The sequence below is a fragment of the Lepus europaeus genome, chromosome 11, assembly GCF_033115175.1.
Source record: "Lepus europaeus isolate LE1 chromosome 11, mLepTim1.pri, whole genome shotgun sequence".
In the NCBI taxonomy this organism is placed as follows: Eukaryota; Metazoa; Chordata; class Mammalia; order Lagomorpha; family Leporidae; genus Lepus; species Lepus europaeus.
Window position 1 is genome coordinate 60327776 of NC_084837.1, and position 243793 is coordinate 60571568.

Genomic DNA, 243793 nt, shown 5'->3' on the forward strand with positions numbered 1-243793 from the left:
AAAGAAAGAAAGAAAGACATACATAACTACATAACTAAAGTTCACTCTGGGCCGGCGCCATGGCTCACTAGGCTAATCCTCTGCCTGCGGCGCCAGCACCCCAGATTCTAGTCCCAGTTGCTCCTCTTCCAGTCCAGCTCTCTGCTGTGGCCCGGGAAGGCAGTGGAGGATGGCCCAAGTGCTTGGGTGCGTGCACCCGTGTGGAAGACCAGGAAGAGGCACCTGGCTCCTGGCTTCAGATCGGTGCAGCACGCAGGCTGTAGCAGCCATTTGAGGGGTGAACCATCGGAAGGAAGACCTTTCTGTCTCTCTCACTGTCTAACTCTGCCTGTCAAAAAATAAATAAATAAATAAAGTTCACTCAAAAAGATAGATCATCTGAATACCTTTATATGAATGAAACGCTCGAAGGTATAGCTTAAAAAGCTACTTCACTGGTGATTTCTGCCAGATATTTAAGAAAAAATTGAATTGATTCCACACGCATTCTTGCAGAAAATTGAAGATGGAATTTTTCCAAACTTATTTTATAAAGCCAGCATTTCCCTACCAATAAAATGAGATGAGGGTATAGAAAAAACTACTCCCAATACTTCCTACAAAGATTAATGCAAATTCTTAAAAATTTTATAAAATCAAATCCAGCAATATAGTAAAAAGAACATATCCCAGGAATGCAAGGGTGGTTTAGTGTTTATAAATCAATTGATAGGATTGACATATTAACAAAATAAACAAGCCTAGTGAAACTCTCAGAAAACTAGGAATAGAGGAAATTTTCTCAACCTGAAAGGGCAGCTGTGAAAACGATACACCTAATTTCATATTTAATAGTGAGAGGCTGAATATTTTCCCCTAAAATCAGGAGCAGGCAAACATGTGTGTTCTCATTATTTGGGTTCAATATTGTACTAGAGTTTCTAGTCAGTACAATATGGCAAGAAGAAAAAAGGGAATCCAGATTGGAAATGATTAAGTAAAACTGTCTTTCTTAACAAATAATATGACTATCTCATAAGAAAGTCCTGTAAAATTTACCACACTACTAATAAAACTAGCAGGTAAGCTTAGAAAAATTGCAGCATAAAAGATTAATCTATAGAAATCATTGTAGGCCAGCGCTGCAGCTCGCGTGGCTAATCCTCCACCTGTGGCTCCAGCACCCTGGGTTCTAGTCCCGGTTTGGGGGCCGGATTCTGTCCTGGTTGCTCCTCTTCTAGTCCAGCTCTCTGCTATGGCCCGGGAAGGCAGTGGAGGATGGCCCAAGTGCTTGGGCCCTGCACCCTCATGGGAGACCAGGAGGAAGCACCTGGCTCCTGGCTTCGGTTTGGCACAGCCCACCAGCCACAGCGGCCATCTGGGGGGTGAACCAACGAAAGGAAGACCTTTCTCTCTGTTTCTTTCTTTCACTGTCTAACTCTGCCTGTCAAAAAAAAAAAAGAAAAGAAAAGAAAAGAAATCATTGTTAAGTTTTATGATTGCATTGAATAATTGAAAATTGAACAAAAAGAAATTTATAATAACATCAAAAGATAATTATGAATAAATCTCACAAAAAATGCCCATGAAATGCCCACTGAAAATTACAAAATATTGCTGAGAGAAATTGAAGAGAACATAAATGGGAAACAATGTGCTGGATCAGAATATTCATTTTTGTTGACACGCCAACTTTCCCCAGATCTATACATTCAGAGCAATTTCAATAAAAATTCCAGTAGGCATTTCTGGAGAAATTGAAAATCCAATATAAAATTCATACAGAAATGGAGTGGATATAAAAGCCAAAATAATTTTTCAAAATACTACAAAATCTCAAGGACTCACATTATCTTTCAAGATTTATCCTAAACCTACAGTAATCAATGTCATCTGATAATGCTGTAGAGAGAAACAAGTACACCAAATGTAATTACATGGAACAGATTAGAGAAAACAGAAATCGATCAAAACCAGGAATGGACAGCTGCTTTTTGACAAAACTATAATGAAAATTCAGCAGAGAAGGGCGGGAGATTGTTTTCAAGAAATTGTACTTGAGAAGTTGATACTGATTTCATAATTGTACAGTTTAGTTTTTTTTTTTTTTACTTTTAAATTCCAACTTAAAACTGAGTTTCAGAAATATATTGAAGATTTAACAATATTTAAAAATAGAAGAGCATTGAGTGTTCCTACTTTCAAATGATGTTTAAATTTGTATTCTATAATGTTTTATCTAGCTGTCTTTGCAAGCAGTCTTCAGGTTAAAGATACTTCTAACAAGTTACAGGACGTTTCCTCTGTATGTAAACCAGATGGGATAATAGAATATGTAACCCATAATATTCTTTGAAAGCTAAGCTTTAACTTTATTTTAAATTAGTTTAAAACAGAAACTGGCTACTTGCCATTTTCACATCAACTCATTTTGCAAGGCTTAGGCAGCTAGACATCGTGTGAAACAAAAATATGAACTTATATTCCATGTGTATGTTTTGTCGGCCATCACTCAGTTCTTGACATTTATGCTAACCATTCCATGCCTTAGTATGCTTACAGTACAAGAATATCTTTAGATGGGTGAATACCAAAAGGCCTCCAGCATGTAAAGTCAGAAATCAAACAAGCATTGGGCAGTGGGGAAACCAAAAATCATAGGTTAGCTAAAGCATCACAACAAAAGACAATTATCTTATGAAACTGTGACTAAATGACAAGTGAAGCAAGACTTGTCTTACAGATTTTTCATCTACAAATAGTGTTACATGCAGAAGTATTACATATGTTGTCTCTGACACCACTGCATTTACTGGAACTGCTGAGAGGACTGTATATATGATTTTAAGCCTGTTGATTTTTTTTTCTCACTCTTGAAAGTACTTCTTAATAAAAGCAGTTTTTTTTTTCCCAAAGATTTTATTTTTTATTTGAGAGGTAGTTACAGATAGAGAGGGTGAGAGACAGAAAGAAAGGTCTTCCATCTGCTGGTTCACTGCCCACATGGCCACAATGGCTGGAGCTGGGCGAATCCATAGCCAGGAGCCTCCTCCAGGTCTCCCACGCAGGTGCAAGAGCCCAAGGACTTGGGCCATTTACTCCTGCTTCCTCAGGCCATGGCAGAGAGCTGGATTGGAATAGAAGCAGCCAGGACACAAACCAGCACTCATATGGAATGCCTGCGCCACAGGTAGAGGCTTAACTCACTACACCATAGCGCCAGCCCCTGTGAAAGCAGTTCTTATAGCTTGGTTTCCAATAAGCTAGAAATGTTTCATATATTATTTTAACCTGTTGTCTTCCACATTCTATTGCACTAATTGTATTGTTTTCTGATTTGTATTTGTCTTTTTGTATTTGTATTTGTATTTGTCTTTTTTTTAAAAAAAAGATTTGTTTATTTATTTGAAAGTCAGAGTTACGCAGAGAGAGAAGTCTTCCATCCACTGGTTCACTCCCTAATTGGCTGCAATGGCCAGAGCTGTGCCGATCTGAAGCCAGGAGCCAAGAGCTTCTTCCAGATCTCCCACGTGGGTGCAGGAGCCCAAGGAATTGGGCCATCTTCTACTGCTTTCGAAGGCTATAGCAGAGAGCTGGATCAGAAGTGAAGCAGCCAGGACTCGAACTGGCACCCATATGGGATGCTGGTACTGCAGGCGGCAGCTTAACCCACTACACCACAGCGCCAACCTCTGGGACGTTAACTTTTTTAATAAAAGTAAACCTACAAAAAATTGTACTTAAACAACTGGATAGTCTTACACAAAAATAAAATACAGTAACATCAATTCATAACTCCCACTATATATAAAAATTGACTTCAAATGGATCTGAGATCTAAATGTACAACCTTCCCAAAGCTTCTATTAGAAAAGTAGAAGAGGGGCCAGCATTGTGGCTCAGCTGGTTAGGCTGCCACCTGCAACACTGGCATCCCACATGGACGCTCATTTGGGTCCTGGCTGTTCCACTTCAGATTCAGCCCCCAACTAATGCATCTGGGAATGCAGCAGAAGATGGTACAAGTGACTGGGCCCCTACCACCTATGTTGGAGACCTGGATGAAGCTCCTGGCTCCTGGTTTCACTCTGGCCCAGCCCTGAATTTAATAGCCATTTGGGAATGAACCAGTGGATGGAAGACCTCTCTCTTTTCTGTCTCTTCCTCTTTCTCTGTAACTCTGACTCTCAAATAAATAAATAAATAAATATTTTTCAAAAAAAAAAGTAGAATAAAATCTTTACGACCTTGGATTGGGCAAAAGTTTCTTAGAGATAATATAAGCACAATCCATAAAGTGAAAAAGACGCTGAACTGAACTTTTTGTAAACACTTAGAACGTCTGTCCTTTGGAGGACACTGTTAAGAGGATAGAAAAATGAGTTCCAGACTAGGCTAAAACATTTGTAAGCCACATATCTGATTCATGTCTTATATCTGGAATATATAAAGAGCCATAAAAACAATAATCAACCCAATTTAAAAATTTGGCAAAATATTTAAACAGATATTTCATTATTTCATTAAAAATATATAGCTGGCAAATAAACCATGAAACATCTTCAGTCACTAGGATATTAAATTAAATCAAAGTAACAAAACTACAAAGTAATACTATTACATATCTATGGGATAAAGTTTAAAAAAAAAAAAAAAACAGTGACCATACTGAATGTCGATAAGAATATGGAGTAACTGGAACTCTCAGGCATCGTAAGGGGGATTATAAAGTGGACCCATTATTTTGGAAAACAATTTGGCAATTTGTTAAAGTCAGTGATAATTTACCATTAGACCCAAACATTCCACTTCTAAATATGTTTCTAAAAGAAATGCCTATACAGTGGGGCCAGTGCTATGGCGCAGCTGGTTAATGTCCTGGCCTGAAGCACTGGCATCCCATATGGGCGCCAGTTCAAGACCTGGCTGCTCCACTTTCCATCCAGCTCTCTGCTGTGGCCTGGGAGAGCAGAAGATGGCCCAAGTACTTGGGCCCCTGCACCCACGTGGGAGAGCTGGAAGAAGCTCCTGGCTCCTGGCTTAGGATCTATGCAGTTCTGGTCGTTGCAGCCAATTGGGGAGTAAACCATTGGGTGAAAGACCTCTCTCTCTCTCTCTCTCTCTCTCTCTCTGCCTCTCCTCTCTCTGTGTAACTCTTGACTCTCAAGTGAAAAATAAATAAATCTTTAAAAAAAAAAAGAAATGCCTATACAGCAATTTGTACACAAATATTCAGAACAGATTTGTAGTTGCCAAAAAGTGAAAATAGCTCAAATGTTCACCAACAGGTAGATAGGTAAACAAAGTGTGTTACAGCCAGACAATGAAACAGTACTCAAGGATACAATCAAATGAACTAGTCAGTCTGCAGCAACATGGTAACTGTTGTAATCATTATGCTGAGAGACAGCAACAAAGAAGAAAGACAGCACATAGTCTATCACTCCACTCCTTTAAAATTTATAAAATGCTAACTCATCTCTAGTGGCAGAAATCAACAGTTGCTGCTTTGAAATGGAGAAAGGATATGAAGAAGATTGAGAGGAGATTACAAAGGACAAAAGAAAACATTTGGGTATAATAAATATGTTCATTATCTTGGTAATAGTTTCACAGATGTGTGCCTATTTCAAAATTTATCAAATATAAATTTTAATGTTGATTTCACTTTATGCTATCTTATGTTAACTATATCTCAGTATGTCCGGTTTCTTTCTTATCTTTTCTTAAAAGACTTATTTATTTTTCTGAAAGGCAAAGTTAGAAAAAGGGAAGGAGAGACACAGAGATCTTCCATCTGCTGGTTCACTCCTCAGATGGCCACACAGCCAGGGCTGAGCCAGGCTATTGCCAGAAGCTAGGAGCTTCATCTGGTGTTGGGTCTTAGTCCACCCGTACAAGGATGGACTGGGTCCGAGGAAAGGTAAGTGCGCCGCTCGCTCGTTCCCCAGCCTCCTGGTCCCGGAGACAATCAGACGCAGCGGGGAGCCAAGTCTAGCAAGGACTCAGTCACCTTTCGCATAATAGTACCTTTTATAACACAAAACTGCAGAGTCATTGGGGCAGGGCTAAGGGCCAACCAATCACTTAAAAAATCACCTTATGGGGGGATTTCTATAGGACTAGCCCTATGTCTATACACTTGTTACTAGTTTTGTTACCTCCCTTGTTGTTGCGCAGCCAATTAGTTTTAGTGGTAAACAACTTTGGATTCCGCCCATCTTACTTCCTCTGGGCGCCATCTTACTTGGCTCCAGCTCGGGCGGGGGCACCCGGGCCGGGCCTGGCCTGGCCTGGCCTGGCCAGGCTCATGCCCCACAGATTCCCCCTTTTTGTTTTAGCACGCGGTCCCTGTCTTAGGTTGCCCCCAGCCGTCCTTGCCCTTACCCGTCATTGGTAACCCAGGCAGCTTGGCCATGAGCCCTGTCTTAGGTTGGTGCAGGACGCTGGGTGCTTTACCCGTCTTGGGGTGTCGCGTGACTTGTAATTATGGGGGCGTGGTGAGCTTTCTCCACCGCCTGTCTTAGGTTGTTCCGGTCCATCCGGAATCTTACCCGTCATTGGCAATGTGGAGAGCACCGGGGGTGCTTCCCCAGTTCAGGGGATCGTAGCCCTCTGTGGCTAGCAGTCTCTGGTAATGAACCTCAACCTGTCTTACCCTTGTTGCCTCTATGCGCTGTTGTATAAACTGTATAAGCCTATTCATTATGCATGGGCCAATAGCAAGGATTAAAAGCAGGGCAAGAAGCAGTCCAAGAAGAGAGAAGAGGTAGGGAAAGAGTCCATTAAGGCTCGTCCAAAAGAGGCTTTCTTGGAGTTCTCTTCGTCTTTTTCAGGTCCTCCTGAAGTGTTTTGATGATCTCGTTTGGGTCATCGAATCCCCCGTCACTGGGCTGGGCACTTCTTGTCAGGATCACAGTGCATCATCACCTGCCTTTGGATTTCGATCTCCATCCATTTCTGAAAGAGGAAAGACAAGGGGATCTCCCTCAGGGGCAAACTGCTCCCTGGGTGGGTTGTTACTTGCATCGGGCATAGGCCTGATATTTCTGGCCGGTATTCAAATTGGAGTCAACTCCCCTATGGGGAACACACAGCCAAATCCTCTTCCCAACTGAATCAGTGGGTCAGGCCCTCTCCAGAGTCGAGTGAGAGGGTCTCTCCTTCTCTGAGGTTTAGGGGTTAAATGTCCCCAATGTTTTAGGAACCTTGACTCGTTTGACCCTTTTGAAAAATTTAAAATATTGATGGTAAACAAGGCCTTATGTAACTGTAGATGGGGGGTAGCCACTCCCCCCCCCCTTTTTTTTTTTTTGAGGCATTGATGGTTTTTTTCCACCATAGCCTGTTCCTGTGGGTTGTGAAGGATTTTAGTAGAGTGTTGAATCATTTTACATCTTGGCAGCACTTTTAAACATCCCAATTGGTTATTATTGGTTATTATCTCTATAAGATGAGAGACATATCTTTTGACATTTCCAGGGGCCCTTTTGGAGATACCAAAAGTTTAGAGAATTTAGAACTTTGATTTTTAGAAAGTTTGTTAAAGGTGCCAAGAGAACTTAGAGTATCTGGTTAGAATAGAATTTTTTAACATCCTGAAATGATAGCCCTTCATTAGACAGGGTGATCTTAACACTTTTAGACCAGGTCTAATTATAATGATATTTAGCAATGCTTTTCATCAATTTGAACTTAACAGAGACAGTAGAGTACACAATAGATTACCTTGACAGAACATGAATTTTATGTTGTTATTGAATAAACCAGAAATAAACACCTTGAACATAAGAGTTAGTACACAAAATCCTCACATAACTTAGAACTATTTAACAGAGCTAAAAAGGACCTAACTTTAGAAATGGCAGAGTAACCCATTAAGCAGACACTGTTAAAAAGAGACGTTACAGTTTTTCCAAAAACCGATTCCAAGATTTACGACTTAGACCAGTTCCAGATATTTACTAACATTAGTGCACATTTTTTACTTCAACTTTAGGTCAATGTAATTTTGGCATTAGCACATAATTTAAAGAAAACTCTGTAAACAATTTTAAAGTTGTAAACCTTTTAAAACCTTTTATGACTTGCTCACACCTTTTGAAACTTTATACCTGTAGTTACTTTTACATAGTTTTGAATTGTCATGTATGGACAATCTATGAGAATACATGCTAACTCTCTTATCGAATTTAAGATGTGAAAAGTACACAATACATAAAACACTGAGTTATTAATGAATACCACACCATTAACTCCTCCTGGACAGCAAACATGGACACTAGTACATGTTAACAACTTTGAAAAGATCTTCATTGTTAAGAGAAACAAGTTTAAAGCATAAAACCAAGCAAGTGAGCTACCAAGCAAACCGAAGGGCTTTGGCATTAACTTAATTCTCTGAACCAATCTGTATTGGCTTACTTTAGTTAACAATATAAGGGCTTGTATACACAGAATTTACTCTCATTTTTATAAGACCACTCTAGCTGGAAAGCAAAAACATGAATACAGCACAGGTCTGACATTATTCACAACGTTTTAATATACTTTGCATAATTTGAATTGACTCAAACAGTTGTTACTTTAACAAATTTAGAGTCCCATCCTTTGAGAGTTCCAGGGATCCTACTGGAAGTCCCAAAGTTGGTAGACTCCATTTGAGAATTTAAACTGTTAGAGAGTCAAACTACTCATCCAAAAACCAGTACGTATAACCTGAGTATTTTAACCAAAGCTGTGGGGTAGATCTGATCAGAGTTAGGTAATCACTCAAACATTAAAGACAGACAAATTCAATAAAACACGAAACCTTCAAGACACAAACTCTCAGATAAATTAACTACAGCAGCACAGAAAAGAGCTGGTCATCAGCATAGGAGCCCATTGCTTAGGACAGGGAAACACATCTGAAACAAAGTGGCAGGGAATGAGACTTCCGTAGTGCTGGAGAAAAAGTCTTATTAACTGCAAATAAAGACTCATTAGGTTGGAAAGGGTTAATGGATGAAGGTTTTTGTTCCTTTAGGTAAGGCCAGTGGTAGCCAAAGGCATTTTTTCTTCCCCCTCCTAGTGAGGACAGCATTGAATTGTAAATGGAGAGGAAAAAAGCAGCCCAAGGACTAGTCTCCCTAGAGTATCTAGCTGTCGCCTGCACTGGTGCAACAGGCTACACTGACTGGAAGAGAGTGCAGAGAAAAGCCATGGTCCCCCATTTACGGGGAAGACTGTGCACGTCGGGGCCTAGCAGGACTGGCTGTGGGGTTGAGTAGGCACGCTGTTTACAAGATGGCGGCTGGCGATTCAAGGGAGGGGAATAACCATAAAGGGGTGGCCACATGGGCGGAATTGGAGGCGCAGTGCATTGAGGCAGTGTTGGGCTTTTAGGGGTTGCAGCCACACCTGAAAGTTCCACCTTAGTTTTAACTGCCTCTGGGGATTTATGAGCCTCCCTCAGGCCAGCGCAGGCCTTCAGATGATTAGCATTCATTCCTTCCCAAACAAGCATTTTAACAAACTGATCCCGAAGGTCCCCAGCCAGCAACTTACAACGGAGACTGTGTTCGACCCTAGTTACAAAATTTGGCAGTGACTTTCCTGGCTTTTGTCGCACCCCCACGATGGGAGATTCTGTGGGCCCCTCATCCAGCTTGTACCAGGCATTAAGTCCTGCCTGCCTCACTTGTTCACGGTATGGAGCAGGCAGCGCAGCTTGCTGGATCCCCGTAGAGAACCCTTCCCCCATCCCAGCCAACATAGCATATGTAATAGGGATAGCTGGCTGGGCTACTCGGTTAGCTTCGGCTCTCACCCAGCACTCCTCCTTAAAGAAGGCGCACCACTTTATGAACTGTGAACTTGTGAGGACTGCCTTGGCCACGTCCAACCAGCCCTCGGGGACACATGGTTGATAAGCTATGTGTTGTAGCAGAGTTTGGGCCCAGGGGGAATTTGGCCCGTCTTCTGCCACTGCCTTGCGAAGCTCCTTTAAGTCCTTCGCTTCCCAGGGATACCACTCCAGAGCTCTGTTGCTGCCTGGAGCTAAATTAACAGGGTAGGCCTGAGGCAGCAGGTTCCCTGGCCCAGAGTTCACCTCCCTATGCTGCTTTATGTCTACCGGATAAGCTTCCGTAAAGGTCGCCTCATTTCTCCTCTCCCCTCCTGGGCAATCATAAGTGCCCCGATCACAAAGCTCCCTCCGTGGCTCTACATAGGGGGAGGCCGCCTCTGCCCCGGGGAGGTATGGGGGTGGTCCCGGCCCTTCTAGGGTGGATGGGCTAGACGGGACGATTTTTACTTTCGTTTTTACCTCAACAGTTCGTGCCTCCACAGGCTCTCTGCATTCCTGATCAAACTTAGCCCATTTTCTCTCCCCGCCATCTTCCTCTGAGGCTTTAGGCTCTCCCAAGTCCTGCACTTCCTCTTTCTCCCTCTCGCCCTCCGAAGCTAGGGTTATAGCGTCTGGGTGGAAGGATGCTTTAAGGGCAGTATCAAAGTGTCTCTCCCTCTTAAGGGTGAGTTTTTCCACCCATGACCAAGTGTTCCAAGAAAAGAGATTGGCCGTCTGAATCCAAAGGGCCAAGGTTACGACAGCTACCCAGACACTTTTTAACATATAGCGTAAGGCCTTTAAGGCCAGGTCCTTTTGGGACGAAACTGCATAATCCATACTAAGGTTTTCACTTACCCTGAGAGACCGCTTAGCCTCGGCCGAAAAGTAACTGTTCATGCCCCACGTTGGGCGCCAGATGTTGGGTCTTAGTCCACCCGTACAAGGATGGACTGGGTCCGAGGAAAGGTAAGTGCGCCGCTCGCTCGTTCCCCAGCCTCCTGGTCCCGGAGACAATCAGACGCAGCGGGGAGCCAAGTCTAGCAAGGACTCAGTCACCTTTCGCATAATAGTACCTTTTATAACACAAAACTGCAGAGTCATTGGGGCAGGGCTAAGGGCCAACCAATCACTTAAAAAATCACCTTATGGGGGGATTTCTATAGGACTAGCCCTATGTCTATACACTTGTTACTAGTTTTGTTACCTCCCTTGTTGTTGCGCAGCCAATTAGTTTTAGTGGTAAACAACTTTGGATTCCGCCCATCTTACTTCCTCTGGGCGCCATCTTACTTGGCTCCAGCTCGGGCGGGGGCACCCGGGCCGGGCCTGGCCTGGCCTGGCCTGGCCAGGCTCATGCCCCACAATCTGGGTCTCCCATGTGGGTGGCAGGTGCCCAAAAACTTGGACCTTCTTCCGCTGCTTTTCCCAGGCCATTAGCAAGAAGCTGGATCAGAAGTGTAGCAGCCAGGACATGAACCAGCTTTTATCTGCTATGCCACAACACTGGCCCCAGCTTTTTTCTTATTTACAAAAAAGAAGTTATTTGTGTTTTATACTGTATTCAGGAGAGAAGAGGAAAGAGTTCTATTATATGATGTATTTTGAGTATACAATTTCCAGGTATTCTCAATGAAGAATTCTTCTACATTACAGACATGGTGTATAAGTCATAATATCATGACCTTTTACCGTAGTAATCACACAGGGAAGACCCAATATCAGTCAAAAAACTATGACTCAGTGGGTAGACATTTAGCCTATCAGTTAAAATCAATTCCACATCCCAGCCCCTGGGTTTGATTCCCAGCTCCAGCTCTTGACTCCAGGTTCCTGCTAATGCAGACCTTGGGAGGCAGTGATGATGGCTCAGGTGATTAAGCTGCTGTTATCCATGTGGGAAATTTGGATTGAGTTCCCCACTCCCGATCAAGGTCTGGCCCAGCTCCAGGTCTTATAGACATTTAGGGGAGTGGGTAAACTAGTGGATGGGAGTCTCAGTCTCTCTCTTTCTCTCTCTCTGCCTCTCAAATAAATAAACAACAAAATTTTAAAACTATGGTTCTACTTCTGTCTCTGCCCTTTCTTAACTGGATGGCCTTAGACGTCTTCAGTAGTTTCTCTAGGCCTACTTTCTGCACTCCTAAGTTGAAGGCCTCAGACTGAATGGAGTGGTTTCATACTGTGGTCTGCTCAGAAGGAACATGGGGGCGGGAGGGGGGCAGCTGAGGCACAAAGCTGGCAAAGCTGTAGAGTCCTCTGCATGCCACCAACCAGAGTGGCTCTGCTTCTGTCACTTCCACATAGTTTGATTTCCCACAAGACTTAGGTCAAATGGTTTCCATGGGTGTCCAAAGAAAATGTACAATTCCTGGAGCTGATGATCTCTACAATCTCTTCAGGTGCCTCATTAGTGAGATTAAACTTGCCAAGCATCCACTGCGATTTCTCCTGAGCAGGCTTTTGTTCGCAGAACTGATTTTTGACTATTAGTGAACTCCCAGTAACCCTCCAGCAGTTTCTTACCCAAATCTTTCTGGTATTTTATTTAATCCAAACTGAAGGGACGCTCCTCCCTGTGTTTCTCAGAACTGTGTTCCCAAGGGTTGGTGGCCCAGGTGCCAAAAGGCAGAGAGCCTTAGGACAGGCAGCCCTTCCTCCACCTCCATGTGCCGAGAGCCCAGCTGCTGTCCCTGTGGCTCTTCCAACCACATTTGCTCTTCTCCACTCACGTGGTAGAACTCACAGCCCCTAGAATTATTCATCAGGGAATCAAAGTAATTCAGAAAGTCAGCCTTTAGGCAGCGTGCACCCAGATCTGCTGATTTGTGTGGGAGCAGTGTTTTCCAAAAGACCCCATCTGCCTTGCAGCCTTCACGACTCTACCCACTGCTTTCTTTTTCCTCTGAGGCATTTGTGCATTGTGCCTGTGTTCTTTTTAATTCCCCTCATTGCAGTGACTCAGTTTGTTTTTCTAGTGCCCACATCCTTTCCCCACAAACTGAGACGACTGAAAACAAGGAATAGTGTAAAGAAAACCTAGACTCTAGTTCTGGCTTTGCCATTCCACTTCCTGAGGGGAGGCGCATGTCATTCTTCTGGATCTTGGTTTCTTCTAAGGTGTATAAACTCCCACGGGTGGTATGGGAGATATCTCTGGATTGTCCGTAGGATGGATTTATTAAGCACAGTTGTCCCTCATTATCTGCTAGGAATTGGTTCCAGGAAAACCCTCCCCCAGGATACCAAGTCTTTTATATTAAATGGTTTAGTAATCACATATCTGTGTACATCCCCCCATATACTTTAAATCATCTCTAGATTACTTATAATACCTAATACAGTATAAATAGTTCTTATACTATATTGTCTTTGAAATAATGATCATATGTTCACTACATCAAGCCAGCTTAAAATTGTTATCTATATTTTTAACATTTTTATTGAGTTATTTTCATTTTTATTTGAAAGGCTGAGACAAAGAAAGGAAGAAAGAAGACACAGACAGACAGCCTCCATTCCCAGGCTAACCCCCCAGAAGCCCACAACAGTCACAGATAGACCAGCCCAAGGTCAGGAGCCTAGAACTCATTCCGAGTCTCCTACCTGGGTGGGAGAGATCAAAGTACTTGAACCATCACCTGCTGCCTCCCATCAACAGGAAGCAGAATTGCTGAGACTCAAAGCAAGCACTTTGAAATGGAATGTGGCATGACAAGTGGCCACACATTGATGTGCCAAACATCCATCCCTGTTACTTATATTTTTAACTGAATTAATTTAAAGTCAAATATTAGGAGTTTTAAGGAATAACAAAATATGACAAAAATTGGGAAGATGGCACATAATAGTGTTCTTAAGTGCCATTTTTTCAATTTTTTGCTTTACTGATTCACAGGAAAACTTTTCCCAGCTGCCTTGATGTTGAGTTGGACCATGTGCCTAAGTTCTGGTCAATGAAATGTGAACACAAGTCAGGTGTCACTCCTGGAAGAAGCCAGTGAGGACTTCTGTCTCTCTCTTCTCTTGCCACAGTGACTTTCCAAACTATGGCATTATCATCACATAGAAAGAGCTTAGGATAGTGAATCGTCACATGGATTAAAGTGTCCACCAATACAAATTGGACATATATAACTAAGAAATACATTTTGTTGTTTTAAGTCAAGGAGATTTTCTAGTTCATCACTGTAGGATATTTTATCTTGTCCTGACTAAGGCAAGGGATGATGAGATAATCAGTTTCTACCTGGCTCTAACATTCTGTATCCTCTTCTTATTCAGTTTTAACCTATACAGTTTTTCAGGGTCTCTAATTTCAGAGGAGTCTTTTCTGAATTAATTTGCTTATGTTTTATCCTTCTGATTGTTTTTAGAAGTAACATTTATTTTAATGATGGCTGCAGTTCTGGCTAACTGCATAGAACCTTCCTCACATCCAAAGAGGACATGGCAATTAGTGTTGTTGCCTGTTTGTGGTGCCTTTCTGAATTGCCTTGGGTGAACATCAGCTCTTTCAGGCCTCTCATGCATCAAGATGACACATTCTGCAGAGCCTCATTCACTACTGACGTCACCACTTTCAATGGTTTATGAGCCTTGGCTTGAGAAAGGCACTATTACTGCATTGTGTCAGACAAGCTAGCTTCTATCTATTGGCTCCCAAAGTCCATAAGCCAGAAACAGTGTTTGAAGTTGTGCTGTAGGAAACTATCCATCAATCCCATTTATAGTGTGATCCCCTTTTAAACCCCAAACAGCTAAAGGAGCTTGCATTCGTCTACCCTTATCATAAGCCAGAACAGCCAAGCTGCATGATAAAAATTATAATTTTAATCCTTGGGAACTAGTTGCATTTAGGAACTTCACATTGGTTTGTGTTAGCTGGTTTTGTCAGTTAGAGGCTGTAGATATCTGAAAAAAAAAAAAAAAAAAAGATTTTTTTTTTTCCAAGAACTTGGATTGGAATCTGGGGCAAGTCACAACCTCTTAATTCTAGTTGCTGCCATTGCATTATATGCCTTCAATTTATTTAGATAACTTGACAAGTTTTTGCCTGTTCTTTCTTCAACGGATATTAACTTTTGATTCAATTTGCTTCTCTAGTGCTTAATCAGTAGATCAAATGTCTTCTCAGGCAGTAGAATTAAGAGACAGTTCTAAGCAATATAGGATGATGAAAATTTCTTGTTTATATGTAGCATTTACCTTATTCAAGAGAATGTAGAAGCCTCATTCTCTTAGAGCTCAATTCATATACCAGTGGTGACTCTTCAAATAGTCCAGGAAAACAGTGGCTTTTACTCTGTTGGTTTAGAAGGGAATGATCATTGGTTTGCTATTTATACCCACCAGGAACTTCCAAAAATAATTCAAGGATTATCCTAGAACTATTAAAAATCATTAGCCATTAAAAACACCATATGTGTGACACTATTGAAGTCTGTTCATAACCACAAAACCATGGAATTGTAGAATGGTGGTAAGGGAAGAAAACAACCAACCATATTACTCAGCTCCATTTTTTTTTTTTTTTCACAGAAACAGAACATAAAACTAAGACCTAAAGGTTAACATGGTAATTTTATTCTATATACTGTCATTTTTTAAAACTTTTATTTAATACATATAAATTTCGAAAGTACAACTTTTGGATTATAGCGGCTTTTCCCCCCATAACCTCCCTCCCACCCGCAAGCATCCCATCTCCCACTCTTATATACCATTATTAAAATATCACTTATATATCCTACAATTTGCTAATTTTAAGTATGCAATTCAGTGACTTCTAGTGTATGCGAAAAGTTGTGCAATCATCATTATAATGAATTTTGGAGTTTTTTATCACACCTTAAAAAACTCCATGTCCATTAGTGATCATTATCCTCCTCCAATACCTCCAACCCTACACAATTAGATTTATTATCTCTGATGGTTTGCCTATCTTGGGTACTTCATTTAAAGAGAATCATTTTATATGTAGTTTTGTGTGAATAGTTTCTTTACTTGGCAAATGTTTAAATGTTTGTTATATTTGTCCATGTTGTACAATTGGACATGTATTCATTGCTTCTTTTTTTTTTTTTTTTTTTTTGACAGGCAGAGAGGACAGTGAGAGAGAGAGACAGAGAGAAAGGTCCTTCCTTTTGGTTCACCCTCCAATGGCCGCCGCGGCCGGCGCACTGCGGCCGGCGCACCATGCTGATCCGAAGGCAGGAGCCAGGTGCTTCTCCTGGTCTCCCAAGGGATGCAGGGCCCAAGCACTTGGGCCATCCTCCACTGCACTCCCTGGCCATAGCAGAGAGCTGGCCTAGAAGAGGGGCAACCGGGACAGAATCCAGCACCCTGGTGCCAGCACCGCAAGGCAGAGGATTAGCTTATTGAGCCGTGGCGCCGGCCATTGCTTCTTAACTGTTGAATAATATTACATTATGTTGCTACATCACATTTTGATTATCCATTCATCTACTGATGTGATATTTGGCTTGTTTCTATTTTTTTTTTTTTTTTTTTTGCTATTATGAACAATGCCACTATGAATCTGAATGCAAGTTTCTGGGTGGACACTAGTTTTCATTTCTATTGGGTGTACAGCTAGGAATGAAATTGCTGTATCATGTAGTAACTCTTACCTTGTGAGGAACTGCCAGAATATGTATTTTTCAAAGCAGCTTTGTCATTTTATACTCTCACCAACAATGTGAAAGTGTTCCATCTTCACTGACATTTGTTATTATCTGTCTTTTTAAATTATAGCTATCTTAAGATGTGGAAAGTGATATCTTATGGGTTGCTTTTTTTTTTTTTTTTTGCCTCTCCTTGATGGCTAATGACATTGAGCATCTTCTCGAGTATTTATTGGCCATTTGTATATTTTCTTTGGAGAATTATCTAATCAGCTCTTTTGCCCATTTTTAATTTTTTTATTGATCCACATGCTTTCTGTAGTCTAAATAAAAATCCATCCATCATATGTATGATTCACACATATTTTCCCATTGCATTGATTGTCTTTTCATTTTTATGATGGTGTCCTTTGAAAAATAAAATTTTTAAAATTGTGCTAAAGTCCCATTTGCTTATTTATTTTTAAAAGATTTAATTTGCTTATTTGGAAGGCAAACAGAAAGAGAGCAAGAGAGAGTGAAAGGGAAAGATTCTCTATCTGCTGGTTCACTCCCAAAATGGCCCAAATGGCCAAATCTGGGCCAGATTTTCGGCAGAATCCAGGGACTTCATCCTAGTGTCCCATATGGTTGGCAGGGGCCCAAATGTTTGGTATATCATTTGCTGAAATCCTAGGATGCATTAACTAAAAGCAAGATTGGAAGCAGAGTATCTGGGATACAAACTGGCACTTCTTTCATGGAACTGGGGCATCACAAATGATGGTTTTACCTGCTGCACCACAATACCTGCCTCTATTTCATTTTAACTTATTTCAATAGCTATACATGGTTGATAGCTACAGTATTGGACTGCAGCTGTAGTTACATATGTGTGTTGAGGATGAGAGTGAGTAAAGACATAATACAAAGTTCCCAAGGAGGCTCTGCCCTGGCATCTGCCTCCAGCCTCTCTATAAGCCTGTCTGCTCCTATGCCCACTCCCCCACCATGCTACTCACCTGGAAGCTCTCCACAACCTGAGCATATAAATATTTATCTAGTTATTCAAAAGACAGAGTTACCAAAAGAGAGGAAGAGTTAGAGGATATATATGGGGAAAGATCTTTCTTCTGTTGGTTTACTCCCCAGATGGCCCCAACAGCCAGGCTGAAGTCAGTAGCCTGAAACGCTACCCTGGTTTTTCACATGGGTGGCAGGGGCCCAAGCACTTCATCCACCACTTTCCTATACACAATATCAGGGAGTTGAATCAGAAGTGGAGCACCCAGAACTGGAACCTGTGCTTATATGGGATGATGGCATCACAGGCAGCAGCTTAACCTGCTGCACCACAACACTGGCCCCTTATTATATTTTGTCTTTGATCCATGTTGAGTTAACTTTTGTATACTGTAAGCAATACGGGTCCAACTTCATTCTTTTCCTGTGCATACCAAGTTATCCTAGCATCATTTGTTAAAGATTATTGTTTCTCCCAGTGAAATGTCTTGATAAGCATTTTAAAAAGTCAGTTGATTTTAAATATGAATGCTATTATTGGATTTGTCCATCAAATCTCACTGATCTCCATGTCTATTCTTATGCCAGCATGATACTGTCTTAATTACTGCAAATCTGTGCTAAGTTTTGAGATCAGAAAGTACAAGACCTCTAACTGTGTTCTTTTCCAACATTATTTTGCTATTGGATCTCTTAATTTTCTTTGTGAATTTTAGACGGAGTCTGTCAATTTCTACATAGGAGGCAGCTGGAATTTTGTTATGAGTTTCTTCAAATCTGCAGATTGCTTGAGTAGTATTGCCTTTTTAATATTAAGTTTTCAAATCCATGAACATGGGATGTCTTTCCTTCTCTTTAGGTCTTCTTTAATTTCTTTTAATAATGTTCTATAGTTTACAGTGCAGAAATTTTGCACTACTTTTATTAAATTTAATTCTAAGCATTTTATTCTTAGATGATATTGTTGTAGGTTGAATTGTTTTCTTGATTTCATTTTTGCATTACTCATTGCAAATGTATAGAAATATAGTCTTTTGTTTATTAATCTTGCATGCTGATAACTTGCTAAGATTGTTAATTAGTTTTAAGATTTTTTTTAGAGTTTCTCTAAATCTTTAGTATTTTCTTTATACAAGATCATGTCATCTGGAAATAGACGCAGTTCTACTTCATTTCCAGTCAAATGCCTTTTCTAGCCCAATTCCCTTGCTAGAACCTCTGGTGAGTTTAATAGAATTGGCAAGAGTGGATATTCTCATTTTGTTCCTGATTTTGAGGGAAAAGCAATTACTCTTCCCTAGAAAAATGTGATTTAGTGGGAAAGTATTCATTGCTAAATGTAATATTTCCTATGGATTTTTCCATAAATGCTCTTTGTCAGGTTATGAGAGCTCCCTATCTTCCTAATTTATTGAATATTCTATTGTAAACATGATTCATTTTTGCAAAATGCTCTTCCTGAGTCTTTTGAGATAGTCATGTGGTTTTTCTCCTTCATTTTATTCATGTGATGCATTAAATTATTGATTTTCAGATGTTAAATCAGCCTTGCATTCTAAGTATAAATTTAATGTGCTCATAGTATACAATTCTTTTTATAACCTGCTGTATTGGGTTCACTAATTTTTGTTACTGATGATTTTGCATTTATATTCATAAGAGACACTGCTCTGTCATTTTCCTGTGATGTCTTTCTCTGATATCAAGATTCACAGAATTAGTTGGTTTTAATTTTCAGACTGTGGGAAAAACTGAAAATTGAAAGTACAAATCTCCTACCCTGTGTCAAATTCACTATGAATAGAATGTGTGTATACATATATATATGTGAATTTTATTCACAGATTTCTTATGTGTATGTGTTAATTTAAAGGTTTGTGCTCAAAACTGAAAATGATTATGTGAGATCACATGATTTAAAATTACCACAATCATTTTCTGACTCTAACCCAGTGAACGTCACAGGCTCAGGAATCCACACATTTTATATAGATTTTCTAGCCTAAGTGACACATTCAAACAAGGCTCCAAATGAATTTATTCTTTTAGTGATGAGTATTGGATCATCTAGTTTGACACTAACTTGATGATCAATATACCATTACAAGCAATATCACTCTGTTTTTTACTTCTATTTTGATGAATCTCTAAGAACAGTCAAACATAATATACAGAAATATACATATAGATAAATGTTACAAGCCAAATTTCTTAGATTTCATCATAAATCATTACATTAAATAGAGTGACATAGGTTCCTGTGAAAACTGACCCCAAAACAGCTCCTAATAGCTGAAGTTCAAATAACATGAGCAAAACCCTAAAGTAGTATTGGATTATGACCTAAAGTATAAAAGAAATATCCAAGTGTCTGAATTATTATACATAAATGATTAAATACATAAATGGAGAAGAAGAGACAAATGTCCCTTTAAAAATTCCAAATAAATGACTATATATTCTGTCATCAAGAGGTGGAACATAACTCCCCATTCCCAAGTGTGGGCTGCACAGGGTGAGTTCCTTCCAAAGGATTACAGCATAGTGAAGGACAGAGAGTAACTTTTCAGTGGAGAAACATCACTTCTGCACAATCAGGGGAAGTGTTCACCTAGGTAGGTCGTATTGATAGCATGAAGCTTTAATACGGTGTGATTAAAATAGCACTTTGCCTCTGTGGTCTTCCTCCCTTAACCACCTAACCCCCATCTATTTCTGAGACAAAACATCAGATTGACAAAACCCATGACCAGTACTCCTAAAAGCTGTTATGTTCATCATCAGGCAAGGAAAATCTGATGACCTGTTACATCAAGCAGATCCCAAGGAGACATGACAACTAAATGGAATGTGGTTTTCTGGATGGGATCCTGGCAAAGAAAAGGACATTCGCTAAAAACTAAAGATATCTGAATAAATGAGGAACTTTAACCAATAATCATGAATCCATGTGAGTTCATAAGTTTCAATCAATCTACCATACCATATGATGTTAATAACAGGAGAAACTGTATTAAGGTATATGAGAACTCTCTGTACCATGAATATCTTCCCTATTTTCCATAAATGTAAAGTGACTCAAAAAAATAAAGTGTGTGTGTGTGCGTGTGTGTGTGTTTAGAAAACCCCACTGGATGGGTTAAAGCATGATTTGGGCATAGCTGAAGAGAGAGAGATGTTTATCTGGAAAAGAATCCACTCAGAATTCAGCACAGAGACACCAAGAGTGGTTAAGAGACACTAAAGATACAATGAGGAGCTCCAATGCATGTGAAATTGAAGCTCCAAAAGGAAAATCAGCAGGAAGAGGATGAGTGAAAAATAGTGAAAGAAAGAGTAAGAATTTTTCAGAATTGATAGAATCAATGATTTATTAGACTCAAGAATTCCAACAAATATCAAACAGAAAAAACAATCCACATCTCAAGACACATCTTAGACAAAGAGAATCTTAAACGCAACCAATGATACTGTCTGTAGGGGCCTATGTTCTGGTGCAGTAGGTTAAGCTGCTGCTTGCAATCCAGCATCCCTTATGGGAGTGCCAGTTTGACTTCTGAGATCCAATTCCCTAATAATGTGCTTGGAAAGGCAGCAGAAGATGGCCCAAGCACTTGAAACCCTGCTATCCACATGAGAGACCCAGATGGAGTGCCAGGCTCCTGGCTTCGGCCTGGCCCAGATCTGGCTGTTGGAGCCATTTGGGGAATGAACCAGCAGATGAATGATCTTTCACATAAATAAATAATAAAAGAAAGAAAAGAAGTAAAGTAACATGAATTAGAGTAAAAACTGACTTTGCAATTGTAATACAGTATAAAGATATCTCGAAAAGACCACGTGTGAGATTTCAGTGGTTGGATCCTTATGTTACTGCACCAAATCTGCACCAGATCCTTTTTACCTCCTAAGTGGGAAGATGAACCTCTATGTTTATGTAATAAAAGTCCAATTCCCTAGTTCCCTATGAAAAATACTTAGACAAGAACGCCCCGAGCTAACATAGGTGAGCTGCTACAAGAAAGACCAAAATTTCTACAAAATACAAGTTTATTTTCCTTTCAGTTAATGATCAACAATAAATGTTCCAGGTCAGCTGGTATTCCTTCTTGGACAGTTCAGGTACTCAGACTTCTTTCAGCTGTGACTCTCACAGCCTCCAGACCTTCATTGACACAAGCAGCCATCAAGAAAAAGGAGAAAGACCTTGGAGGAAACACATCCACTTCTTGGCTAGGGGAGAGGATTTGGCCTAGCAGTTTAGATGTCAGTTAGGATGCTAGGGTCACAAATCAGAGTGCCTGAGTTCAATACCTGCCTCTGGCTCCTGACTCCAGCTCCTTACTAATGTAGACCCTGGGAGGCAGCAAGTGATGACTCAGAAGGTTGGATCCCTGCCACCCATGTGGGAGACGGGTTGAGTTCTCTGTCCTGGAATCAGCATGGTACAGCCTCAACTGTGTGGGTAATTGAGGGAATGAAGCAGCAGATGAGAGTTCTCATTCTCCACCTCTCTCTATCTCTCTCTCTCTCTCTCTGCTTTTAATAATAATAATAACAACAACAATGACTTGGCCTGAAAACAACACACATCACTTCCACTTACATGTGTTTGACAATAACCAATCACAGTCACAATTCACTATAGGGAAGGTCGAGATATATAGTCTAACTCTGTGCTCAAAAAAAGAAAAAAGGAAATCATTTTTAAATGGCCAGCAGACTTTTTCACAAACACACTAGCATACAAATAATCAAAGAAAATCTGGTGTTCTCTCTCCCTAAGGCAATCTGCATTCCAATTTTGAAGGAAAATTTCTTTAACTCTGCAGGAGCACAGTTGTGGTAGTATACCCAATTGTCTTAAATTATTTTACAATTGAGTCTGAAGCAAGAATACTTACATTACTTCTCCGCATTCAGAGCACCCCAAACAGTAGTTAGGTAGATGTTTGACTGAAAGCAAAATAAACCCTCCCAAGACAATTTCCCCTAAAGAATGATTCCTAAATCTCACTCTTTGAGCCAACCCTGAATACAACTTCAAAACAGCAGCACTCTGTCATCAAAAATTTCAAATTTGAGGGCTGGCGCTGTGGCGCAATGGGTTAAAGCCCTGGCCTGCAACACCAGCATCCCATATGGGCACTGGTTCAAGTCCCAGCTGCTTCACTTCTGATCCAGCTCCTTGCTATGCACCTGGGAAAGCAACAGAAGATGGTCCAAGTCCTTGGGCCCCTGCCTAAGACCCAAAAGAAGCTCCTGGCTCCTGGCTTCAGACTGGCTCAGCTCCAGCCATTATAGCCATTTGGGGAGTGAACCAACAGATGGAAGACCTCTTTCTCTTTCTCTCTCTCTCTGTCTCTACCTCTCTCTGTAGCTCTGTCTTTCAAATAAATAAAATAAATATTTTTTAAGAAAATTTCAAATTCAGTCTCTGTTGGCTCCCTGTTAAAATTAAATGGTAAAGTCTTTGAGAATTCTTCATCACATGATGTCACATGATGACTCACACAAGACATCTGACAAACCAGCCTATCAGTAACCACGTGTGAAACTGGACTGATTTGATAGCAAGGATCTTCTTAGCAGGTTTTTTGATATGGGAAACAAGCCCAGAACACTGACTTGTAGCAAAGACCCCTTAATCCTTCATAATGAAGGAGTAGAGTTCTGGGGAAGGCTGAGTATTTTCCCCAAGAGGCAGGAGCAAGTGCACGGTCACATGGAGAGTGACCTGAACTAACTGCAGCCTCACCTCTGTTGATAAATACTATACAGGTTCAGGACTCAAACAAGCTAGTGAACCCAAGCTATTTGCTCCATAACTTTGAAGGCTTTTATAATCCTGTTGTATTAAGTAGGTGTGCCTTCCCACAAATATTTGTGAATAGTATTGACTGCTTTTCATAGCTCATAGTCCATATGGTCCACCAGGCTTTTGGCTTTACTACACTGATACACCTGTTTCTTCCAAACTTCTGTATCCAAAGCCTGCATGAGCCAGCCCAATTTAGCATAGGCGTTCAACAAATACAAAGTTCTTGGCAGTTAGGTTCTCCTGTGACTCAAACCTCTTTTTCCTCCTAATTTTAAGGCATAAGTAAATACCTATAACATTTCAGCCTACAACATATTTTTTACATACCAATTAGGTTTAAACAAAAAAAGAAGCAAATCAAAATTTATAGCTAAAACAATTCATGAGGCACCAAATAAATTCACTATATGAAGAGACATATATTCTGAGATCTTATCTACTACAAAAACAAAAATTCCAAGAATATTTTGAAACCAATATGTTCAAGATATTTAATGGAATGTCATGATGATCATAAGAGATGACCTAAGTAAATATACTCAATAAATATTAAATAAATAAGTATATTATGTTTATAGAGAACATTCAATGTCATAAAAGTGGCAATACTTTCCAAATTGGCCTATGACTTCAATGCAATTCCAATCAAATTCCCAACAGCAGTGTTATAAACCTGATTATAAGATTCATGTGGAAAATAAAAGGCTAAGAGAACTAGAACAATTTGGAGTGGAAGAAGCTCCCATTTTTGGGCAGGCTCAGCCCTGACTACTGTGGGCATTTGGGGGCTGAATTGGTGGATGGGAGCTCTGTCTCAGTCTCTATATATCTCTGTCTCTCAAATAAAACAAATTTTTTAAAAATTTAAGAAAATATAACAAATTACTCTCTATGCTGGAATAATACATTCACAACACATGTAACAGATAAAGAATAGGTACTCCAAATATATAAACAATATTAAAAAATCTATTAGAGGGGCTGGCGCCGTGGCTCACTTGGTTAATCCTCCGCCTGCGGTGCCAGCATCCCCTATTGGCGCCGGGTTCTAGTCCCGGTTGCTCCTCTTCCAGTCCAGCTCTCTGCTGTGGACCAGGAGGGCAGTGGAGGATGGCCCAAGTGCTTGGGCGCCTGTACCCACATCAGAGACCAGGAAGAAGTACCTGGCTCCTGGCTTCAGATCGGTATAGCATTGGCCATAGTGGCCATTAGGGGGGTGAACCAACGAAAGGAAGACCTTTCTCTCCGTCTCTCTCTCTCTCTCTCTCTCACTGTCTAACTCTATCTGTCAAATAAATAAAAAAAATTTTTTTTAAATCGATTAGAATGTCATTTTTTTAATTGTTAAATTTTAACTTTATTTACACATTAAATTATGAAATACAAGGACACTCTCAGTTTTCCACTATAAGGTTTATAATTTTACCAGAACTTAAAACAAATGAATTTTTTTGCAGTAAGATTTTCTTTTCTTTTTTCCCCCTGTGGATTTTTTTTAACTTTTATTTAATAAATATAAATTTCCAAAGTACAGCTTTTGAATTACAGTGGCTTTTTCCCCCCATAACTTCCCTCCCACCCACAACCCTCCCCTTTCCCGCTCCCTCTCCCTTTCCATTCACATCAAGATTCATTTTCAATTCTCTTTATATACAGAAGATCAATTTAGTATATACTAAGTAAAGATTTCAACAGTTGGCACCCACACAGAAACACAAAGTGTAAAGTACTGTTTCAGTACTAGTTATACCGTTAATTCACATAGTACAACACATTAAGGACAGAGATCCCACACGGGGAGTAAGTGCACAGTGACTCCTGTTGTTGATTTAACAATTTGACACTCTAGTTTATGGCGTCAGTAATCTCCCTAGGCTCTTGTCATGCGTTGCCAAGGCTATGGAAGACTTTTGAGTTCACTGACTTCTATCTTATTTAGATAAGGTCATAGTCAAAGTGGAAGTTCTCTCCTCCCTTCAGAGAAAGGTACTTCCTTCTTTGATGGCCCATTCTTTCCACTGGGATCTCACTCACAGAGAGCTTTCATTTAGGTCTTCTTTTTTTTTTTTTTCCAGAGTGTCTTGGCTTTCCATGCCTAAAATACTCTCATGGGCTCTTCAGCCATATCTGAATGCCTTAAGGGCTGATTCTGAGGCCAGAGTGCTGTTTAGGACATCTGCCATTCTATGAGTCTGCTATGTACCCTGCTTCCCATGTTGGATTGTTCTCTCCTTCTTAATTCTTTCAGTTAGTATTAGCAGACACTAGGATTAGATGTCTCTTAAATTGAGTAGAAAAATAAGGCTATGACCCAGAAATTCACAAAATAGGAAAGAAAAATGCAATAAAGCATAAAAAATGATAGAAATAAATGAAATGCAAATTAAAATAGTCAGATACTGTTTCATCCTCAAAACTCTGATAAACATTTTAAAGTTTGATCATTTGAAGAATGTATGAAGATGAGGGAAGCAGGAGCTCTCATATATGCTTAAGGGAGGAGAAATCAGTACAAATATTGTAAAATATAATAGCTGATGTTATGGTTTGAGTATTATTGGAATGTGCAGTGTCCCACAAAGGCCCATGTATTAAAGGTTTAGTCCCCAAAGTCTTATGTTAATGGTACTAAGAGGGCAGAAACTTCTGTTCAGAGCTCATGCATTTGGGAAATGATTGGATTGGACCAGGTTGCTTGGGCCCAGGACTGAATCATGGTGCCTTTACAAGGAGAGGCATAGACAGACAATGTGCTCCCTCTTGCTGTGTGGTGCTCTGGGCCTCCTTAGGATTCTGCCAGCAAGAATGCCCTCATTCCATGCTGAAACAATGGGGATACCCAGTCTTGGACTGTGAAACTCCTAAAGCACGAGTCCAAATAAACCTCTTCCTCTCATTAATAGCTTGTTTTAGGTATTTGCTGTAATAATAAAAAGCTGACTAATATAGCTGATGAAACTTAGAGGAAATAATTTAGACCTAGCTCTTCTACTTCTAGTTATATATTCTAGGGGAAAATGCCCATATTCAGTAAGAACAAGGTAAAAGGATATTAATCACAGCACTGCTTGTAAAAAGCAAACATAAATTGGGAAAAATGTTAAATATCCTCAGGGACTAGAAAAATAAATTATATAATTGACTTTCACAATAATTTTCAATGACTGGAATTCACATGAATTTACATGTACAAAACATAAAGCCACGGGTTTGAGTGAAACATGTACTAAATGGGGGTGGTGTAAGCATGAACGTCTATGAGATTCTTATCTAACTATCTTGTATATGTCAAGTAATTTATGAGTACAAAATAAATTATTTTTAAATTTTTTTAGTTAGTTGAAAGGCAGAGAGATAGAGAAAGAGACAGATAGACAGAAAGATAGGCGGAGAGCTCTTCCATCTGCTGGTTCACTATCCAAATGTCATAATAACCAGAGCTGACCCAGGACAAAGCCAGGAGCCCAGAATTCAATCCAGGTATTCCATGTGGGTGGCAGGGAACCAAGTACTTGAACCATCACCAGTTGCCTCCCAGAGAGTGCAGTAACAGGAAGCTGAAGTTGGAAGGGGAACCAAGACTTAAAGCTAGGCACTCTGATATGAGATGAGGATGTCCCAAGAGTCATTGTCACCATGTGTCAAACACGTGCCCCCAAAACTATTTCACACAGCATTAGTCAGAACAGGATGAATCTGGGAATTTCCTAAATGATTTTCCTCCTGTGAATTAATCAATGCGCACAGGAAGCACAACATTTAACAACAAAGTAATCCATAAATCACTTTACTGAATTTCTACTGATGCTTTTTTCAACTTTAGAGTTTGTCACAAATTGAAATAAATTTTGAAGTGATAAAACAACTCTTGCCTAAATGGTGAGTGGTCAGCTTCCTTTGGAAGTCAAACTTGCTCCAGGCCAACTAGATGTAGTTTCAATTTAATTTCATTGTGTGTTGGTAACTGATTACCTGAAATCTTTCTATGTCTCTCTACCAATGCCAAAATGAGAGATGTTAAGTATTTCTCAAATTAAACATGGACAACAATCTCTAAAATTACAGCATACTATTTAATGCTCCAACCTATGGGCTATCTCCAAAAAGACACCTGGAAAGTAGCATCAAATACCACATTCCAGGTGTTTGAAAAGGAGAACAAAGGGTTTATCCCTTTTTTAATTAGTAGTAAATGCAAAAATTTTTTTTTGACAGGCAGAGTGGACAGTGAAAGAGAGAGACAGAGAGAAAGGTCTTCCTTTACCGTTGGTTCACCCTCCAATGGCCACAGTGGCCGACGCGCTGTGGCCGGCGCACCACACTGATCCGAAGCCAGGAGCCAGGTGCTTCCTCCTGGTCTCCCATGCGGGTGCAGGGCCCAAGCACTTGGGCCATCCTCCACTGCACTCCCGGGCCATCAACAATATTAAGTTTGAATTTTCAACTTTGAATAGTTCAGTATGAGAGAAACTGACTCCCACAATCCTGCTTTCATGGGTGGTTTCCAACCCTTACCACCCTTTTTAACCCCCAAAGCAAAGGAAATTGTAGAATAACCCAAAAGACTACCGTATGCATATCAAACCTATGATCTAAAATAATTAGGCTCAGTAATCATTGTTCCTTTTACATTTAGATTCATTTCATCCATTTGTTTCTGGGTTTTGTGCTCCCTCCATTTATTTTCAAGGCAGAGTTACAGAGAGAGAGGGAGAGATGACAAGAAAAAGAGAGAGAGACCTTCCATCTACTGGTTGTCTCTAAATCGCCATAACAGCTTGGGCTGGGTCAGGTTGAAGACAGGAGCTGCAGACTCCATCTGGTTCTCCCTGTGGCTGACAGAGATGCAAGTATCAAGGCCATCTTCCTCTGCTTTCCCAGGTGTATTAGCAGGGAACAGGCCTGGAAGTGGAGTAGTCGGGACTTGAATTGGTGCTCATATGGGATGCTAGCATCACAGCCGGAAATTTCAGTGAAGGTACAACAAAGCTGTCCCCTTCTCCTCTCTTGCAGTCTTGGGTTATACAATAAGGTTTTTAAGGTATTGGTTATATTTCCATTCTTCTGATGATTTCCCTACACATATATACTTGGTTATCCATTTTCCTAACAGCCTTAAACTGTTTCATATATCTCTCTTAACAAAGAAGACAATGACCCTGGAACACTTGAAAACTTCCCACCCCATAAAGTTGTTGGTGTCTCTCCCTTGCTTCTTATTTTTAAACACAAGATTCTGTTATGGTTTTTATTAGTTGAATTGTTCTTCTGAATTACTAACATCTTTTAACTTTGGTGTTCCTGTTGTTTATTACTTCTCTCCTGTCTTTTCTGGTTATTCTTGCCTTTCAGATATGGTTATTCTCTCAGAAAAGGTGTCTGTGTGCAAAGTAGGCCTACAAATGTCTTTAGTTTTTTTTTTTTTTCTTTAAGATTTATTTATTTATTTGAAAGAGTTACAGAGAGAGGAGAGACAGAGAGCTCTTCCATCTGCTGGTTCACTCCCAGTGGCCACGAAGACCAGGGTTAGGCCAGGCCAAAGCCAGGAGCAGGAAGCTTCTTCCAAGTCTCCCATGTGCGTGCAGGGGCCCAAGCACTTGGGCCATCCTCTGCTACTTTCCCATGTGCATTAGCAGGAAAATGAACTGGATGTGGAGCAGCCAGGACTTGAACCAGTGCCATATGGGATGCCAGTGGTTCAGGCCTTGACTGTGATTTGCTGCACCACAATATCTGCCCCTATACATGTCTTTAGTTTATCCTTATTTTTGGATGACCACTAGGTGTGAATAGGTTGTCATTTAATTTTTCCTCAGGACAATGAAGAAACTTACTTCACTGTCTTCTGAAATCTCTGATTATAGATGAGAAGTCCAGTGTTGTTCTTGTTTTCTTGGTAGGTAGCGTTCTTTGGGGGAATTAGGTAGTCTGAGATTTTCACTTTATCCCTGATATTCTTGAGTTTCACTCTAGGATGACTTCATTTAAGTTACTTGAAACTTGAAATGCACTCACTATCTAAGGAGTCATGTCTCTTTTCAACTCAGGAAAATGTTCAGCCATTTCCCCAAGGCTGCCTTCAATCTCTTCTACTTTGTAAACTGGATTCTCTAAATATAACCTCCATATGCTTTCAGGACATATGACTTTGGGTAAGCTCCTCTAGAATTCTGAGATTCAGATAACATGAGAAAATTTCTAAGACATTTGTATCCAAATTTACAAGGCCTATAGCTTGCCCAGAAAGCTACTTTAGTGGGATACAGAGAAGTCCCTTTCATAGATAGCACCGAAAACATAGAAAAACATAACCTAAAGGCAGCTTCTTTTATTTTTTTAAAAAAAGGGTTTATTTTTATTTATTTGAAAGACAGAGTTATAGAGAGAGGTAAAGCCAGAGTGAGAGATCTTCCATCTTCTGGTTCACTCCCCAAATGACTACAATGGTCAGAGCTGAGCTGATCTGAAGCCAGGAGCTTCTTTTGGGTCTCCCATGGAGGTTCAGGGGCCTCCTCTGTTTTCCCAAGCCATAGTAGGGAGCTGGATCAGAAGTAGAGAAGCCAAGACTTGAACGAGCACCCATATGGGATGGCGGCACTGCAGGCTGGGGCTTTAACCAGCTGCACCACAGCGCCAGCGCAGCAATTTCTTTTCAAAGGATAAACTTAATGTCCAGGGAAATTCAGGATAATTTCATTTCAAGCTATTGTCAGTTTTAGGGATAAACCTCCAATTTCCTGAAAATAAATATTTTAATTCCATTCAACATTGCCTTACCAAAATGTTAGAAACAATTTTTTTTTTTGGACAGGCAGAGTGGACAGTGAGAGAGAGAGACAGAGAGAAAGGCCTTCCTTTTGCCGTTGGTTCACTCTCCAATGGCTGCCGCAGCCAGCATGCTGCGGCCGGCGCACCGTGCTGATCCGAAGCCAGGAGCCAGGTGCTTCTCCTGGTCTCTCAAGGGGTGCAGGGCCCAAGCACTTGGGCCATCCTCCACTGCACTCCCGGGCCACAGCAGAGAGCTGGACAGGAAGAGGAGCAACCAGGACAGAATCCGGCGCCCTGACTGGGACTAGAACCCAGTGTGCCGGCGCCGCAGGTGGAGGATTAGCCTATTAAGCCGCGGCGCCAGCCTAGAAGCATTTTAAAACCAAAAGTCATCAGAATACATGCTCAGATCATTTGCTAACCTATAATAGAGAGGTCTTAAATACCAGAAGGCAGTAGGGACCTATTGAACATTACAAGAATAATGAAGGATTAACTGACTCACCCAGCAACATGGATAAATTACCCCAAGGGGCCAAACAAGAGTGATTCACTTAACAAAAAGTCACTGGAAATATTGTGAATTAAAAGGCTTGCTCGGTTGAGGAACTAAATGTTTGCTCACGATGTAAGTAAACTCTCACTGATTATCTGTGGGTGGCTACAAAAATGAAGTTGCTACCAATTTCATCAGAAATGTGTTTAAGAGTTAACTGGTGGAAATTGAATTAAATAGAAGAGGCATTTCATGGGCTAAAGGATATCTAATCAAAATACTAGGGAAAACTGATGGATGATTTTTAAAAAGATAAATCAGGCATGGAAGTTATAAACCAGGACAGAACATGGCTAGGAACATGGTTGCTCTGTGAAAGGAAGAGGTGGGCAGAGCTGAAGAGGACTTCCACGCTGCTTTCATCTACCTATAGGTGCATAGATTCAGTGTTCAATTTCTGCTTTATACATGCAGCTGTTGTGGGGGAAAAAAGCACACACATCATTCCGCTAATAAATTCTGTACATTGTGTATGCTTCCCCCCTTCACAGGGGCTGGGAGTGGGGCGCATGGAAGGGAGAGAAGCTTGCACAAAGGAAGAGATCCCATTTTGTCAACTCTGGGTGAGGCAAAGCAGGATGTAAGTGGACTTTGCCCACAAGGATATAAAGAAGTGATTCTAAGCCAAACAAATACTTGTCCTCAACCAGGAACCCAGAAATAACAACTCATAAGCAAGAGGAGAGAAGAGGTACTTCTCAGCTGAACCTGCAGGAAGCAATCAAATGTAGATTCGGAAACACAGACCTGTTACGTTGAAATGGAAAAATAGTCTCCATGACACTAAAAAGAAGCCAGATCATTGGTGTTTCTGCAGTGGTAAAGAAGGCAGGGGTGCTTATAGAGAGAGCAATGAATGAGTATTTCAAACAACTATTAGGGGATAAGCATTAGGCAGGTAATAAAGGAAGAATGAACAACAAAGTTGATGTACAATCAAGCAGGAAACAAAAGCATTTGTGGGCCATTTGGGTTTAATTATGAGTCTTTCTTTAGAAGCTCTCTGTGGTTAGGAGTAGGAGACAAAAGCAATGCCTCTGAAGGCTGAAGAATCTGATTAGCAAGACCAGAAAAGAAAGCCAGGCTGAAACAATCACCCTGAAATCAGTGAACAGTAAGGCCGTTGGTGAGAGGGAGTCGGATGTATGTTGCCAAGGGAAGTAAAATGTCAGGACTCACAAGTATAACTTTCAGTGAATTGGCAAGAAAAGGTTGAGGCCAGAACTGATGAGCCTGTAGCAAGAGAACCTAAGAAAAAAGTAGAGCTAATTCCAAAGGAAGGTGGCCAGTGGTCCTAATTATATCATCCCAAGGGATCTAGAAAGCCCCCCATCACATCTGAGATAGTGTCAATATTCACGGACCTGTTTAGGGGTAGGTAACCCCAATAGGAGTCATTAGGCAGCACTAATACACAGTCCAATAAGTTGCACAGTCACAGGTCCAGGGAGGCGAGAGCCTCTGGATTTAAATAGCAAATCAGGTGACAATGCCTTGTGCGCTGGGCAGGGGCCACCCCCCACGTGAAGAAGCGGACAAGTAATCAGCTCCTCGGCCTGGGAATCAAACATCAGGACTAAGCTTAAATCCAGCACAGAATGGAGCATAAATCAAAAACTAAGGCTGAAGTGAGGTGTTATCCACAATGGAGCCTGAGAGAGAATTCTGCACTAGGGAGGGCACTTGGGGTTCATTCAAGGCATTCTAAGACTACTTCTCAATTCATCATAAGTCCTAGAGAATAAAAATATTTCTCTGACTTTATATCCAGACTTGTTTCTTATCAGCTCAAGTGAATGGAGGTGGCCTCAAGTTCTAGGGCTTCAACTCCTGTAGCTCAGTTGTTTTCAAACATTAACAATTTTGCAGCCCACATAACATTTGTCAATGTCTAGAGACAATTTTTGATTGTCATGACTGGGAGCCAGAAGCCGCTGGTATCCAGTGAGTAGAAGGCAGACATGCTACCAAACTTGCCAAAATGCACAGGACAGTCGTTGCAACAAATGGTCCAGCCCCAAAAAAGAGTCACACAGAGGTTGAGAAACTTAGTTGTGTCTAGGGCTGAGTCTGGCAGGATGTGGCACGAACTCAAGTGAAAACACTGCCATGTTTATTTATTCACTCAACCCTTTCTGCAAGCACAGCATCTATTAGGTGCCAGAGGTTGTACTGGGCATTGAGAAGACAATGATGATTAATAAATGGTCCCTGCCCTCAGGAAATTGTTAGTTTAATAGGAAAATCTCAATTTCATAGCCTTCTTTCAGTTTATCAAAAAATCTGGGAGCCAGAAAATAAATTGTCTCCATCTTTTCTTTGCAGAATAAATTTCTCATAAAGGAAAATTTGGGCTTCAAATTATAGTGGAATATCTTCGAAAGATTGGGATTGTGCCCAATATTTCTAAAAACACTAATATCCTAGTGCTGTAGAAGGAAAAGATCAAGAATAAGAATTAGGTGAGAGAAGTGAAAGACAGGACAGCTTTGTGAATAGGCCTGTGGAACAGGCTCTGCAGTTTGGTCATCAACCAGGAAGAGTTACTGTTTAAAGTGAGGCTTAGAAGTTTTTTGGAAGGTGTGTGCTGCTGTGTACACCTGACTTTGAAATGCATCAAAATACCAAATGGGTTGAGTTTGATAAAAAGAAGGATGGAGAGGAAGAACAGCATGATGTTAATAGTGGAGTCCAGGCAATGAGTTCACCAAAAAAAATCTTTCACTTGGTTTATGTTTGAAAATTTTCCTAATGCAGCTTAACTCTCCACTCCTTGCTTAATGATAACAAAATTCAAGACTAAATCACATGTATTTACATAAACTACAAAGATGCTTCTGGTAAAAGTTGGCTAACATTTGCTTTAGGACACAGTTGTAGTAGGGTACTGGAGACATGGCCCATGGATCTGAATCATTGGCATTACCTGAGGTCTTGTCAAAACTGAAGAATCTCAAAATCTGAAACTTTATTTTTTTGTCATTCATTTGTGTGAGACATAGACAGAGCACCCATCTACCTGTTTACTCCTAAAATGCCCACAAAGTCTGAAGCTGGTCCAAGGCTGAAGTCCAGAGCTGGCAACTCGATCCAAGTTTCCCACATGGGTGCCAGGGACCCAACTATTTGAGCCATTGCTGTTGCCTGCCAGCAATGTGGGCAAGCTGGAATCAGGAGCTTGAGCTGGAAATTGAACCCAGGCACTCTGATCGGTGCTATGGGCATCTTAACCAGTGTCTTAACAGCTAGGTAATACTCACTACAGAACCCAAGATATTTTCAATCAAAATTTGAGTTTTAACAAGATCTCCAGGTGATTCATATACATGTCGAAACTTTATATATAGATAAATTTAAATATATATATTTATTGAATACCTAATGTTTTCCCAGCATTGTTATAAATGCTGAGTATATAGCAATAATCAAGGCAAATTCTTTCTCAAATTCTAGTGGAAGAGGGGTCAGCATTGTGTCACAGACGGTTAAGCCGCCACCTGGGATGCCCACATCTCACATCAGATCCCTCATGCTTGGGCCTCTGCCACCCACATGGAAGACAAATGGAGTTTCTGGCTCCTGGCTTCAGCCCAGCCCATCTGGGAAGTGAACCAGAGGATGGAAGATCTTTTTCTCTCTGTATCTTCCCCTCTCTCTGTCACTCTGCCTTTCAAATACATAAAATGAATCTTGAAAAAATATATAGTGGAAGACAAATAAAAAAGACGATAAAGTATTTCAGAAAATGTATGTGCAGCCCAGAAGATAAAACAGGTAAGGATATTAAGAAAGATTTATCAGAAGATATTTTAATCCAACAACTCAATAAATATTGATCAAAGCCCTGAGTGATGAAGGGACAAGCAAAGTGAAGAGTGGGCGAATATTCCTGAAAGAGGGAACAGTGAGTGTAAAAGATAGGAGGCAGAAGTTTGGCCAGATGAGATTCCTCATCTGTAAAATAAAGGTATTATGCAAATAGTCTCTGAAGTTCATTTTAATTCTCTGATTTTATAGCTATTTTTAAGATAACTATTCCTAAGTGTTCCATGAGAACTACAGTATTGTGTTTTTAATAAACAGAAATATATAGCTATATTTTGAAGGTGGCAGTTATTAGAATGGCCAAATTTCCAATGTACTGGTCAGCATTTGAGTTAAGTCATCATTTGTATATCTATCCTAGTATTTTCCTATCTCCTCATCTCTCAACCCATTAAGAAAAATAAAAAGTAATTGATAATTATCAATCAATGGCTAAATGCTTGTGCCTAGGACCCATTCCCATCACAATCCCACTCATCTGTTTACCAGTTAATGCATTAAATAGTGAATTTCACCCACCAAGAATTCCAACATCTCATAGTTTAAACTTAAGGTAGGGTTCTGCCGTCTGGTCAATGGGACAATGCTCAATCAAGCATCCCTCATGGAAGCCATTCACACATGACATAATAGAAAGATAAATAACCAGGAACTCCATTACACATCTATCTCTCTGGCAAGATTATGTTGCAGCACATGGCTTAGGCCCCAAATCTGCAGATTGTTTTACCTTATCCTCAATCCTAAATCTTCAATCCACATCATATCAGCATCTAGCTGCTAAAAGGAAGATAACAGGTGTTCTAGTCTTATCTCCATTCATTCCATTATATTCGTGATTAAGACACATGAAAATTAGTGTGATTCCTCAGATCTACCCTACTCTTATTTCTCAACTTTTTTGTAAGCTATTCCCTCAGCCTAGGGTACTCTTCCCACCCTCGACTCTTATCTGGCTAAATTCTGCATGTCCTTTGATTTTGGAGTCCTCTCCTCTACCACCTTGTTCTTCTATTACAGCCTTCATCCCATGATGTTAAAATGATGTTTAATTGTCTGCAGCCCCCTAGGCTGTCAAGAAACATGAGATGTCAAGCATATCTCCTTCACCTTTGTTACTCTAATATTGTGTCTATAGAGTCTACTATAAAAGAGGTGTGCTAAATTTTTGAATGAAAGAACAAATGTAACTTCCATCTGTGCCTTTACTAATTTGTTTACCCTCTGAACCATCATCAGATTTCTGTTCTTCTCAACAAACCTTTTTAAACTTTTCTGAGCAAGGCAATTTTCACAATGGAAAACTTGCTGTCTTACTACCTTAATGTCCAAAAACCAATGTTTTTTTTAGGAGTCCCTAGGAGAGGAACTATATTTTTTTAAAGAAAAAAGGAGAATTTGAAAAACAACACAGGAATCCATGACTCTGGTGACAGCTGAAATAAATATACTACCTGAGTCATCACTATTCTCTTAAACCAGTTTCAGGAAACATATTTTGCTTTTTGTTTTAAACAGGAACAGATTGCTCAGGTTTGGGGGAGCCAGACACGAATCAGAAAGCCCTTCCTCTTTCATTTTGTAAGTCCTTGCGCTCGGCTCAACCCCGAGACATTGACAGAATCGCGGATGACACTGCATTCTGTCTCGTCTCCAGGCGGCCTTGGGTGAAGTCGTGAGCACCGCGCAGGCAGCCAGCCTCAGGAGGTCAGCACAGAAGGAGCGTGGCACGTCCTGCTCACCTTGGACGCAGGAAATTCTGAGTTTATAAGGGAAAAGGGGGCTGAGGTTGAAAATTAACTCTTCAAGACAAGAAGGTGTTACGGAATGATATTACTCGCCAGATCAAAGGCAGAGCCGGCAGCTCCAAAATTTCTCCTGGCATTTTTACTTTGGCTCTCTAACAATCTGTTCTTTTTTGTAATTTGTAAAGTGTATGAAACCAAAATTTAAACTGAGTTTTTTTTTAATGTACCAGGTACTATGCTAAATGCTCCATGGGCATTGTCCAGTCTAATGACCCATGCAGCCATGACAGGTGTCTGCATTTATACTCATTTCTTTCCTTTTTAAAGACTTATTTAGTTATTTGAAAGGCAGAGTGACAGCAGAGAGGGTAATGAGAAGGGGAAAGAGAGATCTTCCAACTTCTGGCTCAATCCCCGAATGACTCCAATGACTGGGGATAGTCCAGACAAAGCCAGGAACTGGAACCCATCCAGGTCTCCCACATGGATAGCAAGAGCCCAAGTACCTGAACCATCTTCTGCTGCCTTCCCAGGTACATGAGCAAGGAGCTGGACAGAAGTAGAGAAAACAAGACTCAAATCAGCACTCTAGTACGGGATGCCAGTGTCACAGGCAACAGCTCAATGCACTGTACCACAATATTGGCTCCTGTTTTCATACTCCTTTCATGAAGAAATGGAAGCTGAGAAAATAACAAACTTAGCCACTTGATTAATAATACAATTCTGATTCAAATCCACATCTAATAGACTCAAAACTCAGTATTTTTTCTTTTGCACCTGGAAGTTTTACCTTGAAGTCATCATAGAAATATGCCCAGGGCTGGCACCATGGCACAGTAGGTTAATTCTCCGCCTGTGGTACCAGCATCCCATATGGGCACTGGTTCTAGTCCCGGCTGCCCCTCTTCCAATCCAGCTCTCAGCTATGGCCTGGGAGAGCAGTAGAAGATGACCCAAGTGCTTGGGCCCCTGCACCTGCATGGGAGACTGGGAAGAAGCACCTGGCTTCTGGCTTTGGACTGGCGCAGCTCCAGCCATTGCAGCCATTTGGGGAGTGAACCAATGGAAAGAAGACCTTACGTTCTGTCTCTCCCTCTCTCTCTAACTCTACCTTTCAAATAAATAAATAAAATCTTTTAAAAAAAATATGTCCAGCCCTTTAAAGGTATCTTCAAATTAAAAAGGGTTCTACATAGCTTAAATGATCACAGTAACTATACTGTAAGAGACCAATAGTTAGAATATTAAACTGGCCAGAATATTATCACCAACTGTATTGAAAACACTATGAATATTCTGATAGTATTTTATTTATTAATTAATTTATTATTTATTTATTTATTTAAAGACAGAGTCACAGAGAGGCAGAAGCAGAGAGAGAAGTCTTCAATTTCACGATTCACTCCCTAAATGACCACAATGACCAAAGCTATGCCGATATGAAGCCAGGAGCCAGGAGCTTCTTCCGGGTTTCCCATGTGGGTGAGACCCAAGGACTTGTGCCATCTTCTACAGCTTTCTCAGGCCATCGCAGAGAGCTGGACAGGAAGTGGAACAGCTGGGACTCGAACCAGCGCTCATATGGGATACTGGCACTGCAGGCAGTGGTTTTACCCACTATGCTAGAGTGCTAGCCCCTGATAGTGTTTTGACAATGGTTAGTCATTTGCCCAAATGTCCCAGCTGTCCCTAACACCTGAAGATGATTCCAGCGTCCAGGAATGATGTCCATATTAAACATTAGCCTTATCTTTCTCCATGGCATTTCTCAGATCACTCAATGAACATTCGTGCCTCAGTTACCTTGTACATAAAAGTCACCAGCCTAGAATACCCTTCCTGTGAGTAGATAGAGACCTAGTGAATTTAAAACAATTTTCAAGTTATTCTTTTAAGTCCAGTCCTCTCTTGAGCCTTCTGCCATGTCCCTTTAGAAACTTAGAATTTCCCATAACATTATAGATCCGTATTTTATAACATCTATCCAGGGAGGTTGTAATGGTTTGTTCATTTTCTCCACTACAATGTGAGCTTCTAGGGGGCAGAGAGGGCAGAGAGAATAATAGGACTATGATTTATTTGTGTGTTGTCTATCCCAAGGTCTGGTACTCATTAGATGTTTGTTGACTTGATCCAGCAGAGACCAAAATTGGAAAAAACAACTGGGTATAATGCAACTTGATAAGAATTATCATTAAATTAGGTTCAAGGTGATGTGTAAGTATATTTTTAAGAATCCATTAATTTTATTTAGGAAGAACTATTTGGGAAAGTTACACAGTGAAATGATAGGTGAGCTAAACATTTAAGGAGTAAAACTTCATCAGGTAGATAGGGAAGGGAAGAAAGGTATTTCAAAGATGGGGTGGGTGTTTGGCCTGGCAGCTAAGATAGCCACATCCCACAGTGGAGTGTCTGAGTGTCGAAGTTAGATTCCCAGCTCTGGCTCCTGATTCCAGCCTCCTGACAATGCAGACCCTAGAAGACAGTGGCAAGCAGCTGGGTTTCTGCCACCCACCAAAGGAATCCTGGCTTCACCCCTACTTCTCAACTACTGGAAGCAGCAGATGGTTGGGAAATTAGCCAACATATATGAGCTCTCTCATTCTTGCTAGCTCTCTGTCTCCCAAAAAGTAAATCACTTTAAATTTTTTTAATAAAAGGAAAAGCTTAGCAAATGGAAGGAGGTAGGAAGTTCAGCAGGACATTGAGAGAGGACCCATGGATGTTCTTGAAATTTTGAAGTGGAAAAAAGCAAGGGAATGATTCAGAAGAGTTGAGACATTTTTGCCAGCAATCTCAAAGTGCACCTACTTACTGCCTTATAGTTTGTGCCTAAAACTTCATTTAATGCATGGTTGTAGTTTAGAAGCTGTGGTTTAGAAGCTGTGTCCAGGGTGTGCCTAGGAATTGGCCTTCCTTTTAGGTTCTTCACATCACTGGTAGGACTTCAGGTGGAAGTGAAGTTGAGTGAGCCATAAGGGAAGATGTTTAACCCTGGGGAAACTTTTTGGAAGACAGAGACAGATTTCCTACTGAGAAAGAAGCAAAATACTTCCCAATAATATCTACATAATCATATCCCTGAACTAATTCTTTTAGGGAGCCATGGCCAAGAGCAAGGGCAGACGTTGACACTGAAATAATGACTCCTCTCCTATAGTTTAAGAAACCCTAAAGCAGTGGTTCTTAACCTTTTGGACATATTAGGATCCTTTAGAGAGCTTTGAAATCGTCCGGTGCGTGGGCCACATTACAGATCAATGGATACAGAATCTCTGCAGATGGACATAGAATTTTTCCACTTGAAAACTCCTTAGGTGGTTGCCATGTGTACCGAAATTTGAGAAAGTCTACTCCAAAGTGTAGAGAAACTGCAGGGTAGTTGTGATGGGGAGACTGGGGTTCAGTAGATCAAGGTGAGGCCCACAACTCTGCATTTTAGAAAAGCACCCCAAGTGATTCCCAGGCAGATTGGCTGTGGGTCACATTGTGGGAAAACCTATTATAACAGGTTGGTGTCTATTAACTAAGTAGTTGGGGCCATGGAGATACAATTGACTTGGAGCTTGATTACCAATGGAGAAAGTCACTATCTAATATGGCATCATTGTTACATAACAGCAAGTTCTAATCTATTCTTATTCCCAAGCACAATAATGAAAACATCCTTCTGTGCAGAGCCATGGTGCTATGTGAGAACACAGAGTATCAAATGTGACATAACACACAATTGCAGTTGTACAGATTGGTTGTCCATGAAATCACATTATTTCTGCAGCTCACTTGTGCCACAGAGGGTTTATTCCAAACAACAGCAAGTGCAGGCTAAAATAATAATGGTACAGGAGTGGAGGGGGTTCTGATTTCCAAAGAAAATGCACCTTTAGGGCAAATGGCAAATTCTTTTTAATGGACAAGTATGTGCAAAAATGCTGGTAACAGCCAACTATGAAATACAAAGACTTTCTTTTCTCCTAATCAGCAGAAGGAAATATTTTTCCAAGGTCAAATCAAAATGTTTCTTCAGCAATGCTTATGCAATTAATAATGGTACAGCATATATACAGAATTCTATAGATCTACAAATCAGAAGAGAAGTATTAGGTTTTAACTCTTTAGACAGAACATGTATTATATTCATAGCTTTTTAAAAATGATAGCTATCTTAATATATATTTGCCTTTTAAGGTTCAAGTTTTTGTTTATTTGAGAGTCAGAGAGACAGAGAGGCAGACAGACATAGAAAGAGACCTCCTGCCGGCGCCACGGCTCACTTGGCTAATCCTCCACCAGCGGTGCTGGCACCCTGGGTTCTAGTCCGGTTGGGATGCCAAATTCTGTCCCGGTTGCTCCTCTTCCAGTACAGCTCTCTGCTATGGTCCAGGAGGGCAGTGGAGGATGGCCCAAGTGCTTGGGCCCTGCACCCGCATGAGAGACCAGGAGGAAGCACCTGGCTCCTGGCTTCGGATCAGCACAGTGCGCTGGCCATAGTGGCCATTTGGGGGGTGAACCAACGGAAGGAATATCTTTCTCTCTGTCTCTCTCTCTCTCACTGTCTAACTCTGCCTGTCAAAAAGAAAGAAAGAGAGCTCCCATCCACGGATACACTCCCCAAATGCCCATGACTTGGGTTGGGCCATGCCAAAGCCAGGAACCAGGAACTCAATCCAAGTCTCTCACATGAGTGACAGAAACACAATTACCTGGGCCATCACCACTGCCTCCCAGGATCTGCATGAGTAGGAATTGGAGCCAGAATTGACCTCAGGTACTCTAGCACGGGACTCAGTGACTCCAATATATCTTAACTGCTGGGTCCAATGCCTGCACTTATGCTATTCAACAACTGCTAAATATTTGGTACTTGCTCAACAAAGTTGCCTTGTGGATAGTTATCACAAGAACGCCACTCAGGAATCAGAGATCCTTTTAGAAATAGCATGCCAAGTCTTCAGGGAAGAGAACCCAGAAATGCAGAGACCATTTTTTCAGGGGTGTATGTGATGCCTTCAATATTCCCTTTTTGTCATGCAAATGCTCCCAGGAGGGGCCACATCAGAAGTTACCATCTCCATCTTTCCCTGCATAATTCATTGGACTATAGCACAGACCCTACATGGAGCAGAACCTGTTCATCAGTAGACTCTTCTTGACGGGTTTGAGAAGAAAACTTGGGAGCTGGGGTGGTCCAGTTGAATTTAAATTATGGAACAGGAGTTTCCAGCTGCCAACTGGCTTACAAATCCACTTTTGTTCCTATGCTTTAAACAAATGTCATGACTTAAGAAACACAAACATGGGGGCCGATGTTGTGGTGCAGCGGATTAAGCAGCTGCTTGCAATGCTGGCATCCAGCTCCATGCTGATGTACCTGGGAAGGCAGCAGGAGATGGCCCAAGTGCCACCTACGCAGGGGACTCTGGAGTTTCTGCTTCCTGGCTGCACCCTGGCCCAGTCCTAGCTGTTGCAAACATTTGGGGAGCAAACCAACAGATAGAAAATCTTTCCTTCTCTCTCTCTCTGTAATCTCTGTCTTTCAAATAACTATATAAATCTTTTAAAATCTGCAAATTAGTAAGCTATTCATAAACAATTTTTTTTTTGACAGGCAGTGGACAGTGAGAGAGAGACAGAGAGAAAGGTCTTCCTTTTGCCGTTGGTTCACCCTCCAATGGCCACCGCGGTAGCGCGCTGTGGCCGGCGCACCGCACTGATCCGATGGCAGGAGCCAGGTGCTTCTCCTGGTCTCCCATGGGGTGCAGGGCCCAAGCACTTGGGCCATCCTCCACTGCACTCCCTGGCCACAGCAGAGAGCTGGCCTGGAAGAGGGGCAACCGGGACAGGATCGGTGCCCCGACCGGGACTAGAACCCGGTGTGCCGTCGCCGCAAGGCGGAGGATTAGCCTACTGAGCCGTGGCGCCGGCCCATAAACAATTTTGAATGCAGCTGATTTGATGGGTTCAAACACTATTCATCCTGTCTTCCCGTCAGCGGCTCCCATTGCTCCATCCACTCTCTTAGGCAGTGTACTTATTCTCTCACACTCTTTCAATACAAACTTCATTGTAGAACACAAGCTCCATGAGGCAATGAGAGGTGGTTTACATGGTTTTAAATGGCCACAGTCCCAGGAGAAAATGCAGGCAGCTGTGAGGTGTGGGTCCATTGTCACCAATTTCATGAAGCTCAAAATTTAAATTTGAAACACTCTGGGAAGAGAGAGAAAGAAGAGGAATGGCTTCCTGCAGAAACTCAAGGACTCCATAGATTTCATGGGCCAATTATCCTTCACAAATGCCTCGGTTCTTGTTCTCTGCACAATACAACCGAACACTGCCTCATTCTAGCATTTCTAGAACCCCTTTCAATTAGAAGCAGCAAGTTTCTCAATGTTTTGTCAGGGGAATTCCACAATATAACCAGACAGATATGATCAGTGAGATGGTCACATTATTTTCTTTATGGTTACCTAAAAGAGAGTCATCACCCATCTCTTCCCACTCTCTTCTATCTTCTTGGCCCTTCCAAGAAACAAATGTAAACACTTTTCAAATCAGCCCTTTCCATTGGTGTTACACTCTCAGGAAATGATTGTCTTAGTATTTCACTGATCCTCTTGGGCTCACTTTAGTTTCCAGGTGATTGGCCAGTAATTTAACACTCATATTGTAGAACATGCTAAAAAAAATGGTGCAGAGAAAGCTTTCATTAGTGCTAAGTCGTCAATGGTTTTTTAAGTGGTGATAAAACATTGAGAATACTCAGGCAGAACAGATTCTCCCAGCAGTGTTAGGAATAGGCCATCAGGGGATTCAGTGGGACTATCTTTCTCTGGCGTTGTTCTTTATTTGGCTATGTTTAGGATGGCTCAAACCATGGATAAGAGGCAAAGTTTTTTTTTTTTTTTTTTTTTTTTTTAGTATGAAGCCAAAAATATCTTCTTTTTGTGGTTTTTTATTTTTATTTTATTTTTTATAGAAAACTTTTCTTTAATAAATATAAATTTTGAAAGTACAACTTTTGAATTATAACAATTCTTCCCCCATAACCACCTTCCCTCCCACAAACCGTCCCATCTCCTACTCCCTCTTCCATCCCATTCTTCATTAAGATTCATTTTTAACTATCTTTATATACAGAAGATCAACTCTATACCAAGTAAAGGTTTCAACATTTGAGGCAAAGATTTTTAAGAGAGTTCAACTATTTAGTCAGGGTACATCAGTGATCAAGTATCTGATTGATTTTGGATATCCATTAAACATTGGAAACATTTTCAAATGTAATATCTTATTTGATCTTCTCAATAATGCATATTGTGAGATTTTAAAAAGGCAAATACTATGTATTTATTTTATTTTGAGATTAGAAAACCATGATTTATAGAAATTGCATGTGTCTCAGAAAGTCACACAACTAGGTTCAAATAGAAGATTCTTTACACCAAGCCCTGTTACCTTTCCACTTCTGCCCCAGGAGTGCACTAGAAGGCCCTCTGGTAATGAAAGTTTAACTAGTATGTAATGAAACAGATCAATGAAGTGTAATCACCAATCAAATTCATATTGTTTCTTGTTCTTTGTTTCTTCCACTGACCTGGATGAAAATTCAAGTTCCATAATTCTTCTGATCATTCAGATAATGAAAAGTTCAACAGTCCTTTCAAATTGTAAACTTTAGTCTCAAATTCATGATTAAGAGAGTATGTAATAATCAAAACTTCAAACTTGATCTGAGACAAAAACTTCTCCCTCTCTGCCTTTATAAGACTTTTGACAGATAGAAAGCCGAGGAAGGGGTGGAGGAGGGGTAGGAGAGGAGTCCTTCTTGCTTCTAGTATCCTTTTCCACTTTGCTAATCTGGTCTGATCGATTCTCCCAAGGTCAAATTGAGAGGAGAGTTGGGTGGGGTCAGAAAACTCTCACCTAATTAATAAAATCATAGAATACACTCTTATATTGTATACTCATATAACGCTGACTCTTAGGAGCTGTTCTGTTGATTCCTAAAGAGCCACATCATTAAGGACTTCTCATTTGTGCCTCCCTGGACATATGTCATACACTTTGCTCTAATTCATCCTTCTCGAGCATACTAGCCTGTCTCATCTATGTTATTTTTCTCAAGCAGGATATAAACACTGGTACATTCAAGTTCAAGGAATATTCTCTTGTACTAGACTTGAAACCAGGGGCAGGTGCCTTTTCATATCCCTTTGGGGTGACTTAGAATCTCAGCACAGCTCTCTCCACAACAAATCCTTTTTAAACATCATTTTCATTTTTCAATCCCACTTCTTTAGACCCTTCCACGTGAGCAAAATTTGTAAGAATCATGCATGAAACTCATTTTGAGAGATAATCTTTGAAACTTCACATTTTGATCTGGAGCCACTCCAGGAAATATATCTATTAACTCCATGTACTTTAGTCAAAAATTTTGAATGTTATGTCAAGCATGAAACATGATGCCTCTTTTTAACTTTTCTAATTGGGAAGGCAGCCAATACATGAAACTGCATGAGGATAGAAATAGCATTGACTACAAGTGCTGCTGATACCCAGTAACAGGAGACTCACCACAGGCTGGAACAATACATTCAATAAGCCTGACATCAAAACAAGCAAAAGATCAGAATAAAAAGGGCATTCCAGAGAGAAGAATCACCATGAAAAAGTAAAGGGATGATATAAAAATTATCAAGTTATTTTAACTGGCTTTCAATATATTCTCTTCTTTTTCTATGATTATCGTCTTAGTCCAAGCCACTGTAGCCACTCACCTTAATAAATGCAATAACCCCTTGATTGGTGTGCCAACATCTACTGTTTCTCCTCTCTGCCACCTCATAGGCCATTCCCATAGCCTAGATGATATGTCCCTCTTCATTTATCGTTTGTCATTTCCCCTCCCAACCAACAAATCTCTGTGCTATTTTGCCTACTTTTCACATAGTATTCCCTCCATTTGACTTTCTCATTCCCATCTCACCTTCAACTGATATGCTTGATGGCTGATCTGCATTCCGCATCCATCCCCATCTTCCTAGCATGCCCACCTTTGTATAACAAAACCTGGAAAGGACAAAATCCAATTTTCTACACTCCTATGCAATGAGGCTTCTGGCTGTAAGACAAACTTCACCATTCTGGTGAAACCACTCAAAAATCAGAAGGTAAAAGTCAAGGAGCAGCCATGGTCCGAATGTTTTTGACTACTTCCTTCCTGCAGACAAGAAAAGCTGTGCAGCTGTGGATGTTTCTGCATTCCATCATTTTCCTGAGTCTGGAATGTCAGAGTGTTAGCAGCAAAGGTTCCCTAATGCCAGCTTCCCACCCCTTGAATCCCTGTGATAGCACCATGCTGTGGAAATTCATAGACCCAGTGAACCTCTCAATTCCTACCTCCAGAATATGACATGATGGTAACTCCCATAATAGGTGACTTTTCTGTGGCTGATTCCTGGAAGCTCAAACTCAAGCCCATTCCAGCCCTCTCAGTAATTGCATACACACATTAATCCATGTATATAATCCTCTTCTACTACATACTTAGAATTACCTCTTTCTCCTATACAAAAACTTGTTTGGTTCACTATCCAATGCCAAGTTGTTTACAGGCTTCACTTCCTATCTCTGTTCATCCAGGAAATTCAAGTCATCTGCAAGACAGGTGAAAACAAACAGGAGGGTATTCTACATGAAGTTTTAGGTTCCCCCTACATACAAGGAAGCTTATGAAAGTTCATGGAAAGTGGGATTAAAATATGTTTATTTTGGTGCAAAAAAATTTTGAAATCCATTCATAGTTTTTCATGACATATATTTTCTATGAACATTCAAAGACCTCTCAAATGCAAATATATAATTATTTCTAACTGATAGTCAAGAAAACTAGACTATAGCTACTAAGGGGCAGAGGAACTGGGATTCCTAGCTGACTCTGATCAGAGACACACCTTAAATATAGGCACAGAAAGCTTTAAAGTTAAGGTTTAAGGAACCAAAGACGGGAAATATGCCAAATTTACTCAAAAGAAAGTTGGTGCAACTATAATAATATCAAATAACAGAAGACTCTGAGGCAAGAAGTATGACTAAAGATACTTGTATGGGGTTGGGGGCATTTGGCAGGCCTCTGGCAATGATCACACCCAATATCCTGATACCTCAGTTTGAGTCCCAGCTCCGCTTCTGAGTCCAGCTTCCTGCTAATGTGCACCTGGATAGGCAGGCAGCAGGGGATGGGTCAGGTATTTGCATCCCTGCCGCCCATGTGGGAGACTTGAACTGATTGAGTTCTGGGCCCCTAGCTTTGGCCTAGCCAGCAAAGGCTATTGAGGGCATCTGGGGAGAGAATCAGCAAGTGGAAGACGTCTCTCTCAGTTTGTCTCTGTCTGTCTTTATCTTTGTATTTCACATAAAATGAAAAAATAAATTTAAAAATACTTGTAAAGAGGGATATTTTATAACAATATAAAGAACAATTCAACAATATCAAAGCTTCTATGTATTTTATAATAAAATGTGTAAAACAAAATAATCAAATACATAGTAATAATTAAAATTTTTAAATTTTTAAACATACTTCTGTCAGTAGCTGAGAGAATAACCAGATAAAATCAGTGAAGATATTGAACAGTTTAACAATACAATTAAAAATTTGACATTGTCAATATATATATAATGCTATATCCAACAATTTTGAAATGCATATTCTTAAAATGTACTTGAGCATTTAGCAAAAAAGATCTTATACTGGGGCATAAAATCTCAACAATCAGGGAATGCAATCATACAGAGTAAATTTTTTACACAGTAAAATTAACTTAAAAATCAATAAAGAAAAGTAACTAAACCATATCTCATAACTTTTGTAAATTAAGCAATATATTTTTAGCCCATAGATCAAAAAGGAAATCACAGTAGAAATTAGAATACTTTTAACGAAATGATAACAAAAATATGAATTATTAATGACCTCCAAAGCACAGACAACAAAAGCAAAAATAGACAAATGGAATTGCATCAAACTAAAAAGCTTCTGCACAGCAAAGGAAACAATCAATAGAGTGAAGAGACAATCTAGGGAATCGGAGAAAATATTTGTAGGCAATACATCTGATAAGGCGTCAATATACAAAATGTACAAGGAACTCAACTCAATAGCAGAATGCAAATAATTTTATTTAAAAATGGACAAAGGACTTGAATAGATATTTCTCCAAAGAGGACAGTGGTATGTTAGTCTGCTTTTTGCTACCATCACTGAAACACCTGAGAGAAGCTTCTTTGGGAAAGAAAAAGTGTATATCTGCTTACAGTTTGAGGTTACAGGATCCAGCAGCCACCTAGTCCAGCATCTGATGGAGGCACAATCACACCACAAGCCAGGAAGGAGAGAAAAAACCCAGGCTGAACAGGAACTTGAGTAACCAAACCTCTCACAAGAACCACCCTCTGTGGGCACTCCCCCAATGACCCAATGAGCTCCCACTGGCCCCACATTCTATCACCACACTTAGATCAAGTCTCTACTCTTATTCCATAAACCCTTACCATTAAGAATTCAGAGTTTAGACAGCTGCATGAGTTGCAGAGAGACAAAGCCTTCTCAACCCATAACAAATGGTCAATAAGCATACAAATAAAAGTTCAACAAAACTAATCAGAAAGGAAATAGAAATTTAAACCACAATGAGATATCACCTGACACCTGTTAAAATAGTTGTTATCAAAAAGGCAAGAGATTAGTGTTGGCAAGGATATGAAGAAAAGAGAACCTTAGTACATTGTTGGTGGTGCGAATGTAAAGTAATACAGCCATTATGGAAAGTAGTATGGAGGTTCCTCAAAAAAATTAAAGTACAACAGCCATATGATCCAGCAAACCCACTTATGGATATGTAGCCAAAGGAAATAGAATCAGTATGTTGAAGAGATATCTGCACTCCTATGTTCATTGCAGCACTGTTCACAATAGCCAAAACATGGAATCAACCTAAGTGTCTAAAAGCAGGTGAGTAGGTAAAGAAAACGTGATATATATACACAATGGAATACTATTCAGCCATTTCTTGAAAAAGGAGTAAATATTGAGGCAGGTGTTTGTGTAGCAGTTAAGGTACCACTAGTGACACCTGTATCCCATATTGGGTTGCAGCGCCTGGGTTTGAGTCCTGGCTCCACTTCTGATCCAGGTTCCTACTAGTACACACCCTGGGGAACAGCATGTGATGACTCAAGTTTTTGGGTCCCTGACACCCAGGTGGGAGACCTGCATTGAATTCTGGGCACCTTACTTCAGCTTGGACCAGTTTCTGCTATTGGGGGTATTTGGGGAGTAAATCAGCAGATGGAAAACCTCTCTCTGCTGTTTCTCTCTCTTACCCTTAAATAAATATAAATAAATAAACAATGTTTGAAGAAGGAAATCTTGTTACTTGCAACAATATTGGTAAACTTGGAGAATGTAGTGCTAAATAAAATAAGCCAAATACAGAAAGACAAATACCGTATGATCTCACTTCCACATGGAATTTTTAAAAGTTTGGCTCACAGAAGTGAAAAGTAGGATGAGAGTTACCAACTATCCAGGATCTGGAAGGAGAGTATTTGGGGAGTGATACAGAGGATGAAAGATCTCTCTCTCTCTCCCCCTTCCATCATCTCCCTCCTTTCCTCCATCCCTCCCTCCCCCTCTCCCTATTCCTCTCCCTTTGTCTTTGAAATAAAAGTGTTTTTTAACTTTTATTTAATAAATATAAATTTCCAAAGTACAACTTTTGCATTACAGTGGCTTTTTCCCCCCATAACTTCCCTCCCACCCACAATCCTCCCATCTCCCACTCTCTCTCCCACTCCATTCACATCAAGATTCATTTTAAATTCTCTTTATATACAGAAGATCAATTTAGTATATACTAAGTAAAGATTTCAACAGTTGGCACCCACAGAGAAACACAAGGTGTAAAGTACTGTTTCAGTACTAGTTATAGCATTAATTTACATTGTACAACACATTAAGGACAGAGACCCTACATGAGGAGTAAGTGCACAGTGACTCCTGTTGTTGATTTAACAATTGACACTCTTGTTTATGGCATCAGTAATCACCCTAGGCTCTTGTCATTCGTTGCCAAGGCTATGGAAGCCTTTTGAGTTCTCCAACTCCAATCTTATTTAGACAAGGTCATAGTCAAAGTGGAAGTTCTCTCCTCCCTTCAGAGAAGGTTACCTCCTTCTTTGATGCCCGGTTCTTTCTGCTGGGATCTCACTCACAGAGAGCTTTCATTTAGGTCATTTTTTTTTTGCCACAGTGTCTTGGCTTTCCATGCCTAAAATACTCTCATGGGCTCTTCAGCCAGATCTGAATGCCTTAAGGGCTGATTCTGAGGCCAGAGTGCTGTTTAAGACATCTGCCATTCTATGAGTCTGCTGTGTATCCCACTTCCCATGTTGGATCCTTCTCTCCTTTTTAAGTCTTTCAGTTAGTATTAGCAGACACTATTCTTGTTTATGTGATCCCTTTGGCTCTTAATCCTTTCATTATGATCAATTGTGAACTGAAACTGATCACTTTGACTAGTGATTTGTACATGCCACCTTGATGGGATTGAATTGGAATCCCCTGGCACATTTCTAACTCTACCATTTGGGGCAAGTCCAACTGAGCATGTGCCAAAATGTACATCTTCTCCCTCTCTTATTCACACTCTTATATTTAACAGGGATCACTTTTCAGTTAAATTTAAACACCTAAGAATAATTGTGTGTTAATTAAAGAGTTCAACCAATAGTATTAAATAGAACAAAAAAAAAAACACTAAAAGAGATAAAGTATTAAGATGTTCATTGACAGTCAGGACAAGGGCTGATCAAGTCACTGTTTCTCATTGTGTCCATGAAATGAAAAATTTAAATACATCTTTCCCTTTAAAATCACTAAGAAAATAATTTTAAGTGCTCTCATCACTAAAGATAATAAATAGCCGAGGTGACAGATATATCATTTAACTTGATTTAATCATTTCATTGTCCACCGTGAATATATAGAATTTTTATAAATTTTTTGATACGTCCAAACTTGGGCTATATAGCTAACACAGGGCTTAGAGAGAAAGACATAACTTTACAGACATCATCTAGAGAACAGTGTTGTTGCGCAGCAGGTAAAGCTGTCACTTGGTACGCCAACATCCCATATAGGCACAAGTTTGAGTCCCAGCTGCTTCATTTCTACACTTGATCTTAGCCAAAAGGCCAAGAAGAAATCCAGCTGCTTCATTTCTAATCCACTTCCTGTTAATATGCCTGGGAAAGCAGTGGAGGACTTTCCACGTGATTGGGACCCTGCACCTCTGTGGGAGACCTGGGAAAACTGGCTTCAGCCTGGCCCAACCTCAGTTGTTGCGGCCATTTGGGGAGTGAACCAGCAGATGGAAGACCTCTCTCTGTGTGTCTCTCCCTCTCTGTAACTCAGCTTTTCAAATAAATAAAATATTTTTTTAAAAAGCACAAAATTTAGGAAGAAAGGAGGATTACAGAACAAAGACATAAGCTTCCATCTCAAGAAACTAGGCTGAAACAAAACCCAGCAAATTAGTCATAAAGCAAATAGGAGAAAGTAAAGGAAAGAACAGAAATTGAGAAAATACAAAGCAAACATATACCAGAAAATTAGGAAAAGGAAAAGGTGGCTCTTTGAAAACAAATCTAAAAATTAATAATCTTAAGAAAGATTAATCAAGAAAAAAGAAGATACAAAATTTTAATATCATATATTAAAAGGAGGATTTTGCTATAGACCCCATAGAATTAAGAAAACAATGAACAGATAATAAGTAAATTTGATTCAGATGAAATAGGTAGTTGTTTGAAAAACATAACTTATAAAAAAATCAAAATAAATATATCTTTAAAATTTATTTTTAATTGACAAAAATTGAACATATTTATCATGTATAACACAATGTTTTCAAATATGTACATATTGTGGAATGGCTAAGTTTAGCTAATTAATTTGTGCACAGCCTCATACATTTATCATTCTATGCCTAGCAATTTTCAAGAATACAATACATTGTTAAAACCATTACTATATTCTACAATAGATCTTCTGAATGTGTGCTTCCCATTCAACTGAAATTTCATATTCTTTGGCCAACATCTTTCATGTCCCCTAATAGATATCTTAATAGTCCATATTCATTTGAAAAATCAAATTCAGAATTAAAACAACGAAAACTCCAGGTCCAAATAGCTTCTCCTGTAAATTCTTCTAAACATTTAAGGAAATAAGAACAAGTTTATGCAAACTTGCTAATAGTATGAATGGAGAACTGCTTCCAAACTCATAAGGCCAACAAAAACTTGACACTAAGATCACAAAGAAATAAAATCACAGACTAGTATGTCTCCTGAGTATAGTGCAAAAATTCCAAAAGAAAGAATTAGCAAATTGAATCTTCTGATACACAAAATCAATAATGAATGCGTCCAATCAAGTATGTCTTAGTACAAGAATGCAAGGTTGGTTAAAATTTGAAAAATTAATAACTAATAAAGAAAACCCATTTAATTGTTTCAAGAGAAAAATAAACCTGAATCAGTTTTACCTACAATTCCAATAATTTTTGCATTAATTTATTTGAGAGGCAGGGAGAGTCAGACAGAACTCCCATTTACCAGTCCACTCCCCAAATTCCTTCAATGGCTGTGACTGGGCAGGGCTAAAGCTGGAAATCAGAAACTCAGTCTAGGTCTCCCACATGGATGACAGGATCCTGATTGCTTGAGCCATCACCACTGCCTCTTGGAATCAGGCGTTAGAACTGGGCATCAAGCCCAGGCACTCCAAAGCAAGGTGTAGGTATCCCAAGCAGTGTGTCAACAAGAAGGCCAAAAGCCCAATCCAAATTTCAGGCTTTAAATATACTGAATCACATCCTGTGAATAAGAAATGCATTCCTCTTTAAAATAACTGTAAATAATAAAACAATTGAGCACAAGCCACTTGTAGAAAAGGTGATTCCGGAAACCCAGACGTCAGCAGCTAAAGCTGTTGCAATGTATAATGACTCCATCAGGAACGTGAATTCTATCTTTCTGCTCTGAGGCTTTTTAAAGCATCCATAATACTGTCTGGAACTATAGCATATTTTCAATAAACATTTACTGAATTGATCGATGTTTTGATCTTCATTCACCCTGAAGATTATTACCTAATGATCATAACAAAAGACTCAGATCCATTTCCCAGCAAGAAGAACAAAGCAGAAACAAGTGTGGTGCCTAAATCTAGAAAGTCAGAAGCCCTCAATTTTCATCTCTTATACAGAACTGACTTATTTGGCCACCTGACTGCAAGGGAGTGTAGAGAGCAAGTATTTTAAGCTGGGCACACACATTATCACCCTGAAAAATAAGAGTTATATCACTAAAGACAAAGAGAGAATAGATACTGGGTCTCTCCATATGAAAAACACAACAGGGGCTGGTGCTGTGGCGCAGCAGTTTAAAGCTCTGACCTGAAGCGCTGGCATCCCATATGGGTGCTGGTTCTAGTCCCGGCTGCTCTTCTTCCAATCCAGTTCTCTGCTATGGCCTGGGATAGCAGTGGAGGATGGCCCAAGTCCTTGGGCCCCTGCACCCACGTGGGAGACCTGGAAGAAGCTCCTGGCTCCTGGCTTCAGATCGGCACAGCTTCAGTCGTTGCGGTCATCTGAGCAGTGAACCAGCAGATGGAAGGCCCCTCTCTCAGTCTTTACCTCTCTCTGTAACTCTGTCTTTCAAATAAATAAAACAAATATTTTTTTAAAAAAAGACACAACAACAGGCACTGTTAAATCTGCCATATGTGGGCTGGCGCTGCAGCTCACTAGGCTAATCCTCCGCCTGCGGCATCAGCACACTGAGTTCTAGTCCCGGTCGGGGTGCTGGATTCTGTCCTGGTTGCTCCTCTTCCAGTCCAGCTCTCTGCTGTGGCCCGGGAGTGCAGTGGAGGATGGCCCAAGTCCTTGGGCCCTGCACCCACATGGGAGACCAGGAGAAGCACCTGGCTCTTGGCTTCGGATCAGCGTGATGAGCCGGCCACAGCGGCCATTGGGGTGTGAACCAACCTCTCTGTCTCTCTCTCTCACTGTCCACTCTGCCTGTCAAAAAAAAATCTGCCATATGTGTAAGAAGACACCATCTCCAAGGTGACTGGAGGTTAACAAGTGGATAAGATAAATATGCCATAATCATTTTATGAGGAAGAGTAAGCTAACCACCAGAGACTAGCACAGAATGCTCTAGGAAATCAAAGGAGGAACAGACAGCATCTCATTAGGGAGAACTGAACAGCTCCACAGAATGAAACCTTGGAGGGGTTTGTGGCACAACAGGATTATGGCACAACAGGTTAAATCGCCCTTGCACACCAGTATCCCCTATCAGAGCACCTGTTCAAGTCCAGGCTGCTCTACTTTCTTTTCTCTGCTAATACCCCTGCTAAAGCAGCAGAAGATGGCCCATGTATTTGGACCTCTGCCACCCAAGTGGGAAACCCAGATGGAGTTCTGAGCTCCTGACTTCAGCATGATAGAGCCCAGGCTGTTACAGACATTTGAGGAGTGAACCAGCAGATGGACGATCTCTCTGTGTATTGCCCTCTGTGTGTGTGTGTGTGTATCATTCTGCCTTTGAAATAAATAAATCTTTTTAAAAAACCCCTGGAGAAGTTTTAAAAATGGCTGAGATTTCAACAGGAAGCAATGGGCATTCTGCATTCTATAGGATCATACAGTCTACCTATAAATAGATACCTACAGAACTTTTCATCCTACAGTTGCAGAATACACATTCTTCTCAGCAGTGCACAGAACTTTCTCTAGAATTGACCACATGCTAGGCCATTAAGGAAACCTCAAAAAATTCAAGAAAATCAGACTCATACCATGTATTTTCTCAGACCACAAAGGAGTAAAGCTGGAAACCACCAACTCAGGAATCTCTAGAATATATGCAAACACATGGATACTGAACAACATGCTCTTGAATGAACAGTGGATAATTAAAGAAATAAAAACATTTCTGGAAACAAATGAAGACAACAATACAACATATCAAAACTATGGGATACAGCAATAGCAGTGTTAAGAGGCAAGTTTATAGCAATTGGTGCCAACATCAAGAAAGTGGAGAGGCACCAAATAAATGAGCTATCAATGCATCTCAAGGATCTAGAAAAACACCAGCAAACCAAACCCAAAACTAGTAGGAGAAAAGAAACAATTAAAAAATTTTTTAAACTTTTATTTAATGAATATAAATTTCCAAAGTACAGCTTATGGATTACAATGGCTTCCCCACCCCATAACTTCCCTCCCACCCGCAACCCTTCCCTTTCCCACTCCCTCTCCCCTTCCATTCACATCAAGATTCATTTTCAATTCTCTTTATATACAGAAGATCAGTTTAGTATATATTAAGTAAAGATTTCAACAGTTTGCCCTCACATAGCAACACCAAGTGAAAAATACTGTTGGAGTACTAGTTATAGCATTAAATCACAATATACAGCACATTAAGGACAGAGATCCTACATGATATTTTTTTAAGAATTGATTAATTTTCTATGCAATTTCCAATTTAACACCAAGTTTTTTTTTTCATTTTCAATTATCTTTATATACAGAAGATCGATTCAGTATATACTAAGTAAAGATTTCATCAGTTTGCACCCACAGAGAAACACAAGGTGTAAAAATACTGTTTCAGTACTAGTTATAGCATTACTTCATGTTGGACAACCCATTAAGGACAGATCCCACATGAGATGTAAGTACACAGTGACTCCTGTTGTTGATTTAACAATTTGACACTCTTGTTTATGGCATCAGTAATCTCCCTAGGCTCTAGTCATGAGTTGCTATGGAAGCCTTTAGGGTTCGCCAACTTCAATCTTATTCCAACAGGGTCATAGTCAAGGTGGAAGTTCTCTCCTCCCTTCAGAGAAAGGTACCTCCTTCTTTGATAGCCCCGTTCAGAAACAATTAAAATTAGAGAAGAAATCAACAAAATTGAAACAAAAAAAAATCAAAAGATCAGCAAAAGGAAGAGCTTTTTTTTGAAAAAAAAAAAAATTGAGACACCATGGGCCAACTAACCAAAAAAAGAAGAGAGAAGACTCCAAATCAATAAAATTATAGATGAAAAAAAGGAAATGTAACAACATACACCACAGAAATAAAAAGAATCATCAGAAATTACTACAAAGAACTGTATACCAACAAACTGGGAAATCTATCAGAAATGGATAGATTCCTGGACACGTACATCTACCTAAATTGAGCCATGAAGACATATAAAACTTAAACAGACCCATTACCAAGACATAAATTGAATCAGTAATAAAGGCCCTCCCAACAAAGAAGAGCCCAGGACCAGATGGCTTCACTGCTGAATTCTACCACATAGTTAAAGAAGAACTAACTCCAATACTTCTCAAGCTATTCAAAACAATTGAAAGGGAGGGAATCTTTCTATAAAGCCAGTATCACCTCAATTCCTAAAACCAGAAAAGAAGCAACAGAGAAAGAGAACTATTGACCAATTTCCCTGATGGACATAGACACAAAAATCCTCAACAAAATTCTATCCAACTGAATCCAATAACACATCAGAAATAACACATCACCCAGACCAAGTGAGATTTATCCCTGGTATGCAGGGATGGTTCAACATTCACAAATCAATCAATATGGTACATCACATTAAAAAACTGAAGAAGAAAAACCATATGATTATCTCAATAGATGCGGAGAAAGCATTTGGTAAAATACAACTCCTCTTCATGATGAAACTCTAAGCAAATTGGGTATAGAAGGAACATTCTTCAACACAATCAAGGCAATTTATGACAAACCCATGGCCAGTATCCTATTGAATGTGAGAAAGTAGGAAGCATTCCCATTGAGATCCAGAACCAGACAAGGATGCTCACTCTCACCATTTCTATTCAATGTAGTCCTGGAAGTTTTAGCCAGAGCCATTAGAGAAGAAAAATAAATCACAGGGATACAAATTAGGAAGGAGGAAGTCAAACTATTCCTATTTGCAGATGACATGATTCTATATATAGGGGACTCAAACATTCCACCAAGAGACTGTTGGAACTCATAGAAGTTTGGTCAAGTAGCAGGATATAAAGTCAATACACAAATATCAACAGTCTTTGTATACACAGACAATGTCACAGCTGAGAAAGAACTTCTAAGATCAGTCTCATTCAGAATAGCTACAAAAAAAATCAAATACCTTGGAATAAATTTAATCAAGGATGTCAAAGATCTCTACAATGAGAATTACAAAACATTAAAGAAAGAAATAGAAGAAGAGTTGCCAGGGCTATGGAAGCCTTTAGAGTTCACTGACTTTGATCTTATTCCAATAGGGTCATAGTCAAAGTGGAAGTTCTCTCCGCCCTTCAGAGAAAGGTACCTCCTTCTTTGATGGCCCCATTCTTTCCACTGGGATCTCACTCACAGAGAGCTTTCATTTAGGTCTTCTTCTTTTTTTTTTTTTTCTTTTCCATGGTATCTTGGCTTTCCGTGCCTACAATACTCTCATGGGCTCTTCAGCCATATCCAAATGCCTGAAGGGCTGATTCTGAGGCCAGAGTGTTGTTTAGAATGTCTGCCATTCTACGAGTCTGCTGTGTATCCCACTTCCCATGTTGGATCCTTCTCTCCCTTTTTGATTCTATCAATTAGTATTAGCAGACACTATTCTTGTTTATGTGATCCCTTTGGCTCTTAATCCTTTCATTATGATCAATTGTGAACTGAAACTGATCACTTTGACTAGTGATTTGTACATGCCACCTTGATGGGATTGAATTGGAATCCCCTGGCACATTTCTAACTCCATCATTTGGGGCAAGTCTGATTGAGCATGTCCCAAATTGTACATCTCCTCCCTCTCTTTTTCCAACTCATGACTAGAGCCTAGGGAGATTACTGACGCCATGAACAGGAGTGTCAAATTGTTAAGTCAGCAACAGAAGTCACTGTGTACTTACATCCCATGTGGGATCTGTCCTTAATGTGTTGTCTAATGTGCAGTGATGCTATGACTGGTACTGAAACAGTATTTTTGCACTTTGTGTTTCTGCGTGGGTGCAAACTGATGAGATCTTTACTAATTATGTGCTGAATCGATCTTCTGTATATAAAGATAATTGGAAATGAAAAAAAAACCTGGTGTTAAATTGGAAATGGCATAGAAAATTAATTAATTTAAAAAAAATATATTATGTAGGATCTCTGTCTTTAATGTGCTGTACACTCTTATTTAATGCTATAACTAGTACTCCAACAGTATTTTTTTTCACTTTGTGTTGCTATATGGGGGCAAACTGTTGAAATCATTACCTAATATATACTAAATTGATCTTCTGTATATAAAGAGAATTGAAAATGAATCATGATGTGATTGGAAGGGGAGAGGGAGCGGGGTGGGGAGGGTTGTGAGTGAGAGGGAAGTTTTGGGAGGGGGAAGCCATTGTAATCCATAAGCTGTACTTTGGAAATTTATATTCATTAAATAAAAGTTTAATTTTAAAAAAAAGAAATAGAAGAAGATACAAAAAAATGGAAAAATCTTCCATGTTTACGGATCACAAGAATCAATATCTTCTTCTGAAAGCAATTTACAGATTCAATACAATACCAATCAAAATACCAAAGACATTCTTCTCAGATCTAGAAAAAACTGATGCTGAAATTCATATGGAAACACAGGAGACCTTGAATAGCTAAAGCAGTCTTATAGAACAGAAACAATGCTGGAGACATCACAATCCCAGTTTTTGAGACATACTGTAAGGCAGTTATGTTTTTAGTACCGGTACAAAAACAGATGGATAGACCAATGGAACAGAATATAAATGCCAGAAATCAACCCAAGTATCTACAATCAATTTATATTTGACCAAGGAGCTAAAACCAATCCCTGAAGCAGGGTCAGTCTCTTCAACAAATGGTGCTGGTAAAACTGGATTTCCACATGCAGAAGCATGAAGCAAGACCCCTACCATAGACTTTACACAAAAATTCACTCAAAATGGATTAAAGACCTAAATTGATGACCTGATACCATCAAATTATTAGATAACATTGGGGAAACCCTGCAAGATAATGGCACAGGCAAAGTGTTCTTGGAAAAGACCCCAGAGTCACATTCAATTAAAGCTGAAATTAACAAATTGGATTACATCAAATTGATGTATTGCGAAAGAAACACTCAGAAAAGTGAAGAGGAAACCAACAGAATGAGAGAAATTATTTGCAAACTATGCAACTGATAAAGGATTAATAACCAGAATATATAAAGATATCAAGAAACTCCACAACAACAAAACAACCTACTTGCAAAATGAGCAAAGGACTTAAACAGACATTTTCAAATGAGAAACCCAAAATAGCCAACAGACACATGAAAAAATGCTCAGGATCACAAGCTGTCAGGGAAATGCAAATCAAAACACAGTGAAGTTTCACCTCACCCCAGTTAGAATGGATTTCATACTGACATCAACAAACAGCAAATACTGGCAAGAATGTAGGAGAAAAGGTACCCTAATCCACTGTTGGTGGGACTGGTAAAACTGCTATAGAAGATAGTTTGGAGATACTTCAGGCATCTGAATATAGATCTACCATGTGACCCAGCTATCCTATTCCTGGGAATTTACCCAAGGGAAATGAAATCAGCCAATAAAAGTGTTATCTCACCCCCATGTTTATTGCAGCTCAATTTGCAATAGCTAAGACATAGAATCAACCTAAATGCCCATCAACTGAAGACTGGATTAAAAAAACTATGGGACATGTACCCTATGGAATACTACATAGCAGTTTAAAAAAATGAAATCCAGTCATTTGCAACAAAATGGATAAAACTGGAAAACATCATACTTAGTAAAACAAGCCAGTCCCAAAGGTACAAATACAATATGTTCTCCCTGATCTTTGATAACTAATAGAGTACCTTAAAGGAAATCTGCAGAAGTGAAATTGACACTCTGAGCAGCAATGACTTGAACATCCCTTGTCTTGACTGTCGAGGAACAGTTTTATTTTTTTCTCTTCTTCGTACTATTTGTTGAACTCTTTACTTAACAGAGTTAATCATATTTTTTATAAAGTCATTTGAAAATAGATGATCTCAGTAAAATATAAGAGTGGGAATAAGAGAGAGGGGAGGAAGTTTGTAACTATAAAGCCGTATAGTTTTGCATATATTCCTATGGGCTTACTTCTAAGGGTACAGTTTATTTTTTTTATTTGACAGGTAGAGTTACAGAGAGTGAGAGAGAGACAGAGAGAAAGGTCTTCCTTCCATTGGTGCATCCCCCAAATGGCTGCCACAGCCAGAGCCACGCCAATCTGAAGCCAGGAGCCAGGTGCTTCTTTAGGGTCTCCCATGTGGGTGCAGGGGCCCAAGCACTTGGGCCATCCTCCACTGCTATCCCATGCCACAGTAGAGAGCTGGACTGGAAGAAGAGCAACTGGGACTAAAACCCAGAGCCCATATGGGGTCCTGGCATCACAGGCAGAGGATTAACCTAGTGTGCCATGGAGCCAGCCCCAGGGTACATTTTTAAAACTTGCCATGGGATCCCAAATCCCATTAAGCTGGGTGGTAATAATGCCATCTTAAGTGTTAAAGTGACCATCTTAAGTGTTAAAGTGATCATATAAATAGGATTAAGTGTTAAAGGGGTCATATAAATAAGATCAAATGTCTGGTAATAATAATAGATAGAATTGAAAAGGAGAGAAGCAGTCCACACAGCAGATTCACAGAATGACAATCACTTTAAACAGCACTCTGACCTCAAAATCAGCCCTTAAGGCATTCTGGACTGGCTGAAAAGCCCATGAGACCATTTCAGGCATGGAAAGCCAAGATACCATGGCAAAAAAAAAAAAGTGTCCTACATGAAGGGTTTCTGTGAGAGAAACCCCAGTGGATAGAAGTGGCCATCAAAGAAGGATGTGCTTTTCTCTGAAGAGAGGAGAGAACTTCCACTTTGCTTATGGCCTTGTCTAAATACTGACGGAGATTGTGGATTCAAAAGGCTTCTATAGCCTTGGTAGTTCATGTAAAAAACCTTGGGTGGCACAGCCTGCCACTGACTGGACAATCTGGAGGGGGAAGCAGAGGTTGGAAGGGAGCAAAGAAAGTTGGGAGGGGTGGTGGAAGAATCAAAAAATATTTGGATTGGGCGATTAGAAGAATGAGTTTTCACTAGAACCATAAAAGTCGAAGCAAGATTGCAGGTGGCTACAAAGGTGTGACTAAAACAGAATGAAGACAACAATGATGATTATTTTTTCAAAAGAGTTGAAAGTAAAAGAGAATTGAAGTGAATGTACATAAAAAGGGGAAGAGGATTATTTTTAAAAGATTTATTTATTTATTTGAAAGCTGGAGTGATAGGGTGGGGGGAGGTGAGAAAAAGAGAGAGAGAGAGATCCCATCCTCTGGTTCATTCATCATATGGCTGCTGTGGCGAGGGCTAGGCCAAACCAAAGCCTCAGGTACATCTTCCACTGGATCGGAAGCAGAGCAACTGAGACTCAAACCAGTGCCCCGATATCTGATGCTGGCAATGCAAGAAGCAGCTTAACCCCCTGCACTAGGACATCGACCTCCCAGGGACTCCTTTTGTTTTGGTTTGGTTTTTGCTTGCTTTTATTGTGTTTACTGTGATGGAAATAACATTTGAGATATTATTAAGAGCTTTCCCTTCTGATATGTAAAGTATGTAAGCAGCTCTGTCCCTTATGAAAAGTCTGTTTCGGCTTTTTCTTTGTTGTTCCCTAAACTCTTTTGCTCTTTGGAGAAACTAGGAAATAAAACCCCTAACCAAGGGTGTGACTAATTTAAGTCAATGAACCATAAAGGAAGAGATTTCCAGAGGCAGGGGAAGGAGGAGGAAGTTGAGAGAAAGCCACCTGCAGATTCCAAGAGCAGAGAAACAGGGCCTTGCTTCCCAGCAGGCTCATGAAAAGAGCTAAGAGCTGAGAGAGGAAGGGTTGTGTGACCTGTCCAGGGTACCAGACCCCAGCCATGCTCAGCAAAGATGCGTCTGTGCCAGGGAAGACTAAACAGACTTCCCAGTGCAGAGCAATGACCACGGCAGAGCCTCTGCCCTTGCTCATTCTCTCCCCTTTCCCAAACCTTCCTACTGCCTGAGCTCCAGCAGGAGGAAAAGTAAACCCTAAGGAGGATTCAATTTGATTTTTTGTTTTTTCACCACAGCAGTAGGACGTAGCTTGTGTCAACAACGAAGCTGCATTGTAGAAAATGAAGAGCGGCAGGCAGTTTGCTGAGTCTGTGGACTGAGATCCACTAGGGCTGAACTGGAGGCAGAGAAGGGGTGGAGGAGACCAGGCACAGTACAAAGTCAAAAGCACCTGCTCACTAACCGTGGCATGAACAGTCTCCATTGGAGATGTCTGCCAGGACAGCCCTGAAGGCAAGGCAGAAGAGACTGGTGCTACGGAAAATCTCCTTAGCCGCTCTCTATTTAAAAAAACTAAATCAGAAGCAGAGAAATGCCTGTTAGAGTTCATAAACAGGATAACCTGGGCCATGCAATTCTGTGTTTCCTCAGCCCAGACTGAGCTTCCGGTGTGAAGGGCCAGAGAATGCTCTCAGTTGGGGTGCTCTGAGCAAACTGCAGGGACAAAAGGGGAAGGCACTGAGCGCTGTCAGGAGGAAGTCAAGGTGGGCTGGACACGCTGAAAGAACACGCAGGGTGCCACGGAACACATGAGCATCAAAAGCGTTTTCCCCTTTGAACCTCTGTTTCCAGGAATGTTCCTTGAGCAAAGAATCAGTACTAGGAAACAGGGATTTGGGTTCAAAGATGCCCACCATGGTGTTTGCTAAAATTTAAAAACGTCCTCAATTTGTAATTATGGGAGAATCACTAAAGAGATTGTGGTCCATCATAAAATAAACTACTTTGGGGGCATTAAAAACTGTAGTTTCAAAGAATATGTGATAGCATGGGAGAATGTCACAACAGGATATTAAGTTTAAAGGGATTTAAATAAAATATAGTTTGATACAAACTTCCAATATATGTATACATATGAATTAAAAGGTAGATTGGAATTCATCTTTGAGTGGTGAGACAACAGAAAACTTTTATTTTCTTCACTCTAGTTTTCCATATTTTCCAAATTATAGTCAGTGACTATGTATTGCTTATATAATCAGTTATTTTTAAAAATAAGTGAATAATGCAAAACAGATTCATGAGTATAAAAAGAGTTTACACTGCTAGAAAACATAAGCAGCTGAGGACTTGAGTTTGTCTTACAGCAATCAAAGGCTCAGCAAGTGTAGAAAACCATGCCCTCACTGGCATTGCATTGGTCATGGCATTGCCCAAGATTCAGAACCTAGGTATGCTTTTATTGTTGCTTCACTCTCCAAGCTAACGCAATGGGGAGAACAAAAACATTACTCCCCTGCTCTCATAGGTGCAACCAAGACACAGTCGATGGATTACCATGAAGATACTACATTTAGTGACAGCCCTTTTCATTTTTTATCTTTTGGGAAATACTCGATATAATGTATCTAGATTCCAAACTGCCACAAAACTCAAAGAGCCACATTTTCCTCTAGGATGTACCATGAGCAGCTGAACACACACAGTCGAATGGAGCTAGAAGACGTTTCACCCTGCTGACCAGCCTCCCTCTAAATTCACAACCTAAACAGCAATTGAAATGTGCACTGCACGCACTGCCCAGCAGTCACAGTGCCTTTCCTTTGTCCATTTACAATTCTACTCTCCTAGAAAACAAATCCATATTTTCTCCTCTCTCCTCAAACTTGCAACACCTCCTCCCCCATCTTCACTTTCAGCTCTTGACCTTGATTGCTATTTCCCTGAGAAAATAGAAACAGAAGAGAACTTCCACAAGTTCCCACCAACACCTCCACCCGCCCACCAGCATCTGGGCCCATATATGCCACCTCCTCTCCTGTTACCAGGGGTGAACTTTCTATGTTCCTAGCTAAGGCTGAGCTCTCCACTGTTTTGTTTTGTTTTGTTTTACTAGATCCCAACACTTTTAAACACTCAAGAACATTCCTCCAGGGAAGAGTGTTTCATGCAGAGGTTAAATGCCACTTTGGGTCACCCAAATCTATTGGAGTCCCTGGCTTCGAGACCTAGCTTTGCTTCCAATTCCAGCTTTCTGTGAATGCACAGCCTGGAGGCAGCAAGTGATGGCTCAAGGACTTAGGTCTCTGCCACCTACATGAGAGACTTGAATTGAGTTCTGGTCTCCTAGCTCCAGCTGTTGTAGGCATCTGGGTAGTGAACCAGCAGATCTCTCTCTGCCTGTCTCTGTCACTCTGGCTTTCAAATGAATTTTTAAAATTAAGCTTTTTTAAAAAAGAACATTGCTCCATGATTTCCTCTTTTCTCTCTCTTGCATTTTCTGCAGCATAACTTTTCTCCCTCTTAACTAGACCTTGCAGGAGCATACACACATGATTTTTATTTCCCTCACCAATGGTGTCTTCCAGCTACAAGTTCATATTTCCATTCTTCTTAACAGCAGTTCCTTTAAAGAATGTCATTTAACTCATGTCTCTAAAACGTGTTCTTCCATTCTCTCTGAAAACCCCTTTCATCAAGCCAGTGGCCTCTCCACTCACAACTGCAAAACAGTATCTTTTCTCCTTGCAAGGGTTATGGTCTGCCCATCATTGATTGAGGCAGCCGACATATAGGATTTCTTTCTCTACTGACTCATATCATCCAAAGAGCTGATGCTAGGATTGGGGAATTAAGTTTGATAAAGCCCAAGATAAGAACTTGGAAAAGGCATACATTACATGAGCTTTTGTAGCTGTACCACAATGCAGACCACCAAGCAGAACGTTAGCACAAACCAAGATTCCTAAACCACGTGTTGTGGAGCAGAAGTTAGTGTCAGTGCCTTGACTTACTTCCCGTTTGTGTACACACCACCTGTCTGCTAAAAATCCCTTTCTGGTTTTATTTGACTGCTGCTATCTCCTTCCCTTCCTTTTCTGAGAAGAATGGTTTGTAAACCATGTAAATAATAAATAACCCACACCACATGGCATTCACATTAAAAAAAATGGTGGTGACTCATGGCGATTAAAAAAAAATCAAGTTTTTAAAATGTGTGTGCTCATTCCCTTTCATTTAAATGCCTACTAAGTGAAGATTTCACATAGGAGATTTTTCTATATAACAGAAACTTACACCTTCGGGCAGTCAAACACTGTTATTTTAAGTTAACCATTGTTAACGGAAATGTTTGTAAAGTACAATCAATTGTTCTACACTTTTAAACTCAGTGTGCTAAACTTTAAAGTTTGTTTGATTCCAGATAATCCTTGTGGCTATTAAAGGTTACCCTGTATTTTAGAATGCAATATGGTGCTGTAGAAACATTATTGGATTAAGAGTCAAAATGACTTCATCAAGTTCTTTAACTTCCCTGTCAAATGGGAATGCTATCTGCCTTGGATTTCTCATTTTTATGGTGAATATTAAGTTTTAAAATGCATGTAAATATTGTCAACCAATTATTGAATAAAAGAATGCTTATATTAAATAAGATGGCAATTGCAACTCAAGAACTATAACATACCTATGATTTTGATATCTTCATTTTCTTGTACATGAATCATGATTACCTAAAGTAGTCAGATTATGATTAAAGTTACACTGAATAGATTCTTAGTGAATAGATTCTCCCTTGAAAGAAAAAAGTTTAATTATATGGGTTTTTAAAAAATATTTCTTCTATTTTTTGAAAGGCAGACTGACTCAGAAAGAGAGAGGAGAGAGAAGGGCAGAGAGAGAGATAGAAAGATAGAGATAGAGAGATAGAGAGTTTCCATCTGCTGGTTCACTTCTCAAATGGCCTCAGTGGCCAGGGCTGGGCCAGCCTGAACCTAGGAACCTGGAACTCTATCTGGGTCTCGCACATGGGTGCCAGGGTCCCAAGCACTTGGGCCATCTTTCTCTATTTTCCCAGGCACATTAGCAAGGAACTGGACCAGAAGTGGAGCAGCTGAACTCAAATTGGTGCCCATATGGAATGTTGGTATGGCAGGTAGTGACTTAACCCACTGTGCCACAATGTCGGCCCCTTATTTTTTTTTCCTGAATCAGTGGTTTTAATAAAGAAAAACATGTTTGTGAGAGATAACATGCTCACTAATTTGTGATCCTTTAAACAAAACAGAGTGACATTCAGGTGAGGATAAATACCACTACTATGGAGAGCACCTTGTCTTCAGCATGGCTCAGTGACTCTCGCTCTTGTTTCCTCTTAGGAGGGATCCATCCACTGGGTCCATAGGCCAAGCTCTGCTCCTCAGCAGATCACTTTGCTTTGATCTTCACTTTCTTATCAGTGCACAACAGCATGCCCAGTGACACTTTGTTTCATGGCCAATGCTTGTTGTTGTTTTTGCTCATAGGATTTATTTATTTATTTATTTATTTATTTATGGTAGAGCAACAGAGGGAGAGAGAGTGGGAGTGACAGAGAGAAAGAAATCTTCCATCTACTGTTTCTCTCCCCACATGGCCCTAGTGACCAGTGCTGGCTTAGGTTGAAGCCAGGAGCCTGGAACTCCATTCAGGTCTCCCACATGAATGGCAGGAAGCAAATCACTTAGGCAGTCTTCTGCTGCACGACCAACATTTTGCCACAGCCCGCATGCTCAAACATAAATGGGCACTTGTCCTTGTGAAAGGAGAGATCATGGCTCTGACGATTCAACACAGAGTACTGGTTCTGCCACCACCTTCTCATAGACATCAATACACATCCCTGCCCGGGGCAGTGATTTTCATATGTTGCTTAAAGTAACTTTGGTGTCTAAATGCTTTCCAGAATACCTCACAGGTTATCGCTTTGTGCCATTCATGTCTGCCTTGCCTGTATGGTTTCTCATGTGTGTTTCAGAAGCTCCGACTCTGTTTTGGGCACAAAGAAGCATGCCTTTGACACGTTCAGCCCTCGTGGCCCTCCCTGAACCAGTTCAGCCTGCTGAGGTGGAGTGTTCCACACATCCTTCCTGGGCATACCTGGAATTAAAGAGCCTCTCACTACGTGAAGCACCTACTTGAAGGGTGGCTCATTGGTGTGCTGGCTCTGATATGTTTTCACTGGCTGCTATTTCTTAAAGGTTTTCTGATAACTCTCAAAACTGCACACATACTGCTCTTGCTGATTTTCACGTCTGTGTTCATGTTTCTTCAAGCTGGATTTTGTGTTGAATTTTTTATCATAGTGCTAGCTGTGCAAACATATGCCTTTCTCCAATATGAACCAGGGCATGGTGGTGCCCCAGATGGAAGCCCCTGTTGAAGGCCTTGCCACGGCCTTCGTGTTCACAAAAACATGGTCTCTACCCTGTGTGCTTGCACAGGTGCATGTCTAGCTTCCAGACATTGTTGTGACTGGTGCTTCCATGGGAGAGGGAGCAGATGAACCCCCTGGGCGACACAAGGGGGTGGGCTGAGTTCTCACTGGTTGTTAGGAATGAGTCAGTGGTGGTCCCCACACTGCCTTCATGACCAGGAGAAGAGTCTCCAAGGAGCCCAGACCTTCCTACTCCAACCCTACCCTCCTATCCTCACCTCCATCCCTGGCAGGGACATGGTCACCAATTTTTTTTTTCTTTTTTGCTTCTTTTTTTCTTTGTGCTATTTGGCTAGTTGAGTCTGCTAAATGAGGGATATTTGAATAACTGAATTTTTACAAACTGTGTATCCTTTCTTGACATGAATGCAAATGGCATAGATATTTTCATTAACATCCTATTTCCAAAGTGGATTATCCCTAAAAATAAATATACATATATAAAAACATGGCCAACACTGACCGTATTTTTATCAGTGTCAGCACAGCTACAGACAATGGCCAACATGGTTAAGTTTCCCAAGAATTTGGGGAAAGCACTACATTAACATATCTCTAAAATTATCATCAACCTTTACAACATCGATTTCTAAGAAATCGTAGACTCAACCAGCCACATTTCTAAACAGAGTGGATGACCTTTGGGGCATGTTCCTGCCAGAGTTGTGTAAACCAAGGTGTCTCCTCTTTAGAGCAAACCTCCACTGTCACCTTCACACTTTCATTACAACAGAAAAAGAATAACTGAGCTATAGATGGTCTCAGGCTCCATAACTAACAGTGCCTCTGGAAGTCACTTTGGGCAAGAATATAAAGCAGGAATTTATAAACATGGGCCTGTGGCTGAGGGCATCAGAATCAGCTGGCAAACTTATTCTTGGTTCTGACCTCACACTGTTGAAGTCAAATCTCTTGGCCATGAAACGTGGATATTTGTGCTTTGAACAAAACCTGCAAATGATCCACATGAGCAGGCCATATCTGAGAATCAGTGATCAAAATCAGATGACTGCGGCATTCTCCCAGTCTACATTATCTCAGTATTAATAGAATATTCCTCAGAGAATCATAGGGTTATACCATTCTCCTACCTCAGTAAATACCGTTGAAAACTAGTGCTCTCAGTTCCAGTTCTTCAAAGGGTATTTACCATGCTCCCACCACATGCACTATGATGGATGCCAACTTTACAATAATGAGCAAAGTAAATATAGTCTCTTGCATAACTAAGCCCTAAATCCAGTGATAGGAGGAAGAAGAGGCACTCAGTATATTAAGCAAATAATCATTCTAAGTTCTATGTGTCACTGATACATAGAATATATACAGGCAAATTACAGAGTTCCAGAAAGAATAACTAGTGCTTCAAATATTGGTGGAGTATCAGAGTCATCAGAGAAGCCCCCTGTTAAGAAATGACATTCAACTTGAGATGGGTATCAATTAAGGGTGTAGGCAATTGAAGAGTAACAGTGTACATGAACCCTGCAGCAGGAAGGAGTTTTACTTCTTCCGCACACTTGTTCTTAAGCTATAGTTTCAGCTCTGCTGAACAGTGTGCCTTAAAGCAGTTTAGGAAAAGCACAAACAGAATCAAAGGGAGCCTACAGGGCTGCTGGGGTCCACTAAGAAATCCCAGATCTGGATGTTGATTAACTTCTCTATTTCCAATCTGAGGTTGTCTTAATCAGATTTTACATAGTTTAAACTAAGACAGTGATTCTCAATCTTGGCTGTACATTAGAATCTCCTAGGGAGCTTTTAAAAAAATACTGATGACTTGGCCCTACTCCTAGAAATTCTTATTTAATTGGCTTGAGGTGTAGTCTGGACATGAGGATTTTTCTAAAGCTCCCAGATGATTCTAACATGTAAACAATTTTGAGAAAGACTATTTCAAGCAGGAAAGAAATTAAATCTAAATTGATGAACATGGAAAGTCAACGGAGAGTTACAATAATTGGTGTCTTTTATATATCTGTTTTAAAGCATAGAACAGCTGGTAAAATGGGACCTTACGGTGCAAGCACTTTGACGAAGGCGACTAACCATCGAAGCTCCCTTCACCAGCTAAGCTTCACAAGCTCCCCACTTCCCTTATGGATGGCTCTCTCTTGCACTGGATCTCCTTTTATGAGGCAATTCTTCATGCCTCAGGCTTTGGTGCTAGGCTGAGGGGAGAGTTATAAAAGCGGGTGAAGAAAATATCTTTTCTCTCAGCAAAGTCCATTTGAAAAAACAAGCCTAAGTCCCCAAGATATAAAATGGATACAGTTTACAGTATTAACAAAGTTAACAATATTTTTAAAAGATTTTATTTATTTATTTGAGAGGGAGAGACAGCGAGAGAGAGAGAGAGGTCTTCCATCTGCTGGTTCACTCCCCATGGCTGCCATGTCTGGAGCAGTGCCAACCCAAAGCTAGGAGCCAGGAGCTTCCTTTGGGTCTCCCACGTGGGTGCAGGGGTCTAAGCGCTTATGCCATCTTCCACTGTTTTCCTAGGCTTTAGCAGAGAGCTGGATCAGAAGAGGAGCAGCCGGGAGTAGAACCAGCTACCCATATGGGATGTCAGTGCCACAGGTGGAGGATTAACCTACTGCGCCACAGTGCCCAGCCCCAAGATAACAGAATTTTAAAATGAGGAAAAGCTTCACTGAGGCTGGGAAGATCAAAGAGAGTAGAGGAAATGGGATTTTATTGATAGAGGAAGAAGAAAAAGCCAAGGCAAGAAGCACGAACAACCACAGTAGAAAAAGACAATCGAGCAGACATCTGCTGTAACCCCCAGGGTGGCAACTGAGAGTAGCGATGACTCCTGCTGAAGTTAAAGTTGCTCAACAACCAGCAGCCATTGCTGCCTCTTGTTTCCCAGAGAATCATTCTCAGGCATCTCACTTCAGTGTAAACGAGTAATGAAAACGATTCCATTTTTCCATTGCCTTCTGACAGAAAAGTGTCTAACCACGCTTTGATCTCAACAGCCAGGTCTGAAAATTGTTAGTTTCTCATAGTTCTGCCTGCCTACCACAGATAGACCTACCTGGCATAAGTAGAAAGGATAGTCCCGCTGGCGCCACGGCTCAATAGGCTAATCCTCTGCCTCTGGCACCGGCACACCGGGTTCTAGTCCCAGTCGGGGCGCCGGATTCTGTCCCGGTTGCCCCTCTTCCACGCCAGCTCTCTGCTATGGCCCGGGAGTGCAGTGGAGGATGGCCCAGGTCCTTGGGCCCTGCACCCACGTGGGGGATCAAGGGAAGCACCTGGCTCCTGGCTTCAGATCAGCGCGGTGTGCCGGTTGCTGCGCACCGGCCGCGGCGGCCATTGGAAGGTGAACCAACGGCAAAGGAAGACCTTTCTCTCTGTCTCTCACTATCCACTCTGCCTGTCAAAAAAAAAAATCTATATCTATATCTATATATAGATAGATAGATAGATAGATAGATAGATAGTCTCATGTTTAATCTCTCAGGGGCAAGTTTCTCTATGTTACATGCCCACAGAGAAATAGAACCATAACTATAATATGGAAGGTGGTGCCCAAAAGCTAAAGGGGATATAAGCTCCCCAGCTCCACCCAAAGACACAAGTCACCCACCTGGGAAAATATCTTGGACCACAGATAACTCACCATACCTGAGGAAGTATTGCAGTTACAAGTATGCCTTTTGAAACAGACAGCCTCTGGTTGCCCTGCCTGCTGCTCCCTTCAAGTCTAGGGCAATAGTCACCTTCACTATGCAGGGACTGAGGCTACATTTATATCCTTCAGATTACAGTCCATGTTGCAGCAGTAGCCAGCCCCTGTGTGGCTGGGAGCTCCTGGAGTGTGTTCAGTAAGACTAGCTCTGTTCTCTGTGTGCTCTGGTGAGTTCTTGCCCTAGCCATGACACTGGCCTCAATCGGTAGCTTCCTCTGGTTTATTCTACACCAAGTTTACTAAAACCTGGGAAGCATTATACGTACATCATCTCATCTTCACAGTATTCCATTTAGAACTATGATCCCCATGTTTTCTAATGAAGACCTCAGAGCGTGTCAGTGATTTGCCCAAGTCCATACAGTAAGTGGTAGAGCCTGCACTTTCACCCAAATCGATCTTATTCTTTTGATTGATCTTATTAATTTGATTTTTCCAAATGATATCACAGATAAGAAATGAAAATTGGCTGCTACTACTTTCCTACACCTAACACCTCAGGTTTTACTGTGCCGCAGAACCACCTGTGGCACCATCATAAACTGAAGAAGCTGAGAACTCCACATTGGAATCACCGAGTCAGAATCTCCAGGGCAGGCCCTGGAAACATATATTTTTTTAAACTGCACAGCTTATAGACAACCATCAGATCACAAGATGTTGGATTAGCTCTATATACATCAAGTTTTTGGCTTTTTTACTCAATGTATTAGCTGCAACCAGTCAGAGAAAATATATGATATTTGTCTTTTTGGGTCTTGTCTATCCCCCCCTAGAATGGAGGTCTGTCTACCATTTGCTTGTTTAGAGGAACATTGAGCCTCTGATCATAAAATAAATTGAAAGTATGTTATCACAAAAAATAAAAAGAAAGGAAGGAGGAGGGAGAGAGAGAGGAAAGTATCATTGTATTTTGGAATCGTGTCAATGAAATTCATGAAATCTGTTCTCTGTTTATGAATGAATAATAATAATAATAAATAATAGAAACCCCCCACAGATACTTATGATGTGCAGTTTGCATAGAAAACAATGGTCCAATTCAGTGGCAAAGACTGGGGAACGTCTGTTGTGACTTAAATGCTGCCTCCTGAGCTTATATGCAGGTCTGTAAAAGGCCCCTCACTTTGTAGAGTGTGTGACAGTTTTCTATTTAAACTTTCAGAAAAAATCATAATAAAGAACATCGTGATGATGATAATTAATAGATGCAAATGTGAACAGATGCTTTACCTTGGAGGAGCTCAAGAAATCCCAAGTGCAGGGAACTTGTGAAATGTTAACATTTCCATCTGTAATAGCCCATGGGATTAGTGTATTCTCCAAAAAGTATTAAAGTATATTACACTACCTGTTGTTTGTGATTTGCAAATGAGCTCCTGGAGCCACTGCATGTTTAAGGTTAACCCAGTTGCCAGCTTCAGGCTTTTCAACATGTGTTTACTGTACCTTTAAGAATTATTTTCAGCCAGTGCCACGGCTCACTAGGCTAATCCTCCGCCTGCGGCGCCAGCACCCCAGGTTCTATTCCCGGTTGGGGCGCTGGATTCTGTCCCAGTTGCTCCTCTTCCAGTCCAGCTCTCTGCTGTGGCCCAGGAGTGCAGAGGAGGATGGCCCAGGTTCTTGGGCCCTGCACCCGCGTGGGAGACCAGGAGAAGCACCTGTTCCTGGCGTCGGATCAGCGCAGCGCGCTGGCCATAGTGGCCATTTGGGGAGTGAACCAATGGAAGGAAGACCTTTCTCTCTGTCTGTCTCTCTCTCTCTCTCTGTCTAACACTGCCTGTCAAAAAAAATTTTTTTTTTCTTCATGTAAGCACTAACGGAGGCCGGATGCCACACCATGGCAGAAAACATGCTTGGTGACAGATTTGGGCATGTTCACATGAAGGCGATCCTGTTAATCACAGTACCAACAACTTTCAGTGTTTTCACAGCTAGCCTGTGATCGTTACAGGTGAAGGAACTAGGGAACCATTGCAGGCTGGGAAAATCAGAGTGGAATTTTAGAATGTTTGGGAATAAGGTAGCACAGATAAATCTAGGTCAATTCTTTATTTTTTTGTTGGGCAGTGATTAGTATTTGTGTTATTCAGCAGATTATTCTGAAATGATAATATTTAAAGCTAAATTCTCTTCCCTTGGGGACAAAAGCCTGTCACTCAGGGGCTATCTGTGTGAATTGAGATGGAACATAGGAAGGAAATCCAGCATTCTTTCATCTTCCTTAAAGGTTGAACTACCAAAGAGAAAGCAAAAAGTGAAATTAAGCTTCCTAAACTTTATGAAGAACCCATGAATCTCTTCCTCAAGATGGGCTTATTTGAAGCTCTTGCAAATACATTATTTCTTAAGCAATTGAAAGTTACCAAGAAGTGTATTGGTGTTAAGTTGGTTTGACATTTTCTAAATATACTACAAGAGAATAAAAATGACAAATCAACTTCTGGAGATAAGAGTTTGTCTATCAATAGATCTTATGTAACAATTTATACCTGCCCAAACTTTCAAAAGTAGACAAGGACACAGCAATTAAAGAAGAGTTTTGGAACCATAAACTCTACCTAGGCAATAAAATTAGGGCCATAAATTTATTTGCCTACCAACTCCTGCATATTCATTTGTTGTTACAAATGGTTTAATATAAACAAGGAGGGCAATCTACCTAACATCTTCATATTTCTATGATTCCCTGGGAAGTGGCAATTTCCAGTGGCAATTAACACAGGGAGAAAGTGAAAGAGAGCAATTAACCTCACAATTTCTGTTGCTTTATGCAAGTCTGAATTGGAAATGTTTTTTCATGGTTAATTTTTTGCAATAAGTATCCTTTGCTATTTGATGAGAACAAATCCTTAGCACTTATTCTTAGAGCAACGTCATGCAATAGAAACATCTCAAAAGCATCAACCAAAAACAAAAATGAACATGTACTTAGCAAAGAAAAAAAAAAAAATCCAGGAGAGCAAAGTGTGGGAAAATCCCCTCAGGGCATGGAGCATGTGGGCTTCCTGTGATCTACCAAATGTTGGTGACAACTGTGAAAGCATCGTCACTTAGAGAGGGGGTGTCTGGGACATCACCTCAGCAAGCCCTCCCTTCTCAGCAAAGGCCCTTTGCTCCTAGCGCGTGGGAACTGACTCCCTTGCCAAGGTGAAGAACACAAACAGCTGAATGTTGCATGTTTTTAAAAAGAGAATCCCCCATTTTACAGCGTAGTTGTAGGTCTACACAATGGCAAAAGATTGAGAGACCTTGAAGATCATCCAGCAACTCCTCCATTTCACAAGTGAGACAACTTAGATCCAGAGGACTTAAATGGCTATTTCAAGACCATATTCCTAGTAGGTTGCAAAATGATCAGGTACATCAGTAGCGCTAGTGCCCCAGCTTAGGAGAGACAGACAGACAGAGGCAGGCAGAGAAAGCCAGAGCAAGAGAAGGGGTGGGGGAAGTTTTCCTCTCCCATTCTACCAACTGGAAATTCTTGGAGGTTAACAACTAACTCTTTTTTTTAAGGTGCTAAACCCATCGGTCATTCCCACATTAATGCCTTGAGTGCTTTAGACAGGCAACGTCTAGATGCTTCTGTAAAAGTGTGAAAGGGAGGTTTGTTTGAAAGTATGTGGAGGGGAGCAGAGCGACTCTATCCCACAGGAATGTAGGAGGTTGCTGAACTTGCCATAGCATCTGAAAGTCTATCCCCATACTATTTGTATGACTGTAAGAAACTTACTTGATGTCTCCATGACTAGAGTTTTTAATCTTTATAACCAGGATAACAGCAAATGCTTTCCAGGGTTGTTGTACACTTAATTTGTTAGATAGATTATGAAAATAATTGTGGAATAAATTATGAAAATAACCAAGCAAAATGTCTAGCACTTGGTTGGTGTTCAGTAAATGTTTGTTCTCTTTATTTTCCTTTTCATTCACTACACTCCCCTTCCAGACACTTGTACTAAGACTAAAGTGGTTTTTAGGCCACTGGGCTTAAATTTCCTTATTATTAAAATGTAGATAAGATCACCTATATCATTGGGGCATGGTACAGATTAAATGTGGTTTTGCCTCCGACAAGCTTTGTAAGGTGTATGCTGTTGTAAGGAATGAGCACTGGTATTGCTGTTAACTGCAACCCACCATTGCAGATCCAGCCTATTTCCCAGTCTGCGTGAGAGACCTGCATTGTTCCTCTCCAGGTACTTGTTCTCCTTCCTTCAATCCTCAACTTGTATTACATTCCAGTAAAATTAGCAAACTGTTCATAAGGATTTGCCATGTGCAAGGTACTGTGTTGCTGCATGAGGAAGCCCATTCTCTCTGCTGTACCCAGAATGCACGCTCCCTCCACCCAGCACCCTTACAGCGCTCCTTGGCTCATTTGTCACCTCACTTGGCGATACATTTCTTGTCACTACTAGATGATTGGACTCTTCAAGGACAAAGTATATGCTTTTTGTTTTTGTTTTTGTTTGCTTCTGGGAAAACTCCACAAGCTAGCAGGATACTTTGATCAGCGCAGGCTCGTGATAGCTTTCTGTTGAATAATCAGCTCATCACAGTATTGAATTAGGCCAATAGTTTTTTTTTTTTTTATTACTCTGCTCACATTAAAATTTCCCAGAAAACTTGGTAGTGTCAAGTGTGCATGTGTGTGTGTGTGTGTGCACAGTCAGGAATTTGGACAGGGCTCAGAGGAACTGAATATCTGCTTCAAGAGGTCTGATCCTGAAAGAATTCAACACTGAAGCTGGAATCCGAAGGCTCCTTCTCCCATAATGAATGTTAGCTGTCAGCTGAGAACTTAAAAGGAGCTGTTGACTGGGGCATCTATACATGGCCTCTCCATGTGACCTGGGCTTCTTTACAATATTGTGACTGGATTCTAAATGAGTCAGTCAGGTGGAGGTTGTATCCTTTCCATAAACCAACCCCTGGAGTCACAGAGCATTATGTCTACTCTACTGGTTGGAGAAGTCATGAGGCCACCACGTTTCAAAGAGAGGGGATATACACTTCATCTCTTAGTGCAAAGCAGCCTGGTTCTGAAAAACCATGAAGGGAGTAGAAATACTAAAAAACAGAACAATCTGCCACAAGACTTTACTATTTTAATGAGATAAGTTTTGTGCATTTTAAATAGAAAAGAATACCATACTCTTAAGTGTCTAAAGAGATGACCCTAAATCTAGAGGTTATTCGTTACACAGATTGGAAAAGACACAGGCATAGAGAACATGTGTCCAAACACTGCTTTCCAATGAAAGGACACCTGTATATTCAGAGTAACAGAAGGAGCTATACTTCTACATCTGACAAACCATCAGTTTTGGTTACTGTTTACGTGATAAGTAACTAATTCCATATTTAGCATTTGGTTGGAGCTTCCTTTGCTCCCACAAAGGATATCCTTGTTGACATTGTGAAGTTGGCTCCCTGGTTTATTTCCCGGTCAGAGGGCAGCTCAAATAACAATCTATTCAGGTTGCTGTCAAGCTCATTAGCTTACTGATGATTGCATGGCTAAGAGAGTATACTAGTCTGAGTTCTCCAGAGAAACATAACCAATAGTATAGGTATCTTTGAGGATAATTCAAAATGTTTGTGGTAAATGAAGTTAAAATTGTTTATATTGGTGCAAAAAAATTGAAATCTATGCATTTTCATTATACATATTTTCCATGAACTTGAAGACATTTGTATGCACTAGTGCAAAGTTTTTTGCACCAAAATAAACTTATCTTTTTTCAAAAAAAAATTATTCATTTATTTTAAGGCCAGAGTGGCAGAGACAGAAGGAGAAACAGAGAGCTGGTTCCCTCCTCAAATGCCCCCAACAGCCAGCACAGGGATCTTCATCAGGGCCACCCTCATAGGAGGCAGGGGCACTGGTAACTGAGCCATCTGCTGACTTCCCAGGTGCATTTTCAGGAAGTTGGATAAAAAGGAGAGTACCTGGGACTTGAACTGGCACTCCAGTATGGGATGAGGGCATCCTAAGCAGTGACTTAACCCACTGTGCTACAACATCCACTTCCAAACTCATCTTTTAATTTTGTTTTCCATGAGCTTTCTGAAGCAACCTCATTTATCTTTATAGAGAGGCCAAAAGGGATTTCCTAAAAGAAATAAAAGAAATTGGCTCATGCAATTATAGAGGCTGAGAAGTCCCAAACCTATAGTTAGCAAGCTGGAAACCCAGGCAAGCCGATGGTACAGTTCCAGCTCCATTCAGAGGCCTGGGTATCAAGAGAGTCAACGGTGTAAACTCCAGCTGAAAACTGAGTCCAAGACAAGAGACCAACATCCCAATCTGAGGACAGCCAAGCAGAGAGAATTCTCTCTTAGTCTTTTATTCCATTCAGGCCTTCAACAAACTGAATGGGGCCCACCCACACTGGGGAGGGCCATCTGCTTGACTCAGTCTACTGCTTCCAACGCAAAGTTCATCCAGCAACACCCAGAAATGTTTAACCGAATATCATTTCTGACAGCAACATTGACATGTGTGCAGTTCCCATAGTGTGTTCTGAAAAATACAACTGCAAAGTGATACTAGTAGATGAAATCATTAACTTAGTTCATTCAGGCTGCAATAGCAAAAGTACTTTAGAATGGGAAATTTGTCAACAACAAGAATTGACTTCTCACAGTTCTGGAAGCACCAGCAGAGTGTGTTGCTGGTGAGGGCCTGTTCCTCAAAATGGCACCTTCTCTTGTCCTTGCATGTGGAAGGGCTAAGCAGCTCCCTTGAACATCATTTATCAGGACACCAATCCCAATCAGAAGGGCAGCTCCTCTGTGACTTAATCATGCCCCAGAAGACCATACCTATCAACGTTATCACATTGAAGCATAGGCTCCAACATATGGTTGTGGAGGGAACACCAACATTCAGACCATACCATTCAAAAAGGACTCATGGAAATAGTGTTGGAAAAACAATAGGTTCCATACAAGCCCAAAATGAATAATAATAATAATAATAATAAAGTAGAGGAGAAATTATGTCCTTCTAAAATGTCAGTGAAGGCCAAGAAAGGCAGTCATGGAGGTGTGCCCATCAGATCTGCTATCAAGAAAGAACCTGATGCAAGAAATTAAGCTGGCCAACAGCCGTCTACCACGTCTTTGAATTGGCCACAGCATTCCTGCAGAAACCATATTCTTCCCAGACTCCTCCCAGCCAATAGTGAGCATGCAGGGAGAACCACAGCCCAGGGTAGGACTCCCCTAATGGGAACCCCGTGCACTGGAGTTCCCATCTCATCGCTGCTCTGCAGTTGCAGACTCTTCCCATTCAACCTTCCTTCTTTCCCCATCTCCCTTCACCAGCTCTAGAACTGCATCACAGCCTGAGGCCTTCTCTACCTACTTCTACTCTCTCCCTCCTTTGTCTGTCACAGGCATTTCCCCTGATAACAGTTTCGTGCTTGTAATTTTGGCTTGACATCTGCTTCAGAGGACCCAGATAGATACAGCTGTGGAAATGGTCTAGATTAAAGGAATCTATAGGGGCCAACATCTCACAGCAGGTAAGACACCCACCCACCCCCACTTGCAACTGCAGCATCCCATATCAGAGCAAAGGTTCAAGTCCCAGCTGCTCTGCTTCTGATCCAGCTGCTTGCCAATGTACCTAGGAAAGCAGTAGAAGATGGCTCAAGTGCTCAGGCCCCTGCCACCCATGTGGGAGACCAGGATGGAGTTTTAAGCTCCTGACAATGGCCTGGACTAGCCTTGCCATTTGGAAAGTGAACCAGTAGATGGGAAGTCTCTCTATATATATCCTCCTCTCTCGCTCTCACTCTGCCTTTCAAAATGAATAAATCTCTTTTTAAAAAAAAAAAAAAAAGGAATAAGAAAAATGAAAATCTGAGTAGTTCTGGGCTGGGGTGGGGGGTGCCATAAAGACATAGTCAGTCAATTGATAAAACTGGATTACAAATTTAAAGTTAGATAAAAATAGTTAATAAATGTAAATTCTGCTAAAGTTGATAATTGTTGTTACTAGAGGTATTCCTATTATTCATAGAAAACATAGACTGAGACATATAGGAATAGAGTGCCATAATGTATACAACTTACTTTCAAATGGCTCGTAAATTTATTATCTAGATAGAACAAATGAGCTAAAACAGTAACAACAGTAAATATGAGTGAAGGGTATATATACATGTCTTTGGATTATTTTGTAATTATTCCAAAATTAAAACTTTAAAGCAAAAAATAAAGAGACCTAGGATTTAGAATGGGATGAGAGCAATCACTGGGTTATATAAGCAAAACAAGTTTTTTTTTGTTTTTGTTTTTGTTTTTTCTACAAGGCTTCTTTTGGTGGATGTCTACCAATATGCATTTGGCTATTAAAAGCTTCTTCGTGTGACAGACATTGAGAGAGTCAAGAGTTCCAAAGAACACACTAGAACAGAGGTCAGTGAGCCAAACTAGGCACAAGGCCCAGAATTCGAATTTCACCCCTATAACAATATGAGAACTCCTGCTTTCCAAAGGAAAGTGGCTTTAATCAGTTCTGTCACTGTATCATCTTCCCATTTGTGGTAATGGCATGAAAGATAGACAAAAATCTGTAATAATGGCATATTTTCAAGATAAGGGAATGCATGACTTCATCTGGTGTTATACAGGGCTATCTAACTCTGAAAAAGACAGGACAACACTGTAAAAGAAACCTCTCTCCAGAAGTACTCTGTAAAGCCAATACCCATTATTTTCTTAGCAAATTGCTCCCTTGTCAAGAGCATTAGTCCTACAGTTAATAAAAAGGATTTTATCTGAAATATTCTGCTGCTTGGAGGTCCATGATCCAACAACATATAAAACTAGTAAAGGAATAGCCCCTGTTACTAGTAATTTTAAATTCATCTCAACTAAAAAAATCATAATCTCTAAAAATAGGGATAAATATTAAAGACTCTTTTTATAAATATTTAACATTATATTTGATCATTATAGCTTTTTGATATTATATCATCTGATTGACAGTCAATGTATGTAGAGAAAATACTAAAGAAAATTATATTTTTAAATGATGAGAATAATTAATTGAAATGGAAGTAAGGTTTTTCTGCCTCATGAGAAGTAATAAAGCATCAATACAGTAGAGAGTGATGTTACATAACTGTATAGAAATATCTAGAGCAAACATTGAGAAAACTATACAAAGCGATATACTCAAAAACATTATAAATAAATCAAGTTATGGTTCTTCCAACTATCCAAGTGATGTCCAGGAAGGCAAAAAAAAAAAAAGACAAATAAAAGACTGAGAAGCAAAGGAAACAAACAGAAAATTCATAACAGTAAAAGACTAGAAACAACACGACTGTCCTTTATTGGGTGAATGGTTAGGTAAACCATTCATACTATGGAAGACTGCCAAGCAATAAAAAGAAACAAGCTGACACACACAACAATTTGGATGAGTCTCAAGAGAAGTTCACTGAGTGAAAACAACAATCTCAAACAGTTAATACTACTGATTCCATAACATTCTTAGAAATGACAAAACTATGGAAATAGAGAACAGAGTAGTGGTTGCCATGGTCAGGGTACTGGGTAAGCACGGAGAGAGTTATACAAGGGTAGCATAATGGAGGCTCATGATAAATTTTGAGGCTTGTATCTTTTGCATCTTGACTATAGTGGTAGCCACACCAACCTATGCATGTGGTACAATTGCATAGAACACACACACACACACACAAGTACATGTCACTGAGAAAGTTGGAGCAAGGATAGTGGACTTTATCAATTGCACCTTCCTGTTGCGATAGGTGGGAAAATCAGGAAAAAGATATACAGGATCTCTCCGTATTATTCCTTCCATTGCAGCTGAATCTATAATTATCTCAAAATTAAAAGTTCACACACACACCTTAACCTTTCCTAGTGTGTTAACATTTACCTTTCCCAAGGAATAGATGTACACTCTAATGGCACCAAATGGAGACGAAGTCTTTATTCAAAAAATGCACGTCCAATGGCTGTGGTTTTTTCAGTATCTATGATAGACTCAGGGGAAAGATATTTTTATTCAGGCAAGTCTTCTGGCAATGTTCAAATCTCACGACACTGGCAGCTGCCTACTCCACCTACGCCATCTTCCTTTGGTAGATTGAAAATAAAAGTCTGTTCTTATTCATGAAGAGTTGCACTTAGCCTTGTTAAACTTGGTAACTGACTATTTGTACATTTCCCCATGTTATAGAGTGAAACCTAAACAGAAAACTGTCTTATTCTAATTTTTTGTCTTGTTTGAACATCAGAGAAAAGGCCTGTTCTGGAAATCTGTATCTAGGGCCTCAAAGCATGAGAAATTTAAAAAGAATACTACCCTGAAACACGTGTGGAAAATTTCTTCCCTTCTCCTCCCTTCTTTTATAGAGGAGTAAAAGCCTTTTTGTTCCTGTTGACAATCAATCCACAAATATTTACAACCTTTTCAACAAGCTTTTTCAAGCATTACTAGATCATTAGAGAGGGCTTCAAACACCCTGGCCCTCTAAACACATTAGGGATTTAGCTGTAGAAAGGTAAAAACCACACACAGTTAATAGAGTTCCCACTTTGTCCCCATACTTCAACCGCAGGTAGCTTTTAAGAATCAATTTGTGGTTCTGGACAAATGGTCTAGACTAGAATGGGAGCCCAGAACAGAAGCAACTAGAGAAAGAGACAAGCAATTAGCATTTCAAGTTACTGTTAAAATACTGCTCAGTTATATTAGGCCTCTTTTAAACTAAAAAAGAAAAAATCCATGTTGAACTATACAATATACATTTCTCACTATTTATGTCTCTTATCTGGATGATTAAAAATGTCCTGCAATTAGTACATTTGGTCATTTGCCTTTATAAATAAACCATAGGCCAATATAGCAAATGAGCTACTTAGAATTCTGATTTTCATCACTTCCCTGCATGTCTCTCAGTGGGTTCAGCAGGTTAGAAATGTACTCATTTGCGAGATTGCATTTATTCTTCCAGGAGTTTGTGAGTTCCAAAACTGAGAACTTGAAGCCTCATAGACTGTGGAGGACAGGGTGCATAGGAACTCTCTGTACTGCCTCCTCAGTTTTCTGCAAACCTAAAACTTTTATTTAAAAGTTAGAGGTCTATTAATTATAAAACAAACACAGGGGACAGCGCTATGGTACAGCTGGTTAATACACTGCCTGCAGGGCTGGCATCCCATATACGCACTGGTTGAAGTCCCAGGTGCTCCACTTCCAATCCAGCTCCCTGCTAAAGTGCCTGGGAAGGTAACAGAATATAACCCAAGTGCCTGGACTCCTAGAGCCATGTGAAAGATCTGGAAGAAGCTCCTGGCTCCTGGCTTCAGCCTGCCCAGCCTGGGCTGTGGCAGCTATTTGAGGAGTGAACCAGTGGATGGAAAATCTTTCTGTGTCTCTCTTCTCTCTGTAATTCTGCCTCTCAAATAAGTAAATAAATCTTTAAACACACACACACACACACACACACCCCTTATGGGGAGCCAGAGTTAAGACTACAAATAGATCAGAACAACCTCTTCATCAAGTGTGCTAATACTTTGGATTCTTCCCCTTTCAAGCAAGTGTAACAAAATCTTGCCCCTGAGGTCCCCCCAAATTTGCTACTTCTGTTTTAGAAGGGATCTGTTGACAGAAGAGAGAAGAAATGGCTGGTGAAGGAGATGTAGGAACTATCCAGAGGGAAGAAAAGGAGACAAACCAGGATGTTTCTTAGGGACCCCACTCCCTCACGAGGAGAGCACCATGATTGACACGGAAGAAAAGAATTCCTTCAGAAAGACCCTTTATCAGTCTTGCTCTTTGCTTTCTGTAATAGAGACATGGCACATCCATGGGAAACAAAGAAGAAAGGAACATTCTGCATTGGCATGTGGGACATTTTCAGAGCCTTGGTGGGCAAGACTGGCAGATGGACTGTGGCCCCAGGCCCAGAATGAAGAGTGGGGACAACACTGTAATTCCTAAGACCCCATCCCTCAAGGATTCCCCTTCCCTGTCTGAGAAGAGGAAAGGATTGAACTGAGATGGAAGTTCCCACAGGTCATGGGCAAGGGGAGCAGAAAAATCGATTTGCTACAGTAGGGCATCCCAGCTCTGTCCCATGACTGGGATGGCCCGAGGGAAATACCTGTTATGTAAGTGATCACTGAAATGATTCACCAAATCATGCAGTGTTGTTAAAATGCTGCATCCTTTGTCATAAAAATCCCCACTTGCTTTTTTTTTTTTTAAAGTAAACTTACTTTCAGAGAGTCAGATGATACAACCCATATCAGAGAGTCCAAATGAGGTGATACTGCCTTGTTGCAGCGTCTTCATTTCCTAATCCTGAAAAGAGTTTTCAGGGGCATCAGACTAATTAGAATCAAAATCCTGAGACTTTTGCTTCCACTATAATCTATCCATTTCATTGTCCTGGGAAAGAAGCTTTACTCCAAAGGCTCCTTTTTAACTGTCCATAAAATGAGGATAATATCTCCACAAAAGCACCCACCACATGTCAGTGCCACAGATGACAAATTAACAGCCACATAAATAAATAAACATACTTTAAAAATCTCTAAACCATACAGGTTAGAGCTAAGAACATAGAGGTCAATATATAATCTGAAACCTTGAACTTTCAAAGCAGTTCACATTAACTTCTCAGAAATGCCAGTTAAGTCCATTTCCCAAATCCTAAAAAGCGTGCAAGGGTATAACACTGTAATTTCCGATCCTGGATCAGTGTGGAGGAAGCAACATTTGGGGGTTTCCACAGTTCTCTTACAAATCAAGGTGGTGGAGATAATACTGGGATTCCCAGCTGCAACCTCCATAGTTGAGTTTCAGGATTATACAAGGAACTTCAAATACTTTGTGGAAAGTGGAATTAAAAGATAAGTTTATTTTCATGTAAAAAAAAATAAAATCCATGCACGAGAGGGGGGTCTTCAAAAAGTTCTTGGAAAATGTGTATTATGAAAAATTACACATGGTTTTCAAAATTTTTGCACCAAAATAAATTTATCTTTTAATGTATTTTTTCCACAAAGTTTTGAAAGTACCCTTATATATGAATTAATGCATAGGATGGCCAATAAACCCTTAATGCAGAGAAAGGAGTTGCAGATCAAAGCATATGGGTTATTGTTGGTGTCTATCCTACTTCCCAAGATAAAATTAGGATAACAGCTATTGCCAAAGTCATAGGCCAAACTCCAAGACCAGTTCGTCTCAAGGTTCCCTGCTGTGCCCAAGCGATGAATTATATTTTCCAATAGGTCCCATCCTGTTGCCTTTAAATGAACCCAGCTCACCTACGCAAATGCTGGGAGCACAGGAAACACCCGCCAGCCATAGGCACTCACCTCTGGAATTTGTCTAGACTACTTCCCTTAGAGAGATTAAGAAATTTGCCCATGATTACACAGCCAGTAACTGGCAAAACTGGGTTTCAAACCTAAGTTTGCCTAACTGCAGAGACTGTGTGAGGATGATTACATTGTTCACTAGCTTCCAAGTGTACCTTTCAGAAGAAACAACACTGCCAATTGGGTTTGATTGGTGACTTGGACCGGGCAAAGAGCACCAGGGTTCCAGAGGCTAATAATAAAACAGAGAAAGACGTTCAGGCCCAAAGGGCTCTCCAAATTTCAAGAGTTGCCATTATTTTCTCCGCTAGAACATAACTGTTCTGCCCATATTCCATGTTGCACAGGTCATCAGTCACTGAATCAAGTCAGATATGGTGTAATGTGCATTGGTTATGTTCACTACCATCTTACTGAGTGCTGTATGGGATTAAAAGGATACTAAAACCTATTTCCTGTTCTCCAGCAACCCAAGTCTAAGGGGCTGAGAGTGAGAGTGCACATGCAGAAAGAAAAGCAAAAACACAGATAAACATCTGTTATTAACCCAAGGTAAGACAAATGCCATTACAGAAAAAATAACTCCTGTGGAAGGCTAAGAACTACCAAAATGATTTTTTCCCAAAGCACCTTGAGTCCTTTGCCATCAAGTGAACATCAAATCCAGTTAATAGTGCTTGCATATCAGTTCCTTTACTTCAGTAGAAGTTGCCTAGACAAAGTCTTGATTTGCTATTCCCATAAACCCCTCTGTCTTCTATTTTTATAACAGGGAAGCAAAATTCTCCACTGTTTTTTTTTTTTTCCCTGAGCATTCTTAACATGTTAAGACTTAGCTCAGATCTTTCTGAGAACAACATAATTGGTAGGAATGTGATCAAGGGCCCTATTCACTGGGAATGTACACAGGATTTACATGGCCAAGTTATGTTGGTTTCCGTGGCATATTCTCAAGTCATGTTGCAGCAGCTTGAAGATTAATGCACACACACAAAATATTCTTTTTTTTCGAATTGTTACAGCAATATAGTAAGACCATTCTCTGCTGAACTTGTGTCAGCATTTCCAGTCCAGCCCTGTGTTGTCAAGACTTTCAGACTTGGCTGTGAAACTGCCCTGTGGGTCTGAAATTCAGGAGACAGCAGTGTAGGACCGTTTTGATTAGATTTTCCTCAAGTTTCCCTGTCTCTGAGCTGTCTGCTCATTACATGATACTCAACGAAAGTTAACAATTTTTAGGTAGTTGTGTTTCTAAAATGAAATGGAGTTTTCTACCTAACAAGCAGGACAGGATAAGGTTAAAAATTGGTTATTTTGTGGCCCTTTATAATTATATATGAAACACCTTTGAGCTGCATAAAAATAGAAGATATGACATTTTAATCTCCATTTTTGTGAAATATGAAGGTATTAAGTGTTTTGTCTGATACTTGCCTTCGTGGTATCAAGCATCAGTTTACCCTCTAAACTCGGGGTTAAAGAAAATTCTGGGCCGGCGCCGTGGCTCAACAGGCTAATCCTCCGCCTTGCGGCGCCAGCACACCGGGTTCTAGTCCCGGTCGGGGCACCGATTCTGTCCTGGTTGCCCCTCTTCCAGGCCAGCTCTCTGCTGTGGCCAGGGAGTGCAGTGGAGGATGGCCCAAGTGCTTGGGCTCTGCACCCCATGGGAGACCAGGATAAGCACCTGGCTCCTGCCATCGGAACAGCGCGGTGCGCCGGCCGCAGCGCGCTACCGCGGCGGCCATTAGAGGGTGAACCAACGGCAAAGGAAGACCTTTCTCTCTGTCTCTCTCTCTCTCTCTCACTGTCCACTCTGCCTGTCAAAAAAAAAAAAAAAAAATTCTGCACACACTTATTCTCACCTTGAAGCAATATGCTGCACTCTGATAATCAATTACTCAGAGGTGATAGGTACCACAATTTCTAGACAATTATTCTAAGACAGGTTCCTATCTAAAGTACAATGGTGGTCATTGTGGCACAGTGGGTTAAGCTGCTGCTTCAAATGTCTGCATCTTGTATCAGAGTGCCAGTTTGAGTCCTGGCTACTCCAGCATCTGATCCATATTCTGGCTAATGTGCCTGAGAGGCAGCAGGTGATGATTCAAGTGCTGGGGCCCCTGACATCCATGTGGGAGTCTCAGATGGAGTTCTGGGATCCTGGCTTCAGCCTGACCCAGCCTTGCCATCACATGCATTTGAGAAATGAACCAGTAGATGGGAGATCTCTGTCTCTCTCTGTCACTGTTTCTGTTTCTCTCCTTCTCTGTCACTCTTTCAAGTAGATGAAAAATAAACAAATATTTTTAAAAATACCTAGTTAGCTTTCTCAATTCTTTTAATAGTGTCAACATAGATTGTGTGTTTAGATGATGCAGTAAGAGATGAGGGTGTTGCTTTTGGTTTGGACAGACTTCATAGCAATTCAGAAATGTTGAGTATATGGGGCCAGCGCTGTGGCACAGCGGGTTAAAGCCCTGGCCTGAAGCACCGGCATCCCGTATGGGCGCCGGTTCTAGTCCTGGCTGCTCCTCTAGTCCCATCCAGCTCTCTGCTATGGCTTGGGATAGCAGTAGAAGTGGCCCAAGTCCTTGGGCCCCTGTACCCGCATGGGAGACCTGGAGGGAGCTCCTGGCTCCTGGCTTCGGATCGGCGTAGCTCCAGCCATTGCGGCCATCTGGGAAGTGAACCAGCAGATGGAAGACCTCTTTCTGTCTCTACCTCTCTCTGTAACTCTATCTTTCAAATAAAATAAAATATTAAAAAAAAAGAAATGTTGAGTATAAATGCATGGGCTGTGTGCCATAGTCTAGCCAAGCTGACACATAAAATTAACCATCACAGGTACCTGTGGCTAACAGTAAACAAATGAGGCATTTGAAACTTCTGCTTTGGGGAGATCACGTTGTTTAATCCTAAGGACAATGTATCCACTCCCCTAGATTCTCGTGGCAACTCTATTCTGAGACACTAGCTTCATTGAGACGGTTTCTGAACAGACAGAATAAGATTTTAGAGGAGGTATAACTGGGCTCCTTGTTCTCCAGGATTCCCACCTGCTTCAGGCTCTGTGTATCCCACATTCCAGGGTGGAAGAGTGAGATGTTCCCAGCAGAGCAATGGCTGAGAGACCTCGCTCCTTGAATGTTTCGCACCTTAGAAGAATAAGGAAAGAACTGTTTGCTTGTCAAGGAAATTGCCTAAGAGAAACATTAACTTTGGAACTTCACAGTTTCAACAAGGAAGTTACAAAGGCCAACCTCTGAGGGTTGAAACTCTTCCTGTACACTCATTAAAAAGGAAAAGAGGAGAAAAATCATTCTCAAGTAATTTCCCATACTTCTGAGCTTCTGTGAAGAGATAGGAGTTATAGCTTAAACCTGGTAGGGTAAGCGGCTGGGTAGGTTCGGCTGCACTCTGACTACATTTGCAATACCAAGTCATAAGTTTCCATAGAATTGGAGTCTTTTAAGAGGCAGAGAGGCAGGCACATGGAGAGAACTCCCTTTCACTGGTCCACTTTCCGAAGCCCAGGAGTAGCCGGAGCTGACAGGAACTGGTAATTCAATTCAAGTCTCTCATATGAGTTGCATGGGACACAAATACGTAAGCCATCACCACTGCCTCCCTGGGTGCACATTAGCAGGAAGCAAGAAGGAGCAACACCAGGACACAAACCCAGGCACTCGGATGTGGAAGTTGGTGTTCCAACCTGCAGCTTAACCACTACACTAAATGCCCACCCTGGGAATCTTATTGACTAACACAGAGGATCTGATTTTTGTTTTCAGCCATGACAGATAAGAAATCAATGTGCAGTCTAGGTTCCTAAGGAGAGAGATTGTTCTGCACTGAACTGTGCCCTGACAATAACCATATGTTGAAGCCCTGAGGAACAGCTAGCACAAAGCTTAGTGGTTCGGATAGAGCAGATTTGAATTCCTGATCTTCCCAGCTGTGTGACCTTCAGCAACTTTTCCTGAGCTTCGGTTTTCTCTTTGTGAAATATAGATGAAGATAGTAACTATCGTGAAGATTTTAATAAAATATATGAGGAGTTCAGCACAGTACCTGACTCATAGGAAGCACACACTAGGATGATCCAGATCAAGAAACACAGCAAGCTGGTTAAGGTTGCCCCTTACCAGTTCACATGCCATTGTACAAAGGAAGAACATCATAAAATGACAGTTCCTAGTGGGAACAGTTCAGAAAGGGGGGCAAAAGTAGAATAATGATCAGAAATCCATACCTCTATAATGCATAAATAACTCTTCAATCCAGGTCAGACAAGGGCAGACTGTTTGCTATCTGTTCTAAGCAGTCTTGTTGATGTGGATAGAGGTACAAATCATCATCCTAGCAAAAATGATGGCTCACTCAGAGAGTGCGGGAGACAGAGTTATAATGGCTAAAGAAAGCCAGTAAAACGTGTTGAAACATCCCTGGGCTAGCAAGAAGAGCAGTCTACCCAGGACTGAAGGGCAATGCAAGGGAGTGGTTGCCGGACCCCAGGGAGAGGCCTGCACTGTAGGAAAAGGCCCTGGCAGGAGCTGTGGTCTTTTCCAGAGGAGCACAGCCTCCCATCACCTGAGCCCCAGCAGGATAGGTGATAGGGGTCAGGCGGATCCACCTCTCTCTCCTGCTGCTCTCTGACTTCTTGTCTGTCCCTCCCACTAGCCAAATCCAGACAGAAGCCAGAAGCAATGTTACCCTGGTTGATTCAGTCAGCTTCATACGGTCCAGGGTGAATAAGGGCAGAGCATAAATCCGTAGGGGCACACAGAATTCACAGGACAACTCACAAAGGGTTAAAAACAGGGCACTGTCCCACAGAAAAAGAGGAAGTCTGTGAGTAAACACCTTAGGATGAAGATTGGGTCTAACAATAGATTTATCAAAGCAAAACAAGCCAAGAAACCCCTCTGTCTCCTTCAGCTCCTTTATCCAACATATGTCTGCTCTTTTGATTATTGCCCTCATGTGAGTTTCTGAATCTTTAGCACCTGGTTCCTGCCTGGGTGGCTCCCCTTCTCCCCTTCAGCTTTCTGGAATTTTAAATTCATTTCTAGAAGGTCTACTTTTAAGTGATATCCAATGACCTCGTTGTACTATATGTCAGGACAAGTTTGTCTTGCAATATTTTAGGATACATGAATGCAATTCAGAAAAAAAAAATAAAATCATGTTTCATGTTTAACCTTTTCCCTGAATGCTCTAATTTGTTTTCTGTGAGAGTCATTGAAGAGTAATGGGACGTTGATCGTTTTCATCTTGGAATGTATTGCGAAGATGTTGACTTTGGGATCCAGTCCCCTTGCCTCCGCCCCACCGGATATGCACTCATAAGTCTTGTTGACATTAATGAATAGTTATGTGTGCACAGCACAAGGATCAGAAAGACAGCTGAGGGGTCAGAGTGGCAATTTCTTGTTAGAAGCATAGCAATAAACTTTGTCCTAACAAATAACAAGTGGAGTAGCAATGCAAGCTTTTTTTTTTTATTCTATAGGGAGACATTATAAGTTCTGCTAATTAATAGAATCTTTTGTGCATCACATCCAGAAGAGCTTTTCCCTTTCAAGAAAGAATCCAACAGCACAGCAAACATATGCATTTTTGGCTGCATTTCAAGCCATTTTTATTAACTAAGTGCTAGGGTGGAGGATGGTTTTCTTGCCAACAGGATTCATAGGACACAGCACTTGAAAGCACGTCAAGGAATGAACCATTTCTATGACGAGCACAATCACTGCCTGTAACTCCAGCTTAGCTGGTGCTGTCAGCGCTAACCACATAAACCACAGGCTAACTGAAGACCTTCAGGCACCTAAGATTAAACACAGTCTCCCACTATTACGAGATTCTGGGGCCAATCCCCAAAGCCACTTGAGTTTGGAGAAAATAGCAGCTGGTCAGACAGAGACCATTTCCGACTTCTCCTCACCATTTTGGGCACAGGGATCTTCCTGGAGCCGAACTGCCTCATATCCTGCTGTTGGAAAGGAGTATCTGATTCATGAGTGGCCATATTTTACTCCACACACCCTTTGCAAGCGAACATTTTTGGAAGAAATCCAACGACCTATGAAAACAAAGCAAGGCACATGCCAGGTAATGAAGACACAGACACATTTCCTTTAGTGCCTATCTCTCCCCTGCCCCCACTCCAATTCACTTCTCTCTACCTGCAAAATCAGAAATCCTTCTTGTATCAGAGGCAACAGCCCTGCCGACCGCCATCACTCCTTAGTAGCCCGTGAGGATGAGGTTGGAATAAAAGGTAGCTACAGGGTTCATGTAAGGTGACAAAGCTGGCACACGCTAAACACTTAGCATTATACAGCCACCCCTAAGAGTGCTCCAAATCCATCAGTCATCATGGAAAAATTAGAAGCTTTCCTGGATTCCTGCCTTTCCAAACAGATCTTCTGAACTCCTAATGGACTCCATAATTCAGCATTGGGAATAGAATCTCAGACCAGCAAAACTTCTCTGTAACACATTCTCAGGCAACTTGGAACAGGCAGAGAAGAACAAGTCAAAACAATCTGCAATTTCATTATGGGAATAAGATTAATCTTGAATGATGCCAAGTCTGACTCACACTGTCAATTATTATATATGATCTCTATGAGCAGACGATTTTTTTCAATTCACAGACACATTTGTGTATTGCAATGGGCTAAGCTGTACCCTGTCCACTACCCTCCAGCTGTTTTTGTTGTGGATTATGTAATTTGGTGAGTGATGCAACAGTATGAATGCTTTCTACCTGTGCTTTGTGCATGTTGTTGTTCATGATTAGTGCAACAGGCTAGATGGCTCAGAACCTTGAATTTCAACACCCTAATTTGCTCTGTGACCTTGAGCCTATTATTCCCCCCTCCTGGCATCCGCTATAAAAATGGAGAAGAGCAAATATTCTTGCTTCTTTCATCACTGGATCTGAAAATGCACTGTAATTGCCATGAAAATAAGCAAGCACTGGTTCATGAGAACAATGCACGGGAAATTCAGGCTAAGTTTCCAGAAGTGGGCAATGGACATTATTAAAAATTCAAATGAAAAGGTACCTTTGCATTTAGCTGCGTTTAAAAGAGAGACAGACTTTTATACACTGATGTGAAAAAGAAAAAAAAAAGAACTAAGAGAAGTGTAGGAGGTAAAAATTCTGCTTCTTTAGATGAAAATAAGCTCACACTTGATCCTGAAATACATTTCACAGGGATCAATAATTAAAATGCAAGGGAAAAAAAGACACCAGAGAAACACTAGAAGAAAATGATTGAACACAGTGGGATTTCACCCCATTTAGAATGGCTATCATCTAAAAATAAAAAAATAACAAATGTTGGTGAGGATGTGGGGTAAAGGCACCCTAATACACTGTTGGAGGGAATGTAAACCAGTACAACTATTATGGAAGACAGTATGGAGATTCCTCAGAAACCTGAAAATAGATCTACCATATGACCCAGCCATTCCACTTTGGGAATTTACCCAAAGGAAACAAACTCAGCATATGAAAGAGTTATCTGTACCCCCATGTTTATAGCATCTCAGCTCACAATAGTTGATATGGAATCAAGCCAGTCATCAGTCCATCAACTGATGACTAGATAAAGAAATTGTGGTATATATATATATATATATATATATATATATATATATATACACATATATACATACTAAGGAGTACTATTCAGCCAAAAAAAAAAAAAGAAAGAAAAGAAAAAAAAAACCCTGTCTTTCACAACAAAATGGATGCAACTCAAGATCATAGCTTAGTGAAATAAGGAAGTCCTCAAAAAACAAATGTCATATATTTTCTCTGATTTGTGGTAACTAATATACAGAGTACCAAAAACAGTAAGGTAAATAAGTGAAATTGATATTTTGAGATTTGATTACTGTTCATAGCTTTTGTCTATACCATTGAAGAACAGTGTTATTTCTACTTAATACTTGTTTAATTCTTTACTTAGTGGAGTGCTAAGCTTGTGATTATAAAGCAAATTGAAAGCATGTCATTGTAGAAATTAAAAGAAAAATAAGAGAAGGGGACAGAGATGGGGTGAGGGAGGAAGAATAAAGGTGAGGGAGAGAGGGTATGGTGGCAAGTATCATTATGCTCTTAAAACTGTGTATATTAAATATATGAAATATTATACAAATTTTTCAAAAAGTAAAAAAATGCTTGTGGAAAATGGAATTAAAAGTTGCTTATTTTGATGCAAAGTATTATTGAAAATTATGCTAGCTTTTTGTGATACTCATTTTCCATAAGCTTTTTTAACTCCCTTTATATTATGACAACTTCAGAAAATTTCTAAGGACGTCATAAAATTCAGATGTCACAAAGGAAAAATTGATGAATTTACCACAGAGAATTAGAAAACTCCTTTATAGAAAGAAAATAAATGGTGCACACAAAGCCAATGATTCAAAGAAAAACAAGAGATAATGTTTACATTTCACATATCAGAGGAAAAAAAAGCAAATGTCCTTAACATATGATGTTTAAAAAAATATGATCTTGGGGCTGGTGCCGTGCTGCAGTAGGTTAATCCTCCGCCTGTAGCGCCAGCATCCCATGTGGGCGCCGGTTCTAGGCCCAGCTGCTCCTCTTCCAATCCAGCTCTCTGCTATGGCCAGGGAAAGCAGTGGAAGATGGCCCAAGCCCTTGGGCCCTTGCACCCATGTGGGAGACCCGGAAGAGGCACCTGGCTCCTGGCTTTGGATTGGGGCAGCTCCAGCCGTTGCTGCCATTTGGGGAGTGAACCAACGGACAGAAGACCTCTCTCTCTGTCTCTCCCTGTCATTGTCTGTAACTTTACCTCTCAAATAAATAAATAAAATCTTTAAAAAATATGATCTTTATAAAACCAATATGAAAATCTTGAACACAAAAATGAACAAAGATATGAACAGGCAAAAAAGATGCAAAAGACCAAAGTATGATAAGATGTTGCCCATATTCATAATTTTGAAAACAAACTAAAATAATGTAGATGTACTGGTTTTTTACCTATCTGAGTGACAAACAAGTAAATTCTTTTTTTTTTTTAAGATTTATTTATTTATTTGAAAGGCAGAGCTACAGAGAGGCAGAAAGAGAGAGAGGTTCTTTTATCCGCTGGTTCACTCCCCAAATGGCTGCAATGGCTGGAGCTACACTGACCCAACACCAGGAGCCAGGAGCTTCCTCTGGGTCTCCTACACAGGTGCAGGGGCCTGAAGACTTCAGCCATCTTCCACTGCTTTCCCAGGCTGTAGCAGAGAGCTGGATAGAAAGTGGGGCAGCCAGGACTCGAACCAGTGTCCATATGGAATGCCAGCACTGCAGGCAATGGCCTTAACTGCCTCATCACAGCACCGCGCTGATCCGATGGCAGGAACCAGGTGTTTATCCTGGTCTCCCATGGGGTGCGGGGCCCAAGCACTTGGGCCATCCTCCACTGCACTCCCTGGCCATAGCAGAGAGCTGGCCTGGAAGAGGGGCAACCGGGACAGAATCCGGAGCCCCAACCAGGACTAGAACCTGGTATGCCAGCGCCACATGGCGGAGGATTAGCCCATTGAGCCACAGTGCTGACCCATAAACTCTTCTTAACACTGATTGGTGGAGGGTGGAGATTTGGCACTCCACATCCTTATGGTTAGACTGTATGCTAATAAAAAGTTTGCAAAATGGCAAGATATATTAAAATTGCATTTATGAATCCAAAGGAATTCTATTTCTAGGAATTTATTCTGTAAATATGCTCCCAAAAGTGTACAAAGACTATTCATTCTAACACTGGTTGTAATAAAAGAAATTTGCAAGCAGCCAGACTGTGCAATAACCTGGGCCATTAAAACGATATAGTGGATTCATATGTATTGACAATGCAAGCTGCCTGGGATATGTTCTTAGGTGAAGAAAACAAGTTCCAAAACAGTAAGCATACTATACTCCCATCTGAGGTGAAGGGATATACTATAATATTGACAAGTGAGTGTGTGTGTGTGTGTGTGCTGCTTAAACAGCTTTTTCCTGTTATCTCAGAATCCAAGCTGAGGGTCCAACATTGGAAACAGTAAGTGACATATTTTTCCCTGTTCCCAAAACACGCACAGTACTATATCACCCATTCAGAACTTGCAAAAACGTGAACAGCCCATTAGGTCATCACGCACCTTTGGTCTCCAAGAGGACAGTAAATGTTGATCAGAGCTGAGGAAGAGAGAAGAGTTTCGGTAAGTGTGGTTCGCCTAATAGTGACAGAGCTCCACAGAATCTCCTCCTTGTGAGAGAGGCCGAAGGGGGTATCAAGAAAGCTGGAAAAAAAGAAAACTTGGGGTCAGGGTGGAGGGCTCGCTAGAGGGAGAAAATTGTCTCATACTCAGTTCAATTCTTGCCACTCCACAAAAATTCAGGAGGCTTACTCCAGGCCACTCAACAATATGGTGAGACAGTGCTGGGGTTAGTGGGAGCTGTCTTCCCCAGAGCTTGGGGGCTCATAATAGAGATCTTGCCTCTTGCCTGGAAAAGGCTCAAGGCCAAGGTGGGTGGCTAAAATGATCTGTGATGAGAGCAAAGAAAGGAGGCTGTGATGGGACTCAACTGCTCTTCAAGATTTCTGTGGGACAAAGATGCAAAACAATCACCCAGGAAGGTAGCCAGACTAGTGACCATCTTGAAAAGAACTTGCCCCAGGGTGCTGCCTGCGGGGACAAGATGACTCCAGCTAAAACGTGTGAGAGGGGCCTGTGCCGTGGCATAGTGGATAAAGCCACCGCCTGTCTCTGGCATCCATATGGACACTGGCTGCTCCATTTTCTAACCAACTCCCTGTTAATGATCTGGGAAAGCAGCAGAAGATGGCGAAAGTACCTGGGGCCCTGTACCCACATAAAAGATGTAGAAGAAGCTTCTGGCTCTTGGCTTTAGCCTGGCCCGGCTCTAGTCGTCGCAGCCATTTGGGGAGGGAACCAGCAGGTGGAAGATTTCTCCTTCTCCCCCCCCCCCCCCTTTTCTCTGTGACTCTGCCTTTCAAATAAGTAAACAAATCTTAAAAAAAAAAAAATCAGTGACAGAAGGGCAACCATAAGAGCGTTCTTGAGGCAGAATCCCTAGAGTCTAAGCTGGGAGAGCATCTCCCACAACAGAGTTATGGAACAGAGGGTGGAATCCCTTACTGGGCAGAGGGAGTCTCTGAAGGACTGCTCAGAATCATCCCATGCACGAACAAGCCAGGCGTAGGCAGCCACCAGGCAGGGAGCATAGATGTCTGATTACATTGCACCCGACGAGCAAGACCTTGTCCCTTTAGCTCTCAGCCTGCCTCCTCAGCCAGCTCAGAAGGAGCCAAGGTTCAGCGTGGGGTCCAGAGGAAAAGCCGGATGCCATACTTCTTTTTCTCTTGAGGGTTTCTGAACCGAAGCCAGTCCTAAGCTCAGGGAAGGGTAGACGTTTTGAACTAAAGTGAGATGGAACTTTCAATCTTCACCCAACTGACCTTTTAAACACACTTAACAACAAGGGAGTGTTTTATCTAAGCATCTAGGTGTGTTTGGAAAAGCCACAGGATCTGCCCAGGATAATAACCAAGAGCTGTGTGAGGAGCCCTGCAGAGTGGGTTTGAAGGACTTGGGTTAGAAGAAGAATAAAGCTATAAAGCTACTTTTCTGACTTTGCCCCACTTATTCTAGCTTATTCAATTTACAATTTACACGAAATGACCACTACTGAGGGGATAAACATGAAACTGTCCGAGCTGGCACTGTGTCTTAGTAGGTTAAGTCTCCACCTGCAATGCTGGTATCCCAGCTGCTGCTCTTCTGATCTAGCTCTCTGCTATGGCCTGGGAAAGCAGTAGAAGATGGCCCAAGAGCTTGGGCCCCTGCACCTGCATGGGAAACATGGAAGAAGCTCATGGTTCCTGGCTTCAGATCAGCCCAACTCTAGCTGTTGCGGCCATTTGGGGGATGAACCAGTGGATTGAAGACCTCTCTCTGTCTCTCCCTCAATCTGTTGTAATTCTACCTCTTAAATAAATTTTTTTAAAAAATTTAAATTAAAGAAAGCATTCTTTAAAAACACACACATACAAAAGTGTCAGCTCAAGGTATGGCATTAAGACACCACACAAGAAGGGGATTGCTTTCATCTACTTTGTGCATGTTTTAAAATCCAAACTATGGAGCTAATCCACACTTTGTACCCAGATGAATTTATGAAAGCTCTTTGCCTGGGGCATTTATAGTATCTTTCCCAGACTGCCCTCCTTTACCTTCCACACAGTTAACCACTACCTACTTCCCTTTCTTGGCCTAGTTAGCTAGTACTGGGTGGAGTTCTCTGGCCAACTAACTGGCTCCACAAGGCACCAGAACCTTCTGGCATCAGTCCATTGAATTGTGCTGGAGAGCAGACTGTCCAGAGAGGGCAGGGCCAGACAGCCAGTGTGATGGCCAATCTGTTTCACCTCACCAGGAGCACCCACAGTGCATTCATCCGGTCTTAAAAGTTACTGCCTGAGATCCTGACATACATGACGGATCAGAAGGAGTTCCTGGTGTGAACAAGCTCAGGTCTGGAAAGCTGCGTTTCATTCATCCGCCATCCATCATTCCATACATACTAACACCCAGTAGTATGATTAACTACCATTTGCTGCTGTGAAGTAGAAAACAAATTACTGGGGTTGAGCATTGTGGTGTAGTGGGCTAATCTGCTGGGGGGATGCCCACATGTCATATCAGAGTGCCCGTTTGAGTCCTGGCTCTTTCACTGCCTATCCAGCTTCCTGTTAACGCACCAGAAAGGCAGTAGATGATGGCCAACATGCTTAGGTTCCTGCCACCCACGTGAGATACCCAGATGGAAACATGGCTCTTGGCTTTGGCTTGGCCCAGCCCCACTTGTTGCTGGAACTTTTTAATTGGACCAATGGATGGAAGAATCCTCCCTCTCTCTCTCTCTCTTTGGTGTAAATAAATCAACAATTTTTTTTTATATAAAGGAGGCAAATCGCTGACTATGACAAGGAAAGAGAAATTTCCCTCAGGTGTCCTTGCTCCTGAGGATTGTTTTGTTGATATTCTAGAGTCCATTCATGTGAAGCCAATGATGTATATAGCCTGTGTGTTTATGAACACTAGGACAGTGGTGAGGTACTTCCTTGCTTTCCAACAGCTCACCTAGTGACTCTATCAGGGAGAAGAAATCCAAGCAAGAGCATACTCTAAAGCCCTAGCCACAGTCTAGTGCCTCATACCTTTGAGAGACAGTAGCAAAAAAGACCGAAATCACCTCAGTTTGTAAGCCTTTGTCCTCTCTTTCCATAGAGGGAAACTTTATGCAGATCACTGTATTGACTTTTGCAAAAACTATGATGCCAGAGCTACATACTCCAGGCCCAGGGAGAAGCAACATAGGACCCATGTCCATTTGTTCCAGGGAACGCTGAAAGACTGTGAAGAAGAAGAGAGGAGGTGCCACAGCCTTGTCCAGCCCCCAGATGGCAGGTGCCCTCCCAGGCCTTAGTATCAGAGGCTGCCTAGGTGTCTTTACAGACAAGCACCCATCTGAGGGACCTGCAGGCATGGCTCTGCCTAGCAGCTGTCATCCCGTCTGTGTGTAGCAGGGGAAGAACCTCCAAAATCCAGGAAAAGGTGAGTACCAAGGGTGAGGAGGGTTAGACCTGGGAAACACCTGGGAGTGAGCAGTACAGAGAGAGAAAGGCAAAAATCAGGCACTGTTTCTAGTAGTAGCCTGAATCCAGTTCCACGGTCAGAAGCCAGGGTGCCACAAATATCAGAGGTCAATGCAAGGAAGCAGAAGGAAAAGGGGTGATGGGAGAAGGCAGAGACATAGTAGGTCAAGAAGTAATTTTTTTTGTAACTTTAAATTTTATGTATTTATTTTTGTTTATTTGAAAGGCAGAGCAATAAAAAGGCCAAGACAGAAACAGAGAGATCTTCCATTTGCTAGTTCATTCCAAATGCCCACAACGAGCCAGGCTAAAGCTAGGAGCCCTGAGCCCCAGCTGGGCCTCCCACACGAGTGGCAGGGACTGAAGTACTTGAGCTATCACCTACTGCCTCCCAAGGTGCACATTAGCAGGAAGCTGAATCAGAAGTTGGGGATCTGGGACTCCATTATGATGTGCAGGTTTCCCAGGGGGCATCTTAGCCACTGTGCCAAATACCCATTCCAAGAAGTAGATTTTTTTAAAAAGCAGACACAAAAAAGAAACCTGAAGCAGAGGCAACTTTGCGGGGTCATGCCCTTGAGCCCCCCAGCTGGTAGCTACAATTGAGAAGGGACTAAAAGAATAATTAACCTGGATTTTAGAATGCATCCATAAAGCTAAAGGTAGATCCTAACATATATAGGTCTGGCTGGCTGGTTACGTGTCACCACAGACTGCTGGGAAAGGAAGTTGCACAAGACTGAAATGTAACAATTAATTAACAATGCAGAAGAACATACTCTGAAAGGTAAGGACAGGAAGCACTCCATCATCCTATAAATTATTCCTGCTTATTGAGTGCTAAAAGCACAAGTTCCAGACATATATAAATAATGTATTCATATAAATAATTAAGAACATAAGGAAAATTACATAAGCAGGAATCAAATCTATATTTACCAAGGCCCATGGCTTTTAGAACCCCTGCACCTTCTCCAGGAGAAAATCAAGATAAGTGATATTTCACTGTATTGCATGGGCCTGGCCACAGTGTTTCCTTTCTCTGGTTTTCAATTTCCACATCAGGAAGAAGGAAAAAAAAAAAAAACAAAACAGGAGCATAAATGGTTGAGTTCTAAAACCCCTCCCAGTTCTGACATATTATCTCCTTAAAAATGCTAAAATATTCATTAATTAAGATCCTGTTTATACTTGTATTCTTCTGGATAATAACTTTGTTTCTGGCTTGACTTTCTTCTTGTATTACAAAATCCCCTATGAAAATCCTGATTCCTCAGAGCATACTTTGTATCTCTGAATTTCAAGTTTGTAATGTATGGCTTGGCCTATTCTTCAGCAATATTTCCTCTAGTGATATTGGTAATCTTGGTTTGTTGTATTTAAGCAAACGGATGGACTATCTTTGGCCAAAAGAGTATACTGTAACTACAACTTTTGTTCATGAATTAGCTAATTGTTTCTCCCTCCTTGGGAAATTAGCTTGTTGTCTGTTTCCTCCAGAGGAAGAATTTACATGGTGCCAAAAGCTCTGTTGTAAATTCAATAAATGAGCTTCATTTTCTAAGTTGCACAGAGTAAAGAAAAGGCATGTACCACTCCATGGTCTTCTTTCCTCTAGCAATGGTCACGTGTGATTTGAGGGTATCAAGTAGCCATCAGTAGCCCTAGTTAATCAGAAAAGGAAAAGTTAGCTTGGCATGGCTTTCTTCCTCTCTAACTCTGCTCTGTTTAAACTCCAAGATAACAGTTAAATCCCAACTATCATTTGCTGAATGTGGACCACGTGACAGGCACCTCTATTATCTCTAGTCTTATAATAATTTGGCAAAGCAGATATTGTCAAGAAACTGAGTCTCAAAGATGTGAACTCAGATGCAGCCTGTGGCTACATATGAGATGGAAAGAAAGTTGCATCTGGGTCTCATTTGACTCCCAGCCCAGTGCTCTTTCTGGTATTCCCAACATTCATCCAGAGATCCTTCTCAGCCAACACACTGCTGTGGTTAAGCCCACAGACCCAAGTGATGGTACCACAGAGTTTAGGTCTTTGATCTAAAATTTACTAGCTCTGAGTCTTACGTAAGTTTCTTAGGTTCCTTGAGCATTTGTTTGTTACCTGTTTAATGTACTAAAAGTTGTGAACCCTGGGCAGAAACTCTGGAAAAGTTGTATCACTTTCAATCCCATAAAACAGAATACAATAACCTCCTTGTGAGACGTATGACATACTCTTTGGGTAAAGAAGACAGTAGGCTATGTGAAAATAATGACCGCAGGACCACATGATATTTGTACTGCCTGTTCCCTCTTCCTAGAAATGCTGTTCCTACATAGAGCCACATGGTCATATTCTCACTTTCTTAAGGTCTTTACTTATTGTTAGCTTCTCAATGAGGCCAGACCTACTCACAATATGTAAAATTGCAATGCCATCCCCTCAACACTCCTCGTTCTTTGCTCTATTGGTTGACTTTTATTCATAGTACTTAATTGACTTATTGATTAGGTTCCGTATTTATCACTCTACACTGAAATGTAAATTTCATGAGGGCAAGCATCTTTATCCATTTTGTTCATCATGGCATCCCAAGACCCTAGAAATAGTAGATGCTCATAATACATGTTTAATGAGTATCTGTTGAATAATGCTTCTGAGATGCATCAAAATTATCCAGAATTTTTCAGCCTACCTCATACAAGATGCTACAGTTGCCTGTACATTTCCCAAGTACAAACATAGGAGCAAAAGCACTAACACAGGTGCAAAAGTGAGAGCATTTCCCAAGTACAATTGAGAAAATTGCCCCTCATATTCTAAGTTTATGTGAGGATAATATTTCAGAATCTAGGGTCTATCTCTGTTATTGGGTTATTGGCCCAAAGTAAACCTATGCCATAGGGCCAGCCCTCAGGTATTTTTGTTAGAGCAGCACAAGCTGGCTAGAACACCTACAATATCATAATTCTATTCAACTACAATTAAGGATGCTGCCTCTGGGATTATGAAAGTACTTCCACCTTGGATTACTATACAACTGATATCATAAAAAGAGAAAGAATAAACTGTCCTGTGCCTACTATAACTTCACACCCTTATTTGTCCTCCTTTCATTTTTTACACTCTTTAAGTTTACCAAGATAAAAATCAATATAAAGGCTGGCACTGTGGTATAGTGGGTAAAGCCACCACCTGCAGTGCCGGCATCTCATATGGGTGCCAGTTCAAGTCCTGGCTGCTCCTCTTCTGATCCAGCTCTCTGCTATGGCCTGAGAAAGCAGTGGAAGATGGCCCAAGTCCTTGGGCCCCTGCACCCATGAGGAGACCCAGAGGAAGCTCCTGGTTCCTGGCTTCAGATCGGCGCAGCTCCGGCCATTGTGGCCAATTGGGGAGTGAATTAGCGGATGGAAGAGCTCTCTCTCTCTCTCTCACTCTCTCTGCCTCTCCTTCTCTCCCTGTGTAACTCTGACTTTCAATTAAATAAATCAATCTTTTAAAAAAATCAATATGAAGTTTATTATTATTTTCCATGTTTATTTGATAATCAGATTGACAAACATGAAACTTAAGTATTTGGCCCTTTTTAAAAAAAAAAAAATATATATGTGGACTTTAAAACATTTTAAAAGTTCTGCCCTGACTTCTCTTGAGAAGCAATTCTGTTATCTTATGTAGAAAGAATCAAATCTAGTCTACAGTAGATGTTAAAATCAAAGTGACTTCAAAAAGTGGATCTAAGTCAAGTAAGAGTAGGCATGTATGCCCTAAACTTACCAAGTGTCAGTCTAAACATCACTGAAAATGCGGCATGACTGTAATACTATTTAGAGTTCACCCTCAGTACAGAATTACTTGTAGTGTTGAACAGAGGACCAAAACCTTGTTAATCTCCTGCAAAAGTAAAAGGATTAAATTTGCTGTTGATAAATGATATGTAAAGAAAAAAATCCCTTTAAAAAAAAGCCCTCTACTCATATCAAACCATCAACCCGAAAAGGCCATCATCTCTGTGATTTCCTGATCTATGACCTCTTTGTCTCAAACTCCATGCTCCGATTGCAACTGTCACTGAGTCACACAGCCTGCTCTAGGCATGGAGCCAGTTTGATTACAACAACTGCTTGTGTGACAGAGAAAGGTAGTTTCAGGGCCCTAGCAAATGGTTCACCCAAGCTTCTGACTCTAGGGCATACATTTTGACTGTCATTCACAAGATGGAAAAAATAAATCTGCCTAACTTAATAAACTAATAACCCAGAAAATAAATGAATACATACTGCTTATGCAGGACATGGAAGGAACGATCAGATTGACCATACCCTAGCCTTATAATAATCAGACACGAGTATAACCACGGTCCTCAAAAACACAGTTTCCATGTGCTCAACATATTTGCAGTCTTATTTTTATTTTTCCACGGTTCCAAATGTGGCTTGTTCATTTTTGAATCTAAGGTGTCTAGAACATGGCATATGTGTAAAAACATGCATTTAACTGAAGTAGACTGAAAATAACAAAATCAGCTAGATGCAGAAAGGTTGCTGCTAGGTTGCCTCATTCACCCCAAAAGCTGCTGATTCAATGAAGGGGAGAGTGGAGTGAGGGTGGAAAGCAATCCTTCAAACTAAAGTAAGTTATTTAGTTGTTCAGTTATTTTAATTTGCATGGAAACCAAACACTGTGTTTTTTTAATACTAAACAATATATACTCTAACATCGTTAAGAGAATCAAAAATTATGTATGCAAATAAGGAGTCATAAACATGATGACAATGGTACAGGACCTCACTCTATTTTGCAGGACTTTATTTTTATGTTTCTCTGTTGTCTTTTCTGTTTTGGATCTAAAACATAACCCGTACATTGAAATTACTCAAATACCTAAGAAGAAATAAACCTGTTACTATAATACATCTTTTTCCCAGACTGGTAGCATATCTTTGTTTTATTCATATAGTTTTCCCAGTCAATCCTTATTAAACCAAGTATGTAGTTAGGCACTTGTGAGAGGGAGAAAAATCATTTAATAAATAGTAATAGTAGCTGCAATATAATGCATGCTTCTTAGTCTCTAATGTTGGTGTTGTACATGGATTATCTCATTTAGTTATCACAACAAACCTATGTGGGTGTTCTTTTTTTTATTCCAACTTCACAAATGAGGAGAGTTAGGTTAAATAATTTGTCCAAGGTTAGCTGCATAATGGGTAGCAGAGCTGAAGCTCAGCCCACAGTTCCTTGATCCTAAAGCCGAATGCTTTCCTGTCCACACACAGAAGTAGACATCAAAGGATTATCCAGTAATTTGGATGGTCACTTTGTTAAGTGTGCCTGAGACAACTTGAATGATTCTTACGGAATACAAAAGAAATGCAAGAAGGCCCAGGCAAGAGACCACTCTCTAGTACAGAAAATCAGCCACATAAACAAAACAGGCCTTAGTAAGTCCCAGTACACAAATCCCATGCCTGAAAGAGACTGCAATTTCCAGTCACCCCCACGCTTCCTCCCTCTAGAATATTCATCTCCTGGCTCAGCCAGCTTTTTGTGTGTGTTTTTGTCCTGCAGCTGCAAATCTTCCCCAGGGCACTCTGCTTTCCATAGATTTCTTGGCTTCAGTAGAACTTAGTCTTCTTCCCTCTTGGTTGAGTCAAAGCTGGAATTAAAAAAAAAAAAAAAAATCTAAGAAATGAAGGGGAAAATGAAAAGAGGAAGAGGAAGGGAGAAAATAAAAAATTAAGACAACAACAGCGAATACTTGAAATTCAGCAAACTGGGGCTTACACACACTACCTCTCTTGTTTGGGCTTATGTTTTCATTTTGTTGCTTTATTCTGTTTTCCAGTCCTACGGAAAGCCCTCAGAGATTCATCTATTCCGTTCAGCAAATTCAAAATTCTCAAGTTTCTTTGGAGATGGAGCTAGTTAACAGCTAAGGTTTCTCTGTGCCTGTTGTTACTATATTATTTTAGTTAATTATGACAACACAATGAAAATGGTATCATCAGCAGCATATTAAGGACCAGGAAACTGAGGTTCGGAAAAATAAAATTCCTTGACTAGGGGCCCTCAGCTGGTCAGGGGCAGGGAGCAGCTGGATCTCCCACTGAGTTCCTTTTCTCAGTTCCACCCTCTACCTTCCGGACGCTCCCTTTTTCTATTGTCCCAAGGCCTTTCCTGCCACCACTCAGCCCTTCGCCTTCTCTCCAGTGCTCACAGCTTCTCAGGTAGCTGCAGCAATAGTCTCCATCCCAGGGCAGCATACCGTGGTGGAGGTTTGTAAGTTACGAGGGCAGACGCCCAGAATCCTTGGGTTCAGATCCTCCGGGGCTGTGTGCATGTGGAACTGCCTGACCTTAGGCAAGTGCCTTAACCCTGCTAGGAAGAGGCTTCCTCACCTGCGACATGGGGATGGATGACGACACTATCACCTTACAGGGTGAGCGCCACATACAGAAATCCTGAGATGACGTGACTAGAGCCATGGTTGGCACAAACACACATTACATAACTGTAAGCTGTTGCTATGAGGGAAGCTATTGCATGGGAAGAAATATGAAATCAGGACTTGAACACACTTCCTAAAACACAGTGTATCAGCCCTCACTGAGTCACTCAGCTGTTGAGGGGTCAGCTCGTGATTTAAGACAATACTGGTAGACAGCAAGGCGTGACAGAAAGAAGGGATACCCTGGCCGTTCCAAGGCCAGTACCGTCTATTCTACTTCCCTTTGAGGTAATGTGTGACCTGGAAGAAAAGAAATCCTACGTTGGCCATTTTCTAGGTATTAATACCACACTGAGTGAGCAGGAATTACAGATAGTTATTTATCTTGGCGCTGGAACAATCTTCAGCCTCCGTATTTAAACGTTTTCAGTATCCACAACTACAGTCTTCCAACTACCTTTCGATCCAATAAAGATGTTTTGAAAACACTCCCAGAGAAGGCCGATTGGAACCTCGCTCCAGAGGTGAAGAATTAGCTCAGGTGGGCTCTTGTTGGAGGAAACCTTGGGGAACTGTGACACCCGCCGACATTTGTAAACCGCTGGCTTCCATGTGTATTATAGACGCACAATACAATTTATTTCACACATATCCTTTTCTTGAAGATTCAGGTTTAATCTAAGTTTTCAGCTTTATAAATCACGCTGTAATTACCACCTTTATAACAGCTAACACCTCTTCTATGTTTCCCATGTGCCAGCCACTGTGATGCACGTTGATTTCCTTAGTACACACTCTTATGAGGCAGAATTATTGAGATAACTTTTGGATATTTTTTTAGGGCTCTCGACACCCCTTGCTTAGCTGCCACTGCAGAGGTTTGCTTCGTGGCCACTTTTGAGGTCAACTCTGCATGTATTTGATAGGAAAACACTGATGGCTATGTTACATGAAGACTCGCATTCAGCTACTAGTTCAGTGAGCACCCTCAAACAGTGGCTCATTCAAGAGACAGAAAAGATACAGCACAATGCCCTGGCTGGTGCATCCTATCTTAGCGGTTATTGTTGTTAAAAGCAGCATTCCTGATAGTTGTTTCCAGGAATGTCTATCCAGAATCTAGCCACAGGGACTGTATGCTGTTTCTGGGAACTGGCACATTTCACATGTTCTGTCCCTTTAAGGGCCCACCAAGGCATGGCTGTCAATGGAAGTCAAGGGCACACAGGGCAGTGTGGAAGTTCTGCACCCCAGGTCATTTTTCTAAAACTAAATATGAAAATGTTCTTATGTGAAATAAACAAGCAAAAAATATGCACTAACCCCTGTGCCTAGGTAATACAAAAATCAAAGCAAGCCTAAGAAAGTGATTAAGTGAGCATACTGGAGTCATCCTTGAGCCAAAAAGAAATGACTCTTCTTCCCAACCCTCTTTTCTTATGTTTTCATGGAATGAAATGTGTGGAAAATTCTGAATAATACGCATTATGTGTTCATACCATAAATTAACCTTTTGATATGGGGGAGGGGAGGGCAAGATTCAGGAGAGATTATTTGGAGGGGTGGCATTTTTTCACATAAGACTACTTTGAGATGGATTTTGGCTATCAATAGAAATTTTTTATATGACAACAGCAACCCATTATGATGCCAGCATTAGGAAACAAAGCCATCTTGTTTCCAAAGAAATCTAGTTGATTTATGAGCATCTCTAAACCATGTAGAATCTGCAAACAAATAGTAAGATACATGGCTATTCACTTCTAGATAAAGCAGAGTGAAACCACTTGCTATCAGGAAAGAATTTTGAAGCTGGAAATGGATTTTATATTTAATTATCTTCTCAAATCTTTTTAAGAACATAGTAAGAGTAGGGCTGATAAATAATTTCAATAGAGATAGCCTTCTTTTATATGTTAGGAAACCAAGGCACAGAGACAAGACGTGAACTTCTGAAGGTTACTTAGCAAGCAGATGCTAAGTGCAGTGTCCATCCCTTGATTTTCTTCCCCTCTCCGCCTTCCCAAACAACTCTGAAAGAATGCTTAGTCTTTACATTGAAATGGTCTTCCCTTGAGGCAAAGCAGTAAACAGAGTATAATAACTATTGGAGTTTTGTTTTTTCCCGTTCCACTTACAATGTGCCTCCCAAACGAGAAAATATGCTCCTATCAAAAGCCTGGTGTTAATTCTAGGTCTCAGGACTTTGACTCATGCCATGTGGATCTAATGTCAGAAGAAGTTGGCAAGTAGGAAAGCAACAAAGAGACAAGGAATGGGAGGTTTCTAGAAGTTTTCAATAAGGAATATTAGAGGCAGGGATAAAGCTGCTTAATAGAAGGGGGTTGTTGTGGCTCAGCAGCTTAAGCTGGATTTTGGGACAACCACATCCCATGTCAGAGGGTGTGGGATCAAGTGCCACCTCTGCTTTGGATCCAGTTTTCTGCCAATGCACCTGACAGGCAGCAGATGATGGTACTAGTGCTTGGGCCCCTGGCACCCATGTGGGAGACCAGAATGGAGTTGCTGGCTCTTGGCTTCAGCCTGGCTCAGCCCTGGCTGTTGTGGGCATTTGGAGAGTGAACCAGCAGACGAAAGACCTCTCTTTCTCTTCTGTGTCTCTCATTCTGCCTTTCAAAAAATAAATAAAACTTTTAAAAAAAGAAGGATCAGAAGACAATGTGTTTGATCTAAGAAATGGTACAGTGAGGATAAGCACTTCTGTTGCTATTGTTATTGTTGTAGCCAACTGGAGCGCATGATACCAGGTCTGGTAATAAAGAATACTCAGTGTCTATTGAATAAGAGTACTTGAGCCTGGCATTTGAGACACTTGGGATCCAAATCTGGCTTTCTCACTAGCCTTGCTCAATCCAGGTTTCTGAGCCCCTGTCTCATCATTTGGCCCATCATGAAGGGTTTGGACCAAATTATACCTGTGGCAGCTAGACTTATTTTCTGCTAAGCTCTAGCTTACTGGGGGACCTGCCCTTCCAATGCCATTATCCATGTAGTTAAAATGGGACCATATTGCTAACAAACGAGATAGTAAAATCTGACCCTGCCCAGGCACAATGTTGTTTAATCTAGATACAGGGACCCCCAAGCTGAGCCATCATGAGTCTTTTCCAAGGAATTTAAAAATTGGAGCTAAAAAAAATAGTATTAGCCTATTTAGTGACTGAGACCAAGGCTCCACAAACCTGTAACTTCTTGGTGGCCACTTTCCCCAATTTCATGTAAATGATAGCTATAACCAACCAACAGACAATGAGAAGGAAAGGAGAAGCAGAAAAAGAAACAGCGTTTAATCCACGACCCTTAGCAGCACTTGAGACCTAATGTATACCTGTTCTTTATGTAATGAGGTACCTCCATATCCTCATCTAGGATTCCCTATTCTTAAAAACTAAATTAGCCAGTGTGGGCATTGTGGCACAGCAGGTTAAACCACTGCTTAGGACACCTGCATCCCATATTGGAGTTGCAGTTCAATTACCAGCTCCTCTGCTCCTCATCCAGCTTCCTGCAAATGTCCCTGGGCAGCAGCAGATGATGGCTCAAGTACCTGAGTCCCTACCACCCATGAGGGAGACCCAGGTGGAGTCTCAGGCTCCTGGCTTTGGCCTAGCCTAGCCCTGGCTATTGCAGGCATTTGGGGAAAGAACAGGTGGTAGAAGATATCTCTCTCTCTTGCTTTGCCTTTCAAATATATAAATAAACATTTCAAAAAAAGTAAATTAGCCAATAAATTATCTACTAATTGAGATAAAAAGTTAAATTCAATATACTCTAAAATCACTTTCATTTCAAAAGGTTGAGGATTTTAAAGCTCATGATGGCTAAAGAGGTGGTCAGATAGTAACATTCTACTTTGACAGGGAGCAAGTCAACCAGAACAGACTTGAAAACAGAAGACGTCCTCTGCTGAAGCGAGAATTTCTAGAGTGAGATCAAAGACCAGCTTCCACTCAGGACATCAGGGAATTACACTAAGGATCATTTTACCTAAATGTGAAGGTAAGTCATGGAGAACAGAATGGTCATTACTTACATAATCCTGGGAAAGCTAAGACAGACAGACTTCCATGCCATTCTTTAAAATTTTGATAGTTTTCTGCATTGTGAATTTTTTACATTAACTTGATTTTTTTTTAAAAAAGCATTGTATTAACCTATTATTTCTCTTGATTACTGAGTTTTTGGCTTAACCACTCTAAATTTTAAGCTTGAAGTAAAAGACTCACTCACCCCATCTTAGTCCCAGGACTAACACAGAGTGTTCATCTGCACAAGGGATCGAAGCAAGGGTATTGATTAGCAGAGTAATAAGGGAACATTACAGAAGTTTTAGTAATATGTTAAGCCAAATTAACTAAATGGCATATTTATAATTTACCTTCCTGCTTTCATTTATTAATGTTCCCAAGAGTCCCTTAGTCTGCAATAGTGTAGGTTTGAAGGTTCTTTGTGTTTTATTGAACAGTTATGATAGAAAAAGTACTGGAAAGGAATAGAAGGGCCATCTCCCTGGGATTCTGGGATCAAGAGCTTTGTGGTAGGATGCTGGGAAGCCTTCAGTCTTGTACAGTGGGTCTAACTTGTTACTCTGTATTTTTGTTTTGATGGATGATGAAGGGGAAGAACCTCCATCTTGCCACATTGTTCCGCTTTCATGGATGAGGACCACATTCTCCCATCACTGTTGTATCTTTTTTTTTTTTTTTTAAGATTTTATTTATCTATTTGAGAGGTAGAGTTACAGACAGTGAGAGGCAGAGACAGAGAGAAAGGTCTTCAATCTGCTGGTTCACTCCCCAAATGGCTGCAAGTGCCGGAACTGGGCCTATCCGAAGCCAGTAGCCACGAGCCTCCTCCAGTCTCCCACATGGGTGCAGGGGCCCAAGCACTTGGGCCATCTTCTACTGCTTTCCCAGGCCATCAGCAGAGAGCTGGATCAGAAGAGGAGCAGCTGGAACTAGAACTGGCACGCATATGGGTGCCTTAGGAGAGGATTAACCTACTGCACCACAGCACGTCGTTTGCTTTTAAGTGTGAATGTGACCTGGGATTGGACTTCTAATGGAGTCTCTGAACAAGCATGGATTAGCCAGCCAGGTCTCCTAGTCTAACAGATGTAACAAAGAATTTACTCCAGTGGTCTCTGAAGGGGGTGCAAGAATCCCAGGAGGCACACAAAATGATTACCTACTGAGAAAGAGGAAGAAATATTAGAACTTTTGTTTTCACTTGTTATTTATTGCACTCATTTTTAAGCATTTTATTTTGGAGTGTAGTATAAAGAATATCATATATTAATATAGTAATATATTTATAAAATTTGTACCTTGACTTTATTTGGGTGCATATTCAAAAATTAGCAATAGGGATATATTCCATTCTTTGATCTTAGGAATAAGGATAATGAGACTGTCAGAATCATTTGGGTCAATAATGCTGTATTCGGTCAGAATCAGAGCACATGAACTCAAATTCTAATCTGCTTCTTACTAACTAATGAAAGGTTGGGAAATTAACTTCGCTATTTTGATCCTTTAGTTTCTGTATCTGCTAAATGGGTATAAGAAGCTTATATGAAGGAATGAGCATATGGTACATAAAATTTTAAATAGTACATAAATATCAGGTACTATTAAAAACACTGATTTTCTTAGAATCTCTGTATAAATATATGACATTAGTAGGTGCATAAAAGAAACAATATTTAAATCCATATGTTTTTAAAGATAAAAATATTCATCCAAGTATTTTAGCCTAATTTGGGGGGTAATAAATATTCCTTAGGCAGTTTCAGTAGAATAAAGGGTTTCCTTTCTTTCCTTCTATTATTATCCTAACAACACCTGCTCAGTTTCATTTTAATCCATGGCATTATAAACAGACACCCAAATATCATCCACAAAACCCTTCTGCAAAACATTCCATGACCAGAGGTAGAAAACTCTGGCAAGAAATTGTATCCAAATGTATTGGTTTGCTACTTCTGTTTTGCACTTTTTTTTTTTTTCTTTTTGTAATGAATGCCTTGTCCTTAGGCCAGACAGGAAGGAGTCAGAAGGAAAAAGAAGTTGGCTGTAAAGAAGTTTCACCTGTCCTTACATCTTTGTTAGGGAGTAGGTTCTTATGTCACTAGGCAAGAACTTTTAACTTGAACCTGGGCACCATATTTCCCAGAACTGGGTGTCTCAACCTTGGCGTTACTGATATTTTGAGCCACATAATTCATTTTTGCAAGGGTCAGTCCCTGGTCATATCCCTGGCCTCCATCCACTAGATGCCAGTGACATTCCCTCCCACTCCCCCAGTTGTAACAACTAAAAGTATCTCCTGACATCACCAACTATCTTCCGAAGGAGGAACAAAGTCACCCCCGCCTGAGAAGGTGTGTCATAGGATGACACCCATTATCTTTTCTACTGTGCTCAAGATAAATGAGTCTAATGAATTAGGAAATTCAAGCCCATATTTTGTTTCTTCTAGAATGTTTGTGAGGGCACAATTTGTAAATATTTGTCCATTGGTTTGTATTGTACCTAAAAGCACAAATCAGATGTTGAGTTTTGAACTTGTGTAACCTTTCTTTGTAAGAGTTCACATCCTTTACCACTTTTTGTGAATCACAGAAGTACAGTACAGAGAGGTGCTGGGACAATGTTCCTAAGCTGGAACAGCTCTGTTTGTACATGGGTATGACAGAGTGGCTGTGCCAAGGGCTAGGGAGGATGAGGAAGAGCGAGTGCAGTGCATTTCATCAATGCTGATGTGAGCAAGCCTGTTGAGTTGGCCATTGGGTTGGTGGCATGAGATGGGACAGAGGGCAATTTTTCCCAGTTCTCTGTTTCTCAACTCCTTCCTTTTCATTCATCTTTATTCTTTTTTTCCTCCTCTATTTCTCATTTCTTTCTTTTGTTTCCTCACCCATGTCCTTCTTCTTATATTTTCTTTGCCTTCTGTTACTATTTTAGTCAAACACTTGTGAAAGTCCAGCTTCTTGGTTGTGAGTGGGGCTCTGCAACCAGATGGCCTGAGTTTGAATCACAGCTCTGCTACTTTCTTGCTGTGAAACCTATTCAAGCATGATATTTAACCCCCCTGTGCTTTCATTTCCTTACCACTGAAATGCAGATGAATCCGACAGTATCTGTCTCCTGGTGATATTAGCACGAACACGTGTAAATCATGTGAAAAAGAGCCTGGGGCATGCCATAAGCATCCAATAAATGTTAGCTATTTTGATTATCTTCACATTCTCCACAAGGGAGGTATACAGCAGACTCCAGCAACTTTTGCACACTTGCGTTTATTTTCATTTTTTAAAGGTGTATTTTATTTGTTTAAAAGGCAGAGTGACAGAAAGAGGGAGAGACAGAGTGACAAAGAGATCTTGCATCTGCTGGTTCACTTCTCAAATGGCTGTAAAAGCCAGGGCTTGGCCAGGCTGAAGCCAGGGTCCAGTAATTGTGTTTGGGTCTCCTTTGCAGGTGGTGGGAGCATAAACCCTTGGTCGGTCTTCTGCTGTCTTCCCAGGCACAATAGCAGGGAGCTGGATTGGAAGCAGAGCAGCCAGACCTTGAATTCTAATGTGGGATGCTAGCACTGCCACCCTGCTGTGCTACAATGCTGGCCCCTCATTTGTGTTGATTGACAGGGTTATTCTGCGTGATTGGCTTGGGAGAGGAGAAAGCCATCCATTTCCTAACACTTTTAGGAATGATGCTGGTTTAACGCCTCTGCTGGGGAAGCTGTGTGGATAAATGAACATCTTACAGTGATAGAACCAAAGCAGTGCCATTGAATTTCTCCCCAAAGTATATGTTTTATTATCGCTAGTCTGAACACAATGTATAGAGCATATCTATGTGACTAGGAAAAAAGCAAAATTTTAAATTAAATAAACAAAATTATTATATTAAATTGTAGTAAATTTTGAAAAGCTCTCCAACCCTTCTTTAATCTACTACTGTTGTTAGAAAAGACAGTGATTCACTGATAATAACGTTTAATTTCATTACAATTACTTCATAACTAAGGGAACTAAGGCAAAGAAAATTGAACAAGAAACAAGTAAATTAGGAAATTTATTAAAGATGAAACATGAATGAAATTAAATGTAGTGATTAGGTAAATATAAAGTAATAGTAAGAAGCTATTTTGGCAGGATAAGACTTGGCAAAAATTAAGAGATTGTTAATAGCCACTTTAGGTGAAATATAAGAGAAAAAGGTACTCTCATACAGTAATGTTGAGAAAAAGACTGGCTTTTAAAAAAGGAACAATGATTTTGGAGGACAATTTGGTATTATCTTTCATTATTTAAAATGTTCATTTTCTTTGACCTAGTAATTTCACTTACATAAAACTTTGTCAGAGAATATCTGCCTTTGAGCCCAAAGATAAATGTACCAGGATGTCTAATGCACTATTATTTCCAGTAGGAAAATAAATGGATAAAAAACAAAATTTGACACCCTTTAGAGACAAAAACAGATAACCTATAGTATCCCCATGTTATACTCTATAACCATGTAAAAGAGTGAGCATTAATATAAAAATGTCCATGACATGTTAAAAAGTAGCAGAATAATATGTAAGATGTTTTATGCACATATATGTGAATATACAGAAAAGGATCTGATTATATATTCTAAACTCGAATAGTGGTCAACTCTGAGGCAAGTGGCTTTGGAGTTCTCACTTTTTGCTGTATTACTGTTTTCTTAATTTATTTGCAAGTCAGAGACACAGACAAATGGAAAGATCTGCCATTGCTGGCTCACTCCCCAAATGCCTGCAACAGGCAGGGCTAACAGTTATAGAACTTATCATGATAACAGAAATTTACCAGATTATTAGACTATCAGCTTCTTGAAGTCAAGGGCTACTTCAATAAGTAAAATATAAAAGAGGTCAATGAGTTAATGCTCCTTAAATGGCTAGCTTCTGTGGGTTTGTCAAAACTGGTTCCTTCCAGCACTGGACCTACACATCACTCTCTAATGAATTCTAGACGGCTCTAAAGTTTTCTGAAGGTTCTCTATGCCCTTTACTAAGTACTTCTGGTTTTATAAAATAAGCATAACTATCAGAAGTGAAGGTGCTGGAAAAGAATGAAAATGAACAAAACCAAGAAATAATTGTGAGAATCAAGTGAGTTATGTTTCAAGAGATTTTTCAAGGAAATTTGATATTTTCAGTAAATGAAAAGTAAAAAGAAGCTGAGATCATACTTAGAGTTTATAAATGTGGATTAAAGCCTGTCAGAATTCCAAATGCCCTTTATACATTCAATCTATAATATCTCCAGAGATAAAAATTCAAAATATAATCTAAAATTATCCTATTATCACTTATTATAATAACATTTGATAAGTACCTATCATACATCTGGCTTTATAAGGTGTTATAAATTGAAACAAATGAGTATTGAGATCTCATAAAAACTTGGAAAAGGTGAATAACTACATTAAACAAAGACATAGACTAGTATCACAGAACATATCAAGAGTAATTACATTTCTAAGATGTTAACCAGACCAAATAATGCAGGATTGCAGAAAGTTGTTATTTTCCTAAATTGATTCTTAAAAGCTTTATGGGAACTATCAGGAGAAATACTAAAAACAGGCATGGATGATAAGCCGGGTATAGAGAGACTGTTCAAAGCACAGGGCACAGCTTGGAAGGGGAACCAGAAGGAAGTGTGTGATGACCCAGCAAAGGAAGGAAACTTGAAATACACAGAGATTGGCCAAAACCCAGGAGGCAGTGAGGGTGTGAAGTGTTTTAGGGCTTTTTGATAAAGAGCTTTAGAGCTGAAGGTGGCATTCTCCAGCAGGAAAGCCAGTGGGTTTTCAGGATTTCCTATCATAGAGGGAATAAAACACCTCTTTCTGGTGAGGCAAGGACTGGTCAGACATCACTAGAATGGAAGCTTTTGTTCTTTAATTAAAGTTTTAAACATGGAATTTGTCCTTTTGGAATCTTTTTTACTTTGTTATATGAAAGTATTAAAAATATCTATGGGATTAAAAAATGGATGCATATGGGGATCCTAACTGTCATAACAGAGGTTAAGATGCTACTTGGAATACCTGTATCCCATATTAGAGTTTGTGGGCTAATGTACACCCTGGGGGGCAGTAGGTAATGGTTCAAGTAGTTGGGTCCCTGTGACCCATGTGAGAGACTAGACTGAGTTCCAGGATCCTGGCTTCTGCCCAGCCCAATTCTGGTTGTTATAGGTATTTGGGGAGTGAACCAATGGAGGGAAGACCTCTCTGAGTTTACCTCTGTCTCTCTCTCTGCCTTTCAAATAAATAAAAGTAAGTCAATAAGATTAAAGATCAGCATCCTTAAAGAAAAACAACAGCAGTTATCACTTGCTAAGAAGTTGAGTCACATTTCATCTCCTATTACCTAAATAGTTTGGTTTTGGTTTTCTACAGCTCCCTAGCTAAAAGGGAAAGTTACTGGAAAGTAGGCCTTCTCCTTGTACCTACAGTAGTCCTGTGGATTCTACTCCCTACATGAATGAAGAACTCAAAAAGGTTTGCAGAAAGGGAAAATTCAAAGACAAATTTATTTTGGTGCAAAAAACTTCGGAAATCCATGCAGTTTTTTGACACGCATTTTCCATGAGCTTTTCGAAGACCCTTTGTACCTGCAGTCACCCGTTTCTCTGGAGCCCCATGAACAGTGGCCTCATTTTTCTCCAGAGGAAACTCTTGCCAGTCTTTTTCCTGGCCCCCAAAATCTTACCTTTTAAATTATGGTAGACCGTGGAAGAAAATGCAGCCTGGTTAAGAACCCCTGTCCAGGTTGTGCGGAAGCACAGGCTTCACTCCAAGGATGTGTGATGAAGCCCACTTCAAGTGAGATGTTACAATGTAGGAAGAGGAGGGCAGCCTCAGGTAAGCAGGAAGAGAAGGGAGGTTCCCAGGAAAGCAGGGGGATCTGAGAGAAGAGAAGCGATGGGAAGAACAGTCTCTCAGGGCACAAACTTCTGACTGGGGGTGGGGGTGGGGGCTGTCCCAAGACTGCAGGGAGCTAAGAGGGAGGAGTGGGCTTAATCCAAAGATGAGCAGAAACAAGGTGCTGAGTGGTCAGCCTGAAAGGTGCTACAAGGCGACAGGAACAGAAGTCCTGTTGGGGATGGGACAGCAAAAGGAGCGGAGATGGTGATGGGATTCTGGGGCACTGGTGCACTTAAGGCTGACCAGGCCAGAAGAGCAGCATCTATGGTTCAGGTCAGGAAAGGACTCCATTCAGCACAAGGAGAGGACTGCCAACAGGGTTTCCTAAGCATTGACATGCACATGAACCGCATGGGGGCACTTAAACGTGTCTTCCAACAGGCTTTCGGGTACAGCTCTGCAGTTTTGAGTAACAAGGATTACAGTATTAACCATGAGCATGTAAGGTGTTTTCTACAAATAAATGAAGGAACTTGTGCTTTCCAAAATAGAGTTCTTCTGTGGGTGTATCCAAGACTTTAGTTACCAAAGTATCATGTTTTTACCCTCAGCTAATAGTAAGAAAGAGGTCATCTGTGATAGGAGGGAATGCAGAGGCCCAGTTCAAGGCAGGAATTGCATACCTGAGAGCATAAATGGTGTGACAGCTCTGTCTTAGGCAAGACACCTAACCTCTCTGATCTTCAGTTCCCAAATCTCATCGAAAATTGGAGTTGATAATAATACCTGTTGGGTAAGGGTGCTGGGAGGTTCCTGGCAGGCATTATAAATTTTAATGTCCAGGAGCCAGCCTTGTGGTACAATGGGTTAAGCCACTGCCTGTGATGCCAGCACCCCATATTGGAGAGCTGGTTGGAGTCTCAGCTGCTCTACTTCTAAGCCCATGCAGCTCCCTACGAATGCATCTAGGAAAACAGAGGAAGATGGCCCAAGTACTTGGTTCCCCATCACCCAGATGAGACCAGGATGGAGTTCCTGACTCCTGGCTTCAGCCTGCATAGCCCTGGCCGTGGTGGCCATGTGGAGAGGGAACTAACAGAAAGGAGATCTCTTTCTTTCTCTGTGTATCTCTACCTCTGCTGTTCAAATATACAAAAAGTTAAAAAAAAAAATAAAGTCCCATACAGCAGTTAATTATTATTCACCAAAAAGGAGGTCACGGGGCCGTAGCGTGTAAAGCCCAAGTCCACAGTGCTGACATCCCTTATGGGTGCCAGTTCATGTCCTGGCTGTTCCACTTCTGATCCAGCTCTCTGCTATGACCTGGAAAAGCAGTAGTAGATAGCCTGCATGCTTGGGCCCCTACACCCACATGGGAGACCTGGAGGAGGCTCCTGACTCCTGGCCTCGGATTGGCTCAGTTTCAGGCATTGTGTCTATTCTGGGGGTAATCCAGAGGATGGAAGATGTCTCTTTCTCTGTCTCTGCCTTTCAAATAAATAAATAAATCTTAAAAAAAAAAAAAAAAGAGGAGGTCATGATGCCATACTTAAAGCGAAATGCATGAAGTATCTAGAGTCTTCTGTTGTACTAAATTTGTACCACATGCACATGGCCTTGCAAGTGTGTCGCGATAAATATTTCAACCCTTCGTATTTCTCGTAATGAAACATAACCTTTAAAGAATGGGCATGTTGAAGCCATTTGGGAGCATGACGGTCAAGGAGCAGTGCTTTATTTAGCAGTGTGGGGTCTGGTAAGCATCCTCCCTGCTAAGATTATACAGAAAATAAAGGAAATCACAGACTGCTCATTTCCCTTGTACTGGCTGTTATCTTGTGGAAACTTCCTGTAAAAGGCAGTTATAGCACGAAAAGTAAACTGATTTCACACTCACCGGATACGACCAGACCAACAATTGCAGTCCTTAGGGAGAAAGAGAAAATAGCACGCTTATCCTTTCTAATTTGTATTAGCTTGGAAGAACGTGGAAACCGGAGTGATGGAGAAACAGCCTGAAGGCCAGAGGCAAGGAAACTATTTAGAAACATGGTTACCATTTAGTAATTCCACTGAGAGGCAGAGCTCATTAGCCAAGAGACTGGTTACACTAAAGAAAAAAAAAATTAAAGTACAGGATAGCATGAAAATAGAGTCCTTTGATCTAGGCACATATTAACTACAGTTTTCAAATACAAAATTTTACTAATATCTGCTAAGGAGTAATGGTAAAGGTAATCTTAGACCCGGAAGTGTGCACTTGTATTTTATGGACTTACTAGAACCTCAAAAGTTGGCATGGCTGACTCCTCTTTTGGCTTCTTAAATGAACAAGTATCTGCTGAGAGCATACAGTGCAAGGCAGCATGTGTGAAACACCAAACTGAAGCAGCATTAGTCTCAACAGGAAGTCCCAGGGCAAGCCTGATTCCACGAGTGGTCAGTCAATACACCTTTATTTCTATACACAGACAAGGCTTTGGCATACTTCACCTGAAAAACTTCTATTACATAAAACCAGCGCTACAGGGGCAGGAATTGTGGTACAGCTGGTTAAACTGCTGCTTGGGACTCCATCGGATATCCCATAGTGGGGTGCCTGGGTCTGAGTCTTGCCTCTGTTTCTGATTCAGCTTCCTGCTAATGCACACCCAGGAGGCAGCAGATGTGGCATTAGTACGTGGGTCACTGCCACTCATGTGGGGGACCTGGACAGAATTCTTAGTCCCTCACTTTGGCCTGGCCCTGCCCTGGCTGTTGCACACATTTGAGGAGTAAATCAGTGGATGGAAAATCTCTTCCATACTTCTAAAAAGAGCAGATCTGGGGCTGGCACTGTGGGTCAGTAGGTTAATCCTCCGCCTGCAACACTGGCATCCCATGTGGGTACAGGTTCTAATCGTGGCTGCTTCTCTTCCAGCTCTCTGCTGTGGCCTGGGAAAACAGTAGAAGATAATCCAGATGCTTGGATCCCAGCACCTGGAAGAAGCTCCTGGCTCCTGGCTTCCGATTGGCTCAGCTCTGGCCATTGCGGCCATTTGGGGAGTGAACCAGCGGATGGAAGGCCTTTCTCTCTGTCTCTCCCTTTCATTGTCTATAACCCTATCTCTCAAATAAATAAAATCTTTAAAAAAATTAAGAAGCTCTGTTGGCTCTATTACAGAGCAACGGATCACAATCTCTGGGCCACAGTCTGGGAAACTGCATTTTAAATAAGTGTTCACACTGTATTTAGGGAACTTCACTGTGGAATGTGGCAACTATATAAAGTAATGCAAATAATAATGCGAACATGTTCTCCAGCAGTCTACAATCAACCTTGATTGTATCAATATCCCTACCTCTTCTCCCTACTTCTCACCCTCCAGAATTATTTTGAAGCAAAGCTCAGATATAATTATCTGTTAACCTATCAGCACATCTCTCTGAAAGACAAGGACTTACAAAGAAACACAACCACAAACCAATACTTTTAGAAATCCCGTATTTTAAACTGTTCAAATTGTCTCATATGTTCAAGTGTTTGTTCAAATCAGGGTGCAAGTAAGGTCTTACTCTTGGTTGCCGGATCTCTTGCACCTCTTAAGGACTAGCCACTGGGATCAACAGGTTGAATGAAGTTTTTTTCATTCAGGGCAGCTGCTGACTGAAAGTCAGACTGGAAGACTCCTGGGCTCTGGGCCTCATTGTAGGGCCACTTCTGATTACTTCAAAGGAGAAGACACAGAGCTCTGCCTACACAAGAACAATTTTTAAAGACTCCTGGGAAGATTGTAAACCATGGAAAGGAAAGAATTACAAACACACTGCTACAAAGAAGAGTACAGAAGTGCTCCCGGGAGGGCGTAGGAACAGTCAGTGAATGACTTGTTCCCATGTGGTTGGGAACAATATGAAAAGCAGTAATTTGGGTTGTTGATCAGATCTTGCCGCTTCAGGTAAGCATCGTGTGTGAAAGTGGCCTGCACAGTATCTGACGTGTGACAACCAAACTGGTTTCCACATCCTCTCCCAAACCTTGTATCCATGATTTCCTCCATGCAAAGGAATATCAAACAGATGCAAATCTTCAAAAGTGAAAGATGCACTTGTTAAGTGACCAAGTTTCTTCGCGCTTGGTTAATCATGCTAACTGCGATAGTTATCACTTATTGGTGGAATACCATATATTTGGTCATGGCAAGGGTGGAACACAAAAGAGACCAACGGTTATTGAGTGAGTGAGTGAATGGGACTGAATACTTTATATTAACATTGGGAGTGACTGCTGCCACTTTGCCATGGAGTTTTTAGTGTCTCTGTTTTACAACTCATAGTAAGAGCTAGGACTTACTGAGCTTTTACTATAAATTATTCATCTGTTCAAAGTGTTTTATGTATATTATCTTACTGATCAGTACATCAGCTCTATGAGTTATGCACTGTGATCCCCATTTACACAAGCAGGGCTGAAGTAACTTTTTTTTTTTTATAAAAAAGATGTTATTTATTTATTTGAGAGGTAGAGTTACAGACAGTAACTAAATAGCCATATAGCCTGGGCTGGGCCTATGGAAGCCAGGAGCTTCTTCCAGGTCTCCCACAGGGGTGCAGGGGCCCAAGGACTTGGGCCATCTTCTGCTTTCCCAGGCCATAGCAGAGAGCTGGATCGGAAGTGGAGCAGCTGGGACTCAAGCAGCACCCATATGGGATGCCAGCACCGCAGGTGAAGGATTAATCCAGTGCACCACAGCACTGGCCCCAGAGTTGAAGTAACTTAACCAAAAACACAGTTTATAAATTATGGGACTTGAGTCAATCCTACATGGCCAAAGTGGTTAGTGAAAGTACTGGAAAAAAAAAAAAAAGGCTAGTACCAGTAGTCCCAATAACATGTGATTAGCAAGAACAAGTTCCAAAAGGCAAGTTGAGAAGTCTTTTCCGTTTATTCCAGATCACACACCCTCTCCACTGCACCCACCTTCACACCTCTCCCCTTACCCGACCCCAAAATTGCCCCTTCCTTTCTCTGAGGACGCAATTGCTAAGCCAGCTACATAAAGAAACCAGAAATCAAAGGCTGGTCTTATGAGCATACTAACTTAATTCCTTCATTTACTCTAAACATCTATGAAGCACAGCCACACGAAAACACTGCTAACAGGCTAGTGCATCCACTCTGCTGGGAACTCAGCAATCCTGAAGCTTCCTGGAGATGGGTGGTAGGAGTGCTACATTTGGTACATTCTCCCACCTCTTCCTCAGGAACTCTTCTACTTCTTGCGGGAGGAGGAGCAGCGACTTGCACTCGGATCGCACCAACCTGAGAACGAAGAAAAAGCATAGCGCACTGACTGAGCTAGACTGACACCTGGGGAGATGGGTCAGAAACTTGGGAGCGCTTGGAACTCAGTCCTCCAGGAAGGATCATGGGTAGGCTTTCTAGGTAGCGAATAGATAGTAGAATTTGCAGGGCCAGGAGCTCTGACTTGTCTGGTCGGGCAGACCTAGGTTCAGGCTACAACTTGAGCAGGTTTCTGTGCAAACACCTTTTTAAGATGAACGCATCATAAAGGTGGCAGCTGCTGATCCAATACTTTTTCTGCCTCTGCTCAGAGCAGTTCGTGCCACAGAAGCATCTCCTGCGCTATAGTTATGCAACCTCACTCGCAGCGGGAGTTATTTCCTGTGCTTCTGGCTGCGCCAGAATTCATGTAACACGCCTACCCCGGGCTTCAATGGAAGTCGTTCTCCATTAACAACCATTCCAGCTTTGGGAGATGAATGCCCTGCACAGCAAACCCCTTGCGCAGTAAGAATCCAGGCACTGGGAATTAAAACACACACACACACACACACACGTTGTGCACGCAGCTAGGGGACAGCAGCAGTGCAACCAGAGGGACAGCAGGCGGAGCTCTCTTTGCACAGTCCCTGCCGGTAAAACCCCCCACTAACTAAAGATGAACTCATGCCAGCTCCATTCTTTGCAAGGAAGGCGCACACACACACACAGCAGAAGAGGGCCCTCTAGAATTTCCCCCCGGAACACACTGTCTTTCCAGCCCGCTCGATCCAGCCACCCGGAGAGTGCAAGCCGAGTAACGGGGAGCATGCAGCGCGCTGCAACAATGCGCCCTCGCTCGCAGCTCCCCTCGCGGCTCCCACCCCCGCCCCCTCCGCGGCGTGCCAAGAGTTTGGAGCGCGCGCACGCACACCGAGCGCGGCGCATGGCGTATCCCTCCGCCTCCCTCCTCCTCCTCCTCCTCCCCTCCTCCTCCTCCTCCTCCCTCCTCCTCCTCCTCCTCTCCCCGCCCGAGCGGCTCGACAACGATTTGGGAAATGACGGGAGGAGGGGACTACTTTCCTGAAACTTGCTATGCTGCACACGACTTCGAGTTGCAGTGATTCGCCCGCAGGCCGCAGCTTCTCAGTCCTCCCCTCCACACCTCCTCAGAGCCCAGGCGCCCGGCTCGGCAGCCCCACCCTGCGCCTGCTCTCGCCCCGCGGGCAGCCAGTGTGGCCGGGAGAAGTCGCGAGGGACTACTTCGCCTCCTTCTCCCGCGGGCGCCCCCGGTTCGGGCAGCGGCGGCGGCGGCGGAAGGAGCGGGCGGCGTGAGCGCTTCCGCCGCCCCCCTCGCGGCTCCCCTCTTGCGGGCGTGAGGTGCTGGCCCGCGGAGCCGCCGGTGGGCACGGGCTGGCGGGGGACCCGCGGCTGCTCGGCTCCCCGCCCGCTGCGCCTTGGAGCCTCGTCCGCCTTCCTCCCCGGCGCCCGCCCGCCGCCGGCCCCTCGCCCGCCGCTGCCCGCCGCCGCTCCTCCCCCTCAGGAGCAGTCCCGGCTGGAGCGTGTCTGGAGGAATCCGCCGCCGTGGGGCCCCTCGCCCGCCGCTGTGCGTGCCTGACCAGCAGCGACCTGGGCGCCGCCGGGCTCTGAGCGGCAGCCCGGGGCGGCGAGGCGGGCGATGGTGGGCTGGGCTCTGGCGGGACCGCGCCGCCGCCCGGAGCCCGGGCTCGGTACCCCCCCGCCGGCCCCCACCGGGCGCAGCGCTCCTTCCTCCTCGCCGCATCCCTGAGGGAAGCGCCGCCTCTGCGCCCGCTCCTTCCTGGCCGGACCCCGCGGCGCTCCACCCCGGCGGCCGGAGGAGCGGATCTCCAGTCAGCCTTTGCAGTCCCCTTACCTTTTTTTTTTTTGTTTCCCCCCACCCCATACCTCCCCTCTCCCCTGGCCGCCTCGGATCCTTCGGCTGGGCGCTGAGGCAGGGGAAGAGGCTGGGGTCGCCACGGAGAAGGTTGCTGCCGCCACCCCCCTGCGGGGGTGGCCGGGGTTCCCGGCTGGGGGGGCACCGTTCCGGGTGAGGCATCCACCATGGTGAGGCCCCTGAGCCGCTGCGCCCGCGCCCCCCCGGCCGCCGCTGCCTCCTGCCCCTCGGTGCTGCTGCTGCTGCTGCTGCTGCCCCCCTGCCTGCTGTTGCTCCTCCATCTCCAGATCGGATCGCGTTGAGGGAAAGATGAGCGAGGAGACGGCGACTTCTGACAACGAGTAAGCGCCTCATTGATCTTGATTGCTAATCCTCCCCCCCACCCCCCAGTCATTCGTCTGCACTCCCCCAGACCCCTCGAGACTCGGGCGTCCGAAAGCCTGCGCCCCTGGAGAGTTCGGTGCGTCTGTTTCTGGATGTAACTGATTTCTTGAGCCATTTTATTTCATGGCAGCAGCCCTCCGCTCTTCCCTGCGTTGACTTGCTTTCTGTCGGGGAAGGGGATTCAGTGTTGGGGTGGGATGGCAGTTGTACATCCCTGAGATGGAGTAAGTGGACGGATCGGGACAGTAGCAGTGACCCCTCCTCTTGGGAGACCCTTGGCCTGTCCTCTTTCGTTTTACCATCAGCCAACATATCTTGAATATCCATCGTGCTTCCTGTCTAGCTATTTCACTGGGAAACTGATGTGTGGGAGCACCTCCTGTAGCAAACTGCTCTTGAATCTTAATTCGATGAGTCAATGACTCTTAAATACCTATTAAGCCTTCACCCCACCCCCACTCCCCCTTTTAAACTTGTGACCTGTAAGATTCCTGTAAAAAAAAAAAAAATGGGGTTAGGGAAACATTTTTGGACTTTAATAGGATTAAGGACTCCTGGGGTGCGGGGGATGTCGAGTTGTTATGTTTACTTTTGGGAATATTGGACGTGTCTTCATCAAGAACATTGAAGAATTTGGAGTTTAATTTTTGTCCTTGGGTTGTGTTAAAATACTCCGGTTTCCGTTGATTGAACAGAATTTTACGTTGCTTAACATGTTGGTGACTTCATCAACTTCTAGAGCATTCTGGCTTAAGTTTTTGCTTATTTTGGGATGTCCCCATGTTTTCCAAACTATTTGCCTTTTTAAACATTTGACTTTAACGTAACAGCTGCCTGGAGGAATAATGGTGTTGGGCACGGTTTTCTCTGGAGAAGGGTTTTAATTCCGTGCAGGATGTTAGCATCCGTTTTCTTGTCATTCAGATTAAGTTTTGTTTGTCTTTGGCGGGTTGGAAAGAGTTAAGTGAGTTCGGACTAGTCTTTAGGATGCATTCCTCTAAATAAAGTGCATTCCTCAAGTCAGACCTTTTTGAGAAAAGCTTTAAAAGTCCAATGCCGAGCTCTGTCTAACATGCCAAGTAGCGTCTACCCCCAACCCCCAACCCCCAACCCGCTTTAAGAGCACAGGCTTCTGATGTGCGGGTGTAGAAGGAGGTAGATTGCTGCAGTGTCAGTGCAGGCTAGAAGCAGAAGTGGCCGCCATGTTCTCTCGCTTTTTGTGAATCGCCCTCATTTGCATAGCACAGTCTTCATTCATAAAAAAAATAATTAAACAGCTATCACCTTGGACATCTTGAAAGAATTTCCCAAGGAAAAATTCGAAGCTTGTTTGTCTGTCTTCGTGTAGCTGTTTGAGTTCAGCAAATACGGAGAATTTGAAGTTTCAGATTAAATTTAAAAAACATACGCACACATAAACAACTACCCCTGTTCTCAGAATGTTGACACGGTTATGTGGGAAATATCAGTTCGGGGAGGTGCTGGGATCACGTGATCGCCTCCATTCATAAAATACCTGGCTGTCCATTCACAGTGCAGTACACTGTCTCACTGCCTTCCGCAGATTAGACTTACTTTGAGAGAGATCAAGAAGTCTATCTAAGATAATACTTGGTTAAGAGAAAAGCTGCTGAAAATACTGAACGCAATGACAGTAACTTTTATTCATCTTGCATGCAAGTAGCTCAATTCAAAAATGTTAAGTTTTATTTTACAGATGAGAAGGGATTTATCAGTTTAGTTCTAAGTGTTGAAAATCTCTTGTGGCTTCAGATAATTGGACAGCAAATGATGGAATGTGAATTGACACAGGTGCTAAAATATGGTTACTAAATGAGTCCTTTTCTTGTACTGGGCATGGATATACTGAGAGTGCAGAAGTTTTTTATGTGGTGATATCAGTGGATGCTACTGCTGTTACACTAAAATGAGAAGATATTACCAATTAATCTCCAAGATGTTGATGTTTGAAACACCAAATGGTAATTTGCACTGGGAGGATTGCTCTTTTTTTATTTTAAATGTATTTAGTATGTGATAACTTGGAAAATAACTCACTCAGACATTTACAGATCTGTTTTAAATATTTTTTCTGCTTTACTAGTAAATTATTCCTTAGCTTTGTAGTACTATTAATTTTGGTAAGATAAGAATATTAGTTTTAAGTGTATAATAATTTATATACAATATTAACTCTTCATAGTAACAAAATCTTGCAGGTTTTACTTAGGAAAAAAACTTTTATTTTGGAAAATGGTGTGCTCTTTTGGTAATCAGTTTGGCCAGAGCTGACATTGTGTGCTCGTGTATTAGCTAAACCACAAAGAATGAACTTCTTTGGAATGAAGCTTTTAATCTGATAATTTATGTGTCTTTACTATATGAAATGTCTTGAAGTGCAGATTTATTATTTATAATATATATTATGAAGAAACAAAAGAGATATTATGGCAGAAACCCTAATGGCCTTTGTATAGTTAGAATTGCCTTGCAGTAGGATTTTATTTGGGCCTTACACATACTGTTTTTTCTTCTGTCTTTTTAAGCCACTGTTTATAGGGAATTAATTACAGTAGAGTCTGTTCTTAACACTCTTCAATGTTTCTTCTTTTCCACCTAATTCAACCTTTAAAACAAGTGTAAATCACCAATTTCTTGGGAACTGTTAACCTTTTCCAGAGTTATTATGATAAAATCTAGTAAGGCCTTTACTGAAACAGACTATTTGAAATTAGAGGGATAGATAACGCCTAGAAGTTGATTGTATATATTTAATAAAGAATTAGCAGAGGATCTATTAATATGAAAGGCTTTGTTTTAAATTTTGCCAAACCAAGTAAGAACGAAAGGAATTAGGAAAACATTTCTTACACTGTTTCAAATTTGTGTTTATGAATCTTTTCCAAAAAGCAGTAAATAAATGTATTCTATTGCAGAATAATTGTGGCATATATGGGAACTAGCCACAGGTGATTTTCTTGTAGGTAATTTTTCATTTAATAGAAATTGTGTAATATTTTAGTCAGATGGTTCCAATAGATAAAAAACATAAAGAGTTTTAAACATTTAAAGATGGTACATTATTTAAAGGTATTTACCTTTGATATTAAATCAATACGGCACTTCATATCCTTTTTGCTAATTTGGATAAAAAACTTAGAGAAGTGAAATAGCTGAAATATTAAGGATTTTACTTATGCTGACATTAGCCCAAAACACTTGCCATGTCACTACAAAGTTTTATGATAGCAAAATGATATTATGTTACATTTTGGAGCCAGCTTAGAATTAGGTGAGTTATACTAAACTTGGTGTGGTGTAACCTGGGTTTCAGCAGGTTTTTTTTTTTTTTTTTTGTGATGATATCATTTAGTGCCTATCAGAAATGTACCCAGTGGTGAATTATTCTGAGGGTGTGTGTAAATACATACGCATTATACATATGTGTGTATTGTTGGAAAGTGTTCCAGGAACAAATGGTAGCATTGGAAAGGTGAGTGATATTAAGTTAACTGCTTATATTGATATAGTAAATATAATATAAACATTTGCTTAGAATTCTGTGTAGGTATGAGCTAGATAAATGTACCTGCTTCATCTTAATTTCTGTCTGCTTTCCTACTTAAACTTCATGATCTTGAAATTTTTTTTTTTTTTTTTTTTAATTTAAAGGCAGAGTGACAGGAGGGACAGAGATCTTTCATCTACTGGTTTATTCACCAAATGGTTGCAATGGCCTGGGCTGGGCCAGGCTGAAGCCAGGAGCCTGGAGCTCTATCCAGGTCTCTAATATGGGTTGCAGGGGTCCATTTATTTACTTGGGCCATTTTTTGTTGCTTTCCCAGGTAGATTAGCAATGAGCTAGAGTAGAAGTGGAGTAATTGTGATGCGAACCAGCACTTTGATATGGGATGCCACCGTTGCAGGTGGTGGCTTAACTAGCTGCCCCACAACACTGGCCCCTTGAATTGTATTTTTTAAATACAATATGCTGTCATGCCTAGAATACTACCTGTCTGTGAAGAACTTCCCCGGAAATCCATCATTTGCAGCCCCCAAAACCTCATTTATACTAAGCTCCTCCCCCAATGTTCCCTTTCTGTAGATTGTCTCTACTTGGCAATCTATTTAACTTTTTTTCTTCATGTGTAATTATTTGCTTTTTTTTTTTTTTTTTTTGACAGGCAGAGTGGACAGTGAGAGAGAGAGAGAGACAGAGAGAAAGGTCTTCCTTTGCCGTTGGTTCACCCTCCAAGGGCCACCGAGGCCGGCGCGTTGCAGCCAGCGCACCGTGCTGATCCAAAGCCAGGAACCAGGTGCTTCTCCTGGTCTTCCATGCGGGTGCAGGGCCCAAGCACTTGGGCCATCCTCCACTGCACTCCCGGGCCACAGCAGAGAGCTGGCCTGGAAGAGGGGCAACCGGGACAGAATCCGGCGCCCTGACCGGGACTAGAACCCGGTGTGCCGGCAGGCGGAGGATTAGCCTAGTGAGCCGCGGCGCCATCCTATTTGCTTATTTTTAATGTCCCCTGTTACATGAGGGGAATTCAGAATGTTTGTGGAAGAACTGGAGCTAAAAAGTAAGTCTACTTTGGTGCAAAAAGTTTCTGAAGTCTACATATTGTATTTCATAGCATGCATGTCCCATGGACTTTAAAAAAACCCTGGGGAGAATCTTCCACTTTATTTTGTATACCCAGTTCAGTGCTGATGAGAGTTGCTCAATAAATGTGGCTGAGTCATTGGAGTCTCATATTTTTGTTTCCTGTGAATTTGTGCATTTGAGATCATTAGATGTGTTACAAAAATAAATTGAAAAAGAGTTTGGGGCAAGTAAATTATTACAACCTAATTTTTTTTTCAAAAATGCCAAAATTGGCCTCTTGTTGACATATTTTGTTTCCACAGGCTTGAGATATAACTTAGTTCAGGCCTAAAATTATCTTGGATGCTGCTGGACTATTTGGATGTGTGTGGCCTCTGAACTATGCAGTATATCTGGAGACCCTTGTTATCTCTTTGTCTTTTTTGACATAGGAAGCTCCAAACAGCAATTTATATCTCTGGCTATTTTTCAGTCTTTAGGTTCTTTGATAAATCTCTCTTCTCTGCCTGAGCAGTTCTTCCATATAGTGCAAATGGCAAGGAAGTGAGTAAGGGTATAGAAGTTGAAATTGATAAGTGTAAAAGGCAGCAGGTTCCATCATTTAATGCTGTAGGATGGTGACGGAGAAATGCCTAAAGGGAAGTGATAACACTCTGGGCTCTTCTGTGGGGTTATTTTGAGCTTGACTGGTCTTAACCAAGCTTGGAGGAAGGGTCAGTAAAGACAAGTCTGCTTTTCTTCAACCTTTAGTAGGAACTGGAACTACGTTCAAAGAGCCAGTATAAACGTTTCACCCCATGCAGAGGTTTATTTTGGATAATGTACAAAATGGTCTCTAAAGTAAAAAAATTATTTGCAGTTGTACTACTAGATAACAGGCACTAACATTTTGATATATGATGAAACCTTTCTTTTTCTGTGACTGTTGAGGATGAATCATATTCATTTACTGGATTTTTACTGTGTGCTAGCAATTGTGATAAATGTTTTATACAAGTATTATATAGTTTATGTCAGAAAATGTATAATATATTCTCAGTGCAGTGGAATTGCATAGTGCATACTATTGCAGCTTCAAATTGTGAATGTTTTCCTATGTTGTTAAATGGAACATAATTGTTAGTGGTTAGATTGTGTTCATTGTACAGAGTACATTAGTTTTAATGAGTTATGTTATTGAATAATACTAGGTTTGATCCTGAGTTCTTTTATTGTTTTAAAGATTCTATTTATTTATTTGAGAGGTAGAATTACAGACAGAGAGAGGCAGAGACAGAGAGAAAGGTCTTCCATGGCTGCAATGGCCAGAGCTAAGCCGATCAGAAGCCAGGAGCCAGGAGTTGCTCCCAGACCATAGCAGAAAGCTGGAAGGAAGAGGAGCAGCCAAGACTAGAGCCGGTGCCCATATGGGATGCCAGCACCAAGAGCGGAGGCTTAGCCCGCCTTCTGAATTCTTATATATATAAAATTTATTTGGAAGAGGTATGTACCTAGCAGGAGGGAGATATAGAAGACAAAGACATCTTGTGTCCTCTGGTTCACTCCCTAAATGACTGCAGTAGCCAGGACTAGGCCAAGCTGAAACCAGTAGCTTCATCCTGGTCTCCCACATGGGTGGCAGGGTCCCAAGTACTTGAGGCATCTTCCACTACTTTGTCCAGTAGAAGCTGGGACATGAACTGGCACCCAAATGGCAGGTGGTGACATTACCTGCTATACCACAGTACTAGCCCCCTGGATTGTCTCTTCATCTAGGTACATTACTTTTTCCTTGAAATTGTCTAGTAATGAATGGAGTTAAAAGAGATGCAGATATTAAGTTTATTCTTTCTAGTAAGTTTCACTCCAGAAAAGTACAATCCAGTATTTAAGGGTACTTAGGCTTTGAAATATCAGTTCAGGTCTCTGAATTTTTTTTTGCCAATTTTGAATATGGAAAATGAGATTATGTTCCTCTTTTTAAAATATGCTTGGTGGTAAAATAAAAATGATTTTAAAAAAAACACTTGTTTTTGGAAAGTGATTAGGATGTCTTTAAATACTATATGTAGGCCGGCGCCGTGCCTCAACAGGCTAATCCTCCGCCTTGCGGCGCCGGCACACCGGGTTCTAGTCCCGGTCGGGGCGCCGGATTCTGTCCTGGTTGTCCCTCTTCCAGACCAGCTCTCTGCTGTGGCCCGGGAGTGCAGTGGAGGATGGCCCAAGTGCTTGGGCCCTGCACCCCACGGGAGACCAGGAGAAGCACCTGGCTCCTGCCTTAGGATCAGCGCGGTGCGCTGGCCGCGGCGGCCATTGGAGGGTGAACCAACAGCAAAAGGAAGACCTTTCTCTCTGTCTCTCTCTCTCTCACTGTCCATTCTGCCTGTCCAAAAAAAAAAAAAAAAAGTGAAATACTATATGTAGAATTAAAATGACCATGCAAAAGTTATTGGAGATAACATTTTTCAATGTCTTTATACGGTATGGTATTGGGCAGGGAACACTGACCTTTAAATTGGGAAATGGATTTCTTTTGTTTCTAATTTATAACATTAGAACAAATTGGGCAGGTGACAGCCCCTGTATACTTCAGTTTATTCATTTGTAAACTAAGGAATTTGGACTAAGCAACATCATGGTGTCTCCCTTCTGTGCTAATACTGATATGGTCGTCAACGCATTATAAGGCACTGTACTTTGTTAATTTTATTCTAATGTTACTTTTGACATATTTAAGTCAATGAAAGACATCCAGTAGAGATCTATGAGCTAAAACATGAATTTTGAACATCCAAGATAGCAAATTTGGAAACAGTTGATTTGTTCATAATATTTATCTGTTTTTTTTTTCCCCCTAAGACTTTATTCATTTTTTGAGAGGTAGAGTCACAGACAGTGAGAGGGAGAGAGAGAGAAGGTCTTCATCTGCTAGTTCACTCCCCAAATGGCCATAATAGCAGGAGCTAAGACAATCTGAAGCCAGGAGTTAGGAGCTTCTTTCTGGTCCCCTACTCTGAGAGCAGAGGCCCAAACACTCAGGCCATTTTCCACTGCCTTCTCAGGACACAGCAGAGAATGGGATCCCAAGAGGAGCAGCCAGAACTAGAACCCGGCACCCTTATGGGATGCTGGCACTGCGGGCATGGATTAACAAATCTACCGTCACAGCACCGGCCCCTGTTTATAATATTTAGACTTTAATGTTGGGGTTAATAACTATGTGTCTTTTATTATAGATTATACATCACAAATGGAGAACTTTAGACTTTTTTAAAATTAGGTATAGCCCTGGATGAGTAAGTGAGCAAAAGGCTAGTTTACTAAAACACTCACTTGAATAATTTCAAGAGTATTGTACTGTCAGTCTTTATGCTTTTCTTATTGACTAAGAAGTATCTAAGTTTTGTCGCTTGGTGATTCATACAAATCTTGTTAATCTAACACTAAGGGACAGTTGTACATTTACTTAGTTTAAGAAATTAACACAATGAATTTTGTTGCTCTTTAATATTTAGATATATGTGGTTTTTTATGAGTTTTGGTTATAGCTGCATTTCCGAATCCAGAACCAAAGTCATTATAAGTCCATGAGATTTTGTTTTTGTGACACCCAGAATTAAAAGATGTATTTGGTGTCAGATTTTTGTTAAAATGTAGCTCCTTAATAATGGATCTTTTAATTTTTAAAGACTTATTTATTTATTTTAAAGTCAGAGTTACACAGAGAGAGAAGAGGCAGAGAGAGAGGGGTCTTCCATCTGCTGGTTTACTCCCCAGTTGGCCACAGCGGCCGGAGCTTCACTGATCCAAAGCCAGGAGCCAGGGGCTTCTTCTGGGTCTTCCACGCAGGTGCAAGGGCCCAAGGCTATCTTCTACTGCTTTCCCAGGCCATAGCAGAGAGCTGGATTGGAAGTGGAACAGCCAGGACTAGAACAGGCAGCAATATGGAGGCCGTCACTGCAGGCGGTGGCTTTACCCTCTAAGCCACAGGGCCAGCCCCAATAATGGATCTTAAGCTGAGATGTTAAATGGCTCAAGACAAAGGATTCTTAAAAAAAGAGTGGTCTCTGTCTCTCTGCCTTGAAAAGAAATAACCTAAATTAAAAGATAAGTTTATTTTGCTGCATAAGAAGTTTTGAAATACATGTTTTCTATGAACTTTAAAAATATATTTTACTTTAAAAATTTTTTGTTTTCATTTTATTTGAAAGGTAGACACATGCACACACCCACACACACAGAAAATGGATCTCCCATCCATCCACTGGTTCACTCCCCAAATGTCTGCAATAGCTAGGGCTGGCCAGGTGGATACCAGGGGCCTGGAACTTAGTCTGGGTCTCCCATGTGGGTGATGGGGACCAAAGTACTTGGGCTGTTACCTGCTGCCTCTCCAGGTACATGTTATCAGGAAGCAGAAATCAGAAGTGGAACTTGGACTTGAACCCCAGCATTCTGCTCCTGGCTACAGGCGTTTTCAAACTATGTGTTAACTTGGTATACCAGATACCCACCCTCCATAAACTTTTTGGAGGCCATTTATATTAATTTCCTAGGGGTACTATGACAGAAACCACCAACTAGGTAGCTTTTATCAACAGAAATTTATTTTCTCACAATTCTGGAAGCTAGAAGTCCAAAATCAAGATGTTAATAGGTCCATGATGTTACTGCTCAGACTGGCTTAGAAGCCCACCTTATTCTAGTATGTCCTTAACTACTGATATCTGCCACAACCCTATTTCTATATAAGGTCACATTCTGAAGTATGGAAGGTTAGGACTTCAACATATCTATTTTTGGGGGCTAAAACCCATAATATCAATATAAATTATAGATTTTCCCCCATAGCCTAATTGGTATTCAGTCGTTATAGCTATCTTGAAAATTTATAGTCTTTACTGCTTTGAGATTATAATAGTTAATAAACACATTACTAAAGCATGTATTTTAGTGTTAATAGAGAATAATTATATCAAAATGATACTTTGAAAAATATGCCAATATAATTAATTTCTTTTATAATCCTAAGTATTTTCTTTTATGACTTTAATCTTGTTCTGAGAGGGGGACCTAAGCGTCACCGGACTTGGGGAAAGGTCCCCTGGCACATAAAGTTACAATCTTCTTTTGCAGGCTATACTGAAGCCAGAAGGCTGAACTCACATATGGAGATATGAAATAGGAAGACTAAGAAACCTTAAGGATAAACTGAACAGATCGAACATATGAACAGAACTAATGTTCCAGAGGAAGAGGATAGAGATAAATGTAGGACAGGAAATATTGAGAGATAGTGGCTGCGAATTTTCAAGTAGCAAATCAGACTCAATTCAGTGAACTAAAAACAATACAAAGCCTCACAGTCATATGGCTTTATCTTGAGAATGCAAGAATGAATCAACATGAAAAAATCAACTTAAGTTTATCACACTTGCAGATTAAGGGAGAGAAATGATACAATCTTAATAAATGCTAGAAATGCAATATTGTCTTTTAATCTCCGCTCATAATAAAAGTTCATAAGTATAGATTTATATTATTTTTCTGATTTAAAATGATTCTTGGATTCAATCAACTTAGGGTTTCTTTTATTTCAAGAGTTCTGGAGGGCCGGTGCTGTAGTGTAGAGGGTAAGGCTGCCACGTGCAGTGCTGGCATTTCATATGGGCGTCAGTTCGAGTCCCAGCTGCTCCACTTCCAATCCAGCTCTCTGCTATGGCCTGGGAAAGCAGTAGAAGATGGCCCAAGTCCTTGGCTTTGAATCAGCACAGCTCAGACCACTGCAGCCATCTGGGGAGTGAACCATCGGATGGAAGACTCTGTCTGCCTGTGCCTTTCTGTAACTCTGCCTTTCAAATAAATAAATAAATCTTTTTTTTTTTTTAAAGAGTGCACATGTAATATATGATTTCTGTTACTCATAAATGTAGAATTGGCTGGTGCAAATTGCCTTGTGTGTGAAGTTTCTGAATTAGCTTGCAAGGCATCTTCTACATTCAGAGAGAAAAAAATCAGCTTTAGTAAACTCAAGAGTAATTGGAAATTAAATTTTAATCAGTTTAAAAATTTTATCTCTAAAGTTTATCTGTGCAGCAATAGTTACAGTTTAGATAAAAATCAATATGATTTGAAATTTAATTATTTTTCTGGTAGTATTTAGTGAGGCTTTTGCGTGTCATTAGAAACATCTTGTCTATAATGTTACACTGTTAGGGATTACTTTCACAAATGTACAGTATTTGTAAATGACTTCTGGTATTGATACTCTATAGTAGATTACTAAAAGTTTAGGTGCACTTTATTGAATTCTGACTGCTACCATCATTACCGTAAGTTTTCTCCACAACAGACTGTTTTGTTAATTTTGGCACAAATTTACCAAACATTCTCTTTACCGCTTTATTGTCTGATTTTGATACAGTGAAATTGGCATTAAGGATTAATTCTTGGTTTTTCTCCTTAACATGTAAAAGCATTATTATTAAACATTTCAGAATTTTAATTGCTGGTTTGTATATGTTGATTTCTTACACGTTCAGAAAAGATTGACCAAATAGCAATAGTAACTTTTTCTTAAAAGATTGCAATTAAATTTGAGCGACTGGATTGTTTTCTTAGCTCTGGAGATACAATGATAAGTATAAGTTGATAACTACTTTAACTATCCCACAAGGGAACCAGATCTTTCAAAAATGTAATGAGTACTCTGCTTATGTAGTTCTTCAGGGCTTAGAGAGAAAGTGACTCCAGCTTTGGGAAGATGGCAGGGAGGAAATTGTGTGTGAAGACTTAAGAAAATAGCATTTTAGGGTTCAATCATGGATAAAAACATAGAGGGGATCGTCATTCCGATTTAAAAAGAGGGAAGGAGAAAAAGAGGAAAGAAAAAAAGAAATGTGAAAAAAGCAGTAGCTTTTTGGGTAATGCTTTTGTGGAGGAGTGTTGAAGGGAATAAGAAAAGTGTCAGGGGACCAGATCCTGAGTCCTCTAGATTTGTGCTTCACTGTGAATCAGCAGCCTATAGTAACAGGTGGTGACTAGGCCTGGAGACTAGAACAGTAAGATGAACATGGCAGAAGCCCTGCTTTCTTTATTAGTTGAGGAAATTTTAACTGGGCAGTAATAACAATTTTGAACGAGTCCCCAATAATTTTTGAGTTGAAACACCTAAGATTTCAAAGAAAATTAATTCTTGGAGCTACCCTCCTTCCTGACCACAGCTCTCTTTAGTCAGTCTTTATCATGGTAGGTAGTGGGGGAGCCATTATTTTTCAGTGCTTGAGTGATATCAAATTTTGTGTAGAAAGCTGAATATTGGAGCTCATTTGAACAGGGAGAAAATTCTAGTTCTTTTTCTGGACTGAAAAATTTCTGAGTTACAATGAAAGTGCTGGATTTTATCAACTGTAGGATTCCTCTTTTTTTTTTCCCAAAAGTTTTAGAATTCTAAATGTAATAAGGCAGACACAACAAGAAAAGTTGGAAGTTGAGCTAGAACTGTTGAAGCAGAATTTGAGAGGCAATTCTCATGTCTAATATGTATGGTAACTGGGTGTAAGGAAGGTATAAGGAGAGTGTGAACTGATTTCAATGATATAAATTTTAGACTGCTGTGATGCTTTTTCAAATGAAGTGAGAAGAGAAGCAGAGCAGATTTTTTTAATGAGAAAACTCAGTTTTTATCTTTTCAAATCTCAGTGCTTACATTATAGGTGTCTGAAAAGGTGTTCTAGGGGCTGGCCTGAAGCGTCGGCATCCCATATGGGCGCCAGTTCTAGTCCCTGCTGCTCCTCTTCTGATCCAGCTCTCTGGTATGGCCTGGGAAAGCAGTAGAAGATGGCCTAAGTCCTTGGGCCCCTGCACCCGTGTGGGAGACCTGGAAGAAGCTCCTGGTTCCTGGCTTTGGATTGGCACAGCTCTGGCCGTTGCGGCCATCTAGGGAGTGAACCAGTGATAGAAGACCCCCCCCCCCAACCTCTCTCTGTGATTCTGTCTTTCAAATAAATAAAAAATAAATCTTAAAAAAAAAATAAAAAAGAAAAGGTGTTCTAAACATTTAGTTCCCAAAGAGAAGGTTAAGAGAGTAAAGGTGATGCCTTAGCTTCAGCACAGTAGCCAAAGCCAATGCAAAATTGCTTACAGCGAATATTATGTAGCAGTGGTATTTCTTCTTGGTCTTCTGGCTAATATCAAGTGTAGCAATGGAAAGATGAGTAGTGGGAAAGTTTGGTTGTTGTTGTTAAGATTATTTATTTGAAAGGCAAAGACACAGCAAGAGAAGGAGAGAGAGAGGAATATATTCCATCTGCTGGTTTACTCCCCAAATGGCTGTAATGATGAGGGCTGGGCCAGACCGAAGCCAGAAGCCAGGATCTTCTTCCGGATCTTCCATGTGGATCCAGGGGCCCAAGCACATGGGTCATCTTCTTCTACTTCCCCAGATGCATTAGGGAGCTGAATTGGAAGTGGAACAGCCTGGACTTGGACCTGCCACCCATATGTGATACTGACGCTGCAGGCAGAGGCTTAACATGCGCCACAGTGTTGCCCTCCCCCTCCCCTCAACTGTTTTTAAGGGAGAATAGAAGAGACAAAAAAGACGAGGGTCTTGAGAGAGAGAGAGAAGGGTTTAGTGAAGAAAGTGTTTTAGAAACCAAGGGAAAAGGAGTAAGAATAGAGGAGGTTCTCACCTTCCCTCCCTCTTTATCTTCTCTCTCCCTCACTCTTTCAAATAAATCTTCAAGGGAAGGGGTCCGTTGTTGCGGCACAGTGAGCTAAGCTGCTACCTGCAACACCAACATCTCACGTCAGAGCTCTGGTTTGAGTCTTGCTATGCTACTTCTGATCCAGCTCTCTGCTAATGTGCCAAGTGCTTTGGCCCCTGCCACCTACTTGGAAGACCAAGATAGAGCTCTGGGCTCCTAGCTTTGGCCTGGACCAGCCCCAGCTATTGTGGCCATTGAGGTAGTGAACAGGAGGAGCCCATTAATGTCAGATATTGTAGTAAGATTAGATTGTTGATATCCCAGAAAAGGGTTTAATGGTTAAGATGTTATTGACCTTTGTGGGAGCAGAAATAGATTAGTGGGGGACAGAGGCTGAAATCAGATTTGCCTGTAGGTGGAAGAGAAAATGAGAAGTGATGAAGTGGAGAAGACAGTGATTAGATACTACTCATTCAGGGGTAAGTTAGGAGTTGAGATTATTTATTGGCTGAGGTGATGTCAGTAGTGGAGAGGAAGAGAAGGAAAGGTGTAAGTACTTGATGGAATAAGGCCTGGTAAGGAGGAGTCTTTCAAATTGTTTGCCATACACTACTAGATTTACTCCTCCTAAGGACCTGGTGAGCTAAGTAATTATCTGTAGTTTACAGATGGAGATAACAGACTTGAGAGATTAGGTACTTTGCCCACAGCCACACAAAGGAGTAAGTGGTAAAATTGAGATTCACATTATGCAGTATTTATACCACACTATTCCTCAAACACTTAATGAGCAGACTAGATAAAGCTTGAAGTGACAGATATTGACAGTTGTTTTGAGGGACTCTGTTTTGATGAACTTAAAGATCATGTAGACTGTAAGTGGGAGAGATTAAAGCAGATTTTGATCAGAGAACAGGGCCTCTAGAGTGATGGCATTTGGAATGAAGAATTTGGCAGAAACAGAGATGAAGGTTGTTGGAGTACAGAAGCCAGGATCTGCTAGTCAACAATAGAAATATTTAGGTTGCTAGTATTGTTATTTTACGTGGAGTTGTACCATAAGGCATTGTATTTAATGTGAGTTTGGAATGAGTGATTTAGAGTAAGAGTATGAATATAACCACCCGCTTCTACAATTTAAAGAGGATTTTAAAATTGAAGGTTGAAAAAAAGGGTGCTGAGAGAGGAGGATTATAAAAGGGAAAGGTTTAGCTGGGAGGAATTGAGAGTGCTAGAAATGATAGGATCTCTTGTGATAATAGTCCTATCAGGAATGAAGAAAGTTGAGAATTGGGAAGTACAGGGAAAGACAGACATGTAAATAAATAATTAAAATTTGGATTTTATTGAGAACTTTAAGGTTTTATGAGAGGCTATGATGTTGTGTGACAGTGCAGTATTTTAACCAAATAAATTGTTGACAGAAGATTTTGTGGTCTTTAGGTACTTCATTCTTTTTTATTTGTTTACTTGAAAGTCAGCTACAGAGAGAGAAGGAGGAGAGATGGAGAGGAAGAGAAGGAGAGACAAGGAGAAAGATATCTTCCATTCACTGGTTCGCTCCCCAGATGGCCACACTGGCCAGAGCTGAGCCAAACTAAATTAAAGCCAGGAGATTCATCTGGGTCTCTGATGTGGGTGGCAGGGACCCAAACATTTGAGCCATCTTCTGCTGCTTTCCCAGGCCATTAGCAAGGAGTTGGGTCGAAAGTGTAGCAGCCAAGACGTGAACTGGCACCATAAGGGAAGCCAGCATCCTTGGTGGTGGCTTGACCCACTATCCCACAATGCTGACCCCTAGATACTTCGTTCTTAATGTGGTTATAGAACTCTTTCAAAATGAAATCCACTCATTGAATTTCTAGTTAACCTGGTATTCACAATTAACATGGTCCTGGGGTTATTGCTGACTGTAGCAATATATAGTATAATCTTTGTTTTTGATTCTCTATCTGTGAAAGCAGGATAATAGGTCCCTACTTCAGAGGGATGTTAAGGTAAGTGTAACCCTTTTCCCCAATAACATTTTCTTGATTGGAGATAAGAGAATATTAAAAATAACTTTTAGTTCTCAGAAAAATGGGACTATGTTCATCACTTTCATTTAGCCTGAAGGTGGTACTACTTTTAAAAAGGATTGTTGACCTGCTACAAAAACTATATTTCAGTTTGAATATTAGAAAGCATTTTTTCAGAAAAATCTAAAAATTTCCACAAGCAGAAAAATAATATATACTTTTTTTCCCCATGTTTTGGGCAAAGACCGAATGAAGAGGTAGAGAGATAATACCTGGTGTTAGGTCAGCCAATAAGGCATAATTGTCTAGTTGTAGGTATTTTTTTAATTTCTTTGATTTTTATTACACCTATTTAGATATGAAAGGAATATATTTTTAGAACTTGTTATTAAAACTTTTTTTAAATACTTGAACACATTGTGAAAATTTATGTAGATTTTATGTTTCTGCCCTCATTTTAGATGGAAAAGCCATTTTTTCATATAATCAAATGCAGAAGTTTTCAAATAGTGTGTGGAGGATAAAACTACATTCATGCAAAAGAAAAGAGGAACATTTTTTTCAGTATCAGGAAATTTAAATTATTAAAGATTTAGACATTTACTTTTTTTGCAACTGTAATCCAATCCTTATTAGATTGATAGGCCAGATCTGCTAACTAGAAGTTCCTTTTTTTTTTTTTTTCTTTTAAAGATTTAATTATTTATTTGAAAGAGAGCAAGGAGTCAATCTTTATTTGCTGGTTCACTTCCCAAATGCCTGCAACAGTCAGGGTTGGGCCAGGCTGGGCCGGGCCAAAGTCAGGAGACAGAAATTCCATCAGTCTCCTACATTGGCTAGCATCTACTGTCTCCCAGGTGCATTAGTAGGAAGCTGGATTAGAAGTGTGGAGTAGCTGGGATTGGAACCAGGCAGTCCGATGTGGAATGAGGGTATACCAAGCAAACAGTTTAACATATTATGCTATAATACTGGTCCCTGCTCTTTGCTCTCTATAATGAGCATTTTTTGTGTGTGAAACTGTTTTCTTCTATCCAATTAATAGGATAAATATACAAGAATAAGGTAAACTGTCAGTTTTTTTAATTCTTGATACAAACTGCCACTTGTACAAATTCACATTTTTAAATACTGTGAATTATTTATAAATGAAATTCATTTTCAAGTTCGGTAGATTCTACTTTTGTTCCCTAGTACCATGTGGCTTTAATACATGACTAAATGAAGGCTAATAATAGTGATTATCAGTATTGTCTTAAAATCATTTTGTGGACTTAGACCTCAAAACAACTATTTATTTTAAGTATTATTCTTTCTGTCCCTATTTGCAAAGATGAGAAAATTAAGACTTAGGAAGGTTAACTTGACAGATAAGGTAACTGATAAAAGTCCTCTGACTCTTAAGGCTTATGCCCTGAAACAGTAGCTTTTAGTGGTTTAGACTGTGCTACGCTACCAAATACAGTAAGATCCAAATATGTTAAGATTTAGTGGTTAAACTCTTTCCATTTTTTTCCTAATGCAAATAATTAAAAATATTTCAGATTGGGAAAACAACTATGTTACTGTTTAGGATTCAATACTCACATAAATATTTTGAGATAGTTTGCTAGATTTCAAAATACCTTCTAAGGATTGCTGTGGGATACATTGCCTTATTATTTGGGGGGCACTTCTATAATTGTTAATTTTATTTTTACTTATTTGACTAATAAATAACCACTCATGGTCTAGTCCAAGTGTGAGAACATTAATGACAACTGACATCTACCTAATGTGATTCTGTCATATTTTCTTACCTTTTTCAAATAAGCAACTGTATCTTGAATTATATTTACCATTGACTTCCTCTAAAAATTAAAAATAATCACATATTTATGGTTAGATACTGTTTCATTATTTTTGAATTTTATGAAAGGAATATATATGAGTGTTGTTGACTCCTAGAACTTGTTTGTTTGTTTTACTCAATACATTTTAAAGATTGTGTCTTTTTTTTTTAAAAAAAAAAAGATTTATTTGAAACAGAGAGGGAGGGAGAGATGGAGAGATCTTCCATCCACTGGTTCATTCCCCAAATGGCCACAATGACTAGGACTGGCCTGGCAGAAGCCAGGAGCTTGAAACTCCATCAGAGTCTGCCATGTGGGTGCCACAGGCCAAAGCACTTCCCCCATATTCTGCTGGTTTCCCAGGTGCATTAGTAGGAAGCTAGATTGGAAGTGAAGTAGTCAGGACTCAAACTGGCACCCCATATGTCATGCTGGTGTCGCAGGTGGAGGCTTAACCCACTGTGCCACAGAGCTGGCACCACTCCTTTTCTTAAAATATAGTTTTTAAGTTAATTTGTACTGCTACAAAGTTAACACAGCTTAGACATTGTCTTGTATAAGTGTATTTGAGTTGTTTCTAGGTAATTTATTGTCATAAACATTACTGATGTGAACATTCTTGTTTATGTTCTCAATACGTATGTGCTAAATGTTTTCTGAATATGTTTGAAGCAGTAAAATAAAATAATTGGGTTGTAAGATGTGTTGAGAATTTTCAAGCTTACCAAGTGATGCCAAATTGTGTTCCCCAAAAGTTTGAAGCCATTCATGGAAGAGAATTGGTGTAGAATTGTACTTTATGGTGGTGTTGACTTTTATTTTCTGTAATGAATAATATTTGCCAGAATATTCTTGAGTGCTTTCTGTGTGCCCAACACTGAATGGATTTCATGAATTTCCATGAATTAATTAATGCATTTAATGCTACAACAGCCCTATTTGGCAGATATAGTTACATTCATTTTATAGATGAGGAAATTGAGGCCTGGTAAGTTTAAACTAGTGACAGGATAGGGATTCAGACTTGGTCAGGTCAGGCTGAAGAACCCAGCCTCTTAACCTGATGTGATTAATTTACTTCTCCAGATACTCATATTTATATATTCATAGTCTCTTTCCCTTTTGCCCTGCCCTCATCAGTCTCTTGGTCTTCATATGTTTGTGATAATGAGTGTTGTTTGTTCTGTGCTTGTATTTTACTGCCTTACATATTGCCCATGGTGTTGTCTGCCTTTAAAAAGAAACTTCTAACATATCAGTTTTCTGATTGCCAGATGAATGAAAGTACAGATGATTTCTAGCACATATTGTAATATTTTGTAATTGTACTTAATCTCTTACATAATTAATGATTAGTTTCAGAATAAAAGTGTTATTTTCAGTATTTTATCATTTTTAGCATTGAAATGTGAGGTGATTTAGTATGCTTCATATTACTATAATTCTACTTGAAGTTTTTAATTTTTAAATGCAAAATTGTATTTATTAGGTGGATACCATGTGATGTTTTGATACATTGATACCTGTGTAGTGTCTTATCAAGGGAAGCATTCAAAATATCTTTATGGTGAAAACATTCAAAACCCTTACTGCCAGTTGTTTTGTTTTTTTAAGAGAAATACACAGTATATTATTGTTGTGTGTAGTCAACCTACTGTACAATAAAACACCAGACCTTCTTACTCCTAACTAAATAGCTGTTAAATAACCTTTCCCCCACCCTCCCTTTCTTGATTGTCAAATTTTAGTTTATTTCTAAAAATGTATTTGAGAAGCAGAATGACAGAGTGCTGCTTCATTCCTTAAATGCTCACAATGACTAGGGCTAGACCGTGCCCATGCTCCTGAGAGCTGGGAAATCAATCCAGGCCTCCTGTGTGTGGCAGGGACCCAGCCACTTGCACTATCACCTACTGTCTTTCAGGGTCCACATCAGCAGGAAGCTGGAATTGAGAGTGGAACAGGGCATTCAGTCCTGGTACTCTGATATAGGATATGAATGTCTTTATTCCAATCTCTAATTCTTTATTTTTTGATAGAATACTTTCATCTATTAAGGATTTTGAAGAACTGGAGTGGACTTGAATATATAGTAACTGCTATGTAAGTTTTTGTACAAAAATCTCTTGAACTGAGTGAAATGTTTCCTTTAACATTTCTTGGTGATATTATTGAGATAGGTCTTTATTAAGACAATCATCTTTTTACGTGCTAAATGCTAAATAAATTGTTTTTTGTTAACTTTTCAGTAGGTACTGGATTTTTGTGGATAAAGATTATTTTAAAATGATAATTTTAGTGCTATGAGAATGTCCTTAATTATTGAATGACAAGCTTATAGCCCCAATTACAAACACCTAATTATCCATGTATGATGGTAACAGGATATTATCTAAATGTGAGATGCTTAAGTGCTTAGATCTTGTGAAAATAGCGTTAAGGTCTGTTTTAGCAAGGCATTTAAAAATTCTTACCCATTATGTGTATGCTACATGTTTTAGTAGTAATTAAAAGTTTCAATGCAGCAGGCCTGAAGGGATCAATCACACATGTGCCTTGGAATGGCAGGCTGACAGAAGCAGCCAAGCAGATGGGGATGAGGATGTATTAGTCAAATTGAGTCCATCTCTTGGATTTTACATTGCTCTTAGGTTTTGTACTGTTATTAATGTTGATAGAGCTACTTAGCATTGATTTTATCCCAGAAAGGGCTTACGAGCTAACATTTTTGAGGTTTATTTTATTCAGCTGTTAGGAAAGTAGCTTTTCTTCACATGTAGATGAATAAAATCTGACTTTCCCTCAGGCAGATGATTGGTTTTTGGTAATGAAAAGGACTTGGAGGTATTGATTTACAGTTAGGGGAAATAGTTTTCTCAGAAGAGTGAAAAAAATAATTGAAAATAAAAACTACTTAATTTTTATAAAGATAATTTACTTATTTATTTAAGAGGTAGAGTTAGAGAGGGAGAGACAGAGAAAGGTCTTCCATCTGCTGGTTCACTCCCCAAATGGCTGCAATGGCTGGAGCTGGACTGATCCTGAGCTAGGAGCCAGGAGCTTCTTCCAGATCTCCCACACGAATGCAGGTACCCAAGTACTTGAGCCATATTCCACTGCTTTCTCAGGCCATAGTAGAGGGCTGGATCAAAAGAGGAGCAGCTGGGACACGAACCAGTGCCCATATGGTATCCCAGCGCCGCGAGTGGAGGCTTAGACCAGTATGCCGCAGCGCCAGTCCCAAATTACTTGATTTTTAATTGGTGTTTTATGTGTTATGCTTAGCTTTATAGTCCAGTTGTCTTGTGATCTAAGTAGCTACAGTCTTAACTATCTTTGATTCACTTTGAAATTTGTGCAACAGGACAAATTGTCTTCTTAACCTTTCTTAATAAATATTTGGTGTCAACAACATAGAGCTGAGGATCAAATGACTATTGTTAATTCAGTCTTTTTGTAACTTTAGCTTAATTTATATTATGTATTTTGTAAATAAAATTAATTTATACATGAATAACATTGTAGGATGTATAAGGCTTTGAAAAAAAATTTTATTCACTAGCAAATTATTTGAAATAATTTGAACTATATAGTAATTAGCCCAATGGGTCAGGCTGTCATATAAGAGTATGAGTACTGTCATCATTCTTAGTCATGCAAATCATATAAAAAGCCTAGATTTTTGATTGGGAAACTAAGGTGTATTTTAAATGAAGAACATGATTGTGATTCCAAACTCCTCAAATAACTTGTTGTGAACCTGTTGAACTACATGTATTTCTCCTTTACCATCAGGTTATTTATACTAAAAGCTAAGATTTTATAGATGAAAGGTTAAGGTAGAAGTAGGGAAGAAATTATATAAACATGCTTATCTACTATTGCCTCTCTTGGCAACCTTAAATGATATTGAGAATTTTTTTCAGTATTCTAACCTAAAGAGTTACCTTTCAAAGACATGTGGTAGTTATTGGTAAAATAATTATTAGCTGATCCTCTTCGTGTTTTGTCTATTCAAAAAATTATTATGCTTAGAATCTACTTTCAGGTCTGCAGCTACAGAAAAAGAAGATTACTTTTTGTTATTTTTTTAAAAGATTTATTTATGTATTTGAAAGTCAGAGTTTTGGAGAGAGGAGGGGTAGTGACAGACATCTTCCATCCACTGGTTCACTCTTCCGACAACTGCAATGGCCAGAATTGGGTCAGGCTGAAGCCAGGAGCTCAGAGTTTCGTGTGGATCTCCCACTTGGCTGGCAAGGGCCCAAACAGGTGGGCTTTCCTCCGCTGCTTTTCCCATGCCATTAGCAGGGAGGTAGATAGGAAGTGTAGCAGCTGGGACTCAACCTGTCACCTATATGGGATGCTGGCATTGCAGACAGTGGCTTTACTAAATACTGCGCCACGACTCCAGCCCCTAGAAGTTTAATTTTTAAATGATTGTACTTTTTTTTAAAGAAATATTTTCCTGTTTTTTTTTGTAAAATTTAAACATCCTTACATACCCATGATTTAGTACCAGTCTTCCCTATGTAGACCTAGTTAACAATTTAGGTTCTTTCTGTAGACTTGAAGTATATAAGGGACTACAAAGAGGAAGTGTTGAGCATCTTACTGCATTAGAGTTAGAAGTTGCTTTACAAATTATAGAACACTATTGCATGTATTACCTGATTTCTGAAAAATAATTTTGTGAAATTGGAAAAATGTGCATTTTTTTTTCTCACTTTGAAATGATTTTAGACATATAAAAAAGTAGGGGAAATATGCAGAATGTACTTGCACCCTTCAGGCAGCTTTTCAGAATGTTAACACTTTGCATAGCCAAATCAGGAAATTACTTATATAAATAATACAAACTACCGACAATATTAGTGTCTTGATATTAATCAGTTGTTTCACTAATATAATTTTTTCCAGTTCAGTTTACAGTCTGTGATCACATTTTGCATTAAATTGGCATGTGTATTTCCTAACCTCTCTTAATCTGAAACAGCTCTTCAATATTTATCTCTTAAAACCTTGACACTTTGGCCGGCATCGTGGCTCACTTGGCAAATCCTCTGCCTGCGGTGCCAACACCCCGGGTTCTAGTCCCGGTTGGGGCGCCGGGTACTAGTCCCGGTTGCTCCTCTTTCAGTCCAGCTCTCTGCTGTGGCCTGGGAGTGCAGCGGAGGATGGCCCAAGTGCTTGGGTCCCTGCACCTGCTTGGGAGACTGGGAGGAAGTACCCGGCTCCTGGCTTTGGACTGGCGCAGCGATCCGAATTAGGGGAGTGAACCAACCGAAAAAGGAAGACTTTTCTGTCTGTCTCTGTCTCACTTTCTATAACTCTCTGTCTCTCTCTCTCACAGTCTAACTCTGACTGGCAAAAAATTTTTAAAAAAATTAAAAAAAAAAAACCTTGACACTTTTAAAGATTAATGCCCACATATTTTGTAGAATGTTCCCAGAGTTTTTCCACCAGTATTCTACTATAGAGTGATGATGTCCTTGTGTATTAAATCAATTAGATGGTATAAATATACTCCATTATAGGTGACATTAACTTTGATCATTTGGTTAAAGGTGGTGTCTTCTAGGTTTGTCAACTGTAAATTCTTTTTCTGTAATAGCATTTTCTGGGAAGATACTTTGAGACTACATAAATACTGTTTTCTGTCTGTATACATGTTCACTATTTTAGTATCTGTTGGTGATTCTTACCTGCAACAACAATGTAATGTTTACCAGTTAGTGATTGTTTTCATCATTCCTTCCACTTTTATTAATTGGAATTCTATAGAAGAGCTTGCTCTCCTCACATTTATTTATTTATATTGATATGAGGTATAATGCATTGCTTTGTTTTTATGAGCTGTTGTCCCTGATTTGGCCATTAGGAAGCCTCACCCAGTTGACTTCTCTGTTCTTTTGAGATGTCCCCTCGTGTTTAAAGCACTTCTGGTATCATATTCCATGTTCATTTTATGCTTTCCTTGCTCTACCTTTGAAATCATTCTGGTTCTCTAAGCTCTGATTTCTTTTAATGGAGCATTATATTTAGAAATTAAACGGTAAGTGTACTCATTAGCTTTGAATAAAGATTGGTGATATTTGTTTTGATATTATTACTATTATTATTATTGTTATTATTATTATTTTTTTTTTGACAGGCAGAGTGGATATGAGAGAGAGACAGAGAGAAAAGTCTTCCTTTTTGCCGTTGGTTCACCCTCCAATGGCCTCTGCGGCCGGCGCATCGCGCTGATTCAAAGCTTGGAGCCAGGTGCTTCTCCTGGTCTCCCATGCAGGTGCAGGGCCCAAGGACTTGGGCCATCCTCCACTGCCTTCCCGGGCCATAGCAGAGAGCTGGCCTGGAAGAGGGGCAACCGGGATAGAATCCGGCGCCCCAACGGAGACTATAACCCGGTGTGCCGGTGCTGCAAGGCGGGGGATTAGCCTGTTGAGCCACGGCGCCGGCCTTGATAGTATTATTAACCCTATTTTACAGATGGAGAAAATTAAACTACAATTAAAAGTATTGTTTATAACATGCATGTAAAGTGATGAGTTGGGATGTAAACTCAGGCCTTCTCAGTTCATAGTGCAGATTCTTTGTATTACTTTCCTGTATTATCATAGTATTCCTTCCTTAACACTTGCATTCCATTAATTTTGTTATTTTTCTCTTCTGGCAATTACAGAGCACATGATCATTAAAATATATTGAAGAAAATTATTTATCACTCATAGGTCTAGTTATTGCAGGACAGAAAAGTGATGATTACAGTTCCAAAGATATTTATTATATGCTTGCTATAAGTAAGATACTGGTGGTCAATGAGAGGTGTGTGTCTATGTATTGGGAGACATGTGCTGAGAATGTTTTTTATTTACTGGGGCTTTTTTTTGCTCCAATGTATTTTTATGGGGTAGAAGTGGATGGTATGATGATTAAAAAATTATTTCATTATACATAATTCAAGTGGCTTAGGATTTGTATATTATGTGTAAATATATGCTATCAGATTTCGTTATATTTACATGGTCCTCCTTTTAGTACACTGCCATTTCATAGTTGTAGTAATATTATACATACATTAAATGATATCTGTTTGCTAAATATAGTTGAGCACTTTGTTATAAACTTCATGAGTTGGTACTATTTTTCCCGTATTCCAGGTGAGCAGTTTAATTAGCTAATTTTAGGATCATAAGCCTTAATAGATATTATAAGGTGTGTTTAAATCCAGTTTTTATCTGAAATATGAAGTACTGTTTCTGTTGCAAATGTATTTTGTTCGTGCATTCAGAAAGTCCATTCTAACGTTGAAGATTTACTAAGTCCATTGTTTTAAACATTTTTTGACTTGTGTGTTTTGATCCTCAGTTTATAACTGATTTAAAGACATAGTATAGTTTATTTTAAATAATCTTACAGTAATTTTATTAAGTTTTATGGGACATACTTTTAATATATTAAGTTGTTGTAATAGTGACCAGTATCCTCAATGCAGAAGGGAAAAGTTTTGTGCTAAGTTGTAATATGAGCCTAATACTGCTGGACTTTTCTTTCTAAGTTGCCATGGTAATTTAGAGTCTACCTTCATAAAAAGTAATGGTCATAAATTTCATATTTGTTTCTACATTAGAAGAAAGGGGAATTTCTGTTTGTATAAGAAAATATTAACGACAAGTAATACAGAATTAAATTTAGAGTTTTTGTGATAAATTTGAAAAGTTAAAACTGGTATGAAATAGAAGAAAAGCTGCATGTATTTATTTACTAGTAGTAATGAAAATATAAGGGAACTTAAAAACATTTATGGAAAAATGGAATTTAATTAAATACACATTTTTCCATCAACTTTTTGAACACTTCTTGTAGATTAGATAACCCTTAGAAATTGTTTTTTGTTACTAACATATGAACATAAATATGTGAGACTATATTTGTTTTTTGTTTTCCTGGTGAATTTTTTGAATGTTGGTAAGTGACTTAACAGTTCTACCACTTTATTATTTTTGTAAATGTAAGTTGATTTCAATGTGTTCAGCAATTTACCATGATTTATGTGGGCTATATCTCTGCAGTTCAGATGAAGTTTAGTAGATTCTAGTTTTAAGAGATTAGAGTATTATTTCTGTTTTCTTAGCCTTACCAGGTTGTAAGTTAGCATTTCCATCAAAAGATGAAGACAAGTATGGTATTGTGCTAGACAGTGCAGTCTTACTCCTAGGCAGCCTTTGAAGTATACTGCCATAGGGACTTTTGAGTTCCTCTGCTCTGGGCCAAAGGCCCAGCTCTGACTTACCTACTGGACTTGTGTAAGGCTTGGTTTCCTTATCTGCAAAATGATAATACTCATCCTTGTTTTGGAATGTTATTGTGAAGATTAAATATAACACATATAAAGTATTTTTTTGAAGATTTATTTATTTGAAAGTCAGAGTTACAAAGAGAGAGGAGAGACAGAGAGAGAGAGGTCTTCCATCTGCTGCTTCTCTTCCCAGTTGCGCGCAACAGCCGTAGCTGAGCCAATCCGAAGCCAGGAGCCAGGAGCTTCCTTCAGGTCTCCCAAGTGGATGCAGGGGCCCAAGGACTTGGGCCATCTTCCACTGCTTTCCCAGGACATAGCAGAGAGCTGGATTGGAAATGGAGCAGCCGGGACTAGAACTGGCTCCCATATAGGATACCGGCACTGCAGGCAGCAGCTTTACCCACGACACCACAGCACCGGCCCCACATAGAAAGTATTGAACCATGTCTACAAATAGCAAGTACTGAAGTATCAGCTGCTTTTTAATATTATTAGCGCCAAGAGAAATAGTGATTAATTCATTGCAAAGAAATACTAAAAGTTCCTACTGAAAAATAAGCCCTAAGTAATACATGACAAACATTTATAGGGGACTAATTAGATTACCTTTACAAGTCTTTGGTGTTTCATGGAATTAGATAAATTTGGAATGGAAGAAGTGGGGCACTGGAATGGAGTCCTCAAATGGCTAGCAGGGACATTCTGCCACGTTGTGTCAGCTGTCCTGGACCCACCAGTCCAGGAGATGATAACAGAACAAATCAACGCCTTTACCACCAGGCCTGTCAGCAGGAAGTAGCTCTAAAAGACATATCATTGTCCCTCCACCCATCCAGGACTTTTGGAGCTGATGTAATCCCATATAACCTTTGCTTTATACAAAACAAAACGGGGGAATATTACTACAGTGGTGCAGTCTTATCTGTGGCTCGATCTACACCCTGAACACCATCCTTGTGTCCTTAGCTCTTCGCCCCCAGAACCATTGCTACAAGTCAGGTGACCAAATGCCCCAACCACAGGGGTCAGCTCCACCTCCACCCTAAAGGGGTTCCGCGGCTCCTACTTCCCTGCACCCTGGCAGAGATTTAACAGGACGTGCTTCCAGCATGCATGTGCATTCTCTCTTGATCTCTCTCTCTGGACCCTTCTTTCTTCTTCGCCCCTTCCTTCCGACCTGTCGAATTTCCCCCTTCAATAAGCCCTTTCCCTTAAAAAAAAAAAAAAAACAAAAACTTGGAATGGAAAAGAATTTTGATTAAATGTATATTTTCCTTTTTATTTTTAAGGATGAGAGTACTAAGGCCTAAACCATAAAAGAACATACTCAAAATATTTTAGTTGCATGTGTAAGTTTCAGTGGAAACTGTCTTCATGAGTGTGGGTTTAGTGCTGTTTTCTGTAACAAATGTAGCCTATGTCAGTTTTTCCCTACAGTGTGTCCATGGTAACCCCAATCAAGAGAAATAATTTATTTTCAGAAGTCATCTTCTGTCTTTATTCTTAGGGATTGGTTTGCACTGATTCTTTTTTAAATTTAATTGCAAGGCAGAGAGAGACACAAAATTCCCATCCACTGATTTATTCCCCATGTTCCTGCAACAGCTGGGTTGGGCCAAGCCTATGCCTGGAGCTAGCAATTGAATACAGATCAACCAACAGGGGTGACAGGGACCCAGTCATCTGAGCCATCACATGCGGCCTCCCAGGGTACATATTAGCAAGAAGCTGGAATTGGGAGTGAAGCTGGAGCTGGAATTCAGACTCCTTTTTATTGGAAGATATGGACATCTCAACCACTATTCCGTATGTCTTCCCCAGCACTGACTTTTTTTTTTTCTTTATTATTTGAAAGGCAGAGTTAACAGAGAGGGACGCTGAGACAGATATTTCCCAACTACATGTTTACTCCCTAGATGAGTACAACAGCTGGGGATGGGCCAGGCTAAAGCCAGGAGCCGGGAACTCCATATACATCTCCCATGTGGGCAGCAGGGGCCCAAGCACTAGGGCCATCCTTGGCTGCTTTCTCAGGCTCATTAGCAGAGAGCTAGATCAAAAGTGGAGCAGCTAGGACTCCAACTGGTGCTCAAGTGGGATGTTGGCTTCTCAAGTGATAGCCTAATCCACTGTGTCACAATGCTGGCCACTAGCACTGACTCTAAAGTATAGGAAATGAAAGTTGGAAGAGAAATATCTTAATTCTTCCTGTTAAAGCATTATGATAATATATTAATTCTTTTAATCAGAATCCCTTCATTAATCCCTGTAGCAGGTAAATGGAAAAAACTTTTAAAAAAATATTCAAAAGGCAGAGTGACAGAGAGTGGGAGACAGAAAGATATTCCAGCTGCTAGTTAACTCCCCAAATGGCTGCAATGGCTAGGGCTTGTCCAGGTCAAAACTAGAAGCCCAGAGCTCCATCTGGGTCTCTCACATTGGTGGCAAGTGCCAAGGTACTTGGGCCGTCTTCCACAACCTTCCCAGGCAGTTTGGCAAGGAGCTAGATTGGAAGTAGTTTAGCTTGGACTCAAACCTGTGCTCTAATACAAATTGCATGCTGTGCAGGCCTCAGCTTAGCTCACTGCACCACATGTTCGTCCTGTAAAAAACTTTTCTGAATGCTCTGTTCAGATTGTCATGGTAGCCTCAAGTCTTAGCAAGAAATAGATTGATAATTTAGCTTTTGGGTAAATTTTTTTATTTTTAATTTTTCAAGTATTTTAAAAGTTTTTTTTTTTTTAATTGTTTTTGAAAGGTAGAGAGACTGAGGGAGATCTTCCATCCATTGTTTCACTCCCCAAACGCCCACAACACCAGCACAGGGCCAGGCCAAAAGCAGGAACCTGGAACTCCATTTGGGCCTCCTATATGGGTGGCAGGGACTCAAATACTTCAGCCATCATCTACCTCATAGGATGTGTATAAGGGGAAATCTGGATCAGAAGTAGAGTAGAGGCATTCTGATACTGTGAGGTGGGTGGCCCAAGCTGTGACTTAAAGCTGCTGAGCCAAGTGCCTTCTCCTTTTTTATTTTTTAGAAATTGGAGAAAAGATGAAAAAATGGCATAGAAGACTTATATATCTTATATATCTTTATTTTCCAAAATTAACCACTGTTATCCTCTTTGTCCCAGGTTTAAAAACATTATTTTTGTGAGGATGATTAAATTTAGTTAGGTTGTAAAACTATCTAATTATAAGGTAGAGAAGAGATGACAAATGATGTGATTGTAGCTTGAGGGTACTAAGGACATTTGGTAAGGCAGTGGACTCATTAAGAATCTGTACATGGAAAAGCAAACTAAATTTTCTTTCATAGTTAAAACAGTTATTTGCAAAAACATATGATTTAGAATGAATTAGTTAAAATTTAGCATTTCTTTGAACTAAAATAACTACTTACTGTATAACTCCATTGACCTTCATTCAGGAAGAGAATAGTTGTAGAATGAATGGCACCTTTAAAAGGAAGCAGTGAATCTGTTAGTGAACCTGGCCTGTTACCTAACATGTATCTCAAAGGTTATTTTCCAGTACATACATAACCATTATGATAAATTCATAATCTTAGTATGTTGAGATATTTTAAAAAGTAGGTTAGATATGAACAAGTTATAGGAAGAATTAGTTGGGTTGAGCTTGGAAGAGAGTTGATCAATCAAAAATTTTAACTGTCTCCAAATAATTAAAAACCTCCTGTGGTTTTTATATATTGGGAGTAAACTTAGACTCTTCTGTAGCTGAGAGTAAAACTGGAAGCATAGATGGAAATTAAAGGGGTCAGAGTAGATTTTTGTTATACAAAAGAGAAGTCCTAATGATATGGTGAGTCTGATAATGGAATGCTGTCTTGTGAAATAAGGAACTTGTTGTAGGAGCTTCTGTAGTTACAGTCATGCATCCTGTAGCAATGCTGCATTCAGTAATGAGCCACTTATACAAGGATAGTCTCGTAAGATTCTATCTCTTATCACAGTGATAAATTCCTGTAATGAGGCATTTCTCAGAACATATCTTCGTTGTTAAGCAACACAGTTTTTTTTTTAAATTTAGTTAGAGGATTGATATCTAAATGGATCTTTTCAAAGAGAGTGCTGTGTTGTGTGTTAGGTTACTCTAGATCTTTCAATTTCCATATAACTGCTTAAATTCCATGTTTTTAATTGTTTAATCTTTATACACTGCTCTGTTTCTTAAGTTTCCATTCTGAAAAATACATACTTTTTGAGTAGAGAAAAACTCACAGCTTATAGATAAAGAAAAATTGTCCATCCTTATTAATCATTTGTAAAATAAAGCACAAATTCAGTTCATGTTCACTTAACAGAAGTCCTGAAAATTCTAAAGGTGAAGTAGATACTCAGTTCATTGTGGGCTCTTGTAGGGAAAAACTTCAGTGCGCTGCGGCAGGAGCCAGGTGCTTATCCTGGTCTCCCATGGGGTGCAGAGCCCAAGCACCTTGGGCCATCCTCCACTGCACTCCCTGGCCACAGCAGAGAGCTGGCCTGGAAGAGGGGCAACCGGGACAGAATCTGGCGCCCCGGACTAGAACCCGGTGTGCCGGCGCCGCAAGGCGGAGGATTAGCCTATTGAGCCACGGCACCAGCCAAAGAAAGTATATTTTTGTGACTGAATGGAGTGAAAAAGTTTAAGAGATTAATTCAGGTTCTGAATTGTCATTATCTAAAGAACACCATCATTACTAAGTTCATACATGCCTAATAATGTTCTGTAACGTGATCCATAAATACATCTTTTTGGGAATATCTGTTGGTTTATATGCATTAAATGTTCTTTAATCTCTTCAGGAAGCATGGGTAGTTCGTTGACTCACTTTGAATGTATCTGATAAAAACTGTTGAGCTAGATAAAGTGATATTAGGATGGTTTGAGTTTTGGAAAATTTTGCTTATTTTCTAATCTCACTGGAAAACATTTTGCACATCATTTACTATTGTCTTTTACTAACTTTTAAAATGGAAATTTATAGATTACAGTTTGACACATGATGGATTTTATTTGACCATTGCTGCCTTTTTTCTTTCTTTTTAAAAAATGTTTCTGTTTATTTATTTGAAAGGGAGAGAGATACATTGGCAGGCAGAGATCTTCCATCTGCTGGGTAACTGCCCAAATGTCCACAGGAACTGGGATAGTTCAGGCTGAAGCCAGAAGCCTGAACTCAATCCGGTTTTTCACATGCATGTCAGAGACCCAAGTACTTAAGCCATTACTATGGTGTGCATTATCAGGAAGCTGCAATCACAAGTGGAGCCTGAACTTGAACTCAGGCACCTGAAATGCGGGTGTTCAAAGGTTGTCTTAACTGCTATGACAAACACTCATCCCCAAACACTTGTTTTAAAAAACAGGTGTGATTTTTAGGCTTGTTAGTTGTCATGTTTTTTTTTTTTGTTGTTTGTTTGTTTTAAACCACTATTCTTGTGCAACTTAGTATGAGGACAATGATGCTATTTTGAAGCTAGTGTTGCTCATTGATAAAAAGCTTCTTGAAAATTCTAGTGTATTTTTATGGTATACTGGGTTGTTGAACATTTTAGGGGGATGATGAGGGATTGATTGTAGGGCCTATTGGGAAAGTATATGGAGACCTGGTAGACAAGTTTACCAAGTGAAATAGGATTGCAGATTTTGCGATTTGTTTCTTTGTGGGGGCATTACTGTAGAATTTTGTTTTTTGCTTAGGTGCTGTGCGCTTACATACAGACTTAGAAAAATGTAGAAAATGAAAAATGTAATTGATAGAGAATGTTTATCCTAAATTTTATTTTTATGCAAATGAGGTTGAAGGTAAAGATCGACAGTTTTTCCTTTCTCATCACAGCTACTTAAGTTGCAGAGCAGATCTAGTACAGCAGGGATTTAAATTTTTTGCTCAGTCCTTTACAAAGCATTGTGATCTGCAAGTCATTTGCTCTCTAGAAATTTCAGTTTCCTTGTGTGTATTTTGAAGATAATAATCTACAGGATCAAGTCAGAATTAAGATTATGCCTTTAACCAAATACCCAAAATAGATTAGGCAGCTGGTAAGAATTGGATAAATGTTTGCTATTAAGTGTTTACTGTTAAATGTTTATTAGAAGAGTGCTTTAAATACTTTCACTGTTTTTTGTGATTATAGAAGAAAAAAAGGTAACCTTTACTTTAAAAACAAAAACAAAAATAAAATTTATTTAAAAGACAAGAGTTACCAAAAGAGAGGGAGAGATGGAGAAGAGAGAGAGAGAGAGAGAGAGAGAGAGATCTTCCATTTGCTGGTTCACTCCCCAGATGTCCTCAATGGCCAGGGCTAGGCCAGGCCAAAGACCGTTGCCTGGAACTCCAACCAGGTCTCTCATGAGGGTGACAGGAGCCCAAACACTTGGGCCATCTTCTGCTGCTTTCCCAGGCACATTAGCAGGGACTGGATCAGAAGTAGAGCAGCCAGGACCAGGACCAGGAGCAGCAACCATATGGGATGCCTGCACTGCAGGCAGCAGCATAACCTGCTGTGCCACAGTGCCAGTCTTACCTCTGCTTCTAAGGGATAATCGTGACATTGTGTTGTAAATTTTTCCACATTGGTTTTTTAGTTATTTTAAGTACTTTATGTTATTAATTCTTCAAAACTGTGTTTATACTATTTTATACTGAGTTGGGGTCTACTTTTTTTCACTTACCGTGTCAGCCTATACAATTTTACAACATGATAGTGACTGAAATTTACATTGAATCGGTCCCTTACTGATGGTTCTGTAGTTTCTTGTTTTTGTTTTTTCCTTGTAAGAAATCATATGATAAATGGCTTTGTGCATGTAAGTCTGTTTCTTTAGAATAAATTTCAGGATGTAAAATTTCTGAAGCTAAGGAATATGTATTTTGAACTTGCTGAAGTGCTCTCTAGAAACATTGTAGCAGTTTACATCCCCATAAGCAAGTGGTATGGAAGACTATTATTGTGTAAGTACTAACTGTTGTTGGACTTTTAAGTCTTTTTTTTTAAAAGGTGTATTTATTTTGAAAATCAGGGTTATGGAGAGAGAGGGAGAGACAGAGGTTTTCTATCTGCTGGTTTTACTCCCCAAATGGCTGCAACGCTCAGCACTGGGCCATGCCTGAGCTAGGAGCCAGGAGCTTTATCTGCTGGGTGGCAGGTAAAGCCAGGAGCTTTATCCCTGGGTGGCAGGGGTCCAAACACTTGGTCTGTCTTCCTTTTTTTTCTCCAGGCCATTGGCAGGGTGCTAAATGGGAAGTGGAGCAACTAAGACATGAACCTGTGCCTTTTTGGGTGCCAGTATTGCAGGCAGTGGCTTTATTCACAACTCTACAATGTTGGCCCCGAACTTTTAAAGTCTTTACCAGTTTGGTAGATGAAAAGTATTATCTCATTATTTGCATTTTACTGGTTACTAGTGAGAGAGAGAATACAACGTATATTTCTTATTTTGTAATTTTTAGTTTTTCTGTTCATTTTTCATTTATTTTCTCATTTATAAGAAATTATATTAGAGTGCTAAGCTTTGCCATACATACTACATGTTCTCGCCCACAAATTGTTATTTGTGTTTTAATACTCTGATGTTTTAGCTATGCAGAGATATCTCATTTTTATGCAGTTGGATCTAGTAGTTATTTCTCATGTACTTTCTGACTTTGGTTGAAGTGAATGGAACTGTTGTACCTCAAAATGGCAAAAATATTTCACCTAGTGTATAGTTTTAGTTTTGATGTTATGTAGTTATTCAGGCTTTAATTTTCTTTTTTTAGAGGACCAACTTTTTTCTTCAACACTATTCATTGAGTTCTGTTCGCTACAGATTCAGTGTGCCTTATTGTTATCATATGCTAAATGTTTGTATTCATTTGAGTATTTTATGGACTTTATTTCTGTGGTTTTCAACCTATGTTGTAACTAAATGTCACTTTATCTGGTATTTCCTTTTAAAGCACATTCTTGTTTCTTGCTCTGTTTCATCTGTATCAGACTATTTTAAACTTTTTTTTTTTCTATTTCTTTGCTTTTGTCTGCTCCCTCTGACTGATAGGACTAACTGTGCCTCCTGTCCCCTCTTTCCTTTCAATATTTTATCTTTATATTGCACTTGGATAACTACTAGGAAAAGCATACCCTCTTCCCTCTTTAAAATGTTGATTTAACAAACATCTTAAAGTGCATATTCTGTGCCAGGCACTCTTCTAGTTTAAGGATCTTTTTGGAGAACAAAACATAGAGCTTTGAGCTTACAAACAGGTGGTATTGGAGGGATCACAGAAAATAGCAGTGAAATAAGTATTTGTAAACTGTAGTATTTTGGTAGCACAAGCTACACAGGAGAGGGACTGGAGGACAGCAAGAATATCTCAGAAGGTGACAGCAGAGCAGGTGAGTGAGCGAACTGGCATACAGATAATCTGAGAAGAGCTTAAGGCAGAGTAGGTGATCGCAGTAAAGGCCCTAACCTGGGGGTGTGCTTGGAACATTTGAAAAGAGAAGGGACAGTGTGGCTGGATCAGGGTGAATTAGGGGAAGAGTGATTAGAGATGAGACCTCAAAGATAGCAAGAGCCACAAAGTGCAGAGTCCTTCAGAGTTGGACTCTTCCCACAGGTGAACTCTGCAGAGTTTTGAGGACAAGTCAAGTGATCAGAGTCACATTTAAAAGATCATTCAGATGTTCCCAGCTTCAGAGTATATTTATGACTCACTTTTTTCAAGTTACACGTTCTTCCCACAAAATTCATTGGTATTTTAACTGAATTTACAATAAATGAGAATTTGGTTGGAACTGGCATCTTTGTAATACTTCGTTTTGCTTCCAGGAAACATACTGTCTTTTTATTCATTCAAGTTCTTTATATCCTTCTTTGAAATTTTGCAGATTTATTTTGTATTTTTAGTTTTTATTTATTTGAAAGAGTCAGAGATCACCCAGCCACTAATTCTCTCCCCAAATGCCTCCAGGAGCAGCAAGGCTGGACCAGGCTAAAGCCCATAGCTCAGAACTCAATCTGTGTCTCCTGTCTTAGCGGCAGGAACCCAGGTACTTGAACCATAACCTGCTGCCTCCTAGAGTGTGTGCATTAGTAGGAAGTTGGAAACAGAAGCAAATCCAGTTGTAAATCGAGTTTGTCCCATGTGGAATTCAAGTGGGGATTCAACTGTTAAACCAAACACTTGCCCCATAGGATTCATCAAATAGTTGCTGTCCTGCTAGATTTACATTTCTTTTATTACTGTGAATTGGCTTGTTGGTGTTTCTAATTCATTGATAAATAGGACAACCAAATGAGCTTTTGTCATTATTTCTTATATGCAACCCACTATACTGCATGCTGTTTTTCGAATGCAGGTTAACTCCTTACTCAAAATATATAACTTAGTGTATGTGCTGCTGAAGTGAACACATATCTAAAATATTTGAGATTGAAAGTGTTTCAGATTTTGGAGTTTTTTGGATTTTGGAATATTTCCATAGACTTTACCAGTTGAGCATCCCTAATCTGAAAATCAAAAATGCTGTAAAATGAAACTTCCTCCTGTGTGTCATTTCAACATAAAAAATTTTTTGGATTCTTGGATTATGGATGATTCCTGTGTTTTCTAGGTGAACAATCAGTGGCAACTAAAGTTAATTTTAAAAATCAACACTAATATTTCTTTTGTCTTTTCCTTCTTTTCCCTTTTCTTTACTCATATTACATACACTTTTTTTAAAAAAAACCTCTCCAGTAGTGTCCTATTTATGGCTTTAAATACTTAAAGTATTCTACTTTCTTTTATTTTTTATTTTTTATTTTTTTTGACAGGCAGAGTGGACAGTGAGAGAGACAGAGAGAAAGGTCTTCCTTTTTCCGTTGGTTCACCCCTCAATGGCCGCCGTGGCCAGCGCACCGTGCCAATTCGAAGGCAGGAGCCAGGTGCTTCCCCTGGTCTCCCATGGGGTGCAGGGCCCTAGCACTTGGGCCATCCTCCACTGCCCTCCTGGGCCATAGCAGAGGGCTGGCCTGGAAGAGGGGCAACCGGGACAGAATCCGGCGCCCCGACCGGGACTAGAATTCAGTGTGCCGGTGCCGCAGGAAGAGGATTAGCCTAGTGAGCCATGGTGCCTGCTGAAGTATTCTACTTTCAAGTATGGGGATAGGTATTTAGTTTTTGTAATTTCCACTTTATTGATGGAGGCCTCATTATGTTAAGGAAATCTTTTTCTAACCTCAACTAGTCATTATTTATTTATTTTATTTTTAGATGTATTTATTTGAATAGGATAGTGACAGGGTGGGAGTAGGGAAAGAGAAAGAAACAGATCTTCTATTTGATGGTTCACTCCTGACATGGGAACAGCATTAGGGACTGGGCCAGGCTAAAGCCAGGGGCCAAGAACTCTATCCAGATCTCTCCTGTGAGTGGCAGGAACTCAAGTACTTGAGCCATCACCCCCTGCTTCCCAGGTGTATTAGCATGGAGCTGGATCAGAAATAGAGTGGGTTGGACATGAACCTGCTGTGCCACATGCCCCACCCAAGGAAATTTCTTTCTTATGCTTTTTTATGAAGAGTATTTTTAAGAATGAATGTTGAATTTTAGGTCAGCGCTGTGGCTTAACAGGCTAATCCTCCGCCTTGTGGTGCCGGCACACTGGGTTCTAGTCCCGGTTGGGGCGCCGGATTCTATCCCGGTTGCCCCTCTTCCAGGCCAGCTCTCTGCTACGGCCCCGGAAGGCAGTGGAGGATGGCCCAAGTCCTTGGGCCCTGCACCCGCATGGGAGACCGGGAGAAGCGCCTTCCTCCTGGCTTCGGATCAGTGAGATGCACCGGCCGCAGAGGCCATTGGAGGGTGAACCAACGGCAAAAAGGAAGACCTTTCTCTCTGTCTCTCTCTCTCTCACTATCCACTCTGCCTGTCAAAAAAAAAAAAAAGAATGAATGTTGAATTTTTTAAACTTCATTCTAGGTAGTTAGATTTTTCTGAAGCAGTTTCTCTATTCCCAGCTTAGTTCCTTTTTCAGTATTTGAATTTTGGAGTACAAACTATGTCAACAACAACAACAAAAAATCCCACTTTTTCATGCTTGAGATTCTACCCCTTTATGTTTCTGTATAGTTTTATTCATACTTTACATTATTATATTGCTACTTTATGTCTATAATCCTATTTTGTGACTTAGAAGAGGGAAGGGATAGAGTCTTTTGTGGCCTACCAAGGATATGTCTTACATAATAATGCAGTCACCATTATCATAGTTAGTTGATTTGCATTATGCCATTATTTCTTTTGTAAAAATGTGTAAGAAGACATGTGTTTATAGAGCTGGGAAACAATTGGAAAGGTATAGAAATGCAGAGAGGGGTTAGGAGATCCAGAAGCATATGGGGCAGCACAGTGTGATCTCCAAAGTATACCATTAGCCCATTCAGTTTCTCATCCATTTGTCCAGTCATCTCATCATTGTAGTGTGTGTGTATATATCTAAATTAATTAATTTTTTTTTTCATTTTATTAGACATCTTCATCTGCCGTTCACTCCCCAAATCTGTGTGGTCAGGATTGGGTCAGGCTGAAGCTCGGAGCCTACAACTCCATCCTGGTCTCCAACATATGTGTCAGGGACCCAGCCACCTGAGTCATCCACTGCTGCCTTGCAGAGTGTGCTCCAGCAGGAAGCAAGATTGGAAGTGGAGAAGTTGGGACTCAAACCAGGCACTCCAGAATGGAATGCAGGTGTTCCAAATGTGACTTAACTCTGAGCCATGTGCTTGCCCACCCTAGTTTCTATTTCTCACGGGGATAACTACAACACCTTTGCATCCCCTGTTGACTCCTTCTGCCCCTACCATCTTTTCCTTCAGCCTGCAAGGGAGTGCAGTTTGGTTTGTTTGTTTTTTAAGATTTATTTATTTGAAAGTGCTTACACTTTCCCCCTTTCCCCTGGGCGGGGTGGGGGGGTGGGGGGGTGGAAAGGAGTTTACAGAGAGGGAGAGACATACACAGAGAGAGAGCTTCCATCTGCTCGTTCACTCCCCAAATAGCTGCAACATCTGGAGCTGAGCTGATCCAGAGCCAGGAGCTGCTTCTGGGTGGGTGTCACAATGCTAACCCCTACTATCTGCACTTACAAACAAACCATGGGGCCCAGCATTGTGGTGTAGTGGGTAAAGCTGCCATCTGCAACACTGGCATCCCATATGGGTGCCACTTCAAGTCCCAGCTGCTCCATTTCCAATAAAGCTCCCTGCTAATATGCCTGGGAAAGCAGTGGAAGATGCCTCAAATGTTTGGGCCCCTGTCACCCGTGTGGGAGACCCTGATGAAGCTCCTGACTTCGTTGTGGCCATTTGGGGAGTGATCCAGCAGGTGAATGATACTTCTCTCGCTCTCTTTTTCTGTCTCTCCCTCGCTCTCTCTGTAACTCTGCCTTAAGTAATTGGACCATCTGCTGCTGCTTTCCTAGGTGGATTAGAGTTGGATTGGAAGCAGAGCAGCCAGAATTCAAACTGGCTCTCCAGTTTGGGATGCCAGGGTCACCAGCAGCTGCTTGACTTGATGTGCCACAGTTCTAGCTCCTATTTCAGAAATTTTGGATACAAATTTCTTAAGCTTCATGCATTGGGAATTAGGTAGTGGACCTAAGGAATTTTTAAAAGTTACACAGATTCTCAGGAGTTTAGGAAACTTTGAACCAACAGTTTTTTTTTTTTTTTTTTTGACAGGCAGAGTGGACAGTGAGAGAGAGAGAGACAGTGAGAAAGGTCTTCCTTTGCCGTTGGTTCACCCTCCAATGGCCGCCGCGGTTGGCGCGCTGCGACCGGCGCACCGCGCTGATCCGATGGCAGGAGCCAGGTGCTTCTCCTGGTCTCCCATGGGGTGCAGGGCCCAAGCACTTGGGCCATCCTCCACTGTACTCCCTGGCCACAGCAGAGAGCTGGCCTGGAAGAGGGGCAACCAGGACAGAATCCGGCGCCCCGACCGGGACTAGAACCCAGTGTGCTGGCGCCACAAGGCGGAGGATTAGCCTGTTGAGCCACGGCGCCGGCTGAACCAACAGTTTTTCACTAGAATAAATGTTTCATGATTTCTAGTCGTTGTGTGGTCATTATTTATTGGGGCTTTACAAGTTTTGTGGTTAAGATAAGCAAAGTATGTTCAACACTTTGAAGTCGAAAATGCAGTTAAGTAGCATTTAGTTTAAGTAATAAAGGATAGAATACAAATTGATTTCTTTTTGCTTACATTGTTTGGTAAATCTCAAAACATACAATGTTTATTTGTATAGTTTTTATTGTATGATTATTTAGTTTAAAAAATATAAACACAGTGGTAGAAATGGATAAAAACTATTTGAATTTCTGCTTGATTAAAAAGTTGTAATTTGTTAAGACAGCAGTTAAAAACTGGAGATGAAACTAATCCACATTTAAATGAGTTAACATTTAAGAAATCAGGAGATTTTACATATTCCAGCTTCTCTAAAAAGATGAAAACATTCTTAATACTGAGCCTGCATTCCTACAAGGCATCTTAAGGAGTGAAGTGTTAAGTATTTCCTTTAGATAGCCATAGCCCCTATCACTGCAAGCATTATAAGCAATTAAACAGCTTTCTTTGCTTATTTCTATTTATTTTTACCTCTGCTTTAAGATCTATGATACTTCAAGTTATTAGTATAGCCCAGTGAAATAAGAAGAAATGGAAAGTTCAGACATTTATTTACAGCTGTTAATTCCTTTTTGAAATGCATATTGAACACTTAAAATGACTTAGATTGAAAATATATTAACATTTTATATATACAAATTTGTAACTTTACTAATTATTATTACTCTTCTGTAGTTCTCACTTTACTAATTATTCTGTTACTGGATAAATAAAGTTCTACAATTACTGTACCAATCTGTTCACACTTTTGCTTTAAGATCATTCTTTCAACAAACTAGGATTCTGTTTTGCACTTTAAGATGAACCCATTTTCTTGGCTTTTGTTACTCCTTACTCTTCAGATTTACCCATCTAAATACTCTACCTTCCATCACTGACTTCTCCTTCCTTAAATGAAATATTTCTTCCAAAATTTAATCCCAGTCTTATAGTCTACTGTTTTCAAAGCTTTCATTACCTGAGTTAATCACTCATTCCTTTGAGTTTTGATCGCAGTTTGTGAAAATGATTGCTCTCGTTATTTTATTTGGTCAAGATAGTTAAATTGTGAATACTTCAGTTATGAAAACGAAACTTTATTCATCTGGGTACTTTCTGTTTAATGTGTTGTTTGACTTATTAAAGTCATCATCATCTATATTTATCCATCTTTCAGTCTCATTTTTAAAAAAAAAATCAGTCATCTATTACGTGCTAGGTACTGTTGTTTAAGCTCTCCATGGCTTTTTAGTTACTTTCTTTGAATATTCTTACCATAGCTAATAATTGAACTCTTTTTCTAGGTTGACTATAGCTTCTTTTCTATGTCCTTCACATTATATGTAACACCACTGGAATGAATCTTCACAAGTTTTCAGTCTTGCGGGTCATCTTTAACTCTTGTATTTTTTTTTTCAAGATTTTCTATTTATTTCTTTGAAAGTTAGAGTTACACAGAGGAGAGGCAGGGAGGAGAGGGAGGGAGGGAGGCAGGGAGGGAGGGAGAGAGAGAGAGAGAGAGAGAGAGAGGTCTTCCATCCAATGGTTCACTTTCTAATTGATTGCAACGACCAGAGCTGCGCCAATCCAAAGCCAGGAGCCAGGGGCTTCCTCCAGGTCTCCCACGTGAGTGCAGGGGTGCAAGCACTTAGGCCATCTTCTGCTGCTTTCCCAGGCCATAGCAAAGAGCTGGATGGGAAGAGGAGCAGCTGGGACTAGAACTGGCACCCATATGGGATGCCAACGCTGCAGGCCAGGGCATTAACCCGCTGTGCCACCGTGCTGGCCCCTGACCCTTATATTTTTTGTACCCCCCCTTAAACTCTCATGATATTTGTTTTACAGATTTTCAGAATCCACTATAATTATCTTTTTGTTGAGTGGGTTAACCAACTAAGTGTGCCATTGCTTTGGGGATCAACAAATAACCCACGCCAGACAGATCAGAGACATTGAGACTAAATTCTAGGAATTTTGAACTACAGGATCAATCACTGCTTACCAGGACTGTATGGATTTTATGAACCTAGAATTCATGGAGAAAGATCATTGAGAAACTCTTAACTAGAGACAATTTTAAAATTAAGTTGGTTTTATTTTTAAAATAGAACACATTTGCTTTGAAGCCTTATTAGTAAACTTCAGAGAACTGAAGAGTGGAGATCGTGCTAGATTTCTCATACTACTAGTTGAATACTGTATCCGCATGCAGGCAGGTATGTGTGTGTGCACATGGAGTGTGCGTGAATGAGTGTAGGCATGTATTTGCTTGATTGTAGCAGTTATAAAATTGAAACAGCATGGGATTTCCCTGCTCTATAATTTTTTCTGCTCTACAATTGAATATTGGGGTATGGAAAAATTGAAGTGTTAAGGAAATAGCATTGTAAGAAAAGCCATTAAATGTTACTTGGTTGTTTTAATCTAACTAGAGAAATATTAAAATATTATCAGGAGGATTATGGGAGCCAGTTCTAGACCCGGCTGCCCCTCTTCCAATCCAGCTCTCTGCTGTGGCTTGGGAAAGCAGTAGAGGATGGCCCAAGTGCTTAGGCCCTTGCACCCGCACGGGAGACCAGGAATAAGCTCTTGGCTTTGGATCGGCGCAGCTCTGGCCGTTCCAGCCATCTGGGGAAGGAAAGTCTTTCTCTCTGTCTCTCTCTCTCACTCTACCTCTCAAATAAATAAATAAAATCTTTGGAAAAAAAAAAGAAATATTATCAGGAGGGAGCAAGTACCTTTATTTTTTTCTTCTCCAAAGGGATCCCCATTCTTTTGGTTAATTAGCAACTGCTAGATTTTCTCCTCAGAAAGCTTGATTCAAAGGAGCATGTATCCTGATTTTGCACTCTTAAAATCTACACTTTGCCAGCATAAATTGGCCGACAGATATTCTAAACTCCCTGACCTTCTGTCTGTCCCCAGATACATACTTGAGGTTGTTGTTTCAAAAGACTCTATGATCTTACCCTTTTCTTACTTTATAATGTGCTACTAGAATTCTTTTCTGACTCTGTCAGTGATGATTTTGATCATGTGTTGTTGGGGGGATATGATATTTGTTAAGAGCAGCAATATTTTTCAGATTTAAAACTCATTCTATATGAAATAAATAATTTCATTTTATTCATATATGGGTAAGGTATTACTGTTATTAATGATCAAGCAAATCCATATTCTAACAACTGATAGTGATAAACTGTATTATAGTAAGCAAGCACCTCCTTTTTTTTTTTTTAAGATTTATGCGTTTACTTGAAAGTGAGAGTGACAGAGGGAGGGGGAGAGACAGAGAGAAATACTCCATCTGCTGGTTCACTCCCCAGATAGCTGGGACAGCCAGGATTGGGCCAGGGCGAAGCCAGGGGCTACGAACTTCATCCTGGTGCCCCACGTGGGTGGCAGGGGCCCAAGCACATGGACCACTTTCCACTGCTTTTCCCAGTCCATTGGCAAGGAGCTGGATTGGAAGTGGAACAGCCAGGATTTAAACTGGCGTCCACATAGAATTCCAGCATCACAAGCAGTAGCTTTACCCACTGTACCACAATGCCTAGCCCTTAAAGCACCCCTTTAAATAAATATGTAAGCCTGTCCCCAGCTATTTAGAAGTTAGATTTTAGGGGTCAGCGCTATGGTATAGCAGGTAAAGCCACCATCTGCACTGCTGGCATCCTGTATGGGCACCGGTATGGGTCCCGGCTGCTGCACTTCTAATTCAGCTCTCTGCTACGGCTTTGGAAAGCAGTGGAAGATGGCCCAAGTGCTGGGGCCACTGCACCCACTTGGCAGCCCCAGAAGAAGCTCCTGGCTCCTGGCTTCGGATCAGCCCAGTTCCAGCCATTGCAGCCATTTGGGGAGTGAACCAGCAAATGGAAGACTTCTCTTTCTCTCTGCTTCTGCCTCTCTGTAACTCTGCTTTTCAAATAAATAAATAAATCTTTTTTAAAAAAAGTTACATTTTAGATAGTAATAAAGCATTCATGTCAGGGAAATGCAAATCAAAACCACAATGAGATTTCACCTTAGTCCAGTTAGAATGGTTTTCATACAGAAATCAGTAAACAACACATGCTGGTGAGAATGTGGAGAAAAGGTACCCTAATCCACTGTTGTTGGGAATGTAAACTGGTAAAGCCACTGTGGAAGACAGTATGGAGATACCTCAGAAATCTGAATATCCACCTACCATATGACCTAGCCGTGACACTCCTGGGACTTTACCCAAGGGAAATGAAATGAGCATCTAAAAGAGTTATCTCTATCCCCATGTTTATTGCAGCTGAATTCACAATAGCTAAGATATGGAATCAACCCAAATGTCTGTCAGCCGAAGACTGGATAAAGAAATTATGGGATATATACGCCATGGAATATCACACAGCGGTAAAAAAGAAAAAAAGAAAAAAGAAATCCTGTTTACAACTAAATGGATGAAACTGGAAAACATCACACTTAGTGAAATAAACCAGTCCCCAAAGGACAAATACCACATGTTCTCCCTGATCTGTGGTAACCAATAGAGCACCTAGAAGGTAATCTGTAGAAGTGAAATGAACACTTCAAGGTGCAATGGCTTTGAATAGCCCTTGTCTTAACTATTGAGGAACAGTGTTTTGTTTTTTTCCATACAATTTGTTGAACTCTTAAGTTAGAACAGAATTAATCATGTGTATATAAAGTAAACTGAAAATAGATCTTAGTAAAAATTAAAAATGGTAGATTAAGAGAGAGAGGAGGAAGAGGAGTGGGAGTGGGAGTGTGGGTACGGTGGGAAGAATCACTGTATTCCTCAAGTTGTATTTATGAAAAGCATGAAGTTTGTATTCCTCAAATTAAAGATTTTTTTGGGGAAAAAAAGAATTTACCAAATCTGTTGTTCTTCTGGAAAAAATGGCATTGGGACAACTTTAATTGATTGTCTGGAATCCTGATGGAGATGGATGTCAACTTTGTTATTAGACAACATTGTTGATTGGTAAACAGTGTCTGGAAGGCTATGAATGACCTATATACCTAACAGAAAGTCAAAGTGCCAGAACTTCAGAAACTATGTCTGTGGGACTGCTGAGGGATATTTTGGTTCTTTAGAGAATTTGGGGCTTCTAAACCAGGGATTATTTGTGCATCTCCTTGTGAGGACCTGTACGCTCATAACTGTACTGTCATTTAAGGAACAGAAGTATAGCTCACTCTCTTATTTATTTTTTTGTAAAGACTTCTGCTGAAGAGAAGTTTCAAGGCTTCTCTGCTATGTTTCCTGTCCTGTATACTTTTGAGTTAGAAATGCTGAGTGTGGACTGTCTAGTTAGATGGAATTTGATTATTTAGTTCAGCTGAAACTGAGAGTAGCTACTGCAAATAACGTTTTGGTAATATCATTACCTTTATATGAGATATTGTTCATTAATTGTATGGAGAGTTATGATAGAACAGAAAATTATTAAAAGTCTAATTTAGTCCTTGTTATTATGAGCACTATGGGTGAAGACATGGTAAATAGAAGTTTGAAAGGTTAAAGAATAGATAATACTAGAATAGCCACAGAGATAGTATCTGCCTAATGAAAGATACAGATGGTAAATGCATTGAACACATTGAATTCGTTAGAAGGAGACACTTACATAGCTCTAAAAGCCAACATGTGAGTGAAGCGTGAATATTTTATATGTTATAAAAGAATATTTTGTGGGAGAAAATAAAATCAAAGGTAGGAATATGTATGTATTTATTTCTTAGATGACTTAGTTTCTGCAGATAAAATTTCATGGGACTGTGGCATCATGGTACAGTGGGTTAAGTCACTGCCTCTGATACGGGCATCCCATATAGGCGCTGGTTTGAGTCCCAGCTACTCCACTTCCTATACAGCTCCCTGCTAATGTGCCTGGAAAAGTAGCAGTTTGGCCCAAGCGCTTGGGGCCCTGCCACCCATGTGGAAGATCCAGAAGAAGCTCCTGGCTCCCGGATTTGGCCTGGCCCAGCTGGCCTTTGCAGCCATTTGGGGAATGAATCAGTTATTGAAAAATCCCTCTGTCTCTGTCTGTCTCTCCCTCTGTAACTCTGCCTTCAAATAAATAAATAAATCTTTAAAAACAGCATTTCAGATTTTAAGTATCTTCTTTCAATATATGATAACATGACAATTTACTTTTACAATGTTTTCATCATATTCCCTGTTCAGAGTGTCAACTACTTGTGATTATGGAGCTCTAGTCAACATTGATATACGTTATGCTATGTTTGTAAAATGCACACCAAATTCTGAAAAAGCATGCTATGAAACATTTTTTTTTGCTGATTGATTACCAGTTAATGATATAGTAGATGAATAAAATATTTAGCATGAACATTAATATCAGTCTAATTATCAATAAGTATTAGATATGAATGCCATTAATATTATAAATACTAGCTTTGTTTTTTAAAAACTGGAGGTGAAGTTTAGATAACATGCATTTTACCTTTTTAAAGTATAAAATTGAGCGGCATTTAGTACATTTACTTAGTGTAGTTTCAAGTCATTTTTGTCAAACCAAAAGAAAATCCTATACCCATTAAGCAATCACTCCCTAGTTCCCTTTTCCTCTGTCCCTTGGTAACTATCAATCCGCTTTCTGTCTGTGGATTACTTATTCTTGATATTTCATATAAATGGAAAAATACAACATGTGACCTTTTGTGTATGGCTTCTTTTATTATAGGAGTAGTCCGGCTTACAGGCCATGTAAAGCCTGCAAAATTGTTTGGTCTGTCCCTGCCAAGGCAGCTGCAGATAGGACTTAAAATTCAGTAAATCTAAAACAGGCTAATTTTTTAATTAGCTAATATTGATAATTTTGTATGGCCTGCAAATGACTTTATAAGTACCCAAATGGCCCTTGGCAGAAAAAAGGTTCTTCATCCCTGAAATACTTGCAAACTTCGTTTAAGTTATGACTTATCAGTACTTCATTTCTTTATAGCTGATTCATACTCCACCAAATACACACACCAAATACTCATACACACACACACACACTGTATTTTGTATATTCATTTATCAGTTATTGGTTATTTGGGGTATTTGCACCTTTTTGCTGTTAGGAGTAGTGCTGCAATGAATGTTTGTGTATGTTCTCAATTCTGTTTATGTGTCAGAAGTAGAATTGCTAGATCATATCTGGTAATTCTGTGATAAACTTTTTGAGGAATTATCCTTCTGTTTTCCTCAGCAATTATACCATTTGACATTCCCCAGGGTTCCAGTTTTTCTGTATCCTTGTCAACCTTGGTTACCATGTGTTTGTCTTTTAATTAATCACATCTTAGTGGGTGTGAAGTGAAATCTCATTGTGACTTTCATTTGTGTTTTCCTAATGACTAATGATATTAAATCTTGTTTTCAAGTACTTCTTGGCCATTCAGGTATTTTCTTTGGAGAAATGACTATTCAGTTACTTTACTCATCTTTTAGTTGTTTACCATTTTGTTGAGTTATAAGAGTTTTTATGTATTTTGGGTACCAGACATGATTCTGCAAATATTTTCTCCCATTCTGTAGGTTATGTTTTTCACTTTCTTGAAAATATCCTTTGATACTAAAAATTTCCAGTTCTATTACTTATTCATAATTAATAACAAAGTTATTAATCATGATAAAGCCCAGTTTTTTTGTTTGGTGCTTATATTTTGGTGTCATCTAAGAATCCATTTTCAAATCCCATTTTTTTCTAAAGGCATTATAGGTTAGCTTTTATATTTAGGTATTTGATTTATTCTGAATTAATTTTTGTATAGTTTAAGGCAGGAATGTAACTTCATTCTTATGCATGTGAATATTCAGTTGTCCCAGTACTATTCATTGCAGAGGTCTTGAGCCATTGAAATGTCTTGCCATGCTTTCAAAAGTCAATTGATTATAGAAATGAGCTTTTTTATGGGCACTCATATGTCTGTTCTTACTCCAGTTCCACAGTGTTTTGATTATTTTTTTAAAATATTATTTGAAAATCAGAGTTACACAGAGGCAGGAGCTGCGCCAATCCGAAGCCAGGAGCCAGGAGCTTCTTCCGGGTCTCCAAGGACTCGGGCCATCTGCTGTTTTCCCAGGCCATAGCACAGAGCTGGATTAGAAATGGAACAGCCAGGTCTCGAACTGGTACCCATATGGGATGCTGGCACTTCAGGCCAGCGCCGGCCCCATGATTATTTAAGTTTTGAAATGGGGAAATACATGTCCTGAAGTCTGTTTCTTTCGCATGTAGCCTTTGAGTTTATAAAGCAATTTCCTTCAATACAAGAGCTTACAAAAGCAAACAAAGAAAACTCTGTCTTCCCAGATTGTGTACTGTGGCACTTCTTCAGTGCCCAGCCAGGCCGTAATTCTGCTTACCTTTTTCTTCCTACTGATGCTGAAACTAGAGATCAATGCAAGATGAAAACTAGGGGTCTTCTTAGCTCTTTGCTAAACATGTGTGCTGTTCTGGGTATGCCTATGGGGTTTTTAAATTCCCCAATGTAGGTGAGGTGCATTTTGATTGCTGTAACTCCTTAAATAAGCTTTCTTTTCAGCTTTTCCTCCTATGGTGTCTGTACATATAGTGTTGGCCTTCACTGTAATATTTTGCCTTCATGGTAACCACTGGTTGTTCATGTATCTTGCCTTAAATGTGTTTGAAAAATTCAACTCCTAACATTCTTCCCAGACAAATTAGAACAGAAAGGTATGATTCTTGATTTGTTCTGCTCCCTTTGGAACCAGGGGCAGGTTCCCACCCTGGGTATGTGGGTATGTGGGCTACCGTCTTTAGGAGCCAGTGCCAAGGTGGGGATGTTGGTGGTTAGGATGAGGTCAAGTTGCCTCTTCCTTGATTCTGCATTTGCTTGGTTGCTCTAAACCTTTGATTCCCAACCAAGTTGACTCATGTAAACTTCTTGGTCTTTCAGTGCTTCTGTCAAAGGATAGGCCTTTAGAACTGCCTATCTCATTATTTTCACTGTAATCCTCTTTGTACTCTCAAAAATATAACTACTAGAAAATTTAAATTGTGAATGTGGCTCACCTTATATTTCCATTGGACAGTGCTGGTGTCATGAAAATCAAATCAATTTATGTTGCATTTGAAAGGAAGAACTATCTAAAAATTTCAGAGGGACCACAATTACACAGTTGAATTAGAATTAGCTATTTGCAGTTATATGAAGGTACTTCAAAAATCGGTGGAGTGTACACAATCTCATTTTACACCAATTTTTTGAAGTAGCCTCAGGCTTTTATTTCCAGACTGGTGTAACTTTTTCAGAACAGGTTTCTAAACTGCCTTCTGTGGATGAAGTGTTGAAAACTCTTGAAATTTGCCTGGATTCTCTTTAGATTAAATGTACAACTCACCTTGTGCTGTGTACTTTTCTAAAGGTACTCTTGATATGTATTTATAGCAAGAGCAGAGCATTTTCCATGCATCTTCATCTGATTTTTCTGTTATTTCTGGATTCCTTTATGCATGTGTTTAATGAATGTTATTTTGTGGAGATGCTTCTAGAACTTCCAGGTTTGTTTGTTTGTTTGTTTGTTTTTAAGATTTTTATTTATTTATTTGACAGGTAGAGTTACAGACAGTGAGAGAGAAAGGCAGAGAGAAAGGTCTTCCTTCCGTTGGTTCACCCCCCAAATGGCCGCAACGGCTGACATGCTGCGTCAATCCGAAGCCAGGAGCCAGGTGCTTCCTCCTGGTCTCCCATGCGGGTGCAGGACCCAAGCACTTGGGCCATCCTCCACTGCCTTCTCAGGCCACAGCAGAGAGCCAGACCGGAAGAGGAGCAACCAGGACTAGAACCTGGTGCCCATATGGGATTCCAGCGCTGCAGGCATAGGATTAACCAAGTGAGCCACGGCGCCAGCCCCAGAACTTCCAGGTTTGACCATATCCAGAACACTCAGCTGTTGGTGATTTTTGATACCATATGTGGAGATGTTTACCTTTTCTGTTGTTTAATCTAGATCCTTGCCACTGACTCTTTAATTGCTCAGTTTACTTGTCTGACCCCTAAAGAATTGGCATCCTAGCTGTTCAGAGTTGGCAGCTTACTCAGTTTCTCAGGTCTCTATCATTAAATGTTAAGAAGTAACATATACTGTCAGTTTAGGTAGAACTGCACTCAGTTTGTGCCTGCAGGCACATTCCTTCTATTAAATGAGGTTACAAGGTTTTGACACTGTATTCAAAAGTTGTGAGTACCAAATACAAGGGATTCTGCTGGCTTCCCTTCTGAAAACCATCTTCAATATGGACAACAAGATAATTACATATTCAGGAGGGTCTCTTGAATCTCTCTAAATGGACAGAATGTCTTCATCGCATGCTCTTGTCACTGCCCAGATGCAATGAGGTGAGTGTTACTTCATAAGCCCTTTCATGTTTCACAGATGAAACTGGGCAGTTTTACTGAAGACAGTGAAAATAATAGAGTACTAAAGAGTCAAAATAAAATAAATAAATAAAAGAATAAAAAAAAGATTAGTAGACTCCCATGGAACCTTACTTCTTGGGAAAAAAAAGAACTTCCTGAAAAGCTATATAGTGTTACAGTTAGGATGTCACCTATCTAACCCACATTAGAAAAATGGAAGTGTCACCTTTTTTGCTTTAAGTAAGAATGTTTTACTTATTTATTTTAAAGATTGATATTTTTTATTTGAGAGGCAAAGAGTGAGGGAGGAAGGGGGGGAGGGAGAGAGAGAAAGAGTGAAAGAGAAAGAGGAATCGGTTTTCTATCTGCCAGTTCACTCCCCAAATTGCTGCAATGGCCAGAGCTGGGCCAATCAGTATCCAGGAGGTTCTTCCAGGTTTCCCATGCAGGTGCAGTGGCCCAAGCATTTGGGCCATCTTCTGCTGCTTTCCCAGGCCATAGTAGAGAGCTGGAGCAGAAGTAGAGCAGTTGGGACTCGAACCGGCACCCATATGGGATGCTGCACTGCAGGAGGTAGCTTTACCCTACCCAATAAGTAAGGATTATTTAACATCAGTCAACCATAGGTACCAATTATCTGAATCTTTCACGCAAACTTCATGTGACAGAAACATTTACAGATTTGCCTAATCTCCTCCCAGGCATCAGGGCAGAATACCTGAAGAGGAAGAAATAGATAATGAATTACAAATTAGAGATTATCTGTGGTCACCCTGGAATCTGTCTCTGACTGAACCCATGCTTCTTTTCAAAGGGTAGAAGTCATATTTCTCTTACCTCTCAGAAACCTCTCTCTGGCATATCTTTTTTCTTGAAATTGGGGTTTCGACTAATAGGGATCTAGAATTGTTTCTTCTGCCTGTCATCTTGAGTTCATATCTTCTCTGTTGCAACATGGCTATTTTTTGTAATTCCAACATGGGAGCATCCCGTTTTTCTTTAGGGAAGACTTTATTTTCTATCTGTCCTGTAATTTCCACAGAGCAACCACTTTAGTAAGATGATCCCAACATGTTTAGCAAACATAATGTGCATAAGAGGTGATTTGTGGGATATTCAGTAGGAAAATTTGGAAGGAAGTGATGGAGGTCAGGCTATATTTGAGCAAGTCAGTGTGACTAGGGAGAACTATAAATTGTAGGTGTTCTCAGCTCTTTCAAGTTGATGGATTGTCTGTATTGTGCCAGGTACAGGAGGTTTTGACATAAAGATGGGAGCAAGACTGTTAAAATTGACTGTATTGCACTGAAAGTTCACTGTTGTATTTACTTTTTTTTAAAAGATGTATTTATTTATTTGAAAGGCAGAGTGACAGAGAGAGAGCAAGATCTTCCATCCACTGATTCACTCCCCAAATGGCTGCAATGGCCAAAACTGGTCTGATCAGAAGCCAGGAGCCAGAAGCTTCCTCTGGGTCTCCCACGTGGATTCAGGGGCACAAACATTTAGGCTGTCTTTCGCTGCTTTCCCAGGCTCACTAGCAAGGGGCTGGATCAGAAGTGGAGCAGTTGGAACTTGAACCGGCACCCGTAGAGAATGCGAGGCTTTACCTACTTTGCCACAGCACTGGCCCCTACTGTTTTTTTTTTTTTTGGACAGGCAGAGTGGACAGAGAGAAAGGTTTTCCTTTAGCCGTTGGTTCACCCTCCAATGCCACTGTGGCTGGCGCGCTGCGGCTGGCACACCACGCTGATCCGATGGCAGGAGCCAGGTGCTTATCCTGGTCTCCCATGCGGGTGCAGGGCCCAAGCACTTGGGCCATCCTCCACTGTCTTCCTAGGCCACAGCAGAGAGCTGGCCTGGAAGAGGGGCAACTGGGACAGAATCCGGTGCCCTGACCGGGACTAGAACCCGGTGTGCTGGCGCCGCAAGGCAGAGGATTAGCCTAGTGAGCCGCAGCGCCGGCCCTCTACTGTTGTATTTTAAACGGCAAGTGTACAAAAGTGCTAATTCCTGTTACAGGGGATCTACCTGTGTGGGAGGGTGTTTAAGAACATAAGGAATGGATTTTTAAATGGGTAATGCATACACATGGTAAAAAATTTGAAAAATATATAAATGTTTAATGAAAATTACTCTGTCTCATTTACTCTCACTAGAGACATGGTTACCAGTTGTTATGTTAAGATTCTATTCATAGGGGCTGGCATTGTGGTGTTTCCAGTAAAACTGCTAGCTATGATGCCAGCATCCTAGTTTATGTCCTAGCTCTACTTCCAATCCAGCTCCCTGCTAGTGCACCTGGGAAAGCAGCAGCAGATGACCCAGGTGCTTGGGCTTCTGCCACCACTGTGAGAGACCTGATTGGAGTTCCAGGCTCCTGACTTTGGATGAACTTGACCCACCCAGCCCTGGTTGTTATGTCATTTGGGAAGTAAACCAGTGACTAGAGGATCTCTTTCCCCATCTTCCTCTCCTAATTCCTTTGTAACTCTGCCTTTCAAATAAGTAAAACAAATTTTTTTTTAAAAGAAATGAATCAGAATAGAAAGTAATGTCAGGGAATATGTGCATCTTAAATTTTTTTTCATTTCTTTTTAAAGATTAATTTACTTATTTGAAAGAGTTACAGAGAGAGAGAGAGAGAGAGAGAGACAGACAGACATCTTCTATCCACTGATTCACTCCACAGATGGCCTCAATAGCTGAGGCTGAGCCAGGCAGAAACCAAGAGCTTCATGCTGGGTCTCCCTCGTGGGTGGCAAGGGCCCAAGCACTTGGGCCATTGTCCTTTCCTTGGCGTGTATAATGCTTTTCCCAGGCTTAGCAGAGAGCAGCCAGGACTCTAACCAGTGCCCACATGGGTTGCCAGTGTCACAGGTGTTGACTTTACCTGCTACATCACAAAGCCTGCCCTGCATCTTAAATTTTGATAGGTTTTTTCCAAATTACTCTTCAGACATATATTAATTTATTCTCCATTCTTTCATCAATGCCTGTGTTTAAAAAAGTGTTGCTATCTGGTCATTTATTTTACATTCCTCTTACTGTGAATAAAGTTAAACTTTTATTTTATGACATATTTTTCTTCTGTACTTTTTATTCATGAACTTTATTTTCTTTTTGATATTTTTCTCTTTTCCTACTGATTTTTGGAATTATTTTAAAGGAAATATTTTTCTGTTATATCTTGCTTATACTAGACAAAATGATGTGCCTTCCATCCCCCAAAGATAGCCTTATCCTAATTCCCAGACCCTGAAAATATCTTAGAATTTTGCAAGTGTCATTAAGGTTATGAAATGGGTATGGGGAGATTATCTTCATAGGTCCAGTCTAGTCTCAAGAGTTCTTAAAAGGGTGAAATTTTGTTGACTGAGACCATGGTCAAATAGACATGTGACTGTACAGTGCTCTGAGAAGCAGTGTTCCTGGCTTTGAAGGCACACAGGGGCATGAGCCAAGAAAGGACGAGAAGCTAAAATTAATACTACAATTCATGATTAAATAAGAACATTAGAATAAAATATAAGAAATTTAAAATAACCCTTATTGGAGAAGGGTCTAAGATCCATAGATCATTAAAATATAAGAGGATAAACTCAGTTAAGCACATTTCTACACAGCAAAAATACCGTAACAGTAGGCAGCTAACAAATCGACAGAAAAAATAGCATATGTGAACTCTTGTAAGTATGATGATGACCTTTAGCAGCTGGAAAAGGCAAAGAAAGTGGTCCTGTTCTAGAACTTCTTGAAAGGAATGCAACAGTGCCGACACTTCAGTTTTAGCCCAGAGAAACTCTTTGAACTTTCAATTTATAGACTTATAAATTTGTGTTGTTTTAAGCCACTAGTTTGTGGCAATTTTTTCTTGTGTTAACAGAAAACTAATAGGACTAAATCTGTGCTCTACTTTTTTCTCTCATTTTATTACTTGCTTTATGGTGTTTTTGCTGTGTAGGAATGTGTTGACCATAATTGAGTTTATCCTCATATTTTAACAACCTCTGAATGTTAGGCCCTTTTCTTACTATAAGAATTATTTTTAAATTTCTTATATTTTATTCTAACACTTTTATCTAATCATGAACTCTGGTAGTAATATTGACTTCTACTGATCTCTTTTTTTAAAAGATTCATTTATTTATTTGAAAGGCAGAGTTAGTAACTGATAGAATCAAAAAGGGAGAGAACGATCCAACATGGGAAGTGGGAGACACAGCAGACTCATAGAATGGCAGATGTCCTAGATAGCACTCTGGCCTCAGAATCAGCCCTTAAGGCATTTGGATCTGGCTCAAGAGCCCATGAGAGTATTTTAGGCATGGAAAGCCAAGATACCCTGGGGGAAAAAAAAAAAAAGAAGAAGAAGAAGAAGACCTAAATGAAAGCTCTCTGTGAGTGAGATCCCAGTGGAAAGAATGGGGCCATCAAAGAAGGAGGTACCTTTCTCTGAAGGGAGGAGAGAACTTCCACTTTGACTGTGACCTTGTCTAAATAAGATAGAAGTCAGTGAACTCAAAAGGCTTCCATAGCCTTGGCAACTCATGACTAGAGCCTAGGGAGATTACTGACACCATAATCAAGAGTGTCAAATTGTTAAAGCAACATCAGGAGTCACTGTGTACTTACGTCTCAAGTGGGATCTGTCCTTAATGTGTTGTCCAATGTGAAGTAATGCTATAACTAGTACTGAAACAGTATTTTTACACTTTGTGTTTCTGTGTGGGTGCAAACTGATGAAATCTTTACTTAGTATATACTGAATCGATCTTCTGTATATAAAGATAATTAAAAATGAAAAAAAAACTTGGTGTTAAATTGGAAATTGCATAGAAAATTAATCAATTTTTTTAAAAAATCATGTAGGATCTCTGTCCTTAATGTGCTGTACATTGTGATTTAATACTATAACTAGTACTCCAACAGTATTTTTCACTTTGTGTTGCTATGTGAGGGCAAACTGTTGAAATCTTTACTTAATATATACTAAACTGATCTCCTGTATATAAAGAGAATTGAAAATGAATCTTGATGTGAATGGAAGGGGAGAGGGAGCGGGAAAGGGGAGGGTTACGGATGGGAGGGAAGTTATGGGGGGGGGGGAGCCATTGTAATCCATAAGCTGTACTATGGCAATTTATATTCATTAAATAAAAGCTTTAAAAAAAAAAAAAGAAAAGAAAGGCAGAGTTAGAGTGAGAGTGAGAGTGGGGGCGGGGGTAATGATCTTCTGTCCACTGGTTCATTCCCTAAATGGCCACAATGGCCAGGACTGGACCAGGCCAAATCTATGAGCTTCATTCACATCTTCTAAATGGGTGGCAGGGGCCATCTTCTACTGATTTTCCAGATGCATTAGTGGGGAGCTGGATCAGAAGCAGAGCAACTGGAATTTGAAATGGTGCCAATATGGGATGCTGGCACTGCAGGCAGCAGCTTAACCTGCTGTGCCATAGCACTGGCCACCTATCTTTTCATCTCTTAGTGGCAGTGAATGCTATTTATTGTTCAGCTTGTCTGACAGCTAGAGAACTTTAGAAGTCATAGTATCAATGCTGGTAATTAAAGGAGTCGTGAGGAATGAACAATAGTGATATCAGAAGGCAGAGGACATACATAGTAGTTACAGTTTTTGAACTACATCAAGTTGATAGTACTGTCAAGCAGAATCTAGAATGGTTGGTGTTCCATTCCATAGCTTATCATCTTGTTTCTCTGTCTCTCTCTTGCAATAGAGTGCTAACCCTGAACATAACATACAAGACCTTATGTAGCATGTCAGCTACTGTTTTATTTCTGTCTTCTGTGTCCTGCTTCCTTTTATTTTTTGAACTTAGTAATGGTCCTTAGGTATGTCATATTTTGTGTATTTTGTGTCATGCTTTCTCCCAGGAGTGTCCTTAGCCTTTTTTTCTGATATACTACTACCATCCAAAACCCACATTGGATAGGAGTGTTAGTCATCTCCTATAATCCAATTATGTGTTATTTTATCTTTGCCTGCTAGATTATGAGCATCTGTAGAGAAGGAATTGTAACTTTTCAGCTTATTTATGTATATGACATGTGCATGTTGTGCTTTTCCTCCGAATATCTGTATTTTACCGACTTGAGAAAGCAAATGCTTATTTTGTGAAGTGTGGTATCATCCTTTATTTTCTCTTACATTCGTGTTTGTATTGTTGTTTGTTTGGATGGTAGATGTTTGCTTAACGTATACCTAGACACCAAAAAAAGGTTTTGTCACTGTAAACATTTCTCAATGGAAGAAAAAGGTAATTTTTTAAAAAAAACATTGACTCTTGTAGTATACATAGGTCCTACCTTCATTTTTTAATTTATTTTTTTAAAGATTTATTTATTTATTTAAAAGAGTTACACAGAGAGAAGGAGAGGCTGAGAGAGAGCGGTCTTCCATCCGCTGGTTCATTCCCCAGATGGCCTAAAGGGCTGGAGCTGCACCGATCTGAAGCCAGAGGCCGGGAGCTTCCTCCAGGTCTTCCCACGCAGGTGCAGGGGCCCAAGGACTTGGGCAGTCTTCTACTGCTTTCCAAGGCCATAGCAGAGAGCTGAATCAGAAGTGGAGCAGCTGGGACTTGAACGGGCGCCCATAGGGATGCTGGCACTGCAGGCAGCAGCTTTACCCACTATGCCACAGCACCAGCCTCAAGATAAATTTTCGTACTGAATGATATAAAGGGGTTTTTGAACTTCTCAGTTTAGGTGTAGGCATGTGCATGATTTTTTTTACAGTTAGAAATTGATAACAGTTGCTTTTCCTTCCTATGTACAGATTACTTTCATGTCATGTATACAGATTGCTTCCATATCGTCAAGATTGTTAAACGTTTTCCCTCATTTTCTGTATTATTTTTTTGTTGCTCCTATAACAAATTACTACAAACTTTGTGACTGAAAATGGTAGAAATTGGGTATTACAGTCTGAAGGTCAAGAAATCCAAATGGGTTTCATTGTGTTAAAATCAAGATGTAGTTGGGTTTATAGAGAGAAAGGAAAACAAAGCAAAGCATTTATGTTAGAAATGTTGAGCTTTAAAACAGTGAGACCTAAACATCACAGATAACTAGATGGCAATCAGAAATGTATTTAAATTTAGAAAACAGATCTGAGCAATAGCCAGAGCTGTACAGGTCCTTCGGTTTTGTCTAGCAGTGGTTCTGAAATGGGCAAGCCAAGGAAATTATTGATGCTGTTGAAATTGTGATTAAAGCTATATACAATCTCCCTTGTGGAAAATATACATAAAGCTGAAAATGCACAATTGCATATAATTTTGGAGGCTCATAGACTGTTTCAAAACGTTCACAAATGTGAGATTAAGAATTTTTGGTCTAAGGTGCAAAGTTTCTCTGAAGTAGATTTTTAGGTCTTAAGATTTAAGCATTCATCAAAATAACATTTCCTTGCAATAATTATTACTACTTCTAAGCAAACAAAAATATGTGGAAAATGAAAATAAAACCAGTGTAAGATTAGAATTCTATAGAAACTGTTGTATCACAGTGTCACTTTTTACTAGTTACTTAGTTGAATGAAATAGATATTGTGCTAACATGTTAGCTAATTGACAGTAAGGACAAAGGATGGATAGAATTTTAATCTATAAATATCATGGACAATTACAGCTTACCTCATGCTAACAAAATATTACTATTAGAGTATGATTTTGTAAACATACCCACTGTTACACAAATGCATATGTAAGTCTGGAGTACTATATTGTGACATTATCTGGCCTCTTGGTGTATTCTGATCTCTCTAAAGTAAGCATGGAGGAGAAAAGGGAAAATTTGGAGTTTTGGTACTGACCAGGAAATGGGAAGAATGGAAATCAGTATTAAAACTATTTATTCTGTGTATCAAGAAATGTCCTAATATGTGGTTAGAATACATGCTTTTTCTAAGAAGCTTGACTGCCAAACATTTTAAGTTTCTAAAATTTGACTTTTTTCTTATAATGAACAAATAAAGCTAGCAGGAAACACTTAATAAATTATCTAAACTTAGACCTTCAACTTAGATAACATTTGGGTAGGCATGTAATATACTTGGTATTCACAAAACAAGAGGACTCTTTTAAGAGGCAAAGAGACAAAGACCACTTTAGATCAAGGACGTTTTGCATTTTGTTAGTTAAAGCTACTAGTGCCTGTAAAACTTTCTGTAACTATACCTTTAATTTGTTAAGAAATATTTTGCCTATACACAAATTTGAAAATGAAGCTTTCATATGCATTTATCCATAAAATGAAATAAAGTATAACTTTTGAGTTGTTTTGGCTCAGATAGTACTGTTATTTTGAAAGAAACTACATGGATCAGTATAGCAGAGGCAAAATTTATGTTTGGTCATCTTCTTTTGCCTTTAACTTTATTGAAATACCAGTTGAAATTTATAGAAAATGATGCTCATGGTTACTTTAAGAATTTCACATATGGAACACTTGCTTTGTAGTTATCAGCTACCTCCAAAATGTACCACATCAGTACTGTCCTCCCTGTGTGCATTATTTTTTTTTAAAGATTTTATTTATTCATTTGAAAGGCATAGTTACAGAGAGTCAGAGGCAGAGAGAGAGAGGAAGAGAAGTCTGCCATCCGCTGGCTCACTCAGGGACTGATCTGAAGCCAGGAACCAGGAGCTTCTTCCAGGCTTTCCACGCGAGTGCAGGGTCCCAAGGACTTGGGCCATCTTCCACTGCTTTCCCAGACCAGAGCAGAGAGCTGGATCGGAAGTGGAGCATATGGGATGCCGGCACTGCAGGCAGTGGCTTTACTCGCTATATATGCCACAGCACCACCCTGGCTCTGTGCAATATTATTGCCCTAGTCCATCCCAGTGTTACCTCTTACCTGGACTTCTACATCACTAATTCCTATGGTTTCAGGAGTTTTGTTCCTCTGTGCAACAGTTTTGGGAGGCATGACCTTTTGGGGGTTGAGGTCATCAGGGCAGAGCTGTTGCGAATGCTTTAATAACTGTTTCAAAAGGGCTGGAGGGGCCGGCACTGTGGCTCCTAGCTATGGATTGGCTTGGCTCCGGCTGGTGCGGTCATTTGGGGAGTGAACCAACGGATGGAAAACCTCTGTCGCTACCTCTTTCTAACCCTGTCTTTGAAATAAAATAAATCTTTGAAAAAGAGGGGGAGCTTGAGAGAAGGAGAAAGTTTGTGCCTTTTGCCTTCTGCCATGGGAGGTCACAGTGCTCTTAAAAAGAAGATAAACAATTGGCCAGTAAGCACATGAAAAGGTATTCAACATCATGCATCATCAGGGAACTAGAAATTAAAACCACAGTGAAATGCCACCACTCCCTACAATATATAGAATTAAAAAGACTGAGAACACCAAATACTGGCAGGTTTATTGAACAACTGAAACTATCATACAATACTGATGAGATTGCAAACACTTTGAAAAATAGTTTGTTAGTTTCTTATATAGTTAAACATTTCCCTATCCCGTAACCTTTTCATTCCATTTATAGGTAATCATCTAAGAGAAATGAAAACGTATATCTACAAAAAGACTTGTACAAAAATGATTATGATATAGTAGCCAACAATTAGGGATAATTCAAATACTCATCAACATAAGAAACAAAAAAATGTAATAAATTTATTCAATTAGAGGACTGTTCTGTGATTTTAAAAAAGAATGAACTTTTTATACACAAAATGACTTAGTGTGCAGAAGAACTTTTACAAAAAGGGTGCAAGTGGTAATTCTATTTAATTGCATTTGTGTGAGGGCCAAAACCAGGCAAAACTATGTGTTAAAAAAGAACAAATTTCTGATGGAAAGGCAGCATAAGGGAATTTTCTGGTGTGATGAAAATGGTCCACATCTTGTTTATCATGTTGATTGTATGTGTGTCTTAGTGTGTTTGAGCTGCTGTAACAAACTAATACAAACAGTAGAGTTTATAAAACAACAGAAATTTCTTATTTTTTTAGAAGATTTATTTTACTTGAGAGGCAGGGTTAGGCACACACACAGAGAAAGAAGGAGGGAGGGAGAGAGAGAAACAAAAAGAGAGATCTTCCATCCAGTGATTCACTCCCAAAATGGCCACCACAGCTGAGGCTAAGCCCGGCTGAAGCCCGCAGCTTCTTCCAGGTCTCTGATGTGAGTGGCAGGTACCTAAGCACTTGGGCCCTATTCTGCTCCTTTCGCAGGCCATTAGCAGGGAGCTGGATTGGAAGTGGAGCAGCAAGTCTTGAACTGGCACCTATGTGGGATGGCAGCAGCTCAACCTGCTACACTACATTGCCATCCCCCCCACCCCGAAATTTATTTCTTACAGATCTGGAACTTGGGAAATCGAGGATCTAAGTGTTAGTAGACTTGGTGTCTGGTAAGGGCCCCCCGTCTAGTTCATAGATGGTATGTTTTTAGCTGTGGCCTCACTGGGGAGAATGATCTAGCTTTCCTATGGTCTCTTTCATAAGAGCACTAGTCACATGGCAGGAATCTATCTCTTGATAGCACCTGATTGTGATTTAGGATTTCAGCATAAGGGTTTTATGAAGACACAACCATTCAGATGATAATAATGAATGTTTCCATTTGTTAGAATTTGTAGAATTTGGCATATTTAAAATCAGTGCATGATATTATAAAGTAATGTAAACTTCACTAGTATAAATAAACAGGTAAAGTTAAAACAATAGGGAGCTTTCAGACAAGCACAATGACAACAGAAATGATAACTGGAAACCAAGAAGATACAGAGACGTACTAGGAAGCACAGAAATGTTACATAGAATTTAAATTCATCATCATTATTATTAACCAGGAGAAGTTTATGTTACGTTCAATATAATTTTCTAAGAAGTCAGCAAGGTATACTATTTTCAGAGAATATTTCATTAATGATTAAAAATTTTAGAACTAAATGCTTAGATGTCATATCGATCATTTAGTACATAAAGCACATTTTCTAGATTTTATAAACAGACCATTTAAATGATTTAGATTCCCAGTTAATAGAATAAAAATAGTGACATCTAAGTATGCTTGTTTCAGTATTTTATTTATCATATATTGCAGAACCATTAGAGTTCATATGCCTCACTTAAATTAAATGTGCTAAAACATTGCAGTAATTTGTCCTTGTTATAATATTGCAGCAAGACAACATATATAGACAGGTTTGGTGGTGGCCTCTGTAGTTTGACAGCTTTGTCTTTGGGATCTTTCACAACTCATTTCGTGGTAATCAAATGTGCTTGAACTATTGAAAAGATGAATATAAGGAAGAGTTCTGTAATCTTTTATTTCAAGGTTAGCCTTCAAAATAAAGGATAACCTTTACGGTTTGTTCGTTTATGGGCTTTGACCTCTTTCAAGTGTATTATTTTCTGTGGACTGTCATGAAAATAGTAAACACTTTAGTCACTGTATATATTAACTAATGTAGTCTTTGGTTTCTCAGACAACACTGACAGTTTCACTGTTTTTTGTTTATGGAAAAGCTAATTCCTGATCTTTGCATCTGTTTTAGTAATAGTTATGCACGAGTGCGAGCTGTGGTGATGACCCGAGATGACTCAAGCGGTGGCTGGTTACCACTTGGAGGGAGTGGACTAAGCAGCGTCACTGTCTTCAAAGTCCCTCATCAGGAAGAGAATGGCTGTGCTGACTTTTTTATCCGTGGAGAACGACTCAGGGACAAAATGGTAATGAATTATGTGTCTATTGCTATAATTTTAGGATACTTTCTACAAAATAGCTTACCTATTTAAAATTATAATTAGTGCATTTTTCTTCATAGAATCACTTTTGCCCATAAATCAGTGATTTTAGTTTTGGAGCTATTTTTATGTTTGAGATGATGAAATATAATATTTTCTTCATTGTGGGACATGTTGGGGTTGAGGGGATTGCTTCTTTTCCATTTGGGTTTTTATTTTTTAAAGATTTATTTATTTATTTGAAAGAGTTACACAGAGACAGGAGAGGCAGAGAGAGAGAGAGGTCTTCCATCCAATGGTTCACTCCCCAATTGGCTGCAATGGCTGGAGCTGTGCCAATCCGAAGCCAGGATCTAGGAGCTGCTTCCGGGTCTCCCACGTCGGTGCAGGGGCTCAAGGACTTGGGCCATCTTCTACTGCTTTCCTAGGCCAAAGCAGAAAGTTGGATCAGAAGTGGAGCAGCAGGTCTCGAACCAGCACCCATACAGGATGCTGGCACTTCAGGCCAGGGCATTAACCTGCTGCACCACAGCACTGGCCCCTCCATTTGGGTTTAATGTAGGAGCATTCACATATGGTCCTCTTAGTTGTTAAACTAGGTGTACCCTGCCTCCGTTCTCCCACCACTCCTTAGGATTAGCAAATCTCAGTCTATAGGCCAAACTCAGGGATGCCAGTGGGTTAAGAATGGTTTTTATATTTTAAATGGAAAAAAATCAAAGAAGAAAAATTTTGGCTTATAAAAATTATGTGAAATTCAAATTTTAGTGTTCATAAATAAAATTTTACTGGAACCTAGGCAAGGTCCTTTATGTTTTGGTCTATGTCTGCTTTGACACTGCAGTGATAGTGATGAAAGAGTTGAAATAAAGTGGTAAATATCTGGCCTCTTACAGGAAAATTGATTCCTGTGTAAGACTCCTGCTTTCGAGCTCTGTGTCTTCATTCTTCATGTTAATCTATGCCTATATGCTACCAAATGGTAAACCTAATTTTGACACATCTTCCAATACTGTTACTTGCTTACCTCTGTTTAGTGTGGAAAATTCTTTTTCCTTTAAGTCATTGACCCAAAATAACTGTTAGATCTGAAAAGCTGGATTAATAATGTTATTTCTTCAACAAGGGAATGGAAAGCATACATTTACAAGTAAAATGAAAATCTGTAAGACGCTTGCAAATACACAAATTCCTTTAAATATGTATTTGTGTAGCAGTTTATAAACCCATTTAGCATCTATTTTCTCTCTTAGAAATGTGTTTTAAGTCCTAAATAATTCTTTTGACATTAGTATTTTGAGTACAACTTGCTTTTTTTTTAAAAAAAGGTTATTTATTTATTTGAAAGGCAGAGAGAGATGACTTATTCCATTGGTGGTTCACTTCCCAAATATCCACAATAGCCAGGGCTGGGCCAGACTGAAATCAAGAGCCAGGAACTCTCAGGGTCTCTTATGTGCATGATTGGAACCTAAATATCATCTTCTCTCTTCCTGGCACATTAGCAGGAAAATCAGAAGTAGAGCAGATGGGACTTGAACTGGCACTGTGACAGGGAATGTGGCCATCCCAAGACAAGACTTAATTGCTGGATGCACTATTATAGTTTTTGGTCTTGGTTTCTTGATTTTTTTTTTCCACTGGTAAATAATTTCACAGAATTTTTTAGTTTTTAAATTGATTTATTTGAAAAGCAGAGCAACAGAGAGGGAGAGACAGGTAGGGACACATAGACAGAAAAATCTTACATCTGATGGTTACACTTCAAATGCCTGCAACAGCCATGGCAGGCTGGTGTGAGGTGAGCAGCCTGGAAATCTCTGTAGGTCTCCCACGTGAGTGGCAGAGACCCGAGTACATCACCTGCTGCTTCCCAAGATGTGCCTTAGCAGGAAGCTGGTTTAGAAACAGAGCAGGGACTTGAACCCAAGGACTCTTAATAGCTGATGTGGTGTCTTAACTGCTGAGACATATGGCTGTTTCCCATTTTAATTAGAAAGTTACTTGTCTCTGCCCCCATTTCTTCCTCACTTAAAGGGAGAGCTATCCCAAATCATCTTGAAAGCCTTTTAGCTTTAGTTTTGTAAGTACATGATTCACTCCTGTGTTATACATGTTGTACCATGTGTACATACTTAATAAATTTGACTATAATGAGCCTTTTAGTATTGCAGGAAACCACAAAGTCAAAAGTGAATATAATAAATTCAACATGTCATCTTTTAAAAAATTAAAATATTTAAAGGTAGTTCTGGCTTTGATAAAAAATTCTGAGGATCTAAAGTGTTAATATTGAAACTTCTTTTTAGTAATTAGAAAAGGAGAGGAGAGAAGTCAGTTGTGGAGTTAGTTTTGGAGAAAAATGCTTCCTAGAAAATATGTATAAGAACAAGGCAGAGATGTCCTGGATGTGAAATAGAGGGGAAGAATTATTGAAACAGAATTCTCAATATATTAATGGAGATTAACAGTTTAGGTTAATTAAAGGACCAAATCTGTGTTAGTAGGAGTAAGGCTGGTCAGTGATAACTCAGACTGATGTATTAGGTGATTTGCAGAGTGTGACTTTAACATAGTGCTAGTGAAAATAAACCTGCAACACAGATGAGCACAAAGGTATTCCCTATGACAGGGTGTAGAATTATGATACATTAACAGGAAGATAGGTTCTTTTGCCAGAAGTATGGGCCAGGAATCATCTATTGTTTGACTTAACCATTTCTCCTTGAAAAAACTTACTATGTAGCAAAGATACAAAGCATTACAGTGTAGGCATAAAAGAAAAATTACTTTCAGTTGGAGAATTGCTCTATTTCTTAGAGGGTTTAGCTATAGTAAAGCATTCCAGATTATGGACATTTATATGATCAAAGTTAGATGTAGCAACTAATGAATATAATTGGAAAATGAGCAGTCTTGTAAAGACAAATGAGACAGTGACATTGAAATAAGCAGATTAATTAGCCCACTCTGCTGGGTAATACATGTATGAGCAAGACTAATTCTGAAGAGAATGGTAATAAAATTGAACTAGATGTATTCTTTCTTGTTATCACTGTACTTTGGACCCATTAATGTGTGTTTCCATAGGTATTCTTATCAGTTAGTTCAGGCTTCTAGTTTCTTGATTCTTTTTTGAAAGAGATACTCTGACTACAGAGTCTTAAGTCTATCAGGTTCGTTGCAAATAAATAGCAGGTTTCTTTTATTTGCTAATCCTATATAATAGTTAATTATGTAAAAGATAGTTGCTGAAAAGCTATTCCATAGCCATTTTGCTTGGGGGACATATCTTAGAATCTTCTAGCTTAGGTGAGTTCTAGAAGTGTGATTTTTGTCTTCACATCTCATGAATAAAATTGTAGACTTGTGCCTTTTTAAAACTATTTTTTAAAGATTTTATTTATTTGAAGGCAGAGTTGGAGAGGGAGAGAGGGAGTGAGGTCTTCCATCTTCTGATTCATTCCCTAGCTGGCTGCAATGGCTAGAGCTGGGCCCTGCCAAAGTCAGGAGTTCATCTGGGTGTCACGTGAGTGCAGTGACACAAGAATTTGGGCTGTGTTTCATTGCTTTCCAAGGCACTTTAGCAGGGAGCTGAATCAGAAGAGAAGCAACCATGACGTGAACTGGCACACATATGAGATACCAATGCTATAGGCAGCAGCCTAACCTTTTACACCACATTAGTGGCCCTATAGGTTTTTTGGTTTGTTTGTTTTTATTTATTTTTATTTTTATTTATTTATTTATTTTGAGTGAGCAAGAGAAAGCTACTCCCATTTCCTGATTCCTTCTTAAATACCTGAAGTGACAGAGACAGAGGCTGATACCAGAAGCCAACTCACTGTAGGTCTTCCACATGGCTGGCAGAGATTTACCTAGTTAAGCCATCACCACTGCCTCCCAAAGTCTGCATTAGCAGGAAGCTGAAGTCAGGAACCAGAGGTGGGAATTGAACCCAGGAATTCCCATTGTGGGACACAGACATCCTAAGCAACTTAATCATTAGGCCAAACACCTGTCCCTGTCCTTTAAGAAATATATAGAGTAAGAAGAGGTACAGATGGCCAGCCACTTGTGTGGCAAATAAAGCACACTGGATAATATTTTAAAGAATGTTTTCAAGTCAGAATACTGGTAGCAGTAGTGAAGAAGAAGAAGGCTTTTCTTGATGATGAAGGGAACACTTTGGCAAAAGGCTTTTCCAGCCTTTATTTATAGTTATTTTCACCAAAAATAGGTCTTGTTACATATCACAATGGTAACATTATATAGCAGCTCCACATCTACTGATCTCACAAATGGATTGAAAATATTTGAAAAACATTGTAGGTATATGGAAACCTTTTTTTTTTTTTTTGGTAATTATTCCTTAAACAATACAAATGACAACTATTTACATAGCATTTGTTATGTAAGATATTGTAAGTAATCCAGAGATGATTTGAAGTTTATGGGAGGGTATACATAGGTCATTTGCAAACACTATGCCATTTTATATAAGGGGCTTGAAAATCCTTGAGTTTTATTTATACATGGGTGGCTCTGGAATCAGTCTCCACCAGGACTTTCTTTCTTTCTTTTTTTTTTTTTAAAGATTTATTTATTTATTTGAAAGAGTTACACAGAGAGAGAGGGAGAGAGAGGTCTTCCATCTACTGGTTCATTCCCAGTTGGCTGCAATGGCTGGAGCTACGCAATCCCAAGCCAGGAGCCAGGAGCTTATTCTGGGTCTCCTATGTGGGTGCAGGGGCCCAAGGGCCTGGACCATCTTCCACTGCTTTCCTAGGCCACAGCAGAGAGCTGGTTCAAAAGTGGAGCAGCCAGGACTCTAATTGGCACCCAATATGGGATGCCGGCACTGCAGGCGGCGGCCCCACCAGGACTTTTTCAAGAAGGCATTAGTTTGTATAATTAGGTTGGTATTCACTCATTCACTTTATCAAAGTGATCAGAAATGATTATTTCCTGTAATGCTTACCTATAAAATGTTTTGTTATATCTACAAAGGAGAGGAGAGTGTTGTTTCCTGGCTTATCTGTATGTTACTCCAAATTAGAGATTCTCAACCTTTTTGCCATGAATGGGTTAAAGTAGTTGGAGCCTCTAGACTAGTTGTTTGGTAAATGTTCTTTTTCTCTGTGTGCCTGAGGAAAAAAGGTTTGGAACATAATTTGCTTTCATGCTTTATTGATGATTAAGAATTTGAAAGAAACACAAGGCTTTGGTGTTACAGCCTAAGAAAATGAAAGTATTACCTTCTTAGACTTGGGGATGGAAATAACCCTTATCAAGGAAAGATTTTTAGAACACGCCTGTTTTATCTCTTTCCTTTGGTGTGTTTATAGTTCTGTTTTCTTCCTTTAGTCTTTTAACATAAATATTTATTTCCTTGGAGCATTTTTTTTAGATTTGTTTATTTATTTGAAAGAGTTAGAGAGGGAGAGACAAAGATCTTCCATCTGTTGGTTACTCCCCAGCTGGCTGCAATGGCTGGAGCGGGACCTAGCAGAAGCCAGGAGCTTCATACAGGTCTCCCACATGGGTGCGGGGCTCAAGCACTTGGGCCATCCTCTGATGTTTTCCCAGGCATATTAGCAGGGAGCTGGATCAGAAGTGGAACAGCTGGGACCGGAGCCAGTGCCCATATAGGATGCCAGCATCGCAGCTGAGAGGCTTTAATCCAGTATGCCACAGCACTAGCTCCCTGAAGTACATATTTTTTATGAAATTCCTTCTGAAATTTAACTGTTGTTTTAAGTAATTTTTTAAAAATATTTATTTATTTATTTATTTGACAGGTAGAGTTACAGACAGTGAGAGGGGGAGACAGAGAGTAAGGTCTTCCTTCCTTTGGTTCACCCCCCAAATGGCCGCCACGGCTGGAGCTATGCCGATCTGAAGCCAGAAGCCAGGTGCCTCTTCCTGGTCTTCCACATGGGTGCAGGTACCCAAGCACTTGGGCCATCCTCCACTGCCTTCCCGGGCCACAGCAGAGCTGGACTGGAAGAGGGGCAACTGGGACTAGAACCCGGTGCCCATATGGGATTCTGGTGCCGCAGGCGGAGGATTAGCCAAGTGAGCCACGGTGCCGGCCCTGTTTTAAGTAATTTTTACACAGAATTTACACATCCCCCATGATAGAAACTTTCTTTTTTACATTTAGTTTTCATCAGATACACTAGTCTTCCCTGTAAATGTGATGTTTCTTACATTTTATTAAAATGTTTACCATATGTATAGATTATATTTTGACTGGTTTGTATACAATATGTAAACTTAAAACTGAATTATAATTGTCATGAGGATCTAAAGTAGCTCTTCTGCTAAGGCCTGGGAAAACAGTAGAAGATGGCCCAAGTGCTTGAGCCCCTGTACCTGCATGGGAGACTTGGAAGAAGTTCCTGGCTCCTGGCTTCCCAGCTCTGGCCACTGCAGCCATATGGGTGGTGAACCAGTAGATGGAAGATCCCTCTATCTGTCTATGACTCTGACTCTAAAATAAATTATTAACTCTTTAAAACAACAGAAAAAAGAATATCATGGGCAAGCAGTTGACAAAAGATGGAGTGGGCTAAATAGAAAGACACAGAAGGATTACACACCTGAATTACTTAGGATGTTCCATGGCACAAGACAAAGTAAGGTTATAATATAACTACCATTATAAACTTAAGACTTAAAAAGGGAAATTTTGAAATGAGGAAAGGAAAAACAAGGAACATTTCTAGCTTAGAAGTAGCCAGGGACTGGTGTGAGATAGCATGTTAAGCCGCCTCTTGGGACACCGGCATCAAGTATGAGAGTGCCTCGTTGCAGTCCCAGCTACCCCGTGCTTGTATCCAGCTTCCTGCTGATGCTCCTGGGATGCAGCAGATGATGCAGTGTTTGCGTTCCTACCACCAACATGGGAGACCCAGAAGGAATTCCTGACTTCTGTTGTGGGCTGGCCCAGGCCCGGCTGTTGCTGGCAGTTGGGAAGCAAACCAGCAGATGGAAGATCTCTCTGTCTTTCCCTCTCTTTGTGACTCTGCCTTTCAAATAAATAAATAAATTATATATATATATATATATATATATATTTTAAAGTTACCAAAGAGATTAAGGAGTTATTTTCAGGATAAATTATAATTAGGTTGTAGATGAAATGTTTATGTAATTAAAGTGTTTTTAAAATAGTAGTTAATAGTATTCAAAAATAGTGACTTTTAGAGGAAATTAAAAAGAATTATTATTATTAATTTTCCAAAGACACAGAGAAAAGAAATACATTTTTAAATGGTGTTTCTTGGGGCTGGTGGTGTTGTGTAGCTGGTAAAGCCACTCACTGCCTGCAGTGCTGGCATCCCATGTGGGTGCCAGTTAGTGTCCTAGCTGTTCCACTTCAAATTTAGCTCCTTGTTTGTTTTGTTTTTAAATTTTTTTTTTTACTTATTTGAAAGGCAGAGTTACAGAGAGAGCAAGAGACAAGGAGGTCGTCCAATCCGCTGGTTCATTCCCTAAATAGTCACAATGGCCAGGGCTGGGCCAGGCCGAAGCCAGGTGCAAGGAGCTTCATCCAGATCTCCCACATGGGTGCAGAGGACCAAGCACTTGGGCCATCTTCCTCTGCTTTCCCAGGGGCCTCAGCAGGGAGCTGGATCAGATCGGAACACTTGAACTGGTACCTATATGGGGTGCCAGTGTCCTGGGAGTCGGATTTACCTGCTATGCCTCTCTCTCTGTAACTCTTCCAAATAAATGTTTTTTTTAAATAAATCATTAAGTGGGGACTGGTGCTATGGCGTAGTAGGCTAAGCCAAATAGGTGCTGTTCTTTGATCCAGCTCTTTGCTATGGCCTGGGAAAGCAGTAGAGGATGGCCCAAATGCTTGGGACCTTGCTACCTGCATGAGAGACCTGGAAGAAACTCCTGGCTCCTAGCTCCTAGCTTCAGATTGGCTCAGCTCCAGCCGTTGCAGCCATTTGGAGAGAGAACCAGCAGGTGGAAGACCTTTCTCTTCTTATCTCTCCCTCTCTCTGTCTATAATACTACCTCTTAAATAAATAAAATCTTCAGAAAAAAATAACTGGGGTTTCTTTTGTTTATTGGAGTCTAGAACAAAATTATAATTTTTTTTCTTTTAAAGATTTATGTATTTGAAAAGCAGAGTTATAGAGAGGGAGATGCAGAGGCAAAGAAAGATATTCCAATCCACTGGTTCACTCCCCAAATGGCCTTAATGGCCAAGGCTGGGCCAGGCTGAAGCCAGGAGCCAGGAACCTCCCATGTGGGTATAGGCATCCAAGTATTTGGACTATCTTCTGCAGCTTTCCCAGGTGCATTAACAGGGAGCTGGATTGAAGTGTAGCAGTCAGGACTTGAACTGGTGCCATATGGAATGCTGGTGCTGCAGATGGCAGCTTAACCCACTGTCTCACAGGGCTGGTCCCAGGATATTTATTTTCTAAGAAGAAAATAATTATATTATTATAGCAGTAGCTTTGTTAAAGCTGAAACTCACCACCTTAAAAGACCGTGGGGACATCTTTCTGCCTTAGGTTGAACATTAGGAAAGTATAGAGCAGAAGTTTTCTGCTTAACTTCTCTGCTGTGCCTCCATAAGTCATTCCATTGTGAAGCCTCAATTCTTTTATAGAAGTATTCCTCCACTAAAAACATATTGTCTTAACTAGCTTTTACTTGGGGTTCACCCTCCCTAATAATTTTGTCTCTTGAAAAATAGGAGTTCTATTCCTCAGAATATCATAGAGTTAGGAAAAGGGTGAGAGTAGAAGTAGAGGTAATTCAGCAGCATTTTTGTTGTTCCTTATTCCCCTTGTAAATTGTTACTCTGTCACCCACATATATAAATCTATGTGTTCACACTGTGTTCTGTTCAGATCAACGTGCTGTAGCTTTCATTTTCGTTTGTTGACTTAAGCAATTCCTTCCCATAACCAGGTTTTCTACATCTGAACTTCATCAGTGCTCTTGGCTACTTTTCTTTGCAGTCTTGACCTTCTGGTCTTCATTTCAGCCAGCTGCTTTCCTAGATCTGGTTGTTACCCAAAACAGTTCATTTTAAAGTATTTTATAATTTCCTGCCTTTTCGTTTTTACTCTTCTCCTACTGCTCTTCAATTTCATGCCTTCTGTATTACTTTCTGTCTCCAATTTTCTCCTACTTTCAATAGATCCTTTCTGGCTTTAATATCTTTTAATCATTACTGCTTTCTTTTTTAATTTATTGTAAATTTTCCCCATAAGTCTCTTCAACAACTTTCTCATTTATGTTTTTAGCAGAAGACATGTGGCTGAATTTTTGTCTTGCTTTGTAGTAAAGCAATATAATTGAATCTTGCAACATTTCCTTTTTAACACTCCCTTTTAAAGGTGAGTCTTAAATTCGTTCATATAACATATTATTTGTTAGACAGCTACTGTGTGCTATATACTGGAAATTTATAATTTTCCATTACATGGAAATTTCAGTTTTAAAGGAATATCCATTTTAGTGAGGGTAAATATTACATTAATAAGGGGAAAAATCAGGGAAAGGAGTGTAGGGGGTTTTTGTGGGGAGGTTGGTTCAACTTTAGAGTGGCCATAGAAGGCATTGCTGAGAAAGTTGATGCTGTTTGTGTGAACATGATTTATAAGAATAAAACCATATATTTTAATTTATATGTTTAGACTCTGAAATCTTAAGTATACTTAAAATAGAATGAAATTATATATTTAGTTAAGTACTTATACTAAACTATATAAGATTTTGAATTTGATTAGTGCTATCAAAATGTACCTCAACAGTAGTGAGAAATCTGTAATTATTTGTGATTTGTGATTCTTCAATTTATTCAGGAAGGTCCTTTTCATTCTTGATTCTATTCATCCTTTTCATTCCCCCTCCCCTCCTATCTTGCATGAGTTAACTGCAAGTAAGCCTCCTAATCTTTTCATTGCCCAGTTTCACCTAACTCCTTCTCATATCTTTTTATATATATATATATATATATATATATATATATATATATATATATATATACAAAGAACTTTCTAAAAAGTTTTAGTCTGGTACTTCTTAAAAATTCCACAATTGGAGTAGGTGTTGTTAAGGTTAAGCTGTTCCCTATGATGCTGGCATCCCATATCAAAGCACCAAGTCACAGCTACCCCACTGCAGATCCAATTCACTGCTAGTTGTACTTGGGAAAGCAACAAAAGATGGCCCATGTGCTTGAGCCTCTGCCACCCATGTGGCATGTGGCTTGAGCCCCTGCTACTTCCTGACTTTGTACAAGCCTACCTACAGGGCTTGCAACCATTTGGGGAGTGAACCAGTGAATGAAAGTTTTCTCTCTCTGTCGTTCCTTCTCTGTCACTTTGCCTTTCAAATAATAAAATAGTTCTTAAAACTTCCCCAGTCATTTCTGAGAGTTCAGTCTCCTTCTCTCAACACAGAGACCTCCTTCATCTTTATCTTTTTGCCTTTTTGTTATAGTGTTCCATACTCATGATTTATTAAAAGCACCATGCATTGAACACTAAGAAAATGCCCCCTTTTTACATGAATGTAAATGGAACTATAAAACAGCATATTAAGAGTTTATGTTGGGGCCGGCGCTATGGTGCAGCGGGTTAATGCCCTGGCCTGAAGTGCCGGCATCCCATATGGGCACTGGTTCTAGTCCCAGCTGCTCCTCTTCCAATCCAGCTCTCTGCTATGGTCTGGGAAAGCAGTAGAAGATGGCCCAAATCCTTGGGCCCCTGCACCCGTGTGGGAGACCTGGAAGAAGCTCCTGGCTTCTGGCTTCAAATCGGTGCAGATCCGGTCATTGTGGCCAATTGGGAAGTGAACCATCAGATGGAGGACCTCTCTCTCTCCCTCTCTCTCTCTTTGCCTCTCCTCTCCTCTCCTCTCCTCTCCTTTCCCCCTCCCCTCCCCTCCCCTCCCCTCCCCTCCCCTCTCCTCCCCTCTCCTCTCCTCTAAAATAAAAATTTTTTTAAAAAAAGTTTGTGTGTTAGGGACTATAGGTAAGACAGTTTGGTTGTACTCAGGAAACAATAGTGACAGGAACAGTTTTCCGTTTTATTGTTACAGATAAAAAAAAATTGTAAAGCTTTGGTTAGAGAAGGTACTTTGGACAGGCCAATTTTCCTGTGAAGAACTGAAATTGGGAGAAATGCTGAATGCAGTAATGCTGAAAGCTTATCAAATTACAAGTTAGTCAGTTGCAAAGGTATTAAATGTACTTTTTTATTAAAAAAATTATTTATTCATTTGAAAGTCAGAGTTATACAGAGAGAAAAGGAGAGGCAAAGCAGAGAGAGAGAGAGAGAGAGATCTTCCCAACCATTGGTTCACTACTCAATTGGTCACAGCAGCCAGAGCTGGGCAGATCCAAAGCCAGGAGCCAGGAGCTTCCTCCAGGGATCCCACGCAGGTGCAGGGGCCCAAGACTTGGGCCATCTTCTGCTTCCCCAGGCCACAGCAGAGAGCTGGATTGGAAGTGGAGCAGCCAGGACTTGAACCAGTGCCCATATGGGATGCTGGCATTGTAGGCAGCTGCTTTACCCACTATGCCACAGCTCCAGTCCCATAAATGTACTGTTAATCAGTTTCTGTACAACCACAAATTTTGTGACTTTTTTCTAAAAGTTGTTTTGTAACAGTATCAGTAGTTCAACATTGCCAACATTCCTTTGGGGTATGGGGTACCCTGCCTACCTATTAACAGATTTAGGAGCCTTCTAGTAGCTTGTTTACAAAAATTAAGATTTACCATATATCCCAAATTACCCTCTTGGTGGCCTTTATTTTTATTTGCACATGATTTCACCTTAACACTTTCACTTTTCTTCAGAACGTTCTTCATGATCTCATTTCCTCTTTAGTTAATTATTATTATTTTTTTTTTTGGACAGGCAGAGTGGACAGTAGAGGGAGACAGAGAGAAAGGTCTTCCTTTTTGCTGTTGGTTCACTCTCCAATGGCCGCCGCAGTAGGCGCGCTGTGGCTGGCGCACTGCGCTGTTCCGATGGCAGGAGCCAGGTGCTTATCCTGGTCTCCCATGGGGTGCAGGGCCCAAGGACTTGGGCCATCCTCCACTGTCTTCCCAGGCCACAGCAGAGAGCTGGCCTGGAAGAGGGGCAACCGGGACAGGATCGGTGCCCCGACCGGGACTAGAACCCGGTGTGCCGACGCCGCAAGGCGGAGGATTAGCCTACTGAGCCGCAGCGCTGGCATCTTTAGTTAATTATTCGTTAAAACTAATTATTATTTGTTGTTATAAACTAATTATTACATATGTTAGTGAGTTAGCAATTTATACTTTTTTTTATTTTAAAGATTTACTTATTTATTTGAAAGTCAGAGTTACAGAGAGAGAAAAGGAGAGGCAGAGAGAGAGAGAGAGAGACGTCTTCCATCCGCTGGTTCACTCCCCAATTGGCCACAATGGCCAGAAGCTGATCCGAAGCTGATTTGAAGCCAGGAGCTAAGATCTTCCTCCGGTCTCCCACGCGGGTGCAGAGGCCCAAGGACTTGGGCCATCTTCTGCTTTCCCAGGCCATAGCAGAAAGCTGGATTTGAAGAGGAACAGCCGGATCTCGAACCGGCACCCATATGGGATGCTAGCGCTTAAGGCCAGGATGTTAACCTGCTGCTCCACAGTGCCGGCCCCTATACTGGTTTATATTCATTTGTACAGGTTCATCAGCATCCTCATGGCTTCATCTTACTCTTTTATACTTGATAGCAATATGTTTTATAATGTATTTCTCATCCTTTCCATTACATTCCAATTGCTGTTAAAGTGTTACAGCTAAATCAAAATCCAAACTCTTTGACCTTAAATTATTGCTGGCATTTCCAGATATTCCTTCACTACTTTTATTTTATTAGAATCTGAATTATAATTTGAATGTGCCATACTTTTAGTTGATTGATTGTTAGATGGCTCACTGTTGGAGTACTTTATATGTGCTAGATTTCCTGATGTAGTCTGCATTGGCTTTCTTAACAAAATATGATTTACACAACAGAATTTTACCTTCTCACTGTTCTGGAGGCTGGGAAATCCAAGATCAAGATGTTGATTGTTTCTGTTTATGGTACAGGCTATCTTCCTGACTTGTGGAGTGTCACTTTCTCACTGTGTCCTCACATGGCCTATAGAGAGAGCTCTTGTGTCTTTACTCTTAATTACAAGGGCACCAGCCCTATAGTTTAGTGCCCTACATTTGTGACCTCATTTGACTTTTCAGTTTCTAATAGGTCTGATCTCCAGGTCACTTTGATTTTAGATCTTTCAACATATGAATGATGAGGCTGGAGGATAGTATGCAGTCCACAGCACTTCTTTTTCAATTCTACTTGTCTTTTGATTCTTAGGTGAATATTACAACTTTGAAATCATTGTGACTTTGATGTAGGGTTTAATATCTGCTAACATTATTTCCCCCAATTAATTAGCTTTAACAATTTTAGGGAGGAATGAGTTTCCCCTTATTCTTATATAAATTATTTTTTTTTTAAAGATTCTATTATTTATCTGAGAGGTAAAGTTACAGACTGGGAGAGGGAGAGACAGAGAGAAAGGTCTTCCTTCCGTTGGTTCTCTCCCCAGATGGCCACAGTGGCCGGCGCTGCGCTGATCCAAAGCCGGGAGCCAGGTGCTTCTTCCCTGTCTCCTGTGTGGGTGCAGGGGCCATCTACTACTGCTTTCCCAGGCCATAGCAGAGAGCTGGATTGAAAGAAGGGCAACTGGGACTGGAACTCATATGGGATGCTGGTGCCGCAGGTGGAGGATTAACCAACCTAGTGTGCCATGGCGCCGGCCCCTCAAAAATATTTTTTAAAAAGAATCATAAATAAGTCATCTTCTAAGATTTGATTCTTATATTCAGCATAATTTCCTTAGGGTTCATCCAGATTGTTGAGAATCTCAGATTTGTTCTATTTTTTTTTTTAAGATGCATTTATTTATTTGAAAGTCAGAATTACAAAGAGAGAGGAGAGACAGAGAGAGAGAGGGTTTCCATCTGCTGGTTCACTGCCCAGATGGCCGCAATGGCCGGAACTTCACCAATCCAAAGCTAGGAGCCAGGAGCTTCTTCCGGGTCTCCTACATGGGTGCAGGGACCCAAGGACTTGGGCCATCTTCCACTGCTTTCCCAGGCCATAGCAGAGGGCTGGATAGGAAGTGGAGTAGCCGGGTTTCGAACTGACACCCATATGGGATGCTGGCACTGCTATGCCGCAACGCTGGCCCCTGTTCCATTTTATTGTTTATAACAATCTGTGATAGGTATGTACCACAGTTTGGTTAACTATTGACTCACTGAGGGATAGTATCTAGGCTGTGTGCAATGCATGGCTATTGGAAATAAGGCTGCTATGAGTATTGTTGTTTTCTGCAAACATGACCCAAAATGCACTTGCTGGGTTGTATGGTAGTTGTGTGTTCAGTTTTCAAAGAAACCGTCAAGCTTTTCAGAGTAGTTAAAGCAAGATTCCTTGCCACCATCAGTACCTCAGTTTTGTAAATGACCCTGCCAGCATTTTATGTAGTCATCATTTTATATTAAAATCCTTCTGCTGGATATGTAATGATACCTCATTGTGGTTTTCTTAGAAATTTTTATTTTGTGTGAGAGACAGAGATTTTTCCATCTGATGGTTGACTCCCCAAATTCTCTGACAAGCAGGGATGGACCAGACCAAAACCAGGAGCCTGGAATTCCATCTGAATCTTTTACGTGGGTGGCAGGGACCCAAATACTTAAGCCATCATCTGCTGCCTCCCAGGATGTGCATTAGCGCAAGGCTCTCCTCAGTGGAATGGAGGGTTCTTAAGCAGCTACCCAACTCAGCCTACCTTTCATGCTCTTAACAGGATCTTTTACCGAACAGTTGTAAATTTTGATAAAGTCCATTTTATCAGTTTGTCTTTGCATGGTTCATACTTTTATTCTTAAATCCCAAAACTCTGCATAGCTGTAGACCTTGAAGGGTATTTTTTCTATAAGGTGTCTGGTTTTACATTTTATATTTAATCCCATAGTCCATTTCAGTTTATTTTTGTATAAAGTATGATACTTAATTCAGGTTTTTTTGTTTTTGTTTTTGTTTGCCTGTGGATGTTCAGTTCTTCTAGCACCATTTATCTAAAAGGTTGTTCTTTCTTTCTTGAATTAATTTTATGCTCTTGCTAAAAGTCAGTCAAGCATATTTGTGTAGGTTCTCTGTTTGGTCTATAGCTTTATCTGTCTGTCCCTCTGCCAAGATCATACACTGAATTACTGTAGTTATAATAATAAGATCTAATACTAGATAAAGTGATTCCTCTCTTATTTTCTTATTCTTTCAGCTCTCCTAAAACTTGTGCCCTTCATATAAATTTTACATTATTCTTGTCTGTGTCCACTAAAAATTTACTTATTGGGATTTTGATAGTCACTATAAGAATTAAATACATGATCTGTGATGACTTTTCTAATCTGTGAATATACTGAGTCTCTACTTAGGTTTTTGAATTCTTTCATTAGCATTTTGTGGTCTTCAGCACTCAGATCCTAAGTGTTTTACTAGCCTAAGTGTTTGTATACATAAGTGTTAAGTTTTCTTTGGAGCAATTTTAAGTACTATTGTATTTTTAATTTTGGTTACTGCTTTTAGATTGTATGTACATAGAAATACAGTTAATTTTCATATGTTGATTTTGTACCTGTTACCTTATTGAATTGAAAGGGTTTTTTTTTTGTTGTTTTTATTGTTGTTAAGATTTATTTATTTTGTTTGAAAGAGTTAGAAAACTTCCATCCATTGATTTGCTTCCCAAGTGGCTGCAATGGCCAGGGCTGAGCCAGGCCAAAGCCAGGTGTCAGGAGCTTCATCTGTGGGTCTCCTACTGGGTGGCAGAGCTGCCATCCTCAGCTGCTCTCTCAGGCTATTAGCAGGGAGCTGGATTGGAAGTAAATCAACTGGGACTTAAACTGTTGCTCATCATGGGATGCTGGTGTCAAAAGTGGTGGCTTTACCTGCTATGCCACAATGGTAGCCTGAGGGTTTTTTTGTTTTTGTTTTGTTTTGTAAATTCCCTATGATTTTTTTTTAATGTAAACTGTCATGTCATCTGCAAATATTAATAGCTTTAGTTCTTCATTTTCAGTATGAATAACCTTTCTTTTTCTTCCATTATTACAATGGCTAGAACATTCAATTTTATGTTGAATAGAGTAATAATGGCAGATATTCTTGTGTTGTTCTTTGTCTTAATGGAATTACATCCAGAGTTTGAGTTTTTAGTTTCATGTAAGCTGGATAATTTGTTGCATAAATTCCTTATCAAATTGAGATATTTCCCTTTTATTTCCAACTTGCCAATAAATTTTTATCCTGAATAGGATTGAAGTTTGTCACACATTTTTTTTCTGTTAATTGATATGATTACATCCTTGCCCATTAATACAATTTATTACATTTATTTATTTTTAAATGTTGAACCAGCCTTGTGTACCTGAATCCCATTAGGTCACAGTATGTAATCTTTTTATATATTGTTGGATTTGAGTAGCTAAGGTTTTTTTGAGGAACTTTGCATTTAAGTTCACAAGAGATACTGGTCTGTAGTTTGCTTTTTTTTTTTTTTTTTTTTTTTTTTTTGACAGGCAGAGTGGACAGTAGAGAGAGAGAGAAAGGTCTTCCTTTTTGCCGTTGGTTCACCCTCCAATGGCCGCCGCGGCTGGCGCGCTGTGGCTGGTGCACTGCGCTGATCCGATGGCAGGAGCCAGGTGCTTCTCCTGGTCTCCCATGCGGGTGCAGGGCCCAAGGACTTGGGCCATCCTCCACTGCACTCCCGGGCCACAGCAGAGAGCTGGCCTGGAAGAGGGGCAACCGGGACAGGATCAGTGCCCCGACCGGGACTAGAACCCGGTGTGCCGGTGCCGCAAGGCGGAGGATTAGCCTAGTGAGCTGCGGCGCCGGCTTTGTAGTTTGCTTTTTTAGGACACACAAACACACACACACAAATATATTCTGTTTTCTGTTATTCTTTAGTGAAACCATTACATGTTTAGAGAGTTCTTTTCAAAAAATTTTAAATTACAAATTAATTTTCTTTAATGGTTATCTAATTTATCTTGGTTGAGTTTTGACAATTTGATTTTTGAATAATTGGTCTATTTTTAAGTTGTAATTTATGCATATAAAATTCTTAATAACTTTATTATTTTAAAGGCTGCAGGATCTTTAGCAGTATCCTTTGTTTCATTCCTGTAATTGGTAATTTATGTTTTTGTTCTTTTAATTTGTCTAACTAACAATGTATTGGCTTTACTGACCACTTCTTTTTTTAAACAAGCTTTTTGTTTCATTGGTTTTTCTTTTTGTATATTTTTTTTTGCTTGCTTTGGATTTATTTTGTTCTTTCTTCTAATTTCCTCAAATAGGAACTTCAGTTATTGAGACCTTTCCTCCTTTTTAATATCCTTGGACTTTTCAGAGGCATTCAATTCACTGTTATTTTAAATTTGCATATGAAATTTAACCTTATTCTTTAAAGTGTTCAGATCTCATGTATCCTTTTTATGTCTACTTCAGCTGTCAGAGTCTGAAGACCTATCTTTTTTTTTAATATCCTTGTTTTTCTAAATGGTTTTTGTTATATAGGTATTGTGTATAAATTTATTTGTAAATATTGATGGCTGTTAAATCGTTAGTTCATTGAGATTAATTCCATCAAATTTCTGTGGGCTCCTCTCCATATTATGTATACTCAGTTGAAGGAAAAGAAAACCGTCTAAGCTTACTTTTTTTTTCTGGCAATTCTGAAATCTAGCAGCTTGTGGGTACTTGGAAAGAGCCATATCAAGAAATAGGAGTATTACTGTTGCTGTATCAAGAGTGTTTTTTTTTTTTAATGTGCAAGGGTTTATTGGGGGAAACTCGACAGGCTGGAGGGAAGGGGCGAAGAAGGAAAAGAGGGGGAAGGAGAGCGTAAGAGATCAAAAGAGAGAGACAGAGAGATGGAGAGAAAATAGATCAAGAGAGAGGGAGAGAGATCAGGAGATGGAGAGAAAGAGAGCCACGTGTTCAGGACAGGTCCTTTAAAACTTTGCTGGGGTAGGGGGAGAGTGGGCAGGGAAGTAGGAGCATTGAATCCCATTAGGATAGGGTTGGAGCCATGGGGTCGCCTGGCTTCCAGCAATGGCAGGGGGGGCTAGATCAAGGACTTTTGTATTATTCTTCATTGTGGCCATCAGAAGTTAGAGAAGTAACCTAAACAGGAGTCAGTTTGACGTTACCCTCCTTTTACTGCTAGCAAACCCCTACAGACTCTACAAAGACTGATCTTGCCCGCCCCTAGTGTTTGATTTGTTTTTAGTACTTCTCATAGAGAAGTTGATGGAATCTTAATTTATCTCTCGTCCGATTCCCTCATCCCCATTCATTCTTATTTTCTACTTTCTACTTGTTCAATTTTTAAAATGGTAATTAATCTCTAATGCCTTTATTTTACTTTTCAATCTTTTGAAGTAAACCTTTCTTCATAGAAAATCCCCTATTTCTGGGGCCAGCACTATGGCACAGCAGGTTAACGCCCTGGCCTGAAGCACCGGCATCCCATATGGGTGCTGGTTCGAGACCCGGCTGCTCCACTTCCGATCCAGCTCTCTACTATGGCCTGGGAAAGCAGTAGAAGATGGCCCAAGTCTTTGGGCCTCTGCACCCACATGGGAGACCTGGAGGAAACTCCTGGCTCCTGGCTTCAGATTGGCACAGCTCCAGCCATTGTGGCCAATTGGGAAGTGAACCATCGGATGGAAGACCTTTCTTTCTCTCACTGCCTCTTCTCTCTCTGTGTAACTCTTTCAAATAGATGAATAAATCTTTAAAAAAAAAAGAAAAAAGAAAAAAGTTAGGTCCAATTGAGAGTTCCAGAGCTTTTCAGTATATTCTTTGTTACTTTTTAAATCTTTGTCATGCTGTCAGTTTTGTCTCTCTTTTCATTTCTAAAATGGTTTATTTGTATTTCTACTTTTTTTTCCTGTTAATCTATTTCACTGGTCTTTGCAAAGAATGCATTTTTGGCAAGAATAGCACCAAGAACTCAATTCTCCAGTTTGGGTCATTTGCCACATTGGTTTTCTCTTTCTGTCTACCTCCCTAGTACACACATATAGACACAATCACTCATTCACTCATTCACTTGTTTGCTCCCTCTTATTTTCTTTACCTATGTGAAATAAGTTGCGTGAAGCCTGTCTTTTACCACTTTATACTTGAGTGTTTTTTTCCTAAGAACGTGGATATTCTATTACAAAAATCACAGTTGAGTTATATTTAGGAAGTTGAACATAAATACAATACTTTAATCTATAGTACACATTCCAGTTTGCCAACACTTACATAATTTTCATTTCATATTTTTTCTCTTCAGTAAAAGATCATATAGCATTTATGTATCATATCTCTTTAGTTTTTAAAATGGAATAGTTCCTCATTCTTTGAAAACATAAACTTATTCAAAGATTACTGTGCAGTTTTTTTGTAGATTATTTCTCAATTTTACTTAATCTGATATTTCACCATAGTTCTATTCCTTGCATCGTTTCCTGGGATATACTCACATGACATGTTGTGTCAGGAAAGGAGTACTCACTCCATCCAGAGATGGAATAATCTTGAAAAGACAGAAGCGTCAGCATGAAACTGGTCTCCTTGGTCAGTTAAAAGCTGTTAAAAATGAAAATAATGCATTAACTAGAGTAGTGATCCATATTCATTTTTTAAAGATTTATTTGAAAGGCAGAATGACAAAGAGAGGCAGAAATAGGGAGAGAAAAACATTTTTCATCCTCTGGTTCACTCTCCAAATGGCCACAACAGCCAGGACTAGGTCAAGCCAAAGCCAGAAGCCAGAAATTCCATCTGGATCTCCCATGTGTGTAGCAGGTCCTGGATCTGAAGCAGAGCAGCTACGTCCGAACATGGGATGCCAGCATTATAAGCGGTGCCCCAACCTACTGCATTGCAATGCCAGTTGTTAGCCATCATATTCTTTTTATTTTTTTTTAAGATTTTTATTTATTTATTTGAGAGGTAGAGTTACAGACAGTGAGAGAGAGAGACAGAGAGAAAGGTCTTCCTTCCGTTGGTTCACTCCCCAGTTGGCCACAATGGCCGGAGCTGTGCCAATCTGAAGCCAGGAGCCAGGTGCCTCCTGATCTGCCATTCAGGTGCAGGGGCCCAAGCATCTGGGCCATCTCTACTGCTTTCCCAGGCCACAGCAGCGAGCTGGATTGGAAGAGGAGCAGCCGGGACTAGAACCAGTACCCATATGGGATGCTGGTGCTGCAGGCAGAGGATTAACCTAGTGCGCCACGGCGCTGGCCACAGCTATAATATTCTTTTTTTATTAATTTTTTTAAAGATTTATTTATTTATTTGAAAGAGTTACACAGAGAGAGGAGAGACAGAGAGAGAGGTCTTCCATCAATTGGCTGCAAGGGCCAGAGCTGCGCCAATCTGAAGCCAGGAGCCAAGAGCTTCCTCCAGATCTCCTATGTGGGTGCAGGGACTCAAGACCTTGGGCCATCTTCTGCTTTGCCAGGCCATAGCAGAGAGCTGGATAGGAAGTGGAGCAGCCAGGTCTGGAACCAGCGCCCATATGGATGCTGGCGCTTCAGGCCAGGGCATTAACCTGCTGCTCCACAGCACCAGCCCCCTCCCCCAGCCATAATATTCTAATAAACAAATGTGTAACTAGGGGAAAAGAAAGAATTCTTTCTTCTTCAGAATGTTATTTATTTTTATTTATATTGCTCCAGTTTATTGTATTCCTTTTTAAGATTTTAAGTTGGATAGTGAGTTCATTTTACTTTTTTTCCATTGATTGTCAGGTAACTTGTTTTGAATTTGGATTTTTTTTCAAAAATGAAATGATTTTTCATTGGATTAAAATTACTAAACTTTTATATGTAGTTACCAACCATACTACTGCTTTAATAATACTATTTGTAAACATGTAATTAACTACTTGTAAGGTCGCGAGCATAATAAAGTACATAGTAGTTTAAAAGCATAGGTTTAATTTTACTCTCCTCTCCCAAATTATTAGTTATTAGTGAAACAAAAATACACTCATACCTGTTTTTGGCTTAGTCTATTTTAAATGCTTCTAGCAAACAGTACAGGAATCCTATGATGGGAGTTTTGCTCTATATTTCCCAAAATAACTTGGAATACGTCTTTACAAGTTTTAGTTATTTAGTGACCACAGTCCTACTCTTTTTCCCTTATAAATTCTTACCCTAGAATTTGTTTCTGATGAAAGAAAAACACTGGAGATTGAAGCATTTTTACTATCTTTAGAATCCATTAGCAAATTCTCCAGAAATGATTCACAAAAACTCTTTAAAATCATATACCTGTATTTATCATTTGTACTATTCCCTCTCGCAAATTGTATTAAAAATATCTTCTTGTAAATAATAACTTCCCAGCCTCTCATGTCAGCTAAACTGCTATGGGCCAGTGGCATCACCTGGTATCCAACAGCACCATCACAACCAATATTTACCATCACAGCCAGTATTTAATAAGGTTTACTTTGTTTGGGGCACTATTTTGAGTATTTCAAGTATTACCTTATTTAATTCTCAGAAAACTGGATAGAAAATGGTAGAGACTGGATGAGACCCAGCTGGTCCTAGCTGCAAAGCCCACAAGCTCAACTAATTATTATACCAAATTCTTCTTACACAGTACTAACATTTTTCTTCATTCTTGGGAAGTGTGTCCTGTTCCCTGCCCCTTCTATTTTTCACACCTTAATCATTTTATTTTTGCTCATATTAATATTAATTCTCATCAACCGCCTTTCTTCTTGCCCTCCCCCACACACTGCCTTTTAACTGTTAGCCTATTATTATAGGGAAACCATTTGTCATCTCTCCCTTCATCTATATCAGATTTTAATAAATTTATACTAACAGTATAATTTTCCTTAAACTCCAGCAATTCACCTATTTATCTATAAATTTTTAAATTTAAAGTCCATTTAATCTTAAGAAAGAATAAAAACAGAACAAATTCAGTGGATTGAAAGATGTTTAAGATCTTCTTAATATCTGTGGTTTTAAAAATATTTAGCTAGAACAGAATTTGGACTAATCAACTTAGCTCTGTATTGCAGTACAAAGCTGGTTTACCAAACACATCTACATAATTGTGTTTTTTACTTCTTTATTACTGTAGTTACCTTCCTAAAGCTGGATGTAGCCTGTTTACAACAATTATATTTGACTCAAACCTGATCAGATACATTGGTGTGCAAAAGTCTTTTTTTTTTTTTTTTGTAGAGTCAGGTAAGTATTTATGTGCTCTTGAATTTTTGTAGCTTTTTCTAGTTTAAAATTTCATCACAGGATTGTGTATTAGAGTGCTGGTTCAAATTCCAGCTGTTCTGTTTCCAGTGCTGTCTGGGATGGAGTTCCAGGCTCCTGGCTTTAGCCTTGTCCAGCCCCAGCCATTGTGACTATTTGGGGAGTGAACGAGTGGGTGGAAGATCTCTTTATTTCTCTCTCTCTCTCTCTCTCCCTCTCCCTCTCCCTCTCCTTCTCTCTCTCTTTCTCTTTCTCTCTCTGTGTGTGTGTATGTGTCACTGTGCCTTTCAGATAAATCTTAAAATTTTTTTCATTATATATTTTTTAGTATAACTCTTTAATTTGTTCTTTGTTAACCACTCATTTTCTTAAAGGATCAGTTAAGGTTTATTCTTGTCAAATTACTTTGGCAATATATTCTTTGTAAGTATTCTTATTGATTCTCAGACATTTAATACTTGTTTTACAATAACTGTTTACATGCTTGCTTATACTTAAACTATCTTTTGGATGGAAATGGGGATGAGGAGATTGATCTACTTATAAATTTATTTTTACTCTCTAATTTATGGATGTCCTCAAAGTTACCATGGAGACCTGATGAAATTCACATGCTTCCAGAACTACTTAATCCAAGAAAGAATTTTCTTCATCTATTAATTGGACTTACAGGTGTATTTCAGGTTTAACAACTGTACATTTAGTATTTTTAATGTGTTCAGGCAGTTGTTTAGCATAATCTTAACAGGATTTGGGATTATTTGTTTCCTTTAGTTCCAAATGTTGTGCTACAAAAGAACTCTAAGAGTAGGTCTTGTATTCTAGAAGATTGCAGTCGCCGCTTCAGACCTAGAGGCTGTGCTCAAATGGCCACGATGGCCAAGGCTGGGCCAGAGGAAACCTTTTATTTTACACTGGTAGCAGACTGATTGTCTCCTCAGAGCCACTGTACAGCCTAGTGCTTAAGACACCCACATCAACTGCCTAGGTTTGGTTCTTTGCGCTGCCGGCTGATCCCAGCTTCCTGCTAATGCAGACCCTGGGAGGCAGTGGTGAATAAGTAATTGAGTTCCTGCCACCCATATGGGAGGCCTAGATAGACCTCTGGGCTTGTGACTTTGGCCTGATCTTTATGGGCATTTGGAGAATGAACAGAATTTGTAAGCACACTCCCCCTTCCTAGATAGCTTAAACTCTTTTTAAACAATGAGTGTAACTCCCTATTGGACAGAAATAATTGACTCTTTTACCTTATTTCTCATAGTAAATTATTTACCAGGTAATATTGGATTGGTTACTTACAGTTTGACAAAGATGTAATTGCTGTTTTATACACTTTGCTAACTATGCCAGTCACTATCATGATAAACATGGAACTTTGGTTTTTATGTGTTCATTAATATTAATAACACTGCTCTCTGAAAATATAAAATTAATATAGTAAACACCACATAGGGTAAAGTTGGAACACATTCTATTATAGCTGAGGAGGGGCAATGAAAGGGAAGCAGCAGAATTCAGTAATTTTTTTTTTTTTTTTTTTTTTTGGACAGGCAGAGTGGACAGTGAAAGAGAGAGACAGAGAGAAAGGTCTTGCTTTTGCTGTTGGTTCACCCTCCAAGGGCCACCACGGCTGGCGCGCTGTGGCCGGCGCATCACACTGATCCAAAGCCAGGAGCCAGGTGCTTCTCCTGGTCTCCCATGCGGGTGCCGGGCCCAAGGACTTGGGCCATCCTCTACTGCCTTCCTGGGCGATATCAGAGGGCTGGCCTGGAAGAGGGGCAACCGGGACAGAATCTGGTGCCCCGACCGGGACTAGAACCCGGTGTGCTGGCGCCGCAGGCAGAAGATTAGCCTATTGAGCTGCGGCGCGGCCAAATTCAGTAATTTTTAAGAATGCTTCTGTCCCTAAATTTTTTTTCCTCAAAATTATAAATTTAATATGGATCACATAATAGGTAGAAGTCTTTTCAGACATTTTACTCTTTTTCTGTACAACTTCAGTACCACTGATTTTTTTAGAATTCGAGGTGGATATTTGATATCTCTGTTACTTAACCATAGTGTTCTGTATGTTGTCCTTAGTGTGATTAGAGTACTGGCCCCCCACCTTTTAAAGATGTATTTACTTATTTATTTGAAATTCAGAGTGACAAGGAGGAAGAGGGGCTTTGGGAGAGGGAGAGACATTTTCCATCTACTGGTTTCAGTCCTCAAATGACAATAACAACCAGGGTCAGGCCAGGCTGAAGCCAAGAGCCAGGTGTTTGGGTCATCATCTGCTGCCTTCCCAAGTATATTAGCAGGAAGCTAGATCAGTAGTGGAGCTGCCAGAACTCCAACCAGCATTCTGATACAGGATACTGGCATTGCAATCATTTCCTGATCTGCTGTGCCACGATGTCCCACCCCCCTTTTTAGTGTTGCTTGAAATCAAAAGCAAAACAGCCCTCTAATACAGTGTGTGTTTTAAATAGGTAAGAAATTGTTAGACTTTGGACATATAGACTAAGAGGTAATTGCTGGGTGATACAGAATGGTTTGGGAAGCATATCCTAAAAATTATCTACAAAGACATTAGGTGCTAGTTCCAACAAATTACCTACGTTTTCTATTCTGCTGTCTGTTTTAAATCCATAATAGCTAATAGCATAGTGGTCTTTTTCTAAAGTCTAATTGTTTTTATGCTACATTAAGTAAATGGTATGTAATATCAACAGAAAATATTTTTATTTCCTATTATTTTGTAGAAATAATTAATAAAACTTGAGTTCTAGATCATAGTTACTGATATGTAAACTTAATATTTATGTGACTTAGAGTTGCAACACATTCCTGTATAGATATTTGCATGAGTTGAAGAGCTAGTTCATCAAGTTTTCCATTTCCATGGTGCATTCTTTTCTAATTTATGGTTTGCCCCTTTAAAAAAAGTATTTTAAATTTAATTTATTTGAAAGGGGAGGGAGGGAGAGAAATAGAGAAGCATAAAATGATCTCCCATCCTCTGGTTCACTACTCAGTGTCTGCAGCAGCCCAGGCTAAGCCTGATTGATGTTAGGAGTCAAGGAGTCCATATGGGTTTCCCATATGGGTGACAGGAATACAAATATCGAGCAATCACCTGCTGCCTTCCAAGACAGGCATTAGCAGGAATCTTAGAATCTGAAACAGAGCCAGGACTTGAGCCCAGGCACTCTGTTACAGAATGTGAATGTCCCAAGCAATTTTTTTTTTTTTTTTTTAGGATTGATTGATTGATTTCAGAGGTAGAGTTACAGACAGAGGGAGAGACAGAGAGAAAGGTCTTACATCCACTGGTTCACTCTCCAAATGGCCACAGTGACTGGAGCTAAGCTGATCTGAAGCCAGGGGCCAGGAACTTATTCCTGGCCTCCCACAAAGGGGCAGGGGCTGAAGCACTTGGGCCATCTTTCCATGTGTTCCCAGGCCATCATCAGCATGCTGGATCGGAAGAGAAGCAACCAGATGCGAACTGGCACCCAATTGGGATGCCAGTGCTGCGGGTGGAAGCTTAATCTATACCACAGAGCCAGGAATCGCCCTCCACAACATTTTAACTCCTACACTAAACACCTGCTCCTCTAGTGCATTTTAAAGCTCATTTCTTTAAAAAGTACTTAAAGACAAATGGACACACAGAGAGAGGTCTGCCATTCACTTGTTCACTCCCAAATATCCATGACAGTCAGGCCTGGCCCAGGCCAAAGCCAGCAGGGAAGGGTAGTAGGGTCCCAAGTAATTGAGCTGTCCACTTCTCCCTTCCTAGGCACAATAGCAGGAATACTGGATTGGACACAGAGATGGTAGGACTTGTACTGGCACTCTGATACAGGATACAGGCATTGCAAGTGGTGGCTTAACTTGCTAAGCCACAGCACCAGCATCAATTTTAAATCTCATTTTAAAAACTTAATTTTCTGTGAGTTTTGGGAACCTCTAAAAAGGTATCATTTGAAAATAAGTGATGGAGATTAGTGTAGATCATGTTAAAATTTTATTTATCTGAGATAAAACAGCTGAAAATGTTAATTTTAGGAAATTGAAGAGAGGAGCTAATTCAATAATATCTTCATGTATTAAAAATTAATTTAGTAGTATTTTATGTAATAAAAGCAATAGGATCAAACTCAGTTTTTTATTTCTTTCCAGTTTTTTAACAATTCCAGTGTAACATTGTATTTTATAATATCACTTTTTCTGCTATTTATTAATATAATAACAATGTTACAGCAATCCATTAGTGCTGTATTTTTTCTCTTTGTATTCCAGAATTTTTTTAATCATTATTTTTTGTTATTGTTGTTACATATGGTAGTATAATAAATACTGTCTAAGATCCCTTAACAAAGTACAGATTTGCAAAAGCCCTGGATATATCCATTCTTTTCTACTGCATGTAGGGTCATCATAGAATGAGAGACAAAAGTGCTGAGTCAGCTTTGTTACTTTGCTTCTATAGACAGGACTGAATTCTTGGTTATTTATTTTTTAATTACTAAGATTTGCTAACAAGAATCATAGTCAAGGATATTTTGATAATGATCAGCTTTCGAGATGGGATGAAAGATGGGGAGTTATAATTTTACATACCTCCTGCCTTGATTTACTTCAGTCAAGATGATATCATTGGCTATGGTGTTCAGATTAATAACTAGTAATACTGTGTTAACTAGTATTTCCACCATTAGAACCAGTAGATGAAAGACCTTTCCCTCTGTCTCTCCCTCTCTGTAACTGTCTCTCAAATAAATATTTTTTTAAAAAAGAAAATATACTAAAGTATTGAAGAGCAATGGGAAATAACATACAAGTATGTAACCTCCTTTGAAATATTTAGAATAAAATAAAATTTTTACATGAACATATATGGAGAGATAATGTTAAATATACTTATTAATCATTTTTTAAAGTAAGAGCAATTTCCTCACCTCAATTTGTATCTAAGAGTTACATTGGATTCATATGATATATGTCTGTTAACTTTGGCTTTTGTCTGTTGGCAGGTGGTTTTGGAATGTATGCTTAGAAAAGACCTCATTTATAATAAGGTCACTCCAACATTTCACCACTGGAAGATCGATGACAAGAAGTTCGGCCTTACCTTTCAAAGTCCTGCTGATGCTAGGGCTTTTGATAGAGGCATTCGAAGAGCTATTGAGGATATTTCTCAAGGTAATTTTCTTGACTATTTTGTTGGTATACATTGTAGAGGTCATTTTTCTTTGTTTTACTAAAGTTCTTATACTTTAAGCAAGTACCCAGGCTTTGAAAGCCCACAAAAGGTAAAGATAAAATAATGCACTCCTTAGCCTGTTTTATATTTGTCACATCACAATCTATGTATTATTTTGAAAAGTCCATCATGGCCAGTGCAGCGGCTCACTAGGCTAATCCTCTGCCTATGGCGCCAGCACCCCGGGTTCTTGTCCCAGTCAGGGCGCCGGATTCTGTCCCGGTTGCTCCTCTTCCTGTCCAGCTCTCTGCTGTGGCCCGGGAGTGCAGTGGAGGATGGCCCAAGTCCTTGGGCCCTGCACCCGCATGGGAGACCAGGAGGAAACACCTGGCTCCTGGCTTTGGATCGGCGCAGTGCGCCAGCTGCAGCACACCACCAGAGTGGCCATTGAGGGGGTGAACCAACGGAAAAGGAAGACCTTTCTCTCTGTCTCTCTCTCTCACTGTCCACTCTGCCTGTCAAAGAAAAAAAAAAAGTCCATCAAAATAAGAGGTTGAAGAAATGGACACCATGAAAATTTGTATGCAGATATTGATGTGCAAAAGTCAATAGCAGCAATTGGCTATTGATTATCAGTAGTGAATTAAATTAAGACTCATTTGTTAATGGACCCAAAGCAACTAAAATCCTGGTTCTGAGTATGAAGTTCTGTTTCCTCAGAGCATTTGCAAAAATTGAATGAATCACATATTGATATCACCTAAACAGTTCCAGGAATATGATGTGTATAATCTAATCAGCAGTTTGAGTATTGGGGAGAATTCAAGGTAGGGCTTGCTGGAGGATAGCCCTACCTTTTCAAGGCAAATATCTCTTTAGTAATTAACTAGAAATTTACCTGTAGAGTGAAATAGTCACTTTATTCTCTATTTTTATCACAAAGGGACAAGTACAAATAGAGAATATCTGATTGTCTGCCAAAAACACCAGCATGATCTCTGACCAGTCTTCTAAAGTGTTGTAATGACTATCATCAATTATTAATTAATACTAAAAACTGAAAGCAAAAAAAAAATCTGGCTTAATTAACTTTTACCTGTTTTCTTAGGATGCTCAACATCAAAAAATGAAGCTGAAGCAGAAGAGGACTTACAAGTAAGTAATTTCATTGGAAAGGACCTTCTAAATATATAAAGAACTTACAAATTACTATGAAAATTCCTGAAATTCTATTTACTAGGGTTCTCCAGAGAAACAGAAGCAATATAGAGTATTTTTTGTGTGTTTTAAAGGAATTAGCTTACAAGATTGTTGGGGTTGGCAGGTCTAAAATACACAGAGCAGAGAGGCATTCATGCTGGAAATGTACTTAATTGATGTTATTATTTTGAGTTGGATTTCAGGCACCTTAAAGTCAGTTTTCTTCTCAATACCTTCAGTGGATTGATTGGATGAGGTTACCTACTTTAAGGATGGAGAAATCTCCCTAACTCAGTATTAATAAATGTTAGTCAAATCTAGAAAATTTCTTTTTTTTTTTTAGAAAATTTCTTGACAGTACCTCCTGGACTTATGTTTGACCAAACAACTGAGTGCCTACCCAAATAGGTACATGAAGTTTATCTTAGATACCCTATGATCTCTCCCCAAAATGGAGAAGGCTCATATATAAAAAGTCCACACAAAGGAAATTGCAGATTGCTAATAAGCATATGTTTAGCTTGCTGGTGAACAGCAAACAGTATGAATTCATTTTTAGTAATGACCAAAGATTTAAAAAAAAAAAAAAAAGAAAGAAAGAAACTACCCCATGAGATTGACATGGTAGATTGAAACAAGGCAGTTTGGCAGTATATATTAAAAAGTCTTAAAATTAGAAATATTCTTGCCTACTGATCTGGTGAATCAGTTTTAGGTCACATACATCAAGAAAATAGAAATACATACATTTTTATACATGGATTTAGGTGTAGGTATATAGATAGAAAAAAATGGGATACTAAGTAGGTAACATGCAGTTAATGAGATTGGCAAATCTGTCATGCAACCATTAAAATATTTACACATTTACTTGCATATATTGAGCAAAAAAATCCTCAAAATTGTATGGTGTTTGTCTTGTTACCCAGCCAAAAGATTCTGGGATTCTGAGATGTATGGTTTTCCTTTAAATATTTTTCTGTATTTTTCACATTTGCTATAATAAATATTAGTACTTTTATGGTATTCCTATTTTAAAAATTGCTGTGATCTGAAGACATGTAAACCATTTCATGTAGATAGTTGCTGTTAATTCTTTTTAAGTCAGAAAATACAAATCTTTTAGAAAATTTGAGATCCGTAGTAAAATTTAAAGAAAAAATGTAAATGTGCTATAATCTATGATAACTTCCACACATATTTTAAAATAAGGCCTTCAAGATTTTTTTCAGTATATATAAATGCATAGACATGGTCTAGTGGTATCAATACACCATAGTCTACTTTTTTCATTTAAAACCAGAATCAAGCTTTTTGTGTTCTTGAGTATTTTTTACGTTTGTAATTTTTAATATTTCAGTTATACCTTATTTTTAATAAACAATCCTAACCATCAGTTCTGCACTGTATATTTGAGAGTTATTGTATGTATATATGAATGTGTTTATTTTATTGATAGATTATTTTAAAGTATTTTAATGTTTTTTTTTAAAAATGCAGGGGAGTTACAATGAATTAGGTATAGGACATATGTTCTGCAATGCAAAAATAAACTTTGTTTTTTTAGTTAAAAGTTTTTCAAGGTTTTGTTTTGTTCTGTTATTAATCAAAATAAGGAAATAGGGGAAAACACTTTAGAGTTCTTGCCTTATGATGAAAGTAAATTAAGTTAAAATTCAATTAAAAATAATATTCACCTATGGAAACTGTGGCCTTTATTTATAGTTACTCATTTTAATACTTTACCAATTTGGTTACACCTAATTTTATATACAATGTGTGTAAAAAAATAAACTGTTCCATAATGTAACTGTTTGCAAGATGTACATATAGCAATCAGTAGATGTTGTAAAAATTATTGCTTTCATATCATGTTTACTGCTAAGATTTTCCATAGAGTTAGAGAGGCACAAGGATACTGATGAGAAATAATAAGTTTATCACAGAGGCAGGGGAAATAGTAAAACATTAGCAAGGGGGAGGGAACGACTAATAAAGAATATTTGTCAGCAAAATTAGCAGGAATACAGTTCTCAGCTCCTGATATTCGTGCTTCATTGTAACATGTCTCCAGTTCTCCAGTGTCTTTTTTTTTTTTTTTCAGTCCATCAGTTTATATAAGTACACCCCTACAGGAGTGGTTTATGTCTTGCTTCATTAGACATTAAAATACTTGTCTAGTTTTTATTTTCATAATAAAATAAAAAATATTCAGTGTCACTAGAGACCCTAGTAATAGGCTCCCATTTAAATGTAATTTCAGTAAGAGATAAGAGCTATTTTTATGTTAGATTTTTAATTCTTGTTTTCTTATATGTGCTGTTTTTTAAAGTAACTTCACAAATATTTTAATCTTTTTCATTTTGGTGAAATATAACCCTCTTGCTCCCAAATATACACTGAGTGAGCTATTGAAAGAGAACATGGTGCCAGCACCACGGCTCACTTGACTAATCCTCTGCCTGTGGCGCCGGCACCCTGGGTTCTAGTCCCGGTTGGGGTGTCAGATTCTGTCCCGGTTGCTCCTCTTCCAGTCCAGCTCTCTGCTGTGGCCCAGGAGTGCAGTGGAGGATGGCCCAAGTGCTTGGGCCCTGCACCCGCATAGGAGACCAGGAGGAAGCATCTGGCTCCTGGCTTCAGATTGGTGCAGCACGCCAGCCGTAGCTGCCATTTTCAACGGAAAAGGAAGACCTTTCTCTCTGTCTCTGTCTCTGTCTTTGTCTCTCTCTTTCTCTATCTCTGCCTTTCCGAAAGAAAAGGAGAGAGAGAGAGAAAGAAAGAAAACATGGTAGAAATGACAGAGTGTGACTTCCAAGAGTAGGTCATGAAAGACATTGCAGCTTTTGTCTGGCTTTCTTCTTCACGGATTACTAGTTATGAAAGATGCCCAACTAGGCTGGCGCCGTGGCTTAACAGGCTAATCCTCCACCTTGCGGCGCCAGCACACCGGGTTCTAGTCCCAGTTGGGACACCGGATTCTATCCCGGTGCCCCTCTTCCAGGCCAGCTCTCTGCTATGGCCCGGGAAGGCAGTGGAGGATGGCCCAAGTCCTTGGGCCCTGCACCCGCATGGGAGACCAGGAGAAGTACCTGGCTCCTGGCTTCGGATCAGCGAGATGCGCCAGCCGCAGTGGCCATTGGAGGGTGAACCAACAGCAAAAAGGAAGACCTTTCTCTCTGTCTCTCTCTCTCTCACTATCCACTCTGCCTGTCAAAAAAAAAAAAAAAAAAAAGAAAGAAAGAAAGATGCCCAGCTACCAGATTATGACAGCACTCAAGCAACCCTATCGTAGATGTCCATGTGGTAAGAAACAAAAGCCTTCAGACAATAGCCGTAATTGTCAGCTGTCGTAGAAGTAGGTCTTTCAGCCCCAAACAAGTTTTCAAATATCTTGAATGTAGCCTCCTGAGGGTTCCTAAGCCAGGAGGATCACCTGGTTAAGCTGTTCTTGCATTCCTGACTCACAGAAACTGTGAAATAAATGTTTCTTAAGCCGCTAAGCTTGGGAATCATTTATTACTAATAGGGATTTTTGAGTACTCATTAATAGCTTCCATAATAAATACTTTAAAGTGTGGGAATGACTTTGGACTCAGACAACAAAGAAGTTCTCGAGGAAAGTTTTGGTGAAGCTCTAAAGAGACTTTTATTAGAAGCCTAGAGATCTTTGTGCAGATTGCCAATGAGGGCTTCAAGGAAAATAAAATCAAATTGGAAAATCAAAGAAAGGAAATCTTTTATTGACAAAAAATTTAGCAACAGTGCCACGTACAGCAGTGTGGAAAGCAGAAAATATTCAACAAACTGAGTGATCCAGCAAAGGAGATTTTCTTTTTTTTTAAAAAAAATGTGCTTTTTCTAATACATATTTTTAAGAGTTAATTATTTATTTGAAAGGCAGAGATAATGAAAGAGGGAGAGAGCTCTTCCATCTGCTGGTTCACTCCCCAAATGGCTGCAATGGCAAGAGCTGAGGGGACCAGGAGCCAGGAGCTTCTTCCATGGGTGCAAGGGCCCAAGCACTTGGGCCATCCTCTGCTGCCTTCCTAGGCACGTTAGCAGAGAGCTGTTGGAAGTGGAACAGCTGGAACTTGAACTGGCGCCTGTATGTGTTGCAGACACTATAGACAGAGGCTTAATCTTCTACACCATAGCACTGGCCCCAGGAGATTTTCAAGCCAAAGGTTAAATCTGCTGCATGGTTTCTTCTTAGTGCATATGATAGAAGAGGAGAAGGGAGAAATAAGGTATGGAAAGGCTCCTAAACAAGAAGGAACCAGGACTTGCTGATTTGAAAATTCACAGCCTCTGGGTATGTCAGGTTATGCTAAAATTAAGCAATGACTGCCTGCAAAGATTAAATACAGGAGCTTCTAGGAAAAGCATTGTGTAAGGATGAAACCAAAGCTGTGACTGTAATTTCTTCTATTAAGACTTCCAAAAGGGGCCGGTGCCAAGGCACACTAGGTTAATCCTCTGCCTGTGGCGCCGGCATCCCATATGGGTGCTGGTTTGAGTCCTGGTTGCTCCGCTTCTAGTCCAGCTCTCTGCTGTGGCCTAGGAAAGCAGTAGAAGATGGCCCAAGTCTTTGGGCCCCTGCACCCACGTGGGAGACCAGGAAGAAGCTCCTGGCTCCTGGCTCTTGGCTTCAGATCAGCACAGCTTCCGCCATTGTGGCCATTTGAGGAGTGAACCAATGGAAGGAAGACCTTTCTCTCTGCCTCTCCCTCTCACTGTCTGTAACTCTACCTGTCAAATAAATACATAAAATCTTTAAAAAAAAAAAAAAAAAGACTTCCAAAAGATATAAGGTGATACAGTGGATCTTTGATGAACTTAAGAGGCTTCCATGGCCTTGGCAGCTCATGACAAGAGCCTTGGGTGATTACTGATGTCATAAATAAGAGTGTCAGTTGTTAAATCAACAGCGGGAGTCACTGTGCACCTGCCCTCCATGTAGGCCTCTGCCCTTAGTGTGTTGTACTATTGGAATTAATGGTGAAACTACTACTCAAACAGTGCTCTATACTTTGTGTGTCTTTGTGGGTGCAGTCTGTTGAAATCTTTACTTAGTATATACTAAGTTGATCTTCTGTATATAAAGATAATTGAAAATGAATCTTGATGAAGAATGGGGTGGGAGATGGGATGGTTGCGGGTGGGAGGGAGGTTATGGGGAGAAAAGCTGCTATAATTCAAAAGTTGTACTTTCAAAATTTATATTAAATAAAAATTGAAAATAAAAAAATAGCTGTTGTCTGAAGCTGCTCAGTTTTTATGGAAATTTCTTATGTAGCAGTAGAGAATTCATGGGCAGAAAGGGAAATTTAACTTTTTCTAAAAATGATTTTAATTTTTTGAGAGCCAATTTCCAGAATTAAAACCACAGAAAAAACAGTTACATTTACCTTATTACCATTATTTCATGAGTGCCAAAGTGTTAGAGGATCATTATTTTTGGAATGTACTAAAAATTGTAATGGTTTCTAATTTATGTAACCACTTGATTAGAAATGAAATACATTATGTTAAGTTTCATAACTTACCTGATGGACCTGTCATAAATAAACATTTTGAGATTGAGTGTCAGATGATGGTGGTAATGGTTATATCAGGTTTACCTTATTGATTATCATTTATAAAGACAACTAATACAGTTTAGAAGAATAAAACTTTTTTTAAAGATTTATTTATTTGAAAATCAAAATTACATAGAGAAGGAGAGGCAGAGTGAGAGAGAGAGAGAGTCTTCCATCCGCTGGTTTACTCCCCAGTTGGCCATAATGGCCAGCACTGCGCCAATCCTAGCCAGGAGCCAGGAGCTTCTTCCTGGTCTCTCACGTGGGTACAGGGGCCCAAGGACTTGGGCCATCTTCTACTGCTTTCCTAGGCCACAACAGAGAGCTGGATGGGAAGTGGAGCAGCAGGTCTTGAACCAGCGCCCATATGGGATGCCGGCACTGCAGGCGGTGGCTTTACCCACTGCACCATAACGCCAGCCCTGAATAAAATATTTTTTTAAATGCAGATGAAGTAATGATTATATTTAGATCATAAGCATTGTGAAGGCATAAAATGTCACAGTGGAAATCACTGTTTGGAATATTCATTAATTCCTTCAACCAGTATTTAAGTGCATGTTTTTTGCCAATAACTGTGCTAGACATTTGATTACTTACTGGTGGGCAGCTATGTGTTTTCAACAATTCAGTATCTTTGTCGGTTACTATAAATCAATAGAAGGAAGTTAACCTTTCTATTTCATATCTTTCTTTGCAGCATTTTATAACAGATCATCATTTGGATTTTAAATCTTGCCTTGCTCATCTTTTATTACTGATGTCTAGTATAGTGCTGTTTGCATACATACTTGGTACTCAAGATTTTTTTGAAGAAAAATCTTTAAAATTAGAATTTTTAAAACACTTAAACAGTATTAAAGTTCGACTGTTGTTTTTACTTGTTTTCTTTCTTTGACTCTCCTAATGAAGCATGTTAGGTTTTGTAGAGGTTTTTACTGCTTACACTTGTTTTAAGATCATATTGTTTGGATATGCTGGATTGAGGTTGTAAGAGGGAAAGGCCTTAGAAATGATGTTCTTGGGCAGATGAAAGATGAAACTTTATTGATCTTAACTGAGAAATTGTCATATTTTTTCCTTTTACCATTGAAAAGTACTTATTAACTTAATCTTAGAATTAAAGAGTGTCACTTCTGAGCTGAAATAATTAAAACAGTTATGGTTTACATTGTCTACAGTAACTGCTCTTAGCAGAAAGGGAATTAATTGCTCATGTACTGATTTTCAACAATAGTAATATTTCACCAAGGCTCTAAGTCTATAATAGATGGGCTTTGTTTAGCTAGTAAACGTATTTTATTATACTGTAATTAACCTGTCACTATAGTTCAATAAGTACTATCTTGCAATTAAGTTCCAAAATCTCTGATATATTTTGAGTTTTTTATTGTCTAATAACGGAGCAAGAAATTTCATATAACCCTTTGATGTTTACATTTTTTCTTAACTCTAATATATCTTCATATAGAATATTTAGAAATGTTTAAAGGATAAATCAGGAATTATTCTACCCAGACATATCTACTATCAATATTGTATGTGCTTTTGCTTAGGTTTTCCTTTTTCTTACACATTGTATACAAATTCATGTTTTTTTATAAAAGTGCCATTGGGATCAAACTTCCTTAATGTTTAAGATTTCATGGCGCTTTTTTTAATAGGATTTTTTTTTTTTTTTGACAGGCAGAGTGGACAGTGAGAGAGAGAGACAGAGAGAAAGGTCTTCCTTTTACAATTGGTTCAACCTCCAATGGCTGCCGCGGTAGGTGCGCTGCGGCCGGCGCACCGCGCTGATCCGATGGCAGGAGCCAGGTGCTTCTCCTGGTCTCCCATGGGGTGCAGGGCCCAAGCACTTGGGCCATCCTCCACTGCACTCCCTGGCCACAGCAGAGAGCTGGCCTGGAAGAGGGGCAACCGGGATAGGATTGGTTCCCCGACCGGGACTAGAACCCGGTGTGCCGGCACTGCAAGGCGGAGGATTAGCCTAGTGAGCCGCGGCGCCGGCCTTTAATAGGATTTTTATTTGCATTGATTGTAGTTCCTAGCTTAGTTGGATTTAAGGTAGTGTAAAGCATAAGATTTGAACCTACATAGTCTGACTTCAGGTTTATCTTGGTCATTATATCTTTATACTACAATTTACATAACTATTCATATATTGTTGAGTTTTTATCTCCCAGAGACTTTTGCATGCATTTTTGTTTGTATCTTTGAGTTTGACATTAGGATAGAATCCTAGAAAAAGATTTATGTAGTTAGCAGTAACATATCACTGTTATTTATTAACTCGAAAATAGACCTACAGGATGGGTGAGCATTTGCCCTAGTGGTTAAGATGCCAGTTGAGATGCCTGTACCCCACATCAGAGTGCCAGGATTGGTCCCTAGTCCCAGCTTCCAATTCTAGCTCCCTGCTAATGCAGACCCTGGAAGGAAATAGTGATGGTTTAAGTAGTTGGCTTGCTGTCACCCACGTGAGAGCTCTGTTGAGTATCTGGCTCCCAGCTTTGATCTTGGCCCAGCCTTGGCCGCTGTAGGTATTTGAGTAGTGAACCACTGCATGAGAGCTCTGAGTTTTCTGTCTCTAGTTTTTTTGTATCTGCCTCTGAAATAGTTCTTTTTTGAAACAGTCCTTTCCTTAAAAAAATATACAAATGATAAATTCTGCAAACTTTAATGCCATGTTTAGTTTAGTTCTTCTGTTGTATAAGCCTTTGCTATTGTTGCCAGGTGTAGTGTCTTGGTACATTTTTCATATTCTTTCCGTTTTGTTCCATTACAAATTACTGTGTTCAATATGTTGTGTTATTATTTTGTTTAGAAAAAGGTCATAGACATGCAAATTTAAAAACTCAAAAATCAGTTAATATTCTGAAATAAAAGGATGCTAAATTAATCTAACAAACAGAATAGGGGATAATTGTGAACAAAGCTAAATTGAATTGCTTCTAGAAACACTACACCAAAATGTTAATGAATATTTTGTTAGGCATGTGGAATATGGGTTTAGATAGCATGGGTTCCAATTTGATCATAAAATTTTAAATATCAAAAGAAAAGTTGCTTTGGTAGTATTTTTAACATCTGTGATGCTGGAATATAAGGGTTTTATACCAAAGAGTATCTTTTTATTATTTTTTTTTAAAGTTTGATTTATTTACTTGAAAGGCAGAGTTACAGAGAGGCAGAGAGAGAGAAAGGGAGGTCTTCCATCTACTGGTTCACTCCCCAGATGGCCGCAATGGCTGGCACTGCACCGATCTGAAACCAGGAGTCTCTTCTGGGTCTCCGATGTGGGTGCAGGAGCCCAAAGACTTGGACCATCTTCTACTGCTTTCCCAGGCCATTGTAGAGAGCTGGATAGGAAGTGCAGCAGCCGGGACTAGAACCAGCGCCCATGTGGGATGCCGGCACTGCAGGTGGCAATTTCACCCGCTAAGCCACAGCACTGGCCCCACCACAAAGTATCTTAAACTTCTATTATTTAATAAGCTACTAGTATAATTATTAAAGTTTTCTCTTTTTGATGTAACCCAACCATGTTTTTCAGACCTAACATTAGTGATATTAGTGATATACAGCTACAAGAGAGAAGTTCTTGAAGAATATATAGACTACGATACTATTTCTCTTAATTGTTTATTGGAAATACTGTCTTTTAAAAGGTTTTCAGAACAGCACTGTGTACTCTGTGTCTCAGAATTAATAGTGGAAATAAGGGCTAAAGTGAGAAGAGAGGCAGGGTCAGTTTTATTTTCTCAGGAGCTGTGGTCTGGTCTTACATTCTGATAGAGAGCTAAAGAGGGAATTATTTTATTTATTTACGCTGTAACTTTTTGCCTCTACCTACAAAATAATGATAGTAGTCTTAGGGAAAGAAAAACTAAACAATCTCCTAGCAACCATAGGAGGATAATTATTATACCAGCATATGAGAGTAAAACAGGTTTCCATTGTACATTAAATACTGGTATGGTGGCTTAAAGATAATAATAACAACTTTGCAGATAATACTAATAGTCTTTGTGCTTGTCCTATATGAGACTCACTGCGCTTGAGGAAAATTTTTGATAGTTTCCACCATCTAACTTTATGTATGTCCATGTTTACATAGTCATTATTACTTTCAGGGATTGTAATTTAGTTTAAAAGAAAAAAGAAATTTGACTAAGCCTAAATACTTTTTACTCAGTCATGTCCAAATTAAGAAAATGTCTTTATTATTTTAATTATGGAAAGCAAACTAATATATTTTTGGAAAAAAATTTTTGTATTAGATTGACAAAGATTGGTAAATGATATATGGCTCAGTATGGGCAGAGGTGTAAGGAAATGAGCCCTCTGTCATAAACTTGAAGGGTTTGCAAAAAGCTTGCCAGAAAATACCTTGCCATGCAATTGAACATAGATGTATAATTTATTCAATTCTATTTATAAGGACTACTCCTAAGGAAGTGTTACAAGTATACCAAAATAGGTGTGTTAGGAACTGCTTTGTGGTGTTTATAGCAAAATACTTTGGCACAATCTACATGCCCATAGAGTATTAGTATTTCAAAGTACTATATGGTTAGTTGCCTATAATATAAATGGAATCAAATTATATCTGTGATGTGAACATTTGTATGCATTAGGAGGTTTAAAAAGTTTTTTGTCAAATTGTTATAAGAACTATTCTATAGTGTTGGGATTATGGAAAGAATTTTTTTGTATATAATTCGAAATTTTTAAAAAGATGTTTGTATTTATGAAAGGCAGAGTTAGAGAGGGATAGACAGAAATATCTTCCATCCACTGGCTCACTCCAAAATGGCCGCAACAACCAGAGCTGGGCCGTTAAAAAACCAAGAGCCAGGAGCTTCCTCTGGGTCTCCTATGTGATTGCAGAGGACCACGCACTTGGGTCATCCTCCACTGCTTTCCCAATCACCTTAGCAAGAAATGGAGCAGCCAGGACTCGAACCAGCACCCATATGGGATGCCAGCACCATAGGCGGTAGCTTTACCCACCTTGCCACAGTGCTGGCCCTGAAGTTTTAATTTGTATGAAGCTTTATTGTTTAAGAAGCTCACTATTGACATTTGTTTCTTCTGCAATGTATTTACTCCTAAAGTCTGTGTTAAATAATGTAATCTGATTTGTAGATACTTAAAATGTCACAGATTTTTTTTTTTTTTAAGATTTATTTATTTATTTCAAAGAGAGAGAGAGGATGAGAGAGAGAGGGAGAGTGTTATCTTGCATCCACTGGTTCACTCCCCAGATGGCTGCAGTGGCCAGGACTCAAACTGAAACCAGGAGCCAGGAGCTGCTCCTGAGTCTCCCACGTGGGTAGCAGGGGCCTAAGCACTTGGGCCATCTTCTGCTACTTTCCCCAGGCCATTAGAAGTGGAGCAGCCAGTACACAAACCAGTGTTCAAAATGGATGCCAACATTGCAGGCAGTGGCTTTGCCTGCTATGCCACAATGCCGATCCCTGTCACAGATTATTAATAGGATTCTTTCTGGGTGCCATGCATTGTTCTAAGCTCTAGGGGTGAAAACAGTCCTTCCTTAATATCTGTTTTAGTTTCTCCTGGTAGTTCTAATAAAATACTGCGGAATAGGTAGCTTATGAGAAACAAATTTATTTCTCATAGCTCTTGATTGTGGGAAATCTGTGATCAGAGCTCTGGGAGATTCAGTCTACTGAGGGCCAACCTTCATGTTCATAAATGTTACCTTCTGGCTGTGTCCTCCCATAGTAAAAAGGAAGTAGAGCTCTCTGAACCTTTTTTTTTTCCTTCAAGGATACTAATCACATTCCTGAGGGCACTGCCCTCATCACCTGATCACCTCCAAATGGCCCATCTCCCAGTACTGTCACGATTTTAAATTGCTCTGTATGAATTTGGAGGGAGGATGGGACACATTTAGACCAAAGCACTGCCTGATGGGGCAAAGAGTAAAGAATGCTTATAGTATAGGATAATAGATGTATATATTTTAAGGAAATTCAAAGTTGGGAATAATTAACTTGGGAGTGGACCAACAAAGGCTTTTTGAGTTCTTGGATGAGGTTAAGTATAAATGAGTTTTTCTTGTAGAAAATTTCAAGATAGCCACCATTGTGAGCAGAGGAAATAACTACAAAAACTCAGAAGTATTAAAGGTCAGAGAGAAACAAGTACAATAATATTTTTGAAATAAAACAGATGAGAGTAAAATAATAGAGCATGACAAGAAAATATATTGACTGTTTTTAAAATAGACTTATTTATGTGTTAGTTGTTTTGTTCTTTGCTGTCTACCTTAAAGGTTTGTTGTGGGGACTAAATTAACCCTTGTAAAGTGCTTGGGACAATGCATGATACATAGAAAATGTTCAGTAGGTGTTAGGTATCTGCTATACAAAAGTGAAAATGAGCTGTTGATACACTTCAGTGTGTATCAATGTGAATGAATTTCATTCCCAAAAAAAGAGCTCACCCCCAAATGTCTCAGAGTGTCCCACAAATTACAATACTGGAATATCAAATATAGCGCGAAAACAGCCTAATTATTTAGGAAAATGTAAAACTGTAAAAGGTAAGAAAATAATGATTTTAAGATAGTATTTACCTGCTGGGGATTCAGGTGTTAGAGGTGGGGAGATGTTAACGTGGAGCAACATAGAGGGAGATCCTCTATCTGCTGCATTCTCTTTGCTAAGTCTGGTGGCAAGTACAAGTACACATTCATTTCATTATTTCTTAATTCTTTTTATTAAAGATTTATTTATTTATTTGAAAGACTTACGCAGAGAGGCGGGGGGGGGGGGGGTGTCTTGCATCCAATGGTTCACTCCCCAGATGGCCGCAATGGCCAGAGCTGTGCTGATCTGAATCCAGGAGCCAGGAGCTTCTTCCCAGTCTCCCACGTGGGTGCAGGGGCCCAAGGACTTTGGCCATCTTCTACTGCTTTCCTGGGCCATAGCAGAGAGCTGGACAGGAAGTGGAGCAGCTGGGTCTCAAACCGGTGCCCATATGGTATGCCGGCACTTCAGGCCACAGCGCCAGCCCCTCTTAATTCTTAATATGTATAAAATATCTCCTTATGGAAAAATCTTAAGTACTTCCATTCCAGCCCCAACTCCCCAGAACAACCATTGGTTTAGTGTGTACCCTTGGTGTCCTTACAAATGAAAATCTACCTTTTTCTCCACCCTTCTATCAGATAAATGAGATCAGGCTTTGCTGATGTTTTCTGTCTCTGGATTTCTGTCATTTAACAATGTCTTGTGAGTACTGTATACAGAGTTTTTAAGTGGATGCATAGAATTCTATCATAGATGTATGCCATTTAAAAAATAAATTTTCTGCCGACAGAGTTCTAAGATGATAAAAACCAGTGCTGCTATGAGTGTATGTGTATGTGTATCTGTGTATGAGGATACTTCAGAACATTCATGAAAAATGGAATTAAAAGATAAATTTAAAATCTGATACAAAACTTGAACTCCATGTATAGCTTTTCATAATATACATAATAAGTGATTTTCTTGAAGTAGAATTTTGAGCTCAAAAGGTGTGATTGTGTTTTTCAGTGGCAGTGTGAGGTTGCGTTCTCACTAACAGTACAAAAAGAATTCCTGTATATCCACAACTTTTCCAAGTATTATCTCCCTTTGACATATTTCCTACTCAGACTATGTAAAGTATGTATCTTATGATGCATACATGGACGGTTCCCCCAGTGATACTCATTCTCTTCCTTCTCCTTTCCAGTATGTGCCCTGTCACCCAACAGAGCTTTGGTAATTAGAAACCTGAAGGGTTTTGAGAGTAATTTGAAACCCTGAGCATACTCATAATTATGTGAGAACACAGGACACAGGCATTGAACTGAAATAAGCAGGCAGAAAAAAAGAGAGAGAGAGAGACAAAGAACGTGCAGTAAGACAGTGAGTAGTGGGCATTGAGAAGAAAAAAAGTAGATTTGAAAGGTACTCAGAAGATTAGCTTGTTTTGAAAAAGATTTTTTGACATAAACAGATATTCTGCATATCTAGAGAGGTTAAGTGGTATATACTTACTGATTGGCTAAATACTTGTTAAAGTATTTTGTTTTTGTTATAAATATTCTGTCACCTAATGAGTTGGGCTGTTTACTTTATAGGCACCTGAAGAAGACACTTCAAATTCTCTAGTTAAAGAGCATCTTTTCCAGCAAGAGACAGTTGTTACCAGTGAGCCTTATAGAAGCTCAAATATTAGACCTTCTCCTTTTGAAGATCTGAATGCCAGAAGAGTCTACTTGCAAAGTCAGGCCAATCAGGTAAGAAGATATTTTTCAAAATGTATGGTACATATGTAGAAATTGAATGTGTTAGAGAAAGACATTAAGACCTTTTGCCCTTACCAGACAAAACAAAATAAACAAGAAAATTAGAATATTGTTTTCAGAGAATCAGATCCAGAGTGGGCGCTGTGTATACAATGTTCTGATGATTCCTGCCAACAGGATCAAAAAATGAAACCTTGGCCAGCGCCACAGCTCAATAGGCTAATCCTCTGCCTGCGGCGCCGGCACACTGGATTCTAGTCCCGGTTGGGGCACCGGGTTCTGTCCCAGTTGCCCCTCTTCCAGTCCAGCTCTCTGCTGTGGCCTGGGAAGACAGTGGAGGATGGCCCAAGTGCTTGGGCCCTGCACCCGCATGGGAGACCAGGAGAAGCACCTGGCTCCTGGTTTCGGATCAGCGCGGTGCACTGGCCGCGGCGGCCATTGGAGGATGAACCAACGGCTAAAGGAAGACCTTTCTCTCTGTCTCTCTCTCTCTCACTGTCTACTCTGCCTGTCAAAAAAAAATATATTAAAAAAAAATGAAACCTTGATTATAGGGCATAATCCTACTTTGTGTTTAATGTATTATCAAATCTATCAGTAGAATTCTTCACCTTAATTCTTTTAGTGATAGGAACAAATATTTTTGTTGTTAATAAGCAACTATTATTCTCTGAACTCATGCAGTTTAAAATATCTATCTACAAAATCAAAAGCAAAAGCTTTTTAAAAATGATTTAAGATTTCTGTTTTTCTTGATAAGTACTTAAATGATGCTAGTGTCCAGTGGCGTAAAACACACCTGATTCTCATTTTGACTGGAGGAATGTGCAGTTTGTTAGGGAAGAAGTTTACATACACCCTAGTGAGATCAAATGAACAACATGATAAAGCATTCAGTGCAACAAATTATTACCATTAATTTTGTTATGCAGTATATGTGTAGCACGGGTCAAACTCCATACTTTGAGTAGAGGGATACAAAGGCAGTTAAAACCGAGATTTCTGTTGTAAAGAGGTTTCTCATGAAATAATTGGTGCATACTCATAATTATGTAAGAACAGAGGACACAGGCATTGAACTCGTAGGCGTTGGAGTTTTTTCTAGATGAAATGAGAACAATCCTTAACCAATTGAAAGTAGTCAGGGTGGAAGTGAAAACCGGGGATGAAGACATAGAAAAAGTAGAATATGAGTGTTTCAGGTAGAGGATCTGTCTTAGCTAAGGCTACCATAATATATATAAACTGATGGCTCAAACAATAGAAGCTTATTTTCTCACAGGCAGAACTCCAGGATCAGAATGCCAGCCTGGCTATGGCTCTTTTATGGCCTCTTTTTAGCCTACAGACCAGCCTACCTTCTTGCCACATCCTTACTTGGTGGGAAAATAGGAAAATCAGTCAGATAATGACTCCTGTCTAATCAGATCTGTGCCCCACCCTCATCATCTATCTATTTCCCAAAGGCCCTGTCTCCAAATCTTCACATTAGAAATTACAACTTTTACATAAGGGATTTTAGAGGGATACAAACGTTCAGTCCACAACAGGGAGCAGCATAAGCAAAAGTGTGCGTTGTCTAGTGGAGAAACAGCGTGGAACAAAAACAAAATGAAGAGCAGGGAGGACAGAGGCTAGCTGGTTGGATTGTTTTTGTTGTGCAAAACACCTTGGATATTATCTATGTTGTTTCACAAACTTGAATACACAGTATTGTGCTAGAGCCAGAAGAAACCGCAGGCTAAACACAGTACATTTTTTAAAAGTGTGGAGTAGTCTTTATTTTCCATTGCTCCTGTTGGTAGAAATTTTCCATACTATTTGGTATCCCCCCCTCCATTTTTTTCTGTAATTTGGAGGTTAGGTGGTGGTAAGATTTTACTGTGATTTTAACCCATTTTTTTCTGATTACTAATGATGTTAAACAACTTATGTATTTATTAACTATTTAGAAAACCCCTTTTGTAAAATATTCATTTTGTTCATCTTATATCAAGTTGCCTTGATTTTCCTTACCAATTTATAGGCATTTTTAAAATTTATTTTGGAGATAAATTTTTGTATGTAATGGAGATATCTATTCCTCCTCTGGTTTCTCATTTCACTCTCTTAAGAATGTCTTTTGCTGAATAAGAGTTCTTAATAAAAGAGCAGCTTTGTTTTCATGATTAGTGGTTTTTGTCCTGTTGAAAAATCACCTACCAATTTGTGAAAAAATGCTTTTATGTTAATTTTTAGAGACTTTATTGTTTTTGCTTTCACATTAGATTTTTATAAATGATGTGAGACTAAGAAATCAAGGTTTATTTTTCTCCCCTTCTGGATAACCAATCCAGTTCCATCCGATGAAAAGTTCATCTTATCTTGTGACTGTAAATGCATGGATTTGTTTCTGATATCTGATCTGTTCCATTGGTCTTTTTGTGTATTTTTCACCAATATGACACTATTAACAGTTATTACCACATTCTAGTAACTTTTGGTCTAAATCATTATTTAAAAGGAAATTACAATAGAGCAGTTGGAATTATTTTGAAAGATGAACAGATGAACTTCAACTTAAGATGGAGTCACATCCTGATATATCCGTCTTTAAGTTGAAAATATCATTAAGTCAAAAATGTATTTGATACACTTAACAAAACATCACAGATTGGCCTAGTTTTTCTCTTTTTTTTTAAAGATTTTTTATTTATTTTGAAGTAGCAGCCGGCGTCGTGGCTCAATAGGCTAATCCTCTGCCTTGCGGCACCGGCATACCGGGTTCTAGTCCCGGTTGGGGCACCGGGTACTGTCCTGGTTGCCCCTTTTCCAGGCCAGCTCTCTGCTATGGCCTGGGAGTGCAGTGGAGGATGGCCCAAGTGTATGGGCCCTGAACCCCATGGGAGACCAGGAGAAGCACCTGGCTCCTGGCTTCGGATCAGCGCGGTGCACGGGCCGCGGTGGCCATTGGAGGGTGAACCAACGGCAAAAGGAAGACCTTTCTCCCTGTCTCTCTCTCTCTACTGCCCACTCTGCCTGTCAAAAAAAAAAAAAAAAAAAGTAGCGTTACAGACAGTGAAAGGGAGAGAGAGAGATAAAGGTCTTCCCTCCATTGGTTCCCTCCCCAATGGCCGCAATGGCCGGAGCTGCGCCGATCTGAAGCCAGGAGCCAGGTGCTTCTTCCTGGTCTCCCAAGAGGGTGCAAGGGCCCAAGGTCTTGGGCCATCTTCTACTGCTTTCTCAGGTGAGAGCTGGATTGGAAGAGGAGTAACTAGGACTAGAACCAGCACCCATATGGGATGCCAGCACTACAGGTGAATTAACCTACTACACACCACGGTGCCGGCCCTGGCCTAGTTTATCTTAAACGTGCTCAGAATAGTTTCATTTACCTACAATGAGTCAAAGTAATGTAACACAAAGTTTGTTTATACTCAAGTTTTGAGTATTTGATGTAATTTATTGAATTATGTCCTGCAAGTAAAAAAACAGAATAGTTACAGGAAACACAAATAGGCATTTCGTAGACACGATAGGATGTGAAAACACAATATCCACAAACAACACAGTACCTGGTGGAGCGTCTGTTGTTTACTCTTGGAGTAGGATAGTGATTGACTGGGAGCTGACTGCAGCCCACTGCCACTGCCCCCCATAACAATAGAGTATATCACTAGCCTGGCAAAAGATAAAAGTTCAGTTTTGTTTCTACAAAAGGTATGTTGCTTTCAGATAATTGCTATCAATTTCAGATTTTCCCTGAAAAGTCTTTTATTCTGTTTTGAAGGATATTTGCTGATTTTTGAATTCTTTTTTTTTTGACAGGCAGAGTGGACAGTGAGAGAGAGACAGAAAGGTCTTCCTTTTTTATTCTGTTTTGAAGGATATTTGCTGATTTTTGAATTCTTTTTTTTTTTTTTTTTTTTTTTGACAGGCAGAGTGGACAGTGAGAGAGAGAGAGAGACAGAGAGAAAGGTCTTCCTTTTTGCCGTTGGTTCACCCTCCAATGGCCGCCGCGGCTGACGCGCTGTGGCCGGTGCACTGCGCTGATCCGATGGCAGGAGCCAGGTGCTTCTCCTGGTCTCCCATGCGGGTGCAGGGCCCAAGCACTTGGGCCATCCTCCACTGCACTCCCTGGCCACAGCAGAGAGCTGGCCTGGAAGAGGGGCAACCAGGACAGGATCTGTTCCCCGACTGGGACTAGAACCTGGTGTGCCGGCGCCGCAAGGCAGAGGATTAGCCTAGTGAGCCGCTGCGCCGGCTTGATTTTTGAATTCTAAGTTGTAATTTATTTTATCAACTTAAAAGATACAGTACCATTATCTTTTAATTTCTATCATTTCTATTAAGAAATATTGTCTTTATCTTTGGTTTTATTTTGCTATGCCTAGATAGCATGTTATGTATCTTATATGGAACTTAAATTTCTTGAATCTGTGACTTGATGTCTTTAAACAGATCTATAAATTTTTCAGCCAGTATTTCTTTAAATTTTGTCTCTATGCAAACATTTAGAAATCATTATTTAAAAGGAAATTACAATAGAGCAGTTGGAATTATTTTGAAAGACTATATATAGAATAAGAAAGATGTCTAAAACTCACTCGACGAGGCCTGTGCCATGGCTGAATAGGCTAATCCTCCGCCTGCGGCACCGGCACACCAGGTTCTAGTCCTGATCGGGGCGCCGGATTCTGTCCCGGTTTGCCCCTCTTCCAGGCCTGCTCTCTGCTGTGGCCTGGGAGTGCAGTGGAGGATGGCCCAAGTCCTTGGGCCCTGCACCCACATGGGAGACCAGGAGAAGCACCTGGCTCCTGGTTTCGGATCAGCGCGGTGCGCTGGCCGCGGCGGCCATTGGAAGGTGAACCAACGGCAAAAGAAGACCTTTCTCTCTGTCTCTCTCTCTCACTGCCCACTCTGCCTGTCAAAAAAAAAAAAAAAAAAAAAAAGAGCTTTCCTCAGAGAGTAGATGGAACTAGAGGAATACAGGGTAAAGGACCAGGTATTTTCATAAAGTAACAAAAATGGATAAGTTAATTATTCAGAACAAGAGAATAATCAAGCAAAGGCATAACAGAGATCATCAAAGATACAGCAGATGAATTGTACGAGAAGAGGGAGAATTGCCTTAACCTCCAAGGTGGAAAAGATTTTTTGGGCAGAGCTGTAGATTTGTTATGGAAGAGATAAAATTAAGGAAATTCAGATTTGATCAGTTAGCATTATGGGCCCCAGGGTTTGGTTTTTTTTTTTTTTTTTTTTTTTTTTTTTTGGTACGCCTAACATTTGTCAATTATTTTTGTCCTAAAGACTTGAAGGAAGAGAGTAGGCTACAGAGAAAGGAAAAAGTTTATAGATCATCAAAGGAGCTTTCTTTCAGTAACTATCAACACAGCTGTACTGTAGCAAATAAATATTGTTTGAAATATTCAAGCTAGACACAGATGGTGAAAGGCTGCAGCCTGCAGCTTCCTATTGGTCGAGTTTCTCTAGTCTGCAAATCTAAAATGCTCTAAAACCTGAAACTTTTTGAGCACTGACATGATACCAAAAATGGAAAATTGTACACTGGAAAGACATAATGACAGGTCACAGTCAAACACAGCTGAACTGAAAATACTGTATAGAATTACCTTCAGGCTGTGTGTATGAAACATACATGAATTTCATGTTTGGACTTGGATCCCGTCTCCAAGACAACCTTATGATATATATGCAGAGATTTCAAAGCCATCCCATACAGTCTGAAACTCTTCTGGTCCCAAGCATTTTGTGTGAGGGATACTCAAACTATTTCACTAAATCTGATCATTATGGTTCGTGCTAGGTGTTGCTTTAAGTGCTTTACTTATACAGCTCATTTTAATCCTCTGTGATATAATAACCGCTGTGATAACCTGCTTCATTTCAGTGGTGGAATTTATCTATAGTTTATGTATGTTGTTCAGTTTATTAAGAGATTTTATAAGAAACTGAAGAAAAATAGTAAAACATTGGTAAAGAAGAGAAATTTAATTATAAGTTGATTTTACTTTGAGCATGACAATTATAATAATAAATGCTGAAACTAATCTGGCTACCCTCTGTAGAGATTTGGGGATATCAGAACAACCCACCAGGTGTCTTTGAATCTAGAGATACTCAGTTTAACATTTTAAAATGTAGAATGTGTTTCAGCATTGAGTGGTGAGCAGAAAACCTCATATTGTTAGAGGAGAGCATGAAGGTCCATGAATCCTGCACTAGGTTATTTGATCCATGAAGTTCAGCACGGAGAGAAAATATGCTCGATAGGGGTCAGCATTGTGGTTGCAGGTTAATGGGCACTAGTTTGAGACCCAGCTGCTCCATTTCTGATCCAGCGCCCTGTTAATATGCCTGGGAATGCAGCAGAAGATAGCTAAAGTCCATGGGCTCCTGCATCCACGTGGGAGACCCAGAACAAGCTCCCAGCTGCTGGCTCCTGACTCCTGGCTTCAGCCTGGCCTAGCCCCAGCTGTGTGGCCATTTGGGGAGTGACCAGTGGGTGGAAGATATTGCATGTGCTCTCACCATGCTCGCTCTCGCTCTCTCTCTCCCTCTCTCCCTCTCCCTCTCCCTCATCCTCTTCCCTCTCCCCTTTCCCCTCTCCCCTCTCTCCTCCACTTCCTCTCCCTCTCTCTCCAACTCTCTGTAACTCTGCCTTTCAACTATAAAAAAAAGAATCTTTTATTTAAAAAAAATAGGAATTATAGTGAATGTAACATAAAGTTATGATAGACCAATATTCCTTATCCCAGCCCCTGAGAATTTATTTGGCCTATGTGTTGTTCAACTGAGAGAACTATAAACTTAAAATCAAAAACTCTTTTGATTGATGGGAGAAAAGAACTGAGCTCTTCTCCCAAAATGGCAGTGTTGGTAGTGGTGGGATGACTAAATAGTATAGACATCTTGTAGAAAAATACAAAATGGTGCAAAAGAACTGCAGAGGGGCGAGTGAACAATGTTTGACAGACAGATGTTTTATAATTATGCACATGGCTACTGGAAGCAGAACATTTGGAACTGAATTCTACCTTCTTTACTAGCTTTGTGGCCTTGGACAAATTATTCACCTTCATGTGCTTTGGTATCCTTACCTATAACTTGGAATATCAGTATCTACCTCCTAATATTGTTATGAAGGTAAACATGATTAAATGTGATTTGTAAAGCACTTAAGAAAAACATTTTGTTAACTTAAAATAGTAATACTCCTAGTCCCTTATTATGGATACTTTCCCTTATCTCCAAGATTGATGTGATGAAAAAGTGTATTAGTCCATTTTGCATTGCTGTAACAGAATGCCATGGACTGGGTTATAAAGAAAAGAACTAGTTCTGCAGACTGGGAAGTTCATTATCAAGGTGCTGGTATCTTGTGAGGTTCTTCTTGCTGTGTCATCCATGGCAGAAGATGAGAGGGTGAAAGAGGACAAGGTAACAAGAAGAAGGAGACCAGACTCATCCTTTTATCAGGAACCCACTCCTGTGAAAATGGCATTAATCCCTTCTTGGGGGCAAAGCCTTCAGGACCTGTTCTCTAGAGGTCACAACACTCAACACTGTTGAATTGGGGGTTAGGATTGCAGCACATGGACATTGGAGGACATGTTGAAATCATATCAGTTACATGAATTTACATAACTGGATGTCTATACATTTACTAATGTTAAAGTAGGTGAACTTCTCAGTTCAATAGGAATTAGAATGAGGTGGCTTTTTAAACATTATAATAGAGCTTAGCTAAATATTGGTAAGTAAATGTAGAAATTTCTTAACAGCAGTAAAGCACATTTGCATTTAACACAGAACTGTTAAAGACTATACCATTTGACTATTTGTGTATGACCCAAAAGGCCTCACAGAATAAATTTACCACTGTACAGAATCAGGCCCTCAACTTGTAGATTAGAAACCTTATTTTTTGGGGGGGATACTGAAACTAAAGTCAGATTTCAGGGATTAAAATAATTGAGCCCAAGAAAATATGTAAAAATTAGAATATGAAACTCCATTTAAGTCATCATGAGGACTATAGTGTAAATAGTAGCTTGTTTAGTATGTTTTCTACATTAAATATATCCTTATGATGTACCGTATCATCGCCAAAGCTAGCTTGAGGAATATTAATATTCAGTAGAGTAATTATGTGCTTTGAATGTGCTTTTGAACTACATTCAATTAAGATGGCTTGATAGATCCTTTTCTACAGCAGAGGAACTGCCTTGCCAAAATGGATAGACAGCTGCCTTGGTGAACTATAAAGTATGTAAGATTTTACCTTACTTGCAAGCTAACAAGTTCACCTGCCGGTTGTATGAATGCTGCCAGAAGACATAAGACTGCTAGGTCAGAGACAAAAGACTTCATTACTCACAGCACAGTAAGCAGCATGAACTTTATGTTGTGTGTTAGTTTCCCTTGTTCCCCAAAGCACCGTGGGGATGATCCTCCTCAAGAAGATGTTCACAGTGGGTTTGCATCACAGCACTGGTACTCTGAGCTTCAGGAACCAACTCTTTTTTTTTTTTTTTTTTAATGGGCAGTAAACCTATCTGACTTGCTGTGGCAGGAAATACTGTCTTTATTATATTGGGTACTAAGCAAGCCTGTCTTGGGATGGGGAGGGTTTATTATATCTTTAAAGGGTTTCACTTATATTAATATTCTTAATAAAATAATCTGAAATAGCAACTATACTCACTAGATTTCTGTGCTAATGGATTTTTCCCCCCAGTAGTGCTTAAGTAGATACTGTCATGGTCTTTGATTTATTTTCCATGCTTACATGGGCTGTTTAAATCCTCTGGATGGATAGGTACATTATTTCAAAATGCTGATATACTCAGGTTTTAATTGGGTCTTACAGGCCTGGAAACCATTGGTAGCTCTTTTGCTCAATTTCTCTTACATTCAGGTTCCTGTATATCATTTCACTATAGACAAATAAGAGTATAAATGATTGAGCTTATGCTCAAAGACAGGTTTGTTTGCTTTTTTGTTTGTTTATTTTAAGATTTATTATTTTACTTGAAAGTCGGAGTTACACAGAGAGAGAAGGACAGGCAGAGAGAGAAAGAGAGAGAAGTCTTCTGTCCACTAGTTCACTCCCCAATTTGCCGCAACAGCCAGAGCTGTGCCAATCTGAAGCCAGGAGCTTCTTCTGGTTCTCCCACATGGGTGCAGGGGCCCAAGGACTTGGACATCTTCTACTACTATCCCAGGCCATAGTAGAGAGCTGGATAGGAAGTGGAGCAGCCAGGACTTGAACCGGTGCCCATATGGGATGCCAGCACTGCAGGTGGTGGCTTTACCCACTGTGCCACAGCGCTGACCATGACCAAAGAAGTTTAAAAAGAACCTCACTCTACCTCCAATTCACCCTGAAGGTGATTGCTGCATTTCCAGGCCATTAACGAGGACCTGGATTAGAAGTAGAACAGCTGGGACACGAACCAGTGCCCATATGGGATGCCAGTGTCACAGGTGGTGGCTTTACTTGCTGTTCTACAACACTGGCCTCTACACATTATTTATAAAGATTCATTCCTTTGTAGCATTTTGTTTGGCTTGCCATTGTAAATAGAATGCTTTTTTTTTTTTTTAAGATTTATTTATTTATTTATTTGAAAGTCAGAGTTACACAGAGAGAGGAGAGAACCATCTGATGGTTCACTACCCAATTGGCCGCAACAGCCGGAGCTGCGCTGATCCGAAGCCAGGAGCCAGGAGCTTCTTCCGGGTCTTCCACATGGGTGCAGGGGCCCAGGACTTGAGCCATCTTTTAATGCTTTCCCAGGCCATAGCAGAGAACTGGATCGGATGCGGAGCAGCCAGATCTCAAACCAGCACCCATATGGGATGCCTACACTTCAGGCCAGGGTGTTAACCTGCTGTGCCACAGCATCGGCCCCTGGAATGCTTTTTAAAATTTCACTCATAACCAATTTTCAAGCGTCCTCCATGGCACTTTCAGCTAATATATTCTCCTAAAGACTGTTAGCACCAGATTCCTAGTGTATTGAAAAGCAGTAGTTAATAGGGATATATCTTTTAGCATCTGCATGTAATAAGTGTAAAAAGTCAGCCTTGTCCATTTTTCTTTTACAGATCATATAAGTGTACTAATATTTAAGATACTCTTGACTTGGGTAGTTTTCAAAATGTGTATACAACTTGTTTCTGGGAAAATGAAATCCAGGCAATAAGTGAAAAAGTAGACATTTTCATGTTTAAATACATTTAATATATAATTTGCGTTCAGAGGGAAATTCTATCAGAGGGAAAAAAAAATCCTCTACTTTTCTATAATGCTCTTTATAGAGCTTTTAGTTCATTCTGTGTTTATTTCAAGCATAAATTTCCTCCATGAAGCTTCCCCAAACCTTTGTGTCCATAGTGATTTTGTTCCCCGTCAATTCCTGGATTCTTATTCATTCCCCCTGTAAGCATAGGAAAATAACTGTTGCCGGCGCCGTGGCTGAACAGGCTAATCCTCCACCTTGCGGCCCCGGCACACCGGGTTCTAGTCCCAGTTGGGGCGCCGGATTCTATCCCGGTTGCCCCTCTTCCGGGCCAGCTCTCTGCTATGGCCTGGGAAGGCAGTGGAGGATGGCCTAAGTCCTTGGGCCCTGCACCCGCGTGGGAGACCAGGAGAAGTACCTGGCTCCTGGCTTCGGATCAGCGAGATGCGCCGGCCGCAGCGGCCATTGGAGAGTGAACCAACGGCAAAAAGGAAGTCCTTTCTCTCTGTCTCTCTCTCTCACTATCCACTCTGCCTGTCAAAAAAAAAATATATATATATCTGTAATGTACCTGAAGTACAGAAAGCAAAGCACAATACAGAGACCCCATTTGTTGCTGGTTTTTTTTTTTTTTGTTTTGTTTTGTTTTTTGGTTTTTTTTGACAGGCAGAGTGGATAATGAGACAGAGAGAAAGGTCTTCCTTTTTGCCGTTGGTTCACCCTCCAATGGCCGAAATCACCCAAGAAAAAAAACCCAGTAGCAATTAGCAGTTGTGACCTGTACTCCCTCTGTCCTCCAGCCACTGGAAACTACCATTGTGACATGTATCACTACTTTCCTTTTGTGCCTGAGTAGTATTCATCTACCTGGATCTATCACATTTTGTTTATACCCCATTAACAGATGGATATTTGGGTTTTTCCTGTTTGGAAGTTATATAAGAAAAGACATTTAGGAGGCTGACGCTGTGGCATAGCAGGAAAAACTGCCACCTGCAGTGCTGGCATCCCTTGTGGGCGCCAGTTCGAGTCCTGGCTGCTCCACTTCTGACCCAGCTCTCTGCTATGGCCTGGGAAAGCAGTAGAAGAGGGCCCAAGTCCTTGGGCTCCTGTACCCACGTGGGAGACCTGGAAGAAGCTCCTGGCTCCTGGCTCCTGGCTTAGGATCAGTGCAGCTCCGGCCATTGCGGCCAACAGGGGAGTGAACCAACAGATGGAAGACCCCTCTCTCTCTCTCTCTCTGCCTGTCCTTCTCTCTCTGTGTGACTCTGACTTTATCAGGTAAATAAATAAATCTTTAAAAAAGAAGAGACATTTAAAAAAAGTAAAAGGATGTCTGGATTTTTATTCAAAACCATTTACCAATCAAGTGTGAAGTTTTAGAATGTACATTGTATATGTTTTTGTTAAAGGTAAGAAATTCATATTTTTGGTCAGTTAAGTAGAAATTGTTTGTATTTTAGATAACATTTGGTCAGCCAGGCCTAGACATTCAGAGCAGAAGTATGGAATATGTGCAGCGACAAATACCCAAGGAGTGTGGAAACCTAAAGCCCCAAAATAGGGTAAGTAATATATCGGTGTATGTATATGTGTGTGTGTGTGTATATATATATATATATATATATATATATATATATATATATATACACACCTGTAAACTCTGTTATTTATACTCCATCCAGACTTCTCATTTTGAGTCTGGAGAGTTACCATACAGTATTTATCACCAGAAAGGATCAGGAGGAGTTCTGTGTTGTTAACCCAGCAGACTGTATCCATCACTCTACCTTTAGGCTAGACCTTCTTTTAACCTCAATTCCAGATGTCTAAGGAATAGAAGCTTGCCCCAGCCTGGTTCAGATGTTTACTTGTAGACCAGTCACCATGTCCAGGGACTAGAACTAAAGATACATATTTGACCACTAGAAGCCTGCATTTAAGGCTGATGGGAAGGATCAAAAGATTTAATGTTATCCATTGTCCTCATAAAGCCAGTCTACTCAGAAAATTAGAGGGGGAGGGGATGAGCAAGTGATTGAGGAGGAGAGTAGCAGGGACATAGAGACACATGGTGTATTTTAAGGAACTCATTTTTCAGACTTTTCCCTATTGCCAAGCTATGAACATAGGTGCTCATGCATTAGGTTGCTAGAGCTATTGTTACAAAATAACAAAGACTGGGTGACTGAAACAACAGTTTCCTTTGTCACAGTGGTGGGGTTAGAAGTTCAATATCAAGTTTTCAGGTTTAATTTCTTCTGAGGCCTTTTTCCTTAGCTTATAGGCACCTTCTCGAAGTGTTCTCACATGGTCTTTCCACTGCACACACATCCCTTGGGTCTCTCGCTTTATGCCAAAATCTCCTCTTCCTATAGGGACATCAGTCAGGTTAGATTAAGGGCCTTATTTAACCTAGCTCTTTAAAGGCCCATTTCAACAACTTTGAGATACAGATTTCATCTCTAGTATCTTAATCAAGTGTGAGTGGCATTCAAAATATGATTCATCCTCAGGTAAATTCCTCTCCAGCTCTGTACCCATGAAATCAGGCTTGACTTACTACTTCCAAATACAACGGTGGGAAAGGCTTAGGATTACACATTTCCATTCCAAAAGTGAGAAATTGAAATGAAGAAAAGTGTCATGGATTTCAAGCAAATCCAAAACCTAACAGGGAAAATGTCATTACATTTTTAGATTTGAGAATAATCTCCTGATGTGATGCTCCATTCTCCAGGTGGCCTATGGGCCACCCCGTGGGTTCTGGGTGACAACATCACCACTAAGGCCCTGAATTTCTCCAATACAACTCACTGAATCTGGGAAGTTGGCCCCACTCTCTGGAAATGAGAGGAAAACAGCCCTGCCTTCAGAGTCAGTCTTCCCTTTTCTTGAGAGATGATGCATGTTTGCAGCCACAAGGCTGTAGACTCCTCAAAGTCTGAGAGCTTTTCTTCATTCCAACCTGCCAATGTCCCTTGTAGTCCCAAGTTGGCAGCATTTTGTATTCTCCTGTGATTGTCTAACCATACCTTTGGTATTCTCTCTAGAACACACATTCTCATTTCTTAAAATATGGAGAGAATGGGAATTTTTCAAATCTTCAATTTCTGATTGCTTTTTGCTTAACAGTTATTTTTTTTTTCCTAAAGATTTATTTGAAAGAGTTACAAAGAGGTAGAGACAGAGACAGAGAGAGGTCTTTGACCTGCTGGTTCACTTCCCAAGTAGCTGCAACGGCTGGAGCTGAGCCAATCCGAAGCTAGGAGCCAGAGGCTTCTTCTGGGTCTCTCATGTGGATACAGGGGCTGCAAGCCAGGGCTTTAACCCGCTACACCACAGCGCCAGCCCCAGCAATTCTTTCTTCAGTTTGCCTCTCTACTCTAATTTTTTACTATAAGCATCAGGGAGAAATTAGGCCATTTCTTCAATACTTTGCTTACAAATCTACTCTGCTAACTATCCATGATCATGACCCAAAAGTTCTTTTTTCCAGAAAACCGGGACACAATTCAGCCAAGTTCTTTGCCACTTAATAACAAGGATTGCCTTTCTTGCAGTGTTGAATAACATACTCTTTATTTTATATGAGGCCTCACCAGAGTACCTTTAAAGCAGTGATCCCTTGAATGCTGTATTTAACATGCATTTTGAAATTCTTGAGCCTATTACCTATTACCCAGTTCCAAGCCTACATTTTTGAATATTTATTATAGTGTCACCTGACTTCTTGGCACCAAAAGAAAAACAGAACCAACAGCATGTATATATAGAAATTTATTTTAAGGCATTGGCTCACAGAATAGTGGACGTACAAATCTACAATACGCAGGTGTAGGCTGTCAAGCTGGGGTTAAGGAAAGATTTGTGGTCTGAATCCAAAAGCAGCCTATTGGCAGGACTCCTTCCTCTGGGAGGGAACAATCTTTGTTTTATTAAGACCTTCAACTAATTAGATAAGGTCTACCCTCATCAGGATATATCTGTTGAAATGTTGATCTCATCCAAAAATCACATCTCAGAGACATCCAGAATAATATTAAACAAACATCTGAGCACTGTGACTCTACCAAATCAACACGTCATATTAACCATCATAATCCTTACAGCCCTTTGTATCTCTTTTATTTTTAGGTACCCTTGAAATCAATCAGACATGTCAGCTTTCAAGATGAAGATGAGATTGTTAGAATAAACCCTCGAGATATCTTAATACGTCGCTATGCAGATTACAGACATCCTGATATGTGGAAAAATGACTTGGAGAGAGATGATACTGACTCCAATATCCACTTTTCTAAACCAGAGAGTAAAAAATCAGACTATCTGTACTCTTGTGGGGATGAAACTAAGTTAAGTTCACTCAAAGACTCTGTGGTATTTAAGACACAGCCTTCCTCATTAAAATTTAAGAAGTCAAAACGAAGAAAAGAGGATGGTGAACGTTCTCGCTGCGTATACTGCCAGGAAAGGTTTAATCATGAAGAAAATAGCAGGGGAAAATGTCAGGATGCTCCAGATCCTATTAAAAGATGCATATATCAAGTTAGTTGCATGCTCTGCGCAGAGAGCATGTTGTATCATTGTATGTCAGACTCAGAGGGAGATTTTTCTGATCCCTGTTCATGTGACACTAGCGATGACAAGTTCTGCTTACGGTGGCTAGCCCTAGTAGCTTTGTCTTTCATTGTACCGTGTATGTGCTGCTACGTCCCTTTGAGAATGTGCCATCGCTGTGGTGAGGCATGTGGGTGCTGTGGTGGGAAGCATAAAGCTGCTGGATGAAATGATCCGGTGCCAAAATGAGCTTAAAATCTTTGTTTCCAGGAATTAACTAACTTGGATTTGTGGAAGCTTTTGGCAAGCAATATGGAATCTTGCCTGGTATCACTGGGGCCACACGTGGAGGAAGCAGAACTCATCAGTTCTTAGCATTTCACAAATGCTAGCCATGCCTAACTTTTCCCTTGAGTGCATGGCATGTTTTGTTACAGGTTGTAGGGTATTTTCAGAAGGAAGTCATTTCTGGTTATTGGCTATAGGAGTCAGCAAAAAATATCCAACTAAAAGGGATTAATTCTGGCATTTTTGTATATTTATGCATTAGGTGATGGGACTTTTAAAGGTTTGAATTTATTAGGATACGAACTAAAAGTAAAAGTGCACTAGGGGACTGTTGATTTCAATCTAAGAAAAGTTAACACTTCAGAATTATAAGAAGTAAAACAAGTGCAACTAAATAATTTGTTAGTTGTTTTTTGAAAGCAGTTTTATGTATAAATAACAAATGTTTATATTTAACTAAATGTAAGGTACGAATTATTACATATTAAACTTTTCTTCCCCTTCCTAGTTCTGAAGTAGATATACATTTATCTACTGTCACATTCCATATATTTTGAATATTTAACTCATCTAGTTAATAATGTTTTTATTCCATGTGAATGATTTGATATTTTCATCCTCATTTCTCTTTGGCTACAATTTATATTGAGTTATATCTGTACATTCTGGTAATCTAAAATCCTTAAAAATATTCTAATAGCCTTGAGTGACCAACTTTTTTTTAAAGCACAGATGTAATTGTCTAATGTTCTGATGGGAATGTAACACTTATTTTTATATAAAAAGAGACTGAGTAAACATTATAGAAAAAAGTGAGGTTTTTTAGTTGTTTTGTTTTTTGTGGTATTCAACCAGCAAGTTGTTTTCTTTCAGAGTTTCATCCTTCAAAAAAAATTATATTGCATTTACAAACATTTTACAAGTCAAAAAAAATGTAACTGGATACTTCGTGTAAAACAGTTTCCTCTTGAGATCTCCATTTATTCTGCTAAAACAGAATATGTTCAGCTGTGTTATTGTTTAGCTTAATCCTCAGTTCTTACTATTCACATAACAATGATCATTTTTTCTCAGTTGCATTTTATTTTTATTTAAACGGGCCAAAAGTAAAATTATGTTAAAATGTGTGCTAACTACCACAGGAAAGTATTAATCCAGTTGTCAATGGAATATCTTGTACATATCCTTATATTTGTTTTGCAGAGCGTTGTTGTACTGGATGTTTAATTTGCAATGTTAGTTGGATACATGTTCCAACAAACTGTTTAAATAACTTGGGATCAAATTGTCTTTTTTTTTTTTAAGTATTACATTAAAACTCTAATCAAGTAAAGGGTTCTTTAAGAACATTCCCTTAGAGGGATAAAGTTGAGAAGTGTGCCTTTTTTTAATGGCTTGAAGTTTAATAGGTGATACAAATTAAAATCACACTACCATTTAAAGCTCATTTTCTATGCAGGGTTTTTAATGTCATTTATGTACCATTCTTTTTACATATCACACTTAAGCTTGTGTTAGCTTTCTTCTTTTGCCCCAGATCAAACTGAACAATGTATATAACACTATCTGTCTGTAAAATACTTTTTTTAAGAAAGCATTTATATTTATATTACAGCTTGAACTGACAACATTGTGTATATAGATCATCTTGAAGTATTATTTCACATTGAAAAGAAGAAAAATATATTGATAACTATAGATGTTATGAAGAAGAGGTTATTTCTAGTTTTGTACTAAAAATCAATTGGATGAAATGAATCCAAAACATGACACCGTAGCAGCAGTTTTAAGTCTTATTTGTACTGTTTATATATTTGGATGCTGCTACATCAGATGATCTTCATTCCTGAAGTTTTCAGCTAAACTTGGTTTCCTAGAATAGACTGTTAACTTTCAAAATTACTTTTTACTGATGACATGGAAATTCTGATTTTCCTTTTGAATGAATTTTCATACTGTAAGATGCTAAGTTTATAATTCAGGTTTGAGCAAGGTGTGAATTACTGAAGAAAATAACTTGCTGGCTATAGGAAATGCTGTGGAAGTGAACTGTGTACATACTTCTGGGAAGAACAAATTTAATCATTTCTTCTGTTAAGCACTAATCAGTATAGTGCAACTCCTGGTTCTGTACTGTATTTTATATGCAATATATATGCTTTAATATTTTAATGTTTGTGCATTAATATTTTCAGTTTGTTTAACCACTTTGCTGCTAAAATTTTGCCATCCCATCCCCATTTTTTCCTTTACAATTTTAAACAAGTTTCTTCATTAAAAACTACAGTGATAAAATGGTTTTTATTTCACCTTGGATCTTTATAGTTAACATACCCAGTTTCCAAATCTGTCTAGAAGTGTGATAAAATAATGTCATCTGAATCCCTACGTGGAAATTTTCTTTTGTAAGTTAGAATTCCTGTGTGAAAACAAATGGGTAGTTTAAATCTCTACTTCTTAAAACCTGTGTATAGGTGCATTTGGGAACATTTTCTTGTTCTCCGTACAGATTTGGCACTGCCAATTGGCTTTTCTTCTCAAAACTTTCTTTGTTTTTAATCTGATTGTGTAAGTAAATGACTCAACAAAACTGCTTAAGTGTTAGTAAATATTGAAAATGAAATAATCTAAATTATTTTGAAATATTTTTGATGAACTTGTTTTGTTTGAAATTGATAATTCTTCAGTGATTTTTCTCCTGACTTGAAATGGAAATCATTTGAAGAAATGCACGGTGTGGAGCTTCAGCACCCCCTGCTGGATGATTTCCAGACCAGAGACTTGGGATGGCCATAGGGATCTCACAGGTTTTGCGACCACTACCAGACTTAAGTGGTGGTCCCCTCCTGGTGGGAAATCAGGAATAGGGAGTATTTCAAGCAACTGTAAGATGAGTCTTTTCCCCAATGTGTCTTCTTGGTAGCTGAGAGATTTTAAGCACTTTTTTCTTACTCGTCCTG

General features: G+C 40.0%; 1 protein-coding gene and 1 pseudogene across 1 annotated transcript; one reads left to right on the plus strand and one right to left on the minus strand.

The window, feature by feature from the left end:
* Nucleotides 1-61825: 61825 nt before the first annotated feature.
* On the minus strand, nucleotides 61826-67574 carry LOC133770551 (transcription factor IIIA-like; annotated as a pseudogene).
* A 54264-nt stretch (nucleotides 67575-121838) lies between these two features.
* SPRED1 (sprouty related EVH1 domain containing 1) lies at nucleotides 121839-243131 on the plus strand. The gene is made up of 7 exons (XM_062205598.1): nucleotides 121839-122342; nucleotides 182892-183066; nucleotides 210479-210647; nucleotides 211757-211803; nucleotides 225568-225726; nucleotides 237449-237550; nucleotides 240123-243131. Exons 1-7 carry the CDS (start codon nucleotides 122311-122313, stop codon nucleotides 240771-240773), a joined length of 1335 nt encoding a protein of 444 aa, XP_062061582.1. The 5' UTR covers nucleotides 121839-122310; the 3' UTR covers nucleotides 240774-243131.
* The last annotated feature ends 662 nt before the right edge of the window (nucleotides 243132-243793 follow it).

What these genes read in the sequence shown, in the direction of transcription:
- SPRED1 (XM_062205598.1), top strand. Translation starts at nt 122,311, where the DNA reads ATGAGCGAGGAGACGGCGACTTCTGACAACGA. An exon ending in ACGGCGACTTCTGACAACGA is followed by an intron (nt 122,343 to 182,891) that starts GTAAGCGCCTCA and finishes CATCTGTTTTAG; the next exon opens with TAATAGTTATGCACGAGTGC. An exon ending in AAGCAGAAGAGGACTTACAA is followed by an intron (nt 211,804 to 225,567) that starts GTAAGTAATTTC and finishes TTTACTTTATAG; the next exon opens with GCACCTGAAGAAGACACTTC.